Below are 288358 nucleotides of genomic sequence, written 5' to 3' on the forward strand. Positions count from 1 at the left end.
GATATCAGAGACGTTAGCCCTGACTGTATTATTCCTCCCTTGAAACTACACCTACAGTATTTCAGCATTACAACAATTTGCACTTGCATCATCTTTTCCCTTATTAAAAAACCCCCAACATAACACAACCAGTGTTTCTACAAGCAACTCTTGCTCAATTAAAATACTATATCCAAACAGATTTATGCTACACCCTGTTTTGTCATGAAAGTACTAAATTCCAGATGATGAGCATATGTGGGTGTCTGCTCCTGACTCTAAATCCTGTTTTAAATACATATTTCAAAGATACTTTCCATATAGTCAAGATCAATGGGGAGGAAGCAGGAAAAACTGAATTGTTAAAATTGCACAGAAGGATTAAGAAAGTTATGCACAAGGAGTTTGTTTCAATGCTATTTTAGCAGGATTCAAATCTGCATTTTTTTTTTTGGTATGTCTTAGTTTGTTGAGGCTTGAAATCTTGGAATCCATGAGAGACAATCACTGAGTAGAAACTACAGTGTGAACACAAACAATAATAAATAACCTAGTTTAGAAGATGCCTGTAAACATTTCTAGTACTAAACCTGCCAAATTACACCTATAGTCAGTTGTTAGTCTCATCTTACCAGTATTTCCTTGGTTTGTTAGATATCATATCCTAGAATGTGAACTTCAATAGAAACCCAGGCTTGGGATCCATGTGTCAGGGGCATAGCACACCTCCCCAAAATCCCAAAAAGAGTAACAGGGATACAAACAAAAAAAAAATAAAGAAGGAAAGAACACAAGTTAACAGATAAAGACAGAGGTGATCTTTAAAATTACCTATGCTGTACCCAAATATCCTTATTTATTTATATTAGGATGATTTTAATAACACAGTCTCCCTGGAAAAAAAAGTTTGGTGAGACAGTTCTAATCATACTATAAGCCCCTATTAACAAAAATAATGCCAGTGCCATCACAATGACATTCTTATGCAAAACCAAGAACTTTGCAAGGAAACACACTTTCCAGATGGATATAGCTATATGCAATTTACAGATAGGGAAACAGAGCCACTGAAAGGCAAAAGCTCTTCCCTAAGGGGGTTTGCCTCAAAGTTTGGGATTCAGCTGAGCAACATGACTACTGCTTCAAATGCTGATCATTGCTCAGCTTTCACCTTCTACTACCCTGTCTGCATTTCTAGTGTTTATTCAACTGCACACCCATTTACCTCTGAATAGTGCACACTTGGGTTGAGGCATGCATACAACATTTAGCAAAATGCAGTCAGGGTCTCTAAGCATCATCACTACACACACATTATCAGAGTGGCAACAGGCTACAGGATGGATGGGAAAGAATGACTGCAAGAGAGAATTTTTTCTGCAATAAGCTCATTACATATTAATCTAATACTTCTATTTTGCAAAACTTATGCACAACCTCACCATTCTGGAGCACGTGTTGTTATGAACATGGTTTTTTTTCTACAGGTCAAACAAGAATATCTACTAGAGATTAAGATACAAACGCTAAAAAAGAACAAAAAATAAGCCATAATTAGAAAATTCACTTTTCAAACAATACCAAAATAGTAAGTCATGTACTAGAACAAGTGAAATATTTTATTACAGTGGAGAAGTGCTTACTGCGTGATATGGCATATACCATGACATAGACAAACCTGAATGCTGATGAAAGAAATGGGCTTCTACAATTGAATCTTGCCTTTGCTCCTGAACTGCTTGAAAATCCTTTTCCAAACAGCTTCCTCTTTAACCAATTTTCCATATTCAGAAAGGCTATTTGCAACTGATGAAGAAATACTGATCTCATGTTTTCATGGATAACAACTCCTTGGACAGTCTGAATCTCAGTGCGAGACACAACTTGCTTTACAATGTGCTGGAATTAAACACACCTCCTAACACCCGTTACTTTGGCTTCATTTCAAGAGATCCTCCATGTCCTACCCACCTGGCAGAGGATAAAGCCAAGCCAAGCCAATGTTTAGGAAAGTAGAAGTAGCTATGGGAGGAAAATCTGGTTTGGAAAAAAGCTATGTCAAATAGGTCCAGAGGAGTGCCTTGAAGATGATCAGGGGGCTGGAGCACTTTCTCTACGAGGACAGGCAGAGAGAGTTGGGGTTGTTTAGTCTAGAGAAGAAAAGGCTCCAGGCAGAGCCTATAGCAACCTGCCAGCACTTTTGGGGGGCCTACAGAATAGATGGGGAGGGATTCTTTATAGGGGAGTGTAGTGTTAGGATGAGGGGTAACAGTTTTAAACTGAAAGAGGGCAGATTTAGGTGAGATAGTAGGAAGAAATTCTTTACTGTGAGTGCAATGAGACACTGGAACAGGCTGCCCAGAGAAGCTGTGAATGCCCCATCCCTGGCAGAGTTCAAGGCCGGGTTGGCTGAAGCTCTGAGTTACCTGGACTAATGCAAGTTGTCTCTGCCCATGGCAGGGTATTGGAACTATATGGTCTTTAACGTCCCTTGCAATACAAACCATTCTGTGATTCAGTATCTCACTATTTTCTTTCCATAACAGGAGGTAGAGCCTAATTTTAGGTACTGTCTTTCTCAACAGGATCTTTTGAATGGCAACACAGTTCTTTTAATTTTGATAATTACATTAGGATAACTCTTTACAGCTGCCTCCTTGCTAATTATTCCTTACCTTGCACAACACTAGGTTTTGGTAAAGAAAGCCACATGGAAAACATAGTGTTTATCCTGGTGAACTCAGCAAAATAACCACACTCCTTGAAAACAAATGCATTCATGAAAATGCTGCCACCTCTGAGTCACCACACAAGTCCCACATCAGCACACAACCTCCTGTAATTTGAGATCCTCATTAAACTTATCAGCACACATATCTTTTCAGACTGATGAAACAGGAAAATTTTCAAGACAGCAGAAGCAGGCTTTGCTGTCCTCTAGCTATAATCTGCTGAATTTGGGAATTCCCTTCAGAGTTGTTTCCCCTCTTAATGCTAATGGGCATGGCACAAAGACCATAGATTCTGCATTTATTCAGAAAAAATTATTCTCCTATTGAGAAAAAAAACATGGAGTCCACAAAGCAATGTAAAGATACTTGTTCTCAGCAGAACTGCAAAACAACAAATCTTCAAATAAGCAAAAAAAAGTCTGATTTTTCAAAAAACCCACTTTAATTACTGTGTGGTTTGTTCAGTTTTCTTTTGAAGATGCCTAACATATGGTATGATTTACACAAGTCTGGCAGTGAGCTTGAGACAGAAGATTCAAATCTAACTGCAGAAGTATGCAAAACTTAACACTATGCATCAAGATTGTCCTTCTCATCAGCTGACTATGGCCATTTAAGTTGGCATTCATAATTAATTCCTATTTCCAAATATTCTTTAAATACTTGGAAATGTCATTTTTAAATTTTTTGTATGTACAGCTTGTTCTCATAGCTGGTGACATCAGAGCCACCAAGGGGCAGAGATCACTGGCTTCCTCGAACAGAGCAGTCCCCTCGTTGGCTTCAACAATCTCAATTTTTAGAAAAAAGATTTGTACACAAAAGAAACGGCACTTTATAAGACATAGCCTTCGAAGTGTGTGGCACACAGACTCCAGCTGTGCCTCCCTCCCTCGAGGGTTTGTGCAGGTCCCTTCTGAGCTGTGCCATGGAGCCAATAGGCAACCACCTCTCCCAGAAATGGCAAGCAGGCTGGGAAAAACCCCTCAGCTCCCTGTTTTATTTCTAGGGCTTTATTTCAAGGGAAGAAGCTGAAAGCAGGGCCATGTACTACAAAATATTTCAATATCTCTCCTTTTTGCCTCACTCAGTGCCCTGCACCTCCCAGCACTGTGACTGCACCATGTGTTCAAATACAGCATTAGGTTATTTCCCTCTCTGTAAAAGCATCTTAAAAAACAGCAACAGAACGTTTGTAAAACAAAGCTTGAAAAAGACTACACCACAAGAGTTTAACCAAGAACCTCTTGCTCGTTTCTTAGGAGTTCAGAGAACCTAGTGGTTTCTTTTTTGGCAAAAGATAGTTTTAGTGGTGTAAGTTATCTGCACTGCTGTAGTGTTGGTGCAGCACTTCTCAGGCTCTGGGTCACAAGTGGGTCATAAACCTTCACGCAGCAGATTGCAAAACAACTCTGCTCAGAGTAAGATGCTTTTAGAAGATATCTGTACCTTCCTTGGTATGGAAAGAACTAAACAAAATCAGCACTGGAAAAAATGATAATAATTCAAAAGCTTTGCCTCATTATTTTGATTGCAAATGATAACTGCTGTGGCAGCACTCCACAATGCATTTGTGATTAATTTTTTCCACCAAGGTTAGGCAATTCTCAGATTTTTTCCAACAGGTTTAGAAGGCCATAAAAAAACTTGAAAACCACTGGTCTAGATGGCTTCACCATCAAGGTTGTCTGTCTAAAAATCTCATTTGCAGATTCTCACCAGGTTAATGCAGGTGGCCCTGAACTATAGGATAGGAGGAAAATTGAGATCACAGATTTCCACTCATGTTGGTTTTAGAACCAATTATACAAATGATACAAAAAGGAATTCTTTATTCTGTGTTCAAAGCATTGAGAATTGTGATAAACACACGTCATTAAGTATTAGAAATGATAAAAGATTCAAAGGACATTGGGAAATAAGGGATTTATGGTTTATATTTTAGCATAGTAACTACATGGTACCACCACTTTCATGTTTTGGCTGTATTTACATTACTAGACACTTGGGGTGGAAGAGGAAAAGCCCTGTTCAATTCCTTTTAACCACTGGGAATCTAACACCAGACTGCTTGCTGGGATGCTCCCCTGCACATAACCACTGGGAATCTAACACCAGACTGCTTGCTGGGATGCTCCCCTGCACACAAAGGCCTGACAAGGACAGATGCAGAAATACTCGAGCAGTTCCTTCCTGTGACCCATCTACCCAACACAGCCACATGCACAGAGCAGCAGCAAGGCAGGATTTGGTTGTCTACCACAAGGCAGCATAGCAACACAAACCTCAGCCTCATTTTTAATTCAAGACAAGATCCCAAATGCACTTAAAATTAAACTGGGCAGTATTTAGGAGCTGAGTTAAGGAATGCATCCTCAGAATTTCTGTGCAGTCTTTTACACATCCAGAATTTGTGGGTGTCCAAGTGATGCCACTCAAGTTGTGCTGCCTGTCCCCAGCTTTGTTCACAGCCTGCTGCCCACTTCAGCCCCAACCCCGTTCTGATTTGCAACTCCCCAGTTTGGGAGTCTCAGCATGCTCTAACGCAGTGCACATCTCAAATACATGACACTCCAGTCTCAGGGAGGATTTCCTGCTGCAAACATCACCCTTCCCTCCAAATTCATGCACTGCATTGCAAATAAATCATTAAGTCAGTATATAAAGCACTCAGCAGGACTCAAAGGCCTGCTGTAATTTCCTAACCTGACTGAGGGAACCCAGACATACTCTCTTTTCCTCTCCCTGCAGACTCCTGCAGCCCTGAAACTGGAGTCTGCTTCAGAGTCCTACAGAGGGAGGATGTGCTTCTCTACAGCTGAAGCTATGCCACTTCACCCAGACCAGGAATGAAAGCATCAGTATGCCCAAAGACAAAGACCCTCAGCTTTTCCTAGGATGATAACTGGTCTTTGATTCCTTCTGCTTGTATCAGACATCATAACTTCTTCCTGTTAAGCACAAAATCCTTGGATTCTGACTCTGGACTGCCTGAGTGGCCAGACTGCAGTGAATAAGCAAATGGTCCCCCTGAATCTCAAACCTGTTTCTCCAGGGGAAATAGAACACCCATCCCACTCTGTGGGAGCATTGTGACCAGAGCAGTTTCAGGGGCAGTGCAATACACCAACTTGATAACCACAAACTGACAAAAGAATTGAGCTTTTGTTTTACTCATGTTCTTTTGTGGCCACAAGCTGCTTTATGTACTGGCATTTTACCTCACATTAGCCAGCCCTAGAAATCACTTTTCTTTCTCCTTGTGAAGACAAGAGAATGATATGAGTATCGTGTGCATCAATAGAACAACTTCCAACATTACATTTCTACACACAGTCTCAGTAATTTTTGTCATCCCAATTGTCTCCCAGTGAAAACAAACCCATTTTTGTTTCTGGTATGAAATAACTTTACTAAAAAATTGCTTCACCTGAAAATTTTGAAACATCCTATAAGAAGACACTAGGAAATTCAGAAATTTTCAATAGCAATAAAGAATGGCTACACTCATCCGTAATGCTCCTTCTTCCCTGCTGCCATGGGAATTGCACTGAACAGAGAATATGCCAGCTTGCAGCTAAATTTCCTACTACAAGGGTCCTTATCTACAGCATGCTGAGAGGCTGAGATCCAGAAAAAAAGCAGGTTTACAGAAATGAAATAAAATAAAATCTCATCTGACCTGCGTTTTTTTTATAGGAGGCTGGAAAAGAACAGAAGAATCCAATCAAATTGCACATCTTGTGCAACCCAGAAGGAAGACAATGAGTCCATAACAGGTGTGGGATTGCCAGCCTGCTTGTGATATCCAAGAATACAATTACCATCAACTGTACAACTGCTTCAGATTTGTGGGTGTCTTATTGCTCAGCCAAGCAAAAAGCTGACATTACTTCTGAAGGTGTGTGCTTTGTTATACAAAGAATACCAAAATAAGGAGTTTCAGAGAATAACTTAAATCAAGAAGTCCTCTTGGTGCCATCAGAGTTAAAACCTGTAACTTCGGTATATAATATTTTAAGTATTATCAAGCAGAGATGATCAGATTTCAGTTTAATTGCTCCCTTTGTGAAAATACTTTATTAAATTAATTAACCAAGTTATCTTCTCTGTCCACAATACATTACTAATTCTAAAATTATTGAACTTTGCATTTGGAAGTTATTGTTTGGCATCAAATTGGTTTTTGCAATTAGCACACACTAGCAGGCTTAATAAAACTCAAGGACTCCTCTAAGAGACTCCAAAATGAAAATATTCCTAAGTATGCTCAGAAATTACCATTATGCATGGTCATTTTGACCCCGGGCAAGGAAAGCAGTAAGAACTCCAGCAACTATTGACAGCACAAATCCCAAGTGAGCTAACTATGAAATACTTCTCTTTTCTCTTGTCCAGCCAACACTGACCTATTTTCTAAACAAGTTGCACCTGCAAAGGTCTTCATTTTGTCCTCCAAGCTCTACCTCACAGCTACAGATATAAAAACCCACAAGATTCACCAACTAACACTGATTTTGTATTCCTTTCTCACACTCTACTTTGGAAACCACTCATCTTAAAGTCTTCAAGATCTGCACAAACAAAAAGTGATCATTACCAATTGTCAGGGAAGCTGTTGTATAAGAGAAAAGCTTCCTGAGCTCCCACAGACTATACTGAGTGAAAAAGCCTGTTAAAATAACACTACTGCATTCCTAACAATTTACATAATCACAACCAAAAAAGGAAACCTGACTCTAGAGTAATTCAGGAAAAGTAAACCTCAAATTTGCATTATTTCATTCAGGAAGTGGACAGGTTAAATCAATCACACATTTCAAGAGATGAAAACTGCTGAAAAAATTATGACTGGGGCAGACATACAAGGCAAAGTTTATTTTCAGTGGTGTTCCACATAGCAATTTTTCATTTATACTACATTAATTATAATGGATTTAATACAAGGCCCCCAGAGTTTCTCTCCTTCTCCTGCCTCTTCTAAACTGTTCTCTTTACCCTCACTTCTTTCCATGCTTCCTTAATTTCTCTGCATGTGTCCTTTCCATAAACATTGACAGATCGTCACCCTGGTGGAATTGAGTCCTTTCATGTAATTTCCTCCTACCTTAATTTTGTCAGTGTAGAAGTTTGCATGGTGACTGTAGGACCCCATGGTCCCACAAAAAAGTGGCACTGGCCTTAACTTCTATAAGATGCACAGGCATCCTTCTCCTTAAGGAAAAAATCTCACCAGAACTGTACAAATCTTTTCTTTTGAGAATAAAAACCTCCAAGTTTTCCCAGGATACACATTGAAGCACCTAGTGCAAAACTGCAAATAAGACATCAAAAGGTAAGATGATGAAAAAGGCATGCATCAAAACAACCCACTTGTGTTCAAAGACAATAGACAATAAAAGATGAAAATTCCTACTGTCGCAGCTCAACAGAACCTCTCACCTTGACCTTGCTGTGAACTGGTGTAGAAGATCCTCTCCCCAGTAGTAAGGATGGGATCCCCATGGACTCTCCATTAGGGCCTGGGCAGCAAAAAGGACAGAAGTCATCTATCTAGAGGTCACTCATTCTGTCCTGCTCGTGCACTGCCAAGTGGTCACTCTACCTGCACCTACAAAAAAAAGCAAAGCCAGAGACTGCAGTATCAAAAGGACAAACCACCCTGAAAGCAGAGACCTGAATGCAAGTCAGCAGAAGAAAACTTTATTTTCTATAACTCCTTATTTCTCATTATTCTCCATGTGGCAAGTTAATTTTTTTTCTTGTTGATATCATGTTGAAATTGGGCAAGATATGTATCTTTATATGGATTTACATCTGCACATATTTCACTCATTACTGGAAGGGGGAAAGCAGTAAGTACTTCAGCAGTTAAGAAACACCAAACAGCCAAAAACCTCTATTTCTAGGCATAATGACCATTCTTTTAGCAACATACAAACTCAGAAATAAGAGTTCCCTCCAACATTCATAGACAGATTATTATCACATGTAACTTCAGGTCAACATTGCCATTCCTTTTTTCTCCAAACAGAGGACAGTAAGGGATGTGACCTGCACACAAAACTACTGATTTATGCTGTACTGCCTAGAAGGAACCACACTGTCAGCAGGAAAACTTCTCACAATTACAATGTTTGCTCGCCTCACTGAGACCAGAAGACCATGTTCTGAATGCACAAAAAAAAGCTATGAACAGTTCAGATACAAGACATGACACATGTAGAGCATGTGCAAGCTGAATATCTCCTTTATGTAAAAGACAGATGACACATACTCTAATTAAAGGTTAGTCAAGGAGTATAATGACTAGAAGCCAAACATGAGAGATGGTAATCTTGATTACAGGTTGGTCAGAGAGATCAAAGTAATAAATTGGCTCAGTGTTCCTAGAAAAAACTTTGTGAACTTTTGATGAGAAGATTATTATGTCCTGAATTCCTTCTCCATCGCTTGAAACCTTTTATTCCCTTAAACAGCCCACACAATGCAGACATTTGCTTCTTGTTCTCCTGCTCTGACCAGTGCTGAAACGATGAAGTGGAATGAAGCGTTACATAGTGAAGATTAACTTTGACCCATCAAACCCAGTGGTGGTTTTAACCTTTCCTGGCCTGTCCTATCTGTACTTGCTGAACTCCACTGAATGTGAGCCACAACTCCTTGCCCCTAAATTTCTCCTTTCAGCCCAGGCACTGCCTCCTTCGCAGCCTCCTCCTGCGCTATACCGGCAGGACCCTCCACATGCCTTGAGCCATCTCTTTCAGAGTCCTGCCCACACAGATCTCTAGAGCTTACCTGAACTGACCTAGACCATCTCTTTCCAGTCCTGCTCCACTTTCCCTCACATCTCCAAACACCATCACATCCTTCACAGTGTGCTAACACATAAGTGATCTCCAAATCTCAGATGAAGAATGACCTCTGATTACCCTGGATTTTGAGATCACCTAGCTGAACTTCTGGCTTATGGCTTCCTGAAGCAAGCCTGAACAGATACTTCCATCAGATAATAGGAAGCATTGTATTGTCTTAATATCAACCACTCCACCAATATAGATTATTTTTTAGGTTTAGCAGAGAAACAGCAAGCAAAACGTGGATTGAAAACCTGTAACTATCTTGTTTTGTTGCAATGGTATGAACTACCTGTCTTCTCATCATTACAGACTTGCTTAAGGATGCTTAGAAAATGAATGCTTAATGTAATAGAGAAAGAAATAGTTACCGATAGTTATTTAAAAGAAATACAGTGCAATAGTTCCCCCTACTGACAGCACAAAATCATATTGCTAATCAATGTTATTTCTTGGGTGGTCCTGAAATTACTAATTCACTATCCTGATGTGATCCGCATAAGCTAACCAGCCTCCTATGCTTGCTGAAACCTAAAGGACGGAGGGTAGGTCTGAGCACACACTTAAGCTGAACCAGGGATGCTCAGATTGAACATCAGCAAGAACTTTTTAATGGGGGGAAAAAAAGGAAAAGGTGGGGGGAAAAAATAAAAGGAAAAGGTGGAAATGGTGGCTAAGCATTGAAATTGACTGCCCAGGGAAGTAGTGGAGCCACCATTCTTGGAGGTGTCGAGAAAACAAATTGACTGTGGGTCTTATGTTGATATGGTGATGTTTAGTCAAATGTTAGACTCGATGTTCTTGGAGGGGCTGTCCACTCCCTATGATTCTAAGCCACAAGACGCTTTGTTGCGCTGCCCAACTCCTCCAAGAAGTGTCCTTTGCTTTTCCACTGGCCTGGCCTTCACTGAGCAGAGCTCGGGCAGCGAGGACCCCGCTGCCTCCGCGGCTTTTGGGGGAACGGCGGAACCCTGAGCCCTCAGGGATGCCGTCGGTCCCCCAGCGCGGCGGGGCCCAGGCCTCTGCCCCCACAGCACGAATGGGAAAGATTTCTGTACTTCTCAGCGTCCTGAAGTCGATCAGCTGCCCCCGGGCTCTGAGCCTCCCGCAGGTCGCTGTGGTGACGGCTGCTGCTGCGGTGACAGCGGCAGGGCCGGGCCGGCAGGGCCGGGCCCCGCGGGGCTGACGCACAGGAAGGCGCTGCCGGGGGCCGGGGGCGGGCACGGCCGCTTAAACCCGCGGGGCGGGGGCAGCCGGCGGCAGCAGCGGCGGAGCTCGGCCGGGCCCGGCACAGGCGAGTGGGGCGGCGGGACGGGACGGGCCGGGATGGGCCAGGACAGGACGGGCCGGGCCGGGCCGGGCCGGGGCGCGCACCGACCCCCGGCACAGGCGGGGCCGGTGGGAACGGGCTCCAGGCAAAGGCGGCAGCCGGGAGAGCAGCTGGGCGGCCGAAAAGCGGGGCTGGCTGCGCTGCCCCGAGTGAGACTGGACACAGCTCCATCCCCGCGCAGCACCCGCTCCTTGCCAGCCGCCTGACAATAAATAACAGGGTGGTTTGGGGTGGAAGGGACCCTAAAGATCGTGTAATTGCACTAGAGACCAGGCTGCTCAGAGCCCCGTCCAGCGTGGCCTCGAGCACCTCCTGAGATGGGGAGCCCACATCTCTGGGCAACCTGTTCCCACCCTCACACTAAAGAAATTTCTGTTCATGTCTAATCGCAACCTTCTCTCGTTCAATTTGAGCCCGTTCCCCCTGTCCTCTCACTCCGTGCTCTTGTACACAGTGTTGCCGCATCTTTCCTGAAAACTTTATTTCAGTTTCCTTCGGGGGGCATTCACAATGAGCTCCAAGTGCCCGACCTTCTCAGCTGTCCCTGCAAAACCTTTTGTGCAAGGGGAACATGTGTTGTACCGAGCATGTCACAAAGATCTCGGGGACAAACCCTACCCGTGTGCTTTGCAACAGTTTATGCATGTGAGCATCCCTGCAATTTACACAGCAGGCTGGACAAAATCCTTCTTTTCTGGGTTTTTTTTTTGTTGTTGTTTTTGTTTTCTTGTGGGTTTGCTTTTTGGGGGTTTTTTTGTGGTTTTTTTTGTTTGTTTGTTTGGGGTTTTTTGTTTGGTTTGTTTTTTGTTTAGATAAAAATATTAACTTTTCTTGCTTAAGTCTTGTTATGATGTCATGATCACCAGAATTCACTAGTATTTACAATAAACACTCCCACTGAAATTGAACCGACTTAAAAATCTGGGTGGGGGGTGGGGGGTGGTTTCCTGACTGAGTTCAGAAAGAAGTTACAGCCAGACTCAGTGATCCTGCAGATCCCTCCCAAACCTTAACAATTCTCTGATTTTATTCTAGAAATTATTTATGCATAACTGTTTGATTCCTTGTATGTATCACCAGAAATAAGGTTTGAGATTCTTTGTAACTGCCAATACAGCAACACAGACAGTGAAACACTCCTGTGCCTGACTCCTTCTCAGCAATTTCAAGAAACAAAGTAAATATTCTTTTTCCTCTCAGAATGGAAGTAATAAAGAGGAGAGAAATGTCACTGTGCACATTTCCACTGATGTTACATACAGTATCCTTGATACCACACACAGAATCATCCTATCAGCCTCTGTTGAGAAACTAAAACCTGTCACTTTTGCATGAGTAAGTGCTCAGGACTCCATTAAACCTTGAGATACTACATTTTATATTTTTCTTCTGACTTCAAAAAAATGCAAAGTGAAAGACTACAGTATTAGTTGTGATGTCTTTATTTGAAACTGTTGACATTCTGAAACTACGATTCAGAACTGGAAATAGGAAAGCTGTATATAAAAAGGTCAGCTTTCTACAAAAATGTCCATTTTGATGAAATCATGTCTTTTTCTTCAGGAAAAGTTTCTATCAAAAATGTTCCAACAGATCCATAGTTTGTTGGCCCACTTCATCTTTAGCCCCTGAGTATATTTTATGTCTTCTGTTAAGATGAAATGGAAGAACACCTCTGGTATGGGATCAGGGTGTTGGCAGAGCCCAGTGATAGCCCTAGGTCTGAGATCCCAGGACACATCAAATATAATTCTATGGCAATTTAAAGTAGACAAGATGTACTAGATTTAGGTTGCAAAGCAGTACTCTCCAAAGAGAAAATGTGGGGCTTTAGGAACAAGCACAGTAACACACAACCATGATGACATTAGGAAAAATTTGAGTGGTATGAGTTCACCAAGAAAAGAACAAAATCATTGCTATCCACTCCTCTTCAATAATAATAGATCTACCTGGGTTTGAAGAGTACAATCCTAAACTTCTCTTGATGAGAGATGGTGTCTAAATTTTGCCAATTTATAAGCATCATAAAGTATCTCAAAAAATTTATATAAAGGAGGGGAATTGACAGAGGTGCCCATTAAAGTGTAAGAGCCAAAACTTCTTTAATGGCCTTGCTCACTTTTCTCCCTCATCCCTTTAACTGACTAAATTTATTCAAGTACCACCCATTTTGAAAGACAGAATAAAGTGTCAAAGTATATAAGAGCCACAGTGAAAATAACGGATTTATCCAGTTTGGATTAGTAATTCATATTCATTTTTCAATTGCAAACATGTTTAATTCCTTTCTTTTATAGTATGTCCCAGTGGAGTCAAGTTCAACAACTGGAAATAAAGTTTCTGGAGCAGGTAGATCAGTTCTACGATGATAACTTCCCCATGGAAATCCGACATCTTCTAGCACAATGGATAGAAAGCCAGGACTGGTAGGATTTCATTCATTCTGTCTCCTATTATTTCAATCACCAACAATTGTTTTGTTTGATGGCAGGCTTTAGGGTGCTCTTTTACAAACTGTGCAGGTATCTATACTCCAGTAATACTATTTCCCTAGTTATGGATTTAGTCATTTAAACTTAGGGAATACTAGGAGGTGAAGATTCACATTTGAACTTACTCCTAAACAAAATCCAATAAAAATGGATTAAAAAAAAATAATGCAAGTTAATTTTCAATGGAAATGTTATACATTTACCTCTTGTAGCATAAAATTATTCACTTGTCCAAAATTGCACTTAAAGCTGGATAATTCTGGGGAACAAGCCAGTTGTTTACAGGAGCTGCTCTCTAGGAGGTCAATTTATGCACAGATTTGAGAGTTCACTTGAGACTTATCTGAAGGAAATTCCAAACTAAATGAAAAAAACAAAAAAACAAAAAAAAAAAAAACCTACCAAAAAAAACCAACAAAAAATTAATCATACCAGAAAGAGACATCTCAGTTTTTCATGCCAAATCCACAGGACTATTGTGAAGGGGGGGAAAAAGTAACATATAAGTATATATATTAATAATTACTTATAATAGTATAAATAATATAATCTTTCTTTACGGTTTATGACTCCTTATTTATGAGGCTGTGACAACACAGCTAACATTAAAATCTCCTTTCTGCCAGATGTGGAGTTAGCAGGTGTATCTCAAACCTGCTATTTGTGAGGCAAGGAGAGAGACTGTCCCAAGGACAAGGATGCCACTCTGTCCAAACTTTTTTCTCCTCAGTTTTGCTCACTAATGCTACTGCCCTGCACATACCAAGCTGTACCGTGAACAGCAGAACCAGTAAAGCCTGGCTTTGTCGGTGTTTGTGTCCTGTGTCCCCTATATACCCTTCACCAGCAGCCTCAGAGTCTTCTGTATCCCCAAATAGTTTGGCTGGGGGAAGGCTCATCTGGTGCCTGGTGTGAAGAGATGTATCTGCTGCCTGGCCATCTGGCTGTTGCCTCCTGGAGCAGGTTATTGCTGCCGTTTTCCTCAGTGGAGATGCTAATTTGGATTCCTTTCTTCTACCAACCTGCCAGATTGCCATGAGATTTGTAAGAACATTCTATCTTTTGGACTTCAAGCCTGTTGCCAACTTTGTCTGAAACTGGGCAGCAATTTCAGAAATTATATCTGTGTGACTGAGTGAGAGGGACAGTTTGCATAAGCCCCATTTCATCTGACAAGTGAGGTGGAAGTATTGAAATATTCACTGGACCAGAGACTAGAAAACCCTGGTTGTCTCCTCTGGCTGACTCTACTGTCTGTGCTAACACCTCACCCTCTTATTATAGGTGCATATCTATAGGAATATTAAAAAAAAACCACCTCAAATCACAAAATCATAAAAATAATTATTCACCAGCTCTAACTATATGCAAGTCACCATACACTTAAAGTCTTTTTTTTGCTGCCTAGATTTCTGAATAGATTATAATTTTTTCTACTGCTAGATTGACACATCACTCAACATTTTAAATATGCATGGTTGTTGTTCATTGATTCTTTAGGGAGGCTGCAGCCAACAATGAAGCAATGGCAATGATCCTTTTACAGAATTTGGTAATACAAGTGGATGAACAGCTGGACCGAGTTTCACAGGAGAAGAATCTGCTCTTGATCCACAACCTGAAAAGAGTCAGGAAGCTGCTGCAGGTGGGTCATTTCTTCAAATGATAAATTGCACTGCACACTCTTTCTGGTGTCTGGAGGCAAGCTCTGTCAAATGCAGTTTGTTCCAATGCCCAGCTCAGAGCGGCCTCGAGTGCCATAGACTCCGAGCAGCTATGGGAAGACCGAGCCTTCAGCAAGATAATTCAAAATAACAATTCCATTGTCTTTCTGTGGAGCAATAATTCCTGTTTCAGTGCATGCAGCTTGGATACAAATGCTGTGACTTCTTAGCTCTTAGCTTGGTGCATATCTGTGTTTCACTGAGCTCTTACAAATAACACTGTACAGTGCTTATAGATGCTCATGTTTATTACAAATGTAATTACCACCTTTCAGACACCTCCAGATATTTAACGGTGGAATAAAAAACATGCTTGGGGCTTAAGGCAGCACCATGAAAAAGGAACCCCTGTAAATCATTAGCATGCTTGCTGTTTTATGCTTTTCTGGGATTATTTGTTATGAATAACTTAAAGGATTTACCATTAGGCTTCTGCAAAATGGTATTTATTTTGATTGTCTGACTGTTTCTCTAATAATTGTTTATCTAAGGCAAGGATTCTCAAAGTTCCACTTCATTAGTCACCTACTTCCTGACATCTATCTGTCTTCTGCATAAAGCAGATATGCCACTGAGTTTAATGAAAGTTTGGGGGTTTTTCTCTTCTTTGATGGTGTTTTCCATAAGTACCTAAATGATAATTACATTGCTTGCCAAACGTTTTCTTTATTTGAGACATATGTACATACACTCACACTGGCCTGGAAAATCTTAGCATGACTTCATCAATTACTTTGTTCTCTTTACGGCTCTGTCTTTCTACTTTTTATCCCTAGTGGTGATCTCTTAAAAATATGACACTATTTCCATTGCTACTGCTTTTTCATCCTATGTTATGCAAGCAGCCTTCTGTAATTTAAAAATAAAATAATTTTTTGTTTCTTTTCTGATTTTTGGAGCAGCACTTTTCATAATTTCAGTACTCTTCAAACACCAAATTTACTCAACTGCAGAAATCTTGTTGTTTCTGTAATGATTTTGGCACATTTTACCACAAAGCTGTATCACCTTAGTAAAGGATTTTTCCATGGGGCAGAAGTGTGGAAAGATCATTTCAGGCCAAGCAGTTCCACTGGTGGCTTAAATGACAATGCATTTATGACTGTATCATCACAATGTGCACAGGCAGAAGGACTAGAACATATTTACATACAAAGTCTAGAAAATTAAAGCCTCTCATTTTTCCTTCTGCTCTTTGCACCATTTATTTTATTCTAAATTTTTTACCAACACTTGAATCATCAGCTCTGTGTGCTCTGCCAAACTGGGCACACCAAGCCAAGCAATCAGGCATTGAGTGAACTCATTTGAGTTCATGTAATAATCTGTGAAAATGGCCTGAATGAAAACCCTTTCTTTTAAATCCTGTCACATTTGTAAATTATATCATGATGTGCTTCAGGAGGAGCACAAAGCAAAGGAGGCTTATTCTAGAAAGGCAAGAGGAGGGGAGTTTTAAGTGATATGTGATTAAATGGTTTCTCAGGTGCTAGGGTCTGAGTCACAGTTCCAGAAGAAGCCAAAATGCTCAGGCATCCCATCATTACAGCTGAACAGTGTTATGAACTCCTTGAGAGGACATGTGTGATACCGGAATTATACTGATTATAAATCAGGATCTGAATCTTGAGCATTGCAGTAGAATGTTTCTAGGTGAGGAAAAAAAAAAAAGAAAACCAGCAGCTCTGCCCATCATTATCAATGTTGACCTTTCTTCATTGCATCAGGACAACACATAACTTATGCTATTCATTTGCTTTCAAAATACACATATAAATCACCAAAAACTGGATGGCACTTTCACTGGTGGAGCTTTTCCTGATCTTGAACACTATCACCCACAGTCTACTTTCTGATTTCCAAAATAATTAGAGTAGGCTGGAGTAGGACCAGGTTCTTGCAATGTTTGATAACAACCTATTATTGGATAAGAAAAATAATTTATACTGTCCTAATAAATCCATGACACCAGAATTTTTGTCTTTTGTATAAAACATTGTGTTACAACTTTTAAGGAACATAGAGGATAAATGCATTTTCAGCCAAAGTATTGGCTGCATGTCCTGTAGAGCTGCACAGGCAGTCTCCTGCTGCAGCTGTTAAAATTATTTCTTCACTGATTATGTAAGTACATCAGTAAAGAACTGCTGTAGTAGCTGAAATCAGCTGACAGCCTATCCTTGTTATCAATTGTCAAGTGTTATTAATGGACTGAACATGACACATAGCATGGACAGTATGTTCTGTAATATTATTAACTTTGAGGATGCAAATTATCTAATTATGGGTCTAATCTTTTGCATCGCTGCTTGCATTTTATTGCTGAATATATGAGAAGATTGGAAAGGGGCATTTGCAGATACCTAACTCTTGCAGTGTGAGCTAGTTTGTGACAGGTTCATGAGACAGCACCAGAAATATGTGACTGATGTACAGAGTAGAATGCCATGGTCCTTTCTGTCCCAACACACCACCTAGGGAAAGGGAGGCTGGAATGGTACGCTCTATAACTAATGAGATCTTTCACTGACCAGTGAAAGAAAGACTGGATTCCTAAACAGAGGAGGAAGCTGCTTTTGTAAACATCTTTTCCTATCTGGTGACTCTGTGAACAGCATTGGTTTGACTTTCTCTGAAAGTTAGTTACCATGAGCCCACCTTTCTCTGCTTCGCTCTCTAGTGCAAGCACTTCTTTGAAATTTCACAGTTCCCTCCTCTTCCTTCCCCTCTGAACCACACACAGATGCACAGATCCGTGTGCATCGTGCACACACACAGAGCTGTCCAACCTCAATACGTGATGTGAGCACAACATTTGAATTGTGTTGCCCTATTGAGTAATACTTGACAAAATAGATAGTGCTGGAAGCCAACACTTATCGCTATGTACGCAGCATAGTATGTTGAGCTGTGGTAAAGGTTCCTAAATGCTGTGACAATAGCAATAATAAAGAAAAATTCAATTAGAGAACACACAAAAGCTATTCAACAGCAACCTGCAGTTCTTGACAAAACACAGATGGAGAGACTAATGTTCAATCAGAAACACAACTGGATGGTTAGTGAAAGGCAGCCTTAGAAGAGGAAGCAATGCACACTTCATAAGTGGCCTGTGCAGCTGTTTTCTAGATTGACAAGGACCCCTTAGGATCAAGATTCCTGGTGCTGTTACTGAGTCTGGAGAGCATTATTTCTAGGAGTCTACAGCACCACAGCCAAGCACACCTCACCTAAAAGATCTCCCTGAGATTTTTGTTATAAAATTGAGAAAAGCTTCTATTCTGACTGTTTACTGAAACATCTTTACATAAATATGTTTACTTGTTCTGTGAAAGTAAGAATGGAAATAGTGAAAGGAGAAAATTTGCCTGCCTCAGTTGCAAATAGTTTGTTTATTAGTTTGCTAATACAAAGTTGTGGGCAACCTTGGTGGTTGTGAATGGCAAAGGGTAGAAGTCCAAGCAGGAAGGTGGGTCTGCCTGGCACCCCTGCTTTTGGAACACAGGGACCATCCCTATTATCTCACTGTTAGAGAAATAACTATGGAATATGGCATTCCTGCTTAGACTGCTTACATTTCTAAAATTATCTGCAGGCAAAAAGAGACACTGACCAGGAAATATGTAATTTGAAAAAATTATAAGCACATGAAAATAGTGTTGAAAAACTTAGCTAAGCATCTGTGGTCACTGCTAGGTCTCTGTAATTTGCTTCTCTATTTCTTGCTTTCATTGAAACATCTCTTCTTCTTGACATTAATCTGGTATAAACGCACATGCTGTATTAAAATCAGGGTTAGCATTTTAGGTTAAAATCCTTCATATTTGTTTCCTACATCATTATTCTCCAGTCAGTAAATTGGATTCATTTTTATAGCAGAAGCAGCCTTTTGTTGCTGTGCTCTTCAGTGGGAGACAGAACAGCACAGTCACTTTCTAAGGTTAAATTCTCTGTCAATCTTCTAGAGAGCTCCTGCTCCCCCCAGCAGCAGTTTTGGAAAGGGAAGAAGGATAAAATGTTCAGAGGCAGTGGGGGAAGGAGCAGGGAAACTACACTTAGAGTTCTTTCTCCTTCTTAAAATCTAGATGGAGAAAAGCAAAGCAGATTAGTCACAAGGAGATGGTTTGTGCTGTTGTTATGACGACAAAATATAAAGGGCAGATGTTAAGCTTTGAAGAGCTGCCTAGCACTTCTAGGAGCCAAATTGCAGATGTAAGAGTCTGCATGACCTTGGCCCATGGACAATTACATCCTAGTTTTCAGAAGGAACATTTTTACGTGACAGCATACCTGTCCCTGATGTAAGCCCCTGTGCAATACACAAATGGATTTAGTGCACAGAGACTCTTATGGAAGGCAGGCACTGTCCACATTCCTGACTCACATGCCAAAATCCTGGGTTGGGGGAGAGCAGCCAGGCTGCAGTGCAGCCAGGGGTCCAGGGCAGGGGAGGCTCAGAGGAGCCTGGGAATCAGAGATGGGCACTGTGCGCCAGTGTCCCACCATTGCATTTAGGAATGATGCTGGTGGGCAGCTACCCGTTCAGCTCTGGAATGTCCTTCCCCCCACACATTCCAGCTGGAAACCTGGAGCACCCCTCAGGTGCTTGCTAGACAAGAAGTAGCTCCGTGGCATGCAGCCTGGGCCAAGTGTGGGTTCAGATGAGCTCTCAGGAGGAGCCACTGTGTTGTGCTCTGTGACAGGGGCGGGACAACCCCATCAGGACAAAAGCAGACATTCCCAGAATCATCCTATTCATAACTGAAGCCCTTATTTATGCTCTAGTCACAAGATAACTTCTGAAAGCAATCCCTTCTCATTAATGGCAACATTAATGGCATTAATAACATGTCACTTCTCTGTTTATGGTATTCAGGGTGAAATCTGATTACATAAATCTTCCTTTATAAAAGTGAAATAACAGATTTCAGGAATAAGAAAGACTGCTCTGCTCATTTACCATTGAAGCCCGAGTTAATGAGTATACTTGTGTGCTCTGGGGAACAATTTGCTGTAAATTATGTATATTCATGAAATTCATTTAATTTTCACAGCAGATTCTCTGGTATTGGTGAACTTTACCAGCTCCCCAGCCCTTCTAGAGCCTAAAATGAGGGGAGGGAGGGTAATGGGACTATCCCTGAATGAGCAGATCTGTGGGCACACACACCATTAACACCTTGGGGTCTGTTTACAAAGGGAGAGGTCAGGCAGAAGCACACCAACCAGTTATATAAAAGCAGGCTTTTGGAAGTTATAGTAAGGAGCTGGGAAATAGTTCTTTAGCTACATTACTTTGTCCTACACATCTCTTGCTGTTTTTATGGAAAGGTCTGGAATAGCTTCTGAAGGTATCTTGTGTCTTCTAAAACAACATATATTAAGGCTTTTTTTTTTCCATGTAAAATTCACTGTTTCTATGTAGTGCAAACAAATACGCCTTTACATGATGTTGCTTAAAACAGTAACACAGCAGTTCATTCCTGATTCTGTGACATGTTCCTGGTTATACTGCCCAGTTTGTTTCCATCTGCCATGAGCACTGAACATCCCTATGCTTCTCCAGATAGAACCAAATGAACATATAAAGGCTCCTTAGTTCAAGTGACTGTTTACAAAAGCCTCCATACCAGAAAGGAACATGCATGAGGAATTTTAAGATTATTTATTTTGGTACATCAAAGAAAGTGGACAAAATAGCATTAGACCCGAAACAGGACATTCCAGTTGATGCTCGACAAACAATTCTAATAAGCCCGGTGCTGAGAAACAGTTGCAAAGAGTGGAAACAGCCATTGATGTTTAAGCTGCAGTTTCCTGTTAAAGCTTACAAAAGGGTGAGAATGGAAAAAAATAGAGAAAGTTCCTAATAAACCACGGAAGATCCATTTCAAAATGTTATTTACACGTATTTAGCACTCATGTAGCCTGACAGATCAACAACTCAACACATAACGTAGGACATGTGTTTTGAACCAGCGTGTCCTGCTGTCTAACACAATTCAGAATGTATTAGACTGCTCCCAGTGAGTTTTTCAGTACAACCATTAAAGCTGTTTACAGAAAATTTTGGCGTGCAAATGGGAAACCCCGCACAGAAGTCTGTTTGCTAAGGCAGCTAGGTGTCTGCTCCTAGCAACTGCAGCCTGGTGACTGCTTGTCAGCTAATAAAGGTTTTTAAAAATGGTTGGTACAAGAATAAAAAAGGTTACTTGTTACAAGCAAAATACTTTGGGGTTTCTAGTTTTTATTTAAAGAGCGCAACTCTAACAGTTTATAAATGTTTCAGTTTGTTTTTGTAAAATGAAAAATAGTTAACTTGCAGACAGAAGTAAAAATACAAGCAAACTAAATAACCTCTTGTGGGCTTTGATCATTCTGAAGTATTAAGAACCCAGTTGCAGTTGAACATCTGCCTGAGAGATTAGTTAGTAATACTCAGGTCTTTGTGCCCAGAGGAGGAGGGGGATGTGGGGATCAGCCCTATCTAACCTCTGATGTTTTACCCTTTTCTAAGGAGCATGGTAGTCTTATCTACTTTCAAATAAATCTCATTTAAGCAAGAAATTATTTATTCTCAAATAAATATCAAATAAGAAGCATCACTACATTATTCACCCCTCCCTGTCTGTACAGTTCTACTGTCTGATGATGATGTCTGCAGAAATGTATTTTCTGTAGTTTTATCACATCCTACCTGCTCTGAAATCTGCTGTTTCTGTAAATTATTCCTTGAGTGGTTTTAGTTATTGCTGGGAGGGACTCAGAAGTGGAATTTGAGGGGTGGAGAAAAAGACCTCTGCCTTCACAGCTCATTTGCTGTGATTTTACAGCTTTGCCTATTGCAATTTAGTTGCACATGCCCTAAAAAAATTATGATCATCTGGAAGTTATGCATCATACGCTATGAGAAAACTACAAGACTACATAGCTGTGTATTAGGACTTCCCACACATGATAAGAGTTTTCTAAAACAATGAGGTTGTCTTTAAGTTCTCTCACATATTTTGAGAGGGGAAAGGGGAAATCTAAAAATAAAAGTACAACAAGAGCAGTCTAAATAGATAGTGCCGCAGGTACTTCCTCCTAAAGACCTAGATAAAAGACCTAGAAGAAGATTTTTTATTAAGAATAGTGCCTGTTTAAGTACAAGCTTTCAAAAATCTCCCAAGCATTTAACCTTTATCAGGCTAACACAAAGACTGACTCCTTCTTTGTATTCTGCTGTTGTCTTCATTAGACTTTGTGCCTGGATGCATAAACAAAAGTAGAAAACAAATCAAGGCAAAGTGTTATTTGTCATATTTGAAGGTGAAAACGGGAAATGTGTATGTACAGCTATGCCTTCCCACCCACACATTTGAGATACACAACTAAACCAAATCTTTCGTTCTTTCAAAAAAATAAAATAACAGACAAAAGGGGTTTTACTCCCTGTTTTTGAGTTTATGAATGATGAAATATTTGCTTATCCAGAAAGATGCTGAGTATCAGACTTAGTAAAATAATCATATCACAAGGGAGTAATAGGGAAGGAAATGTATTTTTGTTTGACTTTGTCTTGCTGTATCCTATCTCTCCTCCCTTCCATCAGCTTCTTTAAATATTCATTCAGTATGAACAAACATTTCAATGGTCATACTAAATAACCCATCCACACCTCCAAGCAAAGCTCCTATTGTATACAATTAAAAGGCTCAATAAGGGCTTTTTCTAGCAGAAATGAGAAGAAATACAGCTGATGGCTTTGAGAGTTTAAAAAAATCAAGAAAAATAAAATAGAAAAGAGAAAAAAAGAGAAAGCATGATCAAATTCTGAATCAAATTTCAGAACTGGAAAGCACCAAAACCTACTCCAGTCCTTTTTTAAGGTCACCTTGAAAACACAGAGATAATCAGGCAAACCCCTGATGACTTTCTAAAGGTTTCATAGCACATCCTCCTACATTACAAGCTGAGACCAGCTAACACTTAATCCCCTGCTTTAACCACTGAAAACAGAGCCAGTTGCTCATGCAGTGCACATCCAGTATTCACAGATAGGAGTGTACAGAGTACAGAGCCTTTGACACAGGAGGAGCAGCCCGTGTTAGTGTGGCTGGCAGTGATCCACTTTGTGATGGAGCCACCCATAGGAAAATCAGCTAAAATTTTGAAACTTTAAAAATGGGAAGAAGAAGAAGAGAATGACTCTGGTCTAGATTTCTTCATTTCTGTCACAGTAAGCAGAAAATTTCAGATACTAAAACCAACAGTTGTTTGGTGTTTTTTTTGAAAGCACATATATTTTAAAATGTCATAATATGTATTTTAAAGTTTCTCCATGACCTTGAAGCTTAGAGAATCAAGCCTTGCATTTCCCCAGACACTGTTCCATGTACCTTTAACATACTCCAAAGAGTTCAAGCTGTTTTAAAATTTGGCTAAAGGGCATAAACTCTGCATGCTTTAACATACAAACTGTTTTTGCAGAAATGCCTCTTTGTTTTTCTCCATGATCTAGTAAGATACTGTCACAACAGATGTCCCTGGATTAGAAAGAGTGCATGGCGGGTGGCAGTAGGAAGCTTTTTTCCAAGGAAATGTCATCAGCATTCACAGAAAGTTGTCACCTGTTCAGAATGAAAGTTCAAGTTCCCCCTGTTTGCTTATATTTAGCATCATGCTGGTAGTTCTTGAGAAGAATCCAGTCCAAATAAGACCATTTGTTGTAATTCATGGCATGGAAAGACCTCACTGGAACAGAAGATAGAAGAAAACTTCTAAGAAAACAAAATTACAGTAATATTACCAGATATTTTGATTTGAAAGAAGAAAAGCAAAATCCTCAATTCCTCTGTGTTGGTATTTGTCAAAAGACAAATATAAATTTTCTCCTTACATGTTTAAACTTATTCATTCAATTTTGCATATCTAAAGAATCCACACTCTTCTTCCTCTTCTGGCTGCTAGTGTCCAAGTTAGGATTCCCCCATCTCAAGACATTTTTGGTTAAAATTCCTTAATTTTCCAACTTACACTACTCTTTTGCTGATAGGAGATAATTTTCAATTAGTCATTAAGGAATCAAGGTAATTTTGGGCAATTTCTGCCTTCAGCCAAGGTCAAAATGGAAGTACAGAGCAACAAGAGCTGGCAGTAGGTGATTAATAAGGGAATACCAAGCAGCGCATTCCAAAGTGTAATTACAGCTGAGGAATATAAAACACAGGCAGAAAAATTTTAGTGTTATTATTTTTGCAGAGTCAGAAACATGGTTATTGTGACTTTTAATAACTATTGTTATTCAGTAAGTTGCAATTCTTGAGATATTTAGTGTTATAATTCATTTATCATTTTATTAGTGGTGAGTTGCAATCCATCTGCTCCCTTACTGCAAAAGGGGCTGCTCCAGGAGCACAGGTGCCAATTCTCTGTTGACCTTCTTGGCATCTACTCAAACTGAATCAAGTTGAAGAAGCACCAGCCTGGCATAAGTATGGGAAACCAGCTTGTTTCTACAGCTTTATGAGTTAGAGAAGAAAGAAAAGTGGAGGGGGGAAAGTGAATTTCCACTCCATCTCTTGATTCAGGTGGTTTTCTCTTAATGAAGCAAAGAAAAGGAGAGAAAGAAAGAGTTTTTGAAAGTTTTGCATATGAATCGTGTCTAGAAACACTAGGAAAGTCCCTAATAACCGGCATCCTTTGTGGGGAATTTTAACACATCCCACTGTCAGAATTTTTTTTAAGAACCTCTTCTATATAAATGCACTTTTCCAGCTCCAAAAGAGGATATTTACTTCTTCTCAACTTGGTTAAATAGCTTTTGTTTGACCCCTTTAAACCCTTGCAGTGCTGGAATTCTGTTGGGCAGAGGTAAGCCAGCACTAAGGTAAGCCTCAAAGGTACCAATGTATGGCATGGCCACTTACTGGCCATCTAGGGGGAAGGTGAAACCCTGTTTTACTACCAAAAACAAGTAACAGCCACAAGCAGAAATTAACAGAGGAATTAATCTGCCCATCAGTGGACTTACACCAGTGGCAGATTTCTCCCCAGCTTTCATCCCAAGCCTTATTAGTAACAGGACTTTTTCCTCCTCTAATCAAGGCACAGATGGATAAGACAGGCATAGCAATAACAGCTGAAACAAGGCAGGACTGTTCCCCTCACCTCTCCCAACTTCACATGTGCTTGTCCTTAACAATAAACTCATCCTTTGCTGAGCAGTTTCAGTCTACCAAGGAGCAGAAAACCCAGTCAGTAAAAAAAGCATGAGTCATTTCCATCCCAGGTAGCAACCTGGATTGGCTCCCTAAGGAGTCAGGCACTGGGCTGGAGCACAGCCAGGAGCACAACCACTCTCTGCAGCAGTTAATTTGCCCTGGCTGTTGCTGTTGGACCTCAGTTCCACACGACACCCCACTCAATCCTTTGCAGGAAGATCACAGCCATTTCCCACATTTCTGTATTCCCTTCCCAAAGCTACATCCTGACACTAGGGAGAGAGAGATTGGGAATATGCCCAGTAAAGGGGACTGTGAATTTATTACTGGACCTGAAGTGCAGTGGTGTTGAAGGAAGCGTGCAGCAACATGGTAGTTACTGTCCTTACAGCCATGGAGCTGTCAAGGAGAAATGTGTAGTGACAGATCTTTGGCACTGTTATTTGACGTGGAAATGAGCAGTGTATCCTTAATCAAGTCTCCTCTCACTGCCCAGGAAAGAGCAGGCAGGGAGGGGAGTGCTTGGTGTTTCAGCTGAGGCATAGCATGTCCTGGGGTAGTATTACTCACCACTTCTTGTTTACAGAGAAGCTCCTAAAACCAGTCAGGTTCATAACTCTGCTTCCTCAGGGTAATTGATACAGATGGTTGCTGGAGCAAAGTACCATCCTGAATTGCTTTAAGGAAAAGGAGGCAGTGGTTGCTACTCTGGGTGTGCAGTGCTTGCACTGTGGGACATGTACTTTTCCTGTCCTGAAAAGACTTCAGAAACAAAGTTTAATTTCATTGCTAACAGTGCCAGGGCAGTCAAAGCTTCCTTGGAAGGGAACATTTGGTACCTTGGTTATTTAGTTTTAAGAGCCCTAGGGCCCCAGGGTGAGCCTGGAATCTAGTGCATGATCCAGGGAAAAACAAATGTTAGAGAGAGGGGGAAATGCTCAATGATCAGTGCTCCTGGCTGCTGAAATTCCCCTGGGGATGAACACTTTATCTCTGTTTCAAATGTCTCATAGCCAGACACTGTAATTCACATCGAGTGTCCAAAGAGCTTTAGCCTAACTGCTGACACCACGAGCATATTTATGTTTACAGATCAATCATTGATCGAAGGTATCTTCCACCTTAGTCCATACCTGGAACCACAGTGCACGTGGTATTTAATACCAAGCAGCTCAATCAAAGTTGCTACAATCAAAACTAGCATTTTTAATATGGTATTTCTTTACTTTGCAATTGAAGTCAAACGTATTTCAGATTCCACATTTCATGCAAGAGCTCACAGGCAATGTTTAGTGAAAAGCACTAGAAAGGTATATTTAATGCCATGGTACTTGTTGCCTACAGTAGCAATGTGTTCACATTTCTGTCAGATGCATTCACAGCCTTGTATCAAACATAACAATTGGTATGAGATATCAAAGGAAGATATGGCATCAATTAAAGTATGTATAAACTTATTGTGCCAGGTTCAGAGACAGCTAGAATAAAAGAGGTTCTGAGTGGCAGGGAGATATGATGAAAATAAAGAGTAATGATAAGGAGGAGAGAATAGAGTAAGTCCAGAACTGGAAACTGCACAGGAAAAGAAATTAAATGGATTAACTCTGATCAATGGACCATCACTATGAGCACTGAATGAGGGGTATCTGAATGAATGATACTGAATGAAAGGCACGTAGGATACTGGGAAACGCTGAATGAATACATCACAATAAAGGAAGCTGCTTGAGAGTCCTTGATCATTCCAATTTTATAAATACAGCATAAACCAATATTAGTTCAAATTGTGCCCAGTCCTCAGTCACACATCAGTGATTCAGCGCTTTATTTAGTGTGGTGTAAAAATATAGATTTTTTTTTTTTTTTGGTTCTTTGGCTTGAGACAAAAGTTACTAACTCCTTCATCTCAGACACTGTTTTTTTGAAAGAGAAAAATTGTTCATAGACATTAAAATTTAAGTCTTCTGCTTTATGCTGAGGAAGCTTTCCTGCTTGCATCATTACTGTATTGATATGCTTACAAACTTTTTTGTTGGCAGAAGTGCTACATGCTAAGCAGCAACATCCTATTGAACATCAAAGATGTGATAAAATCATGCCCAGAATAGGCTGACAGGAAAGCCCTTTCAAAACAGCTGTGCTAGCAGGGGAGCAATTTGATCTTCAAATGATATACATCTCGGAATTGTCTTTATAATCTCAGTGGAACATTGTTGAGAATATTTTATAATAGTGGCACTAACTGTTGCTGCCCTGAAAGGCTGAAGCAGCACATAAAAAGGGGAGTCTTTTCCACCCACACCAATCTGTAGCTCATAGACACTCGTACATCATGTTGCTTGTGATTTCCAGAGGGACACCCTGTATTCTGGAATTTTTTTGAGTTGTATTGAGCTGTATTTACTTGTGCTTGCAGGGCAAATATCATGGTAATCCCATGCATATAGCGGTGATCATCTCAAACTGCTTAAGAGAAGAAAGAAGAATATTGGCTGCAGCCAGCATGCCTGTACAGGTAATGAATTACATTTCATTAATCTGTTCCATGTTAATCTGCTCACATGCTTTTCAAATCCTGTCCCTCATTCCACTGAAGTGATTTGTGTGCTCTAGGGGTTGCCAAATGTTGCCCTTTCAACTCACATTTGAACTTCATTAGTAGCTTTCTGCTGGAAACATTGCTAGGAGAGACTTCCCTGTCACAGCTAAGCTTCAAAGACTTTAATCTGTAGGAAAGGTTTTAAAGAGATTATTCTTTGCAAAGCAGATGTGTGTATTTTAAATTATGCAATGCATTAATTCATATTAACTATGGAATGCAAAAGACATTCCATCCAATATTTTATAGAGTTATTGATGATTTTTATGCTGTTTGGAGAAAAAAATAATTCAAATTACCAAATGAAACTTATTTTGGGAAAACTGTTACATGATTAAATCCAAGAGAGAATTTTTAAAACAAATGTGTTTTTGTTAATCCCTTATGGATATAATATGTATTCCTATATGAGTCTTGTGCTGTGGATCTTTTTTAAAAATCTGATAATCTATATTTAATTTACTAGATGTTTAATGTCTGCAGTATACCCACACCTTTTCATCTCTTGGATTTCAAAGTTAAAGCTGCATATTTTTCAAATGTGGAGAACTAAACATGTTTGTCTGTTTACAGCTGTCTCCAGATGGTTGAACACTGGCTTCAGAATTCCCTCTCTGTGCTGGAACTTGCAGTACAGTTTCTATCAATTACTATTATTATTATTATTATTATTATTATTATTATTATTATTATTATTATTATTATTATTATTATTATCCCACCAATTTTCTGTTCAATGTGTTCCAGGGACCGCTGGAAAAGTCTCTGCAGAACTCAGTGGTTTCAGAACGTCAAAGAAATGTAGAACACAAAGTATCAGCGATCAAGAACAGTGCTCAGGTACCTTTTTTGTCCTGTGTGCTGTCTCTGCCTGCATGATTTTCACACAGACTGAACTGTCTTTAAGCTGGGTAGCACAATGATTTCTGCCAGCAGACACACTATCCATTTTCCATTATTCCAAGGACATCTGCCCAGACTAACAACTCAGGACACACCTGGATCCTGGGGTGTTAGCAACTGTCGGGGTTCAGTGTGAGAGCTCTCTATTTTAAAGCTCATCCCTGTGTGAGTAGCAGGCAGACCACTGAGTGCAGTGAAAGCATATCTACAGCCTCTAAAAAGATGCAGAAAAGATATTTTTGCAACTTCACCTCCTTTAGCTGGGTCAGCAGTAGCTTAACCTTCACGATCTCTGAGTCATGTAGCGAGACCTTTGTCGAGCCGAAGGCTACGTGACATAATTATGTGGTTTGGAGACGTGAGGGGACAACTGGGAGCTGATGGTGACCACTCTCCAGAAGTTTCTCATGCCACTGCAGGGCAGGGCTGGGCTGTGTCAAACCTGTAGCTATGTTCCAGAGACCTTGAAAGCTCAGAGAATACCTGCACATTCAGTTGAAGGCAGGAGAAGGGTTCAGAGTATCCACAGCTTTTTTGTTCTCCCAGCCCCACTTTCAGCTTTGCAGCAGTCTTAGTGCAGAAATTATTTTTGAAATACCTGTCCATATGTTGTTGAGGAGTAACACTTCTGGTATACTGGAAAGAGATCCTAGGAGCATTCTCTCATCAGTGTCTCCTTTCACACAGAAGAAGGGTTAGAGAGATCAAACCCTTAGAAGGATAAAGTACTTTCAGAAGAATGTAATACTATGTCTCTGTCTACACATAAAGTTTTAAGAGAAGAGTTGCAGAGCAGACAAAGCAGCAGCCTGTCATGCTGCTCCTTCTGTCTGTGTGGGGAAGTACAGCCACCCCTGAAGGACCAGTGAAAATGATAACATTTTCTAGATAGCAGGGATTTTTTTTAAGTAGGTAATTAAGTTGAACACAGAAATTAGCAAGCTCCTCATGCATGTAATTTCATACTTTACGCATATAATTTAAAACTTTAATTTTCAAAATAAAGAGTAAACCAAAATGGCTAATTGTGTGTGGGCTCATTTAGCAAACAAGTTTCTGTATTTTCAAAGACACTTAATGTGCACATCTCGGAAATAAAAAGGATTGTTTATGAGTTATTGGCAAAATCAAGGCTTCCTATAAACAGCACAGAAATAGACCTTCGAAGTACAACAGATAATTTCCTACAGTTTTATTTTCCTTCTTTTGATGGGGTTTTTTGAATTATTGTTTGGTTCCTAGAGAATATCTTCAATATTTTTTTGCAGCACATATGAAAAGAAAGCTGCAAAATGCCAAAGCAGCAAAAATATTTCATTTCTTTATCCAAATTCTTAAGACATTCTGTAAATAAATTCTGTGAGCTCTACTCCTGTGTCTGACTCCACCTTTTTTGGCTTTGCACACCCCAACTCAATTTCCATTTAAATAAATGCAAAATTATCCCTTTGCCCTGCTTTAAAGTTTCAAGAAGAGAGTAATATTATTGGCATAACAATTTTGGTTTAGCTCAGGCTAACACAATCATTCCTGCTTTCCACTATGTCATTGCACTGGTAAACAAGAAGGGATAAAGCTGAATCAACCACTGCCAACTGCAGGATAGAAGATAATACTTGACTTTCTAAACAAGTAAAATAAATCCGTAGCTATAAATGTGTATTTATTATTCAATCATACTTCTTAAAGTTTACAAGATAGTAAACAAGGGTTCCCAGAACTGTTCAGGGGTTTTCAAATGGTGAGAAAGGAAAATACTAATTTATGCATTTGTTCATTTATTTTTTGGGAAAGATGACTGACCAAGATGTGAAATACTTGGAAGACTTGCAAGAGGAATTTGACTTCAGGTATAAAACAATACAGAGCTTAGGTAAGAGTTTTTAGTTTTTAGATTTTCTAGGAAAGGGCTGGTTCTGCAGCTAGACTCCAGCATCAGGGGGTTTTGCACATTACTTAAATAATAATTGTGAACATAAAAATGGATCTTGGGTTTATATAAAGTTATAGTCCTGGAACATGATGACTCTTTGGGGGTTAAGAGGGTAAAGAGGATCACGTTAAGAAAGTTTAGTCATTTCCTATGGATAAGAGGCCTAATGGCACATGAAGTAGTACATTTCTTAATTTAAAGAGCTTATTTTCCAATATCCACACCTTTTACATGGCCCTTCTTTGGGAGAATGTGTCTTATTTCCCAGAGTCGTGCAAAACTGATTTTTCTTACCTCTAACTTGGCTTTCTGTTCTTTTTTGACCACAGTGGTGATAACCAGCTGGTAAGCACTCTGAATGCATGTTTGACCAGCCTGTGATGGTTGAGATCTGCACGTGGCAACAGTCCTTGCATGATCTCTTTCAGAAAAGAAATTGGGGTCTGCTTGTGTCTGCTGAGATATCTGCTTATTACCTTCCTTTGAACAAGCAAAGTTACTGGGTTTGAAACATCCAAGTCCTTAAGTATATCGATCCTAAATGTTGAAGGCTGGATACGATCCAGCAATCAGAAGAGTTGCCACAGTTTAATGAGTTGCTAGTTATCAGGCCATTCATAATTACTGACCACACAGATAACTGAAAGCTGCCCCATCTGCAAAATAAAACATGCTGACAAATAAATGGTTTTCAGGGCTTAAAATATCGCTGCTGTGCTCCAGCACAGCCAGCTTACAGTGTGTAGGAGCAATTGCTGTGGCTGAGCTGGTGCTGGCTATTTGTCTGCCTCTACTGAAATATCTACCCTAACTCAGTAGGAAGGCATCAATCCAGATCTTAGCAGGCACATGGTTGGCACCAATTTCTTTTCTGAATGTAGCATAGAACATGCAAAAGGTCGGGGAAAGTGAGGGTAGGAAAGAACTGCATGTGAGAGAGCATGGGTGAGCCTGGGGACTCTTGAATCTAGTGCATGATCCAGGGAAAAACAAATGTTAGAGAGAGGGGGGAAATGCTCAATGATCAGTGCTCCTGGCTGCTGAAATTCCCCTGGGGATGAACACTTTATCTCTGTTTCAAATGTCTCATAGCCAGACACTGTAATTCACATCGAGTGTCCAAAGAGCTTTAGCCTAACTGCTGACACCATGAGCATATTTATGTTTACAGATCAATCATTGATCCAAGTCAGATGTACGTAATACACAGGAGTATGCACAGGGATGAGAAATTTAGAGAACTCTGGATATACTCTGTATGTTTTCTGCTTTTTTCTGCCCCACATACACGTCTACAGACAGGATCCATAAAACCTTATGTTAAACTTTTACTAAAGCTAGTCCTTTCAAGTTAAATGTGCTGTTACATAATCTTCTGATGTCCACAGTTTATTTTTTCACTAGTTCATGCTGCAGTCTGGTTTTTTTTCCTCTTCTCCCCTTGTAAACAGGCGCATGCACCCACACATGTATTTATACTGATTTTTTTCAACCCCCTGCAGAGCAGAATGACAAAAACAGTGCCCTCATTAAACAGGAAATGTTGGCGTTGCAGGCGATGCTCAATACTTTAGACTACAAGAGAAAGGTTGGTGACGACGTTTTGTCCTTTGTGGTTAATCTGCTTTCTCCCCTTATTCCCACACCAAATACTCAAATGCGTATGTGTGCCTTCCGAAATCTTCATCTCAGAAGGACAGATGAATTTCACAGGAGTTAAAAATTTGCAAAATGTTTGAGTGGGTCTGGTGATTTAGACTAGAAGTTAAAAAACTGGCAATTAAGTAACAGTTCAGTCAAGGATATGCTTCACCTTAAGAGTGAAACAATTTGTTTTAATTTATGGGGGGATGGTTATGATTAAATCAAGACAACAAAAAAACAATGCATTTTATATGATGCAAAACAAAAGCAGAACTTTTTGAACTTGACAGAGCTTGCAAGTGTCAAAATCTTAGAGATATTATGCCCACAAAAAATGCAACACTCTTCTCTCCTACCCTCCCAAAAAAAATAAAAAATTACTGAAGAAGAGTTTATAGAGATTCATGATTAATATACAATGGGTGATGAATCCTATCACTAAAGCAATAGGAACTACACATGGTTACTTTGAGAATAATTGAAAAAAATAAAAGTGCTTCATGATGGTGAATTTTGCAGCTGTTGCTTGTGGTCAGTTAGTGACACCTTTCCTATTTTCCAGGAAGTGCTCAGTAAAATAGGGCGTGTGATCCATGAGATCGATATGCTGATGAGCAACATGCTGACTGAGGAGCTGCTGGACTGGAAGAGACGGCAGCAGATCGCCTGCATCGGGGGGCCCCTCCACGGGGGGCTCGATCAGCTCCAGAACTGGTAAACCTGCCCTGACCTCGCATTTCCACTGAAAACCACAGGAAGTCTGCTGCACTTGAAATGATCATTCCTTTAGATCAGCTGCAACAGCAGCAAATTCACCAGCAGCTAAGAAAGTGAATAACTAAAAGATGCTAACTAAAAGCAACATTCACTATTCAGAATTAACATTACGGTGAACTGCTGAGCCTGACTTGTGGCAGTCACTAGTTTTTGGGTTTGGCAGTTCCTCCAGATCCAGTAGACATACTCTCTTGGGAGTTTTGCTTGAGTAAGAATGGTGCTGACTGAGTTTGTCATTGCAGGCAGTAGGAGTTGTGTCTAGGCAGGAGCTGGGTAGTGGCTTTATGCTTTGACTCACTCCTCCAGACTTCACACTGTGCAGGGATTGAATGGCAGTAGTCTCTGTGGTGGCACCTCTGAAGTGATTGCAAATAAAAAGAAAATAGGATTATAATTGAAAGACAGGATACCCAGAGAATGTCAACACAACATCATGGTCATTACTCTCCCATCAAAACTCTCATATGGAAGAGGTGAAGTAAAAAGTAAGAAGTAAAAAGGAAGGAAAATTACCAAGAAAATTTTAGGACTGAAAACAAAAAAAAAAGGGGGAGGGGGATTTTCCTTCTTTTTTTTGTGTGTAGGTTTCTTTTTCAATTAACAACTTTTTTTTCCCAATGAAGATGCTAAAAATAGCTTCAAAATGTAATTTTATACACACATACTGTAAACTGTTAGCAAGTGTGTTTGGATTTATTTTTCCTTACTGCTTTTACACTTCTTCAGTGCTGTTAACTTGCTCTTTCTATATAAATATTATCCTTTTAAAGAGTACATTTTGCAAAACTCCCAAGCTGTAGGAAATAATTAATGTTGGCACAAGTGCTCTGCATGTACAACATCAGGACCGTGTATATATTTCTTCCAAATTGTCACAGACAGAGTTGCGTTGTTGTGAAAATATTTATCTTTGAAGATAAAGAAGGTGATTTGCCCAATGTATTTATATACTCCTGTAAACAAAAGATGAATGGATGTGAGTTTGGGCAAAGCTGGAAAGCACCATTCAATACAGATTCTGATTTTCCCCGAGCAAGAACTTCAGTATTTCTTGTGCTCTAAGAAACTGTTTACAAGAAAGATTGCAAACGAATTCTTTGTCTTGCTGTAGCTTTACACTATTGGCAGAGAGTCTCTTTCAAGTCAGAAGGCAACTAGAAAAGCTGGATGAACTCTTGACCAGGCTGACTTACGATGGGGACCCTATTCCTGTGCAAAGACCTCAGCTGCTGGAAAAAGTCAACTTTCTGCTCTACAACCTTTTCCGGAAGTGCGTAAACCACTGCCAAAGTACAGAACTTTACCTCAACTGGTACAACAATGAGAACACACTGTTAAGAAAAAGGAAAAAAAGTTTGAATGTCTGAGGATTTTAAGGACCAGGTTCCTAATATAAGAAGTATACACAACTTTCATCAAAACTCGTAGAAACTGAAGGTTCCAGGCAGCTTCTCATGGGTAGCATTTAAGGGTTTGTCATCAAGTTCTGACTCTTAAATTAATGCCAGAAATCCCCTTATTCTAGGAGGAGTTATGTACATTCTGCTGAGAAAAGTTATGAGGTTTTGTGTTTGTGATTTTGCCTTTTTTTTTTTTTTAAGTAAACGTTCCTTTTCTTTCCTCTGTCCTCTCCAAACTACACTTCCTGCTGCCCTCCACACTCAACCGTCTATTACTAGATAAAAGTAGATTTCTCTTGCCTTTTGTACAGGCTGTACTAGAGATACACCACAAGGGAGTCTCTGAAAGCAAAGTGGGCTCAATTGTTTGCTATATATATATATATATATATATATATATATATATATATATATATATATATATAAATTGAACTTATAGTTTAATTGTTATAATTTCATTTCACTGGAGACATGATCAGTGTATTTTCATACTCTGTTTTATGGCTCTGATAAAATTTTGGAAAACCAAGACTTTTACCATCATTGTAATTTAGAACAGTAGAATTCAGTGTGATTTCCCATATCTGTTTCCAAATATCCGAGAATCCAAATATCTGTTTCTTACGGGAACAATTTAAGAGAAAGTTAGACCACTGGATCATCTTGAGAACTGAGAGTTGGAATGCATAGCTCCCACTTCAGCATCTGTAGAGAAATAAGCCTTTGAAGAGATACCAGCCCCTTTCCCTTCCCATCCCCCCCCCCCAAAAAAAACTCCAACCATCTGTTTGTTCATACAAAGTCCTAAAAATCTATTTGTTTCACTTCTTCTCACACAGCTCCTTCGTGGTTGAAAGACAGCCCTGCATGCCAACACACCCTCAGAGGCCAATGGTTCTCAAAACTTTAATACAGTTCACTGTTAAATTAAGGTAAGGAAAAACAGTCTGATATAAACTCCTTCATTTGTGTACATATTTTATCCTAGGAGAATCTAGAAAGCAAAGCAGACCAACTTGCGTTAGGGATCCATTCAACTACAGGGAAATTTTCTGGAATGGGGATATAAAGTCCACAGACTCTGTCATGCAGAACAAGTGGCAGTAAAGAGCAAAACATGAGGAAGAAAAGCAGATTGTGGCTAAAGGCAGCACCTTCAGGGTTCTGTATGCATCAAATTCTTGTTTTAATTACTTTACAAACTGAGTAAATAATGATCCTTATCATACAAGCCAAAATCAGAATACTCAGAGCCACTTCTGCACAGAGGAAAGAGAAGCTGACAGATTTTGGGGGTCCCAGGTGAATCACAGACAAGTTATTTCTCTCCCAGAAGCTCCTTGCCTGGCTTTGTGAAAGAGCAAAGATTGGAGAGGAACTCTCATTTCTACCTTGCAGCAAAAAGTTAATGGAGGGCTGAGGGTGAGAAAAGTACAAGAAGGAAAGCACACACACATCTCTGGTACAGTCAGAGATTATACAAATCTGTTTCCTACTTAGTACTACTTTGGTGTCTCTCCAGCCATTCCCTCAAACACATGCTTGCTTTTCCACACATTTAGAGGGAGAGTAGGGCACCCACCACTGGAACAGCCCAGCTCCTCTTTGTGACTATTCAACCCTGTAAATTGTGTTATAATCCTAGATGCCAAATCTGTTTTCACATTATGATAATTTCTAATACTTTAATCTGGAGTAACCAGTCTAGGTTTTCCTGGTGAGATATTTATTCTGTCAATATTCACTCTCTCATTTTCTGTTTTGAAGGTTGCTAATTAAATTGCCAGAGCTGAACTACCAGATAAGAGTGAAAGCAACTATTGACAAGTAAGAAACTTAAAAGTGAAGATATTCTCTTGCTCCCTAAAGAGACAGCACAAGTTTTTTCAGTGGCTACCCTATCTGATTTAAAAACTGATTTTAAAAGGAGAAGAAAAAAAAAATAAGAAAAAAACCCCACCAGTTAAAAGATCAGAGTAACACTTCTTTATTATGTGGAAGATTTCTTCTTTTTAAACAAAGCTGCTTAAGTCTAATTGATGTTTTTAAATTGGAAACAAAAAGTCCATTTAAGATTTGTCTCAAGACTTAGAAAAAATTCCTCAGACTGATACAGCAGCATCACACAAAAACTTGAAATCAGACTGTATTGCATTTATGAGATAGTTAGGTTTAAAATAGCTCTGAGCTCTCACCATGCACCATCCCCAGCCCTAGGTACCAGCTACCTCCCTTCATCTGCTTGTTGTGCTTCTGCAAGCTCCTTAAAAACACCTTGACTGCATGGACAGATGCTGGCTCACAAGGAAGAGGGAAAACACTTAGTGAGGCAGGAGCAAGAGAGAAGCCAGGGCTGTTTCTCTCAGAAGCTGTGTACTGTCTGATAATAAATAGCAAGATAAAAAATACTACCTACATATGGCCAGATGCAAAGGTCAAAGTGGACAGTATGAATTTCAGTTCTTCAGTTTAAATATTGTAGTTATAGGGTCAATGCAAACCAACTTTGAGCAGGCAAAATCTATCATCTCAGATATGCTTCTCAGTTCAAGTTCTGTCTTATACATTTACTGATTCACAATCCGTTTCCTCTCCCCCACCCCTCTTCTCTTTTAGGAATGTTTCAACTGTAAGGTAAGACAATAAAATATCATATTTATTAAATTTTTCCAATACAATGGTATTTGAGTACATAACTGTCATGTTCTCCACAGTAACCGTAGATTTGTTCTGTGTGGAACACACGTGAAAGCCATGAACATGGATGAGTCTGCAAATGGAAGCTTGTCAGTAGAATTTCGACATTTGGTAGGTTTGACACTTTTTTTACTGTTCTGTACTTCTGGTAGAGAAATAAAAGATTTTTTAGAAACTCTGGAGGGAGAACTGTATTACTGTCAAGGCCACACTCATTTTCTTTCTGCTTGTATAAAAAGATTACTCCTAGAACCTCTTTATGCCATTCCATACTTCACCCATTCCATAAAATAAGACTATATATTTTCACAGAAATGACAAAGCAAATCCTAATTACTACCAGAAAAGGAAAGATTAATCATGCTGAATTAAAAAGCTTTACAGAAACTGAGTTTGATTAAAAAAACCCTGAAACACCAAACCAGCAATAACAACAAAGAAAAAACCAAGCAGAAAAACCCAACACACAGAACAAACAAACAAAAAACCTAAACCACACCACAATTTTCTAGGGGAGATAGAACTGAATGCGTGAAATCTATCAGAAATTAATGCCTGTGATAAGGCCTCATGGGAGACTAGAGCACTGCTTGTGTAATTTCTCTGAGAGCCCAGTGAGCCCTGCTTTCTGACTAACACTCTCTTGCCTGTGGTATTTTTGGGGCTTAACCACTAATGCAGTGCATCAGTATATTTTTGCAAAAGGAGATTGAGATCAATGGTTTTTTGCACTATTTTTGTGGTATATACTTGGCAAGCACCCTAATTAATGCTTTGTTACATTAACTTAGTTTCCTAAAAATTCTTTAAAAATATCAAAAGACTTCTCACTAAATAGAATTTTCAAGGTGCAGTGTCAGAGTCTTCATTAGACTTCATTTGTATATTGCAAATAAAATCTTACTATAACTAAGAACATTCTGGTTATAAATTATGTTCTTTTTATGTACTTCTGTCTATAGTTTCTCTGACACATAAATATTGCTTTGATTTATACAGCAACCCAAAGAAATGAAAACAAGTGCTGGAAGCAAAGGAAATGAGGTTTGTGCATTTATTTTACATGTTGTTTTGGCTTATTCTCACTAGTATTTCATATTTGATTTTATTTAAATCAAAGAGTTGTTAGATTTTGAAATATATACTAAGTACAGGATCCAATTATTATGTTAGTATAAATATAATGAAAACTGTTTGGAATGACTCAAATTGTAATTGCCTGCCTGAAATCTGTATATTGAAAAAGTTACAATAGAAGGTAGAGAGTAATAATCCAAATGTGTGCATTCCATTCAAAGGCTACCTTTTTGGTCATTTACATTTTCAAAACAAAACAAAAAACAAAAAACAACAATGCTAGCTTTTAAAGATGTTTTTGGTTGTTTTTTTTTTTTTCTTTGTTAAGATAATTGTTTCCTACAGAAAAGGTGCTTTAAATATATGTTCTGCTGGTCAAGTTCACAGCTGAAGTCAGGGTGTCATTATATTTGCATCAAAAGGGTTTGCTGCCTCAGCCAGGACCAAAAATGTGCTTAATCTATTTACACTTGTCCCAGCCTGGTCGTTGGTTCCCCTCTCGTGGTTATTCTGTGTATGGCATGACAGCACTAAATCCAGCATAAATAAGGGTAAAGTTGTATTAACAAGTTAAAAAAAAATTAAAGTAAAATAAAATATAAAATAAAAAAATGAAATTACTCCTATCACAGCCCAAATAGCTGTTGTTATACAAGCACAAGAATTATTTTAAGTATTCTTTAAGCACAAAGCAAAAGGTGTGATCAGCATGAAGAATTTGACCAAAACCTAAAGCAGAAGATGTGTGTGCCCATTTGTGTGCACATTTCTGAACAGAACAACTCACAACCCAATCAGCAAGACTGAAACTCGAGGCTCACCTCCCAGTTACTTTGCTGCTTACAAAATCACTGACACCACAACAAGCAAATGCAAAAATGTAAGTCATATTGGCACTCCAGTTTTGGCAGCATTTTCTTACCACTTCTACACATTATGCCTTCAAAACTGTATAAAGCTATCATAGGGCTGTGGAGAATTAGGACAGCTGAACTGTGACCTGGTTCACTACTGATTTCCTCAAATAGAGCCTCTCCTTGGTCAAGTCAGTCTGTGAGAGTGGTTATTAGCAGAACAAGAGTTGAGATTTTCTTTGTTAACAGCAACTATAATGCTTTCAGAAGTTGATTTGTTATAGGATGTTCAGTATGCTAAAAGTGTAGTTAAATATAACTGGCCCTGCTAAAAGAAAAAGTGGAAGTTCTCCATTTTAGATTTGTCCTTTCATGCAGATGTACCATTTTGCCTAGATAATTTTTCCATGAGAAAAATTTGTTTCTGCAAAATCGTAATGGGGGTATGGAGGATTGTTTCATCAACCGTTTTCAACTTTTTGTCAGCAATACAGGTTGAGCTGGATTTATTCAACCTGTATTAAAACATTTGAGCTCATTTGATGGATGAGTATTTCATGTAAAAGCCTTCAGGTCTTAGACGGATTTTTCCTTTGCAAGGCAGATTTATTATTCAGATGCCTAAGGATTTTCTGAGGTCCCAATTCCACATTTATTCGATATCTTTTATTGCAATGGCCTGCACATCTCCTGGAGGAGATGCTCCATTGCAAAGGCCACGAGGTCTGCCAATAAATACTTTTATTTTACATTGATTGAGATCAGATATTTCAGTAAGGGAAAGCATTTTAGTTTGCAATTTTTTATTTCTTTTTTTAAAAGAAAGTCTGACAAAACAAGTGCGCAATGGGGAGAGGAAAACCAACAACAAAGAAAACAGGAAAAAAACAAATATATTTTTATTCTTTGAGTTCTGGGGATGGAAATGTATTTCAAGAGATCTGGTTCCTAAGGGGCAGAGATCTTTACAGAGCTATGCTGGTTTGTAATCAAAACAAATGCTTATTCGACAAACTTTAATCAACGATGACAAACAGATTTTATTTTTTTTCCATCCAAGAAAAGCTTGGGGTTTTAATACCAGATTTGCTTTGGATTAATGATTTAGGCCTCTAGTCCTTCAACTAGTACCCACAGCAAACCTGGATGAAGGCCTGTTTGCTGTTAAAGCTGTGGCTATTTGCTTTGTTTCTAGTTTGTTTCTCCTTAAACATTCCTGTTCAAAGTCAAATTGCCAATCAGTAAGGAAACTTTCAGAAAAGGAAAGTTGGAGACAACCTTCATCAGACACACAAAATTATCTGTTAACTTCTTGTGTGAAAATCTGTGTTTAAAAGTACCATTTTAGAAAAAGATAAATTTTAGAAGTATTACTTAAACAATATTAAAGGGTTATTTTATATTTTTTACAAAAAATACCATACTTTTGGACTAATTCCATGTCAGAGTTGAACAAACAAATTTTCCTTCACTTCCTTCTTTCCTGTTCTGCTTATATATTTGATATGAGTTTTCTTTCCAAGTGTAACCTCAACAGCTGGATCACTAAAACAGTTTTAAATGTCAACTGTGCACTCACAGCTTTATAACCTCATTGTTCCCTCAGGGCCCTCACATGGTGACCGAGGAACTGCACTCCATCAGCTTTGAAACACAAGTCTGCCTGTATGGATTGACCATAAATTTGGAGGTGAGTATTCAGGACAGATTCTCTGGGGCAGGAGTAAAAGGCATTTTTCATCAGTTTATAGAAGTACAACTGTGTTGGCCATACCACAGGTGTGCCTACCCTTGGTGAGGCCCTCAGCAGTAACCACAAGCAGACACAAGATTTCCAGACCTTCTGGAAAAGAAGTCTCTGCTTTGGGAAGAAAGAGAGGCTAAAAAACCAAAGCACAGTACAGCACTAATACTTTCCTCAGCAGCATTTACACATAGCATTCATTCTCTCCACCAGACCAGCTCTTTGCCTGTGGTGATGATTTCCAATGTCAGCCAACTGCCCAACGCATGGGCCTCTATTATTTGGTACAATCTGTCAACCAATGATCCTCAGGTAGGTCCTCAGTACACAAATACTGACTTCTTGCATTTTTGCATTTGTATTGTTTGGTTATTGAATACATTAAGTATAAAAAAATATGTATTTCCCTCTTGAACTGGATTTATTTTTGTCATGTATACTGTTATCAACATCACACTTTATTGTTGTTCTCTTTATCTTTCTTTCCCTGCCCAGATATAAAACCACATGCACCCTTAGCTTTTCTTTTTGTAGCCTAAAGTGGTAGTTCTTAAACTAAGGAAGGGTGGCAGGCCTTCTCCACAACTTCTCTAACTTCTCTAGTTTTAATTTATCTTTCTTGGGTGTGACTGACTAAAACTAGACCTGTTAGAAAATAATTCTACCAGTACAACTCCAAACCATGAAAGCAGGAATATAGGTGAGCCTGTAATGTATTTAAGTGCTTTTTTCCCCCATGGATTTTACAGGAACTTGTGCTTTTTGTAGAGAAGCTTATACATGCTAAGCAGCAACTTTTAGTGGCTCTAACCCTGAGCAAAAGCACAATCATTCTTTCTAAGGCTCCAGCTGTCTCAGCACATATTTTAGATTCAGTCACTGTTACTGTATTTGCAGACTGTGGAACAGTGCTGTCAATGGCTCTCGGGCTTTCAGCTGGAGATTAATGCAGTCACACAGATGCTCAGAGGAGGGAAATGGTCAGACAGTCTACCATGGTGGCCAGCTGACCAGCAGGCTGGACTGCATCATCACTCTGTGATACTCCAAAGAGGTTTTGCACAAGCTTCAGTATTCCCATTGTGTATACAATTTAAAAAAAAAAAAAAACAAACTAAGATAAGACAAATGATTCAACAGCACATCACCATATCAGTATGTAATGGTTTAAAGATTCCATGCACTAAACATTAAAATATAGTGATAATATCTAGGGTTTTTTTGGACAGGATTTAAGCATATTTTCACTGTTTTTACACAGGACACTACCAGAGGCATAGCAAGGTATTTTAGCATCCAAGATGCACACAGGGACTTTAGCTCTCTCTAGGAGTGCCACCCTACAACCCTGCTTGGGCACTCCACTGGACCTTGCTGGGTGCCTGTATGTTTGCCCTGGTGCTACCCCACACACAAAGCTCGCTTTCAACACTTCCAGATTCTGCTCAAGTACTTGCAGCCTCCTCTTACAGCCTGATATGTATTTCATGGTTGCTATCTAAACAAAGCATTAATTCTGTTGCAGAATTTGTCTTTCTTCAACAACCCCCCTGCTGCCACTTTAAGCCAGCTCTTAGAAGTACTGAGCTGGCAATTTTCATCATATGTTGGTCGTGGGCTCAATTCTGAACAGCTCAACATGCTGGCAGAGAAACTTATGGGTATGTGTGTAGAAATATACAGATTTTATTTACTTTGGGGTTATTCTACTTGGTAGCTACAGGTAGGGGCCTTAAGCACACATTGTGGTTTAGCAACAGCTGGCAGCTAAGCCCCACACAGCCACCAGAGTGAGATGGGGAGAAAACTGGAAGCGTAAAGTAAGAAAACTCATGGGTCAAGATAAAGACAGTTTGACAGATAAAGCAAAAGCCACATGTGCATACCAGGCAAACAAGGAATTAATTCACTTCTTCCCATCTGCAGGCAGGTATTCAGCCTGGAAATCATGGCTGGATTCATCACACAAAGGAGTTACTTGGGAAGACAGATGCCATCACCCCAAACATCCCCTCCTTCCTCCTTTTTACCCCTAAGTTTACATGCTGAGCATGTCACCATACAGTGCAGGATATCCTTTTTGGCTAGTTAGGATCAACTGTCCTGGTTGTGTCCTCTCCCAGCTTCTCAGCACTCCCAGCCCCTTTGCTCATGGGGTGGGTTGAGAGTCAGAAAAGACCTTCACTGTGTTTAAGCCCTGCTCCACAAGAACTAAAATATCCCTGTATTACCAGCACTGTTTCCAGCACAAATCCAAAACACACTGGCTACTGTGAAAGAAAATGAACTCTACCCCAGCCAAAACCAGCATGGCATGACCTCCACTTCCAGAGCTGGTGTCAAAAATGTCACAATGACATTTTTTTTCTTTAAAGAAAAGCAGGCGTCAGCTTATTCTTATCACAAACTAATTCAACTTTCGAACTTCCAGGCTGCTCAACTGAAGAAAGAGGGCATCAAAGTCACACTGAACTGTGATGTTATTTTGCTTCCTTAACAATTATCTCATACATCTGAAATCAAAAGGAAGTATTTTTGCTTGTTTATGAGGTTTGGTTTGGGGTTTGTTTCATTTGAAGTACCTGTCCTTGTGGGTCTGTTCATTTCTGGGTCCTCACCAGATATGCTTCTCTGGTGTCAACACAGGAAAGAAGCCCTGTTACCTCACCAAGATGAACTACCATTGACTACTCTGAGACCCAAGTGTGCCCCAGAAGGGAGAAGCCCTGGGGAAAGCTGAGAAGTAACATTTAAGCTAAAAACTGAAACTGAGCACATAGTGTTGCAAACACCAAGTCACAGGCTACTTTAGGCAAATATTTTCAAAACTATTATCACCTGCCTCAAAAGAATACAGAAAACCAGATCTGCAGTCCCTTAGCATGTCCCTATGCTCTCCCTCCCCAAGTCTGGATGTACTGTACTTCTCCTGTCATGCCCCCACCCAACTATACAGATATCAAGCAATATTTATTTCATAACTTCAGAATAATATGTGCACCATTTGTTTCTTCTTTTTCTTTTTTCTTATTTTTCTTTTTTTTTCTTTTTCTTTCAGGACAGCAAGTCAGTTACAATGATTATCAACTATCCTGGGCAAAGTTCTGCAAGGTACTGTTCCAAAAGTAAAACTAAACTCTCATTACTCATAACACCCACAGCCATGCCTATCTCTGTTTCTCTGATGCTGCTGATAAGATTCCCACTTGCCCTGTGTGGAACTTTCAGCTCAGCACAATCACATCCCTTGTAAAAAATTAACTAGGAGAAAAACACTTCCAGAAGCATAAAGCTTGGGATTAGGGATTACTTAGTTATATTGCTACAGATATCAGAAAGTGCCATTATAGTGTACCTTATATATTTCTTCAAATGATCACTTGAAAGTCCTACCAAAGCATGCAGTACATTTTTCACAGAGCATAAGTAAGATTTTTCATATGTTTAGTTTTGACCTGAATTATTTCAAGACAGTAAATATATACAATAACTTTGATGAGGAACAGAGAATGTATTAATAAAGAAAGGTAAGCTCATTTAATTCACATTAACTGCATTATTTAAACAAGTACAAAACCTTGGAAGGAAGTTCAACTTTCTCATATTCTTTTCACTCAAAATATAAACTTATAACTAGGAGGAAACCACAGGTGTGATTTTTATTCTCCTTGAAAAATGAGGTGATTCCAATGCATATCTTAAAAATCAGTTGGCTTTATGTCATGTTGAAAGAGAGATGTTACTCAAAACTGCATGTCAAACTGTCATTCTCACTTGAGCAAAGTGGCTTATTCTTAAGAAACGAAGAAACTGTCATGTGAACATTGAGTAACATCACTCTTACAATTCTCCTCTCGTGTGTGTTGTTTCTGTTTTTGTTTTGTGGCTGTTTTTTTAACTGTTAGGAACATTTGCCAGGGAAGTCTTTTACCTTTTGGGTTTGGCTTGAAGCAATCCTGGACTTGATTAAAAAACACATTCTTCCTCTTTGGATTGATGGGTGAGCAACAAGAGAACTGCTGTATATTGATCTCTCACCACATTTTCTCTATCCTTCACTCATCTCAGTTTTAGCCATGCAGAGGAGAACTTGCAAATGAGTTTAACACTTCCCTCTCCCTTCTCCCATTCATAACATTTGGAAATTGCTGCCAAAGGGGAACAACATGAGATCTCTTAAAATGCAGGTTTAGATCTATTCTTCAGTTCTGCCTATGCAATCAAGTACTGGGATAAATTTCACCAGGATTCACAGTACTTTGAGCTCTATGCCATACTCCACATGCAAATCACACAAAGCTTTGGCCATAGTGCCCAAGCCTTCTAAAGCGTTGTAACCAGGTTTTGAACACCTGTATGAAGTCTGGCCAGATCAAGGCCAGGCTGGATAGCTCTGAGCAACCTGGTCTGGTGAAAGATGTCCCTGTCCATGGCAGAGAGTTTGGAACCAGGTGAACTTTAAGGTCCCTTCCAACCCAGGCCCTTCTATGATTCTACACATTGCACAGATCAAAGCCTGTATTTTTTTCCAAAAGTAAACCCATCATTTCCTGTTATACCTCAGGTACGTAATGGGATTTGTAAGCAAAGAAAAGGAACGAATTCTGCTGAAAGACAAGACACCAGGAACATTTTTATTAAGGTTTAGTGAGAGCAATCTGGGTGGAATTACCTTTACTTGGGTGGATCAGCTAGAAAATGGTAAGTGTAATTAAAAGAAAAATAACTAAACCAAAACCAACCCAAACTCTGCAATATACTTGCAATACAGGAGTCAAGTTTTGTTTGGTTTGAAAGTAAAATTCACATGTATCATGTCGCGGTGTCACAGTGTGGTTTTGGACAAGATACAAGTATAATAATTTTTCAAACAAACCAAAACTGACATTCTACCTCTGAGCTCCTTTTATTAACCAAGCTTTCTATGAGGTGTGCCTGCTAACTGCAGGCTTTACATTTGTTTCCAAATATGCAGAAATTCAATATTGAAAGATACTAACATAGGTAAGAACAGGTAAAGCCTATGCAAGTGTAAACCTCAAAAGAAAGGCAAAAATGCCTTCCAGCTGCAGTTGCTCATCTACAGGTTTATGGTGCCTTTGTGTTTTTGCAGGAGATGTAACATTTCATTCAGTGGAACCCTATAACAAAGGTCGCTTAGCTGCCCTGCCTTTTGCTGACATACTGCGCGATTACAAAGTGATCATGGCAGACAACGTTCCTGAAAACCCCCTGAAGTACCTGTATCCAGATATCCCCAAAGATAAGGCCTTTGGCAAACACTACAGCTGTCAGCCAAATGAAGGTTAGGCTCCACTTGTCTATTTACCCTTTCTGCACAGCAGCTGCAAAGTCAAGAAGCAATTTGAGGAATGTAGGGAGAGGAGGGAGAGAAAAGATTAAGATGCCTCCTTTAATAGTCATCTTCAAGAGAACTGTTTTCACATGTGTCCGTCATTTAGACAGCTTCATTTTGCAAATACATCCCTGGTCTTAGAGTTTACAAGTAGAGGTGATGACAATATTTAAAAGAAGCTAAAAAATTTGACTGATGCATCAGTGCTTGGGTGTTCAAAGGAGAGGAAACTGAAAAGTCATCCTGCTTATTAGCTGCATATTGTGTTACACTGTAGCATGCTGTCTCTTTAATTTCAAGTAAACTCAGTATTTCTAATTTGGGAATACTTGGAAGCCCTACTTTGTTTCATTTCATGCAGTGGAACCCTAAAACAAAGGCTGTCTATCTGCACCACCTTTTCCCAATATACTGAACAATTGCAAAGTTATTATGGCAGACAGCTTTCCTGAAAACCCCTGGCAACTGCACTGGAAAATGCAAAATGGCTATATAAGGATGGTTCCAAATATTTTCAGGCCCACATTCTTTTTTGTCCAAGTTAAAAGTCATCTCATTTTTAGATCAAATTCCTTCTCGCTTAAAGAAAGCCCTCAAAGCCTTAATTTTTTAATAGATAAAACACATTCTTCTAGACTTTCAGTATCAAAGGTTACAGTTCCATTTGAACTCAAATTCCTACACAACTCAAAAATATTTGGAGGCTACAGTATTTTTCTCCCTCTTCATTTTAACTCAGTGGACTTTGCTCCAATCCTCTAAAATCGTACATATATGCTTAATTTCATGCAAAAGACATTGCTGAAGCTGTATTTGTAGAGACAGAGCTCCAAGCATTTGCAGAACTGAAATCTGCAGGCTTAGAGTACCAAAATTAAAGAACTGTATATTTGCTTTGAAGGCCTAACAAAACCTTTTTCATCAGTTGTGGTATTATATTGAGATTCATATCAAGGGAACACAGACAATTCTGTAACTAAGACCTGAGCTCAAGGACCTGAACTCAAGGACTAATCTTAGGAATTCCCCTCACTTCTATGGCTATTTATTTATGCACGGACTTTCCAATTTATTATTGTCTGCAGCACTTCAAGCAAATAATCTATTTCAAATAGATAATGACTAGACAATATTTAATTTCTCTGCTATTTATTCTAGTCTCAAAGCCCTCAGATGGAGGAGTGAAAGGTTATGTTCCTTCTGTATTTATCCCAGTCTCCAAAATGTAAGTATCCTCACAGGTGTGTTACACTTCAACTGTTATTTTTATTTCATTTACATTCCATTTCAGAGTTTCCCCTGCCTCCTTTCCCCAAACTATTTGAAAATAGTTTGGCAAGGACTGCTAAAGATAAGAAAGGGAAGTAAAGGACTTCCCCTGTACAGTGCTTTTCCCATTCATGGGGCAAACCATTTGTAAAAATTGAACGCAGATTTTATGGTACTCTGGATCTACTTATCTTTCACTGTCTCCTTTTTATCTCCAGCAGCTGATATTAGGGCCAAGGAAAGAGAGGATAAATCTAACTGTATATCCTACACTTTTAAGTGTATACCAGGTTGTTGGCACAAGCTTATAGGGCCACCAGAAAGCCTGAGTACAGGGTTAACAAACTTAAAAAACATTCACCATACTCCACTGATATGCATAAAGTTGGAGGAATTTAAGTTTTTTCTAAGTTCATTTTTGTATATTTTTTGTTTGCTTTGTTTTTTCTTTTTAGCTTAAATGACTCTACAGAACCACATTCTCCATCAGATCTTCTTCCAATGTCTCCAAGCGTTTATGCTGTGCTGAGAGAACACCTGAGTCCCACAGCCATTGAAACTGCTGTAAGTTGTAAACTTTCCCATTCTTAAGTAAATATTAGGCAAACAGAATACAGCACAAATGCTGGTGAATAAAAGGCTGCTTGTACAGCTATGAAAGAATCAGAGCTCTTTCATCACTTGCTGTATTGCATTCTGAAACAATGGTGCAGATATTTTCTATTCTAAATGGTGCAGGATGCTGCAAGCATCTTGAAAGCACTGGAATTGCCTGACATGCTGGCCAATGAATCATAAATGTCAGAACACAAAGATCCCAGAGTTCTTGCACAAATGAAGGCTTTACATTAACAAATACATGTCACTTATACTAATTCTCTAGATTGCACAAAGGTCTGGACTTGCTGTGGGGAGTTGCCCAAGGAACATAATAATTTCCAATTCGGTAAACTTGCACAACTTTTTCACACTGCAAGATTTTACATGAGGTTTCAAAGTGCAAAATTAAAAGTCAACTAAAACACTTTCAGCAAATTTTAACTTAGTATATAGAAAGATTAGGAAAATACTCTACAAACATCATATTTAACAAAAAATTCCTCTTTATTGACTAGAAATGATGTTCTGAATCATCATGGGTCAGAGTCCTTATAGCAATGATGTAAAGCCAGGTGGGGATTTGTCCAGCAGACTTTTCTCAGGAAACACAGCAGTGGTTTGGCTCTAGCAGCTTTAGAAGAAAATCTAATTTTTTTAATACTAGCCCTTAACTTTCTGTATGTTTAATGATTTATGATTTTAAAATGGTTATGTATTTAAAAGCCTGCCAACTCCCCTTCAAATGCCTCTCTGCAAAAACACTTCTCCTTACCCTCAAACAGAACAAAACTAAACCAGAATCCTGATTGTCAGTGATTAGGAGTACAGTTAAACTTTATATACAAATAGATGAGTTCTTTAATAAGTCAACCTGAAGATCCATTCAAGAGCAAAATATCGTTTTTTATTCTTCACTTTTTTCTCCAATTGCACTCGTAACAAACTAGTTCTTTAGCTGAAAACAAAACAACCAGCCTGAATTAAAATTCTGCATTAAAACCTACCCCACCCAATCCAAGACATGTCCCCACTCATTTCTATTTTGGTTTATAGCATGTGGAAATGGTTCTGACCTCCTCAACTGCACTTGAGAACTATGCACGCATTTGCTTTCCTGAAGTTTCATCAGAATAAATAGTTGGATTCACTTTCATTTAACATCAGCCTCCAAATATTTTTGGTTTCTTCTTGCAAGCACAGTAAATCTCAAACCAGCTCTATTCAGAGCTTCAAAATAAGCTGTGACCATGGCCATTGTGCAGGGTCATAACCACACAAAAAGAATGTGCCTGGTAGCAAACTCTAAGTGTTAAATACAATTTTAACAGTACCAAGACGAGTGTTTCAGTGCTGCTAGATGGTAAGTGATATTTCTGTAGGCTCTTACTAGAAATATTTTCAAGTTCTGCGAGAAATTGCATGAGAAAAATAGTTTTACAAGATTTTTAAAGAATTCCTTCCCTTTTCCATTCAATTTACCTTGCTAAATGGAAAGGAGGAATATATGGAGATTTTTTCTTTATCAAATTCACACAACAATCTACCCTGCTCAAGAGCTGGCTTAGTACAGCAAGCAGACAATCTCCACTAAATGCTAATAAAAAAGCATCGTGTGAGATACAGAAAACAAGAGTGAAATCTGCAGCATGACTAAATATCTTACAACTCAGTAACTCAGTCTTAGCAAGATATACTTTCTGCATTCTTGCTGAACTCCTTTCTATTCCCCCTCACCCAATCCAGCTTCCCTTACCCATCAAAAAAACAAGACTCCAGGGAGAACCCTGCAATATGTATCCACAGGCTGCAAGAACTACAGGAAATCATACAAAAATAATACCATGCTTATTCTTATTGCAACCGTTTCCTACAGTGTCTTCTAAAGAGCATTCCTCTATGTTAGAAATAACTACAAACAGGACTTTCAGATCCTTAGTAGTTTGTATGATATTGAGAGTCAAAGTGACTCTGCAGTTACCTTGAGCCAGAGAAGCTTTCATGTGCAGTTTCATTTAAATGAACAGCTGTGAATGCCAAGACTAATCTTTTCTTTCTTTTCTTTTAGCTGAGTTCTCCTTACTCAACTGACTGAAGTGCACATACTGGAAAAATTAGTAATCATGTGAGCATTGGATGGGTTAAAGAAGTCATGATTTTTTTTTTCTGTCACCTCTGAAAGTCACCTTCTCCAGGAAACCATTACATTATTCTTAGGGCTCTTTCTGTTATCAATAACACATAGACAAGGAATTTCCTCCCTATGGATTCAAACAGCCTTTTGCAAGTGATATTTGCTGTTATTACTGAAAAATGACCAAATCCTTTCCAGCTTGGGAGTTATTTGACTTCAGTGGGGTCCCAGGAAAGATAAATTTTACTTTCTAATTTAACTAATTTCCACAGAATTGCTGTAAATATGAGAGCATAAGAACAAAATGTTTTGCTTCTGAAGATAGCATATAAAGATAACTAAAGACATTAATGTGTTTGGAGAAATTAGGATTTATTATGTTAAATACTTTCTGCTTAATCATAATCTTGTACACCACTGATTTAGATACTATTTCAAAGCAAAGATTCATGTTCCCCTGAGTTTGAATGTTCCAGAGGTATCTGGGGTTTGCTTTTCTCCAAAAAATGAATTGCCTTCAGCATAGATTTTTATCTGACACCACAGAAGAAGTTGTGGAAGGCAGGTAGGCAAGGCTGGGGGGAGAAGGGAGTTCCAGAAAGGAAGCAGACATAAAACTTGTGGTGTTAGAAAGGTTGTCTCCATTTTGCCACTGAAAGAGAGAGTTAGTAGAACTTCCCCCTCTCACAAAATAGTTGCAGAAATAAATCTGTTTGGGCAGGAAGCATTCAGAAACTCCAGCAAGTACTGTCAGAAAGTCTACAAATAAAAAAATCCCAATCTGACACAGACTGGATGCTAACTGGTCAATGCCAACAGGGAAGCAGTTTTAAAAAACAGTTACTGAAGAGCTGCAGCTGACCACCTGGAAATTTGTGCTGCATGACAGGATATTACATGCCTGTCACAGGCTCATTTAATAAGCAGGACAACTAGTTTTTGTAAAAATGGTAAATTGCCCTCTTTAAATACTCTTTTTGTTCTTTCAAGCATGTTTAGTGCAGAGTTTGGGTTGTTTGATTTTGTTGTTTTGGTTTTATTTCCCCCAGTGTTATGCCTAAAATCTCTGTTAATAGAATAATGAACAGGAATTCCAAGGCCACTGTATTTTACAAATGCAGGCACAATCACAATGCAAGTCTTGCAAGAATACATGGTTAATGCATGCAAAGTTCTTAAAACACAAACCCTTGAACATTTACACCTTACTGCTTTCTAAAGCAGGTATAAATGAGACTTCTGCGATGAAAACGTAACCTCCTTGAATCAGTAAGACATGAATTTTACTTTCATTTCTCTTTTCATCCATGGTATTTATGTTAGTTGAAAGCAAGAGAGCAGAAACACAGTAACGAGATATTTTTGTGATACATGGAAGTGGATTTCAAAGAAACAAACACATCTCTGTTCATTACACTGAGTGATTCAAAGCAAGCTCCACATAAGTTCAGCAAGCATCATACACAAAATAAAAAACAATAAGAGCAAGTCTGTATATAGCTTGGTAATATCTGTAATTTATATAACCAGCAAGAATAAAATCAGATTTTGGCTTCAAGTTGCATACCCAGACCTCGGTGGATTTTTTCAAGGCACAACAAAAATAGTCTTGCTGCCTTTTGGTTGACCTTAAACTGAGCTACAAACAGTAACACAGACTTCTAAAGCAGGAAACATGACCTCCCCTCACATCAGCTTTGCATGCCTTTTCACTGTATTCTCACAATCTCAATACAAACAAAATGGGGGATACCTTTTATTTTTGACTATCTGAAGTTCATGAGAAATACTGTAAGAAAAGATCAAACATGGCATGAAAAACAGTCTCCTTTTTCCTTCTTCCCTGCTCTCTATGCAAGGCAACCATTCAAGACTCTTAAGTATTAACTTCAGCCCAATATAACTGGTATTTCTGAGCAGCATGGTGGATCAGGTTTTGGCATGACAGTCCCTGCTGTTGCTTCAGAACAGATTTTTGCAGAGGGTAGGATGAACATTTTGTTGAAAAGATGTGTCTTGAGATGATTTCACTGCTTTAAAGGAAAAATAGAATAATTATCTGTAGGATGAATATATACAGCCCAGGCCTCCTTCCATTAAAAAAGTAAGAATTTTGTCCTTATGCCATGATGAGAGAACACAGCTCTCCAGTAAAACGATGGTGTGGAGGAAAAACACAAAGGGGTGCCCAGATACTACCAGAAAAAACCAGAACATCTGCTTTTAAGTACTTCTACTAATTGTGCTTGTGCTTTCACTGTGTTTTGCAACAGCAAAGTAAAAAAATGTGATTGTTTTGTGCTTGGTCTTAATGTATCACTGTAACGATCCTAATTAAAAAACATTAAAACTGTCAGTTATCTTCTTCCATAGCTTTTATTCGTAGCCATATTTATAGATCTACTACTCCCTAGTATTTCATGCCACTAAGTTTACCAGGCAGACCTCCTATTTCTTTCTTTCATGCAGTAAGACCTGCCTCCTCCATCTGAGGAGGGAGAGGGCACAGAGTACCCTGGAGACCCGCAACAAAGCCTGGACTTTAATATTCCGGCCTTGTCGGGATACTAACACCGGACAAAACCCAAAAAGGCTGTGCTGGGACAAGAGACAGCGACACTGGCCCTGAGAGCAAATCTTGCAAGAAATGGGAAGGGAAGGGAGACAACGCTCAGCCGCCTGCAATTAATCGGCGCCTGGGCAGGCAAAGCGGGCAGGAGTGACAGAGCCCAGAGCCCAGAGCCCAGAGCCAGGAACGGGAGCCCAGAGCCAGGAACGGGAGCCCAGAGCGCAGAGCCGGAGCCAGGAACCGGATCCAGCAGCCGCAGCCCCACACTGCCCCCACGGCTCCGCTGGTTTCGCTTTCGCCTTCGCCTCCCCCGCCCCGCTGCTTTTCCCAGAAGTCACGTGACGCGCCCCCTGCCCGGGAACGCCCCTGGGCCGCCCCCGCGCATGCGCACCTGTGCGCGCGGCTCCCCGAGCGCAGCCGGCACCGCGGCAGCGCCGAGCGGACCCGAGGTGAGGGGAGCGGGCTTGAAGGGCTGGGGGACAGCGCCAGGAGCGGCACGGCGGGGCCTGCCCGCACCTCGGGGGATGGCGGGGCGAATGCCCGGTGTAACTAAAGCTGTCGCTTCCTCAGACTGTCCCTGCCTGCGGGAGCTTTGCGCTTCGGTGTCTTTGCAGCTGGGGAAACAGGAGGTATCTCCTGGCGGTCTTTATTCCTGGCAGGGACACCCCTACCCTTCTCTCGCCTGTTGCATCCGCTCCCAGATCCGGCTCTTGGCTCATTCTCCACAGCTCACGCTCTCCGACGCCTCTCCAGACCTGCCCTGTCCGGGAGCGCTCGAAGCGGACCCCTGTCCCCGGCACGGCGCTGACGCTCATCCCGCTGATCCTGTGCCTCCAGCATCGCTGGGCAGCCTCCTCTCAACAGGTGGGATGCTGCCACCCGCGGGGCTGAGCCGGCCGGGAGCGGGGGTAACGCGGGCAGCGAGCCGGCCGAGGGCAGGGACTGCTGCCCGCCCTTTGCTCCTGAGCCCCGCCGCGTGGATGGGCCGCGATGCCCCGGGAATGGCAGGAAAGGAGGTGCAGAAGGGCCGGGAAGGAGTCCTGGGGTGCATCGGGAGGTTGAGAAGGGCCAGGAACGAGTCCTGGGGTGCATCGGGTGGCCAGCAGGTCGAGAAAGGGGATCAGCCACCTCTGCCCAGCCTCAGTGAGGCGCATCTGGAGGGCTGTGTCCGGGTCTGGACTCCTCGGTACACAAAACACCAGGAGCTCCTGGAGAGGGTCCAGCAGAGGTCACAAAGATGTTGAGGAATCTGGAGCACTCTCTGACAAGGAGAGACTGCGGGAGCTGGGCCTGTTTAGTCTGGAGTAGAGAAGACTGAGAGGGGATCTCATTACTGCATATTAATATCTCAAAGGCAGGTGCTAAGAGGATGGTGCCAAATTCTTTTCAGTGGTGCCCAGCGACAGGATGAGGAGCAGTGGCCACAAACTAAAACACAAGTTCCACCTCAACATGAGGAAGAACTACTTTACATTGAGGATGGCAGAGTACTGGAACAGGCTGCCCTGAGAGGTCATGGAGTCCCCCTCTTTGAGACTGCTACAGCACACTCAAATGCTGTGTTAGCTGTAATCTGGAAAGCACATGCATCAAAAGCCTCAAAGCCCTCACTTTAAGCACGACATTTTTAACTCCTTTGCTTCTCACACTTAGCACACGCCGAGGGCACTGGCATATAGGAACTAAAGGGTTTGGTATGAAGGGACATAGAAGATAGTCCTTCACCCTGATGCTGCCCTGTTCTTTTGGATGGGTCTTATAGGCAGACATTAAAAAACAATGATGTGAGTGGATTTGCATCTCACCACCCGTATTCTCAGCCTGGGTTTTTCTTTGGAGATATCTTTACATGCCATTTCCACTACAAGGTGATAACCTGCAGCTTAGAAGGCTAAGTGATCTGCTTCTAAAGATGACATGTCAGAGCTAAACCACTCTCACAAAAGTGTCAGGACTGAGAGAAAACATTCTGTACTGTCTTAGTTCATTTAGGCACCCTGTATATGCTGCACAGGTTACTTGAATTTAGCCTGAAAATATGATCATGAGAACTAAAACACATAGAAAAAAAAACATCTTTCCAGTACTTCTGCATTTAAAGTGACTTGTCCATTTTCAGAGCAGGCAAGTGTGGACACAAATAGCAACTGAAAATGGGTGCTTAGAGGGATCTCTAATTTTTCACGCACAGTCTTGGGGATGGGGACTACGTCCGTACAAAGAAAAGGTGATACTCCACGTTCAGGATCTCAATTATGCAGAGTACAGGTGTCAAACACACAGGTCCTCATTCCCATATCTCTGCTGAGCAAGAGAGCAGTAACACTAGCAGTACCCTAAATGCCATGAAAATGGGTTCAGAGGAAAAGAAAAAAAAAGAAAGTGCCACACAGCTACTCACTTCCCCTCCTCCTCACATGGTGGGATGGAGAGAGAATCGGAAGGGTAAAGCGAGGAACATGATGAGCTGGGATGAAGACAGTTTAACAGGTAAAGCAAAAGCCATGCATGCAAGCGAAGCAAAAGGCAGGTGTTCAGCCATCCCAGGAAAACCAGGCTGCATCACACCTAACAGTGGCTTCCCTATCATGCAAAAAGTTTCCCTTTCCTCCTTCTCCTTCCCCCAGCTCTGTGTGCTGAGCTTGATGCCACATGGTCTGGAATGTCCCTTTGGTCAGCAGGGGTCACCTGCCCAGCTGTGTCCCCTCCCAACTCCTTGTGCACCCCCAGCCTCCTCACTGGTGGGGTGGGGTGTGGAACAGAAAGGACCTTGATGCTGTGTTAGCCCTGCTCAGCTGCAACAAAAACTTCCCTGTATTACCAACACTGTTGCCTGCACAAATCCAAAACAGCCCCATATTAGCTGCTGTGAATAAAATAAACTTTATCCCAGCCAAAATCAGCACATCCTCCAATTTTGTCAATGTTCATGAGAACTTTAAGTTAGTTCTTTTTCACCAGTTCAGTCCAGATACTACTTAAACATTTACACTGACTTTTTTTTTTCATCCCTTCCTCAGAATGACTCAGTGGTATCAGCTACAGCAACTTGATTCCAAGTTTTTGGAGCAAGTTCACCAGCTATATGATGACAGCTTTCCTATGGAGATCAGGCAGTACCTAGCACAGTGGCTGGAAAACCAGGATTGGTAAGCCCAAAAATTAATTAGGCTTTGGGTTATGTGATAAGCAGTGCCCTCAGACGTGCAGTTACAGCCAGCAGCAGAATGCTGGGGAAGCAAGCTGCTTCAGTATGCTTCAGGATGCTCCAGTAGCTGTGTGGGTGCTCCAGCCTGTGTTCCTGCCCCTCTTCAGGGCTTTCTAGAGGGGCCTGATACCTGGAGTAAGTGTCCTTCCTCATAATGCTCTCAGTAGTCTAGAACAAAAGTGGCTGTTTTAAGATCAATTAGTTACTACCTTGGTAGCGTCAGTCTCTCACTCTTCAGAGACGCTGAACTTCTGCCAGACTTTCTGTGGAGTGTCTTCTCTTTGAGGAATGGTACAGCATGCACATGCATCAGGGTCACTTTTAGGTTCCTGATGTGCATGGAATGAGCAAATGAATTTTAACAGAATATGGCAAAAATAATAGAGAAACAACATTTCTCTATCGAGGAAAGTAAAGTCAAAGTTAAGAGAATGAAATTGGCTTACATTTGGAGGTAATTTGCAGTGCTCGCATATTCTACAAATGGAGTTGGGGATTAAAGATCAAGTACACCTGTATGTATTTCTTGGCTCTTGTATTGGAAGTATATTTAACCCAAGCATGCTTTAAATGATTCTAGGGAACATGCGGCCAACAATGTATCATTTGCTACAGTGTTATTCCATGACCTGCTGTCACAGCTTGATGATCAATTTAGTAGATTCTTGATAGAAAACAACTTTTTGCTGCAGCACAACATAAGGAAAAGCAAACGTAATCTTCAGGTACGCCTGGGTTCTGTATCTATACATTTGCTTGATTTGCTTCAGTGCAATTGGAGGCCTCTAAGCAGCTACCCTGCTGTGAGGGATTTTCACAGAGGATGTGTGAGAATCCCGATTTAAAAGCCAGAATTCACGTGTTGCTTCTTTTTTGTTTTGATTGGCTACATTTAGAAAGTTGCAGTTTAATTATCAGTACAGTTACAGTTTGAGAACTCTAGGAAAAATAAAGCCCCCAGGGTAGCACCATCCTGAGCAGAGCAGGGCAGTACTCAATCCACAGCATGTTTCAGGTTTGTGTGCAGGTAAAACAATAAGGCTGAATTTGTATCCAGCCTGGACTGTGTGTTAAACCATACCAAGGTGTGGGAGGGTGGCTCTTGAGGGATGAGCTCTATCTAGGACAGTAGGGTGCCTAGTAATGTCTCTGACCCTTTCCTGTTGCTTTGTGCCAGTCCTGTCTCCCTGTATGCCAATGAACTACAATGGAAACTTGCTCTTGGAGCTGGTTGTGGCCGTCACACCCCGTAATCCTGAAGCAGGCTATGACCAGTGCCTTCCTTGAGGCTCATACATGGGTCATTCCCTCATTTTTTTGACAGTCTGAAAGTTACTGAAGGACAAGAAATTATGTTTATGGACTTTAAAAATAGACTGTGTCTCTAATGCTAGGATAACTTCCAAGAAGACCCAATACACATGGCAATGATCATCCACAACTGTCTGAAAGAAGAGAGGAAAATACTGAACAATGCCCAGGTGTCCAATGAGGTAACAGTCTTGAAATGTCTGCTGCAGTTGTATCCTCCCTCTCCTATTATTTGAATATTATTTTGAAGTAGATGAAGGCTTGCAGGGGAAACAGGCTATCCTCTCTCTGCCCAATAAGAGGGTCTATTTTAAAAAAATAGACGAGCGAGCCCTGATATGTACCAGCTGGAGAATGCTAATTTGTGCCAGCTGGACAGCATGGCTTTTTTCTGCTGAATGAAGCATTTGGAAGATAAATGGCCAGGAAATAGTTTTTATTCTTTGAGAGACGTAAAAGCTGTGCTGGTTGTTTTAATACTTCTGTAGTACGATGCAGCCTGATGTGTTAATTGGACTTTATTTTAATAATTAGTGTTTAAATCATATATCCAGCAAGATTTTAGGTTTGTTCTTCTGCTTTTTACTCCCCAGTTTACTCTCTGTTAAGCAGCTGAGCATGCTTCTTTGGACTATCTCTGGAAAAATTATCCATCATTCTCCTTCCCAGTTGTCTCCAAGTATTTCTGTCTATTTCTGATGGTGTTTTGGGGTGTTTTTTTAGTGAACCTCTTTTCTTTCTTCTGAATTATAGGTAAAGCCATATCTTCTCCTTCACCTGTTCTCCAGCTTCTCACCTTTTTTTTTTTTTTCCCTTGCAAGAACTGTTTTGCAATAAAAATTCTGCAGTTGGGAAAGGCATGCAAAATGTATAGACAGCTGTAATCCACTTATGTAGAAATAAAGTGATGACTGGCCAAGCATGTTAATTTCCAATACTGAAATACCTCAGTTTATAGCAAGGCTTTGAATGTGCAGTGTAGGAAGAGCACTTGGGCACAGGCTTTCAACAAGGGGCCCTTTGCAACAGTGTCCAAAGCAGCTGCTCTAAGAGTGTAGCTCTGACAGAGCCCCTGTAGCTGCAGCACAGCTGTTCAGTCTTGGCATGTGACATAAAGCACTGCTGCCTTTCCAGTATGCAATAAATGTGGGCCATCAGAAAGGGAAAGGGAATTACAGAGTGGTTTGGATTGGAAGGGACTTTAGAGATCATCTACCTTCCTCTAGACTGGGTTCCTCAAAGCCCAATCCAGTTTGGCCATCATTTCCACCACTGACTTAAATCCAGGATAGGGGACCTTTGGCAGTTTACCAAAATAAAGACTTTGTTTCTTTCAAATTCACCTGAATTTGATTTTTTTTTATACTAAAAAAATTTAGTATGATTCATCTGAACAAGCCACGCTTCCTTAGGTTGTTTGTCAACAAATGTCACTAATTTACATTAATGAAAAAACTTATGGGTCACTCTGTTTTGACTTGTTCTGCTCTTTTCCATCTTTTCAGATGGAAGTAGGCAGTGTACAGAGCACAGCGACTGGGATGCCGGACAAACACAAGGAGCTTGATGCCAAAGTGAGGGCTGTGAAAAGCAGTGTTACAGTAAGTATAGTATAATTTTCTCAGTAGTGTTTGATTTGCAGATGTTGAAAACTAGACTTGATAAAATGACAAATAAAAGTGAGGTAGGGATTTTCAAGTCTATAAACCAGGGATTGCCTGAACATAGGTAGTACCTTTTGCCTAAATTTTAGCAAAAAAAGCATTTTACCCATCTGAAATACTAACAACTGAGGGGAAAAGAGCCTCTTAAATCATAGCAGACCGGTTTGTTGCTAACTAGAAAATGTACTTTTTTTTAGCATACAGATGTTTGTCACAATGCAGTCACAACAGAAAGCTTTTCTCCAAACAGTACATAAGAATCTGAAAGTTTAAAATGCTACATGCTGTTCCAAGTTTTTGCACTGTAGCCTAGATTCTTCTAAACTCTGTGAACTTACATGGCTGGACCACAAGGGCATTTCCATACTTTATAATTAACAGATTTCATTTAGCTGAGAAGGAGGTAGTTAGTGAGTAGAAGGTGATGAAATCTTGGAATATTTCCTGTTAGGGAGTTCCAGGAAAAAGCATTGCTACAAAACTGGACTTCATGTCTGTCAGGGCTGGTACCAGGCAGTTCCTAATCAGATGTTTTGCATTACTTGAAAATATTAAATAATTGTGTTCACCCTCACTCGTGTCTTACAGGATGTGGAGCAGGACATCAAGACATTAGAAGATATGCAGGATGAATATGACTTCAAATGTAAAACCCTGCAGAACAGAGGTGAGTCATTTTTCAAGGACATCCCCTATTGTGTATGGTGTGTCAGAGTAAACTGCTCTTTATGTCAGGGCACTGAGCCTAATGATACACAGCCAGACTTACTGGTAATGTCCCTTGTTGATTAACTCTGCTTCACACAGAAGCCTAAATTTCTGTATCTGTCTTTTGTTCCAAGTAAGAGAGCTTCCTTGTTAACACAGCATTCCTTTGCCCTGTACATCCATCCCTTTGCCACTAGAGGTAGCAAACCCTGTAGGTTATGTGACCATTCAGCCATACACTTAATTAGTGATGTTTCACAAATGGCAAACCAGCTTTAGGCTTTGTAGGCTCTTGTGTACCAAGGGAAACACACGGAGTCCACATTGATTTCATTATACAGCTCTGTCTCTGTTGTCGAATTCTTTGTTCTAGAAAAGGCTTTGGTTTCCAGCACAGCTTGGCAGAGCTGACTATCCCTTAGAACAGGGACATGTTCAGAAGGTACTAAGGGAAGCAATGAGCCATGATCATACTTTCTGTATTTGTCCCCTTCTTGCCTCAGCATTTCACCCAGCCATTCTTCTGCACTCCTTCAGCTTCACATTCACAATTTGGACTTATTTTACAGAACACGATTCTAATAATATGTCTCAGGAAGAATACAAGAAAGAACAGCTGAATCTCAACCAGATGTTTTTATCACTGGACCGCAAGAGAAAGGTAGTGTTCAAGTTTTCTTTCAGAAGTCAGCAGCTCTTCATCTTAAGGACACATTAATTTTCATTGAATTCACATAAATTAGCAGTAGGAAAGGTTTTTTAATGTCAGTTGAACTGAGGTCTTTGCAGAGTTTTGCAAAACAGATGAGCACTAGCTAAAAGAGTACTTAGTTCTCCTGTATGAAGTATTTCTAATAAACAGGGTAATCTCATGTCCTCTGTAGGAAGTGGTGAATAAGATAGTGCAGCTGCTGCAGAACACAGAGCACACACAGGCTGCCCTTATTAATGATGAGCTGGTGGAGTGGAAGCACAGGCAACAGACAGCATGCATTGGTGGGCCACCCAACGCCTGCCTCGACCAGCTGCAGAACTGGTAAGTCTTTTGTAAGACCACAATTTAAACTGTGTTGTGAAGGAATACCACATCTAAGAAATATACTGATTACTTATATTATCCGTTTTCTTTCTGTCTTGGCATAACTACATTCATTTTATTACTTCACCACATTTCCATTGAGCACAAAGTGTACTCCAGGCACTGCCACATCCTCAGGGACAGTCACCTGGCTATGTGCTAAAAGTAATAAGATCCTGTCAATTGTAGGTTCACCATTGTTGCTGAAAGTCTACAGCAAGTTCGTCAGCAGCTCAAGAAGCTTGAGGAACTGGAACAGAAGTTTACCTATGACCCTGATCCCATCACAAAAAATAAACAGTTTCTGCAGGACCTAACACACAAGCTTTTCCAACAACTCATCCAAAGGTAATAGACCATAAGGATCTTCTGATGTTACCATTAATAAATAGATGACAAGCACCTTCCCTACTGTTCCCTCAGTATTTCCTGGAAGTTATCTTTTCATTTTCCAAGGTTTTCCTAAGTTTGTCAAACATTAAATTGAATTACTGTTTCTGAGATTTACCCCATCTAGGATTTACACAGGTTCAGGCCTATGGAAAGGGCTCAGTCATTATTGAAGTCAGCAGGAACTTTGCTGCAGTACACATTGATTACAGAGTCAAACTCCCAGTCTGTTAGTCCACTTCTCCCTTCCAGGCTTCAACCCTGCAAAGTTCAAGTGAAGAGAGGCAAGAAACAATCTGCATCAAGCTATGCCTAAGATAGATACACACTAGATTCTCCAATCCTTTGTCACTGGACACATCAATTTGAGACAAAAATTTGAGGTGTGTCAAAACAGGATAGCCCCAGAAGTTTGTTTCATTGGGTTAGCTGTCCCTCATCAAATCCCCTGCTAGTGTATCCATCCCTTGGGCATGTATTGTTACACAGCACTGTCACTGTAAGAATGCAAGAAGCCCTGGGAATGGCAAACAAAGCAACACTCCTCACTTGCACCATGCTAATTACAGCGCAGCGTTTCCTTGCTGTTTGATTTCAGGGAAGTGTGACGTAGCAGTCTTCTTCCTCGAGCCATCACTGTATTCCAGAAAACCCAACACTTATAAAATCACCATTTCTAGCCCCATTGAAACTACTGAAAGGAACTGATTCACACACCTCTGTGTAGACTGAAACTGAGTGAATAAAGTCTATAGTATTACCGGTAAATCAACATTCTTTTAAAGTTCACTTCTAAGTGGTTTCTTATTTAAGAACAGCACAGATAAATCTAGTGTCTCTAATCTGTTCTTCCCATAGCTCCTTTGTGGTAGAGAGGCAGCCTTGCATGCCAACACACCCTCAGAGGCCACTAGTCTTGAAGACAGGAGTGCAGTTTACTGTGAAGCTGAGGTATGTTTTCCTCTTTCCCTGTTCCTGTTTTGTGGTAAGGCTCTCTTGTCACTGGCTTCCTGCAGCCAAAAGGATTGCATAGCCTGTCCTGCAGCCCAGGGGCTGAGATCAGGAGGAGGAGCATGGGCCGCGGGCAGGGGCTTCTTTCTGGCAGAGCTTAACTCACAATCAGTTTTTACCCTTTCCCAGAAGTGGGGTGTACCGAGTGTGTAACAAAGACAACCAAACAGCAAGAAGACACATGCAGAGCACTTTGTCATGCCAAAGAGTAACTCATTTGCCCATTTAGTTTTATCTCTAAATGCTGTCTTGTATGGAGCAAGCTTGGAGCCTGAATATGGCCCCAGGTGTGCTTAAATATCTGTGGTAAACAACACAATCCAAGAGAACCCATATTTTTCAATTGCTGACATTAAAAAAAAAAAACCTTCTCTTTCCAGATTGCTGGTGAAACTGCAGGAACTGAACTACAACTTGAAAGTGAAAGTTTTATTTGATAAGTATGTTGCATTTATTTCACCCTTCTTCTGTAATGGTAAACAGTCCCCACACTCAGGAACCCAAGAGCAGTTGTAAGTGTTGAGTAGGCCAGCAGCAAGCTCATTCTCTGTGGCAGCAGGTACATCCTGCCCTTTTCCTTACACCCCTTGCTCTAAATCTTTCTCTGCCACCAGAGACATGTCACAAAGTGCAGATGGTCTCAGCTTCTCACCATCAGCTCCACAGAGGAGAGCTCACTACTGCTAAATCAGGCAGGGGGCAGCACCTGGGCAGCAGCCAGTCTGCTGCGGTGTTTCACCTGGATTAGCAGGAGGTGACAGTGTAGAACTGGACTCCACCATTTCTAGTCACATAATTCAGTCACATCTCTAAAATCCCTTGCTTTTTGGATAAGTGTCTAGTAAGGAATATAGTTATCCTCAAGCTGCCTTTGTATTAGGGGTATAATCTGCCTACCTGTAACATAGGACATGTTCTCAATCAGAGAAAAAAATCACAGCAGTTGAAACAGATTAATACCAATCTTTTGTATTTTGTAAGGAGTTTGGTTGAGTTTTGCACTTACTTCAAGGGCAGGGAAAGAAATTTGACAGGCTGTCCAAAATAATGACAGGGACTGTGCTTTCAAGAAAGCAAGTGGGTTTTTGTCTTCCCAGACAAGTAATCTCGTTCACTTGAAATGATTCTAAGGTCCAGAAATATGCACAGAATAGTAAAAAAGTAAAAAGGATTCTTATGTGGTTGTGGAAGGTGAGTCTTTGAGATGTGCACTAGATAGAATGCAACTCCATGAAACCCCAAGCGCTGGGAAAACCAATTCAAGTGATGCAGCAATTTATTCATCAAGTTTAAAAGCAGATTTACAGTGGCAGAACTGCATTTTTTTTCCTCAGAGCAAGAGTTAAAATCTATACAGTAAAAGAAAGCACTTTTGATTCTGAAGCCCCCATAGCAGTATCAAGCCTCAGTAAAATACAGTAAACAATGTTTATGTTGACTGCTTGAACCAATTGCCTGATCTTTTGCACAAGAATTTCACAAAAGCCTTTTACCGGTTCTCAGTCAGCTCTGTCAGCTACTAAAATATGTACATTTTCTTTGTCTGTGGCAGAATCTTCAAAAGATTATTTTGTCTTTTTCTTTTTTCTTGACAGAGATGTAACTGAGAAGAACTCAGTCAAAGGGTATGTGGCATCAGAGTTTGATATATTAACATTAGGTTCTTTCAATGAATGTGAGATTTAATTACATTTTCCCTCTCTCTTTGTGTAGGTTCAGGAAATTTAATATTTTGGGAACAAACACAAAAGTAATGAACATGGAAGAATCTACTAATGGAAGCCTAGCAGCAGAATTCAGGCACTTGGTAGGGAGTTGGCTATTTCTTTCTGTTACTGATACATACAGCCACTTAATTTTGTAGTAGAGCATGGTAGGAAGGAAACAAATTCCTTTTGTTATTGAAGTCATCATACATTTTTGTGTAAAGAGGAACTGTGATTATCTCTCCTTTTTCTTTGTTCTGTCCTTTTTAAAATATTTTGCCTGTTTGAATCAAAATGCAATTGCTTCTCACTGACAAAGGGACAGGAATGCAAACAAGAGTATTTGCTGCCATACAGCTTACGTTGTAATGGTTTCTTTAGAGAAGGAAGTTAAAAAAGCCTAGAAAGGCTGCTTTGGGTCTTTCAGAGGAAGGCCCCTAGACAGGGAAGTCTGGAATAGTTTAAAGAGCTTTGAGGCTGGAAGATGAAAATTTGTCAGAGTGCGCAGCTGCGAGAAAGTCAGTGCCTTGGGCAGGCTCTGCAGCACTCCTGATCCGCAGATTCTGAGGGAACAGGTTGGTTCCATTGCTACAACAGGAAAGGAAAAGTGCAAATCCAGAACCAGGGAACATGGAACTCTGCCTTCATTGTTCAGAACTGAGACTGTCTAGAGTTTATCACCCAATTCAGAGGGGTACTTTGATAAAGCAGTAGTCCATCTGATCCTGATTTCATACTGCTTCTGTTCTTAAAAGACCTCTTGCATAAAGGCATTTCATCATAACAATGCAATATCTTTTTTCACAAATGAACAGCTTATAAAAGGGTAGTAGTTACCTACAGTTTAATCCTTTGGCTCCCACAGCTTAGAACCAAATAGAATCAGACACTAGTGCAGCAAGTTTGCATACAGTTGAGCAAGTGGAGCATGCAGACCTCCTCTACCACTTCCATTTGTGGCTGCCATAAACGAGTGACAGGTTTTTTGTTCGTTTACAGCAACTGAAAGAACAGAAAAACACAGGGAGCAGAACAAATGAGGTAAGCAGCACTAAGCTTTCCTTTGTAAAGTTTTAGCATAAATACTAACAAGGTATTCATTTAAAGACAATGCCCTCTGACCCATGACATGGGATAAGAGATCATAGGAGTTCAGTATTACTACAAAGCGATCCATGTAGGAAGAGTCTGCAAGGAAAACTACTGCCAGAATGGCAGTGAGGGACTCTCCCACACTGGCATCTGCCTTTAACAGGGTTTCCTGGCAAGCACAGATTTTTCTATGGCTTATAGATAGTAGCCACAAAAAAAGCAAAAAATGTGCCTGGAGAGGCAGTTTCAGAAAGTCATCACTGTCACTTGGCTTTGACCTGTAAGCTTTTACTGAGGTCTAGAGCATGTGACCATGGGCAAAAAAGGGTTTTCCCCATGATAAAGCCCCATTACTTCACCCTAGGAGTTTTCAATCCCTGAAAATTTTATTTTCTTTGAAGGGTCCTCTCATTGTAACAGAAGAGCTTCACTCTCTGAGTTTTGAGACACAGCTGTGCCAGCCTGGTTTGGTAATAGACCTAGAGGTAAGTTCTTAGATTAAACAGATGGACTTCAGTTCCTGTGTGTCACTTATGCTGACAATCTTAACTTTTTTCTCTTTTTTTTTTTTTTTTTTTTTTAAGTACTGGGATATCAAGCACTTTCAGTTATTTCAAATTATGGGAATGACACTTCACAACAACTCTGTATAGACACAGAGAGAGAATTCTGTCAGATCTCTGGGTAAACAAGAACAGATGTGCTTTGCAAAGTGTCTGATACCTAGAGGGCTTGAGCCACAGGGTTTGTTATCAGTTTACATTTATTTCTGAAGCAGTCTGCTATGAACTCTACTGTCGCTATCAATGCTGTCATAACTGACACTAAATAAAAGTCTTTATTAGACAAAAATCACCCAAGTCTTTCCAGTATTTAACCATACTTTCTCCCCTACATACAAACTTCTATTGAAAATGTCAAGATTATGCAAGCATGGAATTAAAACAGAAATGGGTTTGTGGATAATTGCAAGGAGGTTTGTAGCAAAAGTGACAAAAACAGTGACAAACTGACATGTTTCCTTTTGTGCCTCTTTCAGACCACATCCCTTCCCATTGTTGTGATCTCAAATGTGAGCCAGCTTCCCAGTGGATGGGCTTCTATCTTGTGGTTCAACATGCTGTCTACTGATCCCAAGGTATTTGCAAGAAAAAAATGTTTTATCAGGTATTATGTCTAATTTTCAAACATTGTTTGCAAGTGGCTGTTGCATTTTAGCTCTGCAGATGACTCTTAGTGAGTTTCAGGTGTAGAGAGGGGCAGTGACTTCCCTGACCTAAACAGAGCAGTGTTTGAAACCCACATAAGGGTAGTACACATGTATTCAGGATACACAGCACACAGTGAGAAGCCAAATGAACATTCGAGAACTCCACTATGGTGCACTTGAGTACTCCAGCAATTCTGCCTGCTGGGAAGACATATCCAGAGCCCCAGAGACTGCTTTTCCTAGTGAAGAGTGCCTGGAAGAATAGCTGCTTGCTTCTGCAGAGTTGTCTCAAGCTGACATCCATTCTTAAATCTGGAGTTTGTTTTGACAATACAAATACTCAAGTGGCATTCTAAAATTAAAGTTTGTTAACTATAGTTTGTATTTTTCGCTTCCATTCTAGAACCTGTCCTTCTTTCTGAATCCACCTTGTGCGAAGTGGTCTAAGCTTTCTGACGTTCTGAGCTGGCAGTTTTCTTCTGTAACAAAGAGAGGACTTAATGCAGATCAGCTGAGCATGCTGGGAGAGAAGCTTCTTGGTAAGGTCTGCTTTCAGTACAGATGGCCTGTTTGAATTGAAGCTAGTTCTGCACCTTTTCCTGCAACCCATTTTAAGTTTTCCTTTCCTCTCGCAGCTTTCCCCCTTCTACAATATAACTTTGTAGCAATGAAGCATTTTCCGCTTTTCAGTGTGGCAGAGTTTGTAAATGAGATCATGTCACAAAAAAAGCCTGCCGTTCTAACTTGGGAGTTTTATGCATTAGAGCAGCACAGACTGGGCCTAATTCTGCCTTTTGAAGTAACACTCATGTTTAGTCAGTCTTTGAAGTGGATGTTTCTTGGCATCTCTTGGGTTTTGTTTTTAAATCCACCTCCATTCATTTTAACTTCATGCATGCCCCCAGCTGCAGTGGGGGTTCACTCTGCGTAAACACAGTTGCAGTATCAGCACACAAACACTATGAAACTGCTAAAGGATATCAAACTGAATTATCTCCCACATGAGTGTCCTTAATAAAAGTCCCATCAGCCATGGGTTTTGTTTCCAAGCTCCTTGCAGTTTGCCTGAATAGGTAGGGCAGTTGACACTGCTACTGATTTTGCACAGTAGACTATCAATGAAAAGTACTGTTGATTCAGTATATTTCATCAACCTTAAGTTTCAGGAAAAAATTATATTTAAAGGTATTTCAGATTAGTGTATCTAGGTGGCAAGTGCAGCATTCCACTATCTAATTGCCCCAAGACATAAGATCTGACAAAAAGCTGTTAATTTTTTGGATTACTTTTCAAATTTCTACAAGGAGAATAATTTTTTTGTTGTTGTTTAATTAATCAACATAAAGAGACCAGTGATATATTTCTATGGCAAATTTGCATTTCAGAAGTACAGGGATTTTGTTGAGCTCTGGTAGGGTTGTTACTTCAGTCTTATCTCTATAGATAAAAATATCACCCAGCTGAAAAAATCCTGGTTGCTGAACACTGTATATTCAGGATTCCTCAGTGGAAGGAGACAGAACCAGCAGGGTGCCACGGTACAACCTGGCTGCAGTGTGAAAGTTGACAGAATCTTGATCTCTTAACACCAGCACTATCAGTAACAAGCTCCCTAACCCAGTTTAGTTTTAGAAAAATGACAGAGAAAAGAAGATTTATTGGAAGCCATAGCATGATGTTTAATGGGAAGAGTTTGGTTCTGACTACAGTCAGGGTTTGCAAAGCTCCAGCTACTATAGGCCCAGCATAGGACTTTTCTTTATGGTTCAGATATGGTTATGAAACACTGCAGACATAAAAACAAAGCTGATGGAAACAATTGTAACAGGAGTAAGATGAGTGTGTGGCTGGGGTAGATCTAGGAGTCAAGAGTTTTTGGGGCAAAGGCCTGCTAATCACCAGAATCAAGGTAGGAAAGTGCTTAATCTCAGAGAGATGCTGCAGGGTCTGCTGAGCCTGCAGAGGAGGCTGTGGGCTGCAGTCTTGTTGTGCTGGCAAGAACTGTGCAAGGATTCAGGTTCCTTCCTGGAAGCATTTTGAAGCTGGCACATGTTAGGTGCAGCACAGCAGGGAAAGTGTCAGGATGGGTTGGTTCCCATTACACAAGGGCTCACACAGGTTTGGTTATTGTAAAACCTCCCAGAGGGGAACTTTGCAACCTCCCCTGCAGTAGCTGGGAAAGCACAGCAGTCTGCCCTTTCTTTTCTTTCTCAGTCCAACAGCTGACTTCCAAATAAGCACTCAGAACTTGGTTTTCTAAGTACTTTAGCCTTACTAAGTAACTTATGGAACATGACTGAGGTCAAATTTATTGTATGCAGGGTCAGCAAATGGGGGATCTCAGGATGGCCTTATTCCTTGGACAAGATTCTGCAAGGTATGCACAGTTTTAAAAACTGAGATGGAAGAGGGATCTCATTTTATTGTGGGTTTTGTTTGGGTTTTTTTTGTTTGTTTTCCTCCCCAAGGTGCCTACTTTTCTAGTAGCATCCCCTAATTATTCTAGACCTTACATGGTCATGGTAAGCTTTGATGGTGAGGTTAAAGTAGCAGCAGGAGGAAAAAGAACTTGCAATGGCAAGATGATTTTGAGACTGTTTTTGATACATGTAAACTCCGTAGGAAAAAAAACTGTATCTTTCAAACACAGCATCTCCATTATTATTAATATAGCTGCTATTAATATAGTAGTTCTCCCTTTTGACTGTTGCAAAAAAAATATAAACAAAACAACCAGCAAGATGAACAATTCTTCTGTATCTTAGTGAAGGACATTTCCCAGACCAGGGGAAACTGGATCAGGGTGAGGACTAACACGGGGTGGCCAGGAGGGGTCGGTATGATGACAGAAAGCCGTATCATGGAATTTCACAACCCTGGCTGAAGGAAGACTGAAGGACTCTTCACATTATTTTTTTTTTGGCTTTAGACCCTAAGCTGGTATAGATAATTAGGAGACCACAGCAACCATGAGCAGACTCCAGGGTAAGAGCAAGGCTCTGGTGACCTACAAGCACTCAAATTCATTGATACAGATGCCTCTTGAGACACTGAGATCCAGGTCTCAACAGAAAGTGTCTCTAAGGTCTTCTGCTCGCCAGCCCGGTCAAAAACCCCAGTGGCATGGGTCTGCATGTCCAACAACTCCAGTAGGGATAGCACCCAGGCAGGAGCAAGAGCCTTTTTTTTTCTCTTAGACCAGTGCTCTTGCCTGTGAGAGGTGATGGATCACATATTTGTGGGTACTGGAGGCTCAGACAGGCATTTTTCTCATACTGCCTCTTGCCTTAAGATTCAGTACATGATTCATTACCAATAGTTCCTGTCCTTCTGGAATGGAGAGACACAAAAAGAGAGTCATAAGAGAATATGGGGAGGGAGGGAGGGGAAAAAAGAAAAAGGGAAAAAAACACAAGTAGGCAGTGTCAGGATTGAAACCTTGTTTTCCTATCTGCTTAACAAAATTCATGTCTCATCCCTGTTCTCCCCCCTCCAATCCCTGCCTTTCTATATTCTGAATTTCAGGAAAATATAAATGATAAAAATTTTCCCTTTTGGCTGTGGATTGAGGGAATCCTGGAGCTTATTAAGAAACATCTCCTCTGTCTCTGGAATGATGGGTAAGACCTGAGTGAATTTAAAGATGTGGTCATTGCCTCTGACCTCACTTTTAGGCTGGTAGTTGCACCCTCAGGTTGGGAGGTTGGTTGTGCAGAGGGTGGATCTTGAAACCAGAAAAATCTGAAGCAAATGAATTCTAGGAGTGAGGAGTCCTCTGATGAGGTAAGAACATCAGATGACTGAATTGTCCCATTTCAGTCACAGAGCAGGGCTTTGAATGTTAGATTAAATTTTGTTTTGCCTATGCTCCCACTGTAAGTCGGTTCTTTCCACATCCTAGAACACAGCCAAGAAAAACTGAAGCACAAGAAAGTATAAGTCCTAGTGATATCCATTTAAAAAAACCCCAAACCCAACTCCCTGCCCGAAGAGAGTTACTGTGAGCTGCCTGGAGGTGGCAGCAGCCAGACTCGGAATGCCTGTGTGCACCGTGGGCCCAGAACCCAGCAGTCTTCACTGACTCAATTTAAGAGTATTACGAAGTAGAAGGACTCTGCCAGATGGGAACACAGTTCCATTTGCCCTTTAATACTGGTTTAGTGAACTTTTCATTCTGGGATTTCCAATTTCGGAAGTAATTCTGCCCAAACTAGGCTTATCCAAAGTCACAATCCTGCGTTTTATCTTTAGCCACATTATGAAACCTTATCAAACAGCACACTCACAGTGGAGCATCCTAGTATCCCACACTTCTGCAGGATCTACAGCAGCAGGATTGCTTTGCCTTGCTACATTCAGCAGTGGGCTTCACATTTTTACCCCCCAGCTCCAGAAGAGTCCTGTCAAAGCCCTGTGCAGTACAAACCTTGTTTCCCTGCCCCAAACCTCCCCCTTTCTTTGCTGAGGGGGCTGCAGTGCTGTGGGAATATTTGTCACCATTACTGAAGCAGAGTGGCAGTTCTGGGATTGGGATTACATGTGGATTTGGTACAGGCTTGAATAGCAGAGATTCCCTTTGTCTGTAAAGGAGTAAGTCATACAATCTCAGGAGCACTTGCCTTTCTTCATACTTGAGAGACAGGAAGGCAGAAGACTGCCCTTATACACAGGATATTGACTACTGAGCACATTTGTTACCTAAAGCATTTAAACCAACCAAAACACAAAACTCACCAATCAAACCCCCAAACCCCATAAAACAGGGAAGCTTACAACATCTGAACTTCTAAGCTAATTTATTTAGGGGTTTTTCTGTGCAAAATCCATTTTCCCTAACTTAATGCACACAAGGAGAGTCATGGTACTCAAAAGATCATTATTGATGGAGTACTTTGAGGAAGAAGAAGCAGAAGAGAGAAAAACAAACCCAAAATAACAACCAAAAAAAAAAAGCAAAAACACCCAAAGCAAAATACCGACCAACAAAAACCAAACAGCTGTGGCTTGGCCAGGGTTATATCCTAGTACTGACTTGAACAACTCCTTCCCCAGTACCTGTCAAGATCAATCAATCTCTTACAATTAGCACACTAGCCTCCTTGTCCACGCAGTAACATTTGCTGAGCACAGTGAATAGGTCACAAAAGTTTAACAGCTCCTGTTAACCTTCCACGCTCAAGGCCCAAAGCAAACAACCCCACACCTCTAAGAGTATAATCTGGCAGCTAGCAAAGTTTGTTTCATCAGCCAAAAAGGAGGAACAACTCTTCCTCAGCACACTGTTGATGTTAAAACTAACTGCTAGCTGGGATCTGACCCAGTCACATTCATGTAACTTCACTTCTGGTCCCGCAGCCCAGCTTTGACAGCAAAATGGACAATCTCTTTAGTTCCAAGTTCAGAAAGACATTTGTGTAAGCCCCCAGGCCCAAGTGAGAGTGCTGAGGGAAGCTGTGGTGATTCAGCTGCCACGAGGCATGAATCACCACCTGACTGCAGCCAGCCAGTCCTGCTGCCAGCTGTTCACAAGACAAAGCCTTCTGTGAGGCTTTCACCAGTACTTCAGCTCTTTTAAGTGAGGAATGCTTTTTAGTTTTCCTAGCACAGCTTAGGTTTTATGCTGGGGGGTAACTCAGCTCTTTCTTTTCAACATTACAGCTGCATTGTGGGCTTCATCAGCAAAGAGAAAGAGCGTGCTCTGCTGAAGGACCAGAGCCCAGGAACATTTTTATTGAGATTCAGTGAAAGCAGCAGGGAGGGAGCAATCACCTTTACCTGGGTAGAGGAATCTCAGAACGGTAAGTCAGTAACAGAGAACGTTTGTTGATCTGCTTGCATCAGAACAAGAACTCTTTATGCCCTTCTCCTCCACTCTGAGCACCAGCACCTGGCAGCAGCAGGGCACAGGCAATAGCAGGGACATACCATACTTAAGGTAGCTCAAACCACACACAATTAATTGATCAAGGTTTCAGCTAGGACAAGTAGCACTTACCAGGTCCTGCTTCTGGCCTGGAAGTTGGGTAAGAAAAACTGCCTGGATCCCTGTCTTCCCTGCCTCCTTAGGCTCTGTCCCAGCCTTTAGTACATACACACCTGCATCTCCTTCTGAGCCCAAGTGCAGCTTTTGTTCCTTCCTTCCACACTCCCCCGAGGTAAATTACATCCTCTCTTCGTTTTCCAAGTAGTTCTCCTTCCTCCCCTTATCCAAAAGGATCAGTGAAGAGCTTGTTTCTCGTGCTCTCTTAAGGAAGCCTGAAGGCATCACAGCTACAAAAAGTTAAAACCTCCCTTGTATCCAGTCAGGGCTCCCCCCTTACCACCCTCATTACACAGCCCCACCTGCCAGCATGGGGCAGCTGTTGGCACTCCACTTTGATGAGCCCCAAACCAGCAGCAGGTGGAAGAGAAACTGCTGAGTGTATTTAGGTGACTTCTTTCCCTTTGCTGCCTTTATACCTGAGACATTCAAAAGTTAAGGAAAAGAAGGCTGGTAGTAAATGGAGCATTCAGGAAGGCTTCTGTGTCTCTCTTGATGATTCATAAAATTCTCAAGTGCTGTATTTGGATCCAACTGCCTAATAGGCAGCAGAGATTGAATTACATAATTTGGAAGAAGGTTAAAAAGGCAGCTCAACCTAAATTACTTAATGAAATACTGCAGCTAATTTCCATGGACAAGTCACACACACAATGACACATCAGTCATTCTGAATGCAAAACACGCCAAGAGCCATCACTGTGTGCTATCCCCCCCATGCCTCCCGACCCCACAGAACAATTATCCTCCCATTGACAAGCATTAAACACTTCCTGTAGCACTGTAGGTGTTGTCCAGGCAAGGCTTTTGCTCGTGTGAATCTGAACTTGTGGAAGTGGCTGCAGCTTTTCTGGAAAGACTTTCAGAAAAAAACCACACTTTAAGAACTGCTGCTTCTCTCCTCTGCAGAGCTGCAGTTCCACTCAGTAGAACCCTACACCAAAAAGGAGCTCTCTGCCGTGACTTTCCCCGACATCATCCGCAATTACAAAGTGATGGCAGCCGAAAACATTCCTGAGAACCCACTGCGATTCCTGTACCCAAATATACCCAAAGACAATGCCTTTGGCAAATACTACTCCAGGCCTAAGGAGGGTGAGTGCTATGTGGGGCTTGTACCTTTTAGCTTGTCTGGTTGTACCTGAGCTGCTGGGGCGCTGCACAGTTTCTGTGGCATGGAGAAAAAGGGAGCAGTTGGACTGAATGCCTTGGCAGCCTGACCCATGTTTTTAGGTTAAGAAAAGACCCATGATCCATATTTATAGGTTAAGAAAAGGTCTGTTTTTCAAACAAGCACAACATGAGACCTAATGAGACCAAAAATTGAACCCCCAATTGTTGCTGGCCCTCCAGCTCAGCTGACACGTGAACCTGTGAGCTGTTCCAGAAATGTAGGTTCCCACTAACAGCCCAGACCATAACTGGCTGGGGGAGGGGTTTCTTTGCCATTTTCTGTAGGAAAACAGGAAAACCTGACTAAAAATGGAATAAATTAACTAAAGTGCTGTAAAATGACAGAGAGATTTGCACATTATCTGGGTCATAGGCTGTATTTTTGGTACAATAAAGATGAAAATGTGACGTAAACTTGCTGAAAAAAAACCCACAAGCTTTTTTTCTCTCCTTGAAGCACCAGAGCCAATGGATTTGGATGGTCCCAAGGGAAATGGCTACATCAAGACTGAGTTAATCTCTGTATCTGAAGTGTAAGTTCTCACAAAAATACTAGATTTTTAAGAACTGATCGTAAGATTTTAGCTGTAGTTCATATCCTTTCATACTATTTAAGCTGTAGGTGCCCCTGTCAAGTCTTTCCTCTTTGAGAATCTGATCACAACACATTAATGCACTGCTGTGTTCAAAACACCATTTTTATGGAAAAACCCAAGAAACTTGCAGGGAGTTGTACTGGCAAGTAATTTCTTGAAAAGCACATTCTCAAAGACTTATTGGACTTCTTTGGTTAGGATGTGCCCCCCCGAGTAGTCTGAGTTTTCATTTAAAGCCAGGCTGGCTTTGCAAAGCCTGCTCTTTGTCACAAGAGGCCTGTTTAGTGGCCCTTCAGGCCCTGGAGCCAGGCAGGGCAGCCCAGCTGTGCCTCATTTCTTCAGTGACTGTTAATCCCTGCTCTTCTCCATCAGCCACCCTTCCAGGCTGCAGTCCCCAGAAAACCTGCTCCCCATGTCTCCCGAGGAGTTTGATGAGGTGTCTCGGATGGTGGGCCCCGCAGAGATCGACACTGTGGTACGTATCATGAACCAGCCTGGAGCAGGAGGGTTGAGCCAGAACTTGCTTTTTCTCTTTTTTCCCCCCTCTCAGACATGCCTCAGACACTTAAGCAAACACTTGAGAACACGTCTCTTCACAAGCATAGGAAAAGCTGGGGGTCCAGAGTTAGACTGGGATTGCCAGCAGTTGTTTATTCCAGGTGTCTGCAGGGAGAGGGGTGAAGAACAGGAGAGCGAAGCTTCCTGTGTGTGCCTTGCAGGTGGAGGGAAGCTGGGGAGGGAGGAAGGAGTATCCCTGTAGTGCCTCTGGTGGGGTCTGTGTGGGGAGGGCCCGAGCAGGAGTGCAGTTTGGAGGTACTGCCAATGCAGTGTTGTCCTTGCAGGCTGTGCTTCAGAAAAAGGAACAAATTGAAGTGATCCCACCCCCCCACCCTGAGCAGCTGAATCCTGAGGTGTGATTGGGGCAGAACTTGGTCATACTCTGGTTAGCAAAGGCTTGAGGGCTGGGCCTATGTAATGAAGGTTTCCTTTTCTCCCTGCAGATGTGTACACATATTCAGCTCTGAGCTTTGGCTGAGCTTTCCCCGTGTCATTAGCACGGCCGATTCACTTCACGCATCCTGTGCTGCAGTCAGTGTCTTGGTAACAACACTTCACTTCTTTGGTTTCTCAGCCTGAAGGTCCAGCAGCAATTTTAGCTAACGGGAATATCAACAGCAGCAGCCTGAGCAGCCTCCTTACGTGCATATCTTTGTTTAATTAGCAAGATACCGTGCATGTCTTTGTTTAATTAGCAAGATGCCAGAGTGGAGGAAGAGGAGGGTGGCAATGTGAGCTTCTCAATGACAGTGATGGGAAAAACATGCATTCATTGTTTAAAGGAATTAGTTAAACATTTAAAACAGTTGACTGTACATAGATGTTACAACATTACACGTTGATTTTTTGTCTGCATCACAAAAGGGAAACACTCTACAGATAACATGCCACACCAAATCCATGTTCTGCTGAAGTTTGTTGTGCTTTTAGCTCTTCTGGGCATGGCCCACTGAGAGAGCAGAAGCCCAAAATGTTACCTGCATTTCATTCTTGCAATTTTCACAAGGCATAATCTTGTGTAGGATGTTTTGCACAGTCTTTGTCAAAAAGAGCATTTCTTAGGACACCACTTTTAAGCTGCATTGGCATATGCTGAGCTTGCAACCCAAGGTGTATAATCAAGACTAAAGCCTCTGCAGACTGCAGTCATCAGACAAAATCAGAACCTCCTCTTAGAAGACTGCAAAGGCATTGAAAAGTATGTTTTTATTTACTGTGCCTAATCTGCCAAGGTGAGGATCTGGTCACTCCTATCCTTTGCAATAATACATATAGGTTATAACAGGTGGAATGGAACTCCATTTTCTCATGCATTATGAACCAGGGCATTTATTTAACTGTTAATTTCAATAGCTAAAAGATTTTACAGGCTTTGATACTGAAGTGGTTTTGTAATTAGGGGTAAGGCACAGAAAAGTGAAGAATTTAGTTTATCCAGAGCAATGGCTGCAGGATATGCAGTCTGCAGTAGTTGAAGGATGAAGCTGTGCTTCCACCAGAGGAGGAACAGGTTTGTTTCTCAGCACGTTTCAAGGCAATTAACAACTCTCAGTTAAGAGGCAAGGCTGTTGTAGGCAGCTGGTCTCTCTCTAAGGGTACCTATTAGCACAGGCTGCTAATTAGCCCAGAGCTGAGCAGAGGGGCTGCAGAGCCCCTGTGCTGCACCCCATCTGCCCAGGTACAGGAACAGGGCAGCCACTGTGGGGGCCCTGCCTGAGCAGGGGGTTGGACAAGGTGACCTCCAGACCCATCAGCTGCTGTTTGGGAAGAAAAGGACTGCTTCGGTTTGGTGTGTTGTGCCCAAGACATCTGATGCTTCCCTGCAAAAGCTTCAAAGAAAAAGGACCTAGAGCATGTAACACACGTATTTAAATGAAAGCAATACAAACTGACCTATTTTTGGTGCCCTGGGTTACTGAGATTAACAGTGCTACAGGAAATGACTTATTGCTTTTTTCTTACTGTAACTAGCTGAAGAGTATCTGTTGCTAATACAAAAATCAAGTTACCTGTTTTTTGAGCTATGCTTTGTATTCATGTTCTACATGTTATTACCTTTTTGCTTCAGTTTTGTGGAACTTAAAGCAGTGGCCTTATTCACAGCCAGTAGTTCTAGAAGCAGTGATTTTTCCTCAGTGGAATATTCTTTTATATATTTTAAATAAATGGAACTGTCAGTTGCCACTTCTGTTCTATCTCTCGTGTTTTGGCTACTTCTATTATAAAGTGGATGAGCCAGTAAGTATTTTGCTACTCTGTATTTCATTTTAAACTTGTTTGCACAACTAAAGAGTTACAGCTTTGAAGCCCAAGGCAGTATTGATGCTTTTAATTCTCTGCATTGTTGCAGGTGTCTGCACTGGAGTTCTTAGAAGGCGGCTGTTCACATTTTTTTATTACTGCTTGTATCACTTCATTCATTTGTTTCCATCCCCACACAGACTTCAATAAACTGAACTTGACTTTCTATAATTTGAGTCCTCAGTAGCTGATCTTTGTCTCATCTTTGTGGGCTACCAAGCTGGACCACTGCGGTTTTTCTCTGGGACTAGTAAGTGACAAAATCCCTCATCTCACACTTTACAGGCTTCTATATGAACTGTACAGCCAGAATAATAATAAAGGAAAGAAACTTGGTGTGATGAAGGATAGCAGGAGTAAGGCAAGAGAAAGCTAGACCTCTTCAGAGTACCTGGCCAGAATTCCAGCATTAACAGAAAGCAACCAGTGAAAGGACACAACTCTGGCAGGGTAGGTTTCAAAATAAACACCAACAAAAATCAGAAAAATATTACATTACAGAAATTCATTCTGATTTCCTGTATGCTTTGCACAATGGAAATGACCAGAGTAGGTTTTCTAGGACAGCCTTCCCACAACTGAAGACATTTCAATGGCAGTCCCACAGATAACCAATAAAACCCACCAGCACCACCATCAGCTTGGTATTTCCATTTATTATGCTGTAAAAAGCAACACTATCTGGATTTTATTTCTTAAAATAAATAACTTTCATTTTCAGAACCAGTACAGCTCAAGTTTAGATTCATTCATGGGAAACTGCTAGAAATACATTCATCACTGTCTAGTCCCCACAATACAGAATCTAAAAGTCAAGATCAGCCCAGTCAGTTACAATGACCAGAAGTACACCGCCAGTAAGTATAGTCACGGATAGTCCAGCTCTGAAGCAAAAAAAAAAATCTGGTACAATACAGTTTGTTCACAAAGATAGGCTAATTAATGCTAAGACTACCACAATATTTCTGAGTACAAAGCATTAAGTTAGCTGAACAATTTTAGGTTGTGATACAGAAGAAACATATATGACATAAAAACAAAGGAGAGAGGGAATCTTTGGAGCATAAGGAAGTCAGCGTTGGATAAGATAACCAAAAGCTATTTACTGTAAAATCTACATGTCAAGTGTCATGAATGATAAACAGCCAAACCAATGTACTGCATATATTTATATTTATAAATAACGCCATGTCTAAGTAGCTGCATCGCTGAATTGGACATTACAAAGTAATCCATCTTCTCACAATGAGAAAATACTAAAACTAACCAGCAAAAATGCACTGAAGCTAAGACCGGCTAAAAGCACTCGGTATGAAAGCATTAAGTTTAGGGACAGCTATGATCTTCAATGTTAGCTCAGTTAAAATCCTTTTGGTTTTGGTTTGTGTATATCATGTGTACTATATAATATACCTATGTTTTAAAATGCCAGTTTGAACAACGCAATGTCAGTTAAATAAAGCTAAATCAGGTATTTTTCTGAGAAGCTATAAGCATGTGTTGTAATAGGGGCAAAATAGGGAAGATTAGCACTGACATTCCTAATTCTGAACTAGGATCCATCTGAAAATATTCCTTTACACTGAAGTCCATAAATCTGTTGCCTTGTGCTGATGTGACTGATGTGGCTCAACAAAGAGCCAGATGCCATTTCATTTAGTTCTCATAACAGGGGTGGCCGTGACACAGGATGTGAAGAGAACGGGTTAAAAGCCTTCAGAAAAATAGCTGATCTTCAGAAGAACAAAAAAAAAAAAAAACCCAAAAAAAAAAAAAAAAAAAACCAAAAAACAAACCCAACCAGCTTAAGAACAGGAGGATTCTTGAGAAAAAGTGTTTGATAACCATGCCAGCCAGTTTCGAGATGCTATTTGAGGGCTTTAGACTATCAGACTCTTTCAGGATTTCATTATGATGAAGACAGTCAATGCTAGTGATGAGTACCAAGCACTTTTCCACGTGGCTTGTCCTCCCTGCAGGGAGGCAGTATGGCATTTCGACAAGAGACTGTACAGGAACTTGAAAGGATTTATTCTCAACTATACTGACCTGCTGGGTCACTCTGGAGAAGTTACTTCTCTCCAAGCCTTAGCGTACTCATTGCTAAAGGAGGGTAATGTGGTTCAGATCATCTTTATAAAGTGCTTGGGCCATTCTAGGAAGGAACTGGGAATTATTTCAGGAGATTTTGGTGCCAGAACACAGAAAATTTGAACTCTGAGATCTACTAATGACGTGTACACTACCTGCTAGGATAAAAACCACCATATACACAACTCTCAAGCACAATCTCCTTTTCCATGTGCTAAATGATTCCTGTCTAAAACTCTTGTGCTAAAATCCTTGCCTACATCCAACAACTGTAGTGTTTTGTGAATGTCCTAAGTGACTGCTCACTTCTGAGGTTTTATGCCACACTACTGGCAGAAGCAAATGTACATGGGACAGGGAGCTGTGGCACTATTGGACTCCTGCAAACTACAAATACCTACATTTACATTTTCTACGACAGGGCACGTGCCATGCTGGCTTCAGTGGCGAGACAATGAACGCCACCGTTCATCACAAAAGGCATTTACTTACTTGTGTTCCTGGTGCTGAACGCCTGTCCTACACCAGGGGAATCCCAGTGACGCAATATCCTGCTCCCTGGTTGATGGCAGTGCAAGAAGAGAACATACCCCAAAACCTGGCTTATCTCCTGCTCTGCTCCTGTTTTGATTGGCTCTATGCTCCTTAAAGCTGTTTCACTCCATCCGTGTTCCTTGCTACAAGCCTAAATGAGCTCAGATCGACGTTTGGTTTGGTTCTTTGCCTTTCAAGCACTTCCATTGCCCTCGCTGGCTCCTGGTGCAGCCACCAGGAGCAGCACCTGTCAGCCCCCCCAGGGGTAGTGCAAATATACCTGCAAGGAACACCTGCACGGAGTGGAAGCACCCGCTTTCCCCGGCCACAGGGAAGTACTTTAGCAGCTGAACATGGAGAGAGAGGAGGGAGGCAAGACAAAGGGAACTGAGAGAAACACTCCCAAGACAAAAATCCCACTACACACCGGTGCTACAAGTCACATTCCCCTACGCCATTTGGTCAAACAAACCTTAAAACACATTCCCTGACAAGACTATTTCTAAGAACAAGCCTAGACCATTGACAAGTGTCACCTATATACTCTGTGATATTTATATTATGTAAACAAGGTTGTGTGGAATTCTTTTTTCTATTTTTTCCCAAAGATAAGTGCAGATCCTTACTTAACACACCCAGCCTAAATCTACATCAGCATCCTCAGCTTTCAAAAAACCTCACTGACGCTCATACCTGACAGTACTCTGGCTCATCCTGGCCATACTGGCAACAGAGGGTTAAAGAAACAAAAATTCAGCAGAAAAGTTCCTGACCACAGACTAGAGTTCACATAGAACACAAAAATAAATTAAGTAGTGCACAGTAAAGCCAACAACAGCTAAATATTTTTATACATCAATTATATGCAGCATGAGGTAATATTGCTCACATTATGGAGGGAGATTCTTAGTTGGTTTTGTTTCTTTTGAAGAGATTGGATTTGTCCTGTGCGTATAGAAACTCCTGTAACGTAACACTGAAGTAACAGAGACTTCTGTAAAATATATACCACTATCAGATAGAAACACACACGCTCTTCATTACTTATGCATACCACAATTAAATAGGTAAGTGATTTGATTCTTAGGATCTAGCTGAAGATGATTATAGTAAGCCATCCAGATTTTTATGAACCGTTCGGTTCTCTTTCCCATCGTTGTTATCCTCTGATGGCGTGTACTGGACCTGATACTCTTGAAGAATTTTAAAAACATCATGGTGTCCAAAATGTAAAGCTTCATCCATAGGAGTGTTATTCCACCTACAAAAAAACAACACAGTATTTTTAGGATCAGCACATTAAGCAGAGAGCCAAAAAGCACCACAAATCCAGTTCTTTACATACTGCACTATTAGTTCAGCACACAGACCACACTCAGTTCAGTAACTCTGGAACTTCATTAAGCTGAGCATAACCTTTGAAACAGCAAGTTCAGTGGCTCATTTTTCATGCCTGCTCAGTCTGCAGAACCTACAGAGAACCAGCAGGATCCCAAACCCCCGTTTCAGTGGACTGGCTCAATACATTCCACTCTTATTTCACAGGTGCCTCTCCTCACGGGGACCAGGGAAGTGTTACTGGAGCATTTTTTCTCCAAACCAGCACTAAAAACACTCACCTGTCTTTGGGGAAAGGATTCACTTTGCACGCTTCCAGTAGAAATTTCACAACATCCACGTGTCCTACAGGAGAAGCAGCTTTGTGAGTGCATGTATTTCTATACATCCGTTTATGTACAGACAAAAGCAGGTACACACAGAGACAGCAAGGATGCTCTAAAGCAGCCGACAGACAGACAGACAGACAGACAGCAAATGCTGTGTGAGGAGACAGTACCTTCTGCAGCTGCCACATGCAGGGCTGTCCGTGAGTCATAGTCTCTTTGCTCCATATCCATTCCTGACAGAGCAAACCTTAAAAAAAAAACAAAACAAAATAAAAGAGATTGCAGAGGCAAGTCTTACGTAATTTAAAGCAGGTTACAAAACTAGCATGGAACGACATTGCTCTGCAACAGGAGGATGTAAGCAGCACCACGAGCACATGGTATCTTTGCTGATAATGAAAGGGGCTTTGGCTTTAAAAACCAGCTTAGTGCCTTAACTTTCTTTCTGCTCTTTAATTGTCATACACAAAAATAAAATATCTTTGCCGAAAACGTAACAGTCAACACACCTGATTTAAAACTGTACATGAACAAACTAGGCCACATGAGGCAAAGTAAATTTATACTAGGTGAGAAAATCCCAGGAAGTCTCCCAAGGCTGGAAATCCTGAGAAGCATTAAGGGATTGGGAGAGTTTTTGCTTTACACTCTGATGCCCTAGGACAACAGAGTTAAACCATACACTTTTTTCCACCCACTAATTATATTTAGATATATTCTAGCCAAATTAATGCTTATTTGGTCTCCTAGCATTATTACTGTAAATTTTGCCAGATTCTCCTCCAGATTTAAAAAGCAAAGCTAGATGTCCTAACCTGTCCAACAACAATGTACCTTTTCCAACCTGAATTTTTGTGGCACTTTCAGAATTGAATATTAAAGCAGGTGAGAGTACAGACAGGGTTTTTTGCCATTGCTATAAAAAACTGTTTAATAAATTGCTTTACTGTCACCCAAAGAAATGGAATACAATGGGATCCAGGATAGTGTGAGGGTACCTTTTTGATGGTTAGATTTGGGTCTTTTGGTTGGGTTTTGGGTGAACATATTCAATCTCTAGCTCATGCAGCTCAGTGTCCCTAACACAGACACAGTGCACGTGCATGCTCCTGAATAAACAGCAACAGCAGGAACCAAAGAAGCAGCTTTCCTATTCCCAAACCCCCACTGATTTTTACCTCCGGAGTGCAGACACGTCCCCTGTGTAGGCAGCAAACAGCAGATTTATCACAGACTTCACCTACAAAGAGAGATTAAGTTCCAGTTTACTGATCTTCTTTCCTCAAAAAGAAAATCCAGTGGGGTGAGTTGGTCCAGTGCTTATGAACTTGTTAATTGCATCCCCTTGCCTGACCACATTCTTCAGTACAGCTTGCTTTGCTACCAGTACTGCAAGGTCTGTCTTTCCAAGGCTCAAGTCACTAAGGACAGTAAAGAACTAAAACCAATGAATTTCTGCTCTGTTGTGGTAAAAAATAGGAGCATTGCTCTATGGGCAAACCATATTTCTCTCTTCAGCTGCCCAATGACACCAAGTATTGAATTACACACAGCATCATTCTGCACAAGTTATAAAACCACGGACTGCTTAGAAGGCAAACTCACTCTGGAAAAGTAAGATGTTTATTTTTTTTTTTTATTAACTGCAAAGATTCCTAGTGCCAGGAGAAATCTATGTCAGCAGAAGAGAAGAAACTATACCCTTTTTCCTGTGTACTACAGATTATCTTCGTATACATCCAACATACAGACTTTCCTCAAATAAACCATCCTGAGCAGTTCTGTTATGTAATAAGCAAGGTTTCCAGGCAGATAAAGTTGGATCTCTTTAGATAAATATTAAATACTGTATTAAATATTATAGCATATTTAGATAAATATTAAAGCATGACACAGGTGAAGTCTCTGGTAAGCAGCACTTTTTCTCAGCTTTTCTAGAAAGAAATGATACTGTCAGGGTACACCAACCTTGTCCCATGCATATTTTTAATACATCCTGGCTATAACAACTCAGAGCAGGTTTTAACAAGAGCCAAAAAATGACAAGCTAGATGGTTTTAAGTTTCCACATCAGCTTCTTTCATTAACTGACATAGCCACTTCTAGGCACCATTCCACAGTAATTTCCAGTAAACTTTCTAAGTGCTGCTTTGCTTTCTGAGTCTACAAAACTCTGTTGCTGCCACCAGCCAAGCACCAGAGATAAAAGAGGGAGCTGATGCTGCACTGACCTTCTACAACAAGGAGGAGAAACAAACAAAATGAAAAATCCCCACCCACAAGCAAGTCTCCCACAGACTTCTGCGGGAACACTGGCGTATTTTCACAGGGCCACAGACGAGCCAACATCTGCGCTTCCCCTCAACCAAAGCCGTGGAACTGCTTGTTGTTTTTCACACCTCAAATATGCACTGACGCAAAGAGAGACCGAAGGATAAGGAGAAGGAGGCACAAAGGCCAGGATGGAAACACAAAGGGAACGCAGAGCCACCCTCACTCCAGCACCCACAAACTCCAGCAGCTCCTTCCCAGTTTGCATTATGAGGGCTGTAAGATTAAGATCTGTAGGACTCCCTCCCCTTCTCAGGGGGCTCTGCCCTGCTGGGCTGTCCCTAACCCTGTCTGGCTCCAAAGGCTGGGCCCCTGGTCAGGCTCTCTGAGCTCTGACCCCACATCACCTTGAACTGTGGCAAACCTGACATTACAGCCAGACCCTCCTCACCACTGCTAGAGAGGACTGGCACAGATTCCACTCCTCCCACAAAGGTATTTCTGTTCAGAGCTCCTGCCACAAGGCAAACCAGTGACCAAGACTGCTAAGCAGGTCAGCAGGGCCCTGCTGGGGAGGCAGCTGAGCCCCCTGACCCCGCAGGCAGCCCCCCACAGGCGGGCTCAGCAGCAGGGCTGCAGGAGCAGGGGGCAGAGCTGCTGGAGCAGCCTGCAGGGTCACTGCAGTGCCAGGGACACACGGACTCAGCAAGGCCGGCTGGGGCAGCACCCACATTCCCTGGGCTTTCCATAGGGAACACCGCAGCCACACTGCAATGCCAAACCCTTCAACAGACAGCATCTGCCACAGGAACAGGGCTGCAGACTGAATGCAGGTGTGGAAGGGGAATTTATCTTGATAATCTCTGCATTTCATCGACATGATTCAGCCTTCTCCTCGGGGAGTGGGAACCCGCTGGGGCCCCGCAGGCAGACCGGGCTGGCGGCACTCCCGTGTTTCAGGTCCTACAGGTGATGAACGCTCTCCCTCTTCAGGATCTGGGATGTGCAAAGGACACTCTGTCTTTCATAAAAACCATTTCAGAGGTAACTGACGATTTTGGCTGGGCTTCTTGATGCTTCTGGGAAATGTAAATATATATTAAAGTAATAAAATAAAAATAGCGCACATTCCTTTCTTCAAAAAACAACTTTCCGAGTGCAGTCAGAGCCCAGAATCCTGGATTCAGCTGAACATTTTGCTAAAAAGCGACTTTTGTTTTCCATAATGATGTAACAAAATGAAATTTGGAGATGCCTGAGGCTTTGCAACACAATCACCTTAGAGCACGTCTCCCAGCAATCTGGGAGAGGTCAAAGCTGCTCCTTCCTTAAGGAAAATCAAGTAAAATCAAAGTCTACTTCACTATAAAACTGAACTTCTTGAGAGATCAAAACAAAAACAAACAGAAGTCCAGACAAAAAGATCTCTGCTTGCTTACCTCAGAAGGAAATTTCTTCTGTTTCCAATATTACAAGCAATGGGATACAAAAAGCAGGAGAAGCCCAACAAATTCAGGACAACTATTAGCAGAGTAATTATCCAAAGCTGGTCAAATATGAACTCAAGCTAAAAGCAGCCAAGTGTGGCCATCATAGCCAGAAAAATCCTTTTGGGACAACTTCCTCCTGCTTCTAGTGAGACTTCAATAATTTTATGGGAGAATTAGACTGGATTTGCTACCAACAAAACACACCTTGACCCCCATAACTATACCCTACCATAACAGCAGCATAGACCAGGCAAAAAAATTAACAAACTTTATAAGGTATGAAACAAAATTGATCAGAAGGCAGCCATAAACAACAGAAGTTTTACTGAGGTCAAGTAAAAAGTGACTTCAACAAAAATTTAGGAATCTGCAAATACAAAAGACATTTTGAACCCAAAGTAAGAATATACCATCTCCAAAAGCATCTTACGGGTCTTCCTTAGTTTTTAAGAGAATATTAATCAAAGCAGTGTATATACTAAATCATTATGTAAGAGGTTGACATTTACAGTGAGAAAAGCTTACTATGTGAACAGCACTTGCTGCCATAAGCTTTTTATCTGTGCAGAATCTCACTTAGGCTGCCACAAAATCAAGTACAAATTCTCTACCCAAAACTCACAGTGCACTAGCTTGAAATAACAGGTTCATTGCAAAAAAGAAACAAACCCAAAAGGCAAAAGGAACTCTAAAGTGGCAGCAGCAAACATACAATTTTGGGATTTTTAACCATAGGGGAGAAAAAAATCGTGAACATGACATATCAGCTCTATCCATTCAAACTAAGTAGGGCACAAGGCAACTAATTTAAGTGTTTAGAGACTGTCAGTGAGTTTCTCACCAAGAGGCTCATGAACATTCAGTGTTGGTGTTTTGATAACTGCACTGGTGAACACAAGCTTCCCTAATGTTTAGAAACACAAAGTTCACCTTCAACCCAACAGCCATGAATTACCTTCTCTTACTGCACGTACTTCCCTAACTATGAAAATTTAGTAAAAGGAGAAGGGATGGAGTCCCTTTGCTTTATATGAGCTGGATAGATCACACACTGCCACACTGCATGGCAGGACCAAAGCCAGAGCAGAAACTGTTGCACTTTTTGTGCAGCAAGACAAGGAGAAAACCTGCATGCACTGAAGCACAGAGACTTGGCAGCTCTTTTCTCACCACACCAACAATACAGAGCTCACTCAGCTACGACGAGACCCTCTCTGTACAGCACTCTTTCCTGAGCACTGGGTATAATCCTCATTAACCAGGCAGTGAAACCAGCACAGAAAGGTTCCTCAGAAATACTCATGCACTCAAAGGTAGAAATAAGAAACACAGTTTCACCATCAGGTTAGTAGGTGTAAGAGGTCCTGGACTCAGCTGGACAGAGTTACGAAGGATCCAAGCTCTGCTTCACATCAGAGGTGGCCAAATGACCAACACCTCCAGAGGTACCTCTCCAATTAATGATTCTGTGAGTCTGTGAGTCAGGATGTGAGCAGCTCAAGAAAGAAAAATCAAGGCTGTTATTGCTCAAGAACTGTACTGAGGTCAAGTCAAAGCAAGGAAACAGTCGGAGTTCAGTGGCAGGAAGTCACAGCACTGCAGCAGATATTTCAGATAAACACAGGGGACGAAAAGGCAAAAAATGAAAGAAAAAACACCATTCCAAAACCCCAAATGGCCAAACTGAGTGAGCTACAGCAGTGCCAGTTACAAAGAAATACTCAGGGTCAAAGTGACTCCTAGCCCAAAGCTTTCCTATCACAGTTATTTTAAACACCTCCTGAGCCTGGTTATGCTGGAAGTTTCAAAGGAGACTCCTTCAAGCAGCAGTGCTGATGTGAGCGGGTGTGCAGGAACAGAGGAACTGCAGCGGGGAGCACGTGGCCCAGCACATGGCTGCATCCCCCTTCTCTGCAAACACAAAGGACTTGGGCATGACGTGAGAGCTTTAGGGCTGGTTTGCAATTTCTCAGTGTACCAACTGGAAAAACTTAATAAAAACAAAGTTTAACTTCAGTATTAACATGCTAAAGTTACTGCAAGTGAAATTTCAACGTCGTCTAACTGATCTGAACGACTTGGCTGGAATGTGGGAATTGCCTTGGTGGAGTGTTTGTAACAAAACAGCCTTTCCTACCTGAGCTGCACACCCAAATCCAGACTTATTTAAATCATCTCATGATGGCTAATAGCAAATGCCCACACAAGACTGAGATGGAATCACTTCTCTCTTAACAGAGACCAGTTTGGAGGATTTTTTTTAACTGATGAAAAGGGTGTCTACCACTGCCCGGCTCTAATGCCATCCACAGAAGTCCTCTCCAAACACTTCAGACACAGCACACTGACACTGTTAGCAGCACTAAAACAGGAAATTGAGGCCCAGAGAAGGACATGGACTGCTATGATCTCATGGTGAAGGGACAGTGGCCTGACACCTTCTGCCCACTGCCTTTGTTGTTAATGCAGAAGACCCAAACCTGGAGCAGGAGCTAAGCCCAAGCAGCTGAGCACACCAGCACCGTGCTCTGCCCGTCACCACAGGGTTTGTCCCACTCTGCTATCGCTGCAATGCCTCTGGCACGGCAGGGAGAGCCTCTGCCCTGCACTTGGGTCAGGAGAGAAAAGCCAAACAGCTGTGCGTGTACAGAAAGCAAATCCTTCAAAAAAATTAATTTACTTCAAAGCTGGATTAATTCCATGAGAAGATCTTTGCTAAAAAGGTCAGTGAATCTGGATTTTAATTTCCTACTGTGCCCTGCTTCCTGAGAACGCTCCGCCCTCTCTTAATTTCTTTGAAAACATTACAGAATTAACATTCTGAAAAAAAATTATTACTTCCAACTTTATGTTTCTCCAGGTGGCTGAGCAACACAGTCAAGCCCTATAGTTTATAATAGTGCTGCTCAAGGCAAGCCAAACAAGGATAAGTAAACAACTCCTCTAAACTGTACAATGCTTTTCCATGATATTTAGGGATAACACCACAGGTTAGCTTTCTGAAGAGATGTTCAAAATATTGAGGAAAAAAGGTTTGAATGGATAGTGTTCCTCAGGAACCTTGCTATATCTGAACTTTACTGTACACCAGACCAAGTGTGCTGACAGGAGACTTTCAAATACAAGAGGAGGAGTTAAAAAGAGAGAGTAGAGCTAGCTGAAAGAACATGTGCACCATGCTCCTCTCTCACATCCCATTTTTTGTGCTTAAAATGGGACACAACGTTTCCTTTCAGGGAACCCTGCCCTTCTGGCTTGAAGAACAGAGTTTTTAAATGTTACCCTGCATGGCACAGAGGTGTAGAGATAAATTGGGACTTAAAATTTCAGCGCCTGACTTCTCTAATGACAGGTGACTGTCACACCAGCCCCAGGGCCTAATGCACCGGGACCTCAGAATGGGCTCCAGGTAAGCAGGGCTCTGAGTTATGTTCCCCCCAGGTATGCAGGCTCTGGGTTATGTTCCCCCAGGCTCCTGACGAGGCTCCCAGCCCTAGCAGAGCTGCACAGCAGCCAGAATGCAGTCCTGCAGCTCTTCACCAGGGAAATGAGCCCAGCTCATTAGGAAGTGTCCCCAAAGCACATTTCCCCCCATCACTAATCACCACCGGAGCCGAGCACAGCCAAGCTGCCCCTCTGACACCCTGGCTGTCTCCCTGGGGTAGGAGGGTGGCACGGAGGGTGGCACAGCACAGCTCCACAGCTCCTCACCCACAGGAAGATGCGTCAGGTGGCATTTCCCAAGAGCACGTCCCAGCTGCTCCAGCCAGGAGGTTCTGTGCTGTCCCGCACTGGAGGCCACCCAGCCGGCCTGGCAGGGGACACAGGAGCCCCACACACGCCCGGCTCTCCATCCATTGTTCCCAGCACACGGCACAGCTAATCCGGCTCAGCGTGGCATTAGCTCCAAACGCAGAAAATAGATTGTTAAGCTGCCCAAGGTGAGCACCCGTCGAGTGAACCGGGATTAACGATCCAGGCAGAACTCTGCGTATTCCCATGGCCGCTGCAAACGCCCAGGGACTGGCAAGGAAGACAGCAGCAAGGAGTTTACATGAGTCACGAGCGATTCCACAAAGTAAAAAAGCTCCAAAATCAACAGGAATTCCCTTTCACAGTAGCAGTGTTCAGCTGCTCTTCCTAAAGCTGATCCCCTGATGAGGGTCACCAGGGTATGCAGCAACAAGCAATCCCTCCTCCTGCTCTTCGGAAGAACTGCGGGCTTCTGGATGCTTATTTTATCAATGGAAAACAATTCCTGAAACCCACGATGCCAATATAAACTCTGAAACAGCAGTGCTAACCTACACATACCACGAAAAGTTAACCCAGAGCACAAAGCAAACCATTTAGTCATCCAGTTTTTACACACTGAACTTGTAACTCACCTAAGCTGAAGCACAGCCTTTAGATGGCTTTTTCCCAGCATGTAAGGCTTCAAAATAAAGTAAAAACAAACAGGAAAAACCCCTCAAACCTGTACAAAATGAATTTTGGCGTTTCAACTCGGAAACTAGAATGCAAGTAGTCCCTGAAAGGACAAAAATAAACCAGGGATGGATCTGAGTGTGGAACACAAGACAGGATCACTCATTTCACAAATAGGCCAGTTTTGCATTTACATTTAGTTTTCAATAACCTGGATTCTACTCTCCAGTGTCCACATAAAAGGCCTAAAAGAGACAGCCATAGTTTTCCTTTAAAATACCGCTGTTCAATGCGAAGGTAACTTGTACTTCAGAGGGAAAGAAATGCGAGCACTTGATTGCCACTACACTATAAATGACTAGAAGATGTGTGAACAAATTAATGCATATACCTACACACATTTAAATATTGATACATTTGAAAATACAGATGAGGCTAGTTGTTCCATAAAGCTTTCATTTCTTCTTGACGACTTCCACCACCTCCTTAGGCTATTTTCTGCACTACTGATCCTTGTTTTCTCATGTAATGTGACAGAAGTGCAAAAATAACTTCAGAATCTGCCAGTATCTACTCTGCCATGTTTTAAAACCAATACAGGAAACGAGATTTTGTAAAGTCTTATCCCCAGTTCCTTTCCTAACACTTTGCCTATCCTTTCTTTTCCTCTAGATGGTGCAAGGTCCTTCCTCTTCACAGCTGGGGACAGAGGATGACACCCAGCTCCTTCAGTTTTACGAGCCGTGGGTGCAGCGTTTATTTTTGGACTCAAAGCTGCCACAAGTGACTTTCAAAGCTGCTACCACCGAGTTTATTTCTGGAGTCTCCCTGGTGGAATTAACTTGAAATGCCCTTTGCACAGCAATTATCCATACAGTTTGTGCTGTTGATATCAAACTAACAGACTAACAAAACGCTTATTTATTCCTCACTCCGGTTTCCAGCAGCCCTGCTCAAACACAACCCATGCATGTTCTGAAATTCTGAAAGCTGCTTCTCCCATGAGTGATGTCTAGACTGCAGCCACACAAGAGGCTGTATTTTCATGTATCCAAACACAAAGCAGCTCTAAACCAACTGTGCTGCCAGAGCTGCAAAGCCCTCAGGCAAGCCAGCACACTGGTTAGTTAATACTTTTATTTAAAGCTGGGCAAAAAATCCCAGTAGGTATTTAAATATCTTCTTGCAATTCAACTACTCACACTGTTTCAAATCCAAAGCCAATCTTTTAGAATAAAGCCAGTAATTTTCTCCTGCTGACTTCTTACATTTTTAAACTGGCTGGTAGACACTGACAAAAAAAAAAAATTCAGTGGTCCTAAAAAAGTGTCTGTTTAAAATCCAAAAACAGAGCAAGAAGTTTTGACTAGGTTCAGTTCAGACACAGGAGCACAAACATTCAAACAAGCCTGCACCAGCAGCTCAGTCTTGGAACTTGTGACAGAAGCTGTGCGTGCAGCTGAATGTAAGAAATAATTAAAGCAAATATATGAACACCAAAGGTTTCTCTTGACACCAGGAGCCTTTCCTCAACCTAAGAACTGCCAGTCTGCTTTACTGGCAATCAGACAGGCTAAGGTGGCTAAAGGAGAGGTGCAACCTTCCTGGACGGAAGGCTGAGCAGAGGTGGTTTGCTCCCCTCTTCCATCTGCTGGCATCAAATGGATTTCCATCATCCATATTTCCCTTTGATTCAAGCCTTTTTGAAATTAGATAATAATAAATAAGTACTGGATTATGCCACCCAAAACTGCAAATAACTAAGAGTATTGATACCACATGTTACAGTAAACTGCAATTCTTCATCCATCTCTGCCTGAAGCCCTTTTTTTTTTTGGTCAAAATATCTTAAATTAATGGATGTATTCAAAAGCATCTAAAAATGGTATTTACTAAAAATGAGCACAATACCATAAGAGTTTGTCCCTTTTCTTCTCTGTTACTATATTAGTTTGCATAAAATTTAAAAAGCTTAAGGACAGAGAAAGCAATAACTGCAAAGCAGAAGGCACTTTTCCTCCAGTCACATTTGGAGCCATGAAAGACAGAATTCATCTCTTCCAGCACCAACCTCGTGCTGGCAAGATGGCCATCAAGTGGACACAAATTTCTGGAAGGAGTTTGTATCACCTGTATTCCTCAAAATAATACCTCTCTACCTGTGAATTCACCCTAAAATACTATCACAGGCAGAAGATGGAAGTTCTTCAAGTGACCAGAAATATTCTTTGACTCATACAAAATAAAGCAGGAGTCACGGATAGGAATGAGCTCAGTTCTACAATTAATTCACCCAGTGCATGCTCAGAGATTATTACATTTACTTATTCTAATTTTTAAATGCTAAATAAGATTTAGAATCTTGTAAATGAAATTTGAAATAATCTAATTGATTACACAGGCATAGTCTGCTTCGTGCTATGTTTGGTTTTACCCAAGTGCCTGAAATACAGAACAGCCCTTGATGACAGCAAGTGGCAGAAGCAGAAACGTTGTTTCATGGCAACACACACTGGGAATTTGTAATGCCTTGTTATTTACAGTTCTGACTATTGATTAATTCTAAAGTATTAGCAAACTGATGGTGTTTAAATTACAGATAAGACTATTTAATTATGATGAATTAAGAGTTAAGCAATTAAACAAAATGTTTACTAGAGTAAGTGAAACATCTACTTACCTTCTGCAACTGAGATTCCTTCAGAAAGATCATGCCCATCTATTTTACTCCTGAGATGTGCAAACCCCACAGGGTGAGTGAGACAAGCTGTTTTGGCCAGCCGTGTTCCTGAACTGCCCCACTCCCACCTCTGCCTCTCCTGATGGAGGCAGAAGAAACAGCCATTCACTAATCCTGACTGCAGAACCTGATCTCCAGAGGTGGAGAGTGGGTCACACAAACCAAAGTGTAATTGGATCCTTGCACACAAGCCTCTCCCCAAGGAAACAGGGAATAGCAACTCAATTTTACTAGAAAATATTACATAGTATTATAAGAATGTCCAGGGCATGTGGATGGGGCAGTTTCTCCTTTCCAATGCCACGATCAGGAGCAGGACAGCAGGAAGTGTTGTGGGAAGCAGACTGCGTTTGTCTTTCCCCTTTCTAGCACACAAAACCATATTAATGATGAACTGGGTTCAAGGGGTAAACAGAAAAAAACCCCACAGAAATCAGAGCTGAAGATTCAGAGCTATTGACTCAATCAGTATTAGATTACAGGATCTCAGGAACAGATGCTCAATCAGAACAGATTCTTCTTTAGTTGGAAGAAACTTCCAGGAAAAAAAGTTTGGCATGAAGCATCAAGAACAGGTACTAGGATGGACTCAGCCAATAATGCTGTCAATAGACAGCCCTGAACAACAGATCATCCTGAAGTTTTCAACACAGAAGGCCCCAGAGTAACTAATGCTGAAGCTTCAGCAGTGCTCAGATGATAATGTTGTGACTGGAGATGACAATGTTGTGACTTCCCTGCCCCTTCACGTGTGTGCCTGGACAAACAGATGAGCCTGGCAGAACAGGAGCTGATCTCAAGAGCTACTCACTAACAATTTCTCATTATGTCTTATCCTTTGCTTACTACCCATGTTGGTATGGGTATACCTGTCCCATCCCTTTATTTTGAGGATGATTATGTTGATTTCAGAAGGTACAAATACTGGGAAGAAGAGTGAACTGAGTACCAAAGCTGCCTTCACTAGATCACAGTGAGCATGGCCATGCTTGTTTCCAACTGCTGTTTCAAATTTTTTGGGAAACAAATGAATTAACACTTTTTGCTTTTGGAAAGAACAGAATTAAACACATCGCTGAAAAGACCCCCAAAATATCAAATGAGAATTTAATCATTCTTCACTAGACTTAAGTGCTAAAGTTGGCTGATTCTACTTTTTTGTTTCCGTGTTTTTTTTAAAAAGACCTTTCATGGACATCCATAAATTGTGCCAGCAAGAAAAGTCCCCTGTACACCTAATAAAGAAAACCGAATTAGAATAGCAGTAGTGAGGAATAGTGAATCAAGCAGTTCCACAGAACTGTGAATTAACAAGAGTGAGTCTTGCCCTGGCTAGCCTGGATGACCAAAGGTGTTACTGCTGCATTGCTGACCATGAAGAGTATGACAAAGGAAAGGTTGATTAATCCTTTCAACAAAAGGTTTACTAGATCAAGTGAAAGATTTTAAAGCATGAACACTTCCACCCTTTAAGATAAAGACCAGGCAACTTTTCATTCCTAGGTGGCATGCATTTTCCATCAGCAGCTTGTATGGAAATATCTCAACAATGCTGCCATGTCCAAAGCATACAAGTTTTTTAAGAAAATTACCCTCTCAAAGAGTTTAACTTACTCCACTGTCAAACTTTTTGGGCATTTCTCATCAGAAACAAAACTATTTGTCAGTAAATAATGATGGCTGGAAGTTCAAAAATGGTAAAGTAATTCTTGCACAGTAAACTATCACAGAAACATCATACCTATTTTGGAAGCTCCTTTTCAGCCTTTTCAAAGGCTAAATCCCTGCTAACAGTTCTGCAAAAAAAGCATAAGAGACTATACAGAGAAGCCTTAAAAAGGGGAATGAATACTAAGCCACTGATCCTGGATGCAGGGAAAAAAAAAAACAGTAAGAGCCTTTGAAGCAATGGATATAGACATCACTAACAGTGCAAGATTTGGGACCAAAGGACTGGGATCAACGACAGTCACATGAATCAAGTGGAATGCTGATGGGTGCTTTAGTGACAGAAGCTGTGTTAGACAGGACAAAAGGATGTCTGCCTTTTCAAGGACCTATTGACACCACTGACACCCACACAACAGAGTAGAGTGGGACAACGTTCCCGCTTCCCAGCCTGTAGGCACTTCACAATTTGTGGATGACAGTTTAGCCTTAAATACAGGACTTGGAACTGGAATTACAGCCAAAAGAAGGACTTTGCTCTAACAGGAAGTAGGGCACCTGCACTACAGACTGACTCCACCCTAAAGGTTGAAGGAAAAATGGGGAAATCTCACCAGACACTTGCACTCTACTCTTGTTGTGAAGTTTCTTTCTAAATGCTAGGATCAAGTTTCTATAAATCTTATTCTTATTTTTAGGCTATGTGTTCCATACCTGTTTTCCTCGTACTGGAAATATTTATTAGCTTAAATAAATCTTTTGCCTTCCTGCTTTTATCTTTAAACACTGCAAACAGTCATATTATTCCCCAGCAGCCTTGGTACATGGGATAAAACATAGTCAACCGTTTTAGCCTGCTTCTCTATGTTCTCAATCATAATTCTTAGTCCTGCTCTGCAATGGCATGAGTGGGGATTATTAAAAATATGTTTCATCGAAACAGTTTACTCTCAGATCAAGATTAAATTTTAATTATTTGACTTGCAGTAATTACAGGCTGGAGAATTTTAAGAGAGAGGTCCTTTAAAAGAAGTGTGAAATGTACTTTCCATTCAGAAAGTAAAAGCTACACATACAACCAGGTCTACAAGTCCAAAAAACCCCTGATTATTGCATGAGTAATTCCTGAACAAACAATAAAGTTGCCTGCCTCAAGGAAAAAGCTGGGCTAGTGAATGACATCAACAGGAAACAGTAACATTATCTCTTCCTATCACTCCACTTGTGTTCTCAGTTCATTGTTTTGGCAAGTGCTCTGATCACAAGGGGTCCTAACAGCAATGTGCCATCCCTCAGCAAATAACACACTTCCACACTTGCATTTAGCCTATTGGGCTTCAATAGAAAAATAAAGGGAATATGGCCCTTTCAAATCCCTAAATCACTTCATTTTCAATGACATAATGAAAAAAATACTTAGAATCCAGTAGGGAAAAATACAGCAGGAAGTGGAAATACTAGTTATTGCTGACCAAAAGCCATTTTTGCCTATGCCACTTCTAGGACTCCCTAAAAGCCAACACATTACAGTATGATGGGAAGATCAAATTCAGTGAAAACCAGAAGTCACCATCACAAGCTACAGAAAGGGAAAATTCCAATTCTAGGTTAGGAAAAATTCTTTAGCTTTAAAGTAGTTAAAAGCACTTTGAAGTGCATTAAAGCACTGGGATAACTTACCCAGCCAGATGACAAAACCTTACCATTGGAGGTTTTCAACACTTGACTGGCAAAGCCCCTGAGCAACAAAATCCAAGTGACACTAGATGGCTCTTTGAGCAGGAGGCTGGACTGTAAGATCTCCAGAGATCCCTCCCAGCTCCCTTGACCTGGTGGTTTCCTTCTCAGGTTGCTGACAGTCACCAGTGCCTCCTGAACCTCATACAGATAGGTTACAATAACTGCACCCAGCTAAGGAAATCTGACCTGATTTAAGGAAAGATAAAATATGAAGATAAATTTCCAATGCACACGTGAGTTTTGCATAACCACATGAATGTGCCTGCTGAGTCAGAATCACAGCGGAGCAGCAGCTGGAACAGGAAGCAGCACCTTAGAGCAGATAGACTGTCTCACATGCCTGCTTAGCATACAAAATACATGGTTGGCTGGAACATTTTTGAGAATAGGAAGACATTCTAGAATTACTTCCTTTTCCTCTTGTCCTTCCTTCAACCCCATTTCCTGATCAGCCTTAGTCCTGAGGTGTCAAAGTGTCTATTATTCTCCAAACATCCACCTGCCTCGCCCTCGATCAAGCACCCATGCCAGTTTTATTGCTTCAATTAAGTCCTGTTCAAACTAAACAGGTAAAAAAAACAAAATAACAAACAAAATACCCAACAAACTAGCTCCCCACCATGCATCTGCCACTCAACTCCATTCTAGGCTTTATTCAGCTAAGCTGCAGCCTCAGATGACCATTATGTACCCCTGCTATGCACAGAAGAAACGCACGTGGCACTTTCAGGAGTAGCTGAACCGCGTCCAGAGTGGTGCCACTCAACCCTTGCAAAAACGTTTAAATGTTCAATGTCCAAGTGATACCAAAAGTCTGCACAAAGCAAGATTAGATGCCAGTAATAAAATTAACTCCTATGTGTATGAAAACCAGAAGACAAGAGGGCATTTTTATTTTGCACACAATATTCTCTAGGAGTAAATGGCAAATTAGAAACCATGCTTGATTCAAGGTAGGTAGTTTAATAATTTACACTATTTAAATTATTCAACATACTAGGACATGAATTCCTGAAAGAAAATGGGACTGTGCATGACTCAACCATGTCTTTACATATATTAGTCATGTGCTTCCCAGACTAGACAAACGTGGAACAGACAAGATGCCAGCATAACAAAAAAGCTTTGGTTAAGATTTCTACCCAATTTAAAGCCTCTTGCCAACTCTCCAACCACTACAGACATATGTGAACTCAAATCCTCAACGAGACTGCACTGAAGGCAAATTATTAGGTGTATTTAAGTAATTCTAATAAGAACTCTGCAGAAACAAGTATATTCTTGTTCCACTGCAATAACTGACTCTGAACCTTCAAAAAATACTAGAAATCTTTTTAAAATTAAAAAAGAAAAAACAGTACAAGCCTACAACGTCTAGGATACTAAAACATCATACATAAATTATGCTCATAATTAATTCCTTTGTTCACAAATTACTGTGCATCAATGACATGTATGTATCAAGACCAAAAGATATATATATACATGAGCAATAAAAACCCAACATAATCCATCCCCCCGCCACCCTCCTCTGAATCCATTGCCTTTTTATTCATCTACCCACCCACTGGTCTTCTGACACAAATATATGATATATATGCTGAAAACCAAAATATAAGAGGCAAAATAATTCTACAGTAAATCATCTGTGGCTTTTTCTTTGTACCTACTATTCTTTTTCCTTCCATCATCCTTATGACTTTTAGAGAATAAACTCTTTTGATATGCAATGTTTTTAAGTATAATGAACATCCAGCTAATTTTACAGCCATAGAACACATAACTTCAGTTTATAAAGCAGTCTACAGAAAAGCTAAATTAACAATTCTGACCATCCTCAGTATAGGCAGGCCCCACCATCACTACCAAAACAATGTGGGGTTTGGACAACCTCCCTTGCTACATATGATTTATTACAAGCTGTATTTTTCCCTTTATAATGCTCAGGAACAGCAGTTGCTACGCTAGCACTGGCACCATTAATCATATATTTTCCATGTGACAGAACCAGTATCTTCAAAACCAGACAAATACACAGTGATGTTAAAATTCTACTGCACCAGGACTTCTTTATTAAAAAAGTCACGGTGACAAAGTTCTGCTACTTTGATTTTTGTTTTCAACTTTCTAAGACAACAGTTCAATGAGAAAAATAATTAAATTATTGTATGAAGTGTTTACAAAATCTTAGGAGTTTTCAGTGACTGATTTAACTAAATCTGCTTATTCCACCTACTTTTCCAGAATCTTTTTTAGAACAGAGTGCTCACTACCTCAACTTCAATCTAAAAAACGTGTTTGAACAAATCTGTTCTCCATTGAGAGAGAAAAAAAAAAAAATACAATAAAAAATCAGCTTAAAATAAATTTATTAAACAATACAAAAATAAGCATGCTGGAAATCAAGATACATAAATAACATACAATGCAAATGAAAAATGGAAAACGAGACAGGTAACTTAACAACTGAGCCAAAAGGTACAACACAAATGCTAAAATAAATCTTTAAAAAGCATTTACATTTCTAATGAAATGTTAATGATGCTGACAAGGAAAAACAAACAAACAGCTAAAATGCTTGAATATCAAGAATTGCTATTACTGTAGCACAGGTGAACACTAAAACCGTTGCAGACTTCACACATGGAATGACTAAAAAACTGCGGCCCCGGCCTCCCGCACCTGCCCGTGGTGGGTGACACATCCCGGCACACCCAGCCCTGGCCTCGGCCACCAACAGGAGCCATCTGCACACGTGGCAGCCAGGGCAAGAAACTACAGGTGTGGGCAAGTTACAGAACAGTTGGTTCAGAGGAGTCTCTGCCTGACCCTTCCTAGCTAGGAGCTGCCTTCAATTCTGAGGCAGGCTTCAAAAGCATATATTACAGAACTGTAATATATATATATATATATATATATTTAAAGATTGTTTAAGCTGTACCCTAAATATCCTTATTATGTATATTAAAGATCTAGTAGTTTTCTTATTTTTGTATTTCCCATGCAGGACTTGACTCTACCACAAGTTTTGCAAATGGAAAAATTGTCCATCTTCAACCACATCTTTGGAAGTGGCTTCAAACAGTACTAAAAATCAAGGTGGGTAGAATCAGATCAAGCAAATCCTGCATCATGCCTTTTCCATTTTTAATTAAATCAGCAAGTCATCCAGCAACATGTCACCACTGTAAATTCTTTCCATTAGCAGCACAGATATATTATGTTCCCTCTTGCAACTGAGGATATTTCAGGTAAAGTAGCTCTGCAGGACCTGAATACTTGTTATGTCTCTGTAGCTACTAGTTTACTGCAAAATCCTCAAACAAGCCATTTTTGTAATTCAAGACTTTACCTTTATTTTGGGGAATAAGCACTAACAAACTTAACTTTATCTTCAGAGATAAGATTATAAAATATTTATTATTCAGCAATTCATGACTGACACTTATTACTGACATCTGCACCACAGATTTACCTCTTCATCCCACTCGGGCATCAAATTCACTGAAAATTGATGTTCTGTATTGTTTTGCTTAAATATTTTCATCCTAGGCTTCAAAGACAGGAAGCCCATCCTTTTACAATACTCTGCTAAATGAAGATTATTCAAGGTTTAGTCAGAGCTTTTTCAAATGTTTATGCAAAACTAACAATACCTAAACAGAGTAATTAAGAGCAGCTTGCTTTCTCAGAGAACATCAGCTCTGTTTTATGCATCTTCCTAAACTCATGAACATCCAGATGGGTCAAAAAAGGGGCAGGAGAAAACTAACTCTACTATTAGGCAAAACTCACATATCAACATTTTTGAGTTTTAGATGAACAAAAAAGGGAGAGGGACTGGGAAAGGGAGCAGGGAGAAGAGGTGAAAGTGTTACTACAGAATTGTTTGTCACTGTCTATTAAAATCTTAATCAACAAATACCATTTATCATTGCTTGGACAAGTTTCCCCAGTCTGATAAACCAGTACTCTGTGTGATGTCTCTAGGGATGGGACGTAGCAGATTATCTGCAAATTTAGAGAGGAGAAAATTCTATAGAGAATACTTTTCTGAGATTTTTGGCATTATTAAGAATCAAATTTCTGCAAGTCTTACGAATTTAGCAAATCTTCGACCTCTGTCCCTAACTGCTTATTGAACCTATCTGAAGCTTAAATGTATCATTTGGAGCTACACCCTACTCAAGATACTCAAATTATCAAATTATTCAGCTTAAGAGATGCAGCTGCATGTAGAAAAATGCAAGTCCTCTTGCTCAGCAAGCTGACAGAGCTGCAAACTCAAAATCATTTCCAAAAAATAGCAATTAATGATAATTTAAGAATTTGCTTATGTGTAAGTAAGTAAAACCTCTGATCTTCAAATATGAACATATGCACACATTAACAGATGAAAAATAAGTTAACTGTAAACAGCTCTAGTAACATCTACCTATCTGCTTCCCTGTGAACATATTTCCTGCTCACTGCTCAGTTGGTTCCCACTCTAAACCCCAGATTGCTTACATTCCTTTCCAGGGTGGAGCACAGCACTATTAGTAAGGCAGACTTCTGAGTCACACCTACCAGCTGGCAGCACAAGCAGCAAGAGAGATACTCCTCCAAATAGTTGGGCCAGAAATCTTTCTGCTGCATTAGTTAACTTGCAAACAAGACAGGTTTTTTTTTTCCTCCTCCTCCCCCACTCCTCCTGCCCAGGCACTTTTGCTCTCTTTATTACAACATTAGCATTCATAATTATTAATGGCTTGATTAAAAGAAAAAATAAACTTCACTAGCCCGGCATAAGCAAAGGGTCCGTTTTGGTTAAAATTTGAAAGCTTACATTAAAATAACCCTGATATGGTAATAACGTGACTCAGAACCTATCTTCACTTAATATACAATTATTTAGAAATTCAGGAATTTTCTGTATTTTGTCAAACACTATTTTATATTTTAATTAATATTATATCTTTACATGCTGACCCTGCTCAGTGGACACAAGATCTTGCTCAGCCTCAGAAGTTCATATACTTAAAATTCTCAGATATAAACAAAAATAAACAGGTAGATACCACTTTTGTGGTATATCTTTGAAACCACTAAGATTTAGCTTTCCTTTTTTTTTTAAACTAAATGTGTTATAAGTAACTACAAAAGTCAGTTTACAGCTTTGGGTTTGTTTGCACATGCTTTTTCCCCACATACCCTTGAACTTTGACAATCTTTTTGGTATAGCATACAGAATTTACACAAAATGTATATATAAATGAAACACCAGGTAAACAATATTCAAATCAAAGTTAAATCTAGAGATGCTTGAGGGTTTTTAAAATGAAGAATTTAATGAAACTAGAACCCATTCGTTTAGTTCTGCTCTCCCCGACCTTCCATTCTATACACTACGGTTCTGGAGATGTCCTCGTTTGATTCGGGTGACACTTTTTTCCATACTGTTTCTTTTAAAGCAAGTTCTTGCTGGAGATTCTCATAGTCCATTGGTCCAAAGGAATGCTAGTTGTTCAAGCAACATACATTATTTATTAGTGTACTTGAAGAAAATAAAAAATCCACACTTGCAGTCATTGCTAACAGACTCAAGTTTTTCAGCTCTTCACATAAACTGTTAGTTTCTCTTTTCCACTTATAAAAAATTCAAATTCAAAACTGGGTATTTTTTAGATGTATACATGCAAATAGAAGCACTTTGAAAATCATTCTACTGTATCTTCACCTATTGAAATTTTCATGCCTTAGTCAAAGCATTAATGGTATTGAAAACAAAGAGGTTTTCCTTATCTCAACACCCTCAAGCTTGTATCTTTTGTAAATATAGCTGGAGAGGATTCAGTTCATACCCAGACACTGGTTACACTGCTCCCTAAGTAGCAGGCTCTTGTCTGCAACACTATTCGTGCCTGAATTCACTGCCTGTGCAACTCTCAGCGGGTCATGTGGTGTCAGAGATCTCCTCATGAAAATACAGCTAAACACAGACCTCGTGCATTGCAGCACACAACAGAAAGGCTAAGCTGGTCAAGTCTTTATTAAAGGCAACCAGTACAGTAAAACTCTTTACAACCTCCATCAGATACCATCTACCTAATCTAGCAGGGGAGATGACCTGCATGATATGGAGCTATAAATCTAGTAATAAGTTCTCCTACACAAGACCCTGTGATACCGTGGTCCACCCAGTAAGTGTCCACTAATAATGTACACTAACTAGATTATCTGAAAGCTTTGATGCAATACATGTCATTGAGCAGTTTGGCATTTAGAGAAGAACTTTCCATATTTCTTCTGAAGTTTAGGAGCGAATACTCAACTTACCCGCTGATCACCGCCTTCTCTGCGAGGATCAAGCTTTTTTGCAAAGTGTCTCAAATTATCGTAGTTATGGAAATTGCACAAAGAAACCAGATCCTGCAAGTATTTAGAGAACATGCATTATTATCTGCATAGGATAGCCAAATACATCTAAGTTAATAATAATACCACCATCTACATTTTGCATCATATCCTAGTAAGTTAAACCAGCGAGAAGTTTCTTTAATAAATCAATACCCATGTACATAAGGCACTTTGAACATAACACACCTATAGGATAAAGTTCTAATAATACCTCTGAACTCCTTCATACAGAAGAATGAAACAGGGAGCAATCTGCAAAATATCTATTTTAATAAGTTCCTACTCCAGCTATATGGAACACATCAGGAACAGAAAAAATAGCCTGGGCTAGGTCCAGTATATCAAACTTCAACCAAAAGTATGGAACAAAGAAATGAGTGACATAATGTCTTCTCAATCAGTTTGAACTACAACATGAAAGGGTATAATTAGAAAACTCAGCAATGCTGTTCTATTTATAAAAGTGAATGTTACATTCATGTTACCTGTATGCCACAATCATGTATCAGTTTAAAGGTCTTGCTGCAATGCAGAACTGATGCAGTAAATCCTTCACCTACCCCTCTATTCCAGGATTTAAATTACCAGGACTATTTCATATGAAACTTTAAAGTACTTAAACTAGAATTAGTAACATCTTGATTTGAAGATGTGTAAATGTTCAATAAATAGAAGTATGAGAAGTTTTGACTGCCGCTCAACCTCCCATTTATAATTAAGCAATCATCATTACAAGGTAGTTGTGGGCAGAAAAAATCAAGACATTTTTTTACATTCTCCTCTCCCACAAAATACCTTTATTAATCATTACAAAGTCCTCCCCAAAATCTCTTCTGCTTCTAATGCTCCTATCAGCAGACTATCCATAGCTGTTTCACTGGCACAACATGAAGCTAGGAAGAATTTGCCCAACATCTGGCTATCATCTATGAGGACATCTTTTATGTCAGATGGTTTACAAAAATCAGTTTAAAAATATACCAGAATGGCAGTATTTCATTAGTCTTTTTCTTTTATTGCAATGAAATAAGAGTTGCATTTCCAGTGTTCTGAAAACTGCACTTTATGACAAGAGAGGGAAAAAAGTCTATAAACAGATCTCTACGATTTTTAATGCAATACACTGGAGTTCAGCACTTTCACTGCATGAAGTGCTCCTTTTCAAAGCTTTTCCACAACAGATTTCTCCAGTGTTTCTGGCATCATATTTTAATGCTCACTGAATTCAAGTGCTATTTGCTACTTGAAAGAAAACATCTATTCTGAGACTTTCACCCTTGAATCAGATGAAACTTGCTATGTAGGGAACAATCACAAATCACTATTTAATTCACTTAGATCTCAGCTATGCCAACTGAAACTCAGTAAATATCAGCTGCAAAAGCCGAAAAAAAAATAAAATAAAAAACCCCCCACACACAAAAAAACCCAAACAACCAAAAAACCCCAAGGGCAGTGCTGCTTACATGACAAAAGTGAATTCCTTTAACACTGTTCCCCATCTTGTCCAAAGGAGGTGACCAGCACATCAAGCCCATGACATTAGGAACAACCAGAAGAATCCCACCAGCAACTCCAGATTTTGCAGGAAGACCAACCTGCAGAATAATCAGAGAATAACTGGCCTCTGCAATTGTTCCTCAGGATTGTAACTCAATGCATCAGTGTTTTCATGAAGATTATTGTGTAGCATTTATAAAATATGTATCTGGAAGGCACTTGAAGTTGGGAAAGCATTATTACTTATCTCTTTTTAGATAAACAATAACCTGATGCAGTTTGTGACAATGCAAGGTTCACAGTCATAAAACTATTTGCTCTCAGGAATACAATGAGTCAATAATACTGTGAAAGAAGATAATTTAAATCTATTAGGAAAAAAGTAATTATGACTAAGCAGTAGTACACAAGTGTATGTCTCATGAACAGCTTGCAACAAGGCAGTAGAATGAAGCTGTAAAAATCTTGACTGGAAAAGGTAAAAAACAAAACCACAAGAAAATTAGAAAGTGTCTATGAAATCATATAATAACCTCCTTATTTACAATCTGAATAAAGGTATTACTTTTTTTCCAGTAGGAACTAACATGTCACATATCCTTGTGGCTCTCCAAGCAGCAACCTTCATGTCACACAATACACCATAATCAATTTTACACGTATGCAGTAAGGAAAAACTAAAAATGATCAAAAAAAATTACTGAAAGCATAAATATGATGCAGTCCATCTTGAATTACACACATGTAAGGAACACACTGCTAGAAAACAGGAGCAACAATACATGTGCTGTGTATGGCAGCCATTTTCACACATATAAGGACAATTTCTGAGTCTGAGTTGCTGAAGAAAAAAACAACTGTCTGCAAAGACTTTCTGCTATCTTTGACTCCCATTCAGCAGGATTTCAGCTCCTGTTTCTCTCATGAACAGCCTTTCCTAAAGAACAGAATTTATGTTTTGATATGAAAAAGATTCCCAGATGTGAAGGCAGAGTGCTGTAAGGTATGTGACACAGAAGTGCCATGAATCCTAGGTGAGATTTCCCCTTACAGTGTACTCAATTTCTAAACAATTCATACAACGCCCTCTCCTCTGCCTCAAAAACACAGAAGCAACCCCTAGAACATGGAAAATAATAGGACAGACTAGCCTTTCTAGTCAGCTGTAATTAATACCTGTAAAATACTTACATGGAAGGCAAACTGCCCTGAAAAATCATACATGCCACAGGAATGCATCAAACTCAAGGTATTCCGGACTGCTTCAGGGCTCAGGACTCTCTCACCAGTGATTGGGCAAAAGCCACCATTAGCCAGAGTTGCTGCCATCACACTTGCTGACTCACATGTTACTTCTATTGAGCAAAGCTTATGGAAAAGAAATAGAGATTATAAGCACTGGTACTTCTAGCACACTAAGGCCAACTACAGCAGGATCAATAAAATATTGAAATATTAAAATAACATCTCAAAATCACCTGTAGCATAACAGATGTTACAGATGACACTAGTAGCATCAATTAATACAGTCTGAATCTTTCTACTATAAAGATCCCAGTGACAGTGTTTGCAAGCCCTCTTAAAAGCTGGGGACAGTAGTTTTATGGGTTAGTGTCTCTGCTCGATTCCTCCCCCCACCCCCCTTATGTTCCTTTGAGAGGAAGAGGTCTGTAAAACAATCTCAGTATTTTGCATCTACTTAAATGGCAAAGCCACAGAATGACTGTTTTTGTTCAATTTGAGCTTGTTTTGTGTGGTAGGTTCTTTTTATTTTAAAGCCTTAGAAAATCCCACACATTACTAGAAGTACAATTTAAAGCTGCAAATTCTAGCACATGCAAGTCTTAATGCCAGCACTTCCTGCTGATGCAGCCTTATTTCACCTTTCTTGTATTTAATTTCTCATATAGAAATGATACAACCACAAAATAGTTTTTCCCAGGATCCCTGCTTCAGTACAGACTATACATACTTTGGTGACACATCAGGAAATGTGATATGATGCCATCACCTGATGCTGCCTCATTTCTGCAGAAACCAAAAGATAAGTTGGTTTCAACCTGAAGCTGAAATGCTGCTCTAAAATGTAAACAAACTAGTGCTCGTATTCTTGCTTTTGCCAAACAGTCATTACATGATACTTCATGAAGTTACCTAAGCCACGTTTGCATGAGTAGTTACTACCTGGAATTCTTATTTTCCGGGTGCCAAACTCAATACATCCTAGTCCAATCAACTGGAGTTGCAAATCAAGAGATTGTCAGAGACGCATCTAAAATGGCAACCGTGTTTTAAACATATGAAGTATTACATAATATCACCTACTTTCAAAAAAAAAAAAACTTGTTTCTAGGTTCTCAGTTTAAGCACCTGCATTTTGTACCTCTTTGTCTTAACTGAGAATAATCCATCCTCAATTTACAGAGATAAAAGGCAAAAACATTTATTCCTTCTCAGAAAGTTCCCAGTTACAAAAGGGAGGAAGGAGCATTCTAGAAATCCCAAAGAAAAGGAAAAAACTAGACTTTTAAGAATAATCTGAGTGTTGGAAAGGTAAGCATTGTACCCTAACAAGAAAACAGAAATGCTGCTCGTGTATGAGCTACCCTTTTCCTGAGCATGGAGTGAAAACGGGTTTTTTCAAGGGAAAAAAGAAAGAATGACACATGGTCATTAAATCAGAGATAAGAATGCACAAAAATGAGGCCAAATTAAAATACATCAGAAAAGTAAGCTTTAACATTTCTTAATTTATGAATAGCTTCCACTTAGAAAAACATATTCAGGCAGTGGGACACAAGGCATTCAAAAAGTGTGTTTACACCATAAATTCAAATAAATTACATGTTCTCTTCTGTCACAAGTTCAGAATAGACTACTAGCTTGTACCTAGTTTCTAACTCAACAAAACATTAACTACAGGTAATCACATATACCTAACTTCACAAGCACTCATCTGATCTAAAGACAAGAGCAGGTGCATCCCAACACAAAAAACTCAAATAAAATTGGCATTTCGAAAATAATGGCTTATAATTTGCATAAGTAACAGCAAGTCTCCAAGTCAAAAACAGATTCTGAGAACTCAGCTCTGTGGGGTTTTTTTAACTCTCCCAGATGAAATGAATCAGTAACACAACTTGAACTGCCTCTTGAGAACTCTACACAGCAGGGTTGAGTTGTGAACATTTAAACCTTAGGAAACCCTTACTGAGGAAATACCTCACACTTGCCAAGTTCTCATTCTGTGACAGCTGCAAATAACTTGCAAATCAATAACTTGTAAATAAAGTGAAAAAAGAAAAAAAAAGGGGGGGGGGGGAAGAAAAAATATATATATATATATATATATATTCTCAAAATCATTGAATTAAACCAAAAGGAGGAGATATTCCCATTCCTCCCCTTGAGCCTACAGATCAGCATGCATTCTCCAGTTACACAGAGGTTAAACTACTCCACAGCACAGTAAGAAACAGCAACCCAAAGAAGTGCTTTCTCAAACTCACTGAAGTAATACAAGATATCCCAAGCTTCTAACTTCTAGTGGTTTAAAGATTATTGCTAGTTTCTAATAGCAATAAAGACACTCCAGTAGATCACCTAAACAAAAGCAAATCTGGATACAAACATACGTCTGTCATTTCCAGAGTTAAACAGAAGCTGACATTTAACTGCAAGTCATTAAAGCCTCCATGTCTAGGCACAAATCAGCTTCTGCTGCTTATAATAGCAATTCTAAGCCTATAGTGAGTATCGATTTTAAAGTCAGTTACCTGAAAATAGAAGTCTAGTATAGCGACCATATCCGTGCCTTCAGGAAAGCACTGAGGAAGAAAAATAAAGCATCTTTAGGTAAAACCTATTACTATTCTTTTTCAAGTATCACTTTTAGAAAGATATGAATTAAGCTATATTTTTGTCAGCATACTAAGCATTAGGCGTATTTTAACATAAACATTTAAATGTAGTAAGTAGAAATACTTAATGATATCGAATTTAAAAGTAACACTGCAGCAGTATCAATAAACTAGGTACTAAAATACTTTTCAGTATAATTTTCAACAACTTGAAATAAGCAAACTGAAAAATGCATCCAGGAGTTTTATAAAGTCATCTCTACAGCGTATTTATACATTTTACAACAAATAAAACAAATTACCATGGCTACAACACAAAAATATTTAGAGTATTGTTAAATATTTATTAGAATGGCATAAATATGACACTTTTAAAATCACAGCATTTAAATAACATTGATAAGACATATCCAGTAATAATTTGTGCCATACTGTACATAAAATAAATTAAAAGTCTTCATGGACTATGAATAAAATCCAGCACACCATCTTCAAAATACATTTAAGAAGAAAAGAAATTAACCTTTTTTTCTTTCAAGTAATAGCCAATTGCAAAGTTTCTATCTCCACTCTCTCTTTCAGACTGGAACCTAAAAGAGGGAAAAAAAAAAAAAGACAAGGCAGTATGTCAAACTTTCCAAAAAAAACCCCAAAAATCGTTGAACTCAAAATATATAACGTAATTCAGTAAAATTCCATGTGAAGGATACATTCACTCCTGAACACAAATATTCTGTTCAGGGAAGTGGCCACAGCAGCTCATCCCAGTTCACCCAGTTAGAGTGAATCAGCACTGGCACTCAAATACACACATTACTGGTTACCTACACAACAGAAGCTGACTTGGAGAGAAGGCAAAGGAGGGTAAAATCCTAATCCTGGGAGCATTTCTAAATAGGCCAGACTGGAATGGACCATCCCACACTGAGGCAGTGCCCAAAGCAGAGGAATTTGAGGATCACACAGCAGGTCACACAATGACCAGACTGACAGCTGCATTCCTCACTGTGATGATAAAGGTAAGGATGAAACCTAAAGGACGAACATCTGCCTGGTTCCTTCTACAGTTACACACCTTTTACTGTGACAAAGCTCAGGAAAAACACCTCTGCAAGTGCATTGCAGCTGGCAACCTGGAAGCAACTCTGCTAAAGGAAATCTTCATGATTACCCCCATGCTGCCTGAAAGAGCTCTCAAGATTTTTAGAATCCTATACACTGAGTTTATGAGGGCAACTGTTTGTTTGAGAAAAGAATTTAAATATGCAAAATAAAAAAGCAGAAGGAGTCCCAGTTGTGTGAACTATGCTTTCTAAACATTTGCTATGCAGCCACCAACATGCAGAGTTTAATTTTTAATATGATTGCCAGGAAGAGAAGAGTTGCACTTACAGCTCTCATTGCCATAGCACCAACAGAGCACTAAGATAGAATAATGAAATTTTCAAAGAGGTAACCAACACTTTTAGGTGAAATTTAGCCACACTGATGTCAGAGACATGCACAAGTTTAGTTGTAAATTGTAAGACAAAGACACCGTCCAGTAAAAGGGATGAAATGCCAGCTGAAATGTAAAAAACTGAACTTTGTCATAAGCTCAATATACCAATTCACAATTGAAACACTTTCCAGCTAATCTAATTAAGTTAATGAAAAACACTTACGTAGCATTACTGAATCCAACATACTCATTACCAGCCATTTTATTCATGAACTGCATCACCTGTCAGAGACAAAGACGAGGAAAAGTAATATTTTTACACATAAAAAGGTTATGAACTTTCAACCCAGCCTTACCCTAAATCTTGCAACTCCATTTTATAAATGCAATTCAAATCACTAAATATTTAAACAACCAAGGACATCTACAAAGACAAAAAACACAGTGTTTTACTAAAATTTCACTTTCAATTCCCTTGCCATCTTGAAACTTTTACCACTGAGTTTAGTTTAAAAAGAGAAGTTAAAACGTTAACTTACGTAGTCAAATTTTTCTGCGTTATTTGCTCCTTGCTGCAAGAAAAGAAAAAATAATTAACAAAAATTGTTAACAAAGGAACAAAGTTAGTTTACTTAACAGTATTAGGATTCTAATGCATATAACTAAGATGAGGCTAATTAAGAATAAGGTACTACAATCACTTCATATATTAATGAAAAAATTAAAGTGTTAGATAAGTAAATTTTTGATTATCATTTAAATAATCCTATGCATCTTAAACACCTGTATGCTGGAGATTAATTTAAACTGAAAAAGGTATGCTTTAAGTGCTTTCTATTCAACTTTACATGCTTAGCATAAGCAAATGCAGTAGCTAAGGCAAAAAAATACAAAAGTAACTACAAACAGGATAATTACAGTAAAAACACTAACTTTTTATAGATTAGTAAGGCAAAGGTATTCTCATATTAGCAAAAGAGCTGAGCATAGGGAGGTTCAGGTTACTGAAGTTAAAATATTTCCATGGCCAGTGCCCATACTAAGAATTTAGACTGAAGACTTAACATGAAGCATTACCCCTTACTATGAAAATAACTGCAATTAATAAAAAAAATCAGATTTATGTCCTACCTATTAAAATCGTTAAACAGCTAGAAAAGTAGAATTTCACATCATAGGGCATATCATTTTGCTAACACTGTACAGAAAAATTTAAATCCCACTTAATAAGGATGATAGTGAAACTTAACTCTTAGGGTGGGCTTGGTTTGGGTTTTTCAGGGAGGATGAGGGTTGTTATTTTTGTGGAATTTTTTTTTCCTCCCTTATTCAAGAAGATTCTCAAATTTAGTAGCTGCCAGTTAGAGACATTAATTTTTTAGAGGTCTCTGATGGGTGACCTATCACAAATTCCTATCGAAAGGGATTCAAAGAGGAGTGGGAGGTAAAAAATAGCACATGGTCCACTGGGGGGAATTTTAATTTTTTTTTTTAAGTAGCCAAGTAGAATTTTGAAAGTTTAAAAAACAGTGGCATTGCATACACAAGTGGAAACAATGTATCTGAAGAAGATATTCAAATACAAAATTTTAATATTAAAGACACTCTATTCAGAAATAACAAGACTAACAAATCTCAAACAATTGAAGACACTACTTGCACTGTGTTCAGTGTGGGGACGGGGAAGAAAAGTGGAAAAAACGAAAGCTTTATATCAACCAGTATTTTACTTAATGAAATGCATAAAGCCAGTCTCATTTCCCACTCTGTATGTGGATTAGGGTGTTGCAGATAATCTTGGAAGCCCATGCTTCAGCTCATCTACAGGAGGATGTGCAGACACACACGTACAATCACTGGTGAAAGGAACACCACACTGTTCTCTCAAAATTATGTGCCAGTGGTTACCTTATGTTTAAAGGCTAATAACCTTACTCCTAAAGGCAATAATTTCTAGCTAATTTTCAATTAGATAAAAAAATGCATGATACATTTAATCAAAATGTTCCTGTATAATACACCAGAACACAAATCTTAAAAATTTAACTCCAAATCTGTTCAATGAAAAATAATTAAAAGAAGAAATTACCAACTTCATTGAACTGTTGCAGTTGTCAAAATATTCCATAGATCCTAATGCTGTAAAATATGTAACAACATTTAAACCACAAAAACCTTTTTAACCTTTCAAATGCACAATGAACATCTTTTTCTGGGAAAGTGGGTCAGCATTAGTTATGGGATGCTGCATTGATAATTGTATGGTTAGACATGTATAATAAATTGAAACAGGTTCTTTTGTTAAAAAAAAAAAGAAAAGAGGGAGAAAGGGATCATGCTTTCTGCAAAAATATAAATACATAATACTTCACTTTTTTGTTCTGCCCAGTGGAAAAAAAATATTCCCTTCAACAAAAACATGGCTTTACCAGCAGCACATAAAATTGGTGGGCAAAAGACTCAACGCAAACTTTTTCCACATCGACTTTTTATTAAAAAAAAAGCTTTCCTCTTTAAAGTTCACAACTAAACTCATATTTTGGGAAGAAAATCTTCAGCATAGTAAGCCAGATGATGAGTTTCTAGTCCTTGATGTTCCATACACTTGTGCAGGAATTTTGTATCACACACAAAAGCATTGTTACTGAAACCAGACTGCTCATACACCTGAACTGCTTGCTTAAGCAATCACACGAGCAAGACCTCAGTAGGGATTTAATACCAACATATTACTGAAACAAGAAACTCTGCTTCCATACACATGATGACTAAAAACCCCAAGAGATTAGTTCCCCTCTTTCAGCAGCTGACAGAGGTGTCCTGCTCCTCCTAAAAAGCTGGAGAGACACAGTGGCAACACACATTCTATGATTAGAATTCAATTGCAAATGTAAAATCCTATCATTCAGAGTACCGAGCAGCTTTTCCATCATAATTTAAACAAGTACAAGGGACAAGGAAACTTCTGATCTTCTTCAAGTGCTTCTTATTTTTAGCTTGACTGTATAAACCTATGGGTTTGGGGGCACAGTGACAATATTTCTTAAAAAGCATTTTTAAAGTTCAGATGCAATTCAACCTGTCTAGAACATAAAAAAAAAAACATTCCATGCACTAAACTCCACAAACACTTTGTACATTTACAGGACCATGTTCATATACACACTTATACATGCTTGTGTGTATATGCATATGAGAAAAGACTTCTAAATGAATACAAAATTAAATTTATAATGTTAAGACTGAAGCAGTTTGATAGGCAGAAAATTCAAATTTGCAGAAGACAGCTTGATATGATTTTGTAAACACTTAAAACCCCAATGGACACTACAGCTGTCAATCATAAATTTGAATTTTTTGACTGTGTCAGGTTCTACTGATTTATTTATTTTTTTTAAATACGGTACTTGTACTATACTACTTGTTTTTCTACTAAAAAATATAAACAGTTACAAAGGCTACATGCCTACATAGGAAAGAGACCCATGGATACTCACCAGAGCTTGCAACAACAAAATTAGGCAAAATTTATTAGCAAAGCAGTTAGTATTAGCCACTTTTCATTGATCAGCACTGTTCCTATGATTAGACCAGATAAGCTCTTAGCACATGTCTCTCACTAAAGCTTTTTCTCAATTTTGAATCTAAGCAAAGCTAATAAAAACACCTGGATCATTAGATGTTTATAATCCTCTAATATTAGAAGATTATTTTTATAAAATTATTTCTGGAATATTTAAAGCCAGATTTATAATCTAACACTATACTGTGATGAAAATATCCATTAACAAAAAAAAAAAATCGTAATTCTATGTCAGAGTGCAAGAAATTTTAAGTTAACAACTGTATTTTAGCTTTCTCTACTTACACATGTTTTATATTTTATTTGTTAAGATGGTCCTGTTCTGTGAGAACTGGTGTCTTCAGTTCAGTGCACCGTTTCAGCTCTGAAACACTTGAGAGTACACTGTGACACAGTATTTGACCTAAGATCAGCGCTACCAAAATTTCAAATCCCTGTAAGATTCTTTTTTTGTGTCCTTCACTCCTCTGCATGTGTGACCACTTAACATGTTATTTCACAGAATCTACTAAATATTCGATGTCAGGTAACATCCAGTATACTTGAGTTTTAATAAAAAGTAGAGAAAAACATGGATGTAAATTCTATTACAAATTAGTTACCACATGAAATTTAATAACCTAGGAAGAGAGGTAACATCACCAAAGTAAAGACAAGTATCTGGCAGAGAAGATCACAACACCAACACATGTTGTAAAGTGGTTTGTATGCACCATTTACACATCAGTCTATGAAGAAGGATAACTCAAGTGACAGCATAGAGCAGTTAAGCTAAATCAGTACTATTTATTGCAGCTGTATTGTCAAAAAAACCATGCATTTTCCCACCTCTCTAGTATTGAACTGTAACTGCATAGATTTCCTAATAACTGAATCCTGACAGCAAACAGATCCTTGACACAGCTAGACAGGTTTTTTCTACCACTCTTTGCCTCATTTATTTTGTGATTTATCAGCATATTTAAAAAGTTCTTAAATATATCACAATCCCCTCCAAGTTTCATACAATAAAAAAAGCTTCCATTGAACTAAGGTCTTTTTAGGGTCAGCAAGATCAGTTTTCGTTTTCTTGTACACCAAATATTTTACAACAACTATAAATTTTGCTATTGCCAACATGTCTAAATACTTCCCACATAACACCTTCCTTCAGTGAACATTTGAGTCCACACTAAGGTCCTGCATGTGGCTGCCAGCACTTAAGAGGATCTAAAGATCCTGTATTTGCCTGAACCTTTGCTGTTAGGTTAGGAGAACTTTTATTTACAGATGAATTACGGGAATGTTAAAGCATATACTAAAAATCACTTAAGATTAATCCCTTGTCCTCTGGTGATTCCATCCACAGCTATCTGCCTTCTTCCACATATTTCTCTCTGAACCCTTCCTCTTCCTCTCACCTGTACTTCTAATGTGACAGTCAGTAAAGGAAATGTGGAAGTGGGAAGTCCCTGACAAAATCACTGATATTCCTGGAGCTGACAAGCTTTGAGAATTGAGTTTAAGAAAACTTAACAGATCAAAGCAGTAAAATCTATCCATGCTGCAGACATTAAAGACTTTTCCCAGCCAATGTGATGTACAGGAAGATGCACTGAATCTGTACTAAATCTGTACAAGAGTTGAATCACCTTCTTTCAAGCACCTGTATTTCCTTGGAGACATGATAAAAATTACTGTTTTATCTCATACCACCTTTCCACAAATTCCTGTAATTGCCACTACAATTTTCTTTTGATAAAAATTATTTGAAAATTGTTTTAACTATGTCATTTATATAACTAGCAATACAGGCAAATGGCTGTACAATTATCAACAAGGGAAAAGGGCCTTAGTGGGTTTTTTTAAATTTTATTTCTTTAAAAGTGACCTGTAGGATGTCCTTTTGCTAATGCATTTTTATTGCAGATAAATGCTTTAAACTGCTGGAACAATCTGTGGAGTGTAATGCAAGTACTATTAGAACAGAGACAGGGGTTAAGGCACCAGAATGTAAATACACTGTAGTCCCAAACACAGGGCAGCTGGAAAACCACTTAAGATGGCAGGAGTAGGATACAACCATGCCTAAGTAACTCAAACAAACTTAGAACTTAACATGCACATACCCCTAATTATTTATTATTATGGATTGCAAAGACAATGTAGCATTACAGTTTAGGTCCTTGCTCTGTTCCGAGGCAGGAACACCAAATTCTGACAGCACTCAGAACTGGGTATGTGATGCTAAGAGCCTTTTTTACCCTTGAAATGTTAACATATTACATGTTAACATATTCTGAGAGAGACTACTCCAAGCATCATCTCTCCTCAACAATCATAATTTGTGCCAGGGTCTAAGGACAGCTGGGTGCACAATCACGTCTTTTAACAGTTGCTAAACTCAGTACAACGCATGGGAACACTGAAAGAGTTCTTGGATCCATTTCTCGGAAAGAGATCATGAATCTCAAAGAGGGTAAAAGCATTCTTAACCATGAAAAATAGCAACAATCTCTCTATAGTTATTAACATGCTATCATTAGATAAATCTGCAATACATGGTGAATTTAAATTTTCTTGTAATCTAAGAGCCATACACTGTCTTCAACACCTGTAATACCTTAAATAAAAAGAATAAATGCAGAGAAACTGAGGGCAAAACATGAGTTAATGAAGCCACCTTTTTCAGAAGAAAGGTACGTTTGATATTAGATCAAATGCAAATGTGAATTATGTCATTCAGTGGTTAGTAGGAATAACGTTAAGTTGCAAATTGTAAAGAAGTTCCCTCACAAAAATTACAGCTATTAAGTAGTTTTGTACCTGTGACCCTCTACGTAATTGTCTTCAGAATATATTTAGCTTGGTTAGTTATTCAAATGATAAATGGTATCTTAGTGAAAGCAGTACAGAAAATAATCTACATTTTAATCACACTGAAAACAAATAATGGTGCGATAAGTAAGATACGTGTCCACTAGACGTGCAGTTACCACATGCAGAAATGTGAGTGCAATGCAATACTCATTGTAAAAACATTACAGAAAAAAAACAAATAAAAGTTAAAAAAAGCCACCCAGCAAAACCAATCCCCCATCCGTCTAACAAATACCACAGCTGCATGCATTAAACTAATCCATGTTATCTATTCAGAAGTACACCATTTATCAAGAACTACGTGCCTTCTGCAAGAGGCACATGCTTTTGTTTTGCCTTATGATCAGTAGGGCATGTTGTAGTTGGACTAACATTTTGACATTTCAGACAAATGTGTTAAATCAGATTTTAAAATTCACTATTATCCAAGTGAATTTCAATGCTCAGTCAACCTTTAAAAAATATTAAATGTGAATAAATTTACCTGTCATACTTAAGGCCATTTTCTTTCACCTACAGCTATCAAAGATAAATGTCTTTAAGCAGGAGTTCTTACACCTTCTTTAAATATAAAATAACAGAAAATCATGATCTAAGTAATTTTAAAATCAACGTTTTGGAAACAGGGGGTAGGAAACACACTGGACTTTGAATGCAACCAAAAACAGGTTGTACACAAGACTTTTAGACCTCTGAAGTAACAATATCAAGTTTACTACTCAAAAATTCCAGGGGACTGACATGTTCCCCAGAATTCTATGCAGGTACCCTTAGAAGAAAATATTAAATTTTTTTGTACCTGTGGCTACTGAGACTAGCAGAAAATACAAGTCAAGTATCTGGCAAGCATTAACATTACATGGAGTTTATACCATTAACAACTTCAAGACATTTATACAGTTGTTCTACTAAATAAATAAAATACAGTTTTCCACAAGTCTCAAGATCATGGACTAAAGATGTAAAGTCATTATTCAGACGCGGTGTGCTTGGGAAAATAAGTAACTGTTTTCAAACACTCTTATTTATGAAAGCACACTTACATCCCAACAGCAACTATGTACTATAGAAGCTCAACATAATTTAGTGGTGCAGGATGTTAACAGCACACAAATTCAACATAAAACTGACATTCAGATATTGCAGCATTGCTCCTGTACAAATTACAGTATCTTCCATTTCTTCCATACTGCAAGAAATACTCTTGTAACTTTATGCTCTTTAAGGGCACTAGACACTCAGAAATGTACTTCTGAGTGCTATAAAGTATATTCCTGAGAAATATACTTCCTCAGCAATTAACAAATAGAAGCCGACACTCTCAAGAGAATATCAAGTGTTGTGCAGCTCAAGAAGGAAACAAATCTAATGCCATCAAGGAAAAAAGAGTTTTTCAGATGCACTGATACTTGTTAGAAACTGCTATTCTAACACTGCATTCGTTTGGAAGGGTTACAATTCCCAAAATATCAGAGCTTATCTACCCGCTAATGAGTAAAGTGCCATCAGATATCACAAACAAAAATCAAATACAGCTTACAATCTGCACATGACATCTTTTCCTACATTCTACTGAAATACTTGGAGAGAAACTAAAAATTAATTTTTTACCTTGATTAAAGATGTGATCACAATTGCTCCAGCATTCACCATAGGGTTATGAGGCCTGTCTGTAAAATAAAGTTCTTAATTACAAATATATTCCAAGACATGTTGTCAAACAAAACCAGTCAAGTGCCTAAGTGAAAAATTATTCTAGATCTATTGATGACTGAAAAGCTACTATTACAGAATAGCTATCATACAACCTTAAACTTTTAAAAAATACTGTAATACAACACTATATGCAACATTTTATAATTCTGAGCACACTATTTTACAGCTTAGAACACACTCAGCCTTATCCTACTTAACAAACCAGTAACTGTAATCCAGTACATTTTTTGGTTTGGTATCATTTATTTTCTTGAAAGTTAGGAATCCTCCTCATTTAAGAATTCAACTTACTTCATAGCTGACTTGCACATGCCTGCTACAATTATATTTTCCTTTTTCCCACTGATCTCCATACTAACAGTATCTTTGCACTAAGTCATTCTTGGCTGCTGAATGAATCACCTTTTCTATCTCCTTTTTCTAAAACACCCTCTTCATCAGCCATGTAATTTTTCCCAAATAATCTATCTTCCACAAATTACCCTCTTCTTTTTTAACTAACATTTTTGCTGTGCCTTTCAACTACAGTGTTGACTTCTGAGCATTCTGGTGTCTGAAAACCTCAAACAATTCTCAATACATTAATATCATGACAGGTTTGAATTCTTTATTTGCTGTTTCTTTATCTCCAAATTTGAAAAAATACTGATTTTAAAACCGCACAAAAATATGTACATCATACATAAAAATACTGGACAAACATGGACCCTAAAAGAAATTTGAGATTATCTGGGTTTTGGAGATGAGTCTTGTATTTGCAGCATACACATATTTTTCCCCTGAAAATTACACTGATTGTGGTCAATGGCACTTACCCATCTATGACTACCAGTTAATCTTCAAAAACTAATCTTCAAGTTTTATTAGTCTTTTTCAGGAAGTCAATATTAAAAGCACAAAAACATTCTATTACTGGAAAAATAAGGCCCATACCTTCCAAAAAAGTGAAGCTCCCCTAAAATACTTCTGGACAACTCTAGACAACTTATTGTCTAGATAATATTTTAAAGTTGTTAGTGCCATTCCATATCTCTCTGAAAGAGACTCACAAATTGCTCAGATTTCATTTGATTATATTTAAGAGCCACATATATCAAATATCCTGTTATTATCGACTAATGCAAGCAACAAGGGTCAAATGTATTTGACTTTTGATTAGCACCAGATCCTGGATAAGAAAACATAGCATTTCCATAGCTCCTCAGGGACCACACACGTGAACACAAGTCAAATGACCACTCACAGCAACATAGCCTGCAGGTCAGAAGGGACATCTGGAGGTCATCTCCTCCAGCCTCCCACTCAATGCAGTGCTCTTGCCACAGTTCCATTAACTGAGTCTTGAAAAACCCCAAATGGGGCAAACCCTCTACCTCTCCAGCAATCCTGCTCATCCTAGACAGCAAATTTACCCCAATATCCAATTTGCAGCTCCCAAGCCACAGCATGGGGCCACTGGACCTTGTACCACCAAGTGCCACTACCAAGAAGAGTTATGGAACCCTCCACTGGTAATTGCTCCCCAAGAATTCGAAGAGGTTTCCAGGGAAGCCCCTGACTCCCCCATCCATCTGCTCCTTGGGAGTTACAAGTGCCCTGGACTGCACAGCACCCTGGCAAGCCCTACACTGCAGCCCTGCCCAGTTTTTCATTCTTTGAGCTGGGGATCCCAACTCTGGACACACAGTCCAAGACAGCAGGGCTCTCATGCATGATCAGAACACACTGTCCCCTCATTTCTCACTCTAGCTACGCTTCTCTTCTTTACAGCTTCCTCTCACCAACATCAGGTATCACTCCAGCCCACAGACATGCTCGTCAATTTATCATACACAGCCCATTCTAAAAATATTTTCAGAAATATTTTGCTCTTGATTCTTCTTTGCATCTCTATCGTTTCAATCTGCCACACAGCACAAATCAAAAAACACAACCAGATTCCGTATCACATGTATGTTTGAATAAAAAGGAAGTGCAATATTTGGTTAGCATTCGGCAACTGAAAGGTTTATCAATGTGGTACATCCACACAGAGTATACCATCAGAAATGCTATTGCTTCTCACTTCTTTGAAGATGTCACCACTTACCTTCAAAGTCAAGGCACTCTTGGCTCCTCTACTCTCAAGACTCCTATCTCTCACTGTTTAACATCTCAAGCTACCTGTACTTGTTCTGGCCACTTTACAACTAACACATTTCCATGTGCTGCCTGCACATGAAGAAGGGAAGAACCTTCTGATAAAACAAAACAAGGACTTTGTTGAATGTGCTTCTGAAATGCAGCTGTGTGTTGCTCCCCACACAACAAGTCAGCAAGAACATCACTGTGGGAGCCTTACCAGCTAAGGGGAGGTACAGCAGCCTGGTTCACCACACACTAACAGCTGTCCTCGGAGGCTCTTTCCTACTGCTGCCAACTCCAGCGTGTCACAGCGCTGAGCATGACACCGCCATTAACTCACTGCTACCTCTTCTCAGCAGAACAAACCCTGCCAGGGTATCCAAGTCCCAGATAAGCGGTTTTCACCATTGGCTGCACAGCACCAAGGGATACCAGCAAAACACTTCCCATACACAGCTGTCTGTAACAGGCAGAAATCCTTCTATCTTGCCAAAACAGATACAAGCTTCCTAGAGGTGGGCCATGCCCCAAGCTGGTCAGTAATTAAGAGGCATTTAATGCCCTTAATAGATGATTGTTGTAAGTCCCTTCCAGTGAAAATACTCCATTCTACAATGGAGAACCTCTCCCTAAACTTAAGCTATACCGGCCTCTTTGAAGGCCTAGGAGCCTAAATAAAAACTTACATTCCGAAAGATTTCTGCAGATTTCAAAGAAGAGATGACTTCTATTCCCAGGCAATTTTTCACTGAGGGGGGATATACAGGTTCTGGCACTACATGAATTTTTAAAGAAGTTCATACACAGGTCTACTTCTAAAGCAGCAGCCACTACTGATCTACCTCACAGTGGGTGTCATCAGCAAAGGGATTCCACCCTGAACAACAACTAAGCATGAAGACTGATACCCTAATTTCAAGTTTGCCAGAGGTGAAGAAATTAATCCTTTAATCTTTAGGAAGAGGTATCAAACCGTGCAAACCTAATTGACACATATTACTGAAGCCAAACACACACACACTACTCTCTATAATCAAATAATAAAGGCAGTGATCTGCTCAGACTGATAAAAAAATAAAATCTTTTATGCAGCTTCTCTGCAAGTCATATATATTGCTGTATCATCTCCTTATATTCCAAGTTCATGTTTTTATCCTTAATGAAATATAAGCAGAATAAACAATTTCCTAGCAATCCCTCATTCAATTACAATACAACTTTTATTACTGGTCTAAGTTCTACAAATTATTTTATTACTGGACTAACTCTCCAAATAATTATCACCAAGGGGAGGCTGTACATATGGATAAGAGATACTAACTGTTCATAAATATAGGTATTGTTAGACTTGTTGCATCATGAACTCAATAGACATGAAAAAGCCTGTAGCTGCTTAATGACCATAGCCAGGAAAATCACTCCTAATAATACCTGTTTCAGACACATTTTAATTTGTAAAATTTCTGATCAATCAACTAGAATCTTTTTTAAATTAGCACTGAGATTTTTTTAATTCCTTCAAAATTCTGAAATGGATTGGCAGTATAGTCCCTTTGATAAAACAAGTTTTAAAAATTAATATTCATAAGCCTGTAGAAGTTGCCAAATTTCCATTGCACAGCACAGTTTATACTCAAAACACAGCAACAGCTTTTTGTTGTAAGTTGGCATTTTTAGCAATAATTTAAAATTGTCTTCAAATATTCTTCATTCTTTCCAGCTTGATTCTCAGGACTAGTAAACAATGAAATGCAAGAATATTCTGTTTTAGGAATCTTCCATATAGTAAGTATAGAAAAAATACCTTCAGATTCCTGTCCAAACAGTTTTCAAACACCTGTCTATCACTTCATAAAATCTGGATTATGAACATGAAATTAAATTATGTCTGAATATTTAGAAAGTAAATAGATTAAATATCTATTTTTTTAAAGTTTTCAAATCTGGTCTTCAAAGTATTTATGGATGCTCAAACTGAAAAATACTCCCCATAGCTGAAGCTCATACAGCAGTTTAAATCTTCAAGCAAAGTGTAGATTTAACCTTTTAAATCCTTCTCTTCCCTCTTCCTTTATTTGGAGAAACTCCCTTTCTCTCACTATAACTGAAATGTTTCTATTTATTAGACTTCTACTTTCTGTTTTAATCTTTTCTTAAGGAGGATAAGAAGCCATCCAAGTCAGTTCCAGCACTTTTTTTCCCATGTTTATCAGCCACAGAAGCATACCCTTAAAAATTAAATTTTATATCATGTGTCTTCCTTATTAATTTCATGTTCATTGGTCAAAATTTCATTTGTCCAAATTCTCTTATGCATAACAGCCTTGAAGTATAACAGTAACGTAAAAGACCCACCAATTCATCTTCTCCAATAGTTCAATTTTAAAAGTAGCAATAAAAAAAAGAAAATAATTACTACACTTTGTCATGTTATTAAAAAAAGAAAATATAGAACATCTATATTAGTTCAAAGGAATTAACTGGCAATTTTCAGCACCATCAAAGCTTTTTTTATAGTAAAGGTTTTGTAGGACATGAAAGATAAGTCTTCATACTGTTACAACACCGTATTTGGAAAAACTAGGAAAGCAAAAAAAAAAAGCATGACTTGACAAAATGCTTTTCCTTTCTTAGCAATATATTCTCACACTGGTAGGAATATACAATATCAAAATATTGAATAATATTGAAAATATACAATATGAAATACCAATACATTGGTATCTTATCACCATTTACTAACATAATACATGAAAAGAAATAAATTGCAAATATGTATTTTAAGTATGGAAAGATGATTTTATTGTATAAATAAATGAAATGTTTTTTATATAAATAATATGCATGAATTTATAAATATAATAAATATAATTAGGTATCATTAATATATTAATAATACAAATATTTAAGTCAGAACTCAATACAGTCCTTGACAAAAATGTCCTCAAAGCCTTATGCTGGTAATTAAATATTAATTGCAATACCATGGCAACGGAAACATTGTCTGTTCTTTTACTAAGACAGATCTGCTAGAAGAAACATTTGTGTTTCACAGATAACATCCAGTCTTTCCTCTAAGGCTACATGAGTCATCTTTCTCAGATTTTTGCCATAAAGTTTTTTAAATACCATTTCCATGTTTAAGAATTAATATAATATGAAAAAGAAATAATCTAGGTAAGTGCTGTATGAGAAATTCTTGCTAAAACAGTCCTGCCACAAGGAAAAAAAAATAAAAACATTGTTTTGAATCAGTAGCCAAATCCCATTTAGAATAAACAGTGGGAAGATTTCGCCTTCTGGAAACTAGTCAGTGCTGGCCTTTGGCACCAGCACCTGCTTCTCAGAAGGCTGAGTAGTATGTCTTTTTTAAAATCAATTTAACATCTTTGATTCTTTCACCACCATTTTACAAAAGCCATGAGTAAGGAACATTTGCTACCAACTCAACTAAATAAAAATAGTTTTCAAATACCTGCACTATTAAAATTCTTTTGGTTTTCCTACATCTCTAACTAGCAAATGGAATGGAAGCAATAAAACATCTTTCACTAGCATTCTAAATTAGGCAAAAGTGACTAACCAAGACTAAGTCTACCTTGTTGATGGCAAAATATTCTGGGACACTACCTAGTAGTAAGACTTAAGAAGATACAGTAAAATGACAAGACTGACAAAACTGTGTAGGTTTGCCTCATAACTTTCTAAAGCTGAGTATTTGCATTATTAAGTATAATTTATCTCTTACCATCTTCATTCAGGAACAATTTGTTGAACCTTAATCCACTAGGCTCTTTACCAACATATCTGTGCACATACTCTGTACCAAGATCATTGACAGCAATCGCGTATTTCAAAGGCTTTACACAGGACTGGAGACAAAATGGAACTTTGGTATCACCCACAGAATGCCTGGGAAAAACACAGAGGAAGAGGCTTGAAATTTCCTGTTTCTCAGCTGTGGCAATAGTGTTAAATGCCTCATCTATCCTTCAACATACAAGGACTATTAACAAAAACGCCCCAAAAAACAAAAGCATATTATTACTAAGTCTCATTTTAAAAAACATAACAATGAGATTTAGAGGTTTTAGCAACTTGACTCCATAAGCCAAGCATTACAAAGTCAGTTGCTGACTACTGCAGAGGTAAAGTAAAAACAAGTTCAGAAATGGGTTTGGACCAGAGCAAAAAAATCACCTCAGACCTCTAGTCTTACACTTATCCTACTCAATGGCAAACTACACACTCAGCAGGGTACAGCTGAGCCACACAGAGCCACTATATTGATTTATGCATACATAAACAAAGATGAGATACAACCTGGTTTTGCAATTTGAGAACAATAATCAAATAGCTGTATTTACATTTCCTTTAATAATGGCAAAGATATAACACTCATTACATGTTATCTTTTGGAAAGTTTACTTTCAGCAGCTATGTCAGACTGCACCAAAGAGTGACTCATGCAAGCAGCATATGCCACATCTAGAAACAGCAAAAGGCTTGAAGCAGCCCCTTGTCTGATGGCAAAATCAGGAGTGTATTTGCTTCTGTTCTTTGCAGAAAACATAAGGCTTCATGGAAAATCACAATACCATTTTGGTATTATAAAAGCTAACATTACACTACATTAAGCATTACAAAAATTAGCATTGTAAGAACTTTCATTAGCACATAATATCCAAAACAAAGCAAAACACCAATTTAAAGTATAAGGTTTTTTACTATTATTAGATTATAATTCAGACACTTAAACAGGGAGATGAAAAAAATATTTCTGTTCACTTGTACAGCTCCTCCCCTGAGATTACAGAACATATGGCTAATTAGAAGCAAACATACGGATCTCAACAGATCATGGCAGAATGAACTCCAAGCCACAGTCACGAGAAGCAAGCCTGATGCTCTCAGGAATGCCCCATTCACAAACACAACACCTAAAAATGGCAGTTTCCAGAACCTGCAGTAGGACCACAGCAAACTGCAGGTGAGCAGAGCTGTTGAGCACTTTGCATTGTGTACTCACAAAGGAAGACACAGAGCTCATGTTACTTCTCAGCTGGATGGTGCAAGATATCCCTTTACATCTAGGCTCCTAACTGTCTCTGCTACTCTGACCTACTGAGAAAAATAAAATCACTCTGACTAGATCTCGGATCTACATACACCCTCTTACAGGGGAAAGCTTGATAAACCTGAGAAAAAAAATTGTACTTGCTCTGTCCAGTTTCCACTTCTTCATTTTCTTTTGAAAGATCATGAATCTGCATTTTTTCAGTGATACGCCGATTATGTAACAATGCCACAGTGAAAACATTAAAATGCAGAGGAGGAGCTGACATTTAAGTACATTGTGACCTACACAGAAAGTTACATAGCTTGATGCACAGGTACTATTAGACAAAGCTTTTCAACTTCCAGATATTAATATTACAGAAGCATTGCCTCTATCTTTCCTTCAACTACTCCAAGAACAAAATGTAGAAGTTACAATATACCTCTGTCCATCGACGGTGCAAAGTGATACCCCCCACAAATCGGGGCTGAACTTGGCCAGTTGTGGAATATAGTCAGCAACCTATCACAGCATGAAAGAGAGAGACATATTACAAAATATTTAACTCTACATTAATTTTAAAAAGTATCAGTGGAAAGAATACACAAGGAACAACTGAGTTATTCTACAAATAATCACCTGGTGTATCTAAAACATCATCAGAAATTATTATATTCACTAGATCATTAGCAAATAAAACATTTTTTTTTTCAAAGTAGAATTTTCAGCACATTCAGAGAGGTATCTGTGTTCTGTATTACAAAATTTCCAGCATTTTCAAATAATACAGAATTTTTACCTTGTAGCACAATCTGGGATTTTTCAACTAATTTATTGAAAATAAGCACCCGAATAAATTTGATTTACTAAAGAAGCTATAGTATTAACAATTACCTTTGTCACACAATCCAGACAGATGTGTAGAGCTGCATAATTTTCTATAGCCTAAGTGTAGCCTGACAAATTGCACAGCAAATTATACAGACAGAAAAATCACTCTACCTAACAAATAATGCATTTGGTTAATACTGAAAATCTACAGAAGTTTGAAGTTGCATTTACAAAGAGGTTACCTTTCCTCCAGATTGTTTTTTAGCACTTTCATACAGCTCATCAATATGGGAAGTAAACGACATAAAATCTGGAATGACAAACTTCCTTCTGAAAGCTTGAGTAAGCAACACAATATTACTTTGTACACACCTGCAAAAAGTTAAAAACATTTATTAGTACTTCGACAATGTACTGTCACCAAGCCTATGTAAGTAGCAATTACATGTTATCAATTAGGACCTTTAGTCCCTTGAAGCTACATGCCTAGAAGTGCAAGTCTTTATTACTTTTCCAATTTGCAACTCTATTTTTTAAAATTACTTAAAACAGTTTTATTGCATTAATTTTTATTTCTTTCTACTTGAAGTTCTCTTTTGAAGTTTCACCTGTGAAGCTGTACTGCAAGATATTATCAATCTGCCTTCAAGCAGCACCTCGGCTTGCAAAAGGGATCGAAACCACCCAGTTCTTAGGAGCAAACCATCTGAAGTTTGTCTAAGCCAGTCCTTGCCTAAAGAAGTGCTGATTTCAGAGTTAGATCAGACTTGGGAGGTTCAGGATTGCTCTCTCACTTCACTGTTTCACCAGGAACTGAGGTGAGAATGCTGCCAACAGACCAAACTGGAAAGTGATTCCATTCTAGTAAGAAAATAAAACCCTGTGGAAAAACTTGATAACATCTCCTGAACTAAGCAAAAGTTAACAGCGAGCCGTATGGCAAGTTTCTTACTTCAAACCACCAGCACCAAGGAATCTCTGTTGCCTTTTAGCCTAGAACCAGTTACACTATCGGCCACACCCTGTGAACGTCAGCCCATCTGGGACACTCAGAAAACGGATGAGGTAGAAAGGAAAAGACTTATCTAGGACAAACAGAAGGAAGGATGAAAACACAAACTGAGACATGCTGAAAGTGGTGTGTCTGTGGGTGAGAGAGGAGAGCAGTAACAGGGTGGGAATTGGGAGCCATTATCAAGTCAGGTGAAATGACCTGATAAAGGGTATTAACAGCCCTATCCTAGTGGAAGGAGGACAAAGTGAGGTATAATAGCAAAAAAATAGTTAACACCTTCATACCGTGCCTTCTGGCAGTGTTGACAGAAACAGACATACTATTCATGCAGGCAAAAGGAAAGTTAAGAAAATCTAGGCACATGCTACCAGGCAGAACTTCCAATTAAAACTTACTGAGAAAAATATGATTTTTAGGGAAATGTTTTCACTTAAAATAGATATTTCAGTAATTCTACTATGAAAAGTCATCATCAGTTCAAATGAAGGTGTATGAAGGTAAGTGAAGAGACAGAATTATCCCTTTGAATCGCCCTCTCTTTTTCTAAGCTTTTAAACTCCTGCGTACTTCCACGACTTTATCTTAAACTCAACTGATAGCAATTTCAAATGCTGATAGGCACTGCTATCCCAAAGTGAAAGAGAAACTAAAGTTTCTGATGTATGCAGTCACCTTACAAACTGCTGTCTTAGCCTATGTTAAAACTGCAGTTGAGTTGGTTTTGTTGCAATCTGTAATATTTTTTTTTTTCTGTATCTTACAAAGAAATCCTGTTTGCTTTTTTTTTCCCCAGCAGCTTCCAATTACAGTCACCTACTCCAGGTGCAAAACCCCTTTTCAAAAATAATTAGTAACATTGCTGGCAGCTATGTGTGCAGAAGGAGTAACATAACATGCACTAGATTCAAAATTCAGATGCACTTCTAAATGTAGAAGTACTGTACTACCTGGACAGCATTAAGCACTCCTCTAAGATAAAAAAAGATATCTGAAGTTCACCCAAACCTACTATAACAATTCAACACAAAGTCTGGAAATCTAGAAAGCAGTATGCACTGAAATACAGAACTCTTTAAGATCATATTATGTTTCTGAAACATGAAGGGCATTTATACACTCAAAATTCACACCAAGCCTATGATGCTGACTTGAGCAGTTCAATCATTTTAATGGAGGGATTAAAACTCACTACAGAAATGGCTGTGCTGATGAAGGACCTTACTTACTGTTACCAATTTTTCTCAGACTCTGCCAAGGTCATTGTCTGGATATTTATCCTGGTACTCCTTAACCCAAGCAAATTGTATAAATTCACTGACTAAATTCAATATAAGGGTTGAAGTAATCTAGATGGGTATTGAGAACAATAGGTGTATGGACAAAATAACAGACTTCTTAGGTCTCCCTTTAACAGGACTGACAGTTTTCAGTCAGCCAGGACATGAGCCATGACAGCCTCCCCACTGAAGTAATTAACTAATTATGTTCCAGGTAACCCTCTGGAGATGGCTGGCCTCAGGCTCCAAAGAAGTGGAGCAATAGGAAAAGATCACAGGGAAAAATTTAAATTAATAATTATATTGATAAATAAAAACCTTTCTATGGTAGTTTCATCTTGGTTCTCTAGCATAAAGTTAGGATCACTTTGTTTCCATTACCACATTGTTAGGTTTATCCATTATTTTTCAAGTTCTGACTCAGATTGCTTATTCCTACTTCCCTACACAAAGCAGCCCAAGTTTCATCTAACAATAGACAGGTACTATTATATTAAGCATTACCAAAAAGGAAAAAAAGGAAACAAAGTTCTCATTGCAAGCTAAGCAGCGTGTTGCAATGCTTTCAGTAGCAGCCCAGTCTCACCCTGCAAAGACCACATTATGTTACACAAATGCAACATGATAATTTACAAAAAAAGATTGCAAAGGAACCTTCTGCTGCTGCAAAGAAAAACTTGCTATGTTAAAAAAGATTCACCTCTCCACCTCTGTATAATCTTTACATTCAAAACTCTTCCTACACAAGAAGCAACCATGTAAGCTTCCCACAAATTCTTCTAGTAATGACTATGGTCCTCACATAGAGGATCAAATTCCAGAGATGTGACACAGAACATAAAATAATCCTACTAATTAGCAATCAATTGTTTTTCAAATGCAGAGCCCTTGCCTAAAACATAATTCAGTTTACTGTGACAAATAAGCCTTTTAGTATAAATGTAACATGATAGCAAATGCATTTCCTTTCTAACCCCTCCATACACAAAGGAAGGTTTCTGAATATAACAACTTAGAGTTTTTACTCTGCTGACAATAAAAACAGTGAAGACCTGGTCTAGAACTTAACATGGGAGTATAATTAGTCCATGCTGCACCTTTACAAAGCATCTCACGTCTGCTTGAGTTAACTGGTTTTTTGTCGCACACACAGACATTCACTTTTTCTCAATCTATTTCCAAAAATGTTTATATGTATTTTAATATATATACAGACAATTTATGTTTATATATTTATACTTACATAACCTATGTAAATACATAGTATAGCATAAGCATATACCATATATATTTTATATACCTATATGTAAATAAAATATATGTATTATTTATATACACTTAACTGTATGTGCAAATAAGTTTTAGGTATTATAACTTACGCTGACAATAGAATAAAAATGCAAACAGAAAAATATTCTAAACATTTCATTTCAAAATTTAAGAGCCTCTAAATTTCCCATCTTTTGGCACACAAAAGCTGTAAGCAGAGGAGCAAAGGAGCGTGCTTGAAATGAACAGCAGACAACCTGAACAGTGCTTATACTACTCAGCTGACTACAGACTTTATAAAAAACCAAAAACATCACTAAAATACGGCACACAGATCTTTGCCAAAAGGAGACCAGTGTCTGCAATCCTAACCCTCCTCATCTGCCCTTATCTTGAAATTTAAGGTCACTGTTTTCCACATATTCCCTTTTGGAATTACATACATGCTCTGAACATCTCGCCATACAGAAGCAGCATCCTGAACTCCAGATTAAAAACTGACAATGTAGTGAGAGTGCAGTTTTATGTAATCATAATAAACACTTACACTGCATCAATTAATTTTGTTTGGCATCTGACCAAGAATTGCAGTATGGGGTCAGACATACATGCAAACAACATTGACACATTAAACTCCTGTGGAGATCATACAGCCTGTTTTGCTGCATGAAATCTGAGAACAAACTTTCATCAAAATAGCATCAGGAGTGTGTGTTTGACTCCCTTTCTAATCGATTTATATACCTTACGTCTCTCCTTAAGACAGCATTCAGTAACACACAGACAGCATTCATTCAAAACTATACAGTTACATAATTGACAGAAAGTTTACTTTTTAAAAAGGTCTTTGTCCAGCATAACACCATCTGAAGTAGTCTGAAGAGTCAGTCTTAGCATATCCATGCACTCTTTCAATCGAGGATCAGATGTACGTAATCCTGTAGATTTGAGTGCCTATTACAATAAAACAAAAATTACTAAGTGAAAAGATATACTATTACAATAAAGTTATCTACTGCTCAGAGTTTATCACTGTAAGAGATCTACATCAACAGAGACATTGTGACACTTTACTGATTCTTTAGCAATTTCCTTTGGCCATTTTGGCTGTATTTTAGGTCAAAGCATTAATATTATTTGAAATCCAGTGGTCCAACTACATTTCACACAAGCACAAATACTACCGAGCCATGCCATAGGCACAGCTGCTTTCAGGCATACTCTTTTGCACATCAAAGAAGTGAATAACAACATTAATACACTCATTCTCCTACTTAACTACAGAAGCAGCACTGGGGGGGAAAACAATAGTTACATTCCTTCTTGAAGCTAAACATGTACAACAGAAATTCTCTGCTTTGCATTCTTGCATTCAGAATGTTAAAATAACCTTGCAGTAGTTAGCTTTCATATAGTACTTTGGAACAGTAAACTTACAGTTATGAATTTATGAACTGGTATTTTTTCTTGTCCTTCTGCAATAGTATAGAAAAGTAGATCTTCTAAGCTGGGAAGGAGACCTTGTTTTATTTTACTGGAAAACAGAAAAAAAAGCATAAATTATTTTAGTGCCTATTTTTATTTATACACATTTTTGCATTATTCTCAGAGAAACACATTTTCACTACTACCACTAATTTCAAAGAACGTTTTCATCAGTGAACACAAAGCTTAGTTAGACTTTAAGCAGAAAAAAAATGGTAATATTACAAGTAGCATACATAGATTTTATAGTAGCAAACATTCTTAACTGCAACTCAGTCATATTTTTACTGTCATGCATTTACTGCTAAGATTATATTTAGATTTTTTTGGGAGCAGATTAATCACATATCCCTCTTTTTGATGTTACCAAGGATAGGTATGTCACCTGCAGAGATAAATTATTTGTAAGATTCCAGGATGTAAATGTCTCATAATGAAGCCGTAAAGCATACTGACCCAACTGCTCTACAGGCAAGAGAAGGAGATGATAAATGTGTAATATTTTTTTCAAAACAGTCCTGTTTTCAGGACTCCACAGAGGACTCCTAAAGCCCTTATCCTTCTAGAAGCTTATGTAAGCCCCATCAGTTACCATGAAACAAGCAAAGCCATCTGCAGCATAATAGGGCACCTGAAGCAGAAGGAGTGACTGTCACACCTACTTAGCTAAGTAAACCCAGTGTAGATGCACCTTTAATGGTCACTGTGCTTATCAGTGTAAACACACCGGCTCTCCAAGGATCCCAGGCGTTATCTATTTCACTCCCAGATATGCTTACACCTATGCCTGCGGTTTTTCCTTACCTGCATCTCCATTTTATGTGAAATCTGAAGGAAACCTACCAAAATAAGCACTCAGATTCCTTCTAAGACAGAAGGCTGTAGCACTGACAGCTTTCCCTCAAAGCCTTTGGAAGTTTACAAATTTAACCTATAAAAAGTGTAAAAATATTCCTTGATATTCCTCCAAAGCACCCTGCAGCAGGGCAGGAGCCCAAGTCTTTACACTTGCCCTGTAAGCGGTGCCCACTACACTTCAAACTGAGATGGACAACAACAGCAAAGGGATTCTGATTCTTTGGTCCCCTGAAGTGCCCAGGTTTGTTTCCAGACAAAAAAGCCAGTGTTCTGATGTTTGACAAAAAATACATAAAACCAAAGAAAAAAAAAAAATGTAGATAGTAACTAAAATGTAGAGTATGCCATCTTATATTATTTTAGCCATCAATTTTAAAGGTCTCTCTTATAATCTATTAATAGTGGCAATACTTAGTTACTATACACTAATAAACTATTGCCTGAAACTAGACTGCTCAGTTGCAATTTATGTATTTTTATACATTTATGCGTGTGTTTACAAAAAGCAGGTTCAAATTCTAGTCACTGAAGTTTTCAAGAGATTAGTAATTCTCTGAATAACAGCTCAGGGTTATAACTGCAAAAATAAAATTCTACAGCTAAGCACAGACCCTAGATAGGCCAATGCAATCTTACTGACGTTTAATCCTCTCCTCTCCCAATACTTACACAAGTCAGATTTATGATTATTTTTAATAAAAATCTGATTATATCCAAATGCCCTTATAAGTTTTAGACAACCTCTAGATTGCCCTTGCCTCCCTCCTTTCCTCATAACTAGCTGTGAAAACCAGTAGTAAAAAATATCACCTCTCATTTTCCAATTTAAAACACTGTACTTACACACTAAGAACAGAAGACAGCTTTGTAAGCCAACAGAACTTTCCTTGTCTCACAGTCTAGATTTTTTTTTTTTTTATCTAAATTATGCTGGCTGACTAACGCACAGACAGGCAGGCAATTCAACCAAGACAAACGCTTGCAACTACCTCAAGCAAATTACTGAACAGCCCTTTTTCTAAAGAAAATTCAGGTCTTCCAGGCAGCATGCTTCACTTTCAATCCTTTGGGGACAGTATATCCAGTCAAGCCAACAAAACCAGAACTACCAACACAGCGGCTAAAGCTTCACCCTGCATCTGCATCCTCATTCTGAAAGGAACTAATTTTAAAAGTTATACTAAGTTACATGTTCTACATCCCTATATCTCCATCATTTACATAAAGCATTCAACTGAGCTCCCCAAAATGTCAAGATTTCATGTTTTAAGGAATGTCTCTTCTACAGGAGTCATTCCTGTACTGCTGAAGGTCTGGCAGAGGGAACTTGCCTATTTCACTTTGGCAAAACTCGCCAGCAAACACACTGAGAAATCTTAACTGATAACCTATTTAATTACACATTTCTGAGCAATTACTCATAATTTTACAGCTGTTCCAAGTACAGAATTTCTGTCTGGAAAGGTGAAGAAAAATACTTCAGCCATTTAACCAAGATTTTACCTGCCTCTTCATAAGATTTTAATCTATTAAAGAGATGTGCACCTTTCACAGCACAAAATCTCTCAACATGGTTTTTGTATCTTTCACATCTGCTGTTGTTCAATATTGGGTCACTCAGCCTAATTAAACAATGGAGCTGCACAGATGACCAAAGCAAAGAGGATGACTTTCAATATATTTACAGAAAATTGCTCTTTGTCAAATAGTCCATCTTTTGGTAAGGTTTATCAGCTAAATAGGGGTGAAAAGGCTTGCTCTGCAGTTTATCAGACCAGTGATGTCAGTAACTAATGTTTGCTTAACCTAAAAGATGTACTTTCGCACTGTGAACACATTTAGCAAGGTAATTCAGTTCCACACATGTAAAAAGCTGTTTTTCAGGTCAGGGAACTTGCAATTGTCACAGTCAAATTAAGTGGAAATTCTAGTTTACCTGATTTCATGAATTATGACTTTTGATACTTACTTGCCTTCTTTGAAAAAATAAGTAAGTACCAGACTATTAAACAACTAGACTTCTTTGGTAGTATACTAATATGTGGACTACAATACTGGTGGACTGTTTTTTAAATACAAAGGAAAAAACAACATAGAAATTCCAAGCACAAGCACTTTGCAGTCCTTCCTTCAGCTCTTCCTTTTGTATCAGTACAATGCCTACACCAGATTCTGGGGAGGACATCATTTTAACAAATGCTGAATTTTTAGAGCAGAAACAAGACTAAATTTCAAATAATGTGGAAGATTCTTACTCTGTACTTCAGGATAGAACTGCCAAAATGCAGAACAAGATTTACAGAACAAATGATAGGTGACAAGTCTGGGGCATGGGCCACTATCCAGAGAAACCTGGACAAACTCAAGAAGCTTGTCCAGGTGTGAACCTCATGAAGGTCAGCAAGGTAAAGTGCAGGGTTCTACACCTGGGCCATGGTAACTCCTGAAATCAACATAGCCTGGGGGAAGAACAGATCAAGAGCAGCCCTGCTGAGAAGGACTTGTGGGTGCTGGTGGAGGAGTGGCTGGACATGATCCAGGCATGGGCACTCAGAGCCGAACGTGTCCTGGGCTGCATCCAGAGCAGGGTGGGTAGCAGGTCAAGGGAGGGGATTTTCCCCTTCACTCTGCTCTGGTGAGACTCCACACAGAGGTGGGCCACACATTCAGCTCTGGGGCCCTCAGCACAGGAATGACACTGGCCCATTGGAGCAGTTCTGGAAGAAGCCACCAAGATGGTCAGAGGGATGAGTACCTCCACATATGAGGCTCAAGGAACTAGGGTTGCTCATCGTGGAGGAGAGGAGGGTCCTGAGAGACCTCACTCAAGCCTTTCAGTACCTACAATGAGTCTATAAAAAAGATGGGGACAGGCATTTTAGCAGGGTCTGTCGCAACAGGATGAGGCATAATGGCTTACCACTAAAAGAAGGCAGCTTTATATTAGATATAATGAAGAAATTTTATGGTGAGGGTGGTGAAATGCTGGAACAGGCTGTCCAGAGAGATGGTAAATGCCCCATCCCTAGAAACATTCAAGGTCAGATTGCATGAGGCTCTCAGCAGCCTGATCTGGTTGAATATGTCCCTGCTCATTGCAGAAGGGTTTGGACTAAATGGCATTTAAATGGTCTCTTCCAATCCAAACTATTCTGAGATTCCATAAAAGCTGCAAGTCACAGTCAGTAGCCACTCTATCTAAGATAGGCACCTTGAAGAACTTGTCACCGTACTACAGATGTTGTGTATCTTGATTGTATCTCCAACATTTGTCAAGTCACTAAGTTACTACTCTCTGTCCACTCCTATAGTGAGATACTGGTTCCATAACAGGTGGGTAGCTACTTACCCAACAACTACCAAGAACAAACTACATATTTATAAACTAAGACCAAAGGTAGACATGTTTAGTAGCTAATGAAGTGGTTATGGCAAAACAAAAAACTCTAGCTTCAAAACCTTGGCCTGTACAGAAGTTATGAAAGGTCTAATAAAAGTGCACTTCTGTTTCTTGCATCTCTATGTATTGTAACCACACTCCATCAAAAGTATCCGCAAAATTAAACACTGTCTGGTTACCAAATACTCCTCTGTAAACTGGCCTGCAAAAGCAAATTCGTTTTTAAAAGTATCTCCAGAATTCATCTCTGTACTTAAAAAAGCACTTTACCACTCCCTTGTCATTAAAAAACAAAAACACTTCCTTTAACCATTTTGTGATGTTCTACATACTAGTGTCCAGCACTATTGTAATTCAGCTGTAAAAAGTGAGCAATTTAGCTTTCCAAAGTTAGGGTCACTCACGTTTTGCTCCTCCCTCTCACCTCAAACAAGGGCTTTTTAATTTAGAAATAGCTTCTACTAAGATAAACTGTTTCAACCCTTTATTGTCAGCACAAGATGCAAGATGAACTCTTAAAATGAAAGTAAAAGCAAGCGAAGAACAGTTATATTGAAAGTAGGTGTAAAGCGTATTAAATATTATACACGCCTATAACTGAGGAGTGTATTAGGCTACTGTGTTTTACTAACTAAGGCATGAGCACAGATATTACTGTGTTCTAATCCACAGTTCCTATTAATTAAATTTACTGGTCTGTGACCACTCTAAGTTTAAGCTCAATTATTTTTCCTCTCCAAAATACATTAACTTTCAGTCGCATACACAGTGTGAAAGTTGGATAGCAAGGATAAGGAGGTGGTGGAAGATGTTATGGAAAAAATGCACCAGGGGATCTGGTTATGCAATGGGATACTAGTTATTTCATCAGCCACAGACCTCATCATTTATTCTCACTATGAGGATTTAAACTGCTCTAAATTTCTGTATAGTCTTTGCACAGAACATTTTAGGCTTTTACTTGCAACTCCTACTCTGCATGCAAGGATTGTGAGAGAAGCAAATAAACAGGAAAACCTTACTGCTGTCATTTGACATCATGGGTTATTTCAGTATCCCAGAACCATAATCTTATAACCAAATAGAAAAAAAAACCACTGAAAAAAAAAACTGAGCCAAGTTGTCAGTGCAGTTCAGACACCTGTCTTTTGAAGAACCTCACTTTTCCTCTTGACCCTGTACTCTGTCTTAATATAGCAATGATTTCCACATGGAATGTACCATTTACAAATGCCTGAAGGAAGATTTTCATAGTTCTGCCTTAAGAAAAGTAAGAATGAAAGTATCCAGCAACCTGACTAATGTGCCACCAGGAATTCCTGCACAACCTGAAATGAAAAGTTTCTAGCTTTTTCTGTGTTTGTAACTATATGCTAGATGTTTTATAGAATTTTTCCCTGTTCATTTTGCAGTAAGACTCAAAGAACTAACATCTGACTTTCAAATACATCCTTTTGTCAAAAGCCAAAAATTATTTAAAGTGTTTAACTGGTTCATAATTACATAGCTTTACCACACATGTTAGAAATTAAAGAATTTCCCTAATTGATCCTAGCTGTAGGAAACTAATAACAGCTCTGTTTAAGAAAATATTACCTCTTCAATAAATCACCTTTGCAATATCCTCAAAAACCTGTCACAGCTGGCATGCTAGTTTTCTCCAAAGTTTTTAATGTCTGTATTTCTGCTTGAAAACAGAAGTGCAGTCTTTATAAACCACACTTATTCAAGCCACAGAAGAATATTTTTTTGTTCCAAAACATTGTACATAGAGTTAATTCAAAGAAGAGACTTCATATTTGCTGAATGGCATAAATTTAAAAATAATACCCGTACAATTGTGTATTATACTGTATACAGTTACATAACCTGACATGCATGCATTTTTTAAGACATCTGACAGCGGAAGTAACTGGTGATGCCTTTAAAGTAGGCTATACCCCACTGAACCAGGCTGAGCATCTGAGAGGAAAAGGCAGAGAAGAGCAAGGCCACAGCCTCTCTCCCCACCTGCTATATTGAAGTTCATGCTAAAAAAACACCCACAAACCACAACTCAAAAGCAGAACTATTAACAAGCTAAGGGCTGAAGCCTTCCTGACTGGCCTTGTGGAATCTTTTCCAGACTTCTTAGCACTAGACTAACAGAGACTTTGTTCAGTGTGAAAACAAGGTACTCCTTTCTCAGCCCTGTTTCTTCTGTCATTTGCTCTTTTCATCTAGGTAATAAGCATAGCAAAGCCTGGGAAAGCAGCTTGGGTTTAATTTTAATTATGCCACCCCACAATCAGCGAACAGGGTGCCTACAGCAGTGCCACAGGGCACATTTCAAACACTCACAAAGGAGAAGTCTTCATGGGGCTTGAAGTCAGGCTGACAAACTTCTTGTAAAAGGTTATCTGAGATTCTAAATGTACCCATGTTCAAACAGCCAATGCAGACTGTCAGACAGGGGGTAGTAGGAAATGAACACTCAAGACTTGCATAATGCTGAGGACTAACAGAAAAGACTGTTCTGCCAATCCATTTACCCCACCACTATACCCTACCCCTGGTAACCAGTACTAGTCTTTACCATGTACAAAATCTGGAACTGATACACCTGTCTCAGCTCAATTTTTTTTTTTTTGAGGAGCATTTCAGGTTCTGAATGAAGGAATATTAACTTCATAAAAATATACAGCCTTATCATTCTACTACACGCACGCACCTTTGTCACTAAGGGACAAATAAAGACCTCCTGGCACAGGCACACATCCTGCAGCACCTATAAACATCTGTCCTCACCACATACGAATGGCAGTATCTGTCCCTGGCTGCACCCGATCACAGAATTGTTAGGGCTGGAAGGGATCTCTGGAGATCACCCAGCCCACTGCCCCTGACAAGGCTGGGTCACCCTAGGGCAGCTTACACAGGAACGCATCCAGGTGGATACCGGCGCGGAGAAGACAGTGCTGCTAAACTTCCAAGGCAGCACTACGCACCATGCACATCGCCTTTAATAATTAATGCAAGATGACACAGCTTTCGCTTCTCTTGAAAAATATTTTTAGCCGAGGGGAAGTGCTACCAAAGCCACCCAACCGGCACGCTGCCTGTCCCGGGCCTCCCCACGGACGGCACACAGGCGGGAGGGACCCCCGGGCCGGGGGAAACCCGAGGCACTGCCTGGGCTCCACGCGGCGGGGAGCGGAGCCCCGAGTGGGGCACACGCCCCCCGCCACGCGTGTGCGCTTCCCTCCCGCTCCGAGCCACCGGCCGCGACCCACGGGACCCGCCGGCAGCCGGGCCCGCACCACCCGGAGAGCGGCCGGGATGGACCCCGGCACGCCCGGGACCCCCGCACCTGCCGGGGAAGCGCCCGCCCGGCCCGGCCCCTTCCGCAGGCACCACGCGTGCGAGGGGGAGGCGGCGCTCACACATGGCGCCTCCGCATCATCCCCCGCACCCGCCGCCCCCTCCACACTCACTTCTCCCCGCCGCCGCCTACGGCCACCTCCTTGCCGCCGCCGCCGTGGTTATTGTTGTGGCCGCTATCGGCGGGGGGCTCGCCGGGACTCGGCGATGGCGCCTGCGCCCCCTTCCCCGGCTCCTCCAAGGCTCCCTCAGAGCGGGTGCACAGACTTCGCGCTGACGGCAGCGCCGCCGGGCCGCGACGGGCGGCGGGCGGGCTGGCGCCGAGGGCGGCGAACGGCGGGGGAAGGCGCCTGGTCGCGGCGGCGGGTCCCGGGACCGGGGCCCCGCCGCCGGCCGCCCCCGGTGGGCCGAGCAGCAGCAGCTCCCGCAGCAGCGCCGACCGCCACAGCCGCATCATCCTGCGCCACCGCGCCGACTGCCCGCCGCGCCGCCCGGCCGCGCCTCTCGCGCCGCGCCGCACCCGCCCCTCGCCGCGCGCCATTGGCCGAGCACGCCTAAATGTCAGGCGCGTGGCGCGCCCATTGGCCGACGGGGACGTCACTCAGGGCCGCTGCCACGCCCCCGGCGCGGGCCGAGTCTCCCCGCGGGGCCGCTGGTGTCGCGCGCGGCCGGCGGGGCGGGAGCAGCAGCGCCCCAAGCGGGCGCACCCGGAGCGCTGAGGGGGGCCCCGGGGCGCCGCCTCCCTCCCTCATTCCTTTCCTCCCTCCTTCCTTCCCTCCCTCCCTCCTTCCCTCCCTCCCTCCTTCCCTCCCTCCCTCCTTCCCTCCCTCGCTCTGCGACGTGTAAAGGCGTTGGGAGCGGGCTGGGCTGCGGCAGTGTCGGGTTCAGGTTGCCATGGATATGGCCATTTTTTAAACTGTATGTTTTTTGATTACGAAGTACACCGCCTCTGCCGTGCCGGCAGGATCACAGAATATGCTGAGTTGGAAGGGACCCACATGGATCACTGAATCCAGCTCCTGGCCCTGCACAGGACACACCAAGAACCTCACCCTGTGGCTGAGAGCCTTGTCCGAACACTTCTGAACTCTTTGTCAGGCTGGTGCTGTGACCACTTCCTTGGCCAGGCTGTTCCATCCTCTGGGCAAAAAACATTCTCCTAATATCCAAGCTAAACCTCTGCTGACAAAGCTTCAGGCCGTTCCCTCAGTCCCGTCAGTGGTCACCACAGAGAAGAGAGAAGGATGCGCAGGGCCTGTGTCCGTCACCCACCAGGCACCCAGGAAAGCGCTCAGGGAAGAGGAGCCTGTCGGAAATACCCTCAGCAGGAATGGTTGTTCCCACATTCTTTGGGTCAAACGCTTCTAGAAAGGAGCAGAGCTACTAAGGGGTTTCCATGTGCTTTCAATAAAAGGGTAACTGCTTTGTTCATTGCCAAAACTTATGGTGGAAGCTGTAAGTCTTGGTCAAATGTCCGAAGGTTTTGGGTTTTAAGAAAAATAAATAAAACAAACACAAACCCACAAAAATCAACTGCCTGGATGCCTAGGTGAACTGGGTGCGGCCATTCCTGATGTTCACATCGTCAAACATTAAATCAAAGTGTGGAAATCTTGGTGCTGCTCAGCTACAGGTCCTAGTTTGGGAACCACCGACCCATGGTTGTGAAGTCCTAAAGGCAAAAGTGTAGCAGAGTAGCAGAAAATAACTGCAGGGCTTCAGTACAAGGTGTAAATGTCACTCTTTATATACACTTCAGCTTCTGTCACAGCTGTCAGGATATAGCATTTTGGAACTCACAGATTTTGCAGTTACGTGGTGAAACTTTGCTCACATCACCAACTGCTAAATTTGTCCTAGATGAGTACAAATCTATATTAGCAAATTGTATCCATTATGGGTTACAGTAGAAGAGTAGATTTCTTTAATTCTACTTTCTCAGTAATGCCAGCTTTTTAATTATTCTTAGTCTTCTTAGTTTAGGAATCTTAATTTTAAGAGCAAAAATGTAAATACTTGTGGAGCTATGAGTTTATAACTGCTAAATTTCCTTGTGAACAATTTCCCCATGCATTGAGGTTTATTTCATCTGATATGTTTGGCAGAGGTGGGGGATGAAAAACTGCAATTCTGAGTTAAAATGATCTTGCTACACACTTTATTGGAAGTGTTTTACTCTGAAGATACTGATATTTCGTGTTCCACCACCCCCCAGACTGAAAGTTTCAGCTGACTAGGCATAATAAATTGCTCTTAAAGATCCCCATAAAACAGAGATGGTTCTGTTACCTGTTTCTCGTGCACTCTGAGATAACTACAAATAGCCATGGAGAATAGTCTTGCCTTGTGCTTCTACTTACCCGACAGCACAAATACCCACAAGAGTTCCCTATGTTAATAAATTGTCACAACTGCCATGAGGGTTTTTGGAAGAAAATATAAAGATAGCTGATAATCTATGCCTATAAGATGAGCCTCCAGACACCAATGGTTTTTCTTCCCACTGATCAAGGAAACTTGAAATACCAGTGTGGGATGTGTAATCCTGCGCTGCTGTAACTTCACATACAAAAATGCAAAGTACCTGCAGTTCTCACGTACTTATTACATTACCTATTATATTTCCTGGAACTAATTTTGGATTTCCATTTGCTAAGTCCTTTTTGGCAAGCCAATACTGGGCCTTTTATCCTGCCACCCAATAATAATATTTCTCATTTTAAAAATTCTGTTATGTAAAATACTCTAAAGATAGAAATCTCTCAAGCACCTTTTCCATTCTTTCTACAGAGTGAGCGCTGTCTCTTCCAGAATGTGCATTTGGTCACTAATCGAACACACAGTTCTGCAGACACTACAAGATTCTGAATTTTAGTACCAAGGTGATTTGCCAGTGTGACAGCTGCACTCCTTTCTAAGCCAGCTGTTTAGCCACAACCTGGTGCAGAAATGCGTTTCATTCATCTCTTATGCTGTAGGGGGAAAAGAAGTGGAAGAATGAAAAATGTAATGATCTGGATCTTTCCTTTTGGTACTCTGGTTTCTGTTCAGAACATTGTAGATAAGGTAGTGGAAATGAAAAAAAAAAAAAAAAGCTACTACATTCACAAAAATATTTTCCTCTCAAAACAGTACCCCATGATACTTGACTCTACAGGAACTCTTTAATTTTACTCACTTCCTTTTTTTTTTTTTTTTTTTTTTTTTACTTTGTACACTATTGCCTTATTCCTTTATTTAACCTTTTAGCATTGCCTTCACATTAGTACATTAGTTGTCTCCCACTGCAGTTATTCTTCATTAAAGCTTTTCTTAAAACTCACCAAAAGAAATTGATCCTCATCTTCTCTCCCTGGAAATTCCCCTGTCTGTGTTTTAGCTCGTGAGGGCAGAAAATGCAAGTTGCTCTATGTGTGGGACTACAAATACAGAGCTTGGGAACAATGCAAAATGATAAATATAGTTTCTGATCCAGAAAGTTCAAGGGCAATAGTGACTCATTCGCTATTCTGAGAAGTTTTGCTGCATAATTCAGGCCATCACTCCTTGCTCCTACTATGACTAAGCCTGAGACGTTTCACCCACTGATTCTCTCCCCTCCTCCCTCTGGCACAGGTATAACAGAGAGTCATAATCTAAAGACAGATTTTTTTTTTTTATTTTTTTTTTTACAATTTAAAATAAGCCATAAAAAATGTAGTAAAAATAGCATCAAACCTACCACAATTTCCTTAGCAAAAACATTATACATGAAACCTGTTAAACTGACACTGATTTTTGTATTGATCCAGATGTTAGACTGGGCTTTCCCATATCCCAGTGAAACCCCCTTTAAACTTCTCCTTTGAACAGAGTGATATTACTCGTCTCTTTGGAAAGAGAAGACATGCCATCTGCTCTACCATTCTGTGTTTCACACAGTATCCCAAGAGAAACAGAAAATTACAAAATGGTTTCCACACAGAGCAAAGAAATTTGAAATTAAAATTCCCCATTGCTTTTATTTTGAGTTGGTTACACAACCAGCAGGAACCATAAGCCAATTATTCTCTTTTTAATTTCCACAACTATACATGTTCTTTTGTAAGACAAAAATTATTTGAATTTAAGACAGCAAGGTTCTTCAGGAAAGAAAAAAAAAGGATCTTATAAATAGGCATTATTTTTTAAGTATTTCCTTTAAGCTGTATTGTAGCAAAATATTCCTAGTATAGCTCTCTAAAAATAATCCATATTTCAGAGGTTTTCCTTTCTAAAAGGGGCATAGCAGCATTAATCTCCTAGGAGAAAGGGCTCTGAAAAGCAGGTGGAAAGAGGTCTTCCCAGTTCAAGCACATACACTGATAACAGCTTTCAGGAAGGTTAAATCCTCCCATCAGATCAGCAGGCAGATCTCAGATAAGCAGCAGAAATTAAGGATTATCTTGACTACGACATGAACTGTTTACTTTGCTATTTTAAATGGTTATGTTGGCTCCATTGCATTTGTTGCAGGGTAATGCTTTCCAAAAGAGAACAAAGGACCACAGACAACTATTATCTATTCAAGTATTTCTACCCATTCTAGCAGCAGTTCCTAAGAACACTCTTTTCTTTTGTGAGGCCAACTTGCTGCAACCTTTGGGCAACATTTTTATACTGATTCAAGGGAAAGGTGCTCAGTCACAAGAAACATTCCCTGCTGGATTGTTCAGAGGATACAGAACAGCTTCCTCTGATCATAGGAGCATAAGCAGTAAAGAGTTACTATTTAATCTAAGAAAATGAGTGTTCAAATGTTTGGGCATCATAGCTCAGAAATCCAACAAGGAGGAAAACATTCAGAGGATTTATTTAACTGGAAAGTAATGGTTGAGGAAGTGGCCTCAAGTGAGAAGCAATAAAAATAAAATAAAAAATGCCCTCCCTGCATAGCACATTGATGAGTCAATAGCTCTGTTCATATCACTCACATTCCAGGCAAACAGAGGCAGTGAGGAATTAATTCAAGGAGATGAATATTTGGAGGATTTTCTGAGACTGACATGAGAAAAGACTACAAGGGCCTAGGACATTCCTAGCATGGTTGACAGCGTATGATGTGTTCTAGCATATATTATAAGAGCAAGCAAATCGCAGTAAGTAGAGTTTTTGAGGATGACCTGCAAAGACTGTCACAATTTTTTCCTACTATTCTATTTGTCAACCTGCTTCCTTTCATCTTATCTTGGGTGTGAGACAGCACCATCGTTCCTCATGCTCATTATCAGTCATAGCATTTTTCAGATGTAAAATTCTTCACACGTCAGAGCATCACCTTCAGAAGCTAACAAAGAAGCATTCCTTGCTGCATCCAGCACACTGCATCAAAGAAGCATTCCTTGCTGCATCCAGCACACTGCATGTTATTTGCACTACAATATACCTAAATCATATTGTTACATACCCCATGCCTTTCACCCACAATCACATTTAATGCTTAATTCTGATGACATCTCTTAAACTGCAGTCTTGATATTACAGGAGGCCAGGGAGCGGGAGCAAATTTGCATCTTCTGTTTGTGTTCCCAGTCCTCAAATATTAGCCTTGGTAACCTTGTGCAAGCAAAAAGAAACGAGTGACAACATCATCCAACTGGCCCATCACATGCCTGAGATGAGCATGCATGAGGGAGTTCAGGGGAACCCCTGGATTCATGTCTCACTGCTCTTCAGAACAGACATGGAAAATTGCTGCCAGTATTTGGTGGAGGTTGGAGCACTTGGGGTGACCACAAGCTGGCTTGTCATGTACAAAGCTCCACAGCACTGGACAGTCACTGGCTGACCATTAACACCTTAGTTATTAGGCCCCTAAAGGGCCCTAAGGAAAGATGGGGAGGAATTTTTGGCAAGGGAATGCAGCACGAGGGAAATGGACAAACTGACAGAGAGCAGGTTTAGATTAAATATTAGGAAGAAATTCATCATTCGTGAGGCTGCTGAGGCCCTGGCACAGGTTGCCAGAGAAGCTGTGGCTGCTACAACCCTGAAAGTGTTCAAGGCCAAGATGGAGAGAGCTTGGAATAACCTGGTCTAGTGAAACATGGCCCCCTCCATAGAAGGGGTTTGGAATGAGGTGAACTTTAAATTTTCCAACCCAAACCCATCCCATGATCTGCCTGTACCACCTCAGCTCTGAAGTGATGAAGCAGCCAGTGTGTGCTGCATCCTCCCCTTGTCCTAAGCTGGTTGTTTTCAGCTCTGAATTTCAGCCCATTAAAAAGATGGAGAGAAGCAAGCTTTCAGGCCAAAGCATAAAAGCACATCCCATTAAATTGTCTCATGAAGGAAAAGCCCCGGTTTTACCCTTTCACAAATACCTGTGTCCATGTAGAAGCTTAAGCTCGACAAAACATCCAGTCTTAAGAGGAGGGTTCCCATCTACTGAGAAACAAAACAAAACAAGGTAAAATGAAGCAAGTAAAACAAGCAGCCACACTGGAAACTGTCTCATAAGTGGTAGTCCAAATAGTTTAAAAATCTTCCAATTCCAGAAGGCTGCTCTGGAGTACATAGAAACCACTCCAGGTACAGGGTATAATGCCAGCATCAACAAAATCCCACTACCTCTGAAATGGCAAACTAATCAGCAAAACCATATGCTTTTTTCTGCCCTGGTATTTTTGGCACCTCTTATTTCTGTTGCTGCACTGAGGAAAGAGGAATGTACACTTCAGGTGATTGAGTCCTCAGCGTCCTTTTGCAACTGCGGTGAGTTGCCAGTCTCTTTCCAAGCTGCAAGAGTGTTTAAAACCTCTGTTTACTTAAAAACAAAAGGTCCCATAAAATCTAATGAGAAAACAGACAAATTTTTTAGCTCTTGAAGGATGTAACCTTGAAAGACTTCCCTCCTTCCCCCCACATCTCTCTTTAGAAACATGTAACTTTCCTAGGGAGGTGAAAGGGAGAAAGACCAGCAGCACTTCCAGTGGCACATGGTGTACCATCACACTCCAAGGGTATTTAATGTTTATCCAAGGACTTTTGAACAGTTCCACAACAGTAGGCCAGGGGACTGAAGATCTACAAAACTGAATTCCAAGATCTAAAAACTAGAGGGATCAAGGTTGCAAAATAGCCTGGATTAAGTACATGTTTTTGCTAATAACTAGCCAGCTGCTTAAACATGTGCATGTTCATCTTAACTTCCAAGAATAAAAACATTCAAAAGTCTTGTATGGTATTTTTGGTGCATTTGAAACACTTGCGGAAGCCAAAGATTTGTGCTTTGGTAACATTAACTTCTGTCACAGAACTTCTTCACATCATCTTTAACTGCTTCATAGTGCTCCATCTTTTCAGGCAGGGCTTGAAACAACTCTTGCTGAAGGCAGGAGCTGATGGGAAAATATACAAGACAAGAAACTCTACCTTTTAAACAGTATATTTAGCCCTCAGCATAGTCTTCATTGCAGTATTAGACCAAATTATTTTGGCTTTTACCTCATCTGACTGGGTTGTGATGTGGAAATTGATGTGTTTCTAATGTTACATGAACTCTGGTGGCAACATCATTCATTCCCACGCACATGCCATGGCTTTTGCTTCCCTCACAGTTGTCCTGAGACAGCTATTGAACTGGGTCGTGCTGTAAAACAGAAGTGAAACAAGCTGGGTTACAAATTGACAGGTCATCATTCTCCGCTTTGAGAAAGAGGAATTTCACATAATAAGGCTGTGCAACATGTCTTGAGGTGCTTTGAATTAACATGCTGTAGAAGGGCTCAAAGGAAGAGCGGTTGCCAAGAAATGCTGATAATTTGTTTCTCTCTGTATACTTGGCCTTGTACTACAGGAAAGAGATGTTGTTAGATAACAGACTTCACAGCCTTCCTGTCACAGGCAGTTTCTAAACTATGACCATGTGCTTTGATATTTGGAATATTTAGAAAAAGTTTCATCTGGTTCCTTGATCAACAAACAGAGTTTTGGCCAATTAGCAAAGGTTTGGCCAATACCCCTATAATAAGGCATAAAGCCAAACCAGTTGCATATCTGAATAATGTGACTATATTAATTTTAGGAAATATAAATTCTGGAGTTACTAGAATATATCTTATTCTGCCATATACTTGCACAGAAAGTAACCTTGTAGTACACCACACTAATCACCCAAGACATCATGGGCCTAATTTGAGAACAAATCTAATAGGCCCTACTGTGGCCCGTTCAATAGGAATTTTTGTTTTGTCTTCAGGCTGTTTGCTATATGTGCTGTGTTTGACTAAAGTCTCATTGGATACTTGAGGATTGGCTCTGCTGAAACAGAGAACAGTGGCATAGTTGAGTAACCCAGCTGTGGTTGGGAGGATATTTTCAGCTCAATATACTTTAAGACAACCAATAAAAAATGAACTATATTGAGTATTTTGGGCCAGAAGGCATGTAGAACAGATGCATGTAATAATTGACGTATTTATGGTTAGGAAAACATTCTCCAGACACCTTTCTGCTTCCTCCCCAGCTTTGACTTACTGTATCATGACTGCAGCAGTTACAAACTCTCAAGATAGGAAGACACGTGCCCTATGTTTAATCAAGAAGTTACATTTGTTTAATTTCTTGCACTTTCATTGTGTGTATTTTCATGTAATTCTTTTATCCAATTTACCTCAACTTGTATATTTCTGCAAGTTTTTTCTTCTGGTTATCTACCTTTTAAGTTGTATTTCTGTCTTTTGATTGATATATTCTATCAGGGGAAGCATAATCTAAAAGGAAAAAAAATAGCCTAAATAGTGACTCATTTTGTTCTGCTTTGCCTGTTAGTTACATTGTTTGATATGTCAACATGTTTTCTTAACAGTAAAGGTGAAATTCAAAGTTGAAAAAGCACAAGCAGTAGACTGCATTGCCTTTTTGCACAGAAGTATGATTGAAGAGAAAGGTAACTGCTTAGCAGGGCTTATGAACCTGCCTTGGTGTAAAGCCAAATAAATTCCACCCTTTGAAATAAGAAGTAATTCTTAAACTACCAGTAGTTGTTAATGATTGCTAGAACTGGAACAAATCAATCAAACCACATGCTAGTGAGTAATAATCTTCTAGAAACATCCTGAATATAGTTTATACCCTTTATTTAACAGATAAGAGGGAAAAGGTTAATTTACATCTCAGTACCAATTTGAGTAACAAGAACCATTAACTTATGAAGGTAATGAGCTGAAACATCCACCAGCTCAGTCCAATGACCCTGTACTTCAGGACAAACAGAAGGATCTGTATGATGGAATGCTGCTGATCAGTTCCTGAGGATTGGCCAGGCTCTGGATGCCTGGCACACCCCACCTGAATGTCTTTCAGTCTGGCTCAGGATGAGTGCCTGTATGAAAAAGAAAACTGTGAGGAACAGTGCTCTTCCCACATTGTAGTTCTGAAAAAAGGTTGGTAGCCTTTTTTTGTATCCTCAAATAGATTGCACAGGATTGGCTCCAAAACTGCCAAATAAACATTACAAGGAGGAGAAAAAGGAAGAGCACCTTTAATAGCATTACAGCTGTGCTTTTCTGCCAGCTTATTTCTGTCTCTTGCATACTTCTCATGTCTAGGCCACATTTAATGGCACATTGAGACCTCCATCTTAGAAACTGGAAGAATGTCACATGCATGAGATGAAGGCAGAAGCAGTACAGTCACCAGGTGGCTGTCACACAGACAGACAGTCACAGACCAATTTTGAAGCAGAGTACTGCTGAAACTCCATGTTGGGAATGCTGAGCTCCAAAGAGAGCAGCAGCAGAGCAGACTGGCTTCAGCCTGCCCATAGCAGGACAGAGCTGGTTTGGCCATACTTCTGCTACCTCCTGGTCTTCTCAGTTCAAGGGCATGAGTAAGAGGCAGCTGTGCCATGAAGTTACAGGTGTAACCTTTGAGTGCCTATTTCAGAGTTCATGTAGAAAGTCAGCTGTGTCTTCCAGCTAGAACTTGAACTGCTTAACCTTCAGCCCTCAGAGGCTTTCAGATCAGAGGTGAAAGTGGATGGAGAAGACTATTCCCAAAAGGTCTGGCAGTCTTACACATTACCTCAAAGCAGAGTAGGCAGAAGAATGTCAGGGCACTCTTTTTGGAGCAGAAAGGGATCTCCTGGGAACAGTCAGTCCACTGGGTTACGCCTGTCTGTGTGCAAAGGCCATGCCATGGCCCAAGAGAGAGGTCATTTATATAAATGCCTTCCTCACAGGTGTCACAAGGCTGTCCACTGAAGGCACTAACAGCTCAGTGCTTGAAATGCTTTAAAATTGGGCTCCATGAGAATAAAATTATTCTTAACTGCTTCACTTTTCCTTCCTAAAGAATTACACTTTTTTAACCCTATAATAATAAGATTACATGAAGAGAAAAGCGATGGGGAATGATGCTACAGGTAATCATGAGGTAAGCATTTTTAACAAAGCTAATTAGTTTTGGGTTTATGAAAAGAAAAAAAAAATTAAAAAAAATTCTAAGATCCCTAAGTGATCCTATAGAGATTAATTATGCCACATTCCACTAAAAAAATCCAGAACTCTGAGCAGACATTGCACATGCAAGCAGACATTTAAAGAGGTGGTTTTTACTAAGAAAATAAGCTGTTTATTATCACTGTTGTGAGCCTTTTTAATTTTTTAACTCCTATTAGTGCAGCAGATTGAGCATACCTTTGCATTTTGTGAATCCTCAGCAGAATGGGCTATAGCACAGTATGTTGTAGTGGCACTGCCAATCTGTCCAGCATTTGTGTGACACAAGGCAGCACACGGGAGCAGGGCTGCTGGCACAGCCACAGCCACCTGCGCTCTGCCTGCTGCCCTGAACAGCAGGAAAAGGGGCATTTGGAGCTGGTATCATGAGCAAGTCAGAGCAGAAACTGTTTAGCAAAAAGCCAAATGCAGAGGCTGGGCATTTCTATAATTGTCCTTTAGAGATAAACCTCTTGAAATCTCTGCTCTGAGAACAAAACCAGAAAAAAAAAGAAAAAGACAAAACAACTTCTAAAAGCCTTTTCTGCCATGATGAAGTTCATCTTTGATGAGACCTGGAGGAACAGATGTTATTAAGTTCCCAGGCAAGTAAAATCTGGAAAGAAATGAGCACTATTATCCAGGAAATGGAAGTGATGGGAAGCAGCTGTGACCTGGAGCCTGCCGGCTCTGCCTGGCAAGTTCTGTGCCTGTTGCACATCCCAGCAAAGGGGAGCTTTGGTGTCCCTTTAATTCCCTTTACGCTGTCAGGGACATCCCCGTGGAGGCTGGCTGCCCCAGCCCCACCAGCATACTTGAAGATTAGTTTAGGGAAAGTGTGGATGTTGTCCTAATCCTGTGTTGAAGCCATGATAGATTGCGAGCCCTTCGTTACACAACAGGATCCCTCCTCTGACTCAGTGGAAAGGATTTCCTGGATGCCCAGGGCGGTGTGGATCAGACACAGGGAGGATATGCAAGGGAGCAGGCGTGCTGCTCAGTCAGTCACAGCACAGCCGTGACCTATCTGAGCACTTGAAATAAGAGTTGCTGGCACATCTCCACACTTCTGGGCAGCCTTCCCATGTGCAGGACTGATACACTCACTGTGAACCCACGCAGATATTCAGATATTTGTCTCTAGACCCTGGTGATTAAAACAGACACATGCAAGCTTTCTCCTCCATGTTCTCAGGAGCGCACAGCCAAAGCCTGTGTACCAGTGCTGTGTGCCCAGCTCACAAAAACATCCTCCCCAGCTGCTGCTTGAAGGGACTGCCATGATCACTTGCACCTTGCAGCCTGGCTGGCAGCCCTTGGCACTTCCAAGGAGTTGAAGATAAATGAAGCAAGGGCTTTCAGCAACCTGATAGTGCCACAACTGCACAAAGCAAGCTTTTCCTGTCCTGACAAGGGTGCGGGGTAAAAGAGGCCATAGTACCACCATATTCTTATATAAATACTTACACAAATGCAGTGTCTTCTGTCTGGAAAGCATTTGCAATAATATGGGTAGTGTGTGTAACCACTTGCATTTTTTTATATACTAAATCATCCCAGGAGCTCTTACACATGGCAAGTGGAAGAGATCTTCTTCGTTCATCTAAAGGTGAATCTTTCCCCTACCCCATGACATTCATTTCAATACTCAAGCTTTGCTAGAGGACTGAGAGTACTACCAGCAAGCATCAGCTGATTTGGGACATGCAGATGGCAGCAGCCATGGCACTGAAGAGACTGCATGACAGTAACAAAGCATGAGTTATCTTGAGGGAGCTGGCCAGTGGTCTCCAGCTGGCTCCAGGCCCCAGCTCAGAAGGTCACACAGCTGACATATCATCCTGTGAGTCACCCCCCGATACTGCCTGTGTCCAGCATAACTCATGTGGTTTGGCAGCACTGAGGGAACTTCCTCCTCCTCCTCGCTTGCTGCCCAGAGTCAATGTTGCCCTACAGAGCACACGATACAGTAAAGCCACCAAGAGACAGATGGCAACTCGACCATCTTGTTAGTCATCATCGCCTCCTTGAGTGGCAGCACCAGACAAGATTCATACCATAAATGCCACTTACAAGCTGTCTAGATGATGTATCAGCACAGCCAAAATATATCTACCTACATCAAAAACAAAGGTTTGCAGCCCAGGTCAACTAATTGACCTATATTTTTTGAAGTCTCTGCTTAAATAACAGAACGTGTTCAGATCTTAGCCAGGCTGAAACAACAAACATCTTCACAAAACACCGAGATAGATACTTGGTCTCCACAGTTCTGTGCAAAGTACTTTCCCAAGGCCCATCAGGTAATACAGGTTTCATTCAGGGTCTGCACTGCTACACCCTCTGAGTTTACTCCCTAACCAGAGACTTGACTGGCACCCTGACAGCACTAGGATATGGCAGTGTCACGCCATCAAACAGGTGCTCAGTCAAAACCACACTGTAATGTGGAAATTGCAGTCACCAGAATAAAGGCAGGTCTGAGTTCCCTGAATTTTGGCAAAACTTAAAAATGAAAAAAAACCCACATACACCAGAGGGAAGACATGGTGTTTCAGGAAAAGAAAGTGAAACCTATAAATGAAAGCACAGATGTGTGGTGAGACAAGACACCCCTGGCTTGCAAGGTATGACTCCATCCCTGCCAGGCAAGCCCTGCCAGTCATCCTGGAGGAGCATATGCCATGAATGGAAGGAAAAGTGCCTTCCTGGAGTCTGCAACAGCACCCAGCATGTAATTTGTCAATGTAATGACAATGAAAGGATTATGTTAATAGGCAGGTAGCTGTAATGAGAAAACAATGACACAGACCATGTCCTGTACATCTTTCCAGATGCAAGAAGGGATGGTGATGGTGGTTGAGCTGTCTGTTGACCGTACAGACAAGTGTTAGAGATGGGTGCTCAAACATACTGTCTTTCACAAAGAGCAGAGCAATAGCCTTACAGGTTATTTCTGTTAGGGTGAGGTGGTGTTCCTTCCACAGCATTAGGTTCTGGTGACCACCACCTTGAGAGAAGCTGGGATTTTCACATGACATACAAATCAACATTTAGCTGTCATCCTGTAGTGCTGAACAAAGCGCTGCAAACTGCCAAGGCTGCTCCAGACCCAGCAAGAGCAGAGCCTCAGATGAACCTATGAGTCAAGCAGAAATCATACTGTACGCCTGAAACAACACATCTCTGTGACTGTCCATTTCAAAAAGCTACATTGTGCATTTAGGGATAGACACCAGGTAGGGAAAAGTGGCTAGGGAAAGCACAGGTCAGAAAAAAGATGGTCAAGAATATTTCTCTAGATGCTGCAGTATTTTCAAAGGCAAAGACAAGAGTTTTAACAAAGAAGGATTTTAAACAGAAGAACTTTTACCTGTTTCCTGAACTAGACTTTAAATTTACTCATTAGCAGTTTGAATTCAGGCACAGGGATGTTTGTTTGGGGCAGGAATGTATGTTTGTTTTTTATTTCCTCAGAAGCAGGTAGCTTGCATCTGAGGGATATCAATTATTAACTCCAGCCCGAGATGAAAGTGTACAGGTTTAACTTCCCTGAGAGACAGGTACCTCCCTGTGTTTCTAGATCTGACAGGTTCTGGTGTGCCTTGCTCCCACACAGGAAGTAAAATACCAATTCACAGTGAAGTGATCCCTCTGGGAGAAAGGACCCTGAGCTAAATGCTGATTGGGATATGGGAGGGATTTATGTAATTTAAATTCAAATTTTTACAGTGCTAATAGAAAAAAATGTTGTGAAAAAGATATTTATTGTTCCTAATTATCCTTAGGCCTTAAGTTTTGGTAAAATCTGTCAAGAGTTTTTGACAAGGTGCCACGTTCCTGCACCTGCACTCAGATGATGTTTCAGACCTCTACAGAGCCACTTACATGTGTATGTAATTAATGTGGGGAAACAGCTTTGCACTTCTGAAGCTGCTCTTGAAGTGTGACTTCAGACTCCTTCACCAGATCTAACTGAGCTCTTGGGTATCAGATGTTTCTGCACAAACATGTTTTGTTTTCCATGCACAGCAGTATATACATACATATATATATATATATATATATATAATTTTTTTAATCTATTTTTACTGTTGATCCTTTAGCGAGGGGACCTGAAGCTTTCTTATCATCACCATCTTATCATCATTTACACCTAAAATCTGCCCAGTTTTACAGCTACCCATACACAGTAACAGCAGCGGATGGTTCACCTGAGCACTATCACAAGCAGGTTTTGTGTGTCACATTGCCCTCAAGGTATGTTCTAGAGCAGAACTGCTCCCACAGAAGTCATCACAGCATCCCTGACAGTCAGCACTGAACTTCCTCAGAGGAATCCCTCTCCTGCAGGGAGGATCCAAAGCAGGGGGCTGCCCAAACTCAATTCCCAAGGTGTTGGAGGTCACTGCCCTGTGTTGAGCTCTTCAGAGCTGGGCTCAGCACCAGGTGGGACCAGGTGAAGCTCTCCTGTTGGATAACAGTCCGTGCACATGCACAGCAAGCTGGTGGGGATTTCCCAATTTTGGCCCTTGTTTTCTAAAACGAGGAAGGGAAGTTCCCCACATCTGCTCGCTTGCAAATTCCATTTCTGTCTGACAGCAGACTGCAGGGCCCGCACCAGAGGCAGCACAAGCAGAGCCGGGGGCTGGAGCATTGCCACGGTGCTCTGCTTTGGGAGGCTGCTCCCGTACAAAGCAGAGCTTGTGCTCTTCCCACCAGGGCCCTGCTTCATCCTGCCCTGTTCCAGCAGGCGAGCGCTGCCCCGCAGCCGGGATGCCAAAGGCAGGGGAGTCACATGGCTGCGTGGCAGACACGAGCAGATCTATTTAAATTGATTATGCTCCAAACAAAACTGGTTCGATGTCTACTTGCATTCCGGTTTCAGGAACATTTCATAACCACTAAGCCTTTTAATTAAGAAATGTACGACCTTCGTTGCTGAGCCAGGAGTCTTTGCAAAGCATCTTTGCAAACAGCATGTGAACTCAGGAAGGGACCTGGGGCACGAGAGGAGAATCCATTGGCCCGGTTCCCTCTCTCAGAACCCTTGAGCTGCCTGGGCACATCTGCAATAGGTGAGCCTCTTACAGACCGCAGTGTGAATTATCAGCCCCAGCAATCAGAGAGGACAGCTCATGAGGACTGGTGCCTGGGGTGACAACCAGGAGCATTTTCTAAACCAGGGGGAAGAGCTCTCCCCGTCCAGCTGAAAGTGCTTTTAGTGAGAAAGTGTTTACAGCTTCCAGCTGAGAAGACAGCTAAAGTACCGGCCTGCAGCAGAGACTCCGCACAAAGGAGACTCCTGTTCAGGCAAACTTGTTGCTGTTTCTTTGGTGTGACTGCACACACCGCTCCTCCCAAGAAAGCTGGTTGCCTCCTTCACGCTGAAGTTTTGCAGAGTTATTTAAAGGAGTGTTGTTTTCCTGGCCATCCCCGCAAGCTCCGGTGTGACACATCAGCACCGCGCTGCTTTCTGGATTTCTGTCCCGAGGAGAGGCTCGCCGGAGATCTGCGCTTTCGGGCACTTCCCTTATAAGGCAAAGCTTTGGGCTCAGCTGGGTTTAGCTATTCCCTCAGTCCTTAGGGCAAAAAAAAAATAGTCCTGCACTCAGATAAGCCATTGTACCAGTGTCAAGCCAGAAAGAAGAAAACAGAATTCATCTTCTTGCTTTGCTAAATGCCAGCTGACTTCGCCCTTTGAAAAAGCCACCCCCCCACACACCCCAAACAATCAGCTCAGAGAATGTGTAATGTTTGTACCATGAGCTTTGCCCACCAACAATAGCTGCAAACTCTTCAGCACTTGTCCCTTCATCATGTGTTCATCCAGCGCTTAACTCGGCAGAGCTCTGCCACTCATCCAGGGCAGCACAGTCTTGTAAGCACTACAGAAAATAGGGAAAACCCCATCAAACAACGACTTGAGCTACAAGGAGACTGGGCTGGGCCCTGACTCATCCCTCCCAAGAGCCCTCTCACAAAGTGCACCAGAGAATCGGGAATAACAAACATGCCAGCCCAGCTAATTCCCGTTTGAGCTCTTAGCCAGAAAAAAAATGCTATTGTCTCAAATCCAGGGAGTGTAAAGCAGTTTGGAGACGACAAGCAGTTCAGTTACTGCAGTAGCAATCCTGAGAAACAGAAGAGACAAAAAATATTCAGACTGTGGTATATATACTTATACCACACTCAAGCTGGAAGCCAGGTTTAAGCCTGACCGTGTTTGTGGTTGAACTGGTAATGCTCAGATCTCAAGTCCTAAATCTTCAAAGGAGCTGCAGAGATGCAAGTTTGAACCTACTTCTTGCATGATTGTGGTGCCCTGGATAAAGATATCCTGTGTCAACCATCCTAACACATAAAGTCTTAGCAATTAACACCTCGCTGCTGTGTAAGGATTACAGATTTGCCTTATTATAAATAAGTCTTATGTTATAAAGAAAACCCATTGCTCAGGTGCCGATTCAGGCACAGATTCAATGAACTATTGAAATAAGGTGACAAGATGCTATCTTTGGCTGCCCTGTCTGCTGTGCATTATTAAGCCAGTGGGTAAGAGTATCTTTAGCTGTCAGTCTCCTCCTCCTAAGCAGGAGCAATTACTTTGGTATAGTATAAAGCAGAATTTATTATTTCTTAGTAAAGGATTAGCAGTGTTCCCATTGATTTTCCTATATGCCTGCCATGGCCCTACTTGTAGGGTCATAACTTGATTTTTAAATGCAAGTCACCCTGCTCTTAAAAGCCATTGAAAGGCATCATTGTGTGCTCCTCAGCTTGGAGATGACTCACTTTCAAAACTGAAATGCCAGCAGTTATGTGGTGGTTTCTCAAATCCCAAGAGCATTCTGTTGGAATAATGTCACTGGAAAAACTCAGTCAGCTGAAGGGAGAAGCTGAAATTTATCACCTTGCAGCTGTTGCCCAGTTTATTTGTTACCTGCCTGGTGGAACATCACCTTACCAAGTGTTTCCTCTTGGAAGGATGAGCACTTTGCAAAAACTGCACGTAACAGACTCTCCCTCTGGGACCCCACGATCCCTTCTCCTCTCCCATGGGGAGAGAGGGCCTGCCACCCTGCACTCCAGCAGCAGCACGTGAGCCCTGCTGAATGGGTGCTGAGGCATGTGCAGAGTCAATGGGGATTTACTGCTCCACCCAAAATTAATCTCATCATAATCCAAGGTATTTGTACACCAGTGTGTGGTTCGCTGTAGATAACCAGGGCTACTGTGTCACAGGAGGTTTGTCTGTCAGGCAGGGCACGTAGTGTCTACCACTGCTTTCATGGCTTATCTTACAGATCTGTTGCAGCAATCAGAATGAAGGCGGGGAGATCATAAAAGTTACCAGAGAACAACAAAAATGTTTTAGACCGGTAGGTTTGCAGTGCAAGAGGAAGAGTTGTGGTGCACTTTGTTTTGTTTACTTCCTTGAGTAGTACCACCATGCATACCACAGCGATGGCTTAATCCAAAATAACATCTTTTTTTATGTGTGAGAGGAGGAGGAGAGCTGAGAAAGGAACACTCTGTAAAAACAATGCAAACTGGATATGGAGAAACAAGGGATATTTTTGTTTCTTCTACAAAGTCATTAAGCAAAACAAAATGAAACCTAACTAAATCCAACTTGTTCTGAGCCAAGCTGCCTGTTTCCTCCTGCGCCTGCCATATCCAAGCTACTTCTCCATTTACAGCACAAGGCACAGCCCTTTCATACTGTAACAGCAAAATCAGTACAGGATTTTCACTGCATTTCACAAAGTTTGAGGAGTGGCACGTTGTCAGGTGTTGTCAGCAACAGAGGAATTTCATCATGAACAGAAAAAATTCAACATAAAAAAACCGTCAACCATAGAAAACACATCAGCCCCAGCATTTTCCTCACTCCACTGACATTAATCACTCAATGACATCGCTGCTCCAGCATCCCAACCAGACAAGGCCCTTCCTCATTTGCCCTTCCCCTGAACTGCTTTTGCTCCAGGAGTGCTGTGGGGCAAAGATCTGTCTCCCAAGGCTTTGAAGTGCTTAGCACACTGCTGGCATCATATGAAAGCATCATAAAATATACACAAGCAAGTGTCTGCACAGATGATGATTATTATTACCAAGGCTGCTGCTACATTTGTTGGTTATTTTACCGTGCAGCAGCTATCTCGCTCTGATTTATTATAAGCTCATGATAGGTTTATACAGATGCAAAGGTAATCTAGCAAATGCGAGTGATTAATAATTTCCCCAAGATAATCCGCGAGCAGTAAGACAGAAACTGCGTCATTTTCCGGGCCGGGTCTCGGAGAGCATTTGGAGCTGATGGGAAAAGCTATCCAGAGGCACAACCTACAGGTACAGGCGGATACTGCACCTCGGGCTGAGGGCACCAGCGAGGCTCAGGGCAGTGGAAAAGCACTTTGTCCACCAGGGAGAAATCCTCCTGACAGGATAAATGGATGCAAAAAGGGATACAAGCTCCACAGCTCCCCGTGCAGAGCATCCATGCGTTCCCTGTCCAGAGCAAGGACCTGTGCTTACCCTTTCTGGGCAAGGGGCTGGAGGAGGAGTTCCAAACCTGACAGGAACACAAGCACTGGGTACTGAGCGAAATGGTGACTGAAGGTTGAATCATCATATTAATGATGGTTTTACCTCGAAGTTCTTCTGTCCTTGGAGCGAATTAATTACTGTAATTTGTAATATCACCTCCTTCTCCAACAAATCAGGAACACTTGGAGTCCATGAAAGCATTATGTACACTGGATACAGAAAGAAGAAATAGCAAAAGGGAAGGTGGGGTGTCTCCAGGGAAGGCTCCTTTTCTTCAGGGAGCTTCCTGAGCAGCTATGAATGCAGCCTGCTCACCCTGCTGGATACCTCTTCTGCCTCCATCCCCTTCCCTGCAGTGATTTCACAGGGAAATAGTCCAAACTCCATATTTCTGCTTCTCCTGGACATTACCTTTGTCACCAGGCAATGTTTTTTTCCAGTCTCACCAACATACCTGGATCCAGTGAGCTGGAGCATAACCCCAGGAGGCTGCTGCAGCCAGGGGATGGGGTCTGGAGGGCACTCATCACAGGCAGGTCTATGCTGGTACCAGGGTTATCCAAGTCATGGATGAGGGAAGGAGAGCCCTGACTGCTAATGCTCAGTCAGCTTGAGGGTCACACACCAGAAGTGAGGGGTCTTGTCAATCCCCCCTCCCCAGGCAGCTCTGTCCCCAACCATCTCATGACTCCCAAATATATGAGCATTGTAATTTGTGTCTTGAAAAATGCAGGTGTTCAGCCACTCCAGAGCTAAACAAGGTTTGTTCAGGGCTGACACCTCTAAAAAAGCCTGGCTTTCAGCTGCACAGCAATTTTTCTAAATTGGCTCCACTTGAGAGGATTCAAATGGGGTGGCCAACCATCACCTATGACTCTTCAAAATATCAGTCTTCATACGTGCCCTGTGAAGGCCAGATACAATCTGAAGACCTTTACTACTCCCAGGTCACTCAGCCACACTGTTAACTGCAGCAGGTCTGCGTGTGGAAATCAGCTGGAATAACTATTTCCAAATCACTGCAGACATTTTGTTCAGGGATAAAGGGAGCATTATTTATTTGATTTTTTTTCCTTTTTTTTAATTCTTTTTTTTTTTTTTTTTTTTTTTTTTGGTGGAAAGTCATATGGAGGCAATCATCACGTGGGCATCTGGGAGAGATTCCAGAGCAGAATCAAAGAAGAGGGTTTTGGGTTTTTTTTCTCTGTGTTGCTATTCTGGTAATTTTATTCATTTGGAAAAATCCCAACAACAGTCAAGCTCACAGTGTTGTTTACCTCTCCTACAGCATGGAGAGGTGTCTTATACACCTACTTTAGATGTTAGCAGTTTCAGCTACACGATGAAGTCGTTCTGTCATGGATCTGATAGAAGTTTCCAAAAGCACTGGAATCTGCTGGGGGAGCACTCCTGGCCAGGCAACCTCCCTGATTTCTACAGGTCCTTCCTTAGCAGCTTTTACATTGCTGCTCGTGTTTTCAGAAGTGCAAACCAAGAGAGATACTGTGGCAAAAAAGTTAATTTAGAATATAAAAAGACAGTAATGATGTCTCTTTATAAAACGTGTAGCCATGAGTTTCCTTTGCACTCTCGCTACAAGACAGCAGGGTGTGCCAGTGGACCAGCTTTCTTATACACAACTCTTTTTTTTTTTTTTTTTTTGTCTTAAATGATGCAAACTCTCCTCTTCATGCATCATAGCTTTCTTAAAAGAAAACAAAAAAAACCAAAAAAAAACAAAAAAAAGAAAAAAGAAAGAAAGAGACGCCATGGCCCGATTAAACTAACAAGAGCAGATCATCCTTGCAGATGCTGCACCACCTTTCTGTAGTTTCTCACTAAAATACAGCAAAACTTCAGCAGTACATAGAACGGGCAGGAGGCTGAGGATCAGAATCACCTGCGCTTCTCTAATGAACATAAAACACTCTCAAATTCCTTTTCATGCTGCCTGCTCTTGGGCAGATCAGCTTGGCAGCCTTCCCAGCAGCACCTCTGAAACCAGGATTCCTGGGAAGGCACACAGGGGCTTGGCGGCTCCCTCTTCCCTCCAGCACCATGGAGTGCTGTGAATTCTCCAGATCCCAGGGCTGGGAAGGGACCGTGTCCCTAGGAAGTGCCCCACCAGCTGCACTGCTGCCTCCAAGAGCTGGATGCAAACCCTGGATTGCACCACCCTAAAGCTACAGCTGCACAGAATAATACTGTCACAGCACCAGGCAGTTTAGTTCACTGCTGAGTGAGATGCGCTTGGGATTGAGCTGTGCAAAAACACATGAGAAACAGCAGTTTAAGACATTCAAAAGCACTTTGTGCTCCTGAAAGGAACACCTGATTTTTCCCTATTCTGTTGCAATATTGTGAACATCACTCTGTGATTTCACCTCCACTGACCCAAAAGAGCTACAGCTGGCACTTGCTCTATTTTTGACACTAATGCAAAAAAGCTGTCCTGGATCACTAGCGAGTACCATCTGCTCTTTGCAACTGAAATGTCATCAATTCACACACCAGGGCCAGGAGCTTCAAAAATAGCTAGTCTGAAGTGAGCTGCCTCAATCTGTATTTAGGCACCTGACTGACTTTCAGGGAGAGCTGGGCCTGCTGTAGTTCCCGTTAACCTGAATTTAGGATGCCCTGCCATTTCAGCCTGAGCAGTGTCCTCTGGGTTTCTCCAGCCTGAGACAAGTAAAAAGGGACTGGTTTGTACTAAATGCTGATTTAGCAGTCTCTCAGAAGAGTGAAATTCTCCAAAGCATCCAAAGTCTGAAGTGACCAGATTGCCACTTACTTTCAATTTTTTAAGCCAGAACTACCTTTTAATTTGAGATTTATTTTTTTTTTAGTTAAGTTACAGTGACAATTTTTACCTTACAAAAATAATAAAACACAACCTCCAATTTTTAGTGTTTACAAGGTGGAAAACAGCTTGCAGAAGTGATGGGAATGCTATGCTGAAGCTGTGGCTACAATTCATTGTACTCCATTTACATAAAGGACTCTAAGGAATGCCCTTGTTCCTACCACACTGACATATTCATTTTCTTCTGAAAGGGACTACAGGTTCACAGTTTCATATCTACTGTGTAGGTCCAGGGAGACATTTCCATACCAGTGGAGATCCACCATTTATACAGTGCAACATAAAAATCCTGAAAGCTTTAAAAGATGTTTTCACTGTATTAGTGACGATCATTTTGATGTGAAACCTGATTTAATGAATACCTGACAACCAAAACTCTTAAAGGAATGATTTCACTTGACATGAATGCATTCAACTACTGTTTGTTGAATGATATTCTTCTTAAACAGCCATCCAAAGAATATGGTGATGCTGTAAATCAGGGATTCACAACCTTAGCAGCACTCCAGGCCACGTCTGAAACCTGCCAGTGCTCTCAGGGTGATGCTGGATTTCAGGGTAAGCTCAGGGGGATTTGCATAAGCAGAGAGAGGCCTTCAGGAAGTCAGTGTTTGCTCTGTAACCAGGGAGCAGTCCTCACCACAAACATTGACAAGGACTGCACACAGAACATCTCTTTTGCAGCCAGCTTATTTACTTTTTCCTCATAAAATGGGGGCTGATGTAATGCCAGCCTCTGTGGGCCAGGCACTCACTGCTTTCAGGTCGTTGCACTGGCTCACGTTTACAGCAACTTCTGTTGCCACTGAAATAATTCGAAGTTTAATGAGTTTAGGGGTGGGGCTTTTTGAAAGCCCATTTTCTGCAGAATAATAATTTTAAAAAAAATGAAAATCAGACACCTAAAGAGATACATCCTGTTTGCATAAGCGCCCCGGAAAAAAAGTACTTTCCAACCTGCCAAAATGAGTCAGAGTGCTGAGAATACCAACCAGGAGCACCAATAAAGCCCGCAGAGGATGGGTGTAAGAAATGAGTGCTTTTTTGAAAAATAAAAAGGCACGAGCAGGTCCCGTTTCCAAGGGCCAGCCGTGCCTTTTCTTACCAGCAGGTGTCACATGGAAGTCACTTGTCACTTCAGCTGACACCGCATCCCCTGCCCGCGGCAGCCAGCCTGGCCCCAGATAAGGTGCCTGGGAAGGTGATGCTGACCAGGAGATAAATGGAGCTCTCCTCCACCCGGACAAGGAGCAGAATTACCCACAGATACCTGACATGCCACACAGGGGACCTGGCTGGCGTTTCAGGAGCCACCTCTCACTGGGCACTTCTCTAACAGGACACACGACCCTCACACAGGGCAAGGATGCCTGACAAGTGACCCTTCGCTGCTTCCTTAGGGGCACTAACAACACCGATGCTTCACAATTTATGTATTTTTCGGGAAATATGACCATTTTGTGCCTCTTTCCACGAGGTCACAGCTAGGTCCTCCAGGCTGCCAGAGTCCAGACTACCCAGCGCAGAGTAACACGGATGGGGGATTTTAGCAGGATGTGAAAGAACAAGGCTTTGAGTGGTTTTGAGGCTTTTCAGAAGCATTGCGATTCCCAGTGTCCCAATCCAAGATGTGAGTTGTGAACAGTAAGTGAAAAAACACGGGCAAATAGCAATTTCTTGTCTCACAGCAATTTCTGAGCTTGAGGTAAACACTATATAAGTAATTTTTAAAACACTTCAGCAACTGCGTTCACTCAATGGGATCCTCTGGAGCCCAAATCTCTTCTCAATCAGTTCACCAGAAACACTGTGGGCTTCATCAATGTTGCACAGCAGCTGCACTAATCAGCCCAGCACTGAGTGTACCATCTCCTAGATGGAAACTCTCATGGAACTACCAGGAATCCACTCAAACCTCTGCCACCACTGGCACTGAAGACTCCCCTGCCCCACAGGACTATGCACAGCCTGCAAAAGGAATCTTTGGATGCCCCATGGGCTGGGAAACCATCAGGTGGATAGCAGCCCCAGGATAACAGGAATTGCACCCTGGGTGAGTGCCTTTGGCTGTGCTGGACCACTGCTAAAAGGGAGTGACAACCATTGCTTTGCCCGAAAGGAGAGGCCTGAGCTTCAGGTCTGTCACACCCAGAAAGGAGGGAGGCATCACCTGGGGAGACCCTCCACGTAAGCAGCTGCTGAGTGACCAGCAGTGAAGCAAATCAAATTATAGCTATTAAATATAAATATTGATTAGTATGGTTTGTAAGGTCAGGGGTCCAGGGGTCATGCAATGTTCTCTTGCTCTGGTTTTGCTCCTAAATGCTTCCATGAATATGGGTATCTTTTCCAGGATCTGTAGAGCCTTGTATTTTGTTCCTCTCCTGGAACAAATACAAAGGGGAGGATGGATGCTTCACAGAAACCCATTTTCAACAGCCCTGTGAAAGTGTGGGAGTACAAATGTCTGACATCCCCCTGCACAGCTTCAAATACCCTCAGGCCCATCTCCTGCTTACAGGCTTCATCAGCCTATGCTAACCTGAAATACCTTGAAATAGAGATGAGTCACTTATAAGGACTGATGGCTAATGTTGCTTCCATCACCCTTCTTTGTGCAAGAGACTTTCAATAAAATTTTAAAAGACCAAGAAAAGCATGAGTTTTACGGAAATTAAATGCTTCAGCAAAGCTTTAAAACTAAAGAATAAAATAATAGGGTCACCAATATGGTCTCTACAGCTTGGAGACATGTAAGAGATATTGAAAGCAGGAAAGCAAAATCTAAGAGATTTCCTTTGCTGTCTTTGAGCAAACAGCTCAGCTTGAGTAGCACAAGTGGCACAGAAACACCTGTGGCCCAGCACTGCTCCACAGTACTGGGATTGAAATGACCCATGCTTATTCGTGCCAGAAAATAATAAAGCTCACAACTGAAGTCATCATCTCAGGATGGAGATGCTCCATCAGGGAAGTAGGGTGGCATTTCCCATGCACACATGCAGCAGGGAGAGGAGTAGACCAAAAACACAGGAAGAAATGCTTGTGTGGCCTGAGTGCTGCACGGCCCCATCATTCCCATCACCTCACCATCCCTCTACTTCCCCACCAAATGTTTCCAGCTTTCACTTTCCTCGTTCATCCTGGAGCTCTGGGAGGCTCACGGCAGGGAATGTGCCCTCATGCACTTCTGCTGTAGTGGTTAACAGCAACAAACAAAAACCCAGCTGTTACCATCTCCCTCGCCAGACTATAGCTGGCTCTGGCACCTCAGCCAATGTTCAAGTCAGGAGAAAACACAAAAGTTATTTAAATAAACAAATTCACCCTGTAAATGCTACGTGGCCAAACTGGATCTCCCAAAGCACATGGAGCTGTTCCTCAGCTGGTAAAAAGTGTATCAGCAAAGGATATTTGCTCAGAGATTATAGCCTTGGGGAGCAAAAGCCAAGCCTTGTGACAGGGCAGAGATAAAAGAAACTGGAACTGAGAAAAGGAGAAGGAGGGAAAAGGAATAATCAGAAGATAATTAAATGTCATCCTTCAACTGCACATTAATGGGCTTTGACCAGAGGCTAGTATTACACCAAACAGCAAAGTGTGTGTTGCCTCAAAACTGTCCCTCAGTACTCTGACATATTTTTACAATGGATGAGTATTGTGATTTTTCCATCGGTGCCAGGGCCTGGCATTTCCTGGGGCCTGGAGGACCCCTGTCCTCTTATTCAGATGGTGAGGGGTGGGAAAGGGAGCAGAGAAGGGGCCAGCTGGGCCAGGGCAGCTCAGCTGCCCTTGGTCTGAAGGTAGGGCAGCAGGGCTGGCTTGCCCTGGGAAGATGCTACATCAGATGAACTCCATCCCAGACATTCTTGTGAATGGCCACTGGGAAGGTACTGGAAAGAGCACAGTTGTTGTTTGCTGATCAAATTTTCCTTCTCTTGCAGAAAGACCAAACTACAAGCACAGAGATCATGCTTTTCTCTGTAAGAGTCTTTCCTGACCAAAGTCCAAACTGCCAGAAATGTCTCCCAGGCTGCTGCATATAAAATGACTTAGCCCTTTCTCCCTTATAGGTGGGGAACTGCCATCATTAAAAAACATTTTTTATATATTTACATGAAAAAAACTATTACTCTTATGGTTTTTTCCTTTTCATACACTCAGTGTCTGCTGCGAGCCCAGTGCAGCCGCAGCCAAATTGCTTGGTTGTGTGAGAACTCTGATGGGGCAGGAACAGTGACTGGTGGGAATTAATTATCCCTCTGCATCCACAGCGTGTCTCCCACCCTGTTTCTTCCCTTCCTCATCTCAGTGCTCCTTTCAGCTTTCAAATTGGAGCTGTTTTTTCCCTTAGCCCAAGCCCCTTGCCTGTGGGGCACAGGCTGTGAAGGGGGATCAGAGCTCTGCCACCACCAGGCCCTGCTGCAGCTACTGACAGGGAAGCACCAGGGCAACCTTCTGTGATCCAGAAGAAGAAATGAGAGAGATGGTTTGGTATCGATGATTCCCAAAACATTAAAAGTTCAACAGTGCACTTATGGCATTTAGCAGAAGTAGCTTAAAAATGACACTTGTTATGCTCCTACCTGGTATCCCACCACCAGGAAGACAAAAGCAAAGAGAAGTGCTCATCCAGCTGGGCTGTGAGACCCAGGACTAAGGAGGAGCAAAGTTTTAAAGATCTCAGGGACCTTTGCACCATCCTCTGAAACACCTGGACAGATTCACAAGCTGGTTGACATCTTGACTGAGCCACGGAGGGTATGAGGTGACAAATAATCATGGCAAGAGGCTGCCATTCACTGCCATCCTCAGTGGACTAGGGGAATGGCAAGAAAATTTGGGTTTGATTTTTAAGCTCTTCAAGAGGCTTTTAAAAAATGAAAGAAAAAAGAAAACAGAAAGAAGAGGGAGTGATGGAGGGAGTGGTGAAGCAGCAACAGCAGCGTGTGAGGGTGTGGTGGGGCAGGAGGATGAGTCAGTGTGAGTGGGTTGGGGTGAGGGCCATGAGCAGGACTGGGGAGTGGGGATGTGGGAGGCGTGGAGCTCCTGCTCAGGGTCCTGGCAGAACACATAGGCTCCAATTGCCACAGGGAAAAAGCAAAAAACACCAAAGACCTGCTTTTACACAAAACAAGAAAGCAGGAAACTAATGGTTAATGGCTCCAGGCTCTCTCCTGCATCCTGCACATCCAGCAGCTTCACAGTCCCCTGATCCTGGTTTTAAGACTAAAATGCTTCTCCCACCAGATGCAAAGCCCTGCTGGGCACAGCTTTGTGGAGCAACCCTGGCTCCAGGAGAGCCTTCAAGCAGGAGGGGCTCAAAGAACCCAGCCTCAGCCCCCTTGAAACAGCTTTCCATATTGAGTGATTATCATAATTGAAGCAGAGCCAAGTGTCATGGCAGAGCAGCAGCTAAAGGACAGGGCTGGGAGGTGGGGAAGGTGGGGGTCTGACTGCCTGGCAATCAAAGAGGGCAAAGGAAACCTGAGCTCCGACACGCTGTAATTGCACACCAATCTGAGAACAGGCAGGAATAGAAATGTGCCTCCAAAAAAGAAAAATCATGTTGCAATTAAATTTCTCTCCCTTTCTAATCCATAATTTGAAATATAAGTATTTTAAATTATGATGGGTAATACCTCTGTAGACCAGAGAGTGCTGTAAATTAAAAACCACCTAATATGCAAACCTAAGCTATCTCCAGTAATTTATAATCCATGAAACTGCTTGCAGGCTATGTCCCAGGAAGTGCAGCAAGTGAGGTGAGCAGCAGGGTGGCTGGACGTGACAGAGTTTAGTCTCACCTTTGTACAGTTTCTCACCTCCGTACAGGACACCCACCACCTACCCCAAAGTCTCTCAGCTCATTACCAGGTACCTTTCCTCCCTCCTGGCAGGGATAACCAGCAGTGAGGGCACCACACTGGGCAGCTGTTTCACTATGACCTCCTGTAGCCACAAAAAGCAAAATTGTTGCACCCACAGCTTGGTGCAGCCCTGAGGTAGTTTCTGAGGTTTAGAAACCAGGTGAGATTTGGGCACTGGAGCTGGCGGTGGCCGTGCTCAGCTCTGACAACAGAGACAGGGCTGCTCATACATGCTGGGAAATGCTGCAACTGCGTGGGCAGGGTATGATACAGTGGACACATTTAGAAGCACTTACACTGACTTTTAAAAATACATTAATTCTACACATCTACTACTTCAAGAGGTTGGGTTTTTTTGGGGTGGGTTGTTTTAATTATTCAAAATAACACCCTTTCTCCCTGCTAAAATTTGTTCTGCATATCAATCAGAGTGCAGAGCAATCCTTTGGACCCTTCTCTGTGCATAACACCAAAAAAAAAAAAAAAAATTAAAAAAAAAATCAATAAATTATAAAGGCTTTTTTCCATAGCCATCTGTGTGGAGAAGGAAATCCCCAGCATACATGTCTCCTGGCAGAACCGCTTTATCAAAATACCACTAAAAACACACACGGTTTCCACAGGAAGTTAAGAGGTTTTCTGAAGCAATCCTGAACTGGCAGACCTGGGAACGTGCAGGGCCCCATCTGTAGGACCTGGGAGGACATCTCTTCTGGGAGCTGTGCTTCAGCACACAACATCCTCATGGCACAGGAGATGCCTGAGCCATTGGCACTTGCTGGCAGCAATTCTAATTACAGTTCATCATTAAAAGTGGCAGGAAAACACATAGGGAATTATTTATCTCTCATCTTGTAACAGAATGGCAAAGCTGGCCTTGGAGAATGACTTTTTAAATTTTTTCACCTCAAAACACATAAAAATTATTAACAGACTCAAGCAAATTAATACTATTAATTAAGTGAACAGTGCTGCTGCATAGAAGTGAAGCTTGAACACCAAAAGCCTAGGTATCAGCCCAAAGCAGGTTCCATCCCACTGGTTATGCAGGTTTGTGGCCACAAGATTCGAATTTCCTTCATCCCTTACTGAATGAGGGGTATATTGATTGATTTAATTTCATCAGATTTCTCTCATGTCACTCACACTCATCAAATCTGATTGTCAGGCCATGAAATAGCAATACCTAAAAATAGAAGCGAGGAAGAGCCTCATTCCACTTCCACCCTCCTCCCAAAAATCTGCCACACAGGGCTGCAGCGGGGTGGGGTCCCATGGGATGGAGTTGGCCAGAAGGTGGAATATGGATGCTGTTCCCATTGCAGGGGCACCAAGGCAAACAGCAAAGGAGCCAAACCCACGTCCCTTGGAGGCTCTCAAGGGATTTCCATTGACTGCAAAGGTAGCAGTACTGCCCAAGATTTTTCTGGGCTGGAGTACCAGGGTCATGTCACAAGTGGGATCTAGCACCCGTCCCTAGAAGTGATAGTGATGGGCAACATTAAAAAAAAAACCCACCAGCTCAAGCTTTTCTGTGAGCTCTGGGCATGATCCTAGTCCCACAGAAGTGTGTGGGCGTTTTGCAACTATTCCCAGTAAATGTAGATCTGTTCTCCTCTCCTTGTTCCCTTGCTGTCTCTGCTTGGCATTCCTCCCTCGCCTCAGTTCTCCTTCCCTCTGCCGGGGTCAGCGCCTGCGGCCCCAGGCAAGGATCCACCACCCATCCTGTGCCGTCCTGGAGGTGTGCCCAGCACTGGAAACCGGCCCATTGCCAACCAGCAGCTACCAGAGTTACCTCCCACATCAGCAGGGATCACTGGCTCCAGGAGCGCGGCATCCAACGGGAAACGCCCGCCAGCCCCCGAGCTGCCGGGAAGGAGCTAGCTGGGAAACGCCGCCTTTGCAACCTGCGCCTTTAAATTCATTTTTACTATTACAGTCATTTCACTAACTACTTAATTGCAGCCATCTCTCTGCGTCTGTCTCGGTCCGACACCCACAGCTGCGGCCGCCCACGCCGCCACCCACGCCGGCCCACGCTGTGACTCATGCTCCGAGCCGTGCTCGAAAAGCCCCGCTCCCTTCAAATGTGTGCTGCTACTTTGATCTATTTCCATAGATTCCTGTGAGTCATCTGATCCGTCTCTGATCTAAACCCAGTAGACTAGAGCCTACATGTATGGTGTTTTGCATGAATTTGACTTGCACAGAGGGCTGACCCTGCTGAGATGCAGAGGCATGCGAGAGCACAAAATTCCTGGGAACTTCTTCCAGGAGGGAATTGCTTACTTATCAAAAAAAGAGAGCAATTATTTCCTATTAAAAAGCGCCATTTTGCTCTCAAAAATACTATATATATATATATATATATATATATATGTATTTGTATATGTGTGTATGTGTGTGTGTGTGTATGTATAGGTAGCTGAGACAGCATTATTCTGGGATATATGGCCACAGTGATGCTCAGAACCCCATTCCACCAAATGCCTTCCCAGCCTTTTCCCACCTCCACCAGCTTGTTACCCTCTCCTCACTTTGCAGATGGCAGCACTGTGGTGCCAAAGCTCAGAGTGCACTCCGGCAGGAGGGGAGCCAGCCTGCCACTGGCAGCGCCTTAATGAAGGCACGGGGGATGATCCGTGCCGGGCACCTCGAGGCACTGCAATTTGGCTGCTGTCACAGGGAAAGGCAGTAATGACAACCCAGGCTACCACCAAGGCTTCACGCCTTCTAGCTGGCAGATCTGTGGTCCCTCGTTATCCCAAACCCGAGAGCTGTGCCCCAGGGATACCCAAACTCTCCCCGAGCGGGTATTTTCTCCTGGTGATCTATCCAGCACTTGTGGGTTGGATCCACAAAAGCCATGGGGGAACATTTCTGAGCCTGCCATCCCTTCGAGCCATTCTGTGGTTTGTGGAGGATGCTGTCGTGGCTGAGCGAGTGTGGATAGTCAGAGATGCTCGTTCCCACCCGGAGGCTGTTGGCCAGGTCGTGCCAGCCTGCACCCGAGCCACCCCTCTCCTCCCACAGCCAGCACCGCTGCCTCCGCCTGCACTCCACCTTGCAGATGTACCTTCCCCAAGCCTCGCAGCCACCGGCATTATTCCCATTCCACAGCCTCCCTGCGCACGGCAGGCAGGCAGCATTCCTCCCTGAGTGCTTCACAGGCAAGTGGCAGATGGTGCCTGTCACTAAAAGCAAATAAATGCTTTGGTGCCCTGATTTATCTGCGCAAACACCACCTGAATTATCAAGGACAGGAGGCCCCGTTGGAAATGCCTTTCTTAGTGGATTTGCACTCGTTGATAACATGCTCCAAGCATATAGAGTTCACACTTTACAGGGTGTATAGCACTAATGGATTCTTTAGGTTTGCACAGATGCATCTGAAACACAATTAAAATTGAAAAAAAAAAAAAAAAAAAAAAGAAAAAGAAAAAAGAGAGAAGCCAGATGGGTTTCATGAAGTTGTCACAAGGATCATTCCAAGACATGCCTAAAATGCGAAATATTAAGAAAAAAATAAAAAGTGAAACTTGAAGCTTACACCTGAGCTTCCTGAAGTCAGCAGCAAAGCTCCTGTCACCTCCCTGCGAGGAGAGAGCTGCAGGCATGTGATTAGAGATGGGAAACCCAGGGCCAAATTGCTTCCCTTTGCTCCCTGGGTATAAAACCAATTAACTCCCTTCTGCACAGCAGATGAGTAACAGAAAGCCAGATCTTCAAAGCTTCCCAGTGGCTGATGTTTGGGCTCACCCTTTTATATTCCCCATCCATCCTCATAAAGGGTCTCAGCACTGCCATCATGCCTGGCACCAGGGGAGAGGGGGGAACCTTTGGCCATCCATCTCCCCCTGCAAAATGCAGCCCAGTTGGAAAGGAGCTCTGGGAGCCAGAGGTTTATTTAAACCGAGCTGGTGGAGCTGGCCCCCCCCTGCACTGTGCACAGCTGGTCTCAGCTCTCCCTGGGAGTGCTGTATCTTCCAGCAATTCATCCTGGTGTGCACTGCAGGGTGTGGCACAGGGAATGCTCTGCCAGCCTGGAGGGGGGCTCCTTATTAATTTAAACGTCTTGGACTAGGGAAGCATGAATCTCAATCTGGTAATTTGTCACAGGAATAACATCTGCATCAAGAGGGTGACCAACCCTTACTGCAAAATGCAGCTGTGCTCCATTCCTGGACACCCCAAAAAGTGCCAAAAATAGCCCAAGTGTCCCAGGGAGCACAGCAAGGATCAACAGCAAGGGGTAACGCTCCCTGGGTATTTTTTTCCAGAAAACCTACAGTGATGCAGCACTGAAAAACCTCTTCTCCCTTTTTTCCCCTGGTTGTTTTTGTTCGTTTTCTTTCATTTTGTTTTTGTTTGTTTTCAGGAGAACTGGGGGAGGAGGAAGAGAAAGGGGTAGAAAAAACATTGTGTGATTTGATTTGAATTGCACTGCACTTTCCCTGTGCTTTTTTTATTCTCGATGGGAATGATGCATGCAAGTCTGGGAAAACAGCACATTTCACCAGCCTGAAAAACATTGCCTTGGGCCTAACCCAAATTTTCACCAGTTTCACTGGAAGTGAAATAACGTTTTCTGAATAGCCAGTGTGGCAACCTATGATACCTGGAGTTCTAAGAATATGGATATTATATGGGAATTGAAGCCTGAACAGTCTCAAATATTTTTAGGGTGTTGATGGCCATCAGCAGTACTGAGCATCATGCTCAGAAAGTGGCACTCAGCCCTTGCCAACCCTTGCAGCACTTCTGAGTGGGAAGCAGCAAGGCAATCAAGTCACTAGAGGGAGAATTTGTCTTCCAGGTCCATAAAGGATATGCAATACATAAGCAGAATCAAAACGAGTCACAAAACCACATGGAAACTGCCTGATTTCCCCTATTATTCCTAACACATCAGCTCTAAACGATACACCCCAGAAGAGCTGCAGTTAAAATATGGTTGTTTATTCAGTTATTTCCATACGCATCTTATTTATTTAGGATCAAGCCAAACACTACTCGCTGGCATTAATCATCTCCTGCATCCTGGGATGCAGGAGGTGGGAGGAACATGACAGCCATGTGCGTGGGCAGGCACAGAGGTGGGTGTTTGCCTGTTGGAGCAAGCCAGGGTGAACGTTCAAATTCAGAGCCTTCCCAGAGTCTCGCACAACATTCCATGTTTATTTATTCACTTTTTGGTTTAAATGTCTTTTCTTTGCGAATTTTCTTTGTGATCAAGGGGTGGGGTTTGCTGCTTTGGGATGAGATGGAGTATTTGCTTCCCTTTGGCAGAGGCTCACACCTCTGTGGCCTTTGAACACAGCTTTTCAGCCTTGCCTCTCCGCTGCATCTTGGCACTCAGCCGCTCTCCCCACGAGCCCTCCCTCTCCATTCAGAGCTGCTGAAAGCACCTTGGCTGTGCCTGAATGGGGGAACATTTGTTCCCGCTCTCTCGGGCACAGGGAGGGAGCTGTGTGTCAAGAAGTGACGTTGGTAGAGCGCGGTGCCTTCCCCAGCGCGGGTGCCAGGGCGCGGGCGCTGCTGGCTCCGTCGCAGCAGGAATCGCGTCCTTTTGGAGGAGCAAAGCCACTCTCATTGGGAAGCCCAGGCCGTGGGAGCCACGGCATCGCTCTGTGGAGGGAAGGCAGCCACAGACACCCAACACAGGGATGCGCCTTATGGCTGTCCCCCCACCACCAGCTCTCTGCACATCCCCAGCCTCTAGCTCCTTAACCAGCCCAAACCCTTTTCTGAACATTTATTTAGCTTAAGAAAATGGTCAATTTCCCTTGGAATGTGGTCCTAGTCTATTTAATTAAAAATCGATTCATCCCGTATCTAAACAAAGACAAAAGAAAGGCTTTTGCACCAAGTCTAGTAAACCTGATTAGAGAGAGCCTGATCAAACACTCCCAAGTTAAACACCTCAATCCATCTGTGCACAGCCACACCAAGTCAGTCCTTTAGGTTAAACCCCACTGGCAGTGTACACCATTTGGGATATTAACAATATATTTAATATCTGAATGTCCCCTTTTATTTACCTCAGAATTACAGAATCAATTAGGTTGAAAAAGACTTGCAGTCACTGAGTCCAGCCATAAACCTAACACTGCCACATCCACCAGTATATCCACCATGTGAAACCAGCACAACCATGAAACCATGTCCCTAAAGTGCCACATACCTTTTTATTTCCCACCTACTTGCAACAGCAAAAAACCCCATAACATCTCCTGTTGATGTGGTTCACGACCCAGCTGTGCCCACAACGAATTAAGTGGTTTTTCAGCTTGGACAGGAGAACAACTCCCTTTTTTGGGAGCCCTCTGCCATGAACAGAGCCCAAGTTGGCATTACAGGAGTGCTGATGTCCTGCTGACCTCAAGATCAGACTTGCAGACAAATTTCATGCAAACAGCAAAGCAAAAGCCTGTGTCACCCACCTTTACTTTCTGCTATCAACTTCCAGTGACCACAAGGTAGGGTTTTTAATCTAACCAAAGCCTGAGGCACTGTGGTAACATCCATCCTCTTACATCCTCCCTTCTTCATCTTTTCCAAGAAAAGTCCTCAGCACAGCAAAAAAAGAGAACAGGTTAAAATGTAGTATCTGCTTAAATATTCTTTCTGCCTTCTTTTTAGAAGAGAAATTGTAGTAAAGACCCTGGTGGGGGAGCCTGAGGAGGGACAGGTTGCATCCCATCCTTCCCAGAGGAAACGTGACAGCACAGTCCCTGGGGAACAGGGGTCAGCTGCTGCCCATCTCCAAGCTGCACCAGGACCACTTTGATTTCATCTGGGAAGCTAAATGTAAAAAAAAAAAACAAACCACCAAACCAAAAAGTAAAAAGTCACTGTATTTTGGTTCCTCTTACTTAGGACCAAGGGAGTGGTGTGGAAATGGTGAATGAGAATTCAAGGTGATCTGCAGAGCAAAAAGGACCTCATGCTTTTTCTTCCTTCTTTGAAATACACGAAAAAGTAACTTTAAAGGATAATTCTTCTGTCTTCTCTTAAACAATGGAAAGAAAAATACAAACTTGGCATTTTTGGCCTCAACTACAAAGACTGTAAATTTATTTTGGGAGAAAGCAAAATGGCATCTCAGAACCTAACACATTCAAGACACTGAGCGCTCCAAAAATAAAGCTGAGCATCACAAGGCAGACAGCCCTGTCAGCAGGCTCTGTGCAGGGATCGCCTGCCCCTGTCAGAGCAGATTTCATGAGGCTTGATAGCAAAGGCATCTGGTGAGGGCTCTGCTGTCTAATCCTCAAAGCACACCTGATTTTGCAGGAAGAAATCTTGGATGTACTCAATAGTCACACTGTCAGACTGGGGCTCCGTTTAGCACCAGGAGCTGTTTCTAGAGAGCTTGAGAAAAAGTGAGGGAGTGAGGAAAGAAGGAAGAAAAAAGGGAATAAAATACAGGATGACACCTACATAGATGTAATGGCTAACAAATGGCTTATTTTCTACCTATAGAAACATTCCTGTTGAAAAATACTGTATTAGTTGTCTCCTGGTATTGGAGGCTCTATAGGACACCTTGATCTTACGCAAAGCACAAGGTAAGGATGGTCCTTACTGTGGAAAATTGGTGGAGTTTTGTTCCAGCAATGGGAATGGATCATTTCTGGAATTAGTACTCAAAGTCATCACAATGGCATATAAGGCTTTACAATATGCATGCGGTTTTCCTGAGTAAATCAGCATTTACACTATGAGAGCACAGGGGGAAATCCTCTAGACACCACTGAGGAATTTGTTCATTTGTTGTTACTGAGTTTTGATAAATGCTCCTAAATGTGTTTCCTTCACTCCTGGAAGTTGCCATCATTTTACAGGGCCTGGGTGTGCCCCAGCCCCAGGAGAGATGTCTTGTATCAGGCAGCCCCAGCAAAGAGCTGTCTTACCTGTGGGTAACAGTCAGAGCATCCTGTTCCCTCCTCCTCCTCCTCCTCCTCCTCACAGCCCAGTCATCAGCACAACATCCCTAATGTGCCAGAAACACAGAGGCAAGGTTTGTTTCCACTGCATCCCAATGTGAGGATGAACCATAGAGCACCCTGACCCTCATGTTTTACTCCCTTTGCACTACTGAAGAAAAGGAGAGCATTTTGGGGATGCAGAGCCTGGCTCTGCCACAGCAGCTGGCTCACAAACCAGGCAGTTCTTACTGCAGGGAGCCCCTGCATTTTCTCTGTTGAAGTAATTTGTGTAGGAATGATGACACTGTCATTAAGGGTAGATGTTAATAGTGATATCTACACAAAGAGTGTAATTTCAGCTGCTCTGTTCAGGCTGTAGCCCACAAACATCAATAAGCAGGGTGAATAAATACGCACATGTCCCTGTGGGATCAATCCCCTGACTCGCTTTTCATCCTAAACCCTGGTGAACTAAAAGCTACAGTCACCTCCACTGCAACTCGGTATTTAAGCTTCATGGAAAAACAATAAATCTTTACACTCAGAGAAACGGCTTGGGGTTTTATCCAGCATTCCCTGACCCCAGGCACAGCCTCTGCTCCCATCCTCTTTGTGGCAAGGAGCCCAGGGTTCCCCAGCCAGCCATGCCAAACCTGCCGGGCACCGCGAGGGCACCTGGGGCTGTCAGCGTTCCCGCTTTTCACCTGAGCTTCTCTCCTCGGGAGCTCTGTAACACCCACTAATTACTACTCTGAGCAGTGTGATGGATTGGGATGGGTTTGGGCTTTGGAGGGAGCGTGGGGGACAGCAGTTCAGTGGGATCCAGCTTTCTCCATGCTTGCATCTCTTCCCCTCGCTCAGGCAGAAAACAACAGCTGTGACAAGCAGGGGAGCAGCATCACCCACTCCCTACTCCCACTCACGCCGGGAAGAAAACAGCCTGCTCTCCGTTCCTCCTCACTTCTGTCGGCTTCCAGCAGTGCCGGGCTGCCAGCGAGGCAAGGAGTCGTGTCAGCAGAGTGGGTGCAACTCCAGAGATAGGGGGAGGTCACTGATTAAACATCTCATTGATTCTTTTCCAAGGACGGGAATTACAGAGTGCCTGGAGCGCTTGTAAATTGACATTGTCACTGGATGAAGTCCACCTATAGTAGCCAGCCACGAGCAGAGACTTTGTGAGACTCAATGATCAGTTATTTATTTCCCTGGATTTCTACAATACTAAGGTGGCACCCATCCAAGAAGCTCTGGGCTCAGTGCCATGATTTAAAGCACGCACATCCGAAGTTTTCCACCCCCTGTCAGCCTCACCCCCAGCAGCACCCAGCTGCGAGCCTTGGGTGGGGGGAAAGAGAAGGAGGAAAAAAAAATGAGGAGAAAAGCAAGAAGCAATCCCCTTGGCCAGCCCTGGGAAGAGCAGGACTTCCCTCTAATGCCCAGTTACCTGTATGCTCTCCATCTGCAAGTCAGGACACAGGGCAACCCCCAAAGCCTAGGGTCAGCTACCAGCACTGCCACAGCCCTGCCTTGCTTGGCTAGGGCCTCCTCACATCCCTGCAGGTCGCAGGGATGCGGGTGGTGAGGCCAAGAACTCTAAATCCTGGTTTGTGAGCAGTTAAACCTGGATGGGAGATGGTCTGCAAGGCAAGGGAGAGCTTTTTCTTAAGCCAGGAATGGGAACAGTACCTCTTAATATAGCAAGGGGAGTAATATAAAAAGAGTCTTTCCTATCTCCCACCTCCCATCCCTCCTACATCCTGACTTATTTTAGTGCCTGGCTACGCCCCGGCATGCAGAAAACCATTAGGGTTGCCAAATGCTTGTTTCAGGAGACAATTTACATACACAAAATAATTTAGTTTTTGCTTGCTGCTCCTCGCTTGGAGCACCTGTGGCTAAGGCTGGCTAGCAACCCTGCTGACAGCTCCTGAAGTTCCGAAAGCAAACTTCCCCTGCTGGCTGGGAGCACGCTGGGCCTCCTGGCCCCAAATCCCAGGAAACTTCTCAGGTCCTGGCCGTGCCTCCAGGTGTGCTGCAGGGCCATGGGGAAGGGCTCTATGGGCACCTGCCGGGGAACCAGGGACATTTAATGGGTCGTGGCCACATGACACCATGGCTGGCAGCAACACAGAGTCTTTGCTTTTGGAGTGAGGACAGTGAGACCCCAGCTGTGGTGGGCTGAGGAAACCTCCCCTCCCACAGCAGCTCTCTGCATCCCAGGGAGAGACATTAGTCAGAGCCACAAGGTGAGGTCACAAAGTCACATACTGAGACCACAAGGGCTGTTTATGTGCAGCCTCAGAAAAAGCAAGTAAGTCTTTTTAGAAGAAATTCTGCAGCTTCCCCACATTTCAGTGGCGGTCAGCATCCCCCTCCTAGTCCCAGCAGAGCAAAGCTGTTGACCTGTCCCCTGGTACAGGGCACATCTGCCAGAGCATCTCTGCATCCCAAGAGGCTGAGCACTGAGGACCCCAAGCTAGTGACAGCTGTTCCTTAATTTTTGGTCAGACGAAGTATTTTCTGTCACAAAGGCACTCGCAACAGAATTCAGCTGTTGGTGAAACATGCATACTGAAGAAAGCTGCCACTTTATAAATGAAGGCTCCTCCATTAAAAAAAAAAAATTCCTTGTTTTATGGAGTTTCATTCTAATAAAATTATTTTTACCCATTAAATTACATGTCAGACGTAGTTACTCTATCATGTCATATTATGACAGGAGTAATAGTTGAAATATTCTCCTTTTACTTGCCATTACAATCACAAAGAGCAGCTGTTATCTGGTGCTGTTCAAGACATCTTTTCTTTGTTCTAGATCAAAGTGGCTCCTGTTTTTGCCCCAGCAAAGTCGTCAAACCATTTTGTTACAACATGAACATGAGCCACTTTGATCTAGAAACAAAGGCAAGGGAGATTAATCACTATTAGCCAAACCACTCTTAATTAAAAAATTAAAAATAAAAATAGCTGAAGCTCTTACATCATACTATGATGTGTAGGTAATTGTAAGGCATGTAATGCACTGCCTTTACAGGGATGACACAAGAAGTTGGAATGGGAAAACATACACACACACTAACCAGATTTTCCTCAAGCATTCTGAAATTAAAAGAGAAAATTAAAAATAAAATAAAATAAATCTAACAATAATAATTAGTAAAATATTTTCCCAAAATTCCAATTTATTAAAAACTGAAAATATTTGGGTTTGCTTTAATTCAGAGGCTACATATTATTTTCCTCTGTGACATTTTATAAGAATCCTGAAACCCAATTCTGAAATTTATCTCTCTGTCATGTATTGGGTTTACAAAGCATCATCTTCAAATAATGTCTGCTGAAGACTGATTTGGTTAGTGATGTATTATCACAGAAGTTTGCTGAATTCCTTCTGAACCAGGTGATCTCCAAGGACAAAAAAATTATCAGATTTAGTGAATCCAGAATATTTCAAAGGCATGTTTCTGCCTCATCAAGAAGGTCCTAGAATAATCTAAGATTTTTCTTCAAATTTACAATACATTTATAAATTAAAATAGCAAAATAAATTACCAAAATAGTCTGATAAAAATATTTGTGCATTCATTGTATAAATTTTTTAGAAGGTCAAAAGACATTCCTAATTCTCAGTTTCTAGACTGAAAGACTGCAGGTTTAGGATGAAGTAATATTCCTTTGTTTTTGTCATCAGCTGTACCGGCCACCTCTTCTGCTGAGTAGGGGAAGGAAAAGCCCCAGCAGTTCCACCGTGCAGAAGCCTTGCTGGAGGTGCAGGGGCAGCAGGGGAGGACTAAAGGACCAGGGATTTGTGTTCTCCTCTGGTGGTCCTTAATAAACTTTGCCTGCTGCCCTTCTACTGCAGAGCATCTCTGCTTTCCTTTTGATTTGCAGTCCCTCAGCCTTGATCATTGGTTTTATTTATGCAAACCCAAAGCTGCATATTTTAAAGGACTGTCTCAGCACTCCAGCAGATGCAAAGCACAACAGCTGGATATTAATGCAGCTTGGCATCACAACCATTTGGGGCCTTTTTTTTTCCTTAATTAATGCTCTACCGTATTACAACAAGGAAACAGTTTCTCTTCTTTTATTACCATCCTATCCCTGAGCCAAGTATTAAATAAGACTTAATTTAATTAGTTCTTATATTTTCTCCCCTTGCAAGATTATTCAGTAACACAAGGCTCTTACCCAGCTCCCTTTCTTGCAGGCAGATAGAAATCCTGCTGATGGTGGTGGGAACACTTCAGACATCTAATTTACATGCAAGACGGATTACCGGGTTATGAAAAGTAGAGATATTTTCAACCAGTCCTGTGGTTCACCTTTTGCTTTGCCACACATTCCCAAGCTGCTCCGCTGTCCCTGCCCTTCTGCAGTGTGTGGGGATGCCACCAGCTTCAGAGCTTACCCCCAGCACCACCAGGTTTGTCCCACCTTTGGGCTGCTCCACAAAAATGTAAGCTGTGAACCATAGCTTCGAGGGTTGTATCCTGGCATCCCTTTATCCTGCTGGCATTGCTTCTTCCCCTCACCCCCAGCTTTTCCCTGCAGACTAGGTGAGCTGGTTTTCCTCACCCTGGTGTTTTGAAGGGAAGAAATGCCTCTGGCCTCCAATCTTAAGCACACTCCTATTTGGAGTGGACCTCTGGGGTTCTCAGACTCCCTGGACATTTGGATGCAGATGACACCCTGCTAGCTCCTCCATGAGTCTGCCTACCAAAACCTGGCTGGAGACCAGGACTGCAGCATCTACTGCATTCCCACCACTAAAATGCCCAATTAACTGGGCTGCTGCCCCAGCAGATCCACTCTCATTCCATCAAGGGGAAGCTTCTGCTGGGATTTGAAGTCAGAGCCACTGCTGTGTGTGCCCAAGGTAGAACCTGATCAAGGGGGACCTTGAGGGATGGGACTGCTGGAGCAGAGCTCTCCAAAGCACACAAGCTGCATCAACATGGGTTGGAGAAAGCCTGAGTCTCATCCCAAATCTCATCCTGAGTGGGAACAGCAGTGACACAGCTGTCCCTGGTGCTCACTCTGGGCAGTGAGCCGTAACAGCAGCTGCCAAAGATGCTGCTGAAGGGTTTGACATCACTGAGATCTGGGCACTGCTAACCATGGCTCACCACCTTGATGCAGCCCTTGGGTGACCAGGAGCAGCAATACATGCCTGGCAGCCCAGAGTAGGTCTGGCTTTAGAAATCCTGCAGATGTTTTGACTTAGGAGTGGGCATCTCATCCTTTTGACGCACAATAAATAACCAATGTGTTGTGATTAGTCACTCAATATCAATTGACATTGACAGCCACAGCTTGGATAGAGCACAGAGAGCAAAGCCCTTGCAAAGCGCCTTTGGGGAGGGGATGCACAGTGTCATGTCACACAGATCTTTAAGGAAGAAAAAACCTGTCCCAGGCTTGTTAGCTAGGCAGTGCCTGCTCCATGCTTCCAGCCCAAAATGGGTAACATCACCTTGAAGCAACAAATACAGCAAAACCCAGACCCTCGGGACAAATGCAGCCAAGAGAATGAGCAGGACCCAGCTCTGAGGGTTTCATTCAGTCCAGAGCAGAGAACCCATGGGCTGAGTCAGGCTGCTGGGCTGTGAGTCACATCCATCAATTTCCCAGCACTCCTGCCAGCAGGCTTGCCCAAGCAGGGGCTCCAGCCTGCCTGCTGCTGGCTCTGCCCTCAGCACCCACCTCAGCTCTGCCTCCGAGCACTCTGCCTGCAGAAAACTGGGAGTGATGCTTGTGGAGGAGAGCAAGGAGAATTCTGGCCACGAGCAGTGTCAGGAGGAGACATCAAACAGCAGCAGCACTACAGGGGGAAGGGAGGGTTGATGGGAAGGGTGAAGAGTGAGAAGAAGCCTGGGCAGGAGTGGGTGTCTGGTCCAGGTACTGGTGACAGCACACCAGGAGGCTTTGGAGTCTGAGAAAAGCACTCTGCAAAAGGAAAAACACATTCGAGCAGCGAGGTGAAAGGTCTGGAAAAAGCGGCGAGTGAGAGAGAAGGAGTAGGAGGAAACGTGGGCGCAGAAGTAGGTGGTGCCACATAGCAAGTTTCTGATGTAGCCGGGAAAGGCATCCAGAGCTCCCAATTTCCAGGCCCACACCTTCACCAGGAGACCATCTGTGCTCTCCCAGGGGGAAGGAGCCCCCAGGTCAGGCAAGAGTGTTTTCCTCATTCTGCAAAAAATAGCAGGCGGTGCCGAGGCGCGGAACAGCACCGCTTCCCAGGGCTCCTGTGCTGGCAGTGACGCTCCAGGCTGGGTCTGTGCCTGCAGTACCCACTCTGTGGGAGAGCTGCATCACTGCTCTGGGACCTGCCATACTCACCTGCCTCCTAAAATGGTGTCTCAGCCGATGTTTTAAAAGCATCAGATGATAGCTTGGGGTTTTTCTTCCTGGTGTGCAGCCATAGGTAATCCAATTCCACCCTTTGGAACATTTTAATGAGGGTTTTGATTTCTTTTCTGATTAAAGGTTGTCTTTCAGGAAGACAGTTATTCCCCCAGATTCTGTTGAATGCAGACTAGAGCAAAGCAACCAAACAGAACAGCGGTGGGTCTCTTCGTTTTTAGTTTTTCCTCCCAGCCTTAATTAAAAGGAAAATTCTGACAATTCTGAATTGGGATTCTTTTTGCTGGTATAATTTGTGTTTGTGAGAGCAGGCAGAACACTCACCTGTTTCCTCAAGTCCTGATGCTGAGGCACAATGGGGAGGACTCACAGGCAGTGTCAGGAATGCCTTCAGGAATGCAGTGAGGGCACATCCCCATTGCACCAGCCTCATCCCCTGCAGGGCCCCATGCAGCACGGTCTTGAACGCTTCCAGGGATGGGACACTCACAGCTTCTCCAGGCAGCCTGTGCCAGGGCCTCATCACCCTCACAGGGAACAATTCCTTCCTAATAACTAATCTAAACCCGCCCTCTGTCAGTTTGAAGCTGTTACCCCTTGTCCTGTCACTACATGCCCTTGCCAACAGTCCCTCTTTAGCTCTCTTGCAGGCCTTCTTTAGGCACTGAAAGGCTGCTGTAAAGTCTTCTCAAAGCTTCCTCTTTTCCAGGCTCAACTAGCTCAGCCCATCTTCACTGGCGAGGTGGTCCAGCCTTTTGACCACATTTGTGGCTCTCCTCTGGACTCATTCCATCAGATGCATATCCTGAGCTTTAGGAGATTAGGAGACTGAAATATGGTGCAAGGGTTCTGAAAGCCAAGGTGTAGCTCATCCACAGAAAACAAGGCACCTCTGGCAGGCACTTCGGTCACACCTCATGGGGGTTAGGTCAGCAGCAGGTGACACATCCAGCCCTCTCCCCAGCATGGCTGCCCATGTCTATTATTTATTTGCAAATGCCACAGCCCAGGAGGAGCAAAACATGTCCTGTTAATTTAACAAAGAGGGTGTGTAGAGCAGGGGGAGTGATGGCTGTGCCAGCCTTGCTGCCAGACAGGGGCAGGACACAAGGAAAACAGGCAGTGTCGGTCCCTCAGTGTCCCCTGCCAGCAGCACACACCTCCTGGGTGCGCGGGCTGCAAAAAGCTCCAGCACAGCCACAGCCACAGCAAACCAAACCAGCCTCTTGTCATCCCATGGGAACACATGAAGCTTTTGACACCACTGGAAAGGCCCTGTCGGTGTGAGCTGTGCATTTACATGTCTCTGCTCTTTCCCTGTGAAGTGCAGGGGCCAGTTTTGCTGTGTTACCTGTAATAATCATTAAATGCCACGCATTCAGGATCCCTCGTTTCCCCTGTAGAAAGTTTCTCTTCATGCATCAGACTCGGAGAACAAAGCCTGGACTGTTTAGCCGCAGGATTTAACCACCTGTTGTAATACCTCGTTGATCTAATCTTTTGTTTTAATTAAAAGCCTTTCAGTTGGGTTTACAGGTTCTTTTCTTCCCTGCACCCAATGCCAGCTTGCCACCTGCTTCACTGGCTCTGTCTCTGTGGGAATTCCAAGCAAAGAAATCCTCAAAATCCTGTGCATGGAGGCTTAGACATGAACACAGGGTTCGACCTGAGACCTTGGAAAAGGCTTCTGCCTTTAGATTCAGAAGGATTTAGAAACCATGGGCAAGAATGTGGGTTTGTAGTTTAGACAGAAAGACATTAAGCTAGGTAGTAGAAAGTTTTAAAGTGAAGATATAGAAGTAGTTATAAAGGTAATAAGAAGTTTTAAAGTGCAGCAAATAGTTTTGTGTATCATTATATGACTGGCTAAGAAAATCTGCACCGTGGCAAAGAGGTATAAAACAAAATAATTGACTATTGGTGTGAAAGTAAAAACATTCTTCTGTGGCAGAAGTTTATTGGCTAATTAACCTTTAAAAGACCTTGTAACCTGTGGTCTTATGACCACTGACCACGAACACCTGGCGAACATGGTGGAGGTGTTCTCACACCTTCATGAGACTGTAGAAGAAGAATAATAAATCATGCTTTTATTTTCTCCCAGTAGTCCTGTCTCTCTTAAAATCCCAATATGTCTTATCAGTGGAGCTCACATCAATCCTCTTCATTGCCTCCAAAGGCATGGAAATTGATAGAAAACAAACAAATCCACCTCAGCAAGTGTCCAGTCTGAGACACAGCGCTGTCTGGCCACTGCTGGGCACAACAAAGGGTGAGATGAAACAGCTGCCAGGAGTGGGGAGCCAACAAAGCAATTCACAGTGTCACCTGCTTTCCAGGCCAGCTCATCTCTACTTGATGGAAGAAACCAGCTGCCTTTGGGGCCCCAGTCCACTGACACCCAGGTGGGTGCTTTGGAAACCAAGAGAAAGATGCTTGCATGAGGTAGAGATGTACGCTTGGTTTCAAGTACTGACATGAATTCTCCTCTATCTCATAATTAAAACATACACAGCTACATCAGGGATCTCCTGCACTGGATGCATACTTCAAGATGGCTACTTTGAATATCACTCTTTTTTCATCCACAGATTTAAATAAAACCCAGACTCCACCCGCCAGCAGAATTAGTTTTAGCCTTTTGAGTAGGTCACTTCAGAAGAGGAAAATCAGCAAATCAAAAAGCAAGATTTGAGAAAATGCCCCCCCACTGCAGCCATGCACCAGTGCTGCCTTCCCCAGCCACTCACAGCAGCTCCTTGGTAAGATACGCTCCATTCTCCTTCCCATTCTCAATTCTTTGTTCCTATCAAGCTTCAAAAGCTTTTCTTATCCTTCTGAGGAGAACAGTGACAAGCCCTTCAAAACTGGCCACATGCCTAACACACAAAATCATTTGAAAACTCTGTACTCACACTGTTTCTGGCACTTCACCTGCCAGTGCTACCAAAGCAGGAGGGAATCCAGCACAGCCCCAGCCAGCCCTGTGGAGCCACCTTCAGCTAACACAGGCACCACCACCTGTGAGAATGAAAGGCCAAAACATCATCCAAGAAGAGAGCAGGCAAGGCTTTGGGAATATCGAGTGGCTGCGTTTTTCCTTGCCTTTCCCCTGCTTTGGCAAAGAGGCAGGTTAAAAGCCAAGACACCTTTGGTGCCATCACCACCCATAGCATCCAACCCTCCCCTCTGCTGCTACTGGGAACCAGTCGGTCCTGCCACAGGGAAAACAGGACACAGCGGATGGAGATGGCAGCCCCAAGCCAAGCACGCCGTGCCGCCGAGACCTGTCAGGCTGTGTCACAACACGCAGCGTGTCGTGCCTCGCCGCTCTGTCGAGCAACAAGCCGGAAAAAAAAAGGGAACAGGAAAAAAAAAAAAAAGGATTCGGATCTAATACATGAGTGGGCCGGTATGTGCAAGAGAGATGAATATGAAGTAAAACATGCTGGATGCTACAGTAATAACCGGGCGCACGCGGAGAGGCTGGAAGTGAGCCAGGGAGGGGAGATACGAGAGGGATGCTCTGAGCTCAGTCTGTGCGTGGCGGAGAAGCTGCAGCTCCTGAATGAGCGCGAGGCGGATCCCGAGGCTGCTGCGTGGGTGTCAGGCTGACACCGCTCCACCAAAACCAGTGGGAACCCACGTCACCCCCAGGCCGAGGGTGGTGACCAGGCTCACCCCCTGCCAGGCTCAGCAGACACCCAGCGTGTAGGGAAAAAGCTGGATTTTGTCCTGTAAAAATAAGGCGGCTCCTATCCACGTGTCAAGTCCAGCAAACTGTGGCACCAAGCACAGAGATGGGTGACTTCAACAGGTCCCCAGCAAACACAAGAATGTCTCCCCCAGTATTTCTGTATTAAGGGTGCCACCAGCTCACACCTCTTTGTATGGCAATGCCGAACCTAAGGACCCCTCTGGCTGAGGCTTCGTGTCCATGCAAATCCCATTTTGGGGACCAGCGGGAGGAGAATGGAGGTCGCAGGCAGGCACCCACTGCCGAGCAGCATCCCTGCCTCCATTCCCTGCCCGCCGGAGGCAGCGGGAGGAAGGGCTGCCTTCCCCAGGTCCTGTGGGCGTTCACATGGCCCCTTCGCAGCAGCCAAACACACATTTACCAAGAGCAAACTTCTAACGGCATGGGGATGAGTCATTACGGGGTTTCAAAATGCGTAAATATGATCACATCCTAATTCAGTGTGTCACAACGAGCTACCCTGCATCTGCGGGGTTACTCGGCTCCGCAGAAACCTCGGAAATTCCTGCCCAACCTTGTGATGCAAAAATTCATCTGTATTCGTGTCACCGCATGCAGAGAGTTAATGTGTTTTTTAGTTTTTTTTTAATTTTGGCACTGGGTTTCAATGGAGGCTTATGTGCAGTGTTACAACCCAGTACTGCTATGTTTTGCATCACAAATTTACAACCGAGTAATAAGTAAACACAAGATCTTTTGGCTTGGATTTTCCAAGGTGATTAAATAATTTTCTAAATAGCTTTGAGAATGAAGCTGTCTGAAATCCCCAAGGTAATAGGAAATTAACTGCATCCCCATAGCTCCATAGACATAGGAGGAATTCAAATTTACTGAGACGTAATAGAAAATACTTAAGAAAGCAAATAGAATTGAATAAAACCTCTTGCAATGTAAATTAATTCTGCCCAAACCAGCAGTGATTACCTTTGCTGCCATGGCTTCTCCAGAGACAATATGTGCCCCAGGCTCGACATGGCCCCAGCCTCACCAGCACCTGTCACAGACAGTGTGTACCTCAAACAAATATGATTTGAAGGCCTCCAAATATTTTTCTTTTAAATGGTCAAAAGCAGTATTTGTTGTGCACTTACCCAAAGAACAGGGAAACAGGAGCATCTGCAGTCAGGCTGAGTGGTGGTTTTGGAGACAGCAGGTGTCTAGAGCACCATCTGATGACCCAAAGATTTGGTAGTAGCCTACTTGAGGGCTTCCCAAGCTTTCCCACGGTGGGAAGCACCTCCACCATCCCCCTCAGCCCTGAAGCACTGCCAGCTCACCCAGGCACGGCCAGTGAGCTGGAGCCCTGTCCTGGGCTGAGCGCCACAGCCCAAGAACACGTGTGAAGGGGCCTGGCCCTTACCCAGGGCTGCAGCTGCAGGTGATGGGCAGGGCAAGCAGCCCCAGCTGGGGCCTTCATCCCGGCACAGCCAGGCAGGGGGAGCCGAGAGCCACCGGGGGAAGGGCTCTGGGAAGCCATCCCTCCTGAGCAGCTCGAGGAAATTCATATTTCATGTTCTGCTCCTTCTCTGCCCACGGAGTTCTTTCTCGTGGTGGTGCGTAGGTGTATGTGAGGGATTTATCCTTTCCCCACTGAATCACTGCAGCACAACATCTTTTCAACCCTTCTGTACAGCACAAAAGAGCCTCATGGCATTTCTCCTCATTTTCCTGCTTAAGGAGAAAGCCAGCAAGTTCCACAGTGCGACCCAGTTGCACCCCAGCTCAGGGCTGAGAACAGCACGAGCCCTGCTAGCCCTGGTTGGGAGCATGTCTGGGGGAGCAGACACCCCCTCTTCTGCCAGCTGGCACCCCAAAACCTCATCCTGATGCCAGCATGGAGTCTGGAATAACGCTGCTTGTTCAGCTGGCAAACGGCTCCAGACTCAAGAGAAGGAGCAGAGCAGGGTGCACTGAGCGTGCTGTGCTCTCCTCAGGGCCTGGGGAGCCCAGCTCCAAGCCAGAGTTACCAAATCCCAAGTGCCACAGCACCAACCTTCCCGCTTTAACGAGGGGCTGCTGACGTGCTTCCATCAGGTCTGATGCTGCTGGTGTGTATGAGCTCTCTGTATATTCTGACAGGAAAATGGGGAGGAAATTGAGTTCTGCAGCTGTTATTGTGGGCAAAGTCATTGCAGCATCGTGAGTGAAGGCTCAGCCACAGGCAAAGGCCCTCCTGGCTGACCCTCATATCAACTGCTCATTTAGAAAAAGACACAGGAGCTTTAGGCAGGTAGCAGGAAAAATTTAAATTTTGGCTGTATGTGAAACCTCCTGAAACTTCAAATGAATGTTAATGACCCTTGTGTAAGTTGTTCTATCCAACTGTGCTTTCCAACCAAGGATGTCACAGCTTGATGAGACAGATTTGGGCCGGCCTAAAGCAAACCTGTGGGCTCCATCAGCATGGTGCTCTTACTGAACTTTGGGCAGGCACAGCAAGTTAGAAAAAATAGACATCTAAAGGTTTTCTGGTTATACTTGTGTGCAGCCTGCCAATAATGTGGCTGTTCTCCCTCATCCTTGCACCTTCAACACAAGAGAGTGCAGCTGCTCTCTTCTCCTCTTTCCCAGAATAGGGCAAGATTGCATTGAAGTGCAAGGTAAAAGCCAGCAAACATTGAGCCACTAGTTCAGAATTCCCATGTTTACTCTCCTCTGGACTGGGAGAAGGCAGAGGGACTGCACCTACTCTGACTCCATCTCTGCTTCAAACCACTCCTGACTTCCATGCCATCTCACCAACCTGTTTTGAAGGTTTATGGAGGGGTTCTATCTCCTGTCCCCGACTTCTCTTTGATGCTTTTGCTCCCTTGTCTGCTTTTCCCTCTTTATAGCCCATCTCCCATCCAGTTTCTGCACCCTAACAACCTCCCAGCAGAGATGTGGGCTGCTGCTTAGAAAGCAAGCTGGAACAGGGTGGAGCACCAAGGCTGCCCCATTCCCTAGGAGCACTTACACCTGCCTGGCATCCCACCCGAGCAGCCCTGTGCCGTTTGCAGCCCCGTGTAAACTGTGCACAAAAGCAGGAGATAGGAAGGGAATTCAGTGCTGCAGACCCTGCCCGGGTTTTAGTTCCTCCCTCCTGCCTGGGGCCTCTGAGCCCTGCAGGCTGTGCACATAATGAGGCCACCCTTAAATGAGGATTCAACCACAAGAGGAGGAAAAGGCTTCCTCCACACTGAGAGCTGCAGTTCAAGGTACTCCCTCCTCCCCTATCCCCACCAAATTAACATCTTCTTTTAGAAAACACAATTATAAAACCCAAAAAGGACAAACCCTGGGGAAACTAAAGAGTTCTCACGGTGAATTTTATTTTGTAAGCAACAATATAAACATGTGAATAAAACAGGCATCATTTGCAGGGATGGCCTTTGATCCAGAGTACCCTGGATCTAGCAACCCTTCCCGAGCTGACGAGGGCAAGCCTTTACCTGCGACTCCAGAGGCTGGCCAGGGTGCAGTCCACCAAGACCTTTGTCATGGAAAGACCAATGCTTGAGTGTTTGCTATTACCAAGCATATGTGCAATCTTGGAATGTACCTCCCACCTCCCCCACCCCAGGATAAAAAAACAAAAAACAAACAAAAAAAACCCATACAGCTGCAAACCGGTAAAAAAAATTGCTTCCAGCTTATTGAGACTGAAATGGCCTGTTGGACTTGAAACTGAAATATCATTCTGGAGATAACCAACCGATCGTGACACAAAGTACTGTATTTACAACTCAAAAATATAACTGTTATAGACTTTAATTTATAGCAAATTTAATACATTAGTGTTTACAAAATAAATTCTGGACTCAACTGAAACAGCGTGCTGCTTAGCAAGTTCTTTTTCCTTCCTCTCACTTCAACTGAAGAGACCAGCAAGCTTAAGAGCTTCTTCTGTGACCCACACACAACTTTTGATGGTGTCAGATGTTGGATAAAACCAAATGTTTCCTGCATCTCTAAAGGTTTGCTGCTTGGTACCTTGTATTGCTCAAGCTGTACAGTTCAAACCTTAAGCTGTCCTTTAACAAGTTCCATACACATCTCATGAAAGCTACTCAGCTACTAACCAGGGCACTGGTTAATGTTACAAACTGAAGAAACATCCGTGCTACTACATCCGTGCTACTAACTCACACAACAGGAAAGAGGAAATATAACTACACATTCAATCTCTTATGCCTAAACAGCAAAGCTGCGAACTCCATTGCTTAAAGTAAGATACTTCAGTAAGTGAAACAGTACCATACAGTTCAAGAAACATTTTTTTTAAAAAAAACAAACATTTTAATAGTATAAAAAGTTGTTTTACTGGTGTTTCTACTATAAAGCTTTGTTCCACAAATCAAGTGATAAAATAATTAGATATGTTTACAGTGATAAGAGACTGCAGTGTAGACATTTCAGCTCACATTTTGCTGAGTGTTTCAGTACAACAGAGACTGACTGATTCATTAATACACACCTAGGACACAGAGCAAACTGCAGACATGAAGTGCACACCTGAATAAGGAAGTTTACCCTCTGACATGGTAACTCACTTTCTTCAGCTCTCCCTTGCCTCTCCAGAACACGTTGTAAGTAAAAACTGTATTCGGAAATGGAGGCATATAACTGTCCTGACTGCAGAGCAGCACAGAGGAAAGATGGATGCACACAAACACACCATGGTAAATTCCAAAGTTATATGCCAACGACTCCTCCTTAGATAAAATGACATCTTCAAAAGTGAACATGTACAAAAAATAAAAACTGTCAAATAAATAAAGAATACAGATGTTAATCACATACATAAAGAAACATATTGGCATACTGTATGCAGTATACAGTATATTCATAGAATCATGTGGGCTGGACAGCACTTACTAAGGAGTTATGTGCTGAAGAGAACTTCTTGTCTCTCTCCTCCAAAAAATCTTATGGTTTCTGGATATCAAGTGCAACCTTTTACACCGATGCATAAATCCTGCACCATATCTCATCTTCTCATCTCTGCCACACTTGGGATGCCTTTTTTTTTTTTTTTAAGATCCACAGAGAAGTCCAAGAAGTTATAACTGTCTGAATGACAACTTTTGCAGCCCTGTCCATACTACTTGGTCTCTTGAGTTTCCTACCACATGAAATTTAGTAATTGTATGGTACATCAATCCCCAGTTTTTCCCGAGGAAATGGGAGCCAACCCTATGGACTCTTCCATCCTCCAACTGGCATTTCCCACACTCCTGACCTGTATGTAGGTATTATGCTGTGTGTTACACAAAGGCTGCTGAAACCATTGGAAGTGATGTAGCAATAGTTAAGTGTCAAGTACATCTGCTATAATACAGAATCAGGGTCTAGGTCTATCAAATGCTATATCCACATAACATTTTAAACCATGAAAATATTGTATGCATTTTCCTTTTTCTACAAATATTGTTGCAAACTTGCTGTTAATTGTGTCACGAGGTTTGCATTCCTAATTCTCCAATGATTTTTAATTCAAATGTTTAACAACAATATCTACGCTAGGTACACTGAAAGAAGACATTGAAATTTCAAGTAAAATGAACTGTAGCCACATCTACTGGACTCAATACACGTCCCGACATCTAGATTTACTTTGATAAGTTATACAAATACATAATACATTCTTAAATAATGAAGACCCACAATATTAATTTGTGAATCTTCCCACTTTATAAAACCACTTTTACAGGAATGTTTATCCACCTGTATTACTGTTTTAGTTGCAGTGTCTCTTGCTTTCCTGTTTCCAAGGATTACTGTACCAGTTCTTAGGCTTTGGCTATTGAAATCTCTTATTTGAATGAGGCAACACTGGTTATTAAGGCTGTTTTTTTTTTCTCTTGTGAAGTTTCATTCTTTACTATGACACTGTTTTCCAGAGCAGAATGACTATCTTGTGTCTTCAGGTTCTGTTTTTATGACCTTCCTTTCAATGTTGTTAAAAGCGGAATGAGGAAAATCCTTTAAAATACCAAGGCCTTCTGCATTGAGAAAAGAAAGAAAGAAAGAAAGAAAGATGTTAAAATACTGCTTGGAAACAAATATATTTTGTTCTTAAATCAAAAAAATGTCCAAGAACCATACGAATACCAACAGTTGAAGAAATAAATTCTGCCTCCCTCTTCTGGGCTTTAACCCAGCTAGGTTAGAACCACCTCAGTTACACTGCATGATAACAGAGGAAGCATCACAGATACATTTCAAACCCCTCTGGCAGCAGGGGCTAATGGAGATGCACTCTGCACTTGCATTTTGAGAGGGAATGGGTAAAAATCCCTTACTAGAGATTTCACTAAGTGAATTAGCACTGGGATTTTGGGACAATCTGCAAAAGAGATGAGCCAAGATTGCAGTACCCCAAAGTGAAAAAGACAAGATTCTGCCTGGTCTTCAATACAACTACTTTTGTACCTTGTCTTTTTGTATCTCTCTCACTGCATCTTTCAAACTCAGGTGGGATTTTATTCTTACTCCTAAAGTTGCAAGAGTCTCAAGAGCTCCTGGCTTTATCTCAGTGCACTGAGTATTAAACTGAAACCACCCACAGAGATTTCACAAAGGTTTCTTGCTCTCTTTTATTGAACTTAGAGTGGGCTTCTCCCAATGCCAGAGGTACATGACAAGACTGGCAGTGAGCAGAGGTCAGTGAATGAGAAACCCAGGTAGGATAAACTTACTGCATGACATGCAGTTCACAGCAGAGAAACAGTGCTAGGTCCTTATAAATCAGAATAAAGACATCTTTTTTACTAAAAAGCCTGATTTTATTATACAGAATGAAGCCATGTCATAATCATGTTGCTGTCACTGTGATGCAGTTTAAGTATTTAACAGCAGTAATTTGGGTCAATACCAAGTAAAGAGACATGCCAGAACTTGGTTATCTGATTCCAGTTACTGCATCCCCTAAACTTTTCCCAAATAATATTCAATCTGACTCTAGATTAGCAAGTAACACTCGTTTTGGGGTTTTCTCCAAAACTTCTAAGGCATGGTTACATGCAATGCATGCCAGCCTGCCTTCCTGGCTGCTTCACTCAGAGACATGACAGAAAATAAGAAATGGTGGGTGATTTCTCAGGGGCAGCACTAACCCGAGGACTGAGACTTTGCCTCACCACTGGGGTAAAGCCGGATCAAATCACTGCACAGAGATTTCCCAACGTGCTGCTCTCCATCAAGTGAAATGTGCTGCATCTGTCTGCTTGGCAGGTTGGACATTCGGAGGTTCAGTGGTCTTTCACCTGCAAGTTGTTCACAGCAAAACATCCATGCATTAGAAGAAAAGCAGTATTAAAAAGCAGGTAGAGAGTTAAACACATATTAATTCTATCAGCAAAAGTACATTCTAGATTCCATTCCAGCTGCTCAGTGATGTTTTCCAGTAAAACAAGGCTTATGTAAATATACTGCTTTGCAGATTATTCCACCGGCACAGTTAGAAAGGGACACTCAGCCAGACAAAACAAAATTAATTATTTTTTAGAGACCCACTTTATTCTGCTCAAAAATCCTCTTGAGATACAAAAATTTTCCTCTCCCACTGCACAATCCCTTTGAGATCCTGAAATTTTCAGTTCCCCTGCACAATGGCTAAATGGTGTAAAGCAGCTTGCTGGGCCAAGGAAAGCTGGATCCACACACCTATTCTTCATTATTCCTTTTGTATCTCATTGCTTGACCAATACACACAAGTGAAAATCTGGATTTTAATGCTTACTTGTATTGATTTCCTTAGCAGTCCCTCTACTGCTTCTTTTCAACCCCCTTAAAAAAAAACCCCTAGCACTTAAAAAACAGACACAAGAACTTCTGGTTGTATTTCTTTTGTTTGTAACATTTTGTCTCATTTCAAAACAGTAAAAAAAGTGACCCAAACAGAAATGCTCAAGCAAAACAAAGACTCCAAAAATTAATTCAAGACAAGGAATAGCCAGTTGGTAAATCAAAGAGAACCACAGAACTGTAAGCTTTTTGAAGAATAACAGAGTACTAAGAACATCATTAGAATCTGCTTAGCGCTAAGTAATTTACATAGCCAGCTCCTCAGGTTTTGTTCCTAGACTGCAAAAACAGGTAAACAAAAAGGGGTACCAACCATATTGCTTGCTTTATTTTCAACTTCCACAAAACAAGAAAACAAATGAAATGCAACACTCTCATATATTTTCAAAACTGAAGATAAAGCTAGAGCAAAGTCCTGCTCTCAATAACAGCAGCTGTGCCCAGCCTCCTTCCCTCCCCAGTTACTGGTGGGGAAATCGGTTTGCCCAGATGCACAGGAGCAAGAGAACAGAACCTGAGTGTACATCTGATTGCATTATTTACACCATAAGCACTTCAGGGCAGAGAGAGATCTTGTCTTGTCCGTTCAGTGCTCAGGGTTCTGTATGAGATAAACACCGCCACCGACAGAGGTTGCATAACATCAAATGTCTTTGCTGGCAGCAATGCCGTGCCTGGGAGCTACCATACCTTGTCCATCAGCATTATCTAATGACATGCCATTGGGGCTGTGCTCTTCTGAGTTCTGCCTGTAACACCCTGTGGAAAGACGTCTCTCTAACGCTGCCTGGTTGCAAAGAAACTCCATCTGTTTTGCCATCACCTTTTCCGACTGCAATTAAAACAAAAAAAGATTTCTCTCTATATACATACATAGAGCAAGTCAAAACACAGGGGGAAGAACAGTATCAGATGAAAAGACTAACAGCCTAGAAAGTGGCTTTTGTTGACTCATATGTACAGATGTGTGCTTTACGGTTTCTTCAAAACTATGAAGCAAACAAAATATTTTTGCATCCATACAGCTTTTCATAATGTACATCTGAGTCACTCACGAATACTTAAAATTCAAGCTGTTGTAGTTCATCTACACAGAAATGCAACATTAAATTCTGTTCTTCAAAAACACACAAAAATCACTTCCTGCACTTTATGACTGCAGGTTACGTGAAGAGAATCTCAAGAAAAGCAAAAAAGAATGTCTTAATTATCCAGTTAGCTCTGTTCAAATATATACCTTCACAAAGTATTTCAAAAAGTATTCCAAGAGCAATGGCAACATCTGCTAAAAACTTATGCCAAGATTTCACCAGACATCTTGGAACCTTTATTTTAGGAAACAGCGCTACACAAGCTTAAAAATCTGCCATTCTGAAAGTGTAGGATGACAGTATGTTTGTGGGGGATAAAGGTGTGAAATGTCTGTCTAGAAGAAGAACAGGACCTATACACCTCTAGAGAGTGGAGCTAAACAATCCAGTGCAACGTGGGAGGAAATGGCGTCTGAATGTTTGTCATTGACTTGAATGCCAAGAGAATTCTAACTTTCACTATAATCTTGTTCTTGAGAGAATGTAAATAAGCATCTTGCAAAAATAAGAAGAAAATCACAAGTCAAGAAAGTTGATTTAGAAGAGCCACAATGAACGTAAGAACAGAAAGTGTACAAACTTAACACGTACAATTGATAGGAAAAATTTATTTCTCTTTCAGGTAATGCCATAATTGTTTCAACTGCTACAGAGGTCTATTCATTGCAGAGCATTTCACTTTTCATGGGAGATGCTGAAAGCCCTGATTTCCCACAAAAGGCTGCTTGCTCAGCATAGTTCAACAATTGACACTACAATGAAAGCCTAACAGACCAGCACAACCTGGGTTTCTCCAGCACAGTGGTGACCCTGACAACAGGGTAATGGCATGGCAAGTATTTACATACTCTGGCTCAGAGCTCATCAGGATCTGCAGAAGAGCACTGATAGCTACAGCTTAGACTTGGGAGGAAGGTAAAAAGAGAAACTATTTTCAGTTTACTTTCAGGCGTGCTTTAACTTCGCTATTCTGCCAATCCCATTACCAACTTCTGAACTATACAGTAATTTTTAAAAAGAATAAAAATATTTCTCATTCATGATATCTTTTTCTTGTTTACTTGGGACAAAACTAGAATTTTAACAACGCTTCTGATCACCACAGCAAAACCTGTAGAGTTGTATATCTGTTTAAGCCTGAATTAAATCTGTAGTCTGTTGTTACGTGGCAGTGACCAACAAAAACTTTAAACTTTAAAGCATATACAAAATTAGCCCATGTAATTATTCTGTGACATCAGAACATGTGGCATAATTGCATTTGATGCATCACACATTTGTACAACCAAGCACTACTTTGCAATAGAAGAAAGTAAATTATAGTGTAACACATCCATTCTCAGAAAACAGGAAGGTAACTCCTAAACATCATCTTACGTGCAAATTTGGTGATTACATTTGCCCAAATCAGCTATACAAAACAAATTTGTTGCAACTTAGCATGAAATCCCTCCTTGGCAAGAACTGTCAGTAGGAGATGGGTATTTTGCCTCGAGGCGGGGATACACTACAGGAAAGACAAAGAAAGAATTGGCAACCTGTCTTCATTTATACAAAGCTTTCTGTCTGCTCAAGAACACTGTGCTTCCACCAAGCTAGGTGTTGTTTAGGAAGCCAATTTATCCTCTCAGATCCAGAGGTTCACTTTTTTCCTAAACATATTGGCCTTTCTTCTTGTAAGACATGTCAGAAGTGAGGACTCCAAGATCGCCTACTCTATTCCTCTCGACTCAGTAACTTGAGCTTTCCATTTATAGCAGATAACGCAAGTAACACAGCACAGACTGTACCAATACTACCCTACTTGCTCCCAACAGGCAACCACAGATTTTCAAGCCTACTATGCTGCATCTTATCTCCTTGGAACTAACAAGGGCAAAGCTGTAGTACTGTGACAGAACAGATTCGGGAGGTAAACCCGAATTAAGAGTGATGCAATCACAGCTAAGCTAGGTAACCTTTTAAAATTGATGGGAATTAATTTAATCATCATAACAACAACATATCAAAACCAATGTACAAAGACACAGCCTGTATTATTCACAATGCAGTGTAGTTGGTTTACCTGGGAATTAAGAGCTGTTGGATCTTCACTCTTTCCTTTAGCCAAAGCAAGTGGCATTTTGTCCTGTTGATAGAGTGTCTGGACTGTGTCCTGGAAGTCAGGATAACCATCCTATTGGGCATAAAAAGAAACCAAACCAAGAGGGACATATTACTATTTTTTCTTCCCCTTCTCTGTACACACAGAAGGAAAAAAAAAAAGCTAAAAATCATACTCCTGAACTTCTGTGAAAATTCTGGACTGCAAATGTTTGTGTTATCCACTTTATTTAAGTTTGTGCATAAAACACACACAGCCTCTCCACAGCAATTGCTATATACCTAAAATGGCACAGAAAATCTCATCTCCCTGTTTCAGGTGAATCCAAATTACCCTTGTTAGTGCCATTAAACTAGTTTATATTCAGCCTTGATGGGCAGATTTAGGCCTATGGTTTCTGACATTTTTCAGAAATCAAGTTTATATGTAGTTAAGGATATATACTAACCTTGTGAAACTGAAAAAAGCCTCCTGAAATTCAACATATTTCACACAGAACCTACACTAGTATCACAAAATGAAATATCACCATTTTAGAAGAACAGTGGAAAATTTATAGACTATGGGAAAGCATGATTCCATAACTCTTCCAGTCTGAAGTTCTTATGACATGCAAATCTCTTCTGCAGCTGGCATATGTATCAGTAAAGCAAATAAAGTTCCTGTGAAAGCCTGCCAGACTCCATTAAAATAATCACTGAAGCAAAGGTTCAAGATGAGGGGTTTATCCAGCTTGGTATTATAAAAGGAAAGCTCATGTGCACTAGAGGAACATCCAGAAATGTTTACAAAAGCACAGTATAGGTAACTGTCAAAATGTGAGAGGAAGCCAGAGATCTTAAGACAGACCCAAATCTGAGAACAATGACATCTGTCACTGAGGTTCTGCAGACCTCGGTCTCAAAAATACACCGAATTAGGTATACTTGCCTTGTAGATTCCAAAGACACATACAGATCAATAATTACATTTTTGACAATAGATGGACAAAAGGGCTACAGCCCAAGAAAAACAGAAGTGATCTTCCAGAAAAAACACAGGAGAAGGACTACAAGGTTCCCTCCACTGGCAGGCTGCCCACTGACCTGCAGAGCAGTGATCTGACCCAAGGCTGATGGCCAGGACCTCAGTGCAATGCAATGCCATTAAAACTGTTCTTTACACTCAGGAAAAAACCTTAAAATCTGTCAGAACGCTGCATATTGCTTTTAAACACCCAACATACTCCCTCACGGAACAAATAAACACAATAGCTATGCAAAAACCTCATAGCCAGGTTAACTGCTACAAAGCCTCTGGCCTAAGCTAGAAACAAAGGCTTTGCAGCACATTTCCATGAGTACTGACCACTTCCATAGTTAAGACCCGAATTTGTTTGGGAGCGGAGAATGATTATGCGTAGGAAGATGAGAAGCTGAACACACAAAACCCTATCGCTCAGCATCCCATTTTTGCAACAAAACAGGTAACACAGTCCTTCACAACACATTTGTGATCACCTGCCTATACAAAACTGAAGGCTGTTTCCCACAGGTGGGTCTGGCTGCCTGCTGCTGAGTCAGTCTCCCCTCAGTCAGGCAGATAGCTCCCGCAGGATGACGTGTTCTGGATCACCTTCCTGGAGCCCCTTCCCACTGCTGGCTGTCCCCAGTGCCCCGTGGGATGAGAACCACGCTGCACCAAGCACCAACCTGCTCTGCCCCATGGTTGCCCACAGGTCCTGCTGCATGCACTGCAGCATTTTTGTTTTGCCATGCTGCTGCTCAGTTGTTTTCCAAGCAGTTTCGTGCAGCAGATGTTCCCAGTCCCACATGTGCTTTTTCGCTCCCTCTAATGACATTTTTCCTATGAAAACAGTAGCTTCTACTGCTTTTGCTGTTTTTGTGAAAAAAACAAATCCCACACTTTGGTTTTCTTTACAGACTTCTCAGAAATAGTGGAGGTGGGGCTTTTCTCTCCTCGTCCTCCACCCATACTGGCAGCAAGGGAAGACGCTTCCTTAGAGCCTCTACTCAGGGTCTCCCTGCCTGTGCCCCCTGACTCCCACTGAGCTGTGGGAAATGAATTTTTGAAAGCTCTTCCCACCCCACTTGTTCAGATGAATGAAGACACAGACACACAAAATAACTTCTTTAGACCACAGACAGCAAGAACATTTTTAAAAACTCTCCTTTTTTCCTCTCTTGGCTGTTCATGCAGACTCTGAAGGGGAACTTTGTCAGCCCCAATAGTGATGAGAGCAGCCTCTTCCTTCACTTCTGCCTGATGTACCTGTGACTTGTTTTGCTTACCAAGCTGGGACAACAGCTCGCTGCTTTGAGTGGTGCTGGCACTGAGTCACAGAAGATGACAAAATAAGGAGTGCCCTTACCACACGACACCTGAACAGGAGAGATCCTTGCTCTGCAGGAGGATGTGCAATTTCCATCCCTATTCACCTGTCCCGCTCTTTGTCCAGAGCAGATTTAGAGCTACAACTCCTTTTTTATAATCTGCTCCCAAATACCAGTTCACTCCACCCCTTTTTTCACTCCCTCCACACCTTTAGTCTGTCATTTGCCTGGATTTTTTTTCCCCTTCTCCTCTTTACACTTCACTCCCACAGCTCACCCACCCACCGGAGGAATAAGAGGGGGAGAGCTCACAGGGGAAGAGAAAGGCTTTTACAGGTAATTTGATGTAATTCATGGCACATTGTTTCTTTGTAATGCTTGTGTAAGTTTCATGTTCATGAAAAGGATAAATTTACAATGTGGCTGCAGATTGACAATGCTGCAGCTTGCACACAGCTCTGCTGGCTCTTCTCAAGGATGACCTTCAGAGCCTCTCTGGAGGCTTTTTTAAGTGTTATTATATTTCAGGAAATTAACTCATCTTTTTTTTAAGTAATCTTTTACACTATGCAAACAGGCTGTGAAGTCTTTCCAATCTGAAGCCCTAGTAATTCTAGGCCATGCTTCACAGAGACATTAATGACTAATAGTTAAAGGAATGGTGAATCAAAATACAGAGTTCAGCCTTAAAACAGAAAGGCAAAATGACTCTTCTCACAAAAAAAAAAGGGAAAAAGAAAAACATGAAAGAGCTAGTTATAACAACAAAAAATAGGCCTCATGTTCAAGTCCTTTCTGTATTTTCATGATAGTGTGCGAACAGACCCACAAAGAAGCATTACAACTTCAAAAACAGTGTAACGAATTCTTACCCAGAACAGAAGGAAAAATCTGCATTTGCTACCATTTTCCTTTTTACTTTCACCTTTCCATAAAAAACCAAAACAAAACCAAAAAAATCCCTGAGCATATTACTAAAAAGGGGACTTTTTACATTTTTTTTAAATGCAAGCACCGGAGACCCAAAACAGCAGTGATCTACTATGTCATACTGCATCTTTTTTACATTTCATTGAAGTAAAGCCCAAAAATCTACAGTGTATGTCAAATTGAAAATGCACTGAAGTAATGCTTTACTGCTCCTGAGAAGACTCCCAAAGTTTGGGGGGAAAAAAGACATTTCTACTGATAACATTATGGGTAACTTGAAATTAATAATGCTATGCTATCAGACTAAAGATTTAATTCAATTAAATTTTCAATTTCTTGTTTTGGAAAAATGACCTATTCCTGAAATGGTCATTTGCACAAGAATTGTCATTAGGACAATAAGTTTTCACAAGCGTTTTAAAATATAACTGGTAATTTTAGATAAAACAAGAACCAAGTGAATATCCTTTCTCAGAATTATTGAGCTATAAAAGGGTATGAAAGAAGCAGGCCTTCCAGACTCTTTAAAATTTCACCATGCAGAAAATAGGAGAATACACATCCCCTAAAGGCTGTCCAGATTTCCTACTCTCCAGAAAGCCTTGAATTTCAGCTTGTATTTTTCAGGGTTTTAATTTTACACTTTCTTTCAATGAAGATCCTGTAAAAAACAGCACCTCCCTTGCAGTGTGTATTTTAGACACTTGCTTATCATCACTTATTACTAAATGAAGGAAAAACTTCCTAATGCTGAAATCTAAGTCACTGAAATACTGTTTCAAGCAGAGAAGTGGCAGCTCCCCACCAGCTCTTACAAATTAGGGCTGGACTGAACAAGAGAGAGGAGATTCAAACAAGCATCCTGCAACATGTTGGTCAAGGCTGATAATGGTGAAGCTGGATAAAATCATTTAATGCAGTTTTTCCCTGCTCTTTTTTGCGGATCAAAGAACAAGCATAGGTCAAAAGCAAATCCTGACACACATAAATGACATTAAATGACATTACTGACTTATCAAAGCTACCAGTGAATCCTCATTGCACTACATAAACTCAAAACTACAATTGTATATGGACTGATGGAACTTAATAAGTAAAATGAACTCTTCTATACCTATGCAAGACTGCCTTTTCAAAACTAACTGCTCTTACCAGGGTTTGCCTCACAGGAAAAGCCTCTGTACAGGTGAAAGCATTGCAGTACCAAAAAAAATTTAAAGCCTTACTTAATATAGTGCATCATTTATGACAGAATGTACTGCATATGAGAAACACATTTCAGAATGTGCTGCAATTTTCCTCTACAGTTAGAGAATACATCACCTATCTGTGTCACATACAAATCTAGTTCAGGTTTAGCTCATATTCTAAAACAAATTTAACCTTTTTGAGTAGACAGTATCATAAAAACCACCCACAATGCTAAAGATAAATTAGATATCCACGTAACATTGAAACAATAATTTGTTTAAAATACATATTAAAAAGAAAGATCTGCTGTCCTTATGAGGTACATAGGTGTATATATATGCACATTTTACTTCCTTTCTTTTTTTTGGTTAAAAGGAACTTTAAAAAGGCCTCAAATTTACCTTCCAGAAGTGGTAACTGAAGAAAAAGGTAAACTACATACATGCTGCTCCTGTACTCTTAACAAGCAATTCCCAGCATCTCCCTAAGCAACATCTTGTGCAAGTGTGTACATTTGCCATGTATACATGCATTTGACACAAAACTCAGTACAGAAACCTGTAAATTAATATCTCCAAGCACAACCTTTTATCTTGAGACATATAGCTTTTAGTTTGTTTTTGACTTTTCAATATGATCGGTGTCAATTTATGGCACAGTCAGAGATGGTTAATATTCTGCCATCAATCCTTATCCAGAACTCTGTATTTTAGACATGATCAACAGCTGACTCCAGTGAATTAGGCAAACCCCACCTCATGCTGACTGAAAAGCAGCAGGCCTTATGGGAAGACATTTCCTACAGTGCTCGAGCTTATTCCACCACAGGAAGTCAGTCAGTCCCATTCCTCCCCTCCCACTCACTCTGAGTGCAAAACACTGAGAGTAGCTTTACCATTAAACAAATCCTACTCTTTACCCCTGCTCCTACAGGTTTCTCCATCAAGCACTTAAATCTACAAAGACAGTGGTGATGTTCTCCCACCCTCTCTCGCTCTCATACCCATCAACTGTCTATCAAATATTTTTCTGACAAATTTCCTTAAGACAGATCCCTTCAAAACAAAACTGAATTTTAGCACGCACAGGTCAAAATACAGGAGTAGCATTACTGTACCTCTATCTTGATTCTCTTTGGTGACAGCTCATCCCTTTCTCCACATTTAGATCTACAAGAGAAGACACATTTATGATCAGTAAACAGCATATTAACCCCAACTATCAATAATAATGAAAAGGAGTTGAGGAAAAAAAAAAAACAGACCAGGGAGGAACAAGTGAGATGCACAAAAAAAGCCTCCAGTTCACTTTGACATGGCAGTGAAATTCATTCAAGTACAGAGGAACACAAGCATTTTGTGTTGTTTTCAGAATTATGAATAGATTCTTCCTTCCAAAGAGGAAGAAAAGCACAGAGAATTACAGAAATGCCCTTGGCTTATCCAGCATAGATGTATATTTATATGAATCTCTATGGAAGAAAGGGGAGCAAAGGAAAACTTTCTAGAAGGGTGGCAAAATGTATTTTTAAAGGACAGGCAAGGTAATCAACATTTAAAAATCTAAGGTAAGTATCAAGACAATCACACTTACTAATGCTAAGGTTTTAATTGCATTTAAAAGCTGTTAAGCCTTTGTCACCATTTCATAACAGCACTTCATTTGACAGAACAGTAAAAACTGAAATTAGGACTCAGCTTCAGTTCCTTTAAAGCAAGCATGTAAGCCACTCCCTGTGACCTTATCTTTTTGGCAAACAAGCCAAATCTGTATATGGAAAAAAAGGAAATTGATGCATTGAGCATCTCTGACTACTCTGCCAATTTACATTAACCTCAAAACACACTAAAGCTTTAAATACCAGCCTCTCAAATGCCTCTTAATATGCACTATACTCAAAATACTTGGAAAACTAAAGAGCAAGTAAAAAGGTAATTCAAGACAGCTGAATTTATCAGTTTAAAAGCTTCAGGACTCAAACAGCATTTCCCTCCTTTCCTCAGAAGAGCACTTTGCTAACTGAAGAGCAAGCAGAAAGTGTCTCTAGTGCTTCAGAAGAAATGCTATCAGCCTGCTTAGCTCCCCGAAAGTTCCCTCTGAGCTAATGAAAGCCTTACTTGGTGGTCCTGTAGGTGTACTTATAGGTGACCTCCCGAGAGATTTGCCGGGCCAGCGCGAAGAGCTCGTCCCTCCTGGTCAACAAGGCGTTATCTTTCACACACAGCTGGGCAGCTGCTTCGTTAACTGTTAGCTGCAAATCAAACAAACAGGCACTCAGGATTTTGCATACTTTCACCTGCTGTACTTGTAAAAGTACCTCTTCTGAAATAACAAAGAATTTTGATGGCAAGTAAAATTACCTATAATCATACACTAAACCCTGGAGGGTTTCTTCAGTTTATTTATATCCTTTACTAAACCAGGTAAGCCTTTGGGAAGAGGAAAGATATGAATGTAGTTGGTGCATTAAGTAAAACACAATTGTAAGACTGTATCAATGTGCACTGCTTTTGCTTCATCCCAGCATTAATTAAATCTCTGTATAAAACAGTAGCTCTGAACGTTCACAGTGTTTGGCTCCCAAAGCCTGGCTTACAGGGAATACTATTTTTATAAATGCAATATGCCCAGGACTTGGGGGAAAAAAAAAACAACCACCCTGACAGTGTGGGTACAGATGGCTTTCCCTGGTGAATACAGAATAAATTCTGTAGAAGGTGATGGTTTAAGAAACGATTATAAACTTTTTTTAGCTATGTTTCTCACCCTCGTGTTTGTGAAGACTATCTTCAGACATGAATCAAATGTAACTTGTTTCAAGGATGTTTTCCTGAGCCTGCCAGGACACATTTCTAGTGCCTCTGCTGCTGGCAAAAGATTCATAAAGAAGTGAGGGGGGAAAAAAGCCTGAAATTTAGGCTCAAAATGGTTCTGCAATGCTCTTCAGAAGCCTATAGGAAGTGATGATATTGTCATGAATTGTATCAGCTTAAAAACACTGCTGTCTAAGAAGCCTATGGGCAGCAGTATGGACACAACATTATTAATGCCATCAGAGACACAAATCAAGATGCTGGACAGGCTTTTCCAAGCTCCTTCCACAGGAAGCAGGGCTTGAAGAGGCTTTCTCACTTTTTCCTCAGCTGAAGAACAGCCAGAACGTGTAATGAGGCATAACAGCAAGAGGCCAACAGAATACTCCAGGTGTTTTGACCAAGTGCTCACAACTCTTTCTACTCTTTTACTTTTAGAAATTAAGCTGCTTTGAACAGGCTTGGCTTCTGGCAAAGGAGCACAGCTGCTTTGGAGCTACTGTCAACAGTATGTTCTGTATCTGTCCCAGGCTAGTGAATACTGCAGAGCAGCTCCCACAGCACAGTCAGCAGATCCATGAAGAAGGGAGATGTGCCATCCCTGACCCTCCATCTGGCAGCCCCGGGAGCAGCTGAGCACAGCACATGCGCGACCTCAGACACCAAACCCGCTGCTCCCGCAGACCAGAAGCTCTGCAGTTACAGGGTGTCTCTTGGGAGGAGGCCAAGAACTCACCCCTTTGCCCTGCTGTCTGCCTCACGGCAGGGTTACCTGTGAATTAAACCACACAGGCAGGCCAGCAGCTCATCCCAATGGCTGCACGCTCCGTCCCTGCAGGATGGAAGCTGTCACAAGACATGAACAATACACAACCACGCTGTCCTTCGCCATGGGGCTTGGTGGCATCCAAACTGTCAAAAATTCATTTTGCCCAATGTGACACCTGTTCTCCAGGAAGGTTGAAAAAACAAAAAAACCATGTATCAAGAAAAGCTGAGATTCTTTTGCCTAAAAGCCTCTGATCTCAGTTGGGCACTTCCTACTGTATTTAAATGTTAATCAGAGTACATAACTTGTCTTTAACAGGCAACTAGATATGCTGCCCAATCCTTTAGTCGCTGTACGGACAAAATCCCCAAATCTCACCAAAATCAGATGTACAAGGGCACTAACAGGTGACTATGCTCCTACACTACAAGATGTTAAAAAACTGAACTATTACCCCTTAGACAGGAACAGTTGCTCCACAACATCTGTCTTTTCAGAAAAAATCACAGAGGGGAAAAGGACACAATAAAAGATTAATACAACACCAATTGAAAGAATTACCATCCAAAGCAGGCATTAATTTCTGTAACACTGATAGCTATTACTTTGCCAAGGATTAATAATATGGCTTCCAAAATAATTTGAGATATTTTTTATCTCTCCAAGTGCTGAAAGGTTGCAAAGAGCTGAAATGACTGAAAATGCTTTTGGTAGTTGTAGGCAAATGCTGTTTATCCTAATATGTGAGAAAAGCCAAATGTTTATTTGCTTGTTTTTCCTGGTTTCTCTTTCAGGTCACATTCAAACTTACTGAATTGAAGTGCATCATGGCTTCCTGCCTTTTCAGAAGGCATAATACTGCAGATACAAAGCGCTGCTTGCCTAAAAATAAAGAATCTGTTTGCTGGAAGCATGAAGGATATGGAGCAGCACAGAACATACAGGAGAAGTATGGGTGTATTTCCATCTGATGGGGTTCACAGACTCCCCACTAGAAACCACCTAATTAAATACCAAGCCCTACTGTTTTGGTGAGTCAGCAAAAGAAAAGGAAGAGACCAAGCTAGACAAAATTCATTACTTGTTTTTCTAATTCTACTGAACTGGATTTTTTTTTTTCTGTTCTGTAGGTACTGAGACAAGCACTGAAATATTAAAATGCAAATTAGAAATCTGACTCAAACTTGCAGGGGTCACCGAGTTCAAGGGAATGCCTTGTACTCATCCCTCCTCCAGTCCAACTTTAAACAGTAAGTGCTCTCTGTGTTTGAAAAGCTGTGTAATACTGAAAAAATGGGATGGATTAAGGACGGCATGTTATTAGTTTTGAAGGTTTTGAAAGATTTTATGTCAGAATTATGCTTTGTGCAAATACTCCTATCAGGAGCACACACTTTCAAACCAGCCCAGTGTCTGCAGCTCTCACAGCCCTCTAATGGCTGCTCCAGCCCTCTGAGACACTTCAGTGCTCATACTGAAACAAAATAGTCTCACTAATTCACCACTAATAATTCCACCAGGTTTGATTTTAATTTGCATGCAACTTCTCTGTGCTTGAGGAGCCAGAGATACCCCAATAGTTACATTAAAAGGCTAACCACTACTTAAGCTTTTTTAATTCACAGTGAAGTTTATTCAGCTGTTCCTTTCCAGCTGCAAGGAGAGACCTTGAACTGTGAGGCAGAATGACAGCTCTGGAACGTATTAACACGTGCAGAAAAAGAGTCTCTGGAGCTGCAGAAACTTACCTCCCTGGTTGTTTAAGGTCCTTCCTTCTGAGTAGCCAATTGCCTAAGCTATCAGAACCAAAAACACACTGAGGCTGAGTTTACGAAAGGCAAACTCTGGTTTAGCAGATTTTGAACAAAAGAAAATGGTCTCATTGCTGCTATTTATTTTCTGCCTTACACAGAAAATGAAGACAAAACTGTTCAAGACAAAACTTTGTGAAATCCAGCCTCTTTAAGCCAACAGTAAACTAATTACGAGCAAATTCTTCTTGCTTGCATGTGTGCAGCTCCCATCAAGCTCAGCAAGGCCCCACATGCGTAAGTGAGGCATAAGTCAACCATAGACTCCTTTGATCTTGTGCCCTTAATCACAATAGCGATAGAAATATTTCCTAACACCAAACCATGCTCTCATTCCATTTTTAAACGTGGTTTTACAGTGATGTAGTAAAGATCTGTAGTGCAATACTGAAAAAATGAACAAGGCAGAGCAGTTGTCCTTTCTTCTAGTTCATTGCTATCCCGCTCCTTCAATTACTACCCCAGAGTTCATTCCCCTAGTTTTGCAGAGCCACTCCTGAGCCTACACAAAAGGTGCCCCTGGAGCACACCTTCCAGTGCACTGCTGGATTCCAAAAAATTATCCTACAAGTAGTCTGCCCAGATTTCAGAGCATTTTCTGCAGTCACTACACTAGAGAGAGGCTGTGAAAGCACAGAGCCGCACAGTGTTGTACACCTTGACTGCCTCCATCCTCAGTTGGGGAGAACCCCCTTACTCTGAATCTTGAATCTGCAGCCATGTACACAGGCCATCTACACAATTAATCCCTTCAAATCTTGCCTCCATCTCATACACAACTTGTTCTGTTACGAGGGAGACTTCCACAAAGTCAGGGGACTAAGATGAGATCTTGTCTTGTACAGTGGATGAATTCATAGATTGTACGTGTTTGACATAAAGCCTCAGAGCATGTAAGTGCAAGCTGCACAACTAGAACTGTGTGGTAGGAATGTGGCTGACTACTGTGGAAGTGTCTCCCCAGTCTGCAGTAAAAGCCCTTGTCAAGTCACTGCCGGTGATGTGCAGTTGCCTTATAAATGTAAATAAGTAAACAAAAATGTAAAGAAATACGCCTTGTTTCCTTCTGCCCTTCTACTCAGAAGCATAAAGAGAACTCAGTCTCATGCTATGGATCACACACCTACAAAACTTCTCCTTGAAGCGAAAAAAGGCTAAAGCCAGTACAGTTTTTTTGGCACTCCTGTAACATAAACACTGCCTTTCCTTTTGGGAACTAAGCCTTACATGCCAAATTTTAAATCCAACTGAAATTTTGCAATCACTGTTAACTGTGAAAATGCTGATGCAGCATTCACATCAACAGTGTTTTGGCACTGCTTTGAATTAATGTTTGTTCTCCTCTCATACAGTACTTTGGCACTAGGAAACTACTCCCCACACAAACACACCTATTTCGTTACAACACATGCAGCATGAGCCTCAGGAATGCCACAAGAGCAGCAAGGGAGGCCCACAGGCACTTTCAAAGACAAGAGGGAAGAGAAGCTACTCAGGGATTAAAAGACAAACATTCAGATTACAACCACCCATCAATACTGGAGACAGTCCTTTCCCTTCCTCCTCACACAGTCTGCATGTCACTTGACAGGCTTGAGACCACTAAGCCCAAAAATTATCACAGGTTGTATAATTGAGCTTCATTCCAATTCAAACAATAACAACAAAAAAAATCCATGCCACTGCGTTTAGGGACCTCGTTGACAGAACCCTTTTTATCTCAAGTGCACAAGCTACAGAGCAGAGTCCTGAGGTGAAGGAAGACAGCAGAGGGTAGTAACCACATCAGACCAATTTTAGTTACTGATCTTCCAAACAAGTCTACTCTAAAAGATGCAAGGAAATACCCCAACAGGACATCTTTAAGAATGTACCAAATCCTTAGAATCCCCAAGGCCATACTCAGTACAATACTGGTTGCTGCTTTGGTGCCAAACTTTCTAAACCTTCTGTCTGAAAGGCCACACCAGCGACCGAGCAGTCTGATGACACCAAGTCGAAATCACCACGCGCACACATCCACGCCCACTCACAAAAGGAGACTCTCTGCACCTGAGATTTCCATGTCAGGCCAGGACTGCCTTCAGCACTCAACACACAATCTTCAGACACACAACTCTCATCACTCAGCAAGAACTGCCCATACAAGAAGTGTACCCTGTAAACACATCTTGTCAAAGGTGTAGGAATAGGGGAGGAAGCCCAGTTCCACTCAAGCTGTTTTACCTCATGGAGGGTGAGATGCTTGCCATCCTTTCTTTTCGAGTCAAATCTGCCATATATTGCACTGTACTTCCTGATCTCCTCCTCTTTGTGAGGGTCATCGTCACTCATCTCAAAGATGTGACCAATCATCTTTGCCAGTTTCTTATTTGTTTTCAGTAACTCCTTGACTTCATTGGAGTCACTTTTGGGCAGGGAGGGAACCATACGTTCTACACACTCAGCGACTGACAGAGCAGCAGCAGCATCCAGGGTCTCGCTGTTTTCCTTTGGTGAGGCTGGAGAGCCAAGGTCAGCCGGGGAAAGGCTGTGCTCACTCTCTGTGGTGTGGTGTCCTTGCCAGAGTCTGGGCTCGCTGCTGCTCTGCAGTGATAAGTTCCCCACATCAGATTTGCTCGTGCCCACGCTCTGCACGCACGTCGTGGCAGCGCATTTCGGAATCTTCAGGTGAGGCTCTCTGGTGCTGCTGTTCCTTTCGTAACTGCTGCAGGATATCCCCAGCCACGCAGGAGACCCTTCTGGCAGCTTATATATAGGGATGCTGCTGACTGGTAAGGAGGTGAGAGGCTGGTTAAAAAGGCCAGGGTTTGTGACCCAGTCCCTCAAAGCCTTCTGCAGCCGTCGGACGTGAAGTGGCTTGCTAGCCATGCCTACGAGAGCCATTATCTCCAAAAACTCCTCTTCACCTGCTTCACAGAGCTGCTGGACATCATCACCACCCTGCTGAATGAAGGCATCGAAGTAGAATAAGAGATTTGCTTTTTGTAGTATTCGATACAGCTGCAATTCTCCAAGGGTTCTGGGTAGAGCTGACGCCATCACGGATGACAGAACCTGCGAACAGCAAAATCAGAGAGAAGATGAGCACCAAAGCCCCAACACCCAGCACTGTCCCACCACCCATCTTTCCACAAGGCTGTCAACTCAGTGAATAGCATCTCTTACTCTCATTACAAGAACACAGAGACATGAATAAGGGGCAAAAGATGTTTTTTGACTTGTTAATGTAAATATTTTTGAAAAAAAAACGAATCAGCAGATAGTTGTGATGCACCTAAAAAAAAGATTATTCAAAAAGCCAGCTTGTTTTCAACATTCCTACTTCATGTTTGTTCCCAAGAATGTCAGTCAATATCGCTCACAGCTTCTACTTAATTCTCTTTTATACCTTAAGATCAAAACGATCACAAAACACATTTTGAAGAATTACGGAATATTCAATTCCCTGAAGAAAAAATCTCATCAGTTTCAATTCTTCTTAATTGCCGCATCATTTTTCCCCCATAGAAAGTGTGGAGGACTGTAAAAGGAAAGCAAAGAAGGAAAGTGCTTCACAGAACCCCAGAGGACTAATGAAGCTGGGTGAGTGAAAGTGTTTAAGAACTAAATATTTCTAGAGTTTTACCTGTTTCACATGAAAAGGATCTAATGCCTCTGCTGATCCTAATTATGGCAGCAACAGCTGCAGACAAAGCAAAAATACTAATGGATTCCAACACAGATAGCTAAAAATCTTAGTTTGAATTCACCTGCCCGTTTCATTTGCTAACAAGGCTGCCTGTCATTGACACCTGAGACATGAAATACCACTCAGTAATACAACAATTGTGCTTAAAGGCTCCCAACAGACAGATCGCTGCGGTGCTCAGCCCTTATGGAGGCAGGAAAAAACATCTGCACAAGTTTCAACTTCATAAACTCCTTATCCAGTTATACCACAACTAATAAACTCCTCAGAGAATTCCAAGATCTCACACACACACTTCCTCACTCTGTGGTGGCTTTCACAGCCATGAGCAGATAATTTCCAGTATTAGTGTATTACACTAAACCACCAATCGATAAAGTCTAAAGCATGTAATTTATAGCTGGTTGAGAAAGTGACAGAACTAAAACATTGAGTAGGTCTGCTAACATTGCTCTGGCTCTACTATCACAATGGACTTGAGAAAACACACAGTACTAACCTAAAATACAGAAAGATTTGCACACACTGGGGAAAAAACATTTTAATACTGTGCAACTCCCCTTCCTCCAAAACTGCAATGCAAGCAAATATGTTTGCTATGGGGCATTGGGAGATTGGTTATAAGCAGTAAAACTCAGAGAGAAATTATTTTTGTGGTATGTCCTTTTGCACATTGTAAAACACAAAAAATATTGTAAAAAAATGGTTTGGGTATTTTGGTGGTTTCTTCTCAATATGAGCCTTTTCTTCAAGTAGTCGAACATACAGATAAAACAAGCAGAGCGCAACTTCTATTCAGGAGGCATCTGGAAGACCAGGCTTTTGCTGTGAAATTCTGATTTAACTCTACTACAGAAAAATAAAATCAGGAAGCCAGCAGAAACTTTCCAGAAATGTATGTGGCAGCAACAGGATACCTACAGTCAACTTCTTCAGGAAGAGAGATGGAGCCCAGGAAAAAAAAAAAATAACCCAAAACATACAAAACCCCCAAACACCAGCTGAACATATCATTCCCAGTATGCGTGCTAGCATGTGTAAAGCAAAAGGGGCAGTAATTGCAGTTTAGATTCGAGCAGCTACCTCAAGGAGCTGCTGGTGAGCTTAAGAGCTAATAAACTACACACTTTGGAACACAGGGTGAAACTGAAAACATTTAAGAGCTACATATTTTAGAAGCACAGTTTGCCTTTCAGAAAGAATAGTTAACTGCAGAAAAATCAATCAAATACTGTCTACACTCAAAGATATAAGAAGGAACATGGAAAATGACAATAATCACTTAAAGGTAACCCTTTACAGGACACAGAACTCACTGTTTTAAAAAGTGGCATTATTTCACTGAATTTCTTAGAAAAATCCTCCCATTCTTGACAAACTTTGTCAAGACAAACAAAATTAACAGCTTAGTGGCATTTCAGTAAACTGTTCCTTCCCTCCCATTTTGAATGATGCTTTTCATCATCAGTGCCACAAATTAACTTATATAACTTTTTTAAAAAGGCCCATTTCCTCTGAAAGTTATTCATCTTAGCACAAAATCTACATAAATGGACTTTGTGCAGAGAGCTAAATTGAATCTTGGGAGGATGGTGGCAGTGAAATTACACACAGCCCAAGAGCTCCAGGCAAGCCATGGAACTGAACTCATTTTTCCAGCCCACAGGCTGGAAGAGCAGCACTAGTCCATGAGCAGCCTTTACCTAGAGGCTTCTAATCAACAAATCTCCTCATGACAGATAAAACTGGATTAATATGTACTATGGAGGCGTCAGCAGCGAGTCCACAGTTCAGACTGCGTTGAGATTTACATTTAAAGCAAGGCTGAAATCCCTTTGTTTTGTACTTTAAAGACCCGTTCTGTTTTTCAAATTCAGTACAGTAACTCCTGAGAGGGCCGAGCAATTTTTCCATGTACGACTGCTACCGATTTCTGCAGAGAAGGCATTTTCAAACACTCCTCCTTTTAACCTCTTTTCTCCTTGCATTAAACAGAGTTCCTCCAGCACTCACCTCAACGCCATCCCAAGTTATTTCTAAACTTTAACAAGGGGAAGGCCCCCTCCCCTTTCCGAGACGGCCTCTCCCGCCACCAGCTACGCTGCTTCTCCAGACACGATCGGTGTGGTCCCTGGTTCGGCCCCGCTCACAGCCTACAAAGCCCGGGAAGCAGCTATGCTAGTCCACCTGCAGGAGTAAGATGAGGCTTAGGAAGAGGACAAGCAACAAGCAAGGACTGCTGAGAAAGCAGCACAGCACTGTCTGAACCCGAAAAGACTGTTAACCCAAAAGACACCTGGTGCTGCCGCTGGCTCTGCTCACCCGGCCGGCACACAAAGCCTTAGCACACCCACTCAAGTCTCAGCACCCCACATCTTTCAGGTGACCTTTAAGCTGTATCTAGAAGACCAGAAATACTGCTTTCCACCACTTTTCTCATTTTTTAGTGCATTAAGGACTATGCTTTTGGGGTAAAGGGTGAGCACGAGAAGAGGTTACACAATGAGAAGACACAGGGAGGGCTCAGAGCCAGGACACTTGTGTCTGCTCCTCACCAGGAAGAGCATCTTGGATAAGACCCTGGGGCACCATGTGTGATCCCCCTCTTCTGCAGCCTGCTCGATTAGTCTTAGGTTGTCTAATCTGTGATCCCAAGCCAACCTGGCTCAGGAGTAACAGCCTGGTCATGTCCTCTGGCAAATCCTAAGAAGCCAGCCAGAATGATCTGCTGCCTCAGAAGTGAGCAGGTCCATCTAACACAATTGTAAACCCTTTTTCCAGCAAGAGGCAGGAATGCAAAGCTGGCACAGGGAGGTCTACAGGGGTAAATGAACACAGCCACGGCACTTGAGCTGCTACTTCTCCCCCTTCTTTGCTTGCTGCCCATACCAGTGAGAAGTGTCAGAACACACAGGGAAGAGCAGCCGTCTCTTACATTTTTTCACATACAGAACAAACAAAGAAGCCAGAAAACTCCCCACAGCACACAAAGCTGTTGAAAATACACGCAAGGCTGCATACAGTTATAGCCACGGGAGAACTAGGAAATCACAAGTTAGATTTTCACTCAGCCTTTGCAACCCACAACCATGCATTCTGATTTTCCACATTACCTCATTCACATCCACAGCCCATCACCCCACATGCCATGCCCTCCTCTCCAAACGCTGGCTGTCACCTTAACTCTGACCACAAGCATAACTCCTGGGAAAAAGGAAAACAAAAACCACAGAGACACCACAGAGCGCTCTTAAATATTTGTAAACAGCTAGCGTAGGAAACACAACCTAACTCCCTCTATCAAGACAGCGGGCAGCGGCAGCACCGCTCAGCATCTTTAACCACGGGAAAACACCGGTCCCTTCCCCGTTGTGCCCGCTCCGAGCTCGGAGCCGCACACTTCCCGGAGGTGGCAGGAGGATGCTCGGCTGAAGCAGGCAGGTGGTGGATGTGGGTGAAGCACCGGGAGAAGGAAAACTCGGGAGCTGTGGGGTGTACGCATGGGACAAGGGTTTCCTAAGCAGTTTTCCTGCTTTTTAAGGCTGCACTGGAAGTAAAAGCAACCGAGCAACTCTAACCGATTGTAGAGATTTTATTTCAGGTGAATTCTAATTGAGCTGTCACCAATTAAATTAGGAATACAAGGAGAAAGCGTGAAACATCACATCCCTGTATTTTAGGCAAAAGTGATTATTTCATAATGTATCTTGATCACTTTGGGCGTTTTGAAAAGTCTCTGAAGACAAACTGGGTTTGGGTTTGAGAGCTGGCTGCTTTGCATATTCATTACATTTCTGCAGCGTTTCCAAAGGACTTTTAGCAGGAGGAGAAAATTACATGTAGCTGCAGAAAAGAGACTTCGCAAATTAAATAGTCTTGTCTAGCTCTGAGATGTGCCAAAATACAGCCGATGAGTGAGCTCCGCGTTTCCGTACAAACCCGTACCTCGCCGCAACTAATGGGAAACTTGAAACGCGCAAAAAGCACCCTCGCGTAAGGACGAGGCGAGCGCACAAATACCTGCAGAGCAGGGTCCCGCACCGCGGGACGGAGCCCACGGGAAGGAAACCCACACGGCGGGCACGGACGCGGGCTGCGGTCCGCACACAAAGTTCGCGGCCACCGAGCCCGGTGACAGGAACGTCCCCGGAGCGCCTTCGCCGTCGGGGCTACCCCGCCGGGCGCCGGCGGCCGGACAATCCCTCGCTTCCGCGCCGGGGAGGAGCACGGCCCCGCAGAGCTCGGGGGAGGCCGGGGCCCCACCGCCCCTGCCCGGGACCCCGCCGGAGCGGCCGCCGCCGGGCGTCGCCTCCGCCCGGCCCGGCCCGGCCGCGCCGTCCCGCCCGCCGCCCCCGCCGCGCGGCCCCCCCGCCCCGCGGCGCACACGGCGGGGACGCTTCTGCACTTTCCTCCCACTCCCCCGTCCCCCCCGCGTCGGATTTCTCCGGGAATCACCCACGCACGACCCGCCCGCTCCTTCCGGCCGTGCCCCGCGGCGCCGGGGCCGCGCCGCCCGCGCCCCCCGGCCGCCCCGCACGTACTCTGCAGCTGGCCGCCGCCGCCGGCTGCCCGGGGCTCCCCTCGGTGCCGTCCCGGGGCCGCAGACTCAGCCCCGCCGAAGTTCCTGCCCGCGCCCCCCCCGCCCAGGCTCCTCCTTTCCCATCGACGGGGCGGGTGGGCGAGCCTGTCCCCGCCACCGCCTCGCTGCCGCCGCCGCCGCCGCCGGGGGGGGCGCGCGGCCGCCCCGCCGCACCTCGCCTCGTCGCGGCCGCGCCTTCGCCGTGCGCGGGGGCCGAGCGGGCGGCAGGGAGGGAAGGAAGGAGGGAGGGAGGGAGGAAAGGAGGGGAGGGGAGAGGAGAGGAGGGGAGGGGAGGGAGGGAGCGGCCCCCGCCCCCCCGCACGCCGCCCCCTCCCGCGCGGTCACATGGGGAGAGCCCGCGCGCGCTCCGCCGCCCGCCCACGCGCGGCCGCCGCGTGACGCAGCGCCCGGCGGGGGCGGCACCGGCAGCGGCAGCGCCCCCCCGCGGCCGGAGCGCGCCGGGGCCGCGACACCCCCCCCGCGCCGCCCCCGCGGGAAGAACGCGGCTCCCGAGCCCCCGGCTGGGAATAAACGGGCCGGGAAACACGGAGGGACCCTGCCCGGCCGGGAACACCGCCCCGGGGCGGCGGAGCGCGCAGGAAGGGCCGGCGTGGGGGGCGACACGCAGCTGTGCAGAAACCGGTGCGAAAGTACCGAGTATCAATTCAGGCGAGGAGAAATGAGAGCGTGTAATTGTTTTACTGATGGAGAATTGGTTAAACGACGAGTTTTGAAGTAAGTCATGTCTCGGTGATAAATTAAGTAATAAGTAATAAATTAAGTAACTCATATTTAGTGCAGATAACAATAGGAAAAAAGCATTACATGTGTGGAAAAAATTAGCGAGTGAGGGAAAAAAGTCTCAATAAAGTACGCTTGTCTTGTAGGCAACGTCCATCTCTGCCTAGAGCTGGGAATACCTTTCACACAGCGTTCCCTTTTTCCTTGCCTTCTGATCCGTACCTTGCACCTCATGGCTGTTGGAGCAGGGTCCGGCCAGGCAGGAAGCAGAGTCATGGACTGGCTCCTTGGTAAGCGACTCCAAACAAAACCGAATTTCTCCTTCACTTTTTCCAAAAGAAGTCTGAGGCTTTGTAGCATCTATGTCCTTAATCACTGTCCTCAAAACTTCATAAAAACATCTAAAAATGAATATACGATCTAGGAACAAAGTTTCTAGAAGTTCTAAGGATGCAGGACTGCGTTCTGGAGCTGGTGATGTGCAAGCACCCTTATTTTCATTGTTTGTAACAGCCAAACTCTGAAAACTTGCATTCCTGCATGGGGTATTTCCCTGTTTGGCAGTGAGGTGAATCCCTGGATTGCCCCAGGGCTGCTGGCAGTGGGGCAGGGAGGCACACAGGGCCCCTCTGTGTGTCCTGGCTGCCCACGCAGGCACGGCAGGGACGGGTGGGCGGCCGGCGGGAGCTCTGTCTGCACTGCACACCCTGACCCGGGGCAGGCACGCTGCTCTCCAGCCTGATGGCAAGGCCAGGCCCCAAATCAGCGCTTGCCCAATCCCAAAATCACCCCGCAGGTGAAGCTGCCTGCACGGAAGGGATGTTGACTGAGGAGGAATACCTGTTGCCTGGAGGAACAGGCGGCACCTGCCCCTAGAGCCCCTCTGCAAAGCAGAGTGTTGGTCAGCCGACACTTCTCAGCTTTTTCCCAAAACTGGAGTGGCTGGGGCTGTCTCCTCATCTTTGGGGTGTGATCCAGTGTCCCAACAGAGCAGATGAGGAGGCAGAGGCAGCTTTTCTCCATGGCATGCTGTGGTTCCCATGAGAAAACTCCATTGCACATTGCCCAGCAAAACCACAAAAATGTTCACAGCACTGCCTCCTCTCCACCCACTCAAAAAGTTTTTGCATACGCCTCTAGGCACTACAATCATGGTAATTAAAGCTGTAAAATATTATTAGTATCACACTTGTATAGACTTTTTGTCCTAAATGCTTTATATGCAACAGAAATTCAGCCACTCCCGTGGAAAAAAAGGAGCAGGAACAATGCACATCAAGGTGGAAAGCCAGATTTTAACCAGGGGTGCCCAACACAAATCCCTTCTCCCGAAAGAGGCTCCTGGGATATGGCTGAAGTCCACCCAGGGCAAAGCTGTGCTGGGACTCGGGCAGGGATACCACATGCCTGGGACTGCCAGTGTGTTTCCCAGGGAAAGAGACTAACAATGCTGCTCCACGAGCATTCCAATGGATTAGTGGAGACTCTCGCCACTTAGCTGTGCTTTCAGGGGCTGCTAGTGAGAGAGGTGTAACTCAGCCCTGCCCTGGCCTACTGAATATATCAAGGCAGGTTGAATATGTCAAGGAAAGGGTTTAATAGACTGTAGTCTCCACTGTAGTGTGTTCTTAGGAACAGCAGCTTATCTGCTCCAGTTTGGCATCCCACTCTGGGGAAGAAGAATAGGACAAACGTGCTCTGTTGTCTCCCTTCACCAGCAGATCTGAGAATGCTGGGCAAAAAGCCAGTGGCAGCCAACAAATTGAGATTTCCCCAGCAAAAAGCAGGGAAGTGTTACTGAAGTGTTTTTTAGCACTGTCCTATCATTAACATTCAAACAACTTTCCTGTCTAGGTACTGTTTCTGCTTACATCCCACAGAGGACACACAAGCTCCGAGTCTGCTCCCTCTCCCACATGTCCTGACATCTGGAGGTAAGTGTCCTTCAGATCTTGCCCTGCACAGATGGAAGGGGAGAGATAGAGTTCTGTTAATTTTATAGCTGTTATATTCTCTTACCTTTTGGTATTGAAATGGTTGTAGTGTACTGAGAGTAGGTAGGTAAAAGCAAAAAACTGTAACACTGAGTGAATAAAACACTGAAAAAAAGATGAAGGTGGCAGAACTTCACCTCTATTTCAGATCTTCTTTCCTTCCTAAAATGCTTACAAGACAGGGAATAAATGCCAGAATTTAAGGCCCTTACCTAGTGTGGACTACCTACTCTGATCTTCATGGCAGAGGCCCTGCAGAGTGCTGGAAAGCTTGTGATGAAATGCCAGTGTAATGTATAAAGAGCACACGCACCTTTGCACTCACATAAACCCACCCAACTTTCTACATATGCTTTTTCTACCACCGTGCTAAGGTACTTGGGTGGAAATCATTACAATTCTGGCCAATTCCACCAGGTAATTTGGTCCCTCGAGACCTCCAAATAGCAAGGAATGGGTTCTTCTGCAGCACACGCAGATTTCCAGGCAGACGTGTTCTGCCACTCCTCAAGGACTCCCTGCAGCCAGCGCTGCTCCAGCAGCCGTGCCCCAGCGGGCTCGGCCAGGGGCAGAACGTGCCCTGCCATGGAACATTTGCAAGGCTGAGCTGAGCAGGGTGGAGAGGTGGAAGGGTTAGGGAGGGGAAGCCAGAGATGTGCCCTCACCTCCAGGGAGCCTGGAGCACCTCCGCAGAAGCGGCTCTGTCCTTCCCCGCCCAGCACACAGACCTGGCTGGTGCAGTCTGACATGCTGATGTTCTGTCTGATTAAAGGAAAAAGAGATTGGAATCACACATGGCACAAGGACACTTTCATAATATACAGAAGAAGTCTGCAGATGATCAGTTCTCTATTTCCTCAGACTCCCCAGATTGCGAGATTGATGAGGAATCTGAGTAGGGTACGAGTGCTACAGAATCAAAGGGAAAGGAAAAAAAAATAAAAATCAGCAGTGAGCAATTATATTCAAGGAGACAAGACGGTAAGTCAGACCTAGAGGCAACTCCAAGGCTGCCAACACAGCAGCTGGTATTGCAGAACATCTCCATGGTCAGTCCCCAACCTCCCCGACTGGCACTGGAGGAGTGGAGGGGTGCCAGAGCAGAGGAGCAGAGTGCAAGGGATAGGTGCAACCTTGCCCTGTTTGCCTCCTCCTAGCAGGTCACAGCTGCTGGCTGGGGCACAACACACACACAAGTACTGCTGAAAATGCATGTTGAAACATATTTCTCAGGGAGGCTATTAATACTTGTGAAGAAAACACTGGAATTGTTTGCTGTTAATAGAGAAGAATGCATTGCATAAAAGACAAATTTCATGAGCTGTCATTGCCGTTGAGGAGGCTGCAGGGTCTAGTGGCTGTACCGTGTAGCTGGGGACAGAGACAGCTGCATTCCCTTTCTAGCTCTCCTTTGCTGACATTTGACAAGTTATTTCACCTTGCAGCACCTCAGTTTCCCCATCTGCATATTAGGATAATGATTTGACTGCTTCCTCAGTGAAGCAATGCTAGATCTGCTGATGAAGAGGGTCAGAGGCAAGCATGATTATTTAGCATCATAAATATTCATACCATTGTGCAATGGGCAGGACTTGCTGAACAGACAACAGCCCTTGTTAGAGATTAGAAAGTTTACAGTCTCTAATACGCTGCACCTATAAATTCACCCAATGCAACAAAGAACAAATATGGAGCTACATATGTTTTAGGCAGCTACACCATCTCATTGAATGCATGATTGGGAAGAGAGTTTTGAAGAAGAGTTCACATGCTTGGAGCATATAAATCAGAAAGTGGCTTCAAATTAAAAGTAGAGTACCCCATACACACAGAAGGGCTGTGCAGGATCAGGTGGAGCAGAGCTTCAAGGAAAAAAAAAAAACAAAAAAAAAGGTATCCAAACTTGACAGGATGCTGAAAACTAGGAGAATAGGGTCAGGGCTGAGTAGCAGAAGAAATTATCTCATCAACATGGCAAGTGATATCTTTCTATTGATTTTCAAATGAATAGGTTTTATGGCCAGGAGCAACTGTTTAAAATCGTAAATCATCATAATCTCACCTCTTGTACCTTGGAGATCAAAGAATTTCATCTAGTCATTTGAATTACATTAATCCTATGTAAATAAAACAGTGCACTAATTATAATCAGTTGGAAGATACAGCTGCATCACAAAGACCTATGTGAGCATACAGTTAATAAAAAAAGACTTTGCTAAAACTTAGCCTTTAATCTTCATCAAAACAGGCACAAACCTGGAAATTACTCCATTTTAGGGTTGTGCCTGTGTGATATTTTGGTTATGCCCATTCCAGCAGCTTGGGAAGCTCAGATCCCAATGCTTCCACAGCTGGAGGCAGTTCATGGGCACTCTGTGTGGCCACCACACAGCCCCACACCGTTTCTTGCAAGGGCCAGAAGGTGCTGGCGTGCACTGTACTTTGGTGTCACCTGAGCACTTGGGAAGCAGAGCTGGGAAATGTGCTGAAACAGGGAGCTCCAGAACTGAACATCTTCACAGGTTCAGCCTGTGTCTGACAAAGAGCTTCGTCTGAAAAGCACAGGGAGGAGAAGGAGGAACAGCTCCTGAGAAGTCAAAATATACTATCCAAGGCTTTCAAAATAGCAGGGCTGAACTTTTTGCTTTGAAACAACCTGTTTCTGACAAAAAAAAAAAAGTCAAAAATATAAAAACAATATTTTAAAAAAACCTGGGGGAAAATTGCTTTTGAGAGCTCAGCATGCTGAGCATTGCGGTGATGGTAGAATCATCATTTTGGCTCTGACTCACTGCTTTGGTCAAACAAAAATTACAGACAGAAACACAGTAATAGTGCTTTGTGACAGTTTGACTTCTGTGCCTTTCAGCCACAAATCCAGAAAGGCAATTACTTGTCCAGTCCTAATGAAGAGCAAGTGGGAGGGAAAAAATAAAAATAAATAGAAAATACACTGCCTATGAGCACATGCCTAGTGGTAGTTTTGCTAGGGTGAGGCTTGTAGGCGACCTCTAAGAAATGACCATCAAAGGACTCACGACCCTTCCTGTGTGGTTACCACGCTGCCACCCCTCCCTCTCCAGCCCCATCCCACATCCCAAGCAAAGCAATCCAGCCACCACAACACAAGCAAGCAAGGTGTCCAAAACTCAGGTGCGCAACGAGGGTAGCATAAAGCCACCCCTGAGCCCCTGGGTATTGCCAAAGCGTCACTCACGACCTTCCTGCAGGGCTGGTTTATTAAACTGGTTTATTTAACCATAAAAACTGGTTTATTATTTAATTCTTGGTCCGTAAAACCAGCGAGAGCTGTCAGCAGGAGAGGATGGCAGGAGCCAGCGGCTCCATCGTGAGCGACAGCACACACTGCTCTGCATCTCTGGAGCGGGAGTCTGGCCTCACAGCCAGGCACTCAGATATCATCGGGAGCCCAAGGGGGTTTGCAGTTTGGGACTTGAATCTTTTAACCTGGCTCTCTTCTGGTGCTCATGGGTGTGGAGCACACAGTTCTGCGTGAACCCTCTGGTGCCTCTCCCTCACTTGCTGCACTCCACGTGGTGGATCCACGTTTAGGACAAGAAATGAAAACCAAGGCTGTGAGGTGGCAACAGGCCAAGGCATCACCCTAGGGAAAGGGCTTTCAGCACATAGGGTGACAAGACAGCCCAATTTTCCTGGAGACAAGTCAAGGCCAGCAAACAGAGGTCTCCCTTATGTGGAGGTGGAGACATGAGCACCAGACAATAATTAAAAAATTGTAATCTGGAAATAAATAATACATAAGCGCAAATGGGGGTGTGTGCCTGCAGCTGAGACCAGGTAGCTGTCAGTGCCCTCTGAAATTCCTCCCCCCACTTCCAGAGCAACATTCTAAACTCCTCACAGGCGAGCCTGCATGTTTGCTCTGCAGCTCGGTACAAGCCTCTCACCACTGACATTTAGAGCCACGGGACAAAATCCTGACATTGCAGAGGTCAGGAAGTCATTCACCACTTATTTTGTCATGGCTAAGCAGACATGTGAATCCCTACTGAAGTCTCTTAAAAAAGTAAGCTGGCTTTCAAATGTGCCATGCACTTGTACATACAGACCCGAGTACATAAATGTTGGATGCATGAATTTAAGTACTCTGTGCCTCAGTTTATCCACTGGTGGCTGAGGGTTGTTCACATCTCAGCATTTTAGGAAGCCAAGCACTGACAAAGAAGCCCAAAGTCTACAGGTGAAAGCCTGCAGGAGAGGGGAGTGATGACTACCCTCTTTTCCAAGTAAGGAGAAGGCTTCTGCGCCTTCCAGCTCCTCTCTTGGCAGTGATCTGTGTGTAGGCAGTGGTCATAATCAGGAAGTGCCTCCTCCAATTTACAGCTGGTGGTACCACCTGTGCCTCTCCAATTCCAGCCAAAACAACCACCTCCTCAAACCCACTTGCAAGGAAGGGCAGAGGATCCAGCTATGACAGCTCAGAGGGAAAAGCAAGGCTCGGGTTTAAGTGCTGACATTTTCCCTAGATGTGTACCACTGCTTACCAGTGTTTTCCTTCTTCTTGTAAAAAACAATTACAGTGCCTGCTGAGACAAGGTGGTCCCACCATACCATAAAAGCAACAGGTCAGTGATAGGGTAGACATGGGACAACAAGAGAAGGGGAAGTCATTCAAATTTTGCTGGGTCAATGTGGGACCAACGTGCGTGCCTGTGTGACAGCTGGAATGGAAGAAAGTGGAGACATTACTCATCACTTCAAGTCTGTCAAGACTTTACTTTCTGGAAGCAAAACAGTGGGTTAGTGACTGCTGGGGAGGCAGTGAACATTTCTGTACACTTGAGACAAAGCTGTGTACATGGGAGTGTTTATGTACACATACCTCATTGGTATTATCCTTCTGTCTCCTGTGCTGGTTTTTGTTTGCCAAGTCCCTCCTGGCCTTTCACCTCATCACTGTTGAAGCCATCTCCCTACCAGTGCAGCATCTCAAGAGCCGGCTCTGGTTTAGCACTCATTGCTTTAATCCACTCCAGACCTCGAATGGAGCTCTTTTACTTTGGAAACTGGAAACCCGAGGAGATTTTAAATAACAGAAATTTGTAAGAATTACACCTGTGGTCAGCCAAAACTAATACCAGAAAGGGAGGTCTTGCTGTTGCCATCAATGGAACTGACAGCAGGGTTTCCCAAACTGCCATGGATGAGATAGTCCATGATAGAAAAAGAACAGAGGCCACTACCTTAGGAGCTGGCATTCATTCTGGGGAACTTAATTTTTCTAAAAATGTGTTCCTTGTGTGGAATATACTGTGTTCCTGCTCTGGTCCCACTCACAAAACTTCAGTTGACTTCTCTGAAGTGCACAGGGCCAAGAGGCACTTATTTTCAGATTTACTAAATGCCTGCATTTCCAGTTAATCTGGAGCTGTGGGTGCCAAAACCTCAAGAGAGTCACTTACCCTCATTGCAAATATCATCTCAGCCTCTCTAACGCCACTGGAAGAGTAATAACCTTTAGAGAAGACTTAAGGGCACTCTAAAAGCTATATACAGAAAAAACAAGAATATCAGAACGAAAGCAAACAGTTTCTGACATCAGATAAAACATTTCCTTTCTATGTCTTCTCCTTTTGATTAGCTATTTCTTTTCATTTACATCCCATAGCCTCAAAAAGTTATTTTTGAATGATCTGTTTGCTGCAGATTTCCTGTAGAGGCCCAACCATATACTCATCTTTGAGAAAAAGATGAGTACCCTGCTGGTGCTTGGTCCTACAATTGCTTCCATATGAACCTAAGGCAGGCAGGTTCTCATCTTCCATTTAGATTTTTTTTTTTTTTAATGTATGATGAAAGCAGAAACAATTGAGCCATACAGCTCCCTAAAGCTTTTGATGTTCAGCTTCCCCAGTCCAGCACCATGGTGACACACCAGCACAGGGAACATCCACTGCACAGCAACAAAGAAACATTCACATTGCATTTTAGAAAAAGTGCTCTTCACATGGCAAAATATCTGCCCAAACCTATAAAGCAGGCAGTTTGCTGTATTCTAAGGCAGTTCTGATGCAATGCCCACAAGTCACTCTCCTTGCAAAAGGGGAATGTTATTTTTTCTGCTAAACTCTGTGTCTGTTCATCATAACCCCTGTACAGGCCATGCACTGAAGAGTTGGACTTGATGATCCTTGTGGGCCCCTTCCAGCTCAGACAATTCTGTGATTCTGTAACAAATCCCCTCCACCTGTCCCTGCTGAATTCACACTTTCACTCCCAATCTCCTGAAACTGGGGTTGTCTTGTCACTGGGCTCCAGCACCAGGAGGTTCTGACCCATGCTTGGGATATCCTGGTGCTACTGACACATAAATAAACCATAAATTTTCTTCCTGTAATCCACCAGAACATGTGTGATCACCTCAGATCCTTGCATCAAAGCAACACTCCCTGGGACAGCGGGAAGCACACGACACACATCACCAGCTCCAACAGCTGTCACCAGTCCCACCATGGCCACCTCCGTGGGATCAAGAGTAAGGAGCCCCACTGCTTTCTTCCTGTAGCTGTTTCCTTGAGGTAGACCAGCAATTTTTTCCTTTTCCTGATGTATAGCCTAGGTGGTGGTGCCTTAGGGAGAACCAGTGACAGCTGGATGAAAGGGAGCAAAGACCAGTCTTGTGATCTGTCAGAAAGTGACTGCTGGCCAACACAGACGTGTGAGACCTGGGGTTTAGCAACAAGCAAGCAAAAAAAAACCAGCACTGCAGCTTTGCTTTCCTCTGTGCAAATTTGACATCACTGAGAAAGGTCACATACAAGTAAAACCCCACTTAGAGATACACTGAAATACAGCTGAAATACACACAGAACAGAACCTCTTCCAAAGGGTTTGCGAAGAAAACAAAGCAGAAAAAACATGGTCACCTTTGAATATTGTGTGGATGGCTGCAAAGTTGACTCCAATAATCACTTTATAAGCTTTTCTCTTTCCAAAATTCACTGCCATCTTTTCAATGACAGAACAACAGATGATCTGCTTCAGGTGCTGACCCATCCCAAGGTGATGAATACCATCAGGGACAGGAGCTTAATTTCTTACCTAACATTTCCTGTAATGAAACTTCCTGGCTAATCTTTGACATGGAAAATTTCAATCCAAATAATTAGGCTGATTTACCTTGAGTTGATGCATCTTCTTACCTGTTTTGAGCAGTCTTGTATCACCATCCTCACTATAGAAAATATTACAATTGTTCACTACGCCCACCACCTTCAGGAGCAGGGGTAGGTAGGTTTGGTGTTACCCAAAAGAAACAGAGAGCTGGAGATCTTACATGATCAAGTGTTTTTGACAACAGCTGAATTTTTTTTTTTTTGGTTGAGCAAATTTGCTCATTCTGTAAGTCTTTTCTATACTGAGACATATTTTTAGCACTGGCAAAACCTAGCTCATTAACATATACTAAAGATTTTACAGCAAATTAGTATCACTGTTCATTACGACGTGTGCAATTTTTGCAACCTTCTGAAATTAGGACAGGTTTAATTTTACCTTTTTCAAGGGTGTTACTGACCCTTCACATGTGCTGCTAGAGGGAACTTCAGATGGCAGATCCTACAGCGTGCTGGGAATAAGGAAGAAGCTGAATGCCCAAAGGTTGCTGCTGCATTTCTCTTTTCCATTGTCTTGTCTCCAGTGGGAACTGTTTAGAGAGAGGATGAAATGACTGTGGGAAAGAAAAAAATGTGTGAAAAAGGGAACCTGGAAAAGGTAACAATGAGAGATCATTAAAAATCTCTTGAACAGTGAGAATGTTTGAGGTTTGTTGAGAAGCAGAACTATTCATCTCTGTGCCACATGCAAAGTCGCTGAACTACACTATTTTCCCTCAGCTAAACACCAGCTTAATCATACAGATTTCAATCATGTAAGCAATTAAAAATAATTGTTTTCCCTCAGCGGGTTTTTTTTTTTTCCCACAAAATACTGACAAAAATGGCACATGTTTCTCCTCTTATTTGAATTTACTTTGTTTGAGCCAAAATTAATTTCTGACCTCTAATATGTGCTCCAAAAAATGGTGACTGAAATAGAAAGTGAGACTTTCCATCTGATTAAATGTTTTTATGGTTTATGGTCAAACAAGACCCACTGCCTAGTGCTTTCCTGCAATTCCTTCTCAGCATTCAGAAATTCCTGATTGACGAGGAGCACATCTGGGAAACACAACCACAGCATTTCAGGGAAAAGAAACTAAAAGGAGGAGGATTTCAGAAGTGACAGTGGTATAAGAAATAAATATGAGGAAAAAAAGTTGAAAGGCCAGCCTAGCACTTACCCACAGATCCCAGCAGTAGTTCCAGGCAGGATTTATTCTAGTAATAAAAATACCTGGAGGACACAGGTATCCTAACACGACAGAAATGGCAGCACTGGTAGAGCTGAGTTATAAAAACACAGCATCACCTTCCCCCTGCCTGCCTGGATCTCTCTGGGTACAGAGCAGGTTCTGTGGGATCACAAATGGGCAATTTTGTTAGCAGAAGACTTGGGAGCAGATGAAAGCTTGGGTCCACCATCCCCCAACATACCTGCCAGAGAAGCTGAGCTGGTACAGGGTGGGGAAATTAACTGTGCTAGATAAAGGAGTGGTTTTAAAATCTCCTTTTGCCTGGAGCACAGAAGAAACCAAGAGAAGGAATAGCAGCTCTGCAAGGGATGCAGCTGCATGCCACTCCTTTTTGAGGGTGAGCTGTGATACTCCGCTTTTGCCTCTTGAATTCTTCCCCAGGGAATTAGAAGCTGGAGGAAAATTAGGGGCTTTTATTTATTTATTTTCGGCAGCCCATTGTGCAGCATTCTTTATCTATGATCTAATAACTCTTTTAGCATTCGTAACTTCTGTGATTTCAACCAGAGGAAAAATGCGATAGGATTTTGCGTGACTCATGGGTCTTGTGAAATGCTTCAAAACAGCTCATCTTTCAAGCTATTTACCCTGATTGAAGCAGGGTAAAAACCCAAGTTCTGTAAAATGGTCTGCACACCAAGTTTCTGCGAAGCATGCTGATTTTTAAAGGTGATTCTCTTCTGAAGACACAAACTATTCTGGAAAATTTCACAAATATCTACCTGATTAAGCCCACAAAGGTGTGTTTCTACATTCTTGGGTACATTCTTACATACCTGCCCAGAGCTTCAGGCTTTTTTTTTTTTTTTTTTTTTTTTTCCTTCTTTAAAATCAAGGCCAAATTTTCAATTGGCAAAGTAGATCTGCAGATTGGGGTTTGCTAAGCCAATGGGAACCACTACCTGAAGCCTGCATAGAGTTACACTGCTCTCAGCTCTGCTGCCACTCTGTTCCTGGAGCCAGGCTGTCAGTGGTGTGAATCCACACAGGGCCACCAGAAATCTGATTGCCAAAGATCACTCAGCTTTGTTTCTAGTGAACAACTGCCATATGGATTTCCCCTCCCACTGAGCTCTGATGTGCCTGCATCCCTTCTCCTGCTCCCTTACCTCATTAGAGCTTATGACAGAAAGGCAAGTCACCGCCTGGAGCTCCTTGAGAAGCAAAGCACAGCTGCATGCTCCTCATGCCTTCCTTTTTGTGGCACAGCAGCAATGCTCTGTGCATCACAGGCACTGTGCCTGACTGCTGTTTGCCTCCAAAACCCATGACACCCTCCCAAGTCGTGTGCCCTCTTCTTTGATCTTTCCATCCATCCCTTTGGTCATAAGAGCAGGAGCTTTGAGCTTTCAGGTAAAGCCTGCGTTGTTCATGGCATTGCCAACCTCAGCCAAGGGCTTGGCAGCTTTCCCTGGGACAGAGAGGCACTGTGGGGAGGGGATGGCCGCAGGAGGCAGCAAGAGAGAGCAGAGACATGTCCCTGAAAGTCATCCTTCAGTGCAACTTGGAAAGCTGCGACCAACACACAGAGTGACAGGCTGCAAACAGTGACATCTGAAAACCCTGACCTTTCCCACGGTGGGGAGAGTTGTGCTGCTCTTCCAAGTAACTCCTCCTAAAAGGCTTACTAATAACAACAATTAGGAGTAGTAATAATAACCATAATAATGGTTCATGGAACAAATTTGGGGTTCTGACTATCATTCAACAGGGAGTGAAACATCACAACTGTCTCTTTTAGAAGTGCTGGGAAAACTTGTCATAGTTAAGGATTAAAGTACTGGGCAGATGTGACATTTAATATCTGAACTGCCATCAGACAGGAAATTGCACTTTAAGTTGCATTGTTATCCAAGTTAATAGTAAAAGACATAAAGACAAAAAAACAGACAGATCTAACAGTAAAGACTGTGTGCTGTAGCCCCTGACACCCAGTGATGGTTCCTGTACCACAGCATCCCTTTGGAGCCAGCCCTGTGGCTGGGGATGTGAGCAGGCTTCATGTGGGCCTCCTGTACAACTGCATGAAACACACTGCAAGTTTCCAGGTCACACCATGAACCAAAGAAAAACTAAGATGCTTTCCAAAACGAATGAAAGCAATCTCTTCTTTTATTTCCCCTAAATGCTTGTCTCTGAAATGTCCTGCTGTGTTTGCCTCTGCCTTTCAATGCCGGAAAAGCAGTGGTACAACAGTGGCAAGCTGTGTGGACTGAGTTCTGGCAGAGTTGGATAGAGCAGGAAGGAAGTTAAAGGGGAAAAAGTTTCACATTTCAGTAGACAGAGACAAGTATTTCCTATAATAAGGAAAGAGGATTTGACAGATTTTTTTCTGTTTTAAGCTTTTTATGCCTCTCAATAAAAACTAAACTCCTTTTCTCCTCCTGCCGCAGTATATCCTGCCTCAGATAAAATCCTTTCGAAGAACAACATGCACACACAGTATAATCTGATATTATTCCAGTGCTACAGGGAACATCTTGAACATAATTGCACCACATGGAAGTTGACTTGCTATGAGAAAAACACACAAAAAAGCTTTCAAAACAAATCTGTAAACACATTTATGCTCCCAATAGCCATGATAAATCCAATTAAACAGCCAGGATTTGTGTTACAAACTGTCACTAAAGGAGTTAATGCAGTTTCTGTGGCAGGGAATATGCCATCTCCAAGCAAGAAATCCCAGTTCCAAACTGCCTGAGGTTCATGATTTTATAGTCAAGCCTCACTTGAGAGGACCAATAGCCAAACCAAGACCCTTTAAGCCCAGCTCACTTGTATCCATCCATGCTGGCACTGCATTGCCTGACCCTCACTCTGCCTAGTCCCAGCATCACCTTCTCTCTGTGCCATTTAGGAACATCAGGATCTCTACTTGCCTCTAATACAAAAAGGTCCTGCAGATCCAGGTGCCGTGCCATGCCCCACACAATACCAGTCTGATGTTCTGCTCTCAATACACTGAAAACATACAGCTGAGAACACTGGGGAGGAGTTGTTTCAGCCTGAAACTGAAGAATTTCTTTCCTGCAAATGCCAGTAGTGAACAAAGGAGGAATGCTGCCTTTGGACTGGGAAGGGCATGGTGTTTTGCAGCATTAGGGAACAAGAGACCCTGACTGAAGAACGTCTGCTTCTGAGGAGCATCAGACAATCCACAGCGAGGTTTCCACTGGCTACCTGTTAGCCACACTGGGAATATAAATCCTACTAAATCAGTGAAGAGCACAGTATCTGTAACACCATTGCTTTGCATCAAATCCATTTAAATCTCATTGATATTTCTCATGAGGGAGAAAATTCCATTTATGAGCACTCAGAGCAAGAGCAGCAGCAGCTGGTCTGGTTCCCCACTGAAAGCTGGTCCCAGCTGCAGCACAACAGTGGAAACCCAGAGCATTGTGTTCCACAACAGTGGAAACCTGGTGTGGAACATCTCGGCGCTCAGCCCCACTGCTGGGCATCCTAATCACACATTAGCCACGTAGGTGAACCTTCAAAGCTCAACAGCTAACTATTCTTCAAATAAAGGGAGTCATTGGACCCAAATGTGTTCCACCTTTCTGCTGGAAGGGGCTGAGGAGCACCCCAGCCATTGCTCCCCCACAGTTTCCCTGTTCCTGTTTCGCCCCCCTGTTTTTAAGGTCTGTGCACACAATGGGTCACCCCTCCACAACCTTCCCATTTTTCTTCTTCATAGGTTTGAAGACTCCATTTTCAGTGGATGTAGCAATGATCTCTGTCAGGGCTGTGGTGCTATGACTCACAGCAAAAGAAACTAATATAGCACCTGGCTTGGATGCACAGCTTGGAAGCAAAACCAACAACAGGGAACATTTGCAGAGCAATATGTGCCTACAGAACATTGGACAATGATTTTGAGCACTGCAAGTTTTGGCCACTTTGAGATGTTTTAGAAGTTTCTTAATTCTCAGCAAGTGGCAATACTCTGTCTTAAGGCATCCTGTGGCCACACAAGATCAGCTTAGTGAACATGAGTGTTTTGGGCTGGAAGATGCTGTTGCTGACAACAGGCAGTGTGGATTGGAAGGGCAGGAGCAGAGCTGTGCCACAGGCAGTGGCCACCTGCCTGTGGAGTAGGATGTTTCTCCTCTGGCCTGACGCCAGCAGGCACTGCTTTTTCCCCACTGTCTTTGAACACAACCACGGATATTTTTATCCCTGTCCTTTCTACACGTGAATACCTGGAAAAGCCAGCATCTTATCTCCCTACAAGGATTATAGACACTTAGATAACAACAAATTAAGAAATGGACAAGTTTAGCTGCGTGATTCCAGCCTGCTGAGTTTATTTGGGCATACAAGATGCTGAAGCCACACCTGCCTGGCTCAGACACCATCTGAGTGTTTGCAGAGCTGCTGGACACCTTGAGCAATAATGACGATGCCCAAGGGCTTTATGAGTATTTCCAGGTGTGTCTAAGTTGTTTCTGACCCCTTCAGACTGCAGCCTGTTTGGCTTATGGAGCTGGCAGGATGCCCTGGTGTGTTTGGTACTGGAACTCCTTTGAAGCAGGGAACGGTGTTTGCAAGCTCACCAGTTCTCTGGCATGTCTCCACACTGAGGAAGCGTGCTCGGAGCTGGGAAGTGCCAAAGGTCCAAGTCGGCTGGCAAATAACGTCTGCCTAGGGATGCTTTCCTTTGGACATACAGTTCTGGGAACAGACTTGAAGTTTAATGACACAGAAAAAAGCTCTTGTTTCCAGACCATGCTGTTTTTGAAATTAACAGCTTAAAAAGGTTCTTTTTTCAGGAGTGAAAGAAAAAAATCCAAGCCAGAAGCTCAGTCTCCAGTTAACCTTAACCTTTTGACATAATATGGACAGACAGACATATTTTATATCGTTTTGCATCTATATCCATATTACAAAACTGGACAGGCTGGAGCAATGCTGTGCAGTTAAAAAAGCTGGCAGTGCATGGAAAAGGAGTTTTGACTTTCAACCTGGAGTCAGTCTTGTGCCTGCATCTCTTGTGCATTTTCAGCATTGTATACATACATAATCCAGCATCCTAATCCTGAGCCAGACTCCTCCAGACCCCTGCACCTCAGAGGAGCCTGGTACTGATGCTACAACCTTTGGCAGATTTGTAACAACACTGAACGTGGCTCCACATCCAGAGGAAATTGGAGGACGACACAAGGCTGGTCATGAGTGGATGGCAGGAACCACAGGGACCAGCCCAGCACCACCCCTCACTTTCAGAAGGTGATCTCACTCCACACTGTGGTAAACTGGACAGTAGATAAACCAGGCTGTCTCCCTGCTCAGCAGACATGTCCTTCCCCAGTCCCAAACAGTCCAGCAGAAATTACAGCTCTCACTAACGCCTTGCCCTGCTAATGGCATGAACTGGGCTCTCCCGCTCTTTCACACTCTGGAGATATACCCTGCAGTCAGGAGAAGCCAGATTTTCACACAGGCTCAGCACCAGAGGAATCCCACTGACTCCAACAGAATCAGAGCAGCAGGACACACAGAGAGAGGTGCAAAGCTGTAAAGCCCCTGGACAAGTCCTACTGCAAGGGCATTTGGCAAGTACCTTTGTTGCACTTGGCACCAGATCAGAAAACTAAACCCTGCTACTACTTCGATGGGAAAGCCTCTCTCCTCACCTTGACACACTATTTCTTTAACTTATCCTTTCTTACCCTGTCAGAATAGATGCCAGAGCTGGAAATACTCACTTTCTGAAGAGGATGAATCAGGGAAAAGTGCTTGTTTTCTTCTTTGACTTTCTTGAAGATTCTCTGGCCACTGTCAGAGGCAGGAGCCCAGGCTTGTTCAACCTTTCCTCTGAGTCAGCATAGCAAGTCTTTACCTTCATTTGCTGGCTGGCACGAAAGGAGAAGGAAAGCATTTGTACTCTGCTGCAGTCACCGTCACAAAAATCCTGTTGTTGTCAGCAAGAGCTAATACGGATGTCAGGAGAGGCTGAAATGACTCCATCAGGGAATATTTGTAAAGAGCTATTTGGGGCACATCCTGCATTCCTCAAGTACCTGCAGGAATGGCTGTGATTAGCAGGGGCAAAATGACTGTACATCCTATCCTAGCTCTCCCTGACTAGATGTCCATACATGCACTGAGTATGGCTCGCTTATCAGCGTTTTACAAAAAATAGCCCTTTAAACAAGTCACCTTGTTTCAGAGAAAGACATTGGAAAGCTGCTTGTGAGTAACGTACAATGTAAATCCATTAATCAGGCAAAGCCACTGGCATATCTCTACCTAATCATACCACAGCACTTATTTCTTTGTCTCTCCCATGTTTATATTTAAATCAAATAAATGCAGCAGTCAAAAAATTCTGAGCTGGTGAGGGAAAAAAAAAGTCATTAAGCAGCCTGTTCAGAAGTGCACAGAAAATGTGTAATGACAAAGGACTGTTTCTGAAAGCAGGAAAAGTAGGAATTTAAAAATGCCAGGCATCCTGGGAAGGGAGGGGAAGCATGCCAAGCTGTCGTGCTCTGCCGGTAGCAGGAATTTCGCACCGTTGGCTTCCATGTGGGTGCAGAGGTGCACCCATAAGGAACAACAAGCTGTGAAAAGAAACCATCAACAGCCCAACCCTGACCAGACAGGCTCTGAGACAGCAAGGAGATATTTTAGGTAGGTTGGAGGTGCCTGGTTATGGCCATGCCAATATGCCAATATGCCAGCACCTGCCTGAGCTGGACCTGGCAGAGCCCACACATTGAAGAAAACAAGGAAGCAGCAAGACACTCAAAAATTTAACAGGTCAAACAGCAGTGGAGAGCCACAGGTTGCCTTTGTGTTGTACCAAGAGCTGGAAAACATAATCAGAACCTTCTTAATACAAAACAGCCTCCTTTGATCTATAAGGGCTTGACAGGCTCCTTTGACAATACAGAGATTAATCCTGAAGGTAGTTGAGCACACTGGGGCTAAAATTTAATTTCAAGAAACATTGGAAAGAGAGTAATTATTTTCATATTTGTTTAACAGTACTAGCAATTCATTCTTCCAAGAGTGCTTTGTCAAACCTCAGGACAATTACTAAAGGCTATTGTATAAATGTGGAAACGAGAAACAGCAGTCAGTATAAAGATAAATCTGAAGGCACAAGACAGACATGCGCTTATCCATAAATAAAACATTGCTCCTATGGCCTCCTTACAAAACCATACCTCGTTCTGTGGCTTCTCATAGCAAACACAGGGGGCTGACTTCTGTTAGTTCTCTTTCCTTCCCAGGCTCTCAAGGTTTGCTTTTAAATTAAATACAGAATGATGTTTTGAAGTTCATGACAGTGGGCAAGCCCTCTTTCTCCACAGGAGGGATGCAGCAATAAAACTGGTCCTGCCAGGTGCTGACCTGCCTGTCTGTATGGGCTGAGGGCTATTCAGCTGCACTAAAGCCCAGGTGTCTGAGACTCAGTCAGGGTGTCAGCATCAGTGGTAGGACCACCAGTGTACTTACCACAAACCCTCTGGAATCAAAAAGAAACAACAGATTTAGGTAACTACTAAGCTAAGCCACGCATCAAACAGTGGCCTAAGAGCCAAAAGTGTTAATTTCTGAGTCAGCACATACTACTGGCATGCTCTCTTCTGGCATCTCCATCCACCAGCCTAGTTTACCCCTCATGTTGCTTTCCAGAGGTAATGTTCCTCCCCACCACACTGGCACAGACACAGGCTCACTCACAGCAGCACTCCCATCTGCCCTCCCACATCCAGCAAAGCATTCCATAAGAGAATATGTTCTGTTCTGGGATTTTCTGGGTAAGCAATGACCCACCATAAGTGTATTTTCTCTTGGGACCTTTCCCCACGGATAAATCCATGTAAGGCATTAGTGCTGCACAGCAGCACAGGGCAATCTCACAGCTGCTTTTGGGCTGCATCAATGCTCCTTTACAGAGCTAACAAGATCCCTTGTGCTTGTAAGCAGGGGCTCAGAGGCTCTTGAAAAATGAAGCCTATAACCTATTAATCAAAGCAAATTTAACATAATAAATAAGAGCCTGTGGTCAAAAAACCCCAGCTGCTTCTGTATTGCAGATCCAAAGCAAAGAAGGAATCCAGTCAGATTTGTATCACTGCTTCCTTGCTCCATAAATAGCTGCAACTGCCATTCTAAAAATAAACCAGATAAATATTTAAGGCTCACTTCTACTTAACTTACTGTTGTGCTTACATGCTGGTTACTGTTGTGTAAATCAGGAGAAATATCAATGAGATCCATAAATTTACACCACAATGAAGTCAGAGGGAAGCGCTGTTTCCCCAGTGATCACAGACAAGTCCTCCCATGAACACTTCACCATCAGCTTTCCTTCCTCCTGACCCACAGATCCCTTTGACAACCATGGGAAAACAAGCATAGGGGGAAATGCCAAGAAAGCTGCTACAGTCCTTTTGCCTAATCCATAAGATGGATAAATAATTTTTTTAAAGGGTACCTCTGTCCTGTTTAATTTTTAAGCTTAGCCTGAACAAAGACTGCAGAAGATACCTGCTCCCTAGAGGAGTTTAGGAGAAAGTACTCTGCTGGAATTTTCTATCTAGCTTGGTATCTATACTTGTCAAATAAAACAGCGATTACCATAAAACTACTGTAAAAATAAGCAGCTATACTTTTCTTTTGTAGATAATTTGTCTGCCCCCAAAATAACTCAGTATTTTGCCCATGAAATATTTCAGACTAATGCACTTCTGAAAAAAAAAAAAAACAGTTGGAGATGAACAAAATAGTTTCAAATAGCTCTTCTGTCTAATTTTAACTCAAAGACACCATTTTACATCAAATAAAAAGACAACATAATGTACCTGATAATGAATGGCATTATTTGTGAGGGCACTTACAGACCACAAATTATTTGTATTACTGGAATAAACATTCAACAGAATTCACCAAAACATGTGAAACTATTTAAAGGAAAATACAGTAGTTCTCCATCCTGAATAAACCAAGGGGAAAAAAGCAACCCAACACAACCAAAACCAAGCAAACTGTGCTTGAGCACACATAGTATTGTGTTGTTCTGATTACATGGGAAAACTAAAGACACAAAGGCTGCCAGTTTTGCTATTTTTCCTTGCTTTTCCAGGAAACCAGATATTAAGTACCTGGCTTATAAACCTCCAGCAGTTGATCCCACTTCCTTTGACGTTCACCTCCTACAAATGACACAATCCAACACCCACATAGCAGCTCTAAGAAATCAAGAATGCTGTTGCTTCAACAAACCCCCATGCACTTGGGGCTAGCCAGAGAAAGATGAAACACTCTGGAACTCTGCAAACAAATTATACCCATTGCTGACGTAAGGAGCGGGAAGAGAGGGCAAAGGGGAAAAAAGAAAAATTACATAAACCAAAGGAAGCATCCTAGGTCATCCAGAGCAAGGATGAAAACCTCATCCATGTACTGAGGTTTTAACAGCACACCTGGAAATTGAAAGCCTCTATTAGCTCGAGCGAGAAAGTAAAGAGCAGTCTGCAAGTGGGCAATGAGCATCACTTTGTGCGGTAGAAATGGGACTTGAGTGCCATCTCCTCAGGCTGGCCTTGCAGGTGCTGCAGGGGAGAGGGGCTGCCTTGCGTTGGAGCCCAAGGCAGGCAGGGCTTTGGGGGGCACAGAGAAGCTCCCTCCCAACCAGTGCCTTACACAGCTATTGCCTATTCCTGTGGCACAGCCCAAATAAATCATCAGCAGGAAGCACCTGGTGCCTTTGTGGAAAAACATGGATTCAGCAGCACTGAGAAGATTTGGTGTCCCATCAAACACTGCAGAAAGCTTTTGCACAGCTAGATGAGGGCATTGTGGATGATGCTGAGTGTTTTAGGAGTCAGAGTGTACAGGGTGGCAGGACTTCAAAAGCCTGGGAGGAAAACACATGCTGTGGACACTGCTCCCCTTCCTCCTTCCCTGTTACTAAAGTGGCAATTTGTCACATATGGAGCTCAAGAGCTCTGCATGCTGCATCCCAGGAATGTCACCCATCGCTGGAACCAACAGCATTGCTGCCTGCCACAGCCAAGCATTCCCTTGAGTGCTCCCAGCCAAAAGTGGTTCTCACTCAATTTTTCACAGCTTAAAAGACCTGGGAAGGGCAGAGATGACCTGCACCTGTAAGTGACCTCCCCCTTCTCCCCCTATTTTGAATTATATTTGTGAGCAAACAGGTAAAAATACTGCCTTTAAGCTCAGAGCTTTGGCCTAAGTACCACCACCATTTAGGAAATCAGACAAACGAACAGGAAACAAGGAAAATTCTGCATAATTACTCAGAGCCACCCTGAAAGGAGGGCTGTTACCAAAACCACTGAGTCTCTTTTTATTGAGGATTTCTTACTGCAGTAGAATGCTGCCTAATAGCTGCTATATCCTGCTTGAGCGAGTATATTCTCCTCGGAAATCAAGCAAAGGTTTCTAATAGTTCTTGACAGAGTGTGGTCCCCTAAAGCTACATTTTCTGTCTGATTCATGCTGACTAACTGTAACCCTATGACAGTTATTGAAAGTTAATTAGCAGTGAAGTGCTAAGAGCTCTAAAAATGAAAATACAAGCGAGAACAGAATGCAGAGTGTCTCCCTTCCCAGAAAAAATACTGTCAAGAAGGTTAACATAACCGAAAAAATATTGCAAGTTGAAAATGTGAGAGGGATTCCTCTAATAACTTGGCTGTGATGGTCCCTTGTTGTGTAGACACACAGCTGAGAGGTAACATATTCCTAAGAGTTTATCAGGGACCCAGTATTTATTTCTTTATTAAATTTGCTAGAGGAAGTGCCTGGAAAGTTACATAGAGACAACACCCAAGTTACATAAAGACAAAGATATAAATCAATTGCTGCTTCCTTTGGGGACTTAAGTTTGTCAGATGTTGCACACGCCATCAAATCCCAACTATTTTTGCCCTTATCCTTCACTTCCTCAGTATTTGCAAGGAAAAATCCACAGTTAGATGCGAGCCCAGCCAGCACCAAGCAGGCGTAGGAGGTGAGGCGAGGAGAGCCACAGCCCTGCACCACCCACTCCCTGCAGATGTAAGCGCCGAGACAAGGTGCGAGGCAGTGGGCAGCACCCTTCAGGTGTTAAAAAAGCCCATCCTGGCACCTCCAGAAGTTGGATAGAGCCCTGAACAATCAAAAGTAAAACTAGAAGCAACCTTCACGCAGAGAAGGAGCATTGTTTTAAGAACAAGGTAGGGAACGCATTGAAGCAAAGCAAGTAGGTTGGAAAAGCCAAATGTAGGGCTCAGTATAAAAATAGACAACAGTGATGCCAGAATGCCTTGGCAAAATTGTGTTTATTGATTTTCATAGAACAGGGAAAAAAGCTCCAGCCCTTTCCACCCCTGACTGCTGGCTGTGACTCACTAGTGATCTAAAATGACTGCAATGAGCAAGCAGGGACTGAGCTGAATTGGACCTCGCTAATGTCTTCACAGGGGAACGGTGTCCTGCTCCAGGCTCTCCTTGTGGCTGCTCAGGAAGTACAGAACAGCTGTGGATGTCCACCTCCATCACAACATCTAATAACACTTCGTTCAGGCCAAGTCCTCTGCGTGGACAGAGGGTCTGATTAATGTGTGGTTCAGCGTCTGGCTCAGCCACCGCTGCTTGCCGGCACCCCGGTGACCGGGCTCGGCCTTTCCCTGGGGCTGGGAGCCGGCTGTGTAAGGATGACATCAAACACTGTCTCCCGTTCAGCTGGGTGACTGCCTGGCTTGAGGTCTGCGAGTGTCCCGTTTGCTTTGGGACTACTTCACACCTTTACTGGGCAGCCAGCATTGTGAGGGGATCACACTTCCAGGGACACGCTTTGGGCCGAGCTGTTACGTTCGGTGGTTTTCCTCCTCCTTTCCAAGCGCACCCTCTCAACCCCACGGCAGCCGTAAGAGGAGCCGAGGGCGGCATGTCACACTCCAGACGGGCCCCTCACCCCCGCACGGCTGCTCCGGCACAAGTGCCGGGTGCCGCGGGTGGAGCCCCGGCCCGCTCGTGGCCCTGCGGGGGGAGCGAGCAGCGGGGCCCGCGGGGCCGCACCACCCCTGCCCCGCCCTTCGCCGGCCGCGAGGGCCGGGGCTGGAGCCGGCGGCGGCCGCATGGCTCCGGCACGGCCGCCCCGCCGCCGGCAGCGCCCGCGGGCCCGTGCGGGGCCGGGACTGCTCCTGCTGCTCGTCCGGCTGGCGCTGCCCGGGGCGGCCGCGGGCAGCGGGGAGGCGCCGCCAGCAGGTACTGCCCGTCCCCTCCCGCCCCCGGGGCAGGGCGGGTGCTCACAGGCCGGGGGCTCCTCGGCCCCATCCCTCGGGAGCGGGGACACGCTCCGCTGCCGCTGCCCCTGGGCCCCGCGGCTCCCGCTGCCGCCCAACATGGCGCTGCCCGGCTGACGGGCCGGGGCCGGCTCGCCCCGCCGGCAGCTGCAGCGGAGCCGGGCCAGCCGCGGCCTCAGGCGCTTTGCCGTGTCCCCCGTTCTCCCGTCGCGGTTCGGTTCCCGCAGGACGGCGGGCGGGCGCTGGGAACCGGCCCGGGAGAGCCCGCCCGGACAAAGGGACCGCGGCGCACAGGGCGGGCGCGTCCCTCCCGCTCCAGCGGCGGGGCCGGGAGCCGCCTCTGCGTGTGCAGCTCCCTCTGGCTTTCTCAGGAGCTCGGGCCAGGGGAATCGGGTGCAGAACAGATCTTTTATTAACATATTTGAGGGCAGGCAAACCCCCAAAGGCTGTTCTCAGGTGTAGTAGCAATAAGGAAATCGAGAACCGGCTTCCTCCTTGCATTGACGTTCTCGAGTCTTGGGCGTCCTCCGGATGCTGTAGCAGATGTTGATGGCTCATAATTCCAAATTCCTTTGCTTGAAGTCTCAGAATTTGAGAGTTACTCTACCTGTGTGTCCTCCCAGTAGCTAAACCCAGCACCACGTCAGAGTTACCTGTTCAGAAGCATCTCTCCTTTTGGAATATCATTGTTTCACTCTGTGGAACTGATGCAACATTTCAAGCGCATGATTTTTCTCAATAAAAATACCTCAGAACTATGGGTAGTAAGAAAATACTTGCTAGCCTTGTCTGCGGATGGCATTGCCTTTGACACGGATGGATACTTTATCCATAGTGACAGGATGCCCTAAGATGCCCTTCGGGGAAGGTGTGGACACCGGGCTGTGTTTTGGCCTTGCCATTTCCTGTTCCTGGATTATCTTGGTTTTAGGCCTGGGTAGTGCCCAGCCTCACCTTGCTGCGTCAATCGTCAGCACTTCAGTGACAAATAATCCTTTTGCAGCATCATGCGATGACTTTTGTGAAAGTGCCTGCCTAAAGGTACAGCCAGTGCTTGTCTGAGTGGTTGTGCTCCTTCCCACATCCCTATTGCCATGGATGAAAATTAATCCCATGGTTAATTTTTCCATAGGAAAAATGCCCAAATTTTAAGGTTAAACCAGTTTAGTAGGATCGTGTGTGGACAATAATTCTGTAATGCTATAATAAACCTAAGTAAGAACTATAATAAACCTAAATAAGAACATCCACACAGAATTTTTCATTGGCTTAACTAAATTTGTTAAAATATAATTTAGCTTAATTTCAGCTTCCTTATAGAGACACAGCAGGGTTTTACCTGCAAACAGCATCTCCTTGTCTGGATTGAGACTGCAGACACCCATTTTGCTGCTCTGAGTGCATGACAGCATGTTAGCAGTTATTACTGAGCTTGGCTGAGACCTACATTTTCTATTCAGTAAGCTAGATGAGTCCTTCTGTTCAGATGTGTAATTATTTCCTCTATGCTTTTCTTAATTATGTTCTTGAAACACTGTGGTAATGCACTGTAGGGTATATTTTACACATGCATATAGATCAGAATGTATGTTATTCAAACTTTGCTCCATTAATCTTTTAGGTCCATTTCTGTTCAAAAATGAAATCTAATTCTGAAGATCATAGGGGCTCACTAACATTTCAGGAGGGTTAGAAAAATTCACATCTCTAATTCAATGATTTATGCTGAGCTGTCAGTGCAGTTCCTTTACTACATGCCATGGCTGGACTGTGACAGGAAAAAAAAACGTTCTAAAAAGAAGAGTTGTGTGATTTCACATTTCTGAGGGAGAGGAGTATGACTTTTGTGATCAGCAGCCGTGTCATGTGCTAAATGACTGTGTTAATATGTAAGTCTGTTTACCTGCTCAGACTCCCACAGTTGTGTTCACCACTGGTATAGGGAACTGTGGTGGAGTTACACCCACTCATGCCAGCAGTGAATTTGGCCCAGAGGCCCTATTCCATTGCCATCAAAACACTGATGCTGAAGCCAAGCTTTTCTGGATTACATTTTTTTAAAATATCACCCTGGATATTTTTTTTCCAAAGGTGTTGCAGTTTACTTTGGAGCCTAAATGACTTGATTAGAAGTCAAATTTGATTTTCCATTTAAATCATATTGGAAATGTTTCTGTCAGCATTTACAACAATGAAATTGACTAAAATTAGACATTTGTACTTGACAAATGCCTAAAATTAACTGTTTTGTTCCCCCCAGGTAAAAACTGCAGCTTGTTGCAGGAAATGGATGTTATCCAGAAGCAGGATGAAAACTGTTACTGCTATGTGCAAAACAGAACAATTCACTTACAGTACCTGTGGTCGACTGTCCAGGTAAGAGGCTGTTCTGGGGATCAGTCAGTGTATTTCATGTGAGCTTTTCCCAGGAAACCACATGGCCAGTTAGCAAGACCAGGGCAGCATCTCTATGGAATTAATGGTTTTAATGAAATTAAATTAATGGTTATTAATGGTTTGAGTGGGACCATGATAGAAATGCAGCATTGTGAGCCTCCAGTTGGGATGCAGTGCGGTTTGGTCTCTACTGTAAGGATGGCAGCCAGGCTTAGAGTATGATAGTGCCACAAAAACATTAATTTAGGATTGTCTGTTACTTTCTTGCACACCTTTTCTGTTGATGGACCACTGTTAACCTCTGCAACAAATATTTTTGCTTATCACCAACTGCCTTTGTGGAGCTTCTAAATTTGACGACTACGTGCAGTTCTGTGGCTCTCTCACCACAGCACACCAAAGTGTAGGAACCAAATGCTTGTTAGATTGTGACTAATGAACAAATACCAGCAGCAGTGTGTTTGTTCTCCTGAGTAACAGAGGGTCATCTTACAAGATACACATTTAGAGATTAGTTTGAAGCAAATAAAAATCTCTTCAAGAGTGGAAGCAATAACAGCTAAAGGAATGAGCTAACCATCTCCATGGTTCCTTTTCTTTCCTGAAAAGTATGTCTCCAGACAAAGGAAGGAAACTGTTTCATTTTGTCTCTGTTGGAGGACTTTTCTCTCAGATACAAGAAAGTGGAACATCTCTTTGTCTGTTCCCAGGACTATTTTCCTCAGGAACATGTTGCAGATGTTTTTATGAATGGTAGCAGGTTCCAGGTGGTAAAACCCTCCATCAGTCACACAAACTTTCCTGGAGTCAATGTTTAAAAGCAGGAAGTTCAGATTCTTTTCCACAGCAAATTGCTTGCTGACACATTATCTCCTCTCCCAATACAAACCTGGTTTATTACTCATTGCATCACTTTTTTGCAGATGGATCTTTGTTGTCTAGTAGGCCCTGATGAAATACTCACCATGTATCAGAGCTCTCAGAAAAATCATCCCAACTAAAAAGATGGACAAGGTCTTTTACCAGTTTGTTGGGAGAGGGCACTGGGAACCAGCAAACAAACCCCAGAATACCCAACAAGAATGTGGTTCTATTCAAATTTCTGGTTATGCTAGCTTTCATTTTTGTCATCCCTCATGTCCCCAACATGAAGATTGCATTATAAGGAAAAGCAAGTCAAATGTGTTATGGTTCAGGAAGGGAAGGAGGAAGGGTATGAACATTTACAAAACACACTGTGGACAGTCAGCTATTACTAGTTTTGTTAGAAATTTGTGTGTGGGCAAGTGTCACAGTACAACCAAACCCACTGTGCTTTTGAATGAATTGAGGTCCCTCCACTGAACTTGGCTGCTGCTGAGTTCTCTGAGTTACCTTGTAAGGTGATTAATTGTAAACTTAATCTTTGCATAGTATAAATAACCACTACTAAACAATTAAGATTGATTTTCATTACCATGCATGGCTGATACATGATACAGTTCACAAAACCCCACAGTGATTCTGAGCTGCTTCTCTGTGTATTCTGTTCTTTGTTTCTAGATAAAAGTTAACAGCAGAGAAAAGTTCCGGTTTGAGCCTATTTCAGAAAAAAACAACTGTCGGAATTCAGAAACTGTTTTTGAGTTTGCTGCATGTGCTGTTCAAGTCCTTTGGAAGCCAGAGACATGTACAGAAACTTTTCTGAGCATAAAACAATATGGAGAAGATGTTTGTTTCAAAATACAACCCTTCAAAATTGAACCATACATTGTGAGGGTGAAAAGAGAAAGTAAGTACCAAATCTTTGAGTTTAGATTACAGATGGCTTGGTATTGCCAGTGCTACTGAATGTACCATCTCTTCTGTAAGAAGCTTAGGACTTTTCTGTTGATATTTTATATAATCAGCATTTCAGATTGAATTAGTCTAAAGTCAATTTCTATTTCTTTCCCCCCTTTTTAGTGCTAGATGGAAAGCTCTTGTTTTTGTTTGTAGCTGGAATTTTTCTGTTCCATTTTGCAAACAGCCTGAGCAGGTGAGTACTAGCTGCTTTTGACCTTCTTTCCCAAAGTGTGTGCATCTTTGGTCTGTTTGCTAAGCTAAAGAGGCAGTTCTTTGGGAAAGTGAAATAAGGAACTAAATATATATTTAAAACTTCCTCATACCATTTGTGTTTGGACAGATTGTGACATATGTTGGAGTACCTAACTGTTTATCAATCAGCTGTGTTAGGGTTCTTGTATCCAAGCTTCCTGCACTGGGGGACACCAAGACAATCAATCCTCAGTGGGCAAGTATGTGGATCAGAAAAGTCTTTTCCCTTTTGTAGACCACTGAGGATAACAGAATGCTGATTATTAATGATGCCTTCCTGCGGAGGAAATATTTAGGATAAAGTCATCTGGGGCCTCTTCTGCCTCCACCTTTGTGCCAGCCTTTCTTCTGATGCACATTTTGCATAGCATGTAAGGGAGGATACTCAGTTGTTACAGCAAAATATGTGCCTACAACTTCAAAGCAAAGTGAGTCACAAAATAATTGTCAGGAGGCACCTCTAAAACAAGCAGAGCAGCAATAGGTTTTATAGCATTAACTCTGAATTAATAAGATGGAATTTATAAATGCATATGCTTAGGAAAAAAAACCTTGTGGGTTTGTGGAGGGTTTTCTGCATTTTAAATGAATATAAAACTTCTCTTGCAGTACAGAACCATATTGGTTATTTAATTTCCTTCTGTGTACTAGAGACTAGAAGGTCAATGCAGTCAGAAGTAGTGTGAGCTTAAAAAACTGCAGCACAGTCTCTTAACCTGTAACAACTCCAGTGACCTTAAGTATCTGTTGGGAACTTTTCCTAACACAGATTTAATACCTGAACTGGGCCTGTTGACCATGTAACTACAACTCTAACTTACAGCTGATTTAAGTTCTTATTGAAGATCACTGCCGTTTTTACAAATGTTGGCATCTTAATCAATTACAAATGATACTTCTCACCATATTCTCTCTTGTTCTCTTTACAGGAGTGCCAAGTTCTTTTACCTTTCTGGAATAATACTGGGTGTTCTTGCTCTGCTAGTCTTTGTCCTGTTGACACTTAAAAGATTTATTCCAAGGGTAAATCTACATTTATAAAACAAAATAATAGCAGTCATCATAATACATGAAGTGACAGTACAAAGCCTGATTCTGATCTTATTCTGGTTTTGTGGCCAGGTAACTGCACTGAAATTACTGCAGGATTGCTTGAATCAAGTAAATATATTTAGGTCAGAGTCATTTAGCTTCCTCCTGAGTTTAAACTGAACAGGTGTTGGTGATGTACAAGAAGAGTACATTCTGAAACATAAATTATTTTTATTGAACTGGAGCTAAGCTTACCTTTGAATCTGTGAATCAATCTAAATAAAAATATAGTTGCAACTGAGACAGATTCTCTTCCATTCACGAAAGACAATTCACTGTAAGGCAGATGTAAATTTTTCCTTTACTTTTATAAAGCCTGTGTATTCCCATAATATTGCTGAGATATGTTAATTGGGAACACACGTCCATAGGGTTATACTGTGACATTGGGACACGATACACAAACACAGGGATGCAGTTGCTCTGCTTGTAATTGACACTCTTTTGTTGTAGCATGCAGAGGATTCTGCAGTGGAAGTCTCAAACCCTGTAGGTCTAAAGAATTTCACATCTATTTTGGCCTGTGAGTTCCTTTGGAAACCGTGGTCCTGATTCTGACTTGAATTTTTTTACCTTTGTTTGTTTGTTTTTAATTTCTAGCACAGTACCTTCTGGATTTTAATGAGTGGCTCCTGGATGGTCTCTCTCTATTTTATTTACTGCTTCAAAGAGAATATACAGTGGTTGTGGTCTGAACACAAAAACTACCTGTTGGGTAAGAAAATTACCAAGAAATGTGCTGCTGATTTTGGTTTAATTTAGTAGTCAGATGAATACCTGCCCATAAAAAAAGAAAATCAAGTGACTCATTTATAGAGCTCTATTTTCTCCTGAGCCATAGATGTTGAAACATTCTAAAGGTTCCTAATCCACTCATTTGAGTGTTTACTCACATTGTATCATTAAATAGAGTTTGACGTAGAGGACTAGTTCTAAGAGCAGATTTTGCTTGCATTATTGTTCATTGATTTGCTGTCACATACTTTCCCTGTAAGAGCAAAAGGGCAGCTCCTCTGGTTTGCACTTTGCTGGATGTGGGAAATGGATGCACACACTGGGAACAGGATGTGGATGCAGGGACTGACAAACCTATTGATCTGGCACCTGCCTCCACATGGTCATGTGAGGAGAATTCATGTGCAGCCCAGAGCATTGGCTAAAAGCTGTTCAGAGATAACCGTGTGAAGTCTTGGCACACTCTGGAAATAGAAAGCACATAAAAGATCATGCACTTGTCTGTAAGACAGCACAAGAATCAGCAGGTTACACTTCACAGCAGCTGCAAGCTTTGTGAAGCAAAGTAAAGTTTCTAGGGGTAGTTTTCATCTTTTTCTCCATGTCCTTTTGTGTTCCTACAGGGTATTTTCTGGCTGTTGGGATTACCAGCTTTGCCATTTGCTATCAGCATGGGCCACTGACCACGGAGCTCAGCATAACCTTGTTCACATGGATGCTCCAAGTAACAGCCTTTGTCCTGATCTACTTGGGTGTCACCATCCCTCAAGTTGCGTATGCAGTCATAGCAGTCAGCCTCTGCTCCAAAGGCCTGTGTTACCCCCTGGGTGCTGCCTGTCACATTGCCAGGTCTGTGTCTGTGAATGTCCAGGTCCTGGGAGAACCAGGAAATACTGGAAACTGATAATGAAAAAACCCTACACTTCAATAATGGTTTAGGAATTTCTAATTCTTCATAATTTTGCCAAATGTAAAACTGCAGTAGGAAAGGTTTAAGGTCCAGAGACACAGAAATTATTTTCCACTTGGCAGTTTTAAGCAGGAGTTTTGTTATATGGATAATGGAAAAATGTGACTGTGTTCTTAGGACAAATGTAGCACCTTCTAGTCCACAGCATATGGCAACCAGAACATTTCTGTTTGATTGATTAGGCTGCAGCAATACTGCCTTGGTTTGACGTGTACTGAGAGAAGCTGCAGGGAACTCACATGGAATCTTAGGGATAAAAGAGTGTACCATCACCAAGGATGCAGCTGTTCAAAAGTGACAGTTTTTGGAGGTTGAATAGAGTTCAGAGACTAAAATCACACGTCCACAAAGTAGTGTTCTCCATGATTTTAGTTTTCCAAGTTTGTTACCTCCCTCGGATTCATAGAAGCAATCTATCAGAACTATGGAGATATTCCTCAGTATTCCTAGAGGCCCATTTACATTGTGGATTTGGAATGCTTAACTTGCTAAGTGTTTTCAATAGCAATACAGGAACAACGTGTTTGCTCATCCTTGAATTTGAAGAATGTTTTAGCAGAAGTGCAGCGCCTCAAATGAAGATTCTGTAAAACCCTGCCAATTGACATCTGTTTTTTACCTTCAGTGATGGATAGCATCCAGCTTCAGAGTATTTGGAACAGACTGTTCCATAGTTGTGGACTCTGCTGAACCGCAGAGAAGTAGGAAGAGGCAAAGGCTAGAACTGGCATAACCAAAATAATAAAAACCAAATAATTTGGGTTTGGGTTTTTTTTACACACAGTTTAGTTTTGAAGAACATACTGCATTGGTCTTGTCCTCTCTTTTTACATGCTGAAGTGTGGCCTGAGTTGAACTTTTTTTATTTTAGGTAGAACTTATCATTTGTTGTAGACCAATTTTTGCCTGCAGCTGAGGAACAACAGCTGTTTCAAAAGCAACATGTAAGATCAGCACCTGTTGTAATCAGGTTCAGAACACTCTGGAATCAGTATGATGTGGCCACAAGTTCACTTTCAAGTTTTACACTGAAACACTGTAGATTATTCTTCATGTGGTTCTTTCTTTTTGGTTTTAATGAACTGATGCTTCTATAAAGAAATAGAGCTCTACAAATCTCTCTTAGGAGAATGATAAGGGCTTTCTAATTTTTCTGTTTCAAAATCCTTAAGCCACAGCACCAAACTGTGAGGCTGTGATGCCAGATACACAGTTCAGAGCAGCAAATATATCAAAATAATTTAGAATCTTGCAGTATTTCTTGTTAAGAGCAGTGGATCTCACTGAGCCAGCAAGACCCTTCACTACTTGACTACAATGGCTATAGTTCTCTGCTTTAAAGGGATGTAAGGAGGAAAGTTGAATGCTGCTGATGTTGGAGCAGGTGTTTTTATACAGAGCTGAAAGTTTTATGGGCATCCAGCCCTTGCTTATCTTAACTCATCACAACATTTAAATTGAAAGCAGTCGACAGAAGGAAACAGAACATGGCACACTTTCTAATTTATATCTAATTATATTATACATTGCTACGCAGCAGCTAAAAAACCATCAGATTGTAAACATTTTGGCCTCAGACTACTCAGTTTTGTAATTCAGAGCAAGATTTAAGAGAAGCAATCTAGTAAACAACACGAACAACTCACAACAGGCTTAGAGCATTGCTTATCTTTCAAGTAACATATGCAGACTGGGTTTTGATTCAGCCCGTGTCTCTGCACAGACACATTTTGCATTTTGCACCTAAAAATGGCTGAGCAAGCAGCCATCTCTTTAATTCTGTGAGATTTTAGTCCATGCATACACAATAAGGACCTGATCTAAAGCTCATTAAATATCATATGAAATTCTACAGCTTTGGTTCAGACCTAGGGTAAACAGGCTAGCAAACACTACATACCTTGTCCTCAAATGTAAGAATGCAGCTTGTTCTCTTGAAAGGGTAGGGGTGACTAATGCATGTTAATAGCAGGTATAGAGAAAAAGGGCAGATAATTACATGCCGGAAGACTTTATAAATACTGATTATTTTAATTTTGTTCTAGAAAAATGAAGCATCACTTTAAATCAAAAAAATTGGTGTTTAAATACCTTACTGAAGAGGAGTATCGAGAACAAGGTGAAAGTGAAACTATCAGAGCTCTGGAGGAGCTGCGCTCATTCTGCAGGAGCCCTGACTTCCCGTCTTGGATAGCTATATCCAAACTCCAGGCCCCACACAGGTAAGAAAGCCCTGCTCCTCTAAAACAGGAAACACATTGCACTGACACTGGCACACAGCAGATCTAAATGCCACTTCAGGCACTGTTCCAGGTGTTTTTATCTTGCATATCCCACTCAGGACCACAGCCACACCTCTCAAGGGTATAACATGCTGGTGGCATTAAATTTCTGTTTGTTCCTCCCTGACCACAAATTACTCTTGGGAGTTTGCAGACCTTCACAGCTAATTTATGGTCACAGAACTTAAAGGCTTCCTACAGTGTGTCTCTGTAAGCTCTTGCAGAGACCCTGGTGGCTCTCTAACCAGTGAAATTTGCCTCCTTCAGGTTTTAGAGCCGTGCCCTTTTCTGTGGTGTAAAATTGGGGCAGGGTGAAGATACATACTCATATATCTATATTAAGCTCTCCAACTGCAAACCTGCAGTCAAGGAATCCTATTATTGAAGTATCACTATATAAGATTAAGAATACAGAGAAATAAATCAATACCTGCAACTAGCATGTAGAACAGGTAAAAGAGCTGTACCACATATAGCTTAAGAGATAAACCTAAAACAAATATAGGGCAGGAAGGGTCAAGCAAGCAAAGCCAGAAAACCTTGCAGAATGTAAAATTAATCGTAACAGTGTATTCCCATCAAAACAAAAACCTGAAGATATCAGAAGCAGAGTGTCATATATTAGCCAGCCACAAAGACTTAGTCCTTGCCACAGAACCAAGTGTCACGGTTTTAAAGCAACCCCAGTCAGCTTGGAATTTAATCAATAATGAGTTAAATCCAGTTTCAGAACCTTCATCTCCCTTGGATTGGCACACAGACAGCCTCTCTGCCAGGTTTTATAGATTTACTGTTTACAGTCTTACTTTCTAAGCTGCTTGCCTTCCTTTAGCATGATGGAGAGATAAAAAGGTGAAAGCTTTTTGTTGTATTGTAGAGCTAAATCCCACCGAATGTACAAAACAACTGAGACACATGTATTTTCTAGCTGTCATTTCATTAATAGAGTTGTTATAAACTGTTCACTGGTTGAGAATAGGGAAATAAAAAGGAGAATCAACAGCAATCAGATTTAGAGAACTCCTCCCAGCTCCCATTAAGCATCAGACTGTGGTTCATCCCAAGGCAAACCTGTTCCCCATTTAGACTAACAGAGCTTCCAAGAACAGCGAGGTGACGACATTCATCTCACAGAAATGTTAAGTCTGAAATGTAAATTATTGATCAGTTTACCAGAACTCCAGAATATAGCTGCATTTCCTTTTTCATACATTTCTCTGATACTGTCAACACTTACCCAGGTGTCAGAACTGCCGTCTGTTCTCACACTCTTGCCAGAAACCTCCAGCTCCATTCTCTCTCCTCAATGGAGTTGCCCACTGAAAGTAGGATTTGTGGCAGATTGCTTATATGGACAGTACTAAGTTCATGCTTTGTTCTGGCATTTACTTGGAGCAGCTACAGAATTCCCAGTCTGCAGCTCCATCTTCACCAGAGGAGGAATTCTTTGGGAAGACTTGAGCTCAGCTTGCCCATACTGCACACACAGCACTAGCAACAAGGTGACTACACTCAATGTAGGAGTGCAGAATTCTTGCCATTTTTTTCCTTTCATTAGCAATATTCACACCTGAATTCTTACAGCCTTTGTCTCAAATATGCTACAGCTTTAATTAATTTTTAGAAGCAAAAGTACCAACTACCCCACTGTAGAAATGCTTACTCTGAATTACCCTGCAAGTACTGACAAGACATGAAAATGATGTTAGATCTTCTTGCTTAGTCACAAGACCTTGCAGATGGTTTCCAGAAGAGCAAAAGTTACTTCTACAGAAAATACTGAAAAGATGAGCTGGGAAACCAATCTTTGGGGTTGTTGCCATCCACTGGAACTTCCCCTCATCTGCACTGCCTGTGGGGATGTCCTTACAGCACTCCTGCTTAAGTAGCAATTCCCTACAATTTACAGTATTTGTTCTATTAATTTCTAGGCTGATCACATCTCCCTTTCAAAATTTGGCAGGTTTGCAGCTTTTGTTTTGGGATCTCCCCACGTTTCACCTGCAGAAACAAAGGCACATGATGAGCAGTATGGCATTGGGAGCTCCTTCCTGGAAGAGCAGCTGTTTGAGACAAGGGTACAGTCTGAGCAACATGAGCCAGCCAATTTTGTCCATGAAGAAGATGAAGAGAATGAAAATGAAATGCATACACAAATTCCATTTCCATATGCTACTGAGCTGCTCTGAGCTTTGGGAAATAACAACAAAAAAAGAGACAGAAAACACACTTGTCTTAGAAAGGGAGGCTACAGAATGAGAACTCACACTTGGCATTTTCTTGTGGTTGCTGGTGGACAAAGAAGGATTTTTGAAAAAACTGCTTCCTGTATCACCAGTGTTACCTGATTTGAGCAACAGAAGGAAACCACAGGGGCTGTTCAAGTGAAGAGGAATCTTATGCTATGGGTATTTTCACTGGGGAAAGAAACATCAAACATTGTGTATTTCCAAGGCAAGTACTGGAGACAGCCTGTCCACCAGGATGCCTTCTTTTATCAAGGACACTACCTCTAGTAAACAGAATCTGTTTTGGCCCTTTCCATCATCAGGTCCTCTGTGCTGAGCACTAGAGGGAGGAAAAGCCATTTTTAATACTCTCCTTTTACTAAGTACCCTCTGTGTCAACACTTCTGATAATGCTGTTAGAGTGTTGATAAACTGTGTTTGTTGTTTGTGAGACTATTTCATAGAGAGTTAACACTGCTGAATGAGGTTTGTTTCCTCTTCTGGCTGGGCATGTCTGTTAGCTTCCTCCTGCCTCTGCCTTTAAGCTCCCCTTTCCCCTCAGAATGCTGCCTGACTTTCCACCCTCTGCTTGTATTATTCTGTTCTTGACCACTGCTGTAGTTATACTGCATTTTGTTCTTTCCAAGTCTTTGCTTATTTGCATACTTTCTTCCCTCTTGTACAGATCTTCTGCTAAACCTTTCTCTAGCCCTCTTAATTCTCCACCTCTGACAATGCAGATGGTTTAGGAGAGGTTTTCCATCCCCAAACATTTTTGCTATTGCCTTCAGTTTCAGTTTACCTCAGACAGGTGCTGTTGTCTATTCCAGGCCTCTCAAGAGCCCCAAAAAGGCCACAAAGGCTGAGGCTGTTTCAGCTGCGTGGAGAAACTGATTAACAGGGCCAGAGTGCTGCTGGAACTGGGAATGCAGATAACCCACACAGAACTCCACTAGCCTCAGAGTATTCAGTAGTTTACTGAGTAAGAAGCAGAAAATCATTCCCAGCAAAACAATGTGGGAAGATACCTGGCTTTTACCTTCCCTTTCTCAGCTGTCTGTGAGATTTCTCACAGGAGGTACTTGGGGAGGAAAAAAGACCAGGGAGAGAAATTTAGGCAGTCACGTGTCTTTCAGTTTATGTATTACACAGTCCTAGGCTAGGGAGTAGAGTGTGTACCTCAGTTCATCCACCTGCAGATGTCATTTCTTTCTTTTAGACTATCCCTCCCTGTGTTCTTCTGTTCACTTCGCAGTTTTCCTTTACTGTCTTAAAAACTGCAGAAGGCAAAGGACTATTAATTCTGTCACCATCTGATCTTACAAACCCACCAGGAACTGTCAGTGATGGGGAGTAATTGGTGCTCAAGAAGGGCATGTTAGACTGGGATCTACCTGCTTTAAAAGGGGTGTCTGTTCTTTGTAACATGCCTGGTGGTGCAGCATGACTTCAGCAGTGCAGGTGCTCTCCTGGGTTCTCCTTGTCCATCACTGCACCAAGGACAAAACCCGTTACCTCCAATGGTGCTAAATGCAGCCATACCATAACCCAAGAGCTCCTCTGTGTAACAAAGGACTGAGTTGGTGCTTGAAAGCCTTAAAGCCTTACTGACGTGGTCTTTCCTTCTGTATATTGCTTCATCTTTGTTTCAGTTTAAAAGGAACACTTCCATTTTACAGTAAAGAGACACTTAACACCCTTTAGTGTCACAAAATTTTAAGTACCTCTGCAGAATCGAAAGCATGTTTAGCAGAGAAAGCCATGTCAAGCCGGTGATCCAAAATATACTTGCTGTTAAGTCAAGGACATTCAAAAACAGGGCAAGAGTTCTGTCTAGGAAGGCCACTAGCAGCAAGACTCACCCCTAAGAGAGGCTGCTGCTACCAAATCCAAGCTAAATTGCCACCCACACTCTGGAAGTCAGGTTTGGCTTGGGGGGTCTGGCACTAGCAACAAGCAGTTGTGAAAACAGAGGAAAGTCTCATTATCTTGGATAGTTTGGGAGAAAGGCGGAAACTCCTCCCTGAACAATTACTATAGACCAAATCAGATTTATTTAATCTTTGTGTCATCATCATGAAAATAGAGGACTTAAAATCATTACAGATGAGGCAAAGGATACTCAAAGAGATGTCTTAAAAGTTTTTGTGCATGTTTTAAAGTACACAGGGTTGTTTTTTTTAGCCAAGAACTCCCATCCAAGCAATTTGAGGCCAAGAAGGGGAATCAGATTTGTCTGAGCTTAAACACATAGTTTTTCTGGATGTCCTCTCTTTAGTGAGGTAGTGATGATTACGCTTCCATAATATGCAGGTATGTAAGTGCATATATGTACTATGTAAGTACATAACATGTATTTACATACAATAGCCCAGATTATACAGTAAGTATATTGCCTAAGCAATATGTTAAATGGAGAAGCCCCCATCTCCCCCCCCCCCATTAGGTAATTACATGTTTTAGAAGAATACCTCAACATACCTTGAAGAATACCTTGTTGAGGAACACTTCAACAAGGAAAAAAGTTAAAAACCAGTAAAAATTAAACAAAAACCATCCCACGGTGTATATAGTTGTGAGATCCATCATTTGGCAGGGATGGGTAAATACTATCCAAAGCAGAGCAGGAAACTACTAAATGCATGCAAAATAGAACAACAGCAACAGGAGAAAGATAGTGGCTATCTTAGTGGGTAGCTAATACTGACTTCAAAAATCCTCCCAAGCCTGTTCCAACACTGGAAGAGTTTCATAAACAAAACCTACCAAAATCAGCTGCTGTCACTGGAGCCCTGTTTACTTGCACAGTGCTCCTGTGACATGTGGAGATGACACACAGCCTTACTGAAACACAATTGTTAAGTACTGTCCACTGTTCAGCTAGAAAATCTAGGAACAGAATCTAGGCATTAGCCCATTGCCCTAACTCTTACAAAAGCCTTTCTCCCTTAACAAAGGATGTTATATTTATCTCTGTTCTCTGTGGTGCTCACAGTGATGCCATGCACTCCTCCATATCGACCAGTTTACAACACATTGGTTTGTGTCCCTGACATTCCCTGCACCCCACACAAGGGAATCGGTGCCTACAGTCAGATTTTATTATCAAATACTGTTTTAACACAGTGCAAGAGTGGTTCCCAGGCTCTTGGTTCAGCATCCTCCAGTGACTTTAGTAAAAGGTCATTATCACTGAATTGTTTTCACTTCAGGTGGTTATGTTCACTGCTGACACTAATATGAACAAATAAAATAAAAGCTCATGTTGATATTAAATATGTTACGGATATTTTATATTTCTTACCACAGTTTTTACAGTTTCACAAATATCAAAATCCAGGTGTACATTTCCATTTTGCAACATAGAATGACTATACAATTCCAAAAAGAGCAGGCATTTCAAATACACAATTCTGAAGTGTAAACACAGTGTACAAGCTCTTCACTTCACAATCCAGGTGCTATGCAGTAGCAGCTGAGGTAACACCATACAGCATGAACTCAACAAATGGTTGGTTAGCCTCAAGATGATGTTTAGCATCCTTCTGTCCTGTCACCTGTTCAGTCTTTAGTTCTCCCCCAAGTTATACAAACATACAATAAATACATTTCTGATTTTAAAGGACACTTAGACAAGTCATGAGGATTTATGTGAGTACAGTACATTTAAGTTCAAGTGCAAAAAAAGGAACTAGTGGCTAGTCATTGATGTCTCTTGTCTATGGTGTTGGTCCCAGGCACTGCCAGAACGTGGGTTGTTCTAAAAGCACAGCTAAAGCACAGCTACGGGACACCCCTTCAGTCAAGCTAACAGATGTCAAAGTGGGTAAACCTGTGCACCCCCTTCCCTGCTCAGCTGCTGCCACCTTCCTCTCCCTGACTCTGGGCTCCTGTTGGCCTTGCCTCTGGCTCAGCGCAGTCCCACAGCGGCACCTTCCCCGTGGAAGGCCTCGCACCTCACACACATCTCACTTGCAGGAGGGAGCTGAGCAGTGCTCCCTCAGTCCCATGGGAGCAGAGTGCTCAGGATCTCCCGGGAACAAGCTGTTCATCTAAGAAAATGGGCCAAAACACTATCCTGACTAAACCCCCCCCGACTCTTCCCTGAGCCCGAGGATTTCCCTCCAGCAGCAATTTTCACTATGCACCAGCACGAGCTGGCTGCAGACAGTATTAAGAAGCATAACAAAATATAATCCAAAGTCCTCCAGTGTCTTGACATTGGGCAAAGTAACTTCCCAAATGTACCGTAACTGAGTTACATTTGCTTCCTCCTGAGAATCTCTCACTCTACTTGATTTCTGCATCCACTACTCTGCCCCTATAATGCTAAACATTAAGATTTTTAGGTGATTCCTCCCTACCCCCCCACCTTCCCTAGGCACTTAAAGCTTACCGTTTTCTTAATAAATAACCATAATAACTACACTGCATTAAATAAACCTTTGTATAGATGATGAAATAAAAAACCCAAAATGACCATTGATCAATCTCGGGCTGTGCAATCTTGATCAAAGATTCTTGTCTCAATACAACATCAAACCTAAAATTACCCAAATGGACCTACCCTTATGCCTAACTGCAGGGCTGCAAGCACAGAGGGTAACTTCTTCAGAAGCCTTCCTCCAGCTTTTGTGTTGCACTAAAACTCCAGTTCAAAACCTTTGCTTTGCAGAACTAAACTATTCTCTCAAACAACACATTAGCTTCAAAAACATATTCTTTGAATATGCATGTGGTTTACTTAATCCATCGCCATAATATCAAGATACACTTCCTTAAGCTACTCTGTTTCTGTGAAATCTTTCCAGAGACAGTTTCATGACATTCCTCGAATTATTTATTATTAGATCTGGTATTTTCTAATAGACTATTCAGGGAAACTCAGTGTCTCTCTTAAAAAGTATTTTAATTTTAATTTGGGAATAAATTTAAAGAAAAAGAAATTATCCAATCATGTCAGACACAGTGTGCCCCAACAAATGAGGAGTAAACTCCCTTTCTTCCACAGATGGCAAAGAAATTTCATAGCACTTGACTCAGCTTTAGCAAAGCAGCCGAGAATTCTTCCTACCATTATATCTGGCCACATCACTTCCCTCAAGAATCCAAACTTTTGGCTTCCCTGCTCATGTTGCTCTGTGTAGTCATATGAATATTTTTTATATAGTTAAAAGCTTGCACTGCATCACATTATGATTGTTAAGATGAAGGAAGTCCTACTTTTGAGCTCCTACTCCAGCGTTTCCCAGGTGAGAAGCAGAATTCCATGCACTGGATTTGGTAAGATGAGCGCATCTCAGGGCCCTGCAGCAGCAGGCTGAGCATCATGATCCGACACCACACGGCTGCCATCTGCTTGGGAATCTGATGGTGCTGTAGGTGTTGGTGCCGAACAATTTCTGGACTGCTCAGAATCTGTCGGATTTTGGGGTTGTCTTGCTGAGCTAGCTGACGAAGCGCTGCAATTCTCATTGGTTTTCTAAAAAGAGGGGAAAGGATTACATGCCAAAAGTCAACATAAACACTCAGGACGCTGTCCCCACTGGCACACCCCCAGATGCATTCAGGCACTGCTGGAAAATCACAAAGCACTTGTTTTGAATGCCCGCAACATAACAACTCAAAGTTAAAGCAGCAAAGCAAAAGTAGTACATTTAAATCCAGATGACACTAATAGCAAGCAGACAGCAGCTTACCTTCCATCTCTTTTCCTAACTGCATTTTCCCAAGAAGCATGCAAAAAACAAACTTGTGTTTCAAGGGGAAAAAAAACAATTAACTGGACTTCAAAGTGTTTAGACAAGATAATTCTTTGGACTAAGCAGGTCTGTAACTTTTTTTTTTTTTTTTTCACACTTCTTAAATACAGCTTTTCTCAGTGGATCCCGCCCTCCCCAAGATACTGGTCAGACTTTCTGACTTAAAATTTCTGCTGTATTGATGTACAAATCCACCCAATCTTCTCAAACAAAAAAGCCTTACCAGGGAACATAAAAGATCATTTAAACACCAGTTACATTCCCAGGGCTGAAACAGCAAACATCCACACTAACACGTTTTGTTAGAAGGTGATACATTGCCTGAATTATTTGTTTCGCACTGAAGCTTAGAGAATAAGGCAAGTATGTCCCTTTGTTTGAAGGACTATAAGCAAGCAGAAGGAAAACAGATCCAAAATTTTAATGAAATAAGGAGGTCACATTTTTGTCACTAATTCTTTGTGCACTGACGCTCCTTTCAAATTATCTATCTTCATTTTAAGAAAGCTATTTAGCAAATTTAGTAAGAGAGCTGGGCAGTCTTTTCCTAGTTTCAGTATTTTAATATCATCAGCCTAAAATAAATGACTGAGCATAAAACCTGAAATATTTTGGAGCAAGTTTGTCCTTTTGGAGCACTGAAACAGGGATGAGAAATTTTGGAGAATACACATGATGAAGAAAATTATACCATTTTCTTGATGCATTGAATTTTGGCACATTAACAAGACATACTTTTGTATCAGGACTATTTTTACAGGAAGGAAAGCATAGTGAAGAGACCATGTGCCATAGAAAACAGCCACAAAAGTCCTTCTGGCCACTTCACAGTGCTCAGGGAAGCAGCTGGGCTGTGTCCAGCAGTGTTGGACAAGTCACATTCAAGACACCTCACACCTGGCAAAACATTATTTTCTCGCCATGTTCACTGCCTGAATTCTGTGTAACTTTTTTGCTCTGATTTAGCAGAGGGCAGTTTCCACTAACCAAGACCCTGAGGACATTTATAATGGGAAACTGAGCAGTTTGTTTGGTCACATTACTTTGATGTCAGAGACCTTGTGACATCTTCTGCTCACATTCTTTGACTCTGGAAAGGTCAAAGCTGAACAAAAACCCCAGGCAACCTAAAGCACATCTGTAACACATTTCCAAGAATAAAGTCAAGTAAGAAAGGCAGGAGGTCACTGACCAGGTGAAACTTCTACACACAGCTCTGCTGATTCACACTCACATCCCAAATTACCCATTTCTAAAGACAGCACTTGTGGAAAAAGCATTTCTGTGTTTACGCCTACTGGGTGCAAGAAGGAACCTCACCCACTCCTTCAGACAGGTAAACACTGCGGTTGAGACTGACCATGCTGTCCTCAACCCTGACAGCACTTCCCCACTTGGCTTAGCAGTGTGTTCCAGCTCCAGTCAGAAAGACATGGCCAGAGCATTAGAAGTTCAAGATCCAAGCCCATCCAACCACTGAGGCAGCTATTACAAGCTGTTCTGTGGGGAGACTGAACAGAAGGGTAATGGTGCACAGTAAGCAGCAGCCAATAGATTTTAAGTCCCAGGATGGCACTTATATGGTGTAACTCTAGGTAAAAAAGAGATGAATTTCATTTGAAAAGAAAGTTCTGTAGCTGTCTGGCACACAGCAGCCATGTACATGTCTGCCAGCATCATCTAAGGAAGGAAAACTAAATAAAAATAATTTTACGGTCTGTTAAGCAGCTGTGCATCTTCACATTTAATTGCCACCTTGCAAATTTTGCAAAATGCATAACATGTACATTCCAACTAATACGAAAAGAAGTGTAATCTTAAAGGGAATCCAAATATATCCAAGTCTGTAAAATAGAGTCCCCTTCCATGTCTCTTCTTCTCCTACCATCTTCAGGAAGATACTACTCGCAAAGTTATTCCTGCTACATAATACACAGAAAACAACTATTTCATGCACTACCTCAACTGCATGAAATATTTCAACTGCATGAAGTACTTCACACTGCATTCAAGTGTGTCACAAGTCCAGCTTTATTAAAAGCTGACAGGGAATACCTGCCAGGTACTAACAGATTTACACAGCTATAAAGGTTTTAAAGCAGCTAAAATTACATAAGAACTTCCTGAACATTAGAAGATTACCTGTAAAGGCTGATTCTCAGGAGCTGGATTGGTTTTGGATAGTTTAACCATCTCTTTTATCTGGTAGACAGCATAAGCTAAGGTGACCCATGGAGAAGAACTGATGCCCCAGGCAGGCTTGTTCACATCCTCTTGCTCTTCTTGGTGTTTAGTTTTCTTTGGAGGGAGTCTGGGCTCAGTCCGAGGCATGATATCTTCCGACTGCTGTTGTACAAGGTCAATAGTTGCTATGGGAACAGGACTGGAAGGCACTGGAATCCTTTCTGCCAGCATTGTCTTTTCTGAAGTTTAAAACAAAATCATCACTGGCAAAGCCAACAAACTTAAAAAAAACCAACCTCTAAGCAGACAATGAGCATGAAGTGTTTCTTGCTTTCACACTGGTTATCACTGCCCTGAAAGCAGAACACTGGCACGAACAGCCAGGAGCCAGGCACAGCACAGTCTGGTTAGGGAAACGTGGCTGGTGCCTGACAAGCACAGCTGCTGTGCCACTGCACAGGGGCTCAGGAGGATGAAAAACTCCAGTTGTTCCCAGCAAACAGTTACTACAGAGTTATGCAGTTAGTGAGACAAGAATTAAGGATAGTGACACACTGGAAGACACAAACTATCTGTCAAAGAGATAAAGGAAGAAATCCTCCCAAGAGACCTTTACATCTAAGGTCTTCCAATACTTTTCATAGCTATCTTGAAATGTCATCCATAAAGTGACTCTCATGACCCAAGCCAATGTGCCTTACAATCTTGAAGAGCCAGAGTATTCATACAAAAAATAATTAAACAGATTTTTAGTAACTGGGGGATATCTTCAGTAATAGCTATGTGCTCCCTGTCAAAAACACATTCTGTAAACTTTGAAATTTATTTTTTTCCAAAGAAAATATTTTACAGATTAAAAGGGTCTTTTTTTTTTTTCAAAATTATAAAATTACATTTGGTTTACAAACTCCTGGATAGTACTGGATATTTTAAGCAAGGGCTGGATGTTCTCAAGGAGCAAAGAAATAAAGAGAACTAATCCTGCACACACTTGACCACATGCTTCATTTTACTCATGCAACTGGTCTGCTTGAAAGCAGCCTAATTACTGTCATGCTTTGAACATATACACTGTTTAAAGTGTATATTAAATGAAAACCAAAGACAGAAACAAAGAGAATAAGGTCACTATGAACAAACTGGCCTTTTGTAGATTCACGTGTAATTAACTGAATGCCAATGGGAAACTGAAGCAGCAAAAAAAGCCTTTTCACCTTTCCATTTTTTGCCATTATCATTTGAACACAGGTGAAGAAAATACTAGCAAAATACATATTTGAACAGTATATCAGTACAGGTAGCTTGGTACCTATAATTTACTATTCTAGCTAAAGAAAACTAATTTTTATTTCATACTCAAAGCTCATACTGGAAAGTATTTGGGTAAAAGGCAGCTCAAAAATTTATGACTTTTCACAGCCAGAGTTTTATTGTCTTTGTAAGAATTAGATTTATGGTATATCCCCAACTTTGCTCCAAGTATTTAATTTCTGGTTAGCCTTTATATTAAGCAGAGATTAAAAAGTTCAAGTTCCACCAGAGGGGAGATATCTCAAGTTTTAAAAAAAAAATCTATAAAATTTTGTGTCCCCTGAGGCTGCTTCTACAATTTCTGGCAGGTGGCTTCGACTGGCAGAATATGAGAACACGAAGTGGGATCGAGGTGACCTTAAGGAATTGATGCAACTGAAATGACTCACTACAGCTCCGAAGACTAACCTAAGGAATTCTCAGAACTGAGAGGACATACAGGCAGCAAAATATATCATGTTTTCCTTCTATGGACATTCAAGAACTCAATGCTGCCTGTCTTACAGCAGCAGCATACCACTTCGATTTCTTCACTGCTCAGGACAGAAACTTTCCACTTGAAAAAACTGTTTAGTCAAAATCCAAGTTGAGACACCAAACACACAAAAGTAAAGCTGCAGGAGTAGCTACAGAGAGATATCTTTTTCACTACTTCTAATTCTGTAGTGTTTCTGTGACATGAACATTTACCTTCTTCTTCATCAGGAACCAGCATCCACTGGATCAGTGCAAACAGAAGCAGAATCACTAAACATGCCATCCCTATTCCTCTGAATGTGGCAGCAGGACCTGTAATGAGATTTTTTTTTTTCTAAACTGAGAATCCACTTAATAAAATAAAATGAGTCAGCATTATGTGCTTCTTGGCTATATATTGCCCATGTAGACTGTTATTAGCTTGTTTCATTACATTTTCCTCCCCCATCACTTTTTCAACAGGCTTTGCAAAGGATTTTTAAGCAAGTAATTAGATTCTCATTTGTTCATTGAGAGGCTTTATAGTAACAACCTATTCTTCACAAAGGATTCATTCATCTTACTTACAGATCAGGTTGGGTATTTGACACAATAATGAAAATACCTAGGCGTAACATATTGAATCAATCTGGAACACTGACAGAACAAAGCAATGAGCAATTTGGTCTGAATGCAGTGCTGACCTTGCTTTGATCTGGGCCTGGACTGGAGATCTCAGAGCCCTCCCCAGCCTGAGCAGTTCTATGATCCTGTGACCCATACAAAGTGTGTAACTCTTTACATATAACAATACCTACAGCATAAATAAGTTTAAAGCCAACAGTCTGGTAAAACCAGAATAAATAAAATGAAAATTTTCAAAATTACTTTTCCTTACCGAAGTAATTGACCAAAACCCCTCCAACCATGGCTCCGCATCCCCTGCCCAGCCCCAAGTGGAGTCCTTGCAGTATTCCCTGTGCTGATGTTCTCAGCTCTGGAGGCACTGCCGCGCTGAGGTACGAGATGCAGGCTGCCCAGATAGCTGCATGTGTGACACCTGGAGAAACGAGACATCAGAAGGAGCACCAGGGCTACAGGGTGCCAACACAACATCTGAGCAACTGCACTCACCAGCTGGAGCACATGGAGAAAAAAACAACAAAAACCCCCCAGTGATAAATCTCTGTGAACTACAAACCAGCTTTTGGTAACGTGATACTGTGGTAACCAAGCCACAGAGAGACAGGACAACTTCTTCTGCGGAGCCTGTCAAAAGCTCTTTCTCCCTTCACAAAGACCTCACTCCTCTTCTGGGGACACAGTCCCTAGGGAGACAAGTCTCTCTGCCAGCTTCCTTGTGCCTTCATAGTGACTCAGGGCCTTTGGAATACAGTCCCAATTTCACAAGCTACAGACAATTAAAGCACTGATGCCTCTCAGCAGTGTCCTCACCACCACAGTGAAGGCAGCACAAAGGTCATAAAATCCAAACAGCATCAGAGAACTCCATGCCATTTCAGAGGCAAGAATTAATGCCCTTCTCACTTCCCGCAAAAACACAGCACCTCCCAACAAACTCTTTCTGAACTCAACGCCAACACACTGCATTTAGCACAGAATGGTCCAGATGAGAACAGCACACAAGCTCCTCAGGGTAGGCCAAAGACATTGCTTTCCATGGCTGCTGTTGAGAGGCAGAGTCAGTGTGCCTCCCTCCTGCACCATGCCTGCATCCTGCCCCTGGGCCTGCCCCTGAAAATTAAGCCCTCTGATAATGTTTTCATAGTTTTAGTTACTTTCCCATGACAGTCCAGTAAACATAAATTGTTTATCACATTCTTTCTGAGAAAAAATTTTTGATGGATGTTTTGCATGACCAGTGTGCTTGGCAAGGTGGTAACTTAATTATCAATCTCTGGTCATTGTCAAGAATCTATAAATACTGGAGTCAGAAAATAAAGTCATGGGTTTTTGTTCTAACACTGAAGGTAGTAGTGTGAATCATTTTGTGTCCTTTAGTGACACTGGGCCTGCATCCTGCATGGGTGCTGCTGCTGCTTCACCCACTCCTGCAGGAGCCGTGCTCGCTGCCGTCAGCCACAGCCCCCAGCAGAGACCATGCAAGTGTCTATCCGGCACATGCCCGGCAGATTCGGGGCTGGGAACACCTTTTCCTCCTGCAGGAGAGCTCAGGGAAGGCCAGCACACGAACCTCAGCATGGGAGACTGGCTGCAGGTGGAGCCCTCACCTCGGAGCCCCTGCCTGGGGGCCTGTGCGGACTGGGGAAGAACAGGACAGGAGAAGGCAGGGTTGTGGAGAAGTTAGAAAAACAAAACAGTTTTGTAGTTCATCACACATTAAATAAGCCTGAACTATTTTGCCACCCTCAGATGAGTGGGAATATTTTTTCCTTATTTCAGAGGTATTAAAAATAGTCATCACAGTTTACCAATGCTTAAGCTCTACTGCCTCAGTTTTAAACAAATATTGGCACAACTGATGATTCAGTCAACATGTTTCTGTCCTCTACACTTGACTTAGTAATGAACAGTTGGACAATCAATAATTACTTAGGCATTTAGGCTGAAGACTCCTAAGAGCAAAAAAACACATTTTTGTAACGTACAGAATAATGTGGATTTTGCTTAGGTAAAATGAGAAATAGTATTATATGAAATTGATATAGTGCAGATATACACATGTTAGATGTCCACCAGGCTGTACAGGTCAAATTCACTCAAAATCAAACTCAGAATTCCTCAGGCTTTGGGTATTATACATATATATGTGTATATCTCTCTCCCTCTCGGTTTTGATATTAGTACACCACTGTGTTGCATTAAAATGTGTCTGTATTACCTTACCATTTATAGTTTAAGGCTTTAAAACTAACACATTTTCTATGCAAAAAGCTTAAAAGTTTTAAAACTTACTAAGTCTCTACTTTCTTTAGTGCAGATCCATGGATGCATTGCAAATAGCAACCAAGAGCTGCCCCAGTAACAAAGCAGAGCTAATTTAAAATAGGTAAAGTGGTTTTGGTTTAGAAAGCACATCAATTAACATAAAACATGCAGTTTTATCAGCTATTAGGAGGAAGTTAATTCTTAAAGCCAGGCAAATAAAAAACACATCAGAAATTATTTGAACTGAGTTTGTTTGAATATGAAAGGCCATAACTTAACCAACAGGTTCTTGGATGTTTTCATCTTTAGCAGGGAAAGCCCCACCAGAACACAGAGTTCTCAGTTTCTCTGAAAACAAATCCATACCTTTAAATCAGCTCACTACACTTGCCTTTAAAGGCACAGCTTTTTTATTTTAAGTATGTGTACATTATTTATGTTCATTTTTATTATAATTTTTTATACAACAGTGACTGTCCGGAACAGTTTTTACCACAACTTACATAAGAAGTCTGGTCTGGATTATTGTTACTGTTAACCACAATTCTTCTTAAAAGAAGTTGCTCTCTCTCTCTCTCTCTCTCTATATATAGTGACATTATTTGCTAAAACCACTAACCGCCATTTCATCTTCTGAACAACAGTTCCAACAACTGCAGCTACCCTAGAGTGATGCTTGTAATTGTAGTGAATTTAGGATAACTTATATATAAACCATGAGCTGAAGATTTGGGGATCCAAATTTATTTCAAGAGAAATATTTATCAATTATTGTCAGCCACAGGCTAAACTCTTTGCTCTCTAGACATAACTGTTGCTGGAACATCAGTAGGAGTCACTTAGAATAGTAATTGTTTTGGAGTTCGCTGAGTAACTGCCAAGTGAAAACGGCTCATTTTCAGGTTAACAAGATAGTTTTGTAATTCCTGTCATGCAAATTGGTGAGCTAGCATAGTTGTTACCAGAGAATCTGGACCACTGCCCTGGAACAATAAATTGCAGCTAGCTAGCATAGCAAAACTTCATCTGCTAAGTGCCAAATGAACGAGATTGCTTGTGTGCAATATATGCACATATATATGCTCTACAAGGGTGTCTTGAAATCTTCAGTTATTACAGATTCAGCCTTAGCTCTTATTTTCATACATTGCCTGTGCAAGTCAATACAGCATAGTGGTTGAAAACTTTGAATTGAGAAGTGAGTTTAAATCTCCTCATTTACTCCTTTGAGAGTGTAATGCAATGAGAGCTGTCCTCATCCCAGCTACAAACAGCAGCTGGAACACAGCATGGTTCTTATTACAATCAATAGATGCAGCCTGCAGAGTCATCTTCCAGAAATGTCTCCATGTCCTTCAGCAACAGCACATGGGGATAATCCTGCTGGTATTGCAGAAACATATTAAACAGAAAAATAAATTTTTTACAGAAATCAACTAAAACTTTTATTAGCCTTAAAACCCCTCGAGCTGATGAAACTGGAGTCTACATAAAATTTGACAGCTTCCTGGAAAAAAGTTCTGCACAATTAGAACAAGGACTTCACCGAGGGGTTTGAAAGACCCATATGGTGCTCACATGTTGTACACAATCTACTCGTTTTTTGGTTTTCAATACTTCTAATCCTTACATAGAGAAAAAAGCTACAAATTCTGCTTCCCTCTGTCAACAAGCTCACTTAAAAATAAAAGCTTCCACCTCATCAAATGCCATTAAGGTGTCACTTCTTACTGCCACTGATAATACAGTGATTATGTAGGAGAGAATGGAGAGCCCAAAGAAACAGGACTTGGAACTGCTGCAGAAAAAAATAACTCTAGAAAAGATGAAAACTGGTAAAAGCAGGAAGGGAAAGAATATAGGAGGAGGGTGTAAGTCAACACTTCTAAAAAGATAACCTTGATCCCGCATTTAGCAACACTGAATGAGATGACTGGAATCCTATAAATGCAGTGGCAGCGCTCAGACACACTCAGGGCATCCATGGACATCAGGGACCAACAAATGACATCTGATGCAGGCTGAAAAGAGCACACAGAACACAGAGACCTGGAGGCTGGCTGGGGGGAGCTGTGTGTGGGTTTGGTTTGGCTTTAGCTCTCTCATTTGCTTACTATAAATAACTGCAAATAGCCAGATTAACCAAGGAACCCATGATTCAGCAGTGGCTAAATATGGTAACATCTGGCAGGTACATTTATGACAAAGAATTATTTTGAAGGTCCTTAATTTTTTCTTAAAATCTCAGTTACTCAGGATTGTGCCACACAAAACCCCCCACCAAAACCACTCCCTCACAGCCTTGCTGTATGTAACGGCAAATCCACATATTGTGCAATTCAGATAGAAATTTCAGCAGAATAAAAACCATATTCAAAGTGCAAGAAACTTCTTTTTCAGCCATGACTTAAAGGATGCTTCAAGGCACAAAATTATGGCTGTACTGGTGAAACTGCAAGGGCTTTTTCCTATATTTTGATATGGGATATCTCTAAAATAGGATTATCTAAAAGGCAACATCCAAAGCTTTGTATTCATCATTTGTTTTCCCCAGATGTTCGAGCAGGTGGTATAATCATTCTTCAGGTTCTTTCTTACACATTCCTATTTTAACACTCGGTATGAACAATGAAGCATCAATTCAATAGTTGTGGTTTGGGGGCTTTTTAATAACAAAATTCAGAAGCTTGCTGTTGTGGCAATTATAACATGATCAACTGGTTTTATTAGTTTGGAAGGTTAAGGAGCCAGGACACAAATGGGTCTCTGTGTGTATGGAGAGATCCACACAGTGCTCTCTAATGGCATTTTCTAACTCCAAGTCTAGCTTACAAAGACTTCTGTAAGTATAGTAGAAAAAGTTGATTTAAATTCAAGTTATGCTGCACATGGAAGAATAAAGCTTCTAAGTATAATCTGTAGAATAATTTCTAAGTATTATTGTATAAAACCAAAATACTGGCTTAAAAAAGATGGTCAAAAATGGTATTCTTCAAACATTGAAGAACTAGAAAGCAAAACAGTTCCACTTTTTCATGGTTTTGTGAAGTGGTATCCACCACAAAGACACAAAAAAGGCCATAAAAACTAAGCTAGAACAATGTATTCTTTAATATTGCAATGAAGTTCTTACAGACTTCTACAGCAGGGTTTGAAAACAGGACTCAAGTTACTTGTCAACAGACCACACCTCTGTCCATGTAGGTTTGTGAAAGAGCATGTCTCTTAAAGAAGTTCTCTTAACAATGAGAAAGCTATTGAGAGAACTTCTGCTCTAGCTATTAAAACAAAAATTCTATAATCTAAAAGTACTGATGGAAGTGATAAACTGAAATATTTTAACAGAGACAGAATGACCCAGACTATATTTGGAGGTTTTTTGCGGCATCCTTTCAAGGACTTCAACCTCTGCCATTTAATGAAGTTCACATTTATCACCAAACAGGATTTGCAGTCGGTGTGTACCCAGCTCGTGCGTCTCTTTGTTTATTTAAAGGGTGTGTTGGTCTCACACAGTTGTGTTTGAATAAACAGAGAAATGTGCACAATCAAATGCACACCCACCCTTTTGACGTCAAATATTTCTCAGGATAAACAGTAATGGCTTATGTGCTCTATGAACCTGCATCTTGGGATATTTGTGGTCAAAAAAAATAGAGAAATAGCAGATTTTTCACTTAAGGATAGCTCACTTGAAAAGAAGATGAATGGAAGCTCCTGATCTTGTGCTGGAAGGTCTTACCTTGAAGCACTTCCATCGGAAGAACGGTCCAGGCATTTTCCAGATACGAGATGTAGATGTATCGTGCTGTGTTACAGGCAAGGCCAATATAAAGCACTCTAAAGGAAATAAAGAAAGGAGAAGTCAGGATAGTCTGCACTTTCCCTTTCTGGTATGTTATAATGTAGCTTACTGATTTAGAAGTTATTTGCATGCATACAGTTTGCCAGTCTAAAGCATTTGCTCAACACAAAATACATCCTTTAAGTCCTGCACCCAAACATAAACTCTCCTCTTGCCCGTTCAACACATTCAAAATCGTAATAGAAAAAAAAAAATAAATCAAAGAGACAGAAAACCCACTGAGCTTTTAACTGAGCTCTGTAGTCCTATGCCACACTCTAAATGGGATTGTGTTTCTGAAAGATAATTTCTGAGTGCATTCAACATCCTTTCCAAACAACCTTCTTTTCTAATCATCCAGAGATTCATTCTGCCATTTCAATGAAAGCCTGGAGCAGGTTTGTATTAAAGGAATTAATTTTAACCCAATTAATATAAGTTTATAGTCCCAGTATCTGGAAACTGCTCAGAACCACTCTAAAACACATCCCACAGAAGCAATATGGTTTATAACAACATGCCTCAGGATAAAACTTAGCCATCCTGTTGAAAAGCAGCAGATGCTGCATCTCAGAATTTAGAGGAAAAAAAAATCTCTTATAACAGCTTTTAAACAATGAAATACAAAGACTATTTGTGAAGTGCATTTCCCATTGCACATTTAACCTGATGACTCTTCTCTTCCAGTTTTTAGATTTAGCATAGCTTCCCTCTGGGGTGCTCATTCATCCAGCTATCTTCCTCTTATTTTTAGATGGGTCTTGGGAAACAAAGACTTAATTGAAAACATGTTTACAGCTTGAGAAAAGGCACTATTGCAACCTTTAAAGATTTTTTTCAGGGACAAGGATAATTTATTGTCCAAATAGGGCTTGTTGTTTGAACCCTGGTTTGGCATAAGTGAAATAAATGCAATTGATAATTAAGGTGAAGCACCGACCCCGTGAAAGGGCTCTTTATTCTTTGTGCTGCCTTTTCAGTTAGTTTTTCTACAAATACACACCGAGATTTAATTAAATGGTACAGAGGCACTGGAAAATCTAGAGTGAGATGCCATTACAAAAACACAGCATCTTGTCAACATCTGAGGTCTCCAAACACACATGGTGACAGTGAAAAATCCAGTACCATAGTTTTCATCATGTCAGTGATATCATAAAAGGCCTGTGCATTTCACAATATGAATTTACTTTCAATAAGTAGGGCAAGCTGGCAGTAAGTCATCCCCCCTCATTCATACATCAAACCAAGCTGTGTTGCTTCCAGATCTATGTGAGGTCCATGAATAGCTGGTTTAAGCTGCCTATAGGCAACACAAGCCCAAGCACTCAAGGAAGAAAACATGGGAAGCCATGAAAAAGTTCACTATTATACAATAATGAGAACAAACGTGTTCTTTGTGCTGTGAATTGTAAATTTCATCTCATCTTTTAATTAATGCCTTCTGTTCCAAACAAATAACTTGGTTCCTTCCATAGCCACAACTTAATGTAGTTCTTATGCACAACCACATTTCTGAAATGTGTTAGGACACTTTGGCCTCAAAAGGTAACCAAACTCACAAGGTCTGCAGGCTCCTGTCTTCATTACCCTAGCAGAAAGGCCCAGGGTGATGCATAATCTCAAGGAGTAAGGAAAGGAATGGATTCACCATGTACATTTGTTTTTCCACAGCAGCAGTACAGATGCACCTCTCTGTTTATGATGAGTTCTAGACAGTTCAATTTCACTTTTGTCTAGCAAAACCTTTGTCTGTTGACCAAGAACTGTCTTCCTAGCTCAGCTGTTCCCTAGCACAGCCAGACCAGAGATGTGACCTCCTCCTTCTTCAGAGCTTTTCCATCATCTTGCCTACCTGTGTTTTTCCAACATGTTACATTTGCAGAAAGATTTGGATTCAGAGTTTAAGAGCAGCAATTTAGTCAGGTTCTACCTCTTAATTTGTTAGAATATACGTACAGAATTTTAGGTAAATTACAGTTTATGAAGATTTCTATAAATATGGTTTTCGAGGGCTACGTCACATAAAAACTTTTGTGTATTTACAGAGCCTTTTCAAAAATGCATTTATAATAATCACTTAGGTTCCTTATCAGACCTAAATGGAAAATGTAAACAGATGTTCCTCATGAACTCTATATGCAGTACCCACAGAGACACCATACTCAATTCACAGTTAAATATTTAAAGCACCGAATCTATATTTGTGTCAAGGAATAAGCTGTTTACAGCCATGACTACCAGTCTCTGCCTCCCATAAAAACTCACATGTTGGAACTGCGGTCAGACAAACACATTTGAGCTTAACCTCAAGTAGGAAGTTATTTTCAGAGCTTGACATCATCTTCTAAAGTCACTGGCAGTTTTGAGTGCTTCTACACCAGGTGGGGTCCAAATATTTCATAACCAGTTTTGTACACTTTTTTGTCACAGTAACATAGAATGGTTTGGGTTGGAAGAGATCTCAAAGGTCATCCAGTTCCAGCCCCTCTGCCATAGGCAGGGACTCCATTCATCAGACCAGGCTGTTCAAAGCCCCATCCAGCCTGGTCTTGAACAATTCCAGGATTGGGACACCCTGGAACAGAGTGACCCTGGAACACAGCTTCTCTGGGCAACCTGTGCTAGGCCTCACCACCCCCACAGTAAAGAATTTCTTCCTAATATCCTCTCAAAAAAACAACAGAAGCACACATGCACTGCACAAGGGTACAAATAGTAAAGCTAACAAAGTCAGAAACTGGGTATTTTAATCAGCAAATATTTAATATGGTCATGCGTAAAACGCTTGGACAATAATTGGAACATTAGTTTTTAAAAACTGTGAAAACATAAAAGCTTTCAAACTGTTGTAAGGGTTTTATGGCACCACATACAATGGTAGAAACAGAAAGATTTGTAAGACTTGAAAAGGGAAACTGAGCTTCCATTTGAAAAGGTGTAAAGCCTGTCTTCTTGTAATTCTACAAAGGACATTCAATAGCATTTTCTCCTGCTACTGTGACAATACAGGCAAATCTGGTACTCATGCCTGTCTTCAAACACTCAGCACAGAAAGAAAAACAGAATGATAAATATTCAAATATACAGAAAGAATGTCTACGTCTACAAGTCCAACAACCCAGAAGAAAGGAATTTTGAGCTATTAAAAGGTAGATAAAATATCAATGCCAAATGCTTCTGGCTAAGGATATAGAGTTGCAGGCTATTGGCTCTTATTAATAGGAAAATTATTATCCGCACTAGAAGGCAGCAGACAACACATACACAGATCTGTCAAAGAAAATGAGCTATGAACTCCTACCCATTTTTTGGGGGAAAAAAAAAATGAAAAAAGCTTGACTCCTCTCAAACACACAAAGTTCAGAAAGTACAAGGCAGCAGGCAACCAGGAGGAGTCATCTCAAACTGTGATGACTAAACACAAGTAAGCATTAGATAACACTAAAACATGACTAATGTGCATTTCCCAGGTGCAGGTATGTAGAATGCTGTTTCATAGCAAATAAGGACTAGTGTTTAAACAATTTAATTTTGATCCAGTATTGGCTTCACAAGCTTGGCAGTGTCAAAAAAATAAAAATAAAATAAAATAATAATAATAAAAAAAATTGAGCTAATCCCATGCATCATCCTTTTTTTCACTGGGCAATGCTCCCATCCCTTCTATTTCATCTTATTTACAATACTACCAGTCTTTTGGTTTTCATTCTTTACTTAGTTGAAGTCTAAGCCTGAATTTTGTACTATAATGTGCATTGAAAGAGCATACCCAAGCTATCTTTAGCAATCAAGACTGTGATCTGTTCTCACCACTCCTCCATCATCATATCCTTCCTCCAGGCTTTGCAGGCAAGGTGTCATTTTCTCTTACCAATTGTTGTCAAATTCAGAGATTAAGACTGACTCTAAGTAAAAAGATCCTCTACAGTTCAAAGTAAGAAATAACTCCATCTTTTAAGTAATCTCTAAAAAAATTATTGTGCTAAACATCTCAAGCTTTTTTAGTAGAGGTCAAATGAATAAAAATATTCATTCCAATAATACCAAAACAAAGAGCAAAACCTTAAAACAAAACGCACAAAAAGATCATTGCAAACAGCTTAAAAATACTTACATCTCAACAACTGTATGATTATAAACTGGGCACTTGGAAAGGATATGATGCTAACAACACACAGCTCTGTGCTTAGATGCACAGAATACCTGAGTAAACATAAAAAAACCCCAACTTTGCCGCTTTATTAGCTCAAGTTTTCCCTGTCTTTCCACCCTGTGCTTTTTTTAAGGAGCAGTAGAGGGATTTAGAATATGTGGAAATTAAGTCAAATTAGTGAGTTTATTGGCAACCAATGTTCACTAACATGCTGGAAGCAGTCACTTTCACTTACACAAGGCAAAGACAACAGGGCAAACCCTGCAGCCATCTCACTTCATAGCTGACACACACTGCAGCAACTAAAGGAGGAGAGCAAGCCCTGAACTGGTAAGTGACACTGCCAGGCTGCAACCTCATTCTGCCAACACCCAGAGTCTGATTACAAGGCCATGTACACAGGAGGTGCTCACCTCGTTTCCTCAGCTCAGCTTCTCCCCTCTCAGCCTGGAGCTGACACCTTTCCAGGCTACTGTGAAGGCAACGAACTGCCCTGTAAGGGGAGCCAAGCTAAAGAAGGATGTTTGCAGAATGCTACTACTCACAGGAAAAAAGATGGAAAAACTAATGGTATTTGTATGTCAAAACAGACAACCCTTGAATGGGTGGCAATTTGTAAAGATCTCTAACAGAGCAATGCATCAAGGAACAAGCACATACTAACGTGCATCTCAAATGCAAAGCAAGCATTTCAGAGCATTTTCAGCTCTTAAAATAACAACAACAAAAAAATCCATAATGTGAGCCACATAACTGAGCAGGACCTTGAATTAAAATAAAAACCAAACCAAAAAACATTAGCTTGAGTTTCACTTTGCAGCACAAGGGCTGAGCCTGAGAGTCACCATTTTTTAGCTCTTTAATGGTTACTGCCATCTTACCTGATGTGACCAACCAACTCAATGAGCTTGTGGCTGAAGAAGTAGGCAGTGAGCTCAGACACATGACTGAGCACAGAACAAACTCCAAAGAGAGTGGTGGTGCCATTCAGGTCTTCTAAGTGCCAGTAGAGAAAGGTGAACACAAAGCCATATCCAAACCCCATGAACCAGGCCACGAAGAGCACGGAGCCATACTGGATACTGCATAGCAGTTTAATTAGGTCCCAAAAACTGAAAGACTGTGACTGGCTCATACTGGTAGGAGTGTTATCTGAAGATGCATTGGAGGCATTTCTGTCCACCTGTGAGATCTCTACCTCTTTTCTCTTATTTTCATCTTGTTTGAAGTGCGTGTAATGAAATCGAAACTGGGTGGCCACAATTAACGCCATCGTCATGAGGACACCAAAAACAATGAAAACGATCCTGTAGTTTTTATACTCTGGAGCTTTACATCCTTGACCTTCAATGGCAACTTCTGTGTGAGTATAGTCAATGCCAATTCCCACGGAGAGCATGGCCAGCCCCCAGCCCAGAGATCCCCACATACGCTGCAATCCATACCGGTCCCTGTGTTTGCCGAGGTACTGCAGAGTTATGGTGTCCACAATGGTAACAGAGGAAGCACTGAAGAATTCTCCTATTATGACAACCAGCAGAATGAGCAGAAAGATGGCCTCTACTTCTTGTTGATCATAAATGAGCACAACTTGGTCAGAAGGCATCGGCTTTGTGCTGATGGAAGCTGGGGTGGTGCTCAGAGTTGTGTTCCCTGGTGAGGCTGGGCTAGTGGCGGTGCTTTTCAAAATCAAATGGGTACTGTTTTCCAAGGTAAAATCCTCATCATTGCTCTGTGTAGGTACCAGGAATGTTATTTCGGGATTAGGTGTCCCTGTTGTTTCCAAAGTGACTGGACTGGAAGTGACCAGGTCTCTCCTCCCACGAACTTTTGGGGATGCAGCACTCACTGTGGTTAGTGGAGAAGACATCGAGGCATTTTGCGGAATTGTTGTTAAAAGGCTGCTTGCGTTGGTGGGATGTGCTGGGGGAAGGCCCTTTGGTACACATCTTAAGGTGGCTGGTCTCACAAATCCAATGCCCAGGTTAAACAAAACCCAGCATAAAAGCGAAAACAGGAGGACAATCTTGCCTTTCTTGAAGCGATCTGCCACTACTCCCCAGAAGGGTGCACTGCAAAACTCAATGAAGTACCTGATGCCCACCAGAAGTCCGCTCTGGCTGGGTGTCATACCCAGCTGCTTGTAGTACACGGGCAGCAAGGGGTAGAGAGAGCCATATGCAGAATAGAAGAAAAAATAAAAGACCTTTGAGATTAGAAGATCATTGTTTATTTTGACACAGTGCTTTTCTAACCAATCCAGCTCTTCATCTGGGACAGTGGTTGTCTCTGTCGAAGGGGATTCATTATTGGGTGGCAAGTCTTGATCCTTGGAAATGCCATTGAAAGGATCAGCAAGCACATACTTTCTCTTCTGTTCTTCCTCATCATCAGTTAGAATGGCCACCTTATCATCAGCTGCCATGGTTTACCACAAGCATCCAATATCTGGTGGACTCTCAAGGAACTAGGGCTACCCTGTGAACAAATAAAACATAAGGTGGTTAAGGTACCACTGGGGAGCAGACCTGAAGTTCCAGCCATCAAGGACAAAGCTTCTTTCTTAGAACTAACATTCCCAAGCAAGTATTCAGGGTAGGAAAGGCCATTTGTCTAGACTAGTGGCACATGGGAACATCAATAAAAATGTGTTTTATAACCAATTCTGTGAAGTTCTCCCAACAGCAGCTTTTATATTGTGCAATAAAACATCTTTCATGTTTAGGAGAGAGAATAGCTTATATATTCAGAGCTACTGTGGCAATTAAGTGCTAGAATTTGCAAGTATCTTCTTTCAAGTTGACTTTTCTCCCCCAAGGCTAACTGCTTTATTTCCAGTATTCCCTCCTATGCCAAAGGATAGTCATGATTTTCTAATTAAGCAATGCAGCCACACATATCCAGGTTATTTTGATCATCAAAACAAATTACTATCTGAAGGCTCATGATGGCCTTCAAAATGTTCATCAGTCTCCTCTTGAAACACATTTTTCTAAGCATTCCACAACTACAGCAGAAATTGATGGGATGCTTGAGCTTCTAGGCTGAATGGGAAGAGAGGTGGGAATTAGGATGGGGGTTTAAGATCAAAATTAGGATAACAACCTCAAAGACATCAAAGACCTGGGAGCAAAGAAAGGAAGATGGGCCCTATAAAGGTATCTTCAAGTCAAATTCTGAAATTGAAAAAAGCTGGACTGGGAGGTAACAGCACTGCAGCTGCCTGTGCTTATCTTCTGCAAAAGAGCCTGCAAAATTAATAAGCAACACTAAAAAATAAATTAAACATTCCTCAGAGTTTGAGTGACCAACCAGCTTTCACATTTAAAAACAACTCATTCCGACAAACTAGCCTAGCTAAGAAAAGCTTCCTTTTCAAAGGATAAAAACCAGCTCTGCCAGCAGGCTGTCAGCTCCAAATCATTATTAAAAAACTATTTTTGTTCTATTGGTATCTTTAAATTTAACCTAGTAAGATTAGCTTATGTTCATTGTGAAAAAGTTAAACATTCATATATTTTGGTTTTGTTACCCCTTTGCTGTTTGGGTTAGTATTACTATCACAGAGGAACTTTTTCAAGGTACAATATTTGAAAGGAGAACCAGAAGAACCTGAAATTTCTCAAAGAGCATTCAATTTATGATCTGGACCTGCTCTAAGAATTTGAAGCTGGACAGGATGATCCTACTGAGTTCCTTCCAACTCAGGATATTATATTATATCATTCCATGATAAGTATTTTTTTGCAGATCTGCACTTTATTCCAAGTAGAAGAGGACAATGAGGTAAGTCTTTCATCACTCATCTGAAAGCACAATATCATTCCTTTAAAATTAGTCATGCAACAGTATATTCAGTGCCTTTAAATGAATTAATTATAATTCATCATTATTTAATACTGACATTGGATTTGGAATGGATTATTTAATACTGACAAAGGCAAATAAGAGAAAAGTGACTAACATTCACTAATATGTTAAATTGTTTCCTATTGATTCAACATATATGTAACAGCTGACAACAAGTCATGGATATTCCTATAAATGACAGTTCATGAAAATAATCTAAACCTTACACAGTTCAGTAAAAGGCATGTCTAAAAATGCCATCATTAAACTCCCAAACACTCATAAGGTTAGCGTATGCTTTTCACTTTTAAATGTCATTTCTATGGGATACTATCTACGAGGATCTCTTGTTTGGGAGAAAAGGCTACGTACAAATCTTGGAACCTTAAATATGCATGTATTCAAGGTCAGAAGTAAATGAAAACCATGCCAGCACATACACAGAGACTTAAGTTTTTTCCTCCAGTTTCTTCAGAGACAATCTGATTAAATTTTAAAAAAGTATTTCATCTGTCAAAAGATTAGACAGTCGTAATTAAGTTGTTAGAACAGTCAAATGTGAAAGTACATCTTCTTGCTCTTACCTGTTACCATCAAAAGCCACATGAACCAAAACCCAGCAGCTGTCTAGTGAGCTCCTGCAATTTTCGGTTCAGCCAACCATATCCACCTGACAGGTGGAAGAACTGTGGGGTTCTTGCTCATTTCTATATCCATTAAAGAAGCCCTTCTAATGAGTAAATTAGACCAGTCATCATCTGTGCTCTTATTTTCTTTATGCCTTGCCTTTCTTTGACAACAAAGACTCCAGATCTTGTGCAGGGCCCCACTTATGTCAAGGGGATGTAACCGAGCTTTCAGTATATGCGCATCTGTTTACAGCAACTTGCTTGCTGCATCAGAGCTTTACAGCATTTACTTTTGAAGAATAGATTTCCTGTTCCCCAGACATGACAAGATAAAACTCACATTTTAACCATGTGGATATTTTAGGACAACTTTGTAAGTATGGCTTGAAATCATCCTGATTTAAACAAGCTTATTCCTGTATATGAGTTCTGAACCATCTGGTTTAATATAAATTATACTGAAGGCTTTTAGAGCAATTAGTATTCAATCTTTTTTAATTTCGCTTCCCTTTTCTATTGAAGTGGAATTTCAGTTTTGTATGTTGCATGAATAGTGAGTACATAACAAATTATGATACTGGTTATCTTTAAACACTTCAGCTGCTGCATATTCTTCCCCCCTCCAAAATTTATATCGGCCTCAGCATCCATCTTCTAACACATTGCATTTGCATAATCCAAAAGATCCACTCCTGATATTTTGACTAGAACATCCTGGGCTAGAACGCTATGAAAAGTAGATTTCATAATAATTTCAGTAACTATTTTCCCATACTAAGAGCATTGAATGTTATTAATAATACAGAATATACTCTTCAGAAATATTACAGTATCAAGAGTGGTAGGAGCCATATGGCATTCTTTATTGTTTTGATCACTAGTTTGTTTAGGAGTCGGGTTTTTGAAAGTCTTATTAAACAATGTTTTAAACTCTAAAAATAAATGACTGAAAAAGAGAAAATTAACGGAGTAGTATTGTTACTGAAAAAAATCTGCAAAAACCCTGAACCTATGGTGCTTTCCTTCTACTAACAAAAACTCGAGCCAGTCAGGGACTGAACGTGCAGCAAACTAGACAGATGGAAAAACCAATATACTTCTCAATGATAAGAGACTAATTAGCTACTGGTTATTTTAACCATTGCCTTCAAATACTGTACCTTTACTTTACAAATGTACATTTCTAATGCACAAGATGAGGACAGAAGACAAGTACAACTGGCAAGTTTCAAATGAACAACAGAGAATAGAAGGAAGGAAGGTTAAGAGAGTTAACAGATGGACTTCAGAGAGAAAATAAATTTTAACTCATTTGAAGTTGAAGAGAACACAATATTCTTGTAGAGGCCAGTTGAATGTGATCAGCTCATCCAGCACAAATGAGATCAAAGAGGCTGCAGAGTGGTACCATCACTCTGAAAACAGGAGTAACAGTTTGGAGCTATTTCCCCAAACTCAGGGTTCAGAAACACACATGAAAGCCCTAAGATGTAAATTGGAAAGACCTTGTGCAAGAATCCTGAGAAAGCCCTGCAAAGGGAAAGTGAAGAAGCGCAGCAAGGGCACAGCACAGTAGCACATGTGTGTCACGAGAAAGCACTTTGGTCCTCCAACTGACAATTCAGCTTTTATCTAGACAGAGGTTTACATTACCAAACCACTACAGAACTGGGAACCCAGCCCGTGTTTCATCACTATCCCATCACCCCTACAATGCTACAATGGGAAAAAACCTCACTGAGACCCAAAGTGCTGATTCCCCCTAGCCCATGATCCCACCATACTGGGCTGGGAGCGCACATCCCTCACTCACAGCTGCACGGGAAGCGTGGCTGACCCAGCTCTCTCAGACTGGGGATTAGTCTGTGAGATCACACATACTCTGAACCTCTTTATGCACAAGTGCATGTGCTTCTCCTCAGATATAAAGAATGTACTAGTTAACCATAAAATTTGCACAGATAGGATTTTTTTTTTAATATAAGTAGAGGCTATTATTTTTTTCTAAGTTTTCTGCTGTCACCTGCTTTAATATCTATTCCTCTAGCAAGTCAAAATCCACTGTCAAGCCCTTACATCCAGAAGATGTTTTTTACCCAGTCATCTCCAGCAAACAGATACAAAAACTTCCCTACAGACTTGCACCTTTGAGCAGCTATCTTGGGAATGGAGAAAGAACCATTTCTCCCATGAAATTCAGTGATGACAGTGCAGTGGTCATTTTAACGACTGTATGAGCCTCTTTGGCAGCTAGGTAGAAAGAGGGCATTCTACATTTACTTAAGTATCTTCTTGGCATTCTTGCTTTTATTTCTTAAATCGATCCTCATTTAGTCTGTCTCTCCTAATAATTAACAGGATTTCAAGATCAGAAAGGATAAAAAGCTAATCTACTCAACACAATCTGACATTACAAGAATAAAAACAAAAGAAGCAAAGAAAAATAATAATACAGTATACTAAAAACTCAGCTCTGCCCTTGGTGTCACTCTTCCCAAAACTCTGGAGAAAATAAACCCCTGCTTTCAACTATACCTCAAAAAAAAAAAAAAAAAAGTCAATCAAGAGATCAGACTGGGATAGCAAATCCCTAAACCTCTCAGGGAAAGTACCATGGTACTTACAGAACCAGGCATTGAAACTTCTTTTGCCGACCAAGACAAAGTTAGATTTGAGGTGAAAGTGTACTCTTGTTCTAAAATAAAGTTTAATTCAGCATAAATATTCCGTTCACTAGGCTCTGAGAATTAAAGTAAAATTAAGACTCACAAAGCAGAGACTCAAAATCCGGGTTTGCGTGTATGTGAATGTTAAAAGATAAACCACCAAAAAAAACCCGTGACAGTTCATGAGAAGACAGTGCAAACAATCAAGAGAGGTTTAACCCATTAAATACCTAACAAAATTACTTACTGTAGAAGATTCATATTTATACAGTCTCAGAAAACATAGCCAGAACAGGAATGATTAATTAATCTCTCAAACAACACAGAGCTGTAGGAACAGAGCAGGCCAGCTCACTGTTTGCATTGTGCAGATAAATCAAAGCCAGCCAGAATGGCATCTCATTTTAGTTGACCCCTTCCAGCCTTTCACTGACTAGAAAACTCAATTTGTTGCAAATATATTAAAGTCCACATGAAGTTTTCATAAAAACATTGTAAAATCTGTCAACAGGAAACACGTTTCTTCAAAATACTTTTTTAAGTCACTAAGTATTGCTTGATTGAGAACAGGTCTGCTAGAGAAGGAGACTTGAAAACTATACAAAGGCTCACCTCACTCATCCCCCAGCTAGTGAAACAGCCATGAGTGCATCCATCACACAGCTCATGCATACTGCCTCCTCCTCAGGCCCCCTTCCCATCGATCTAAGCTACAAAATCTCTGGGTCAAAGACTTTCTGCTACAGTATCGGTGCAGCACCTCCAGAACAAAGCCCTGCATCCAGCCGGCCTACAAGGCACTGCTGCAATAGCCATAAATAATAGACCACACTTTGTTTTCCCATTTTTAAGCAAGTTTCACCCCTAAGGAACAGCCTGGCACTGTCGCCTGCATCCATGCCAAAAAGGAGGAGAATGTTATGCAAACAACTTACATCATGACAGAGAAGTGCCTAGACTTCATTCCCTCTTGCATCACGTTCCCAAGCCTCTCCCAGGTAAGCCAACCTCCAGGCGGAGCCCTTGGATGGGCTGTTCCCTGCCAAGCCATCTAGAACAACTCCCACAGGTTGACCCACCTGCCCCTATCATCCCCTGCTCTCTAAAGGTAAGCAGTTCCTGCTGTGAGGCCCCAGCATGAACACCTGTCTCTGAATCCATAAAATCAGAAATAAGTCACAGAGAGTGAATTAACTTGGTGCTGGGAAATGTCCTTGTTTCAACTGTAAAGCAAGACACAAGTGTTGTAACATTAACCAACATAATTAGGGTTTCCATCAAAGTGAAACCACTTTGTTCTACAGCACTTAACACTTAAAATTGCTTTATTTTGTGTTGCTGATATGCATTTATTTAATGTGTTGCGCTATAGGTTTTTCTGCTTCTTCAATATGGATATAAAAACTCTACACACTGGCATTTAGTCAATTAGATTGAGAGATGACAGTATGTGTGAAATATGTCAATATCAGGTTTTTAGTATGTTTAATGCACTTAAGATAGGTCTGAAGTTGCTACAATAGTGCTAGTATTAACATTAAAGTAAAGAACGCTATGAATCCTCATCTATTAAAGAAAATCCATTAAATTCACATCTTAGGACTCCTGCTTTCCAATCTTGTTTTCCATTTAATACGTGCACATTAAGACGTCCGAGTAGACTCTATTTGTTAAAGAGTTTGTTCTTAGTTGAAATCAGCCTCCGTTTTTTTTAACCAGTTTTCAATTTGTCAGCTGCCTCCAAGGTTTACACTTGATTAATGATGGTAATTTCCAAGTGTGCTTTCAGCTACAAACCAGTGCCCAGAGCACTCCAGGAGCACACTGCTGCCAGCGCTGGGGAGGGACACAGGCACCCAGCTGCCCCACCGAGCCTGGCAGCAGCAGCAGTCCTGGTCTGCTGCAAGACAGCAAGGCCTTCCTGGCCATCCCAGCCTCTGGGACCGACTGCCACATCTGCAGATGGATCATGTCAACAGCTCACAATTTCCCACACCTCTATATTAACTCAGGCCCATTGTACTGTAGCTGAAGATTAAGATGAGTTTTAGGCTGCATTCAAGCTGTGCCCTAGTTCCAGCTATGCTAGTGATAAACCACAGCTTCCTCCCATTAGCTTCTCATATTGTCAGCTTCTACTCACATATTCAAACCTTTTTGATTTTTTTTTTTAAGTCTTCTTACAATTTTTACTGGGTTGATGACTGCTACCACCAATACCACCCTTAAAGGGATGATTGTTTTCTTTCCTCCTATTCCTTGATGGACCTTCAGAGAATACAAACAACAAAATACATGTCACCATTTGTCCACTATTTCTACCCACTGAAACAAAAAACACACACACAAAAAAGCCAAGATGGAAAACTAGCATTTTGTAATCTCTTTCCTTGGACATTACTAACTAGTGGACAACAAGACCTAATATATATCTTAGTAATGTAATGTAATTATGTTTGGAGCAAGTTTTTACTGAAATACTTCAGTGCCACATTTATTCAGCTTTTCTCTTCTGCCCTAGTTTATCAGTCCAAGTTTATCACTCCTCAACACTGCACTCTTCATTAACACAACATTCAAAAAGAGCCTGCCATTAAAACTTTAGAGCTGCTGAACAGACACGGATTTTAAATTCCATCTAACTTAGAACATCGCAGGCATCCGTAGCAACTATGGCACCTTCAGCACTGACTTCCTAAATAAGTGTCTGCTCCTACGCTTATTCCAATAAACAGAAGAGCAACCGACAACCCGCTTACTAAACCCCATGGTATTTTAAGGATGTAAGGGCTCTGTTTCCGAGTGACAGCCACACGTAACGCCACGCCAGGATCCTGGCAGCAAGGAGAAGTGCGGGGATGCCTGTGCAGGAGCTCCCGCGGGACACGGCCCGGCCAGCTGCCACCGCCGGGATTACGACCCTGTCATCGGGGAGGGCAGGGGGCATTAAATGGCTCGGCCGCAGCACGCTTCAACCAAGATGCTGAGCTTCAGGAGAAGCGGGCCGGCACCTCACCGAGGTGGGCACCCAGCACATCGGCCGGCTCCGTGGAGGCGCAGCTGACCGGCCCCGGCGCGGCAGGAAACGCCTCTAGGGAAAAGCTGCGGCGCGGGCCCACCGGCAGCATCCCGGGCGGCCGCGGGGACGAGGCCCGCCGCCCCGGTGGGAGGGAGCCGGTGCCGGGGCAGACACCGGGGAGAAACGGCCTCCGCAGCCCGGCGGCTCACAGCGGCTCGGTGCGCCACAGCCGGCCCCGGCCGCCCGGCGGGGCCGGTCCCCGCGGAGCACGGGCAGGGGAGGCGGCGGCGCCCCGCCGGGCGGCCCCGGCTGCCGGCCCGGCCCCCCGCGCACCGCGGGGCCGCGCTGACTCACCTCGCCCGGGGGCGGCTCCGGGGGGGCGCTCGGCCGGGAGCATCGCAGCCCCTTTCCTGCCGCCGCGGCTGCTGCGGGCGGCGGATCCGCGCACCTCCCGCCCCCCCGGCCGGGCCGCGCCGCCGCCGCCGCCACGCAGGGGCGCTGCGGGGAGGGACGGAGCCGCCCCCCGCCCCGCCGCGGGGGGGCCGCGCAGCCGCCCGGCAACGCCTCCGCGGGGCCCGCGCCGGGCCCGGGCTGCCCCGGCACGGGCGATCCACTCACGGGCTGTGTCCGCCTGCCCGTCCGCGGGCTGGGCCTTGCGCTTAAATGCAGCGTTCGTGGGCCCCGACAGCCCACTGACATTCGTAGCGCTTCCTGCTCCTCACAAGTTCCAAAGGCGTATTACAGCATAAGGAATTAAGTACTCTAGTGCCTTTCACAGCCACTGGCATCGCCTCTTCGGTAACTGTTTCTAAACTTGCACGCAAATAAAATTACTTGAATGCTTACAACGACAGCAACAACATAAACTTTCCCCCACAATAATTACCGAGGCAGGAAAAGGGAGGGAGGGAAACTCCTGAGCCGCAGCTGAGTCGTGCTGCAATATCAAAAGGTCAGTGGTGTTAAACTAAAGGGGAATAGTCACGAAGTGAAAGGCCAGTCAGATATTTGGGCTGTTTCTCAGCCCTGAAATGAAGAGGAGGTCCTGAAGCTGTTTGAGGATTAAGCTTAAATGATGGTGTTCTTCACACCGGAGTTCACATTGGGCCCTAATCCAAGCAGGTCGATAAAGTGAGCAAGCTCCACTGGCCATCTCTCCCAGTGGCACAGCACGGCTGCTGCTGCCCAGGACAGTGATCTGGCTGCAGACATTGTTAACTGGGATACCACAGAACAAACACATTAGTAATCTACTAATTAGTCATCTACTTGCATCTTATTTTGCATCTCCTTTTTCTAAGGAAGGATCCCCCCTTTTTCAAAGAATAAAACAGAATTTGCATTATTTTGCCCAAGGGAAGAAATTGAGAGAAAACTTCAAGTCTGCATGACTGAGGCAGATGAACAGGAACAGAGGCAGGACAGGCACTGGAGCCTCGATTTAATTTGAGTTCTGACTGAAGTGAAAGGGACTCCAGCTGGTATGGAAGGCAACGCTCTCTCCAGGTTGTCTCCCTGCCACAGCGACATACCAATGGGGCACGGTATGTGGGTTCACTTTCCATTGAGGATAGCATCCCACTGAAATCCTGTGTACCTCTACAGTAAAGGCTTCTCCTGAAGGAGGCAGGAGACAAAAGCTAAATTTCCTAGGGGAGATGACCTGGGGCAGGAGAAGGCTTGTTTATCATCTGTCTCTGGAAGGATTTTCAGAACTTGTCATCCCTGAGTATCTCCCCCACGGCTAATTAACCACAAAGAGAAACCACGTCTGAGACCAGGAGTGCAGGCCTCCTGTAATCTTGCAGAATTCAGAGACAGATAATTATCAGCTCATATAGTGGGGGTTTTATTACAAAATGTCACTGTAGTAAACGAGATCTAAGCTCCAAACAAAATTATTTCATCTTGATGGAGACTATTCTGGCAAATTACTACAAAAGCTTTTAGGGACAGCATGTAATTCAAATAATTTGCAGTCATTGTTTGTCAACTAAAAAGGAAAAGCAGATCTTTGTAGTTACAGACTACATTTACTGAAGCCTTAAAAGCAGTTTCTCTCTAATCTCTGATAGCTTCAATGTTGCCCATCACACTTGGAATGTGACCATCTTCTGCAGCCTTGCTTGGAGCTGTGTTTTTCTTTTTCTTGTAGCTTTTTTTCCCCTTTTTTTGTGTATTTTTAAATACTTGCATTGTGATCATCCCCCTTCCTTCTACTTGTTATCAGACGTGCCAGGGTCTTTTCCTAAATATTTTTTTTAAAAAAATTAAATATTTAAATGCTCTTTGAATAGCAGAATTAAGACCAAATACATAACATTTCTTTGTAGGCTTCTGCATAACCTGGTATATGAACAAGAAGTTACAGCTGAAGAGAACATAGAATACAATATGACCAATAAAGAGTGATGTAGAATTATTTTATGCATATATATATAAAATTTTAAAACTGAGTTTAAAAGCCCAATCCATCCCCAACTGAGTGTGGTGAGGTGAGCACGGTGAAAAGCCTGAGCACAAAACAGCATTATTGCAGCCTGACAAGCTACTCTAGCCCAGGCAGAACTGAACATAGTAGGAGCTGTGCATGGTTATTTCTTCCAGCCAGGCTGAGTGTAAACATCTGGATTGCAGCCTGTTACAAACTACTACACTTGCTCAGAGAGTTCTTTCAGCTATGAAAATGAGCATTAGGAAAAATGGACAAACTGCTGCACTGCTCACAAACTGTCCTAATGCATCTTTATCACAAATATTTCTAGTCAAAGCAGTCTTCAGAGAAAAGGAAATGTAGTTTTAAGTTACTTGAAGTATAAAGGTTTTTTTTAAAAATAGTTGCTAGTATGAAACAAAATAAAAAGCTGAGTCAAGTGTAAAATCCATTCAAAGTATTGAAATACCTCTTTTTCAAAAACCTCAAGCTCTGAATGACAGTAAAATGGGATATATAAATGTGATAGCTAAGAGAGTGACACCAATAAATATGTACATGACCGCTAGATATTCAAAAATTCCAAAGTAATACTTTCTAAACTGAATATAAAGCATACATAAACATGCCATATAAAAACCTCTGTACTATAAACACACCTGAGTTAACTTATCCATGCCCATGGGTTTCTGTGGGATTTTGGTTCAATGCATATGTTATTTTACAAAGATTTTGATTTGTGTTCCCTGTACAACTTTACCATATATCACAGTGAGAATGCTTGCCAAAAATATTTACCAACGTTTAGTGTCTTAAAAAACAAATAAGCAAATGTAATGTGTAAAAGAAAGCACCAAATAAACTGAAAAAAAAAATAAAGCTGTTATCTTTTAAAAGTAAAATAAACAAAATTAATTACAAATACCTGCTAGGACTGCACATAACTTACCATATTTCATTTGCTTGAAAAGGATAAGGTGGTGTCAGCTGACTCCATGATTTGTTCCTTAGGTTAGAAAGGAAATAAAATATGGTTTCTAGGAGCTTAAATTTTCATGTTTAAAAAGACTTAATGGTTTCTTTAATAAGCTGGAACTGTACTTTGAAATCAAGAATTTCTGGTTGATACAAAATATTCTGCTGTCCTTTAGCAACTTTAACTCTGAGCAAAAAAAAAAAAAAAAAAAAAAGTAATTTACATCAGTCAGATTGGAAAGATAAGTTGAAGGTGAGATTTATGCTGCTAGGACTTGCTCCAGAATACAATGAAGTCAACAGAAAAGCTTTCCTTTTAATAAGACCTTTAATATATTTTGCATAAAATGAAAACTAAACTACTTTTTTTTAGTCAATCCTTTGCTAGGAGAGGCATTACATCAAGGCAAAAATAACATTCATTTCTTCCTCTTGTGGAAGTTCTCTATAATACAACAGTTTGTACACATCCCAGGGTAAATCTGGGAAGACTTTAATTTAGTATGAGGAGCAGTGTGACTTTTCCTTACTTCTTCAAAGACTAAAGGCACTTATGTTAGCAGTTAGAGAAAAATCCCAGCAGAGCAGCTGAGAAACAGTCACCAAAAGAATGGGCAAATCATACACAGCTGCAGCAATCTTAATGGTAACCAAGGACAAAATATTCACAGCCAGCAAGACAACCAGTGCAGTGGTCTGTCCGGTTTGGCAGGGAAGCAGAGTATTCTCCTCCTCTGAATTTTAATCTAACACTTCTAAAAGCATTACATTCATTAGCAAAAGGAGAGCAATGCACAAAACAAAGGACAGAAACTGTGTATACTGTGACTGTCTTTACTGTGTGTGTATACACCAACTTTTTTCCTACTGGATAGGCTTTTTTTTTTTTTCTTTGAATTCAGATTTGTCTTTGCATGGTGTCTGCTTATATCAACCTTTCCTCACCTCAAGACTTTTGAACCCACTGGCAGATATTAAATTTGGTGGGCACTTATATTAATTTCCTACAACATAGTGTGTTCCTATAATACAGAAAAGAAAGCTAAGACAGTCCCCTCCATGGGAGGAAATTCCAGGGCAGGAACTCCACAGTGTCCAGTGTCCATTTGTCCAGTGAATCACTATTTGTGCCTGAGCAGCAGTGAAGAATTTGTAGACAGGTAAAATAGAGGAGGGAACTGGATTAAATAAAAAAGAGAGACAACGTTGATGCCATTGAATAGATGCAAAAATATAATGTCCTTGATCCTGTCATGACTCTCCAGATTGTGCAAAGCCCTGCTGCCCCTGTAGTCCAGGCAGGAGCTAGAGATAATTTATGCAATTTATCCACTGAACTTGCAATGAATTCTGCATTGGCCTGTCTTCACAGTGGGGAAGGAAGCTTAACCAGCCAGAGTTTAGAGATGGATCTACTTAGACCCTCTGGGGTCCCCTATAGGGGGTCCCCAGAAAAAATCCAACTTTTAAAACTTAAAAGGATAGCTCCCACATGCTCAAACATCTTATTCTAAATAAACACTAGAAATGTTAAAATTAAAATGCAAAATGAGTAGGGCAGGCAAAGCAGTTAAAAATATGACACATCCTCCTACCTCCTCTGCCCACTATGTCCTTGCACAATGAGTCCTTACTTCTACATGACTTTAGTAAAACAAATGGTTCTTGTGCTGTGTTCTGGGCGTACCAAGTACCTACTGAGCCTTATGTGTTTGATGACTGCAGGTATGTGACCAAGGGACAACAAACTGACCACTTCTTTCTGATCCCTAGGAACTTCCTTCTATCCTCTCTGAGAGCAAGGGGTTGAGCAAATACCAGCATTCAAGCAAGAAATTCTTTACTATTATTGTCCTTTACAGCCACAAAATAAATGCATATAGACTCAGATATCTCTTCTTTCCCAATTACTAGTCAATGACTTGAGGTCAGTGGGAATTTGAGTTCTCAGCTTTTAAAAAATTAAATTTCTGACAGTAGCTTTTAAAGGAAATACCATACCATTGCATAGCAAAATATTCCCTGACCAAAAACAACCATAATTAAAGTTCCATATTCTACATATGAAAAGACTATGCAAGAAAATTACTTCTGAATTTATACAGCACTACATATTCTTCTCTTTGAATACAAGGGCTAGCGCTCAAAATTCATATAGCTTTAAAAAAATGGTGATAACTCACAGCACTTTTCACCTGAACTGGTTTTTGTTTGTTTGTTTATTTTAATAATCTGCAAGTGCAGTCATGTAGTCATCTCCCTAGTTAAATGCAGATCTTCTAATATGTAGCTTTGTAAACCTAAGCCATGACTAAGGCATTTTTTTTTAGTACCTGTAAATTTAAGTGACACAAGCAGTGAAATCATCTTTTGTACTGAGGAACACATTGCACCAAATTTGGACCAAGGCTAGCTGTTGACTTCAGAGGCCTCACATCTTACTCTCTCTAGAGCTGCATTTGCCTCGGTATAAATGAAAGCAGTAAATGTCACTATTCATGCAGAAGGGAGTCACAGTTAGCCAAGCCATCTAGCTGCTTTTCCCAGAAAGCATACTGATCTTTTTATTTTGTATTTCCTCTCAGGACCTCCAACATAATGGGTTGATCTCTTAATTCCTTCCTTAATAGGAGAACACCCAAGCAATACTAGTACTTAAATTTAGTTTCTAGGTGAATTTCAAATGGGTCCCTCCCCTCAAAGTGTGAAAGCAATGAGGGATTTACTGGTGCCCTTCTCAAACTCTCAAGATGATATCCTCTTTGTGAAGAACAAAGGACCTGAGTACTCAGTAAGATGATTGCCACAGACTTCAGTTACACTGGGAGTCAAAGCAGTATCTCTGATCAAAAGTGATTGTAAAATAAATAGAAACTTTTTTGACAAAAGACTCAGCTATTGAAAATGTGCTTAGGGCAGGTAAACTATATTGCCAGTCATGCCATGGAACAGTAATAGCAGATTTAATGCTCTCTGATAATATTAGAGGACACAGTTATGTATTTTTTTTCAATTTTTGTGTTCTCTTTTCTGGTTGGAAAGAAAAATCTTTAATAACATCCAAGGAATATTTTAGATGTTTTCTTTTTAGGGCTATCAGTGCAATGTGAGATAAAGGACTTTACTTCATATAAAGGTACAAATTGTTTCAGAAATACTGTACACAGCTATTAACTTGTTTCCTACAATATTCCAGTTATCACAATGTATTTAAGATAGCATATTGTAATATTCTCAGAAGAAAGCTTCAGAACACACCTGTTTATTTCAGAGCTGAAACTGAAGATAAAAATAAGACAAACAAAATCTCAGAAGATATTAATAGTTACATACTTACCGAGCTCATTAATAAATTCATTGGATTCTTCCACAGCAATGTTTCTTTTCCAAACCTGGAAACAAAATTATTGTCAGTGAAAAAAAACAACATATGTTTAGTTTTCAACAAAATGCCAATTTAGGTTTGAAGGACCTGATCCTGCAGTGTGTGCTGGCCTGAAGTTCTATTACAACAACTGGGGACAGACCTCTGGCAAAGACCAGGTCCCACATCAGTGGGATGGCACTGATTGCCCAGGACTGGGAATGGAGAGCTTATATTAAGCTAGTTGTCATGATATAGCTACTGTGATATAGCCTGGTTTCAGGAAGTAGCTCCTCTTTAAGGCAGAAACATATCCTTGAGAAAGTTTTTCCTTCCATTTAATGTCTTATTTTATCCACAGTTACCAAAGCATCTTTCCCAGTCTCTTTAACAGAATCATATAGGCAAGTATAAGAAAATGGACCTGAGCTATTTGTATATGGCTGAGGGAATAACACCACTCCCAGATATCAGGTTTCAGTGCCCGAAGTGTTATCCCGAAGTCTGTTTGGAAGTGTTGGCAGGATCTAAATGACCTTACAAAGGAATTTCTCAAGCAGAAACAAAGGGATATTGAACTGTTTCAAAGTTTTGATTTCTTTCACTGCCTTATTGGAAAAGGTCAAGCTTTCACCCATATGGTACAACAACTCACTAAAGTTAAGGTGTTTTGGAGGCAAGTGGAAAAAGGAAACAAACTTGACGAATGCTATCAATTCGGAGTGCACAAGTACTGCCAGAAAAATTGTGGTGTAAAAGTTAAACATTGTGATTCAGTGTCACTAGAGTGTATAAAAGAGTAACCTCTCATGTTTTAGCTTTGCAGTGAGGAATAGCAAAGTGACTCCTTCTCACGTCATTGAGCTGAGAGCTCCCAGGGGCCGGGCTGGACTTCCCTCTGTGCTTGGCACAGTGACCAGAAGTGCCACCTGATTCCACCTGGCTGTTCCCCCCTGCTGCACAAAGAGCATGGCTTCCTCTGCAGTGGTTAACAAAGCATTTCAAACTGAGCACTTTCACTCTAGGAGACGGAGGCCAGAATTTCAATCCACCTCTAAATTTTTCAGTGAGGATTTTACAGTTTTTCCATTGTTTTAGTCTCTTGCAGATTGCGATCTATTTATAACAGCTCAGCTATTTCTAAACCTCAAGCAGACACAAAACTGATGCGTCATTGCAAGGATATGCCTTTGAAATGGCTGGGTGGGAAAAAAAATAATTCCAAAACACAGGAAGGTGACAAAAGTAGAAAAAAATAGTCTTTGTCTATGTAACACTATTAACATTCCTTACCCTTTTTCTGTCATATCTCCTGACTTCCTAAATCAGCGCATCAACTATGAATTCTAAGTACCTGTGCTTTTTAAAGTCATTTACTAATTCCTTTTCTTCTTTCCCTTCTCTTCCCCTATAAATAGTTCTATAAATAGTTGAGTAAAGGCCTGTTGCCTGCAGAGTTGGACGATTTTATCTGCTTTTAGGATGTACAACCTAGCTCCCTGAGGATTTCTTGTATTGCTACAGCATGCTATTAACTGTTTGTTAGCAGAAGGCTCAAAACTGTCAAAGCACCTATGAGGGAGGAAAAAAAATAAATTATATGTGCAAAACCAATTTCAAAGTAAGGAATAATTCTATTTTAGTATAATATATGGCTTTATTTTTTTCACATGTGGAGAAATTCAGACACAAATTTCATAACATTTATGGAGAAAAAAAAATCAGGATATTCTCCTCCTTTCAAAAAGAATGTTAGTATTAAAAAAGTTCCAGGAAGGATTCTCAGAAGTTTGGCTTGAGTTCTCTGCCTGGAACAGCTGAGTAGTCTAGTATTCACCAGTCAGGAAAAGAGGCTAATCAGCAGGGAGATAGCAGATCTAAAAAGTCCTATATTGGAGAAAGCAAATTTATTTACTCTTTCTTCTCGTACGTGGAAAATGAAACATCAAATGAAGCTATGAAGAGACTTGTCCAAAACTTGCAAAGATACTGTGGATGCTAAAAGTTTGTCAAGTGCCAGCAAAGGAACACGGCCAGAAGAGAAATCCCCAGGTCACTGGATTTTTTGTTTCCAAGACCTGTAAACTTCTGGGGAACAACTGAAAGATACTAGAATAACAATAAGTTAATAGTTTTCAAAAATTTTGTATCACAATTAATTTCCCCCTCAGTTTTTCAAAATATCTTACATTCTTATAATTAAATGTTTCAAGGTTTTGCAGCTCCCCTTTGGGCCACAGGTGGTTTAATGAACCCTGCAGTTCCCTGGCCCACCATGTAGTAAGCGCCACTAATCCTCATAACTTGCCTTAAAAATAGTATACAGATGTACTGAATTGGGAGTTTTTCCTATTCCAGAATCATTCTAATTTATTTGAAGCAGCAGCATTTCCTATCTGAGTGAGAGAAGGAGAAACCAGAGCAAGCTATCAGCAGCTGGCCCCTCCTTGTCATCAGCTGTATCTAAGTCAGAAAAGCAGTAGTCAAATGCTCCTCACGTCTTTCATAGCCTTGGCCACTGATAGCAGGAACAGCAGGGAATGTTAAGGAAAACCTAAGATCTCAGTTTCTTCTTTATTTGTAGGATGTGTGCTGAATAACGTAACTACAGAGAGTGCAAATGCCATCAGCTCTGGACTGTAGGGGGGTTTTGTTGTTCAGGTTGAAGCAGAATAAAAAAGTTATACAATTAAACTGAACACTATGGAGTAAAATTGTGAATCAGCCCTCCTGATGCCTAAAAACCCTTCAGACAGAACCCTCAGAAGTAAGACTTCTAATCTTGAAAATTCTCCAGTAAACTGTTATTTATAATTTTCATTGGCAAAAATGAAAATGTGGATAGACACAAATGTATATGACACATAAGTTGTCTGTCTAGTATTTCTCACTTTCTAAATTAGTAACTTAAGCATAAACTACCATTCCAAATAGTAATACTAGAAAAGAATTTAAAAAACTTCAAACTGCAATATATTTTAAATTTTGACCCAACAGCACCACATTTTAAGTCAATACAGTATCACTAAAATAGAATGCAGTAATTAGTTTACAAAACCTGTTTTATCTTACTCATCTTTAGATTTATAAGCTAAACAAAACTGGTAAACCTTTGCACTTTGAGCAGG

At 41.7% G+C, this 288358-nt stretch overlaps 6 protein-coding genes across 15 annotated transcripts; 3 read left to right on the forward strand and 3 right to left on the reverse strand.

The window, feature by feature from the left end:
* The first annotated feature begins 10793 nt into the window (after positions 1-10793).
* STAT4 (signal transducer and activator of transcription 4) lies at positions 10794-52659 on the forward strand. Of its 4 annotated transcripts, none has more exons than XM_058840224.1 (24): positions 10794-10862; positions 13199-13327; positions 14940-15038; positions 27739-27837; positions 28669-28761; positions 30619-30697; positions 32260-32345; positions 32964-33115; positions 34290-34448; positions 35418-35510; positions 36346-36405; positions 37195-37212; positions 37293-37386; positions 38275-38319; positions 40813-40896; positions 41164-41262; positions 42476-42611; positions 44009-44061; positions 44856-44950; positions 45515-45651; positions 46064-46255; positions 47465-47531; positions 48031-48139; positions 50241-52659. In XM_058840224.1, the coding sequence occupies exons 2-24, from the start codon at positions 13307-13309 to the stop codon at positions 50265-50267; spliced, it is 2097 nt and encodes a 698-aa protein (XP_058696207.1). In that variant the 5' UTR covers positions 10794-10862; positions 13199-13306; the 3' UTR covers positions 50268-52659. The 4 variants fall into 4 exon arrangements, with proteins under 4 accessions (XP_058696207.1, XP_058696205.1, XP_058696208.1 ...); XM_058840222.1 differs by having other exon boundaries at positions 10800-10862; positions 14894-15038; XM_058840223.1 differs by lacking the exon at positions 10794-10862 and adding an exon at positions 12096-12233 and having other exon boundaries at positions 14894-15038.
* Positions 52660-53281: 622 nt separating this feature from the next.
* STAT1 (signal transducer and activator of transcription 1) lies at positions 53282-77175 on the forward strand. Of its 2 annotated transcripts, none has more exons than XM_058840626.1 (24): positions 53282-53324; positions 55896-56024; positions 56664-56808; positions 57478-57576; positions 58900-58995; positions 59647-59725; positions 60336-60427; positions 60651-60802; positions 61034-61192; positions 62093-62185; positions 62626-62685; positions 63841-63870; positions 63959-64052; positions 64951-64992; positions 65445-65528; positions 66083-66181; positions 66657-66792; positions 68575-68630; positions 69779-69873; positions 71912-72051; positions 73203-73388; positions 73924-73999; positions 74435-74537; positions 75064-77175. In XM_058840626.1, the coding sequence occupies exons 2-24, from the start codon at positions 55897-55899 to the stop codon at positions 75085-75087; spliced, it is 2268 nt and encodes a 755-aa protein (XP_058696609.1). In that variant the 5' UTR covers positions 53282-53324; position 55896; the 3' UTR covers positions 75088-77175. The 2 variants fall into 2 exon arrangements, with proteins under 2 accessions (XP_058696609.1, XP_058696607.1); XM_058840624.1 differs by lacking the exon at positions 53282-53324 and adding an exon at positions 53547-53739.
* A 386-nt stretch (positions 77176-77561) lies between these two features.
* On the reverse strand, positions 77562-138098 carry GLS (glutaminase). 2 transcript variants are annotated; one of them, XM_058840627.1, is made up of 18 exons: positions 137700-138097; positions 129921-130017; positions 129316-129437; positions 125165-125294; positions 124534-124613; positions 122781-122944; positions 116804-116862; positions 109290-109322; positions 108974-109032; positions 107833-107899; positions 107226-107276; positions 104641-104817; positions 103416-103547; positions 101869-101961; positions 82392-82453; positions 81384-81460; positions 81166-81229; positions 77562-80807 (listed from the first exon to the last, which is right to left on the reverse strand). In XM_058840627.1, the coding sequence occupies exons 1-18, from the start codon at positions 138041-138043 to the stop codon at positions 80651-80653; spliced, it is 1968 nt and encodes a 655-aa protein (XP_058696610.1). In that variant the 5' UTR covers positions 138044-138097; the 3' UTR covers positions 77562-80650. The 2 variants fall into 2 exon arrangements, with proteins under 2 accessions (XP_058696610.1, XP_058696611.1); XM_058840628.1 differs by lacking the exons at positions 77562-80807; positions 81166-81229; positions 81384-81460; positions 82392-82453 and adding an exon at positions 97903-101049 and having other exon boundaries at positions 137700-138098.
* Positions 138099-187120: 49022 nt separating this feature from the next.
* Positions 187121-212720, reverse strand: NAB1 (NGFI-A binding protein 1). Of its 5 annotated transcripts, none has more exons than XM_058839959.1 (10): positions 212449-212720; positions 211021-211111; positions 209921-210094; positions 206443-207273; positions 200941-201074; positions 199941-199992; positions 194331-194441; positions 191865-192006; positions 190508-190633; positions 187121-189370 (listed from the first exon to the last, which is right to left on the reverse strand). In XM_058839959.1, exons 4-10 carry the CDS (start codon positions 207256-207258, stop codon positions 189279-189281), a joined length of 1473 nt encoding a protein of 490 aa, XP_058695942.1. In that variant the 5' UTR covers positions 207259-207273; positions 209921-210094; positions 211021-211111; positions 212449-212720; the 3' UTR covers positions 187121-189278. The 5 variants fall into 5 exon arrangements, with proteins under 5 accessions (XP_058695942.1, XP_058695938.1, XP_058695940.1 ...); XM_058839955.1 differs by having other exon boundaries at positions 190484-190633; positions 212449-212719; XM_058839957.1 differs by lacking the exon at positions 212449-212720 and adding an exon at positions 211928-212154 and having other exon boundaries at positions 190484-190633.
* A 22897-nt stretch (positions 212721-235617) lies between these two features.
* On the forward strand, positions 235618-248108 carry NEMP2 (nuclear envelope integral membrane protein 2). Its single transcript, XM_058839667.1, has 9 exons — positions 235618-235853; positions 238152-238267; positions 239831-240059; positions 240233-240305; positions 241294-241387; positions 242057-242171; positions 242815-243040; positions 245207-245383; positions 247407-248108. Exons 1-9 carry the CDS (start codon positions 235724-235726, stop codon positions 247630-247632), a joined length of 1386 nt encoding a protein of 461 aa, XP_058695650.1. The 5' UTR covers positions 235618-235723; the 3' UTR covers positions 247633-248108.
* Positions 248109-250947: 2839 nt separating this feature from the next.
* MFSD6 (major facilitator superfamily domain containing 6) lies at positions 250948-278969 on the reverse strand. The gene is made up of 7 exons (XM_058839666.1): positions 278812-278969; positions 269176-270772; positions 264037-264134; positions 258283-258444; positions 257619-257717; positions 255576-255856; positions 250948-253153 (listed from the first exon to the last, which is right to left on the reverse strand). The coding sequence occupies exons 2-7, from the start codon at positions 270717-270719 to the stop codon at positions 252971-252973; spliced, it is 2367 nt and encodes a 788-aa protein (XP_058695649.1). The 5' UTR covers positions 270720-270772; positions 278812-278969; the 3' UTR covers positions 250948-252970.
* Between the last annotated feature and the right edge of the window lie 9389 nt (positions 278970-288358).

The sequence above is a fragment of the Poecile atricapillus genome, chromosome 5 (genome assembly GCF_030490865.1).
Source record: "Poecile atricapillus isolate bPoeAtr1 chromosome 5, bPoeAtr1.hap1, whole genome shotgun sequence".
NCBI lineage: Eukaryota > Metazoa > Chordata > Aves > Passeriformes > Paridae > Poecile > Poecile atricapillus.

Coding starts and splice junctions, on each gene's coding strand:
- STAT4 (XM_058840222.1), top strand. CDS start 13,200: ATGTCCCAGTGGAGTCAAGTTCAACAACTGGAAATAAAGTTTCTGGAG. Junction 30,698..32,259: donor TAAAACAATACAGAGCTTAG/GTAAGAGTTTTT, acceptor AACCCCCTGCAG/AGCAGAATGACAAAAACAGT. Junction 37,387..38,274: donor CAGTAGAATTTCGACATTTG/GTAGGTTTGACA, acceptor TGATTTATACAG/CAACCCAAAGAAATGAAAAC.
- MFSD6 (XM_058839666.1), bottom strand. CDS start 270,719: ATGGCAGCTGATGATAAGGTGGCCATTCTAACTGATGATGAGGAAGAA. Junction 257,718..258,282: donor GGTTTTGGTCAATTACTTCG/GTAAGGAAAAGT, acceptor ATCTCATTACAG/GTCCTGCTGCCACATTCAGA. Junction 255,857..257,618: donor GGTTCCTGATGAAGAAGAAG/GTAAATGTTCAT, acceptor TTTAAACTTCAG/AAAAGACAATGCTGGCAGAA.
- NEMP2 (XM_058839667.1), top strand. CDS start 235,724: ATGGCTCCGGCACGGCCGCCCCGCCGCCGGCAGCGCCCGCGGGCCCGT. Junction 240,060..240,232: donor TGTGAGGGTGAAAAGAGAAA/GTAAGTACCAAA, acceptor CCCCCTTTTTAG/TGCTAGATGGAAAGCTCTTG. Junction 245,384..247,406: donor AAACTCCAGGCCCCACACAG/GTAAGAAAGCCC, acceptor AAAATTTGGCAG/GTTTGCAGCTTTTGTTTTGG.
- NAB1 (XM_058839956.1), bottom strand. CDS start 207,258: ATGGCGTCAGCTCTACCCAGAACCCTTGGAGAATTGCAGCTGTATCGA. Junction 199,993..200,940: donor TACACCTACAGGACCACCAA/GTAAGGCTTTCA, acceptor CTTCTCTTGTAG/ATCTAAATGTGGAGAAAGGG. Junction 189,371..190,483: donor GGCAAAGTCTCAGTCCTCGG/GTTAGTGCTGCC, acceptor TTCTCAATGCAG/AAGGCCTTGGTATTTTAAAG.
- GLS (XM_058840627.1), bottom strand. CDS start 138,043: ATGATGCGGCTGTGGCGGTCGGCGCTGCTGCGGGAGCTGCTGCTGCTC. Junction 122,945..124,533: donor TGCACCGTCGATGGACAGAG/GTATATTGTAAC, acceptor TGTTTTTCCCAG/GCATTCTGTGGGTGATACCA. Junction 109,323..116,803: donor TGATCACATCTTTAATCAAG/GTAAAAAATTAA, acceptor CTTTTCTTGCAG/CAAGGAGCAAATAACGCAGA.
- STAT1 (XM_058840626.1), top strand. CDS start 55,897: ATGACTCAGTGGTATCAGCTACAGCAACTTGATTCCAAGTTTTTGGAG. Junction 69,874..71,911: donor CTCTGTCTCTGGAATGATGG/GTAAGACCTGAG, acceptor TCAACATTACAG/CTGCATTGTGGGCTTCATCA. Junction 74,538..75,063: donor CCGCAGAGATCGACACTGTG/GTACGTATCATG, acceptor TTCTCCCTGCAG/ATGTGTACACATATTCAGCT.